This window comes from Molossus molossus, unplaced genomic scaffold, assembly GCF_014108415.1.
Source record: "Molossus molossus isolate mMolMol1 unplaced genomic scaffold, mMolMol1.p scaffold_m16_p_12, whole genome shotgun sequence".
In the NCBI taxonomy this organism is placed as follows: domain Eukaryota; kingdom Metazoa; phylum Chordata; class Mammalia; order Chiroptera; family Molossidae; genus Molossus; species Molossus molossus.
The window spans coordinates 42002303-42290660 of record NW_023425347.1 but is presented as its reverse complement, the minus strand read 5'-3'; positions in this window follow the sequence as shown (position 1 = coordinate 42290660).

The following is a 288358-nucleotide window of genomic DNA, read 5'->3' as shown; positions in this document are numbered from 1 at the left end:
TTTTAAAAAATATCACACTTATCTATGATAGGTACATATACTTTAACAGAATTACATGTAAGTGAGACATGGGGATTGAATATAAGATAAGCTCAATTTAATATGACTGTCAAAAGCACAATGGGGTTTTAGGCTGCGATGTCAGAATTATATTTAAAATAAAAGACAATTGCATCATTATAGTTGAATAATACCTTTAGTTCTGAATGCTCCATTTTAAGACAAATTATATACAAACTATAAATATAAAATAGAATATCTTCAGGAAAGAGTGATCAGTACAATAAAGGTACCTGCAGCTTGCTCTGCGGAAAAAGGGAAGAAAATGGTACAGAGTGTCAAGAAAAAGTTGCTAGGTATGAAAGCAAGTTGATATATTTATTCTGAATTTACAGAATAACTTTCTCTTAGAGATGTCAAGAAGTAAAATACACTTAATCAAAAGATACAAAGTTATCTGTCAGTAGAGCTGTTCAAGCTAAATTTATTTGACAAGTGGGTTGAAATGATTTAGAAGAGAGCCCAACCTCTGAAATCTGGTGGACCAAATGAACTTTAATTTCCCTTTCAACATCAAAATACTATGCTTTTGAAATGCACATTAAAATAACTATACAAGTCAATAAATGCCAGTCACCAAATAACTCATAAGTGCTGAGGGAGATTAGAGGTGGGAGAAATAAATGACTTCTATAGTGAAAAAAAAGCTTCAAAGAAGTAATGGGATTTAAATTGGGCCTTTGGGGAAGATAAGAAAAGAGCATGTTGAAAACATTCTAATAAAGGGAACATATTTGATCAAAGATAAAAAAAATTCGAATATGCACGGAGTGCACAGGGAAAATAATAATGCTAAAACATTGCATTTATAGTTTATATCAGTTTTCAAAATGCATACCAAGTATTATCAGATTTTCCTCTTACAATATCACTACAAGATACTATTATTTTACATTACACAAAAAGAAACTACAATTCAGGTTGGTCATAGTAAAACGGCAACTATATCTTACATTCTCTAACTTGCAGTCAAGTACTCATTCTGTTCTATCTTAAATGACATCCCATGAAACAAGGAAGACTTTTTTTTTTTTTTTTCTACAAGTCATAGAGCTTGGAACTCGCAACAAAGTTCTAAATTTTTGAATACTGAGCAATATGTATTTATTGTTTCACAATTGAATATATGTTTGTATGAGAAATATGATTCTTTGAAGATACGCTGAATCCAGTTATTTCAAAGATGAATAAATTATATGTCATTACATTCTGCATGTTCAGCTATTATAAAATCTCCTTGTATAAGTGAAACCAATTTATGAAGTAGCAGTTGTATATTTATTATGCCATGCTTCTTCTGGACATGGGGAAGGAGAGGATTCTGACAGGACTTCTTTTTGCTACTTCATCTCTAGGGAACACCCATTTCTTTATTCTTCAGGCCTGAGTGACTATAATTATATTTTCTGAATGACTATGTATATAAAGTCATATGACATATAGTCGTATATGGGAATATATAATCATTCAAGCAATACAGGGTAGGCAAGAATTATTTTACAGTTATTTGTAGAAAAACTACAAAATTAATAAATAATAACACAAAAATAAACTCTGCGTTTCATGTACTCACAACTATAGACCAACTTTTGTCGCACCTTGGATAATAATTATATATAAACTATAAAAATGACTAATATTATTATATTATGATGTGACTCATAATATTTTTTTTCCTTTATTGATTTTAAAGAGAGAGGAGGCAAGAGGGAGAGAGAGATAGAAACATCAATGGAGAGAACATGGATTGGCCGCCTCCTACATGCCCCCCACTGTGAATTGGGCCCACAACCTGGGCATGTGCCCTGACCGGAAATAGAACTGGCGACCTCTTGCCCTGGCCAGTTTGGCTCAGTGGTTGAGCGTCGGTCGGCCTGCAGACCAGAGAGTCCGGGGTTTGGTTCCCACTAGGGGCACATACCACAAAAAAAAAAAAAAGAACTGGCGACCTCTTGGTGCATGGGTCAATGCTCAACCAGTGAGCCACACCAGCTGGGCGTGACTCATAATATTAATATTATAATTAAAACATCATTATTATATAGTAATCTGACTGCTTTAAAGAAGTCTATTCTGTGTCCTCCTCGTAAATCTAGCACATTTTGGGAGGTCTTTTTGTATGTGTTTTTAGACCCTTCTATGTTAGGTTACTAGAACATATCAGAATTATAATTAATTACTTTGAACGTCTGTCATTTGTTTAATGCCCCATGCCCTGACAGACCGCGATTTCTATCTCTGCGTCCATAGCAATAAGCAGAGCAACTGGCACTTGTAATGCTCAGTAAATAGTTTTTTATTAAATGGACAATCTATGACTGCTGAGGTTGAGTGTACGATTAAAAAAATAAGTGTGTTTATCAGCTTTTGGTTAGTATTTACTGTTAAGCAATATTTTGTTAAAGATAGTTTCTATCGCAATTTTTTTTTCTCAGAATCTCCTTATGTTGGTATTTAGTAAAATCTCATTACAAAAAAAAAAAAACTAACAAAAAACAAATGGATCTCTCACAGTATAGCTTTCATAAGGTGATCCAGAAAACTGGAATGTCTTGCAGATTGCCAGTACTATAGGATTGGAAACAAATGGCAAGCACGGGATGTAATGTCGAAACATTTTATGATGAGTTTAAACTAAAAGAACTGAGACCTGCACTTAAATAAGGAATTGGTACTTAATAAAATGAATATAGTTCATAGATTGTATGAGTCTTTCTTTGTCTAAAAATCCAGTAATTGGCTGATACTAAAGAGGAAATAGTTGTGATTGCTTGCATTATTTTAATTTCTCCTTCTCCTGAGAATTTTAGCTTCAGCTACATTTTCATGGGAAGAAGTTCAGTTAGATTATCTTTAAATAAAATCACAACATTTTATTTATTTACATATACTAAACTTAAAAATCCTAGAAGAAAATATACACAGTAAAATCCTGAATATTTCTCACAGCAATATTTTTTTGATATATCTCCTCAGGCAAAGGAAACAACAACAACAACAAAATGAACAAATGGGACTATGTCAAACTAAAAAGTGTTTGCACAGCAAAGAAAACCATCAACAAAATAAAGAGACGACACACTGAGTAGGAGAACATATTTGTCAATACATCTGATAAAAGGTTAATATCCAAAATTTATAAAGAACTTGTAAAAATTAACATCAAATAAACAAACAATCCAATTAAAAAATGGGCAAAGGACCTGAATAGACATTTCTCCAAGTGTCTGCAATGACTCATAGACATATGAAAAGATGCTCAATGTCACTAATCATAAGAAAAATGCAAATTAAAACCACAATGAGATATCATCTCAAAACTATAGAATGAAAACCATCAATAAATCAACAAATAACAAGTGCTGAGGAGGATGGGGAGAGAGGAGAACGCTTGTGTACTGCTGGTGGGAATGCAGATTGGTGCAGTATAGAGATACCTCAAAAAGTGAAAAGTGAAACTGCCTTGTGACCCAGCAATTCCACTCCTGGGAAAGTATCCAAAGAAACCCAAAACACTAATGCAAAAGAATATAAGCACCCACTGTGTTCATTGCAGCCTTATATACAAAAGCCAAGATTTGGAAGCAGCCCAACTGTCCATCAGTAGATGAATGGATAAAATAGCTCTGGTACACTTACACAATGGAATACTACTCAGCCATGAAAAAAAAGAAAATTTTACCTTTTGTGATAGCTTCGATGGAACTCAAGAACATTATGCTAAGTGAAATGGGCCAGTCAGAAAAAGATAAGTACCATATGATTTCACTCATATGTGGAAACTAATGAACAAACTGAATTAACAAGCAAAAGAGAGACCGATTCATAGATAGAGAGCAAGCTAACAGCTCCAGGGTTGGGGGAGGAATTGAACAAAAAAAAAAAAAAAGAGAGAGAGAGAGAGAGAAAGAACTCACATGGACAACAATGTGGTGATTGAGGGGTGTGGTGTGAGTGGAGGTTGAGGATGATATAGGGAGAATAAATGGTGACAGAAAATAAAATATATATTTTTTAAATGTATACATATATATATTGTCATAACTCTCACAACCTTTACACAAAATACCACTTTTTTAGTATTTCAGTGATGAATGCTTTATTCTTCTTATGTGTCCAAGTATGATTTTCCATCAGGCAAATTTACCAAAATGTCCCACAAATAATGAGGAAGTGTACCATCTGTACTCACAAATTAGTGAGTTAACCCAGCTAAGAGGTTCATATGTTATAAGTATAGAATTCTATTTAAGGTATGTGATTTAGAGACTTGTAATGGACTTAATGTTTTAAACAAAAACCACAAACACATGATTTTTACAAAAATTCAAGTAGCTTTAGATGCTGTTTAGATCAATAATAATCTCATCAGAGGTAATAATTCATATCTGAAGACATTGTGTTACAAGTTGAAAATGTCAAAATGTTCCACGACATTTAAAGCATATTCAGGGACAACAATTTCAAAAAGTTCCAGTGAGAAACCTCTTACCCACAAGCACATTTATATGCTGAAGAGCATTTGAAATTAGTTTCATGCATTCTATCTAGAACTATCATTTTCTCTAAATACACAGATGTCCACAGAGATATGTAACTAGGTCATAATACAATTTCCACACTTATTACTAATTAATTATGTGCAAATGGAGAGAGCATCAGTGGCAAAAGTCTGCCAATCCAATAATACTTGAACCACAGAGGGTTACATCAGCAAGTGTTAAGTTTGTCAGTCTCAAATTATAAAGGATTAAGTCACAGACACTACTCATATTACTGCATCATATCTATGAAAACTTAAAAGCTATTCTTGGTTTCTAAATTGTGATTTATTAATGTGATAGTCATTCATCACCATTAACCCTATAGAAAGTCAACAGTGTCGGTCAATTAATCCCTATTAGAGGACTAACCATGGAAAAAAACTTAGATGTCTCAATCACTAACATAATATGTTTTTACGACCACATTCACTTACAGTAAAATATACTCTTCTAATATGTAACTAGAATATTATTGAAATATAATGGTGCTATATAGATATGGATGGAAGACTAATTCACTGAGACATGAAAGTTATTATAGTGGCACAGGTTTTTATGTATTGTATGGTTATTGTGATGTAGCACACTAACTTGATTATTAAATCAGTAACAGTCTAGGAAAATGGTGACATTTTCATAATAAAACCTCTCTGCTACCCACAGATAGTGATAAACACTGTGCAATCGAATTTATTCTGTAATGCCATAATTAGGCTTTGTGTTGAGAAGATGATGTGAAACAAAAGTACTTCTGAGCTCAATACTGCATTCTTTATAATGAAACTACATATTAATTCTTTCAGTTCAGGCAGTTGTTATCTTGGTAATACCGATCCAAAGTCATTACAATAGTAGTCTATAAATAATTGTTAACTATTAAATGTAGGCTTCAATGGTTATCAAAGCGAAGGACTGCTCACAAAGTACATCTCGCACCATTTATGAACAGTTGTTACTGTGTCATGAAGCCAATGAAAATAATGTATTTTCATAAAAGAGAATTGAAAATATACTTGTTAATATATATTTGTGTAATTTAAATAAAATTTCACAATAAGCAAGAAGCTCATATTTACCCAGGTCATCTTTTGGAATAGCTAATAGGAATTCCTTGAACAAACCATGATTTAAAAAAAATATATCAAACCTAAAGCAAGTCTGTGAAATGTTTTAAAATGTCAAAATATATTACATTTTTTTTCAGGAAAGACAAAATATATGTTCTATCATTTGAAAAATAAATACCAAGCATACCACCATGCTCCTAGCTGTACTATGTCAAATGTTACCCCAATGTACTATGGAACCTGAGCAGGCGATCAGCTATTATAGTTTCTAAATTATAATAGGCTCTGTGTTTGCTGTAAATAAATATCAGAAATTCTAAAGTTAAGATTTTCCAATGATAGTACTGTGCAACATGATTAACTGCAATATTCTGGGAATAGTACAGTACAAATATGCTAAGTTCAAGATGTACATAGTCAAGACAATATCAAAAAGTTAAGAATATTTCCAACTAAATTATATTTAAAGAGTAAACCTAATTTAATAAAACAAGTAAAATGAGAAACTAAATGGAAAAGCAATTTTTAAATTTAAAAAATATGTAAAGTTTGAAAAAGCAGGTATTCACGTTTTAAAGCAGGTATTCACGTTTTCTCACATTCTTTGCCCCATGCTATATTCTGAACTATGAGAATATGGAAATATGACTAACCATTTAAAGTTAGTGTACAAAACCACGATATGTTCTTGGAACTACATTTTGAAATATATTCGAAGCAGTTGAAAAGGTAAGGAAAAGTGTTGGAAGCCATGAGGGGCTGATGGACTCCGTCCAGGTTTTGCTGGACTCTGGCCCAGATTTATAATTAGATGAGTTAAACCTTATTGCCAGTACAGAATTCCTCTCTTTATTTAAAAGAATTAAAGATCTCTTTAGAAATTGACTCAGCATGTTACTTATCAATGGCATCTATGTTACTCCTGACATTGTAGACATAACTTCATTTCTATACCTGGAGATGGGTGTTGACATGGGGCATTATGGATATAATCATTAACTCAGGAATGGGTAAGCTCCGAGGTACAGCAGAGTAAGACAGCAAAACATGTTGAATCAAATATACCTTAGTTCAAGCTCTCACTGTATCGTTAATATGCAGAGTAACCTTGAAAGTTCAATAATATGTAATATGTTTTTATCAGCACGTCTGTTTGGTTCACTGCTTAATGCCTACAACAGCAATTTGCAACAGTTTTTCTCTCATGGCACATATAAACTAATTACAAAATTCTGTGGCACACCAGGAAATACATTATAGTTTTTGCCGATCTGACAAAAAATATGTATAATTTTGATTCATTTACACCAGACGGCTACTGTTGTGTCGGCCGTTGTTATTTTTTCTTTGACAATCTTAGGAGGAAGAGCCATTCCCCTGACTAAATTGTCAGGTAGTGCATGTTTTAAAAATTCTTGTGGCTCACTGGTTGAAAAATCACTGGTCTAGAACACGCTGTGTCTGACACATATTAGGTCCTCACTAAAAACATGTTTTGTTTTGTTTTTCTGGCACACATCAACATTCATTTTACTCATTGAATCATTGCCTATATCTATCTAATTCTAAAGTGCTTAATATCTGGTAAAAATAATAAAAGACTTTGGTTAAATCGCATTTTATAATTCAATGCTGTTTAATTTTTGGCCCCCTCATACGATTCAGGGGATCTCTTCTACATGGCCCACAGTTTGTACATTTCCTGGAATATTATTTATTTAATAAATATTTACTGACATACACTGACTTTCAAACATTTTTCATTAAATTGCTTAATCTTTTTGTGCCTCAGTTATATCAACATGAAATGATATGATGGATAAGAAATTAAATGACTTAATATATATAAAGTATTAAACAATGAGTAACACATAATAATTGCATAATAAATATGTATCATCATCATCATTATCATCATCAGCCAGTAACTAATTTATAGGTATGAGGAAATGTAATGCTTGGCATATCAGGCGCTTAATATCTACTAGATTCCTGAAAACGGTGATTCAACAGAGATTAGGAAAGTTTCTTATGAGGGATGTGAGTAGAAATTGTGAAATAAAAATCTCTAAGATCTCCAAAAATCTTTTTTTTTTTTATAAAGGCAATAAGAACACTGCCAAAAAATGGTCAGAAATTAGTCTTATATATTCAAGAATCTAGTATGCACGTATGTAATGAAAGCAGCTTAATCTTGTTTAGAACAGTGAGCTTTGTGTGACTTTAATGCCCTATTTTTGTTCTCCAGAACTTTGGAAAACCAACAGTTCATAAGTATGGTGAAAATAAGCAGTCTATCTACCACTGGAGAAGATAGAACAGCTATAAAACTTTCCGAAAACATCATTCTCAGATCATTGTTGTTTTATTTATTTATTTTAAAAAATATGTTTTCATTGATTTTTTTATAGAGAGAGGAAGAGAGGGAGAGAAAATAGAAAATAGAAAAATTGATTGGCTGTCTCCTGAATGTCCCCTACTGGGATCAAGCATGCAACCCCCAGCATGTGTCCTGACCAGGAAACAGTGACCTCTTGGTGCATGAGACCAAGCTCATTCCACAGAACCAAACCAGCTGAGCAATAGTTGTTATTTTTTTAAATTTCTGAAAATTTCTATTCTGAAAATTTCCTGGAAATCCCAACACACTAGGCTTGCCTGACTCAGTACTCCCAAATGAAATCAGCCTTTTCCTCAGGGGCAATTGTCAAAGATAATCAGCAGCAATTGTTTAACATCACATATGCCAGAGGCAATTATAGCAGTTGAGGCCAACAAGAAGCTAACCAAAAGCTGAAGAATAGGATATCCATTGGGGGATTTGCAAAACTCTGACATGTTTTGGAAATCTTAAAGACCAGGTTTATTCACATGGTTCTGTTCATTCCCAGAAAAGACCTGAGAAGGTTCTGTGCCCTCACCTCTGGATGATGTTGAGGCTTTGTACAAGCAGGAAATGATGGTTAAGGCAGAACTGTAAACTACCTGCCTGCCTGAGTATTGAAGTCATGCTTCAACATACATGTAGCCCCTTATCAAAATCTTGGAGACTTACTGGTTTCAAGCATTTAAGTAATTCTCTGTCTACTAAGTAATCAGCTGATGACTAAGCTAATGAAACAGACTTACATGGCCACAGGTTACAGTGAATACAGACTTTACACAATTATTTCAGCAAAGTCACTAAACAAAGAAAAGCAAAAACAGTAAGCCCTGGGTTAAAGGGAGAATCTGATTTTTGGAACTGTCACACTATTATTTAAAATGTTCAGTTTCAAAAAAAAATTATAAGACAGAAAGAAAAAAGTAGGACCCAGACACCAGAAAAGACAAGCAGTCATTATAAAAACTGTTTCTGATGTAGTCCAGACATTGGTCACAGTAAACAAAAATTTTAAATAAGCTATTTTAAGTTTTATCCATAGCTAAAGGGAACCATATGTAAACAACCAAAGAAGAATATAAAACAATGTTTTAGTGATACCATTGTAATTAAGTAGTTATGAATAACTGGAAAGGATCAAAGGGAAGACCAAATAGTATAGGTATGCCATTTGTGCAGCTTTGCCAGGAAGCTGCAGTTTGACACTCCCAGGGAGCCACCAGTCTATTCTCTGTAGATCTCTGGGGAATGGGACTGGACATAGGGAGAATGGAGTCATGCTCAGTAAAGTCTGGGTGACACAGAAAAGGTACTTGCCTTTAAGTCACACCTGGCAACAGGTCATTGGCCTGAGTAGGCATGACCACTGCAAGCACGGGAAGATTTGTAATATTTAACCCCTAAGACAAAGGAGTTCTCCTTCTTGTTCTCTTGTGTTTTGGGGACTGTTAGGACTCTTACTGCAGGAGGCACACCCTCTTGGCTTCCCTGCATTTTCTCACATGACCCTCAAGCATGTGGACCCCATACATAATAGACTAATAGACTGCAACTAGCCTGGTGCTGTACAGTACCCAATTCCACCATCAGAAGGAAACTTTGGGTGCTGGCTTTGCTACTAGACTCTTTTAAATCCCCAGCTGCACATTTTCCAAGACTGGATTAAGAGAAATTGAACTTTGGAAACCCAGAGATGTAATTTCATGCAAATAAAAATCACTCATCCTCTTGTGTGGGTCTCAAAAAAATTAATTTTCTCAAGATATCATAAGGACCTGACCCCTAGCACCGAGTGGGGAAAGGTAAATGAACAGAGCTTCAGAGACCTGTGAAAAAACATAATGGGAGTCCCTGAGGAAAGCAAGGAGAGAAAGAAGCAGAAAATATGTTTGAATAAATATGGCCCCAAACTTGCAAAATTTGATGAAAAAACATAAATCTACAAATCCAAAAACTCAATAAAGTAGTATAAGCTTAGTGAGATGCACATCTAGACACTCTGTCAGAAGCAAACGGCAAGTGTTGAATCTTAAAAGTAGCAAGAGAAATGTAACTTATTATGTGCAAGTGATCATCGATGAATTACAGCAGATTTTTAATGAGAAACAAAGTAGGCCAGAAGTCAGTGGGATGGCATACTCAAAGTGCTGAAAGAAAAAGATTTTCAACCAAGAATACTATATCTAGCAAAACTATCAAAAATAAAGTAGGAATTATTTAAGACATTTCCAGAAAAATAAAAACAAAGAATTTGTCACTAGCGGAGCTACACTACACAAACTGTTGAAGGAAATCCTTCAGAATAAAATAAAAGACAACTAGACAGTAACTTTAATTAACATGAATAAATAAAGAGCACCAGTAAAAGTAACTATATAGGTAAATATAAAAGATGGTATAAAGGTATTTTTATTTGTTTTTAATTATTTTGTAAATATATCATTTAAAAGATAATTGCTTATAGCAACAATTATAAATATGGATTGATAGACTAGACATATAGTTTATAAATATATAATATGTACAAATATTAACATAAAGAATTGAGAGGCAATGTAGCTATACATAAATATATTCAACAAAGTAGGAATAGAAAGGAACTTCTTCAACCTGATAAGGACATATATCAAAAACTGAGAATTACCATCATATTTAATAATGAAAGACTGAATCTTTCCCTCTAAGGTAAGAAACAAGGCCAGGATAAACACTCTTGCCATCTGTTCAACATTGTGCTATAGGTTCTAATGGGGCTAGTAAGGCAAAAAAACCAAATGGGGCATTAGATTGAAAAGAAAGATGTACAGTTATCTCTACTTGAAGATGACATAATCCTATGAATTTAAAATGCTCAGAAATCCACAAAAATCTATGAGAGCTAATAAAATAGTTCAACAAGATTATAGGGCACATGTATAATACAATAATCAACTGGCAAGGAACAATAAAAACAAAACAAACAAACAAAAATTCCAGCTTAACTGCATTAAACAAAATAAAGTAGTTAGAAATATAATTAACAAAAGAAATGCAAGTGTTATACATTTAAACTACAAAACATCATAGAAAGAAATAAAAAAACCCTAAAGAAACGGAAAGACATCCTGTGTTAATGATTGGAAGACTTACTATTATTAGGATAGTAATACTCCATGAAGTGATTTATAGATATAAAACAATCTCTATCAGTATTTCAATGGCCATTTTGTAGAAACTGGCAAATTAATTCTAACATTTATAGGATAATGCAAGAGACTCAAGCTAACTAAACTAAAGTCGAAGACAAAGTTTAAGAATTCATACTTTCTGATTTTAAATCTTATTACAAATTTATAGTAATGAAGATACTGTAGTATTGGAATAAGAATAGACATAAGTATATCAATAGAATAGAATTGAGAGTCCAGAAATAAAGTCTTGATTATGGCCAATAGAATTTCAACAGGCATGCTAACAATGGGGAAAAATACTCTTTTTAACAAATGGTCCTGGGACAACGGGATATCCACATGCAAAAGAAGAAAATAGAATACATACCTCACATGCACACACACAAAAAAAATCCAAAATATATTAAAGGTCTAAATGTAAGAGCCAAAACTATAACACTTTTAAGAGAAAATATAGACATAAATCTCTGTGATTTTAAGCAATTTTTTTAAAGCTATAACAGAAAAAAAAAACACAGATAAATTGTACTTGATCGAAATTAAAACCTTTGTGTTTCAGGTGATACTATCAAGAAAAAAAGATTCATAGAATGGTAGAAAATATTTATAAATCATATTAGGAACTAGTATTGAGCCTACATGAATAACTCTCAGAATTCAATAATAAAAAGACAAGTAACTCTATTTAAAAATGGGCAAAGGATTGAAATAGACATTTTTCCAAAGAAAATATACAAATGGCCAATAAGCATTTGGAAAGATCGTAATATAATTAGTGTTTAGGAAATTTCATATTAAAATCACAATGAGAAACCATTTCACACTCCCTAGTGTGAGTGTAATAAAAGAGACAAGAAAGTTGCCAAATTGTGGAGAACTGAAATTCTGATATATTGCTGGTGGGAATGTACATTGTGCAGCTGTTTTGGAAAAGAGTGGCAATTTCTCAAAAAATTAAAAACTGAGTTATCATATGACCCAAAAATTCTACTTCTAGATACGTACCCCCCAAAACAAACAACTAAGTACAAAAATGTATAGATTTGTTTGTACAGAATAATTCATAATTGCCAAAACTTGGAAACCATCCATATTGTTCACCATTTGAAAAAAAAAAGATATATCTATACAATCAAATATAATTTAGGCATAAATAAGTGTGAAATATTTGATACATGCTACAAAATGAGTCAACATTGAAAGCATAAAGCAAAGTGAAAGAAGCCTAATAGAAAACCCATATACTGTCTTACTCTATTCTATGAAATGTACAAAATAGACAAATTCATCGAATTAGGAAGTATATTATTGTTTTCCAAGGGCTAGAGGAAGGGTACAATGACAAATGACTGCTAGCAAGTTTTTCTTTGGGGAGTGGAAAAATAATGATGACAGTGGCAGAACTTTGTGAATATATTAAAAATAACTGAACTGTACACTTTAAAGGGGTAAAATTTATGGTGTTTGAATTATACACCAATTTAAGAAAAATAATCACTGCTATGAGAAATGCTTTGTGTGTGGGAGGAGGTAACAACAAATAAAGCTTGCTTAGTAAGTGCTCTATAGGAGATATATACAGAGAATCTTTCGGGCAAAAATACATATTTTGTTTTATCTGCAAGCAACTAACTGTATAATGTGAAAAACAAACATATGAGAAATAATTATATTAAAACTGTACCAATATAAATTCTAGAAAGTGTTAAGAAGTAAAGGTTCTGTCTACCTTTCAGGATATTGTAGAAGCTAATTCCAGGGATAACTGAAAGAGGCATGATGCTTTTAAGAAAGATAAGTAAACAGGCCTGGAATATAAAGAACGAGGCAGTGAGTGATGGATCTGGTGAAAATACAAAGGCTATGATGGGTTTTATTATGATTTTCATATTTATCTGGTGAGCAAAGAAAAAGCATTATTGAATTTCAAGTGGAGGCAAAAGATAGAATACCATGATTGTATCTTTCTTTTGAATATAAGGGAGATGAAAGAAATATCAGAGAAAAAAGCAACAGTGGAAGAAGGGAAAACAAGTAGGAAGACACTGCAGTAGCCCAGAGAGAAATGACAGAGACTTGGGCGGGTGCAATGCCAGCAACACTGGCATTCGCAAAGGGCAGGTGAATCCAAGAACCATTTAGCTGGCAAGGGGACAGGACTTAGTGATGGATTTCATATGGTGTTTGGGTAATGGTACAAGGTTCCTTGAAATGTTTATTGATTTTACAACTGGCTGTATATAAGTCCCAACAGGCAGAGGACTGAGTTTGTGGGCAAAATTCATGAGTTCATTTTTTGGTCACGTTTAGTGCTATGAAGACACAAACAGCACATAGGAGGTGCTCAAAAACCTTTATTAAAAGCTATTATAGAATGAATGTCAAGTAGTCAACTGAATGTAGCAGCCTCTATCTAGGCCTTGATAAAATAATTTGGCTGCTATTAAAGATCAATATTTTGTACTTGATAATGGAAACAAAGTATTGAGAAAGTAGAAATTCTAACACAAAATGAAAACTCTGCAAATAAATACTGAAGGAAAGAATAACTACAAATACAAAGAAGCTATTATGCTGCTGTGATATTAATTTTCACATCCTGCTCACCAGTTATACAAGTGAAACTATGGAAAAAGTGTTTTTATTCTCTTCTTACTTAGAATTTCTTATTGATTTGTCTATGTTTCATGATTGTATCAGTATGAAATCTTATTTATATATAATCACTTAGTACCACTTGCAGAAAACATTTAATCTTTCTCTCCAGCAATTTTCAAAGCTTATATATGAATATAGTTATTTTTAAATAAGCAGTTTGCCTTTCTTGTGCTATGCAAAATGCTGGCTGATTTGGCTTTTATTTAATGGATAGTTTTTAAGTTCAGAAAGTATTGACATTTACATCATTATCCTGATACTCCAACTGCTCCATACTACATCAGTTGGATGGGTTATATCCACATCAGCCTTTGTTTTCCTCTCTTCCATACTAAAAAGCAATTTTGTTCTTTTTCTTTCTCTTTTACTTTTTAAAATATACTAATAAAGTAGAAGGAAAAAAGTAAAGGATCGCACAGAAGATAGCCACGTTCAAGGTTTTGGAGTACATGCTTCCAAATCATGAAATTAGTGTATTACACATCCATTAGTGTAGCATATACCAAGTGGTATGGAAAAACATACATGTTTCCATTTTTACAGTTATCTATTGAAACCTGAATTGAAATGACTGAATATAAAGTTATGAAATGTTCTATATTACAAGTATATCATTGTTAGATATTTCATATATTTTCTGTATCAAACTACTATACACCAAGCTATAATAAGAATATGCATGCATAAATTTTAGCACATTTGTCTCATTTCATGAGCATAAATCCTTGGTATATTAATTGCTAGTTGAAAAGATATGTACAATTTAAGTTTTTTGGTACATGGCATAAATTAGTTAACAGAATAGTGTTAAATACACCATCTCACTAATAGTGCATTAAAATATCTTTTTGACCATTGTCTTTTATAACTAGTTGTTGTGCTGAGTATTCTTAACTATAAACATTTTAAACAAATTTTCTTGATTCTCTCAGTAAAATTTTATTTTATTATTATTATTATTTTTGTTAATCTTTACCCAAGGATATTTTTTCAAAGAGTTTTAGAGAGAGTGGAAGAGAAGTAGGGAGAGAGAGTGAGAGCAAATGGGAAAGAGAGAAACATTGATGTGAGAGAGACATATAGATTGGTTGCCTCCAGCAAAACTGTGACTGGGGCCAGAGTTCGAACCTGCAACCCAGGTACCTGCCCCTGACTGAGGATCAAACCCGCAATTCTTTGGTCCCCTAGCCCACACCCTAATCTCTGAGCTAAATAGGCTTGAGCTAAAATTCTATTTTATATCTTATATTTTATTTTTTTCTAGATAATAAAGGAAGTCAAATAACATTAGCATCAGTGGACATCCTTGATTTCTTTCAGTTATTTATATTATTTACTATTTCTAAACTAAGAAGAATGATGGTCGTTAGTTTGTAATCTGTTCCTTCACAGACTAGCTCATGAAACTACTGGAGACCAACATCTATTTGGGGGTTAGTGTTTTGAAACCTTTGTGAATGAGAAACATGTTATTCAATTATTTCACCTCTTGATTCAATTAACATTGACCAATAAAATAATTATTTCAAGAATTTACAATTATTACTAAAAATAATGTATTTTCATTGTCATATATTTAATGTCTCTATTATACCATCATCTTTAGAATTCATCATATTCTGTATTTTTCTCTTTTAACATCATGTTGCATTTTGTATTTGTTCCTTCAAATACTAAACATCTAAGTTTTACATTTTTATCAAATGAAATTTTTGCTTTTTGTAATGTATTATTTTATTTTTTATTTATTATTCCTCTCTTTTAGTTATTTCAGCAAAATGTGTTTTCATTTTCTTTACTATTTTTTCTAAAAATGTGATGCTATAATTTTTTTCTTTAATATATCTTTGGTTTTATTCAATTCGTTTTGAAATGTGTGCTTGTAGTAAGTTTCTATTTTTCCATGACTCAGAATAACTAGAAAAGTTATTTTTATTTTCCAAATAGTTTGTTTTATTTTTGTTATTTTGATTACTATTATTGTTTTCTCATTTGTTATTCATTTGGAATTCTAATTCATAAAATATTGGCTGTACCTACTTTTCTCTGGCAAAAATACAGTTTTACAGAGTAAAGAAAGAAAAACTTTTCTCTCATTTCTTTAGTTTATTTCATAATGAGAAAGTTCTGCTCAATCATTACATCTTTCTTCTGAATTTTATTTGCAAATATTTAAAGCTACAATATTCAGGAAAAAGAGAGGGAGACACCTACAGAGCACTTTACATGATATGGAGATGGCATTTTTTCAATTGGTGTCAAATATGTAGAATTGAAACATTCATAAAAAAGTAATTATTTTTCTTTGGAACTTGTTTAGTAGTAGCTTCAAATCTGTTTATCATGTAGGTGAGGTGTAAATGAGATATTAACAAATCTCAAGTTAACATTGAATAACAACTTTATCACACTACAGAAATGTGTTAAAATCTGTTTTTATCTACTATGAAATATCTGTTCCTCAAAAGTAAGACATATAGAATTTTATACTAGTTTTAGCTTATCCATGGTTGTTTAACATGAGAAAAAAAAGAAATATTTTGATTACTTATCATAATTAATTATATCCACGCAACAAATACATTTAATGAATGAGTTAAATATCTTGAGTTAAATATTTTGCCCATTTTCTAAGTCATTTTTAAAGATTCAATAAAAAGTTGTCAAAGCTATATTGACATTTTGGGGGCTTTTACTAAAGAAATATTTCATATATAATATTGTAATAGAGTGATGAAACTTTAAGAAATATGTCAGAAAATGTGCATATTTTACTACTGTATGTTTGAATTTTTGGTATTAAAATGGGGTGTATTTTTAAGTGTACTTATGAAATTCCTTGTCAAAGATAATTAACACTTTAAAATTTTTTTCTAATATTGTGACCATCAATTTTTGTTTTCTTTAGTTATATCTCAGTTCTACAATTTACTTGAGTTATAAAATGGCTTCACTGTCCACATTAAACTTTTATGAAATGGGAACATTGGCCAGTTTTAGCATAATCTAAAAATAATTTTTCTCCCAACAACATAATTTGACCCTGCAATGCCTCTTGTTTAACATTATAAATACCCCTACTGGGTAAAACTCTTCAGGATATGGTTCTAATCTCCAAGAGTTTGGTAATTAATTAATTAATGTTATTGTTGGCTACATAATTATGTGTAAATCTTAGTAACATAAAACAAATAATAAGCTAGACCACAAGGGCTCTTCAGCAGAAACAAAGTGGCTCACATCCTTCTATAGCATAAGTAAATTAATAAGTTAATTGAGTAATAACTAAATAAAATGCTTTAATTCAATAAATGTTGACTGTTACCTTCTCCAGTTATCACCAACATACATTGTTGATAACACACAGCAGAATTTATTCTTTACTGCAGTAAGGGAAAGAATGCTACCTCTTTAAGGCTATTACAGTGATACCATTATAATAACCCGGTTATTATTCAACAGGAAAGGAGCAAAGGGGAGACTAGATAATATAGGCATGTAATTTGCACAGCTTTGCCAGGAAGCTGCAATGTAACACTCTCCAGGTCTGCGCCTCACAGTTCAGTGGGGGAAGAAACTGGACAAAGGCAGTTCAGATGCATTCCCAGTGAGGTCTGGGTGACTTAGGAAAATGCTTAACCTGTAATCACACCTGGGAACAATTGGCCAGAGTAGGCATGGTCACTGCGAGGGTGTGAAATCTGAGATACTTCTGAACAAGGTAAGTTCTCTCTCTTGGCTCTTGGCCCTCCTGCTCTCTTGGGACTGCTATTGTGAGGGGCACACTCCCCTATATTCTGCCATGTGGTTCACCCACACAATGGACTGATGTACTAAATCTAGCCTGATGCTCTGCCAGACTCAACTCTACTATGGAACACCAACTCTGGACATTAGCCGTGCTTCTAGCCCTGCAAATTTTCCAGGGCTGGTTTAAGAAAACTGGGACTTTATAAACCAAGGGATATAACTCCACAGAAATGAAAGTCACTCATTCTTCCATGAGAGTCTTAGAAAATTATTTTTCTTAAGATATTGCAAGAACTCCACTCCCACTAAGAACAGAGAAAGGCACCCCACTCAATTCTCTGGTAACAAGAATATCCTAGAAGAGAAAAGGTAAAGTCAAAATTAATTAAGAATTGAAAGTTTGTTTTAAGGTGAATTTTTAATTCAGAGAATTGATGGGGATCACTTTTAAAACAGTGCAGGATCTGTGGAAACAGCAGTGTGAAGAATTAGAGGTGAAAAATTTTGAAAACCTTGAGGTGTAACTAACTTTTAATGCTTTCCATTGAAGAATTTCTTTGAAAAAGATTTTATAATGAAAAAGCACACCATTTGCTAAGCAAGATATGTCTGGAAAAGTAAAGAAATGTTAATGAATACATTGGAATGTCAAAGTTATATTAATGTAGAGAGTAGGTATGGTTTCTTTTTTTAGTGTCCAGACTAAATGCCAGGGTAGATGGTTTTAGTCTTCACAAAGAATGTCATATGCCCACCAAACTCATTCTATTTATTTTTTTCTTACACACTGAAAACAGCTAGACCACAATTTACAGTCTCTTCTCCAGTTAAGTAGGGATGAGAAATTGAGTTCTGGACAAAAGATGAAAACAAATATACACTGACCTATAAAATGTGTTGCACAAATCATGCACTCTCCTGACGGATATCGATGCCTATGGCAGCTGTCGGAACTATGGATGCAGTGTGGCAGAGCTAGGGAATGAAGGAGCATACGTTCTTGAGTGAGTTAATGGAGCAGACCTCCTCTCTCCCCCTCCTCCTGTCTCCCAACACAATGTCCCAAGGCCCACCAATCACATATAGGATTCTGGTACTAAAGAGAAATAATATATAATTGGTTTAAGTCATTGAAATATTGAAATTTGTTTGATCTTACTTAACTTACCATAATCTTTGCATTTAATTAAAGTCCTTATACTAGCCTAAATTACTCTCCATGATCTGAACCCTTTCCTCATTTCTCAATATGCTCTTGGCTATTATTCATAATCATTCTCATCATTTTTCACCCCCAATATTTACTGTTTGTTTGATTTTATTTTTCACATCTGGAGTTTAACCTGAGTCCTTTGGCTAAAATTGTTTCCCACTTCTTTTGCATATCTGAATTTTAATTATCTGATAGATCACAGTGTAAAGATCGTTTCCTCAGAAAATAGCTTCCTGATTAAATATCTTACAAGCCTAAGAGTTCAGGTTTCTATTAGATCTACTATCATTCTGTAGTTGTCTGTAAAAGTAGTTTTGAAATGAAATAAATTTATTTATCAAGTATAGTTGGCATAAAATATTAGGTTATATTAATTTCAAGTATATAAAATATAGTGATTCAGCTGTTCCATACCTTCCATGATCATCCCGCTAATTCTAGTAATCATCTGTCACCTTGCAGACCGGTCACAGTATTATTGACTGTATTCCCTGTCTCCCTTTTCACCCGTCTTCCCCTCCCCCTCCCTCTCGCAGCCATCCTTTGGTCTCTGTGTCTAAGAGTCTGTTTCTGGTTTGTTTTGTTAGTAAATTTCAGTCCTGTCATTTTTATTTGACAAACGCCTACCCAACTAAAATGTAAATTCCTTGAGAACAGGGATTTACTGTATATTGATTATTATTATAACCTTCAGAAGCCCGAGTAATAAATAATTATGAAAGGACAAAAGGAAGAAAACTAGCAAAAAGCTATAGCTATTAGCCCCTAGTCACTTTTACTGCAACATTGAGTACCTCACTCATCCTCTTCTTCGTTCTATGACCATACTCTAGTCTCCACAATACACCAATTCATTCTATGGGGATAGCAAAAAAAAAAAAAAAAATGTGCTCACTGACAAAGACTCTCCTTGACCAAATTTTAGTAAGGCTCCTCTGAGCCCTTTTCTCAGTAAGGCCTCAACCTTGGTCCCCTCATCCTTGCCAGCCTGCATAGACCAATTTTAGCAAGAATTCTGAATAAGACAATTTAGATAGAATTCCCTACGCTTGATACTTGATCAGTCTCAGTATCTGATCAAATTACTGATCTCTCCCCCATGATATTTGATCTCCCTTGCCTTCAGAAAGAATCCTCTTAAGTCAGTTTAGCAAAAAATTTCCTATCTTTCCTCGATATCTCTTTCAGTAATTTTCCATCCACTGACCCCTCATCCTAATCCTTGACTATTAATCCCACCTGTCCTTGCGGTATTCAGAATCAAGTTCAGTCTATACTGAGATCTCTTTTCCCTTGTTGTATTAGTTCTTGCATAGAACTTGTTTTTACTGCTTTAACTACCACGTGGATCTAGTTTCCTTTAGTACCACAAGATCACAGATCTCTATCAAATATTCCCACCTACAACTACACACATGGCACGCTACGGTTTGTCCTGGGAATCTTACTATAAAGGGTTCATGATATCTTTGATGACTATACATCTCATTTTTTTCTAGAAGAGTTCTGCATTTTCTGTTATAGATATTAATAACACTGCTTTCACTTTCAACATGATATAGTTTGGATAAATTATATGGTCACCCTACTGTTAAATAATAAATGAAGTATATAATAAATTTTAAGTGTTTGAGTAAAAATCAATTTTAACTGGGCAATGCCAAAACACAGGTGATTAGGAGTGCTCCACTAACAGGAGCTGTGGGTAAGGTTTTTCTAAAAAAGATGTGGGGGAAAAAAAGCAAAAAAATTATTTGATTGACTAAAGCTTAAGCAGTTGAATTATTTGGGGAGCCTAATTAGCCGTTTGTGATTGATTGGTCTTCTTACCCATGAGGCCTCCGTAGGAATTGCCTGTGGTGTGGGTTTCAGTTTGCTTACATAGGCATTAGAGCTAACTCAGTCTCATGGCTTCTCTGTTTGATTACTTGAACACTAGTGATGTCTGATCCATTATGATACAGATATTTTAAAGGAAAGATTGTCTTTCATGGATTTTCTGACACAAATTTTACATTCTGAACCTGCCATGAGTCATAAAATATTAGTAAATTTATTAGAAGCTGATGTAGTTAAGCCTTTGGGAAATAGCATAAAATTCTTTACGCTACATTGGTATCAATTGGTTACTTAAAACAATAATTTCATGTAATATATACTATAAGGAGTTGATGAAACTTCCCAAAGGACTAATTTACTCCTCAGTGGTGATTTACATACTGAAAAGATCTGGAACAATAATTATGATAACAATCAATCAAAGAGGGAATTGGGCACTTGTTTTAATGTTATTTCTTTGCTGCTATAAAAATTCTCTCAGGACTATACCTTCTTACAAACTCAAATGTAACATGAAACACACCACTGCCTCTAGTATAGTTATCCCATTGTATTTCATAGATGTAAGAAACAATAATCAGCCCTGGCTGGTTTGGCTCAACGATTAGTGTTGGCCTGCATCATGAGAGATACGGGTTCGGTGTCCACTAAGGGCATGTACCTTGGCTGCAGTTTGTCCCTGGCCCTGGTTGGGTTGTGAGGGTGGCAGCCACTCAATGTGTCCCTTTCACATCGATGTTTCTCTCTTCCTCTCTTTCTCTTCCACCCTATCTAAACAAAAAAATGGAAAATGTCCTTGTGTGAGGATTAAAAAATAAATAAAATAGCTTTCTTTAATTAAAAAAAAAGAAACAATAATCAGAAAATAGTGAGTATAACTATATTCAGAAAGTTTTAGAATGTTACAAAATTGGCATCTGGTATTTAATAGTCAACAAGGTAAACAAGACTTGAGTAAAATCATACTTCAAAGGGTTTAGAAGATCCCTTGAATTCATAGGGATTCTCAGAAAATAATTAAATCTGAATATATTTGAGGTTGAGATTTTAGATTTGATTAATTTGTGATTTCTTTTTCTTTTATTCATCTATTTCCCTAATTCAAAACAAGTAAGTATACTTTGCATTCAATACGTGTAAACACGGTGGAAGTTATAAGAAAGAGTACATTACAATCTTATGCTCTACCTACTGTCATTAAACATGGTAGAAAAGATAAGCAAAACAAAAACCAAAAAATACTTAAAATGCCTGAAATGTATGTAGGAGATATTGAGAGGGAGAAAGGCTTAGATGAGATGAAACCTAGTTCTAATATTAATATCATAGTTGCCCAAGCAACAGAACCACTCAGGCAATCCACTGGATTCAGAGAAATAATAAATAGATGTCATAAGTCCCTGAGTATTATTTTATCAATAGATATTGATACATTAGAATGAGGGAGGAGTAAAAGGTGAATATAAAGATTTTCACATTTGCTGTATGCATATAATTTGAGTCTTATTATTATGAGATAGTGCATCCATAAGTATTTTCTAACATGCAGGAAAATTTCTGTTCATTATTTCTAGAGTATAGAATTTTAAAATATAGTAGGAAAGTTGAATATCTAAACATTTGAAGTCTAAATTTTTCTTATTCAGTTTTACTGTATAATCTATTATCATATAAACATCTTTTTGAGAGTAACTACTTGATTGATGACTTATTGCTTACTAGTGGAAAAAAAGAATAGGAAATAAAATATAATTTGTTTCCATTTCTGAAAGTAATATATATTTAGTAATTTGATTTTTCTTTGAATTACGTAGCTAAAATCATAGGCACACAAAATACTCCACCAACACAAAAATATCAATTCAAATTAAAAAATATTAATTCTTAAGTGTTAAGTTCTATAGTAGGATTGCTCTCTCAGGTAGTTATTTTTAAAATCTTTAATGAAAACTCCATAAAAATCCTACAAGAAAATGTAGGCAACAACATTTTAGACATCACACGCAGCAGAATTTTCACTGATACAACGCTTAAGGCAAGAGAAACAAAGGGAAAAAATTAATAAATGGGACTACATAAAACTAAAAAGCTTCTGCATATCAAAAGAAACAAGCATCAAAATGGAAAGGGAACCCACTATACAGGATAGCATAATTGCCAATGATACATCAGATAAGTGGTTAATTTCCAAAATATATAGAGTATTCATATAACTCAAAAGGAAAACAAAGAATCCAATTTAAAATGGGCAGAGGATCTCAATAGACACTCTAAACAGGACATACAAATGGCTAAGAGACATGAAAAAATGTCCAATGCCACTAACAGTCAGAGAGATGCAAAATAAAATGACTGTGAGGTATCACCTCACACCTATCAGAATGGCTGCCATCAACAAATCATCACACAACAAGTGCTTGCGAGATTGTGGAGAAAAGGAGACTCTAGTATACCATTGGTGGGAATGCAGACTGGTGCAGCCACTATAGAAAACAATATGGTGTTACCTCAAAAAATTAGAAATTAAACTGCCATTTGACCCAGCGATCCCACTTCTAGGAATATACCCTAAGAAGCCTGAAACACCAATCAGAAAAAATATATGTACCCCATGTTCATAGAGCACTATTTACAATAGCTAAGATCTGGAAACAGCCCAAGTGTCCATCAATAGATGAGCGGATAAAAAAACTGTGGTACATATACACAATGGAGTACTATGCAGCTGTAAGAAAGAAAATTCCCTTATCCTTTGAGATGACATGGAGGGTCCTGGAGAGTATTATGCTAAGCAAAATAAGCCAATCAGAGAAAGACAAATATCACATGATCTCACTTATTTGTGGAATATAATAAACAAAATAAGCTGATGAACAAAATAGACCCAGAGACATAGAAGTAGGGTACAGATGGACAAAACTCAGAAGAAGGGGGTGAGGTGGAGAGAAGAGATAAACCAAAGAACTTATATGCATATATGCATGACCAATGCACATAGACAACGATGCAAGGGGTGGGGTTGGGGGATGGGGAGGAGGGTGTCAGTGGGGGAAAAAGGAGAAAACATCTGTAACCAAAATAAATTAATAAAAAAATAATTAAAATAGTCCTGGCAGTTTTGCTCAGCAGTTAGAGCATCGACCCGCAGACCGGGGAATCCTGGGTTCGGTTTCTGCTAAGGGCACGTACCTTGGTTGCAGTTTGTCTCCAGCCCCGGTTGGGGTTGTGTGGGTGGCAGTCTCTCAATGTGTCTCTCTCTCTCTTCCTCCCTCTCTCCCTCCTGCTCTATCTGAAGCTAAATGCAAAAATGTCCTTGGGTGAGGATAATGAATAAATAAATTAATTAATTAATTAAATCTTCAATGAAGAGAAATATTTTTATGGAATATGTTTTTAATTACTATAAGTAAAAAGAGTTCTCAAAATAGTGGTAGAAAAATACATGGCATCTTCTAAAATATCTTTATTACTACATATGGCACAGATATCTCTATGATTTAAAAATCATCATAGGTCTCCATTTTACCAATAAATGGTTTTCTGCATAACTTTCCTAACTGAATTCATAAGGCATTAAAGTGTTATTCTCTGGGTATTACAAGTTGAAGTATAAACTGAATATTTAGAAAATTAAAATCAAGTATATTATCGTTTAATTACAATCACCTTACGTTGGTTTACTAGTAGACATATTATTAATTTCAAAGCCTGAGAATTCTTATTTTACATTGTAGAGTAACTGTAGTCTTATTTTGTTAAATATTATTCCTAGACCTGAAACTTGGTAGAAAGCAATTAAGGAAATTCTAGAATAAGAGTTAATAATCATAATTGTCCTTAAAATTATACTTACCTACTATAAAAGACAGAAATATTGATATTTTAAATTATAATTATTTCTTCAAAGACGGGACCAGTCAATTTACACATGCTAGCTCGTGAGAGTGGGTATAGTTCTTGAGCCCAAGTAGGTTGAACAAATGAAAATGAGGGTTCTCTTCCATTGTAGCAATGCAGCTTTGTTTTCTTTTTCTCCCCCAAGTCTATTTTGTTTGTTTTGACTTTAGGCTCTCGAGTTTACTAAAACTTGAACATTATGGATGATATTGGTAGATATATTTTTCCCTTCACATTTGAGAAACATGTTATTAAGATTATGAATGGGAACAAATATTAATAATCTACTATATCACTAAAAAGTGATAATCCTATTAGATATTAGAATAGAGTTATCAGTGAAATGCCTTTGAAAGTTTTAGAAAATGCTGTAATATCTCACTTTTCATTTGAGATTTATTAAATGATATGGTTAAGATCCTGGTTTCAATTAAGATCAGTTAGTAACATAAACTATTAAGAAATTTATGGGGAAAACAACCATCTCCTCCCTAAAGGGTACTGGACTAAGAATCATAGGGGAATATCATATCTATAATAATTACATTGAGAGTCTGAAAACTTTGTGCTTAGGTCTGAAACTTGAGAAAAAATGGTCATGAACAATAAATTATAGATTGAATAAAAGGCTGTTTTGGTATTCTTCTTATTATAAATACTACTTAAAAATGAAGGAAATTTATTTGATATACTGAGCAAGCAAATAGAACACATAAAAGTCAAAATATCTTACAGGCTAATTGACAGACTTGTTAATGTTCTCTCACCACATTCAACACATTCCAGCTCCTTGTAAAAAGCCAATTCTCTTCCCCAGTGTAATTTGTGGTTCATTAACTTTCAGTTGGTTAAAAGTAAAAAATTACTGGAGGGTCAGGTAGGTTTATACCAGTTTAAAAGGAACAATTATTAGGGAGAAATGGTCCTTAAGGATTTAAGTTTTTATTGTTCAGTAAACCTCCTTGAATTAACTTTCAGTAGAGTTTTAGAAAGCACCAAATGTCTGTTGGAGAAAAAAAAATAAAGACATACATCAATAAAATGTTTTATGTGAAATCATATGAATAACTGAATATTTAGTCTTCCTGAACAATTGCTGTATTTTAAGCTCATTAATAACTTTGTATTTCTCCCTGTAAACGTACTTTGGTCTCAAAATCCCACAGCAGATAAAGTTGTAACAACAGATAACTAATTGTGCAAATTTCTTCTGCTGTCGAATCAATAAAATAAAATTATGTTTTGGCCTTAAAGTTAATGGAATGGTATCGAATAGAAATATATGATTACAGGCCTGATAAAACACACCACTTGATTTTCACACCTATGTCTTAGTGTGTTAATGTTGACTACTGATGGTTAAAAGATAAATCAAAGTCAAATTATGGATAAAGGGCAAGGGACATACTGAATTCAACAAAGTTTACCTGTGGGAGACAGGATCAAATGCAGCCTAGCTAAGATTTAAAGGTCAAATCTGTGTTGCTTCGGTTGAGATCCAGCTGTGAAAAGTGTGATGAATTAGTAGTGGACAAAAGAATACATTCTTTTTTTCTAAATTTAATTGTTGCAGTTATCTCCTGGATTACCTTGATTGTCAGAAATACATACAACTAATGGTTTCTGAAGCTTTATTTTTTTCTCTTATTGACAAGAATGTGATAAGAAAGTTTAAGACCTCTACACTTCCAAGTGAACTGATAGTAAGACCAAAGAGAAAATAAAATTACAAAAGGATTTGAGAAATAGTTTTCTCAAAAATATGTACATATTTAGACTTGATCAATTATTGAATTCTTTAAAGCTTTCATTGGATCTTTACATTATATTCTACATGAATATAAGTAAAGGACCAGCTGTGAGAGTAGCGATGAATAAGTCTATTTTTTTTGTTGTTTTTAATTAGTAAGTTTGAACATATTAAGAGCCATATATTAAAAAATAAGAATCCAAAAATAACTTTGTACAAAAAGTACTGAAATATGAAAATTCAATATGGTGGAATTAGGAAATACATATTGATTGAGAAATTAAATGAATAATTTTTCTTCTTTATTATTCAATAAAAGTATACAGTGAATAAATATACTTAACTAACAACTATAACTGACTCATTTCTAGATCTTTTAAACAAGTCATATTTGTTAATGCCTTGAGTTGCTTTGGTTAGAATTAATCTTGGTCAGATAGCTTAGATAAATTTGCTAATGCATTACACAAATGGTTTAAGGATATAAATATTTGTTTGTTTTCTCCTTTCAAAGTTTCCTTTGGAGTGCTAGATATTTTTTCCAGTTGAGTATAAGTCTGAAGGAAAATCTTAACAAAATAAGGAATAAACATGTCTAAAAACTGGCTACAATAATGTTGCTTTCTATTACTTGGATTAGCAGTATACAATTATTCACATATATTACTACTACTAAAATGAAAGTTACAGATGAGATGGGGGTTCGGGAGAATGGGTGAAAAAGGCAAAATGCTTAAGAAGTACAAATTGGCCCAGCTGGTGTGGCTCAGTGGTTGAGTGTCGACCCATGAACCAAGAGGTCGTTGGTTTGATTCCCGGTCAGGGCACATGCTCAGTTTGTGGGCTCAATCCACAGTGGGGGCATGCAGGAAGTGGCCAGTCGATGTTCTCTCTCATCAATGTTTCTATCTCTCCCTACTTTTCCCTTCCTCTCTCTCTAAAATCAATAATAAAAAAAAAAGTACAAGTTGGTTTTTATAGAATAGTCATGGGACTGTAAAGTACAGTATAGGGAATATAGTCAATAATATTCTAATAACTGTGAATGGTGTCAGATGGGTGCAAGATTCATCAGCTTGATCACTTAGTATGTTATATAATGTCTAATCACTAGGGTGTACACCTGAAATGAATATAAAACTGTATTTGAAAAATAAAAATGATTTAAAAAGGAAAATACAAATTTTTAAAATTAAAGTTATAAACGGAACAGTTCACCCTTTTGATATTAGCATTGCCCAATACAAAAAAATTAACCAAAAATATGTAAATCACTCTTTAAGAAATAACAAAACAAACTTTTTTTAGCTATAAAGAAGATTAAAAGCATGCTACTGAATATGTGAATTGATTTATATTTTTGAAACAGGGTTTTATAAAGTAATTGAATATAACTGAAAACGAGTTTATTCTCAAACAATAATGATTTTTTAAACACTGATTTAAGTGCTTTATTTCTAATAACATTAGTCTCACAACAAATCTAAGAGAGCAGATACCATTATTATTGTCATTTACAGATCAGACTAAGTGATTTGTTGGTAGTAACACAACTAATACATGTTTGAGCCTTTTGAACCTAGGTCATTTGACTACTCCATTACACTATGGAGAACTACCTCATAACTAAGCCACTAGCATTTGTTTGACAATTTAAATATTAAACATATTAAGAGTATAATTTGTTTTTGTATTGGTTCTCTATTCTAACTATATTATAATATCACAGTGCATCTTAGGCCAATAGCTGGGAAGCAATATTGTAATAACATTTTGTTGCAACTCAATAATAAACTTAGATTAATCATTACTCATCAATACTCATTTCTTGTATCATACATCTATCAATTTAAATAAGAGTAATAAGCTCCTTCTAGGAACAATTCTAGTGTGATATTGCTATGGTTGGAATGTTGCTACTCTCCAAAATTCATGTTGAAACCTAGTTCCCAAGGTGATGGTATTAAAAGTGGGACATTTAGGAGATGATTAGGTCATGAGATCCAAACCCCCATGATTGAGATATTTGCCCTTGTAAAAGACACCTCACAGAGCGCCCAGCATTTCTATAATGTGAGGACATAGCAAAAATATGATAGTCTTTACAGCCTGGCTCTCACCAGAAGGCACCATGCCGGTGCCTTGATTTTGAACTTCCTGGCCTTTAGAACTTTGAGATATACATTCATTTTGTTTTATAAGCCCTGCAGTACATAGTATTGCATTACAGCAGCCCAAACGGACTAAAGTAGCACTAACTTTTAGTTCATTTCTAGGTAAAACATATAGTGGTTGAAAAGACACATGAGTTCATTAATCTTGAGAAGTTTATATTCTAAATGGAAAAACTAGATCATAAACAAACAAATAAACAGCTTGCCTGATAATCTTTTAGAAAAAAAGTTAATTCTATAGAATTACACACAGTGACCTTCGGTGGTTTTCCATTCAATACATTGGACCAATGTCAACTCTGGTATAGTTAACTCATCTACGTAGCCATTGAAGCAATATAGTAGCGTATAAAAATGTTTTCCTTAGAGCTAGACTTCAGTATACAGTTATGCAGCACAAAACAACATTTTGACCAGTGACAAACCACATGTACAATGGCGGTAGGAGATGACAGTTCCAGGGCTGTTATTGCCCTTGACGACCTTCCTGTGGGACAACACGTGTAGGTTGAAGACAGTGATAGTCATGATCATGACCCTATGTAGGGCAGGCTAATATGTGTGTGTCTTAGTTTTCAACAACTAAAGTTTAAAACATGTAAAAAAAAATAGAAATAAATATATAGACTAGGAGATAAAGAAAGAAAATGTTAAACAGCTGTACAATGCATATATGTTTCAAGGTAATCATTACAACAGTTCAAAAGTTAAAAATTGTTAATAGTGTCTAAAGTAAAAATGCTATAGTCAGTTAAGGGTAATTTGCTATTGAAAAATATTTTAGAAATTAATTTAGTGTAGTCTATGTGTACAGTGTTGACAAAGTCTGCAGTGGTGCATAGTAATGACCTAGGTCTGCACAGTCACGTGCCACATACTCGCTAACTCACCAGAGCAGCGTCCAATCCTGCAGCTCCATTTGTAGTAAGTGCCCTATACAGGTACATCATTTTAAAATCTTTTATATTATATTTTTACTGTACCTTTTCTATGTTTAGATACACAAATATTCATCGCTATGTTATAATTGTCTACAGTATTCAGTACAGTAACACGCTGTATAGGTGTGTAGCCTGGGAGCAAGAGGCTATGCAATCTGTAGCCTAGGTGTGTGATAGGCTATCCCATCTAGATTTGGTAAGTGCTCTTGGTGATGTATGGACAATGATGGAGTAGCTTAAAGATGCATTTCTCAAAATGTATCCCTGTTGTTAAGTGCTGCATGACTGTATATTTCAGTCCCATCAGCATCTACTTGTAGCTTTATAAACTTGGGAAAATTATATAACCTATAAACCTCATTTACCTCATCTGTAAAATAGAAATCCATATCAGCTCTATAGAGTTAATGATGTTGATAATAATGATCTTGATAAATGAACTCGAAACATTTAAAGAAAATAATGAAAAACCTTAGTTTTTTCTCCTTCATGTTAAACTTTTCCACCACTTTCAAACAATATTTCTATGATTTGTGGTTGCTAGGCTTGTTTAAATAGCATTTAACATGTAAGTGTTATATGCCATGCTCTGTGCTATCCATTGGAGCTAGCTGCAAAAATAATCTCATAGTCCAGGGAGGACAGAGACATGAAACAAATTATATCAGTATAACGTGTTGTTTTTTTTCTTTTTACAGAAAATAATTACTTCTTCTCTTTCATTCTGTTCTAGGCTCACACATATAAATCAGCTAGTGACTAGAACTAATTGACTGCTATAATAAAACACATTAGACCAGGTATTAGGAAGAGAAATGAGAGCTATACGACAGTTGTACAATCACATCATCAGAAAGGCAGGCCTACATCAAGCCATACTCAGAATAAAAACATATCCAATTAAAACCATTTTATTCAGGAAAAAAATGTACATGTAACTATGTAAATAGGTAATCAAGTTCGTATTTTAACAAAAGATTTAGGTTAGGAACACATCGGCCTTTTTACTCTTGATATGTTTTGAAGATCTCAAAAGAAAATATTGCCCAATAATGGAATGGTCCCTTAAGGTTTAGTTGTTCATGAAAAAGACAGGTTGCTTTTTGTTTTTGTTTTTGTTTTTTAATATTTTGTCTTAATTTATTTTAGAGAGAGAGGAAGAGAGAGAGAGAGAGAAACATTGATGAGAGAGAACATTGATTGGCCGCCTCCTGCATGCCCTACATTGGGGATTTGGCCCACAACCTGGGCATGTGCCCTGACTAGGAATCTAACTGGTGACCTCTTGGTGCATGGGTCGATGCTCAACCAGTGAGCCACACCAGCCAGGCAAGACAGGCTATTGTTAAGACTAAAAGCATTTTTGTATTTTTTATACATAGATATTTTTAAATAGCAGAAAAATAGATGAATGCTTCAAAGGGTTTATTGCTTAAACCCTTTCTCATTTTTTAATTTTTGTATTGGCAAGATATGCAAGAAGGAAAAAGCTTTCCTAAGAATTTTCTTAGATGAAATTTCCTCCTTATTTAATAAGGTTTTCAGATATCACAGGCAGTTTATAGCACTGAAATCTCAAATCTATAGTAAATATAATTTTGAGCAATAGAAAAAAAGTTGCATTATGTTTTTATCATATTAATAAACATTTCTATACCTAGATCATTCTTTTTGGTCTTAACTGTCTCTAATTCTAACATGTATCACTGAAATCAATATATTAGTTGACTAACAATTATTTAATTTTATTTTTATATCAAAATAAACTCATTATGAACCTAATAGCTTATATTTATTTTCTGCTCCTCAAGAGTCATCTGGTGATTTCAGACCATGAATGAAACAAAGCTATTATGGTAAGTGTGTGATTTAGATCATTATATGTAGCTAAGGGCATGCTTCAAAGCTATATCAGAAAATAAATAATGCTCCTAATTTTCCCACAGTGACAATAAAAAACTGAGATAATCAATATAGATTACATATTTGGAATGTATTGATTAAATTTATATTTGTATAGTGTATAAATATGAACACTTTGACACATGAAAGCTTCATAGAATATAATTTAACATTCTGGTTTCTGTTATGACTTTTATTCCTCTGGTTAAAATAAACCCACCCTTAAAATCTAAATGGGTGGTAGTAATTTCTGTCTGATTTGCATTTGAAAGGTGCATTGTCATCTTAAATCTATGTTGGCCACATTCTACTAATCATAGGTCCTAATTAAATACTGTTTGAATGGAGAATGAACACTGAAATTTTCAATAGGAGGGAAATGACGTCACCACTACTGTGTACTTTCTTGAATGTGAAGGTTGGTAATTCACTGAATTTTCTTCAAATTACTCCAACCCTTGAAGGGTTATCTAGAGACTAAAAAAGAGGTTTAGGTTTCTGAGAAGCAAAGCTTGGAACAAGGAACTCTCATCATGCCCTCTTAGATGTAAATTCCAAGTAAGAGTGAAGATAAAAGCCAAACTAGAATAAGGGAAACAGAATGAATTTGGGACCACAACATTTAAAAATGTGCAAGGCTGGTGAACCAAGCCCAACATATATAGCAATGTAAAAATATGTTAGGATCAAGTAGGGACAGGGTTGGAGTCTAAGTGTTACTTAATTAAAAAAAATTTTTTTTATTGATTTTTTTAGAGAGAGGAAGGGAGAGAAAGAAAGACACATGGATGTGAGAAACAGCAATTGGCTGCCTCCTGCACACCCTCGACTGGGGATTGAGCCTGAAACCTGGGCATGTGCCCTGACTGGGAATCGAACCAGCGACCTCTTGCTGCGTGGGTTGACACTCAACCAATGAGCTACACCAGCCGGGCCATTTTTTTTTCCCAAAATATATTTTAATCAGATTTGTTTTATAAATATTTTCAATTAATTGATTTAATTTTGTTTTAACTAAATTTATTTATTTATTTTAATCACATATACTTGTATCTTTGAGCACATAATATACTTTTATCCAATAATATATATTGACAATAAACTATTTCTCAGACATGAATCCTGCCTTGAGTGAACTTAGCATTATTTTTACATTTATGTAGCCTGGAATCTGGAGTGTACTGACTGTCTGTGTTTATATTTCTTCCTTATTTCTTTCTAGATAGATCACCTAAGACAATGTTTAAAATAGTTTAGTTATCTATAAAAAGGAGATAATCATAGTATCTTTCTTATAGAACAATATTTGGAACAAAACAGATTATTATTTTTAATAGTCAAAGTAACAATGATAGATGATATTTATTAATTGCTCATTGCATACTAGGCAGTGTTTTAACCACATTAACCAAAGTAAAATGAGGAATTAAGTAGATTGACCAACTCATTCAAATAGTTTCAGAGACAGGGCAGAAATCCGAACCCCAAACTCTCGACTTTCCAAGGCATGTGAGTATTTCTTTTATACATAATAACTAAGTAAATTTTATAAAAGAAATTGCTTTGTTTTGGATGATGATGATAACATTGATTTGGTGATGATAATAAATCGGTAAAAATGACATGATCAACCTCTATTTTTTAACTCGTTGACTTTATATAAGTAGGCATGTAGCAAAAGCAATTTACTTTCATTGGATTTTCAGAAAAATCTTTTTTTTTTCTATTTCTGGGGCACTTGCTATTAGTAGAATATATTGACTATAAAATAACAATTTAAAAAATTTTTTTTCATTAAAACTTTAAATTAATTTGATTCTTTATATTAATTGTTATTAAACACTTATTCTGCCAGCAATAACTATGTTTTATACGTGTAATTAGGAGAATATAATGTCACATAAAAGTATTTGTTTTCCTATAAAATAGTAGTTAATCTTCCAATTTATATTTTCTAGTGCATCAGGCAAGTTGTAAATGGCTTGCTATATTCAAGTGAGCTTTATGTAAAATATCTTTTAAAAGGAACTTTTAAAGCTTTACGATAATTTCAAAAAGTAAGGATTGAAACAATTGTTAAGGATTCCATATTATTAAATTGTGCTTTAAGTTGGTTATATAGAAGGGAAAAAAATGTATCCTCATTCAGTTAAGACCAGAGAGATTGGTTTCTATAGCATTTCAGTTCATTTATTTATGTATTTATTTATTTACTTTACTCCATTCTCAGAAGACAGAAGAAAAGCACAAGTGAACATGTCCTACAGAAGCAGTCATTGGTCCCTGAATTCAGTGCTACCAAAGTATGTAGCCCATTGCAATAGACTCTGCCTGACATTCAGAAAGTCTACAACCTCCGTTTTCTATTTCAGGTATTACTTCTGTGACATCTTCAAAGGAGCCAAATTGTCATCCTTTTCTGTACTTGTAAATCCCACACTTGGAGGATATACTCTGGGCAACAAACCCAGTTAAAAAAAAAAGAGTCTCTAATATTAAATGGAGAAAAAAATATAACAAGTTACATAGAAAAGAGACATAGATGCATTTATGTTTAATTTTAAACTAAAAATATGTGAAGGTATTGATACATTTTCAATAACTTTTGGAATGCAAATATTATTTTAATTTATATTCAATACTGAGGCACAGAATTTCACAGTTGTTTAAATTTTTCAAAGATATCAATAAACTATTCAATATGTACTGTCCACTGAACAGCACTTGTATGTAATAATTTTTCATTTCTGATAGATTTAGCATGTACAGTGCTTAGACTTTTTTATGATTTTTTTTTCAAATACCATTTTCTTTTAGCAAAGCCTTTGTCTTTTGAATATTGTTTTTCATTAATAATAGGAGTTGACATTTTGAAATGAGAAATGAATCTAAGCTTTAATTGCATATGATTTACAATTTCAAATCTGCCATTTAAATAGGGCTGTACTATTCAAAATATGTTCTTTCATTACATGGTTTAGATTGAAATATAAACCATTGTTCATAATCTTACACTTCCATTAAAATTCCTTATTTCTATCCTAAATAGTGGAGATCCTTAAGATATGATATGAAGCATACGTAGTTAATTAGCTAAACAATAGCAGTACATTGTTTAGTTAAAATGAAAGGGTATTTCATTTTAGAAATACTGACATTATCTCTTAAGACACTGAAGCATGTATTTTATGTTGATTATTAAATATATATTTCGCTCATATAGATTTTTCTTTATAAAGCTGATTTAAACAAAATAGAATTAATAATTGACATTTATGAACTACAGTCTCTGTCTTGGATTCTTTTTTAGAATTCTTCATCACTCAAACATACTGTTCATATTTTATGTTTTTGGGCTCTTTAAATATTTATTTTTCAACTATTTCCATATTGGTTAAAGAAAAAGATTATTGAAAGGCCCAAGGCTTGAAAGATCATATGACTTAAAAGGTAGTCAGTGATTTATGACATTGTTACCACCCATCATTGAGTAAATGAGGCTTGAAACTGACTAATGCCTTTCTTCATTTTGTTTGTTGGAAGTATTTATAACTTCCTCCAGGGATTTTTAGTGCTATATTGTAGAGTAGTGCAGGAAAAAAAAAACCCTTGAACTGTTAGTTGTTTTTAATTACATTTGAAAAATAATACTTTGGGCAGTATTACTAGGAATACTTTTGACATAGTGAACTTTGCATTTTTTGGATAACATATGTATTGATAAAGAAAAAAGTTGATTCAATAACAAAATCCATTTGAAATCAACATTTCTTCAAATGATAAATTAATCATATACTATGTGTCTATACCTAATTAAATCATAGAAAGAAAATCAGGTTCTCCTGATAACTTTTTTTTCTCCAATTACTTTCTTAGAAACAGTTTAAGCCAATTCACAGTTGACACATTATGATCTGAGTAGTTATATAAAGAGGCAAATAGAATGGACGTTAAGAATAGTTTTATTGCCCTTGCTAGTTTTCTCAGTGGTTAGAACGTCTTCCCACAGACCAGAGAGTCATGAGTTTGATTGCCAGTCAAGGGCATGTACCTCGGTTGTGGGTTCAGTCCCCCCAGATGGGGTCATGCGGGAGGCAACCAACTGATGTGTCTTGCTCACGTCAATGTTTCACTCTCTCTCTCTTCCTCCCTCCTTCCCACTCTATCTAAAAAAAAAATCAATGGAAAAATATATATTCTTGGGTGAGGATTAATAACAACAACAAAATAATTTTATTACTTCAAAAGGAAAAATTGGTATATGAAACTCCTTTCAAGTTTTTGCTATGAACTTGCTAAGAGATCTCTAAGTGCACACTCCAACTTCTGTTTTATTTCAAGTATTATGCTAGAAAGTGAGGAGATAGAGGCAGGTTAGGCAGTGAGAAGTGGGACCACGGGAAGGGAAGGCTGAGACACGTGGGAACTGAGATGACTTGGAGCTCAGGACACAGGCAGGAAACTCAGTACATAGCATATCTGCGGATCTCAAAATAAAACTAACATCAACATGGGAGATTGTGCTTGCAAGGCCAGTAATTCCCAGCCCCCATTTATAGCAATGCAAATTAGAAGCTCCTGGAAGGATCACAGGTCAATTACATAACAACAACAAAATGGCTGGTTTCAAGCAAGGCAACAGGATTGCTGAATGAGTTATGCTGCAAAACTATTGAGTGTATTTCTATTGCAGAAAGCCAGGTTACCTTAGAAAGGATTATAGGAAACCAAGTTTGGATTTGGAGGAGAAACCAAAAGCAAGCATAGGGTTGCTTCAAGGGCATTTCCCCTCCTCCTCACTAAGAGTCTGGGAGAAGTTGAAATGACCAAAAAAGGGAAGCCACCAAGGCCCCTATAGATGACCTAGGGCTGAACCCAGTCAGGTAGGAAACACAAGCCTTAAAATGTACAGATACTGCTAAGACAGAATTCCTTGAAAACACCACTTGGAGGCTAGCAAAGCATATATCTACCGCTTGACAACAGAGCCTCACTGGCAACCTCACTTGGGTCCCCTCCCCACTGGAGGCAGTCTGTCTATCTTTCAAATAAACTTTCCTTTCACTTACCCCTTGGTCCGTGAACTCATTCTTTGATTTTGCGAGACAACAAACCCAAACACCACAGCTCAGTTATCTTGCCCTAGGGTTCCAAGATTGAACCCAAACTGTGGTCATCCCTAAGTCTTGATGGTCTGCACAGTAAGGAATCTATTTTAATTAATTTCTGATGTAAAAAATTTATTCTTTGAAAAATACTCTAGGATAAAATTTTTAAGTTTGATATTTAGGATAAGTATAGATAAAGATTAATTCTAATGCTTTTCTCTCAGATTCAGTCTTATAAAAGCCTCAGATAAAACACAAATGAACATGCAAAGAATTTATTTAAAATTCAGCAAATCATTGAGAATCCAAGGCAGTATCATTTTGGAGAATGTGTAACAAAAAGAATGCAGGCATCTGCCCTGGCCGGTTGGGCTCAACGGTAGAGCGTTGGTCCACAGACCAATCAGTCGGGGAGGCAACCAGTGGGTGAGTCTCTCTCATGTCAATGTTTTTCCCTCTCTATCTGAAGATAAATAGAAAAATATCTTTGGGTGAGGATTTAAAAAATAAAAAAAAGAATGCAAGCACCTGACCAATCTTGGTTTTAGCTTATTTTTGTGCCTTCAGCTGGCTTTGGTGACACCGGTGATTTCAGCACCAACAGCATAGAAAGCAAACACCAAAGCAAGCCCAAAGAGGAGCAGATGAAGATGCTCGGAGCCACGTGGCCATCGAGGAGAACATCATCCATGGTGCATGTGAGTCACCCCTAAGAAATCTACAAACTAGCAGAGAGAAATGCTTGGAAGCCTTATAATATACATGAGAGGCACAATCAGAGAAACACTGTTTGGTATTCATTTGAATCCTGGATGTACATGTGATGTAATTTGCTATCTAAAATTATTACTTGTTCTAATCTCCTTTTACTCCATAAACCTTATAGCCATTTCATATTCGTTCCTGGAACTGGTGATTTCTTCCCTATAATCATGTACATGAGATGTTGTATATGGGAATAGTTGAATACATTCCAGACCAAAATGCCCCATTAATGTTAATGAATGCCAGCAGCAATACCAACATTTCTGGTTTGCTGTTATGTGGCACAGCTGTCTAGATGAGCACCAGCAATTTGGGGTGATGAGATGCCAGACTCAGCTTTGCTTCTAAATAAACAATTTGAAAGGGGTGAACAAATAGCATGCTATTTTTAAAAAGAATTATTCTCTTCTCTTTCATCACTGTCTATAAGAGGGGAAAAAATACACACACACACACACACACACACACACACACACCACACACACACACACACACACACACGTGGAAACCCAGTTCACAATTGGTGGTTTACTATATTTTACCACTGATATACAGGGGTGGGCAAATGTAGGTTTGCATAAAACAAATAAATAATAAAAAAAATAGTAAGTAATAATACAAAAATAAATTCTGTTTTACATATTCACAACTGTAAACCTACATTTGCCAATCCCTGTAGATTAAAGATTTTTATTCAAGGTAAAATCATTGTGGGCCAGTTTGACTCAGAAAGACTTGAATTCAAGCCCAATATATAAAAATAATAAAGTAAATGCTTAGCTAAACCTAAATTAAAGAAAGGAAAATAAAAAGATTCAGAGATAAAAAGGAAATTTAAAATAAGAAGAATAACAAAGGAGGGACCTGAAAGAATCAACAATGAATGAATGTGATATAAAATCCAGTGAGAAGTATGAGAATTTAGCATTCATTCTCACAATGGATTTAGACTACAGGCTCTAGACACAAACCCGGGAAGACGTGAGAAAAATGTCCATCTACCTAGAACCTGGTGAGGAAAATACAGAAGGTCAGTCCACGTTCACTCAGATGTGTGGGATATACATTACTCTGCAAGCATGGTGAAGAAACCCAAAGTTAAGAAGTTAAAGTCAAGTTTGGAATCATTAAAATATAGAGAGCCCTGGGCAGGGTCACCGACAAACATATGTCATGGAGACAATTCTATAACACAGGACTCTATGGGAAACAAATGCCACGGTAAATAAACTTTTTATACTGACATTATATAAATCATAAGAAGAAATGACCTAGACTTGATAAAGAACCTTACAGAAAAGTGTGTTTAAGATTATCCAAGAAGAAAAAGGTGAAATAGAAAATGAAAGACACTGGTAAAGTCATGTCATGTACACAGTTTTTCAACACCCACAGGCCCCATATGAATGGGCCTTGGTCTGGAACATTTCTTTATCAAGAGATAAAAAGCCTTACATCCTGTACTGGGCTTGTTACCTTGTATCTTTCCCTGATTCAGACACAATGTGTTTTCCTTTGTCCCACTTACGCATGTGTGTCATATGGCAGCTGGCCAAACCTAGGACCATATCTGTCCTCTGCAGGGCAGAAACGGGGGTTGTTCTGATGTGGCACAAGGGGAACACGTGCAGGCCAATTGCCAGGCGACAGCTGCCAGGTTGGATCTGCTGGAGGGCTCAGCTGACAGGTACTACTGAAGCTGTTCTGGGTCTGTCTCTTCTCTGTACGAGTGAAGTCTAGTCCAACCAGCGCTGGACACGGATGTGTTTTCCTTCCTGACTCTGATACCAAGATCAGTGAGCAGAACGGTTCTGACTTCTACTCGCGCTAACAGGCAACAGATACCACTTTCTCAACTTGGCATCAGCTTGAAAAGGAACAAGACAACTTAATAAAGCACAACAACAAACTTCTGAAAATGTGTAATAGCATTAAATTTAGAACAATGGAATTACATTAAAAAAATGAATACAATGAAAGTGTAGAATATAATATAGGAGCTGAGAAGAGAATTGAAGCATTTAAATATAGAGCTGAGAAAATCACCTGGAATGCAAAAAGATTCAAAAATATTAAAGGTAAATTGAACATGAGATATATATATATATATATGGTTATGCATGTTAATAAGCATTTCAGAGAGAGAAAGTAGAGACAATGGTAGGAAAGCAGTTTCAAATGATGATAGTAGAGAGCTATTTTCATTTCAAAGTTAAAGGAATTCATGAATTCTTAGACGAAAGAAGCCCATCAAGTTCTAACCAGAATTTTAAAGGTCAGAAACATTCCATTTCTTAATCCATAATAATGAATTCAGAAGACATCACAAACTTTAAAAATCTATCGAAAGACAAGAAAGATCTCTTACAGAAAAACAATAATTAGAACAGACTTCTCATTAGGAGAAATTAATGTCAGAAGATTGTGAATAATAACTTTAAGATATTGAGGTAAAAGAGGTATCAATTTCAAATGAAGTATTCACATATCATCCCTTACAGAATTACTGAAGGATATTCTTTAAGAAGAAGGTAACTGAGTTAGAAAGAAAGTAGATTTATCCAAGAATTAGCAATTAACAAAAAAATTATAAAATACTGGTATATTTAAATAAGAATTAACTAAAAAATCATAATAATGACCAATGAGATACCTAAAAACAAGATAAAATTGTAATTAAGTTATATGAGAGAAATAATATGAGAGAAAGTAGATTTAAAGTTCTTGTATTACACAAAAGAAGTTAGCAGAAAATTAAGGAGATTTCATTAAATTAAGTATGCTTGTTAAAATCTATGGATAATCTCAAATGACTAAATCCTCTAAAGTTGGACTGGGTAAAGTAGGGGAAATAAAAACTGCATCAATCCAATAAGCAGTAGGAAAAAAATGGGGGAGGTGGAGACTCTATCAGTAATTACTATCAATTGAAATTGGAATAACAACTCTCAAATGTTTTAAAAATATCTAACAAAGTTTAAAATGTGCATAATTAATGACCCATTACTTTTATTTTTCTAGATGCAGGCTAGAAACTTTTACACTGAGTACTAGCAGACATAAAGAAGCATGTTTTATTTATTCCTGCATTTATTTTGCTGTTGTTATAGAGAGAAACTGAAAACAATATAAATATCCATCAAGACAGAAATAAATGAAGGGTGATTATTTGTATTTTAAAACATAACATAGCAACTAAAATGAATAACTTTTGTGTGGAAATGTAGCTCTAGATAGATTAAAAAATACAATATGGAGCTAACCATACAACTTTGATTTTTTAGGCTTTCATAAAGGATGACCACAAAGTGGTTTAAATAAGATAAATGTATTATGCTATAGTTCTTTAGATCAGGAATCTGACATGGGTCTCATCAGGCTAAGATCAACAGAGTGTTAGAACTGTCTTTTCTCTTGGCTCTTGATTATTCAGTCACTGGAAAAAAATTAGTTGCATTTAGTTATAAAAGTGATATTTCCAGTGATTGGCTTTCTATCAGGCTTCTTGTCTCGTAGGGTTCTTTGGCTCTTAGGGCCCTCTCTCTGGTCTTTGCATGTAACCCTGATATCTTAGAACCAGCAAAAGGATGTCCAACTTCTTTTTCTGAAGAAGTCCTTTCTAACTTATCTTTATTGTTGAATGTATTACAGATGTTTGTCCTTTTTCTCATATTGATCCCCTCTTCCCTGCTTCTGCTCCCCTCCTGCCTTTCCCCACACTGTTGTCTGTGTCCATGGGTTATGCATATATGCATAGAAGTTCTTTGGTTTATTTCTTCCCGTCCCCTCTTCCCTTTCAGGTTTGTCAGTCTAACAACCAATTTGTACTTCTTTTTTTTTTTTTTATCCTTACCCGAGGACATTTTTTGATATTTTGTTCAGATAGAGTGAGAGAGAGAGAGAAACATCAACGTGAAAGGGACACATCGAACAGTTGCCACCCTCATGACCCAACCAGGGCCGGGAACAAACTGCAACCGAGGTATATGCCCTTAGCGGGAACCGAACCTGGCTCTCTTTGGACCGCAGGTGGACGCCGCTGAGCTAAACCAGTCAGGGTCCAATTTGTACTTCTTAATCCCTTCACTTTTTTCACCCATTCCCCCTACCCCTATCCCATCTGGCAACCAAAAAAAATGTTCTCTGTATCTATGAGAATGTTTCTGTTCTTCTTGTTCATTTTGTTTGTAGATTCAATTGTCAACAGATATGTGTTCGTTGCCATTTTGTTTGTTCATATTTTTTATCTTTTTCTTCAAGAAGACCCTTCAACATTTCATATAATAATGGTTTGGTGGTGATGAACTCCTTTAACTTTTTCTTGTCTGGGAAACTCTTTATATGGCCATCGATTCTAAATGACAGCTTTGCAGAATAGAGTAATCTTGGTTGCAAGTTTTTGCTTTTGATCACTCTGAATATTTCTTGCCACTCCCTTCTGGCCTGCAAAGTTTCTTTTGAGAAATCAGCTGACAGTCTTATGGGAACTCCCTTGTAGGTAACTAACTGCTTTTCTCTTGCTGCTTTTAAGATTCTCTCTTTGTCGAGAATCTTTTGAATTTTGATGATGATGTGTCATCATCAAAGATGAAGAGGTGTGGGCCTCTTGGGGTTCATCTTGTTTGGGACTCTCTGTGCTTTCTGGACTTGTATGTCTGTTTTCTTCACCAAGTTAGGAAAGTTTTCTGCCATTATTGTTTCAAATAGATTTTCAATTTCTTGTTCTCTCTCTTCTCCTTCTGGCACCCCCAAGATGCAAATGTTGGCATGCTTGAAGTTGTCCCATAGGCTTCTTACACTATCCTCACTTTTTGGGATTCTTTTCCTTTTTGCTGTTCTGATTGGGTGTTTTTTGCTTCCTTATATTCCAAATCAATGGTTTGCTTCTTGGCTTTACCTACTCTACTATTGAATCTGGTTAAATTCTTCTTTATTTTAGTTAGTGCATCCTTCATTACTGACTGTGCATCCTTCATTTCTGACTGGTCCTTTTTATGCTCTTGAGGTCCTCACTAAGTTCATTGAAGTTCTTACTAAGTTCATTGAGCATCCTTATAAGCAGTGTTTTGAACTCTGTAGCTGTTCGGTTGTTTATCTCTATTTTGCTTAGTTCTTTTCCTGGAGTTTTGTTCTGTTCTTTCATTTGGGACCTGTTTCTTCGTCTCTTCATTTTGACTGCCTCCCTGTGTTTGTTTCTATGTATTAGGAAGAGTTGCTATGTCTCCTGTGCTTTTTAGGGTGGCCTGTTGTAGTAGGTGTCCTGTAGGGTCCAGTGGCCTCCCTGATCTCCCAGCTGGGCCCTCAAGGTGCACCCCTCGTGTGGACTTTATACCCTTCTGTAGTAAGAAAATCTTGATTGCTGTTGGCACATCAATGAGAGAGTTTTACTCAGGCTGATCAGCTGCAAGGACTGGCTGTGCCCACTATCCACCGACTTCTGACTACCTTGGATGATCAGCTGTTCAGGGCCCCACCAAACAGAGCAAGACTTACTTCAGCAAGGCTCTGGTACCCACTGAGTCCATTCCTTGAGTGTGTCACTTGTGGAGGTGGTTGGGTGGTGGTGCTTCACAGTGTTCTGAAGCTGTCCACCGGGTGTGCTGGCTCTGGGGCCAGGTCAGCCACTGCCTGTGTTCTACCGGGGCCACCAGGCATAAGCTATAAATTGATTGGCAGATGGCTGCTTCTTGTGCTGGGTTTGAAGGTGCCCAGGAAAACCCAAGTTGTGAATCAAGGCTGGCAACTTCTAGTGCCAGGCCTGGGGCCACTTAATGAGAGGTATGGGGCTAGCTGAGACCAGATGCTGCTTCTTTGAAAGACTTGAGGAAAACCTGAAGCAGGATCCAAGACATGCCAATCCTATGGTAAAGCAACTGGCAACAACTTGGGTGGGTCTGAAACTTCAGTGGGGCAGGGCCTCAGGGAATCACCAGGGCGGGGCAAACAGTGTGAGCCAGGTTGCTGGAGTACCAGATATGGCGGCTGTCTGCTACCCCAGGGAAGGGCTCACCAAAGGAACAAAGGACTCTGCAGCAAGTTCGTCCAGGAGAAAGCTGCTTCTCCAGCACTTGCTCCAATGCCAAACAACTCAGTTCTTCCCCATATGTCTCTGGTGCCTTTCAAGCTGACTCCCAATGCTAGAGCCTGGAGGGTGCGAGTCCAAGTGAGTTTGTGCATGGGCCCCGTTAGAGGAGCTGCCTGGGGCTCCAGCAGCCTCAGCCTCCCTCTGCCTCAGTTCCTGCTGATATTTACAGCCAGAAGCTATGAGGACTTCTCTTCCTGGCACTGGAATCCTGAGCTGGGAGCCTGATATACGGGGACCCCTCAGTCGTCAGGGAGGACCTTCCCAGCTGAGGTGTCCTCCTAATTTTTATCTGCCACACATGGGAGCAGCCCATCCACCTCTGCCCCTCCTACCAGTCTCGATGTGGCTGCTTCTTTAATTTCGTAGTTATAGGACTTCCATTCAGCTTGATTTCAGACAGTTTTGTATGATAGTTGTTTTGTAGGTTAGTTGTATCTTTGATGTGGTTGTGGGAGGACGCGATACCTCATTTACCTACCCTGCCATCTTGACTGAAATTTCAGGATGTCCAACTTCTCAAGTTACTATCATCAGACTCACTCTCTTGTCTTTGTATTTTTCTGACTACAGTCAAATTTAAGGATTTGTGTGATTAGATTATGTGCACCTAAATAATCCAAGATTACCTACCCATCTCAATGTTTTTAAGCTTAAGAGGAACTACAAAATCTCTTTTGCTCTGCATGTAAATTTATTCATTGGTTCCAATATATAAGGTATGGACATCCTTGGGGACCATTATTCTGCCTACCTTATAGTCCGACCTCTGGCCCTCAAAGATTCACATCAATCCCAACAAGAATTATCCCCATCCCAAGGTCATCAGCACATTATACCATCAGCTTAGAGTCCAATAATCTTGATAAAGTGTCATCATCTCAAAACTCATTTAAATTAGGCATGGATGAGTCTTAGTATAATTCATCCTCCACAGTTCCTTTCCATTTGTGAACCTGTGAATCTAAAGAAAGATGTTATATGCTGGGAAAATGCAGTGGTTGAACAGTAAAAGAATGAGTTAATATATCAGTCAAAAACAGGAGAACATGGAATAAAAACTTGGGGCACTGATCTCAAGTAACTTTGAAATTCAGCCACACAAACTCTATTAGGTTCAAGGCCTAGAATAATCTTCTTTAGCTTCCACTCTGCCTTCTGGTTTAGCCTCTAGTCTCTGAAACATCTTTCTTTCTTTCTTTCTTTCTTTCTTTCTTTCTTTCTTTCTTTCTTTCTTTCTTTCTTTCTTTCTTTCTTTCTTTCGCAACTGAGTAGTATATCAGCTGGTTCCTTGCTGCTGAAATTTTGTGACTCCCATATCTTTTATTTTATATCTTTTCTTTCTCTTTCAATCCAACTGGCTATGTTTCTGCTGATATAAAATTATCAAGACCCTTGTGGGTCTCTCACACATGTCACAAAGATTCACTACGTTAAAAAAACAAAAACAAAAAACAAACAAAAACAGACTACTTCATGGATCTGTCCTAGATAATTCAGTATGACATCATAAACTTTTGTGGAAAAGTTTTAAAAGGAATTATACATTGTTTATGGATAAAAATCTGTAGTTAAATTTAAAAAAATGAGAAAGAAGAATACACAGTGAATTAAAATAAAGTTATACATCTGTGGAAGAAAATTTTATGAAAAATAGAAAAATGAAGAGATTTTTTTTTTTTTCATCTTCACTTGAGATACTTTTCCATTGATTTTCAGACAGAGTGGGAGGCAGGAATGGAGGGAGATAGAGAGAGAAAGAGAGAAACATCCACCAATGTAAGAGAAACGCATCGACTGGTTGCCTTCTGCGTGACCCTGACCAGGTCTGGGGATTGAATTGCATCTGAGCTACACATGTGCCCTTGACCGGAATCAAACCCACAACTCCTTGGTTTACGGGCCAATGCTCTAACTGCTGAGTCAAACTGACCAGGGCTGAAGGGGATTTTTTAAAAAGCTCTTTATTTTAATATGTCTTTTGTTTAAATGTACTTCTGAAGCAAAACATGTTTTTACTGGTTAATTCTCAATGGGAGATACCTAGATGTTTGTTACATCAGTCTCTATTATTTCCTATAATTAAAAAAATTACAAATAAATATATGAGAAGACAATTCTTCAAGGAGTTGTTCTGAAAAATGGATTTTAGGTCAATAGCTCTACAAACATTCTTGGTTGAACATCCAGCAGCTGAACAGTGGGCTTGGTGCGTTCAGCCAGCATCTCCAAAGGTGCCACTGTGAGACAGGAGGGTGCACAGGGAGTGTCAGCTGTTAGCATATGCTCTTCTGTGCAGTTCAGAAGATGCTTTGAGGTGTCATTTTTGCATAGTGTTAGTTACAGAAGTAGACAATGATTATTAAGCTCCCAGAATGCCATCATTTGTCCCATAAGATTTTGTGAAACGATTCCAGTATGCTTTGAAACATTTTAAAGAGTCAAAATATATTAATCCTTTAAATTTCTCTTAATTAGATCTTATTGATATTTTACGTATTAGAGATAGAATTTTAATTTTTAAACCTAACAACTGAAATAACAATTAAAAATTTAGTATCTACAAATGAAGGTGTCAAATACAGGATGTGGCAAAAGTAGGTTTACAGTTGTTCATATGGAAAATGATACAACAATTAGTAAATAATAATATAAGAATAAATTGTGTTTTGCCTACTTACAACTGTAAACCTACTTTTGCCACACCATTTATTTCTCCTTTTAAAAATACTGGATTAAAAGAAATCTACATGTTACTGGTATTCTCGTCATGATAAAGTCTCCTTACTACTGGTGATTACCAGGGTGTACATGCTCATAGTCTCCATGACTTTTATTTCAGAAAAGAGGAGTACCACATGTGGAACAATAGCGATTTTCAGTTAACGTGATGTCCCTCCCATTAACGCAAATCTAAGAGGAGTTGGAAGAAGCATTTTTAAGGGATAGAACAATGAAGTACTCATTTAGTTAAAAAGTAATATAATAAAAACCCAGTAAGTATTTTGTGGATATCAACAACTTGATTCTAAAGTATACATAAAAAGACAAAAGAGCCCTGGCTGGTTTGGCTCAGCGGTTAGAGTGTCGGCCTGCGGTCCAGAGAGACCCCGGTTCGGTTCCCGCTAAGGGCACTAACCTCGGTTGCAGTTTGTCCCTGGCCCTGGTTGGGTCGTGAGGGTGGCAACCACTCGATGTGTCCCTTTCACGTCGATGTTTCTCTCTCTCTCCCTCCCACTCTATCTTAACAAAATATCTAATAATAATAATAATAATAATACAAAAGAGCCAGAATAGCTACCACAATATTGAAGGAAAAGAACAAAGTTGAAGGACGATGCTACCCAACTTTAAGACTTACTAAAGGCATAACTCAGAATACTGTGAGTTTGACTCTAGACCACTAAAATAAAGCAAATACTGCAATAAATCAAGTCCTGTGAAATTTTTGTTTCTCGCATATAAAGTTTATGTTTATACTATACTAGTCTGTTAGTGTGTAGAAGCACAGTGTCTTAACAAGTACTTACCTTGATTAAAAAAATACTTTATTATTAAAATATGCTCACCATCTTCTGAGCCTTCAGTGAGTTATAACTTTTCTGCTGGTGAAGGGTCTTTCCTTGATGTTTCTGGATGCTGACTAATCAATTTGGTGGCTGCTTCTGTTTGGGAAGGCTGTAGTAATTTCTTAAATAAGACTATGTACAACGAATTTTGCAGCATTGATCGACTCTTCCTTTAACAAAAGTTTCTCTATAGCAGGCAATGCTGTTTGATAGCATTTTATCCACAGTAGAACTTCTTTCAAAATTGGAGTCAATCCTCTCAACACCTGACACTTCCTTATCAAGTGAGTTTATGTAACATTCTAAATCCTTTATCATTTTAGCATTATTCATAGCTTCTTCTCCAGGATCAGATTCAGTTTCCAAAAGCCAATTTCGTTGTGCATTCATAAGCAGTAACTCCTCATTCATGAAAGTTTTATCATGTGATTGTAGATATTCAGGGCCCAATTCTAATTCTAGGTACTTGCTGCTCCGGGTTGCCACAAACCTACGTATAAAGCTGGAGTAATCAGGATGGTGGTTTACTAAAAGAATAAATAAAAAAACCAATATAGACAGACTTGAGAATACAGAAACCAACCCTCATAAATACAGTCAGCCAATCTTTGACAAAGGAACAAAGGCAATACAATAGCATAAAATAAACTTTTCAACAAATGGTTTTGGAACGACATAAAAAAAAAAAAAAAAAGACTGTAGACACAGGCTTTACAGCATTCACAAAAATTAACTCAAAATGTATCACAGACCTGAATGTAAAAATGCAAAAGAATAATACTTCTGGAAGCTGACAGTTAATATAGGAGAAACCCTAGATGAGCATTAGATACAATGTCAAAGACACAATCTGTAAAATACATAATTGATAAGCTGGACTTCATTAAAATAAAAAATCTCTGCTCTACAAAGAACAATGTCAACAGAATGAAAAGACAAACCATAGACTTGGAGAAAATATTTGCAAAAAGAACCCTACTAATAAAGGACTTACTGGAAGTAAAAAAGAAATAAAATAAAATCTTAAAACTCAACAATATTTAAACAATCTAATTTAAAAATAGGTCAGCCCTGGCTGCTTTGGCTCAGTGGTTAGAGCATTGACCTGCAGTCTAGAGAGACCTGGGTTTGGTTCACTCTAAGGGCGTGTACCTTGATTGCAGTTTGTCCCAGGCCCTGGTTGCATCGTGCGGTGGCAGCCACTCAATGTGTCCCATTCACGTCGATGTTTCTCTCTCTTTCTCTCTTCCTCTCTCTCCCTCCCAGTCTATCTGAACAAAAAATAGAAAAAAATGTCCTCGGGTGAGGATAAAAAAAAAAAAATAGGTCAAAGGCCTTAATAGATATATTACCAAAGAAGATATACAGATGATGAATAAGCACTTAAAAGGTGCTCCAAGTCATGTCATGCAAATTAATGAATAAATTCATTACATCTCTAGTAGAATGGCCAAAATCCTGAACACTGACAATACCAAATGCTGACAAAGATGTGGTGCAATGGGAATTCTCATTCACTGCTTGTGGGAATGCAAAATGATACTGACACTTGGAAAACAATTTGATGGTTTCTTGCAAAATTAAATATACTCTTAATTTCTTGCAAAATTAAATATACTCTTACCACATGACCCAGCAATCATGCTCCTTGGTATTTACCCAACGGAACTAAAAACTAGGGCTGTACAAAAACGTGCACATGGATGTTTATAGCAGATTTATTTATTATTTTCAAAACTTGGAAGCAACAAAAATTGTTTTAATAGGTGAATTAAAAAAATAAACTGATCTATACAGACAACAAAACAATTTTCACCGCTCAAAAAAATAGGCTAGCAAGCCATGAAGACACATGGAAGAATCTAAATGCATAATACTAATGTAAAAATAAAGCCAATCCTAAAAGGCTGCATAATGTACAATTCCAATTACATGACATTCTGGAAAAGGCAAAACTAGGGAGACAATAAATGCTCTGTAGTTGCCAAGATGATGGATACAGAAGGATAAATAGAGCAAAGAGGATTTTTTTAGGGCAGCGAAAATACTACATATAATAATGTAATACTAGATGCATGTTATTGTACATTCATCCAAAGCCATAGAATGTACAACACCAAGAGTGAACCTTAATGTAAATGACAGCCTCTGGGTGATTATGATGTGTTAATGTATGTTCTTCCTTGGTAACAAATGTACCATTCCAGTGAATGATATTTATAATGGGGTAGTTTATATACATGTGGGGGCAGCGAGTATATGGGAACTCTGTACATTCCTCTTACTTTTCCTGTGAACCTAAAACTGCTATAAATAAATGTCATAGAAAATAAAAATAGAGAAGAACAGAGGTAAGTGGCAAAGAAAGATGTCAAGTTGAAGTTACAGCTCCCAGATCATTCCCAAGGTTAGAATATATCCTTGTTTCTGAGATCCCTAACACACTCCTTGATTTTTACAACAAACTTTTATATTTTGAATAATATAAGAAAAATAACAATAAACAATAATTCTATATAGTGTTTCCCACACTATTTTATTTGCTATGTCTCTATTAATGTTGACTGTCAAATGGATAGAACTTACCAATAAAAGGAAAAAGAAATTGAGACGTAAGATAATTGGATAAAATATTATACATTTTATTATATAGCTATTCAATGTATATACATGTGGTATTTAATATGAAAATTATATACCACTTTTTTTAAAAAAACAAACAAACAACAGAATCATTAAATTCCTCATTAGAAAAATGAACTTCTTGTCTGGCGGGTGTGACTCAGTGGTTGAGCATCGACCCATGCACCAAGAGGTTGCTGGTTCTCTTCTGGGTCAGGGCACATGCCCAGGTTATAGGCCTGATCTCCAGTGGGGGGCATGCAGGAGGCAGCCAATTGATGTTCTCTCTCATTGATGTTTCTATCTCTCTCTCCCTCTCCCTTCCCTCCCTCTCTAAAATCAATAAAGAACAAAATAATTTTAAAAAAAGAACTTCTTTAATGTTTTTGTTTTAATTTACAAAATTCTGAGAAGAATGTCATGAATGGCAATCTAGAAACAAGCCTAGAGAAAAATAACATGTACTACTAACCAAGCTATTCCCACCGCATTCTGCCTTCTTAAACAGGTCCAAATTTGAATAGACGAGACAGAAATCCACAGAATGAAAAGACAAATCTTGGTGACATTTAAAGAACTGGAACACAGAATGTGGCACATTTTACACTAATTTATGACTTTGCTTCCCTGAACAATAATATTAGACACCTTTCAAGATAAGTGAGCTTCTTGTAATTATTGTTACCCAACTATTCTATACGCGCAACTTTGAGTTTTTCTGTTAAACTAAAAACTGCATTTTAAAAAAATTTAAGTGGTTGCCCTGGCCGGTTTGGCTCAGCAGTTAAAGCATCGGCCTGTGGACCAATAAGTCTCGGATTCAATTCCGGTCAAGGGTACGTACCTTGTGGTTCGTCCCCGGCCCTGGCTGTGGTTGTGCAGGAGGCAATCAGTGATGTGTCTTTCTTGCATTGATGTTTCCTTTTCTCTCTCTCCCTTCCTCCCACTCTATCTGAAGATAAATAGAAAAATATCCTCTGGTAAAGATTAAAAAATTAAAAAATAAAATAATAATCTTAAGTGGCTGAGTTGTTTTGTTTATATTTTTATTGATTTCAAATTTTATTGTATTATACTCAGATGAATGATTTTTCGGCCTTTTAAATATTTTTATACTCTGATTTTAATTTTTCTAATTTCGAGATGAAATCAGTCACACTCTCACCAAGAACTCATTTGTAAGATCCCTTTACATAGAGTAGCCTAAAGCTTATCCTAACAGGTTTATAATACAAAAGACTTACATAAATTACCTAGCAATGATCAGTATTTATAATTAAAAATATAATTTAAAAACTATATTTGCTAAACCACAACTATTAAAGATTCATGATAGAGATGTCACTAAGCAGTATTAATCCCCATCTAATAAGTTATTTTAGTGATACTTGAAAACTGTAATATAAATTTGTATAAAAGTATATTGTAAGAATTCAATGAGTTCTCCAGATATGTACAATCACAATATTTAAGATTACATTTGAATTATCACTCAAAATTAAACAAGAGACTATGAATAAATGCCTAAATTTAACTAAGGTCACATATATATCAAGCATCAACAGTTTCCTTTAGTAGATGCTTTCTGATTATTCACTGTGCTAGTAAACAAATTAACTTTTTCTCTTAGTGAAAACTCCACTTAGTCCTTTATTTTGCATGGAAAACAATGATTTCACTTTTAGACAACTCTTGATTTCAAATACTCCCAACATGTAATCAAAATTGTAATAGTAATAAATAATAATACTATAGTACTTTTGTTACTAATAACATATTTATCAGTTTAGACTGTGATATTAAACTTTAAATGTTAATGACTTTGACAACAAATTCTTTCCCATGGTATAGCCATTCCGTGTAGATGCTGGACTTTGTTTTTTTATTAATTCTGAGTCTCACAGTGAGAAGCAGGGCATATCTAGGAAATGCCACCTTCGGGGGTAAGGAAAGGAAGCATTTCCTGGGAATAGAAGTGTCATGAAGATCCCAATAGCTGTTTTTGAGAGAATCTGTGAATGCAGCTTTGTAAGGGATATAGTATGGAGTGAAATTTTTGAGTTATATGTTCAGTTTTATTTTTTTAAATATATTTTTATTAATTTTGAGAGAGAGAGAGAGAGAGAGAAAAAAATATCCATGCAAGAGAAAAACATCCTCTGGCTGCCTCCTGCATGCTGCCTAGTGGGGATCAAACCTGAAACCTCGGTCTGTGCCCTGACCGTGAATCCAACCCACAAACTTTTGGTGTACAGGATAATGCTCCAACCAAGTGGGCCACCCGGCCAGGGCTCCACATGGGTATTGAACTTATTCCATATAATTCATTGAAAAGGATAACTTTTCCTCAGTGCAGTGCCGCAGTACTTTTCTCATATATCAGGTGGCCGTGTGTGGTCTGTATGGGATTCCTTATTGTTTTAATGATCTATTTTTCTACTTGTTGTATTGATTCCACCCTGTCTTCCTAATCATATATATTTATGATATGTCTTCAGATCTAATATTATCAGTCTTCTGTGTATTAATTTTCTATTTCTGCTGTAACAAAATGCTGTAAACTTATTGGCTTAAAACAACATAAACTTGAGAATGAGATCAGCAGGTGTCAAGACAGAAGTCCCAGTCCTCCTTCCCTCACGGAAATACAGATTCTTCCATGATTTATGAACCAAAATACCTACATGTGCATTCCAGAATTCTGTTAAGAAGTTACAGTACTCCAGGCAAATGCAAAGCTGAAACAGCCGCATTAACATGGGTAAAAAGAGAAACTTCGATTTATTTATTCCAGCCCCTCCCTCAAGCCGGCACAGCTCAGTGCCTGGAGAGAATGGCCTGGCTCTGACTTCTTCCTCCGAGGGAAGATGAAGGGAGTGTGAGATCAACCTCCTGGTCAATCTGCAGCATTGCTCAGGAAGTGGATCGCTGGATTGTGTCACTTGAAGCCCTGACCACACTCACATCCTTTGGATGCTGGGGAGTTGCCGGGAACACAGAAAAGCAGCTGGTGACTGCTGTGCCTGACATGACTGTAGGCAATTGGGAAATGGCACAAAACCTGAGGATCATTCCTTAGGAGGGGGAAGAGAGGCAGAGTGTATGTCTAATATTTTGATTTTGGTGGGAACTGGCCAAGGGACTGGTTCCTGTTTCCTGTTTCCTCTGACTCAGCATGCTGATGAGACCTGTGCCACGGATTAAAAAAAAAAAAAATTGGGTGATATGCACGTGTTTCACAAGACCTGCAGTACAGCCCATAGAAACCAGAGGGAGCAGGAGATTATAAACTTCTGGCTGGGATGCAGTGGGGTGGGTGGGGGTGGGGGGCCACAGGGGTGGGGGTGGGGGGGCAGCAGTAAATGTTCTAAATCTTCTACTTAAGAATCTACATACACAAGTCCAGAGAAGACACATCAACAGAAAAGGTTTGAGAGGCTCCCAGAATCTTCAGTTGGGCTGACTGGTTCTTTCCCTGTTAAAGTCAGTCTGCAAAGATTGGAGGTGATGAGTGTTTGTTCAAATGCACAAATATAAATGAAATGCTATAAAGAACATGAAGAAACAGAAAAATAAGGCCTAAAGGAAGAAAAAATTCCAGAAAGCAACCCTAAGTAAATGTCATGTGAATTACAGGACAAAGAATGGAAAATAACCATCATAGAGCTGCTGAACATGATTAGGAAAATGACGTATAATAACGAGAATTTTAACAAAGAGACAGTATAAAAATAAGACAAATTTTGGAGGTGAAGAATGTCATAAACACCCTGGAAAATTCACTAGAGGGATTGAACCTCAGTCTCGATCAAGTAGAAGAAAATTAGTAAATTTAAACACAGATCATTTGAAAGTATCCATTCAAAGGAGAAAAATGAAATATTGAAAAAGGATAACGAGAGCCTGAGGGGTGATGAGATACCACTAGTGGGACTAACAGACAGATAATGGGAGTCCCGAGTTACCAGCATCTCCCTGGAAAGAGTTTGTATACATGTCTGATGCCCTTGCTCTGTAGCTATCACTGGAGGGACAGTCCACCAAATCAGTGAGCTCTGATAGCCAGTAGGACTTGCATTTATGAGCCCTAGAAGATTATAGAAATAAAGAAGCAGTTTTTAAACATATACAGGGGTCCCCATGCACAGCTGTACAACTGGGCTCAGCATGGAGGAAATAGGCAGAAGTACCCATCTCTGAATTTCTTCATGCAAGAGACCTTTAAAAAAGTTTTTTTTTTTTCTTTATTGATTTTAGAAAGAGAGAAGTAAAGAGAGAGAGAAACATTGATGAGTGAAAACACTGATTGGCCACCTCCTGCATGCCCCCACTGGGGATTGGGCCCACAACCTGGGCATGTGCCCTGACTGGGAATCAAACTGGCGACTCTTGGTGCATGGGTCAAAGCTCAATCACTGAGCCACACCAGCCAGGCCATTTGAAGGATGTAACTCCAAATTTTTTTCAGGGCTATTTGAGGGTCTGGCTTCTAATTAGCCTGCACCTAGGTGCTGAATTTAATTAATTTCTTTGAGACAGTGGAAGGTATTGGCACAACTTTAATTACTGGCAATCATTAAAAATAAAGATGGTAGCTTGGACAATCACAAAGCTTTTATTTTATTTTACTTTTTATTAATTAATTTTTGTTACAGATGTTTCTCCTTTTCCCCCCACTGATTTCCCCCCTCCCCCACCCTCCCTGCCCTGTCCCCAGTTTGTTGTCCATGTCCACTGTTCATGCATACATGCATATAAGTTCTGTGTTTATCTCTTCCCCACCATTCCCTCTTCTGGGGATTGTCAGTCTGTACCCCACTTCCACATCTCTGGGATTACCCCATTCCTCAGACTGTTATGTGCACAAAGCTTTTAGAGACAATCAGGAGCTCAGGCCAAGCAGATCAATGAGGTTCATACCTTACACAAGCCACTCTGTCAAAAGTTAGAGAGGTGACTGTCTTATTTAATGCATAGACATAAACATAGAAAGTCAAGGAAACGAAGAAATAGAGAAATACATTCAAAGAAAAAAAAAAAAAGCCACAAAATAAATCTCCAGAAACAGATCTTAAAAAATGGAGATAAGTGATTTAACCTGAGAGAAAGTTAAAATTAAGCCATAAAGATATTCACTGAGGACAGGAGAAGAATGTACGAAGGGAGAATTTCAACAAAGGGATTAAAAATATTTTTAAAAAAACAAACAGAAATTACAAAGATAAAGAATACAATAATTAAATGGAAAGATTCAATAGAGGGTTTTGACAACAGACTACATCAAGTGAAAGAAAGAATCAGTGATCTCATAAAAAGGGTAATGGAACTTACCCAATTAGAGAGACAAAAAATACTGAAGATAGCTTAATGGACTTATGGCATGCCATAAAGAAAACCAATACACATATTACAGAGATTCCAGATGAAGAAGGGTGAAAAGAGGGTACAAAGCTTATTCAATGAAATAACGACTGAAAACCTTCTTAACCAGGGAAAAGAAACAGATGTCTAGATTCAAGAAACTCAAAAAGTACCAAATAAGATGAAGTCAAAGAGATCAATACTGAGACCCAGTATATAGATGCTTCTCAACTTAAGATGGAGTTACCTCTCAATGAACCCATCATAAATTGAAAATATCATAAGTCAAAAATGTATTAAATACAACTAACCTAATGAACAAATAGCTTAGCCTAGCCTATCTTAATGTGTTCAGAGCTCAATATCCCAAAACTCCTGTAACCACATACCATAGAGTATCAGTGTTTACCCTTATGATCCCATGACTAACTGGGAGACACAGCTCACTGTTGCTGCTCAGTATCATGAGAGAATATTGAACTACATATTGCTAGCCTGGGAAAAGATCAAAATTCAAAATTAAAAGTAACATTTCTACTTAATGTGTATGGTTTTCATACCAGTGTAAATTTAAAATTTGCAAGTCAATGCATTGTGAGTAGGGGACCATTTATGATTAAATTGCTAAATGTTAAAGACAAGGAGAGACTCTTAAAAGCTGCAAGAGAAAAGTAACTTCTTATGTACAAGGGAACTCCCATAGACTTTCAGCAGATTTCTAGCAGAATCTTTAGAACTCAAAAGAGAGTGGAATAATACATTCAAAATGCTGAAAAAGAAAAACTGCCAACTCCCAGGCAAAGTTATCCTTGAGAATTGAGGTTTCACCTTAAGAAATGTTAAGAGCGTCCTTCAAGCTAAAATAAAAGGTCACTCATCAGTAACAGGAAAAGAAGAAAGCATAAACTCACTGGTAAAGGTGAATTCAGAATACTCTAAATTGTAATAGTGGTGAGTATTAACACCACTATGGTAAAGTAAATCACTCATTACTTTATTATGAAGAATAAAATACAAAAATATTAAAAATAACTATAACAACAAAAGTATGTTAATTAATACACAATTTAAAATAATATAAATTGTGATATCCAAGATATATAAGGGGGGGAGGGGGTAAAAATGTAGAGCTTTTGTGTGCAAAGTTATCAGATTAAAATCAAATATTGTAAATACAAGATGTTTTATGTAGGCAACAAAAATTGTTCTGCAGGATACTTTATAGTACAAATGTTTATGTTAAAAAGAAAAAAATCTCAAATCTCAAATAAACAACTCAACTTTACACCTCAAGGGACTAGAAAAAAATAAATAAAAGAATCCCAAAGTTAGCAGAAGGAAGGAAATAACAAAGTTTAGAGTGGAAATAAATGTAATAGAAACTAAAATACAACATAAATGATCAGTGAAAATAATAGCTTTTTAAAAATGAGAAATCAAACAGACAAACTTTTGGCTAGACAAAAAAAGAGAGAGAAGATTCAAATTTAAAAGTCAGAAATGAGAGAGGAGACATTTCAACTGATAACAAAAATACTAAGAATCAGAAGAAGGTACTATGCATAATTGTTTGCAAACAAGAAATTACAAAAAAAAAAAAACTAGAATATATAAATAAACTTCCAGAAATATACAACCCAGCAGGAATGAATCATGAAGAAATAGAAAATCTAAAGAGGCTGATTACTAGTAGAAGATTGAATCAGTAATTAAAAACCTGTCAACAAACAAAAGACAAGGAGCAGATGCCTTCACTAGTGAATTCTCCTAAACATATAAAAAAAAAATTAATACCAATTCTACTCAAAGTCTTCCAAAAAATGAGAGAAAGAAACCCTCAGAAGCTCATTTTGCAAAGTCATCTTGATCCTGATACTAAAGCCTGACAAGGATGCTACAAGAAAATTTGTCAATTTTATACAAATTAGCAAATTTTGTGTGTATTTGTTAATCTTACAAATATCTCAGCTTTTAAGTTGTTCATATTATCATCTTTTTAATGTCTATAGTATCTGCAGTGATATTCTCCTTTTCACTTTTGATATTGGAAATTTATTTTTTTCACTCCTTTTTATTATTTAGTCTTGCTTGAGATTAATTAATTGTATTAATCTTTTCAAAGAACAATCTGTTGGGTCTGTTGATTTTCTCTGTTGTATATTTGGTTTCTTTTTATTTGCTTCTCTGATAATAGCTGTAAAACAAACTTGCCTGTTCACTAATGATTGAATCTCAGATACTATATAACAAAAAGCTGTAGATCTTCTAGATGAAGTTACTTCTGCAATAGAGGTGCTTTTTTTCACTTTGTAGGATATTTAGGGTAAGTGGAGTCTAAGCCAGGAAGGAGGCGGGTTGTATTTTGGCTAGAGATTGAATCAAACTCCATCCACTTCTAGTTTACATTTTTCCCCTCTGGAGCTTGGCCTCTGAATTGTGGACCTTTGAGTCTTTGGCTCCTTAATCCCAAATGATAATAGGTATTCAGTTAATTTTTTAGAGCATTGAACCCCAGCTTTTTTCTTCCTGTTTAATGCAGTTTCAATATCTGCAGGTTTACTGACAGGGAGACAAGTCATGTGATTTAAGTCAGGGTCACTCCAGCCTTGTGTGAATGGCAGTCCCTCTTAGTTTATGTTTTGTAAAAGGCTTTCTCCTAGATTCAAGCCCAAATACTCACCCTCAGCTGTACCAGATATTCAGTGTCCCTAGGAAAAAGTGGATCCAGATCTTAGTTGCAATTCATGGCTCCCTTGGGCTTTAACCAGTTGCCTGTTCTGTTTATAAGGCCCCTCTCCGTGTTGGGTATTGTTTCTTATACAGGATAAAACGTTGGGATAGCTTTTTCCGACTTTTGAACATTTTCCGTCTGACTCTAATTCTATTGGTAAATTAGTTGTGTGCCCAGGACCCTTTCAATACTGATAAAATCCCCTCTGGTTTTTCATTACTTCCCATCCTCCCCTTCCTCCACCACACACACTACGGCTGCTCTTGGCCTGGGCAAAGCCCTGATCCTCAGAATCAGCAAATGATCCCAAAGAAATAAATGCAAAGCCAATCATTTAAACAGCTTGAAACGACTCTTCTTCGTCTAAAAACATATCTATCTAATCTTTGCTACTTCAACAGATATCAAAAGGATTTTAGTTTTTATTTATTTTTTTAATCAGATAGAGAGGGAGGGAGAGGGGGGGAAGAGAGAGAGAGAGACATCAATGTGAAAGGGACACATCGACTGTTTGCCACCCACACGACCCCAACCAGGGCTGGGGACAAACTACAACCGTGGTACGTGCCCTTAGCGGGAACTGAACCCAGGACTCTCTGGTCCGCAGGCCAATGCTCTAACCGCTGAGCCAAACCGGCCAAGACAGATATCAAAAGGATTTTTTTTTTTTTTTATCCTCACCCGAGGACATTTTTACACTGTTTGTTCAGACAGAGCGGGAGGAGAGAGAGGAAGAGAGAGAGAGAAACATCGATGAGAAAGGGACGCATTGAGCGGCCACCACCCGCACGACCAACCAGGGCCAGGGACAAACTGCAACCAAGGCACACGCCCTCAGCGGGAACCAAACCCGGGCCTCTCCGGACCACAGGCCAACGCTCCAACCGCTGAGCCAAACCGGCCAGGGCTCAAAAGGATTTTAAAATAAGATTTTTAAAACTCCTAGTACTGATGATGGGTTAGAAGTGTGGTACCAGATTAAATGTGTAGCTATATAAATGGAAGTGCACTTTTTAAGGAAAAAAAGTGGAGTGAAACTAGTTTCATTGGGGTAAAGAGAACTATGAGTTTGGTTGGGGTTATATAAATTTTATATGCCTATTAAAGCATCCAACTGGAGCAGTAAAGAAGACTGTTGGATATGAAACAATTTCTAGAGACGTTTGGGATTTGAGAATATATTTGGTAATTGTAAACATGGAAATATAGTAATCAGCTCCTTGGGAGTAGATGATATTACCTAGGAAGAAAATGTAAAGATAAAAGAGAAGAGGTCCTAGGAGGCAGACCTGAGGCACCTAGCATTCAGGCGCAGGTAAGATGAGAAGGATCCAACTAAAAACCTGAACAGATCAATAATGTAAAGAAAACAGAAAAGTTACCAAAGAATTATGTTTCAAAGGCTTTGGATTATAATTGTTTTATGGGAAAATAGTTCCACATTTTTAAGAAGCAAAGAAAGCTTTCTAATTTCAACTATTGAGAAACATATGTCATTAAAGGTTTCATGATACATTTAAATATCAAAATGTCAAAATGAAATTGCCACTGGTAATATATGCTATAATATTTCAGAACTCAGTAGACCCTAGGATCTTGCTCCTCTGTTTCCAAGAGAAGACACAAGATTTAATCATGATTAATGATGTTCCCAAGCTTACGTAATTAGTGATAGTTTCAGAATTAGAAATTCAGCAATTCTGGTACTTAGTCTAGTAGTCTTTTTACTATACTATACAACCTCTAAATGGAAAGTATTTAAACATCAAGATGTTTACTCTATGTTAAATAACATTAAATTTTTTAAAGTTTACCTACTGGAAAATTTGCTAGGAGGCTTAAAAATTCTGTCTTCAGTTAATCTAGAAAATTGTTTTTATTATTTTTGTTTCATTAAAAAAACAACACTTGTTGGAATTGATGAGTTCCATTAATCATGGTCATTGATAGGTCATAAAAAACTTGAAAGTAGGTCTGATGCAGATGATTTGATAAAGAGAGTACCTGGAATTATTTTGAAACTAAAAGTGGTATCCCTGTAGTTAAGTTAGAAATCTAAATGTCACTTGTAGGGGGCAGTAGAAAAGTAGCTCTAGCTTTGAATAAAACTCAGAATAAAAAGGCATTTGCTGTAATGACATAACGCTTAGAGAATTAGTTGCTGAGAGGTCACTGGAGGAAATGTGAATTCATTCTCCCATTTATATGAGTTTAAAATAATTTTCATTTTATCAAGTCAATTTTATTCATAAAGATACGTAATATAATAAGAGATCCTAGTGATATAGTTAAGATGCTTAAAATTCCTTGTTATTTTAATGAATGATAGCCTGACCTTGGCACCATGGGTGGACATAAAAATAATTATTCTAAGATACTGAAAAGCATGTTAGATTAATGCAATAAAATCAAAATAACATAAGACATTTATATTGCTTTAGACTAGTACCACAAAATTTAAAAACATGCTTTTACCATTAAAAAAATGCCTTCAGTTTAGAATATACAAGTATTTCTAGTCCAAGATAGTCCCTGATTAATGCATTAACTGCTATGGTTTTAGATGTGTATATTTTTTTTTAATTTCCATGAAAAATTGAAGGATTTACTTGAATCATTTCTTTGGCTGTTTAAAAGATTTCTATTTTTCAATTACAGTTTACATAAAATGTTACATTAGTTTCAAGCATACAATATGGTGCTTAGACATTTATACAACTTACAAAGTTATCACTCCAATAAGTCTAGTACCCACCCAATACCATACATAGTTATCATATTATTAATTATATTCTTCTGCTGTACTTTACATCCCCATGACTATCTTTGTAACTGACAATTTGTATTTCTTAATCCCTTTAACTTTTTCACCCATCCCCCCAACTCCCCAACATCTTTAGCCCCACTACCTCAAGTCTGGCAACCACCAGTTTTTTCTCAGTATCTATGAGTTTGTTTCTATTTTGTTTGTTCCTTTATTTTGTTTTTTAGATTCCACATATAAGTGAAATTATATGGTATTTGTCTTTCTCTGTCTGACTTATTCTACTTAGTATACTACCCTCTACATCCATGCTGTCACAAATAATATTTTCTTTTTTAAGACCAAATTTATATTCCATTATATAAATATAACACTTCTTTATCCATTTGTCTACTGATGGACACTTAGATTGTTTCCATATTTTGGCTATTGTAAATAATGCTTAAATGAACATAGGGATGCATATATCTTTTCAAATTAGTGTTTTGAATTTCTTCAGATAAATACCCAGCAATTCCATTGCTGGGTCATATTGAGGAGACAGAGGCAGGTTAGGCAGTGGTGGTGAGGGACAGGACCGGGTAAGGGAAGACTGAGACACGTGGGAAGTTTGAGATGACTTGGAGCTCAGCACACAGGCAGGCAACTCAGCACATAGTATATCTGGAGTTTTATCAGGACTCTAGAGATCTCAAAATAAAACTAACATCAACATGGGAGATTGTGCTTCCAGGGCCAGAAATTCCCATCCCCCATTTACAGAAATGAAACTGGAAGCTCCTAGAAGGGGCACAGATCAATTATATAACAACAAAAAAAAAACAGAAAGGTTGGTTTCATGCAAGAGGAGAACAGCAATCATATCTACTCCTTTCTCTTGGACCTTGATGGGTTTACAAAGGAATTTTATTTACCATTAAGGAATATAGTGCTGGCGATTCTGACCCATTCCAATTAACGTACCTATTGATTTCAAGCAAGGCACCAGGATTGCTGAGTGAATTCTGAGAAACTATATAGTGTGTTCCTATTGAAGAAAGCCAGTCACCTTAAAAGGATTATAGAAAGCCAAAATTGGACTTAGAAAAGAAACGAAAAGCAAGCACAGGGTTGCTTCAAAGGCGGTTCCCCTCCTCTTCACTAATAGTCTGGGAGAAATGGAAATTATCACAAAAAGGAAAGCCACTAAGGCCCCTATAGATGACTTAGGGCTGAACCCAGGCAGGTGAGAAAGTACAAGCTTTAAAATATATGGATGTTGCTAAGACAGAATGCCTTGAAAGGACCAATCAGAGGCTAGCAATCTATATATCTACCCCTAGACAACAGAACCCCACCAGCAACCCACTTGGGTCTCCTCTCCGCTGCAGGGACTCTGTCTAACAAATAAACTTTCTATCACTTCCTCTTGGTCTGTGAACTCATTCTTCAATTTGGCAAGACAAAAAACCGGATCACCACCGCTTGGTTTCAATATGATAGATCTATTTTAATTTTTTTGAGATACTTTTATACTGTTTTCCATGGTGACTGCACCAATTTTCAATCCCTCCAACAGTGTACAAGGGTTCCCTTTCTTCACACCTCACCAGCACTTGTTAATTTATTGATGATAGCCATTCTGACAGGTATAAGGCAGTATCTCCTTGCAGTTTTTATTTGCATTTCCCTGATGATTAGTGATGTTGAGCATCTTTTCATATGTCTTTGGACATCTGAAATGTCTATTCAGGTCCTCTGACCATTTTAATTGAATTATTTGTGTGTGTGTTTTTTTTTTTTTATGTTAAGTTGTATGAGTTCCTTATATCTTTTGGATATTATTCCCTTACTAGATATATTATTAATGAATATCTTCACCTATTCCATCAGTTGTCTCTTCATTTTGTTGATGGCTTTCTTAACTGTGAAAACCTTTTTAGTTTGATGTAGTCTCATTTGATTTTTGTTTGTTTCCCTTGCCCAAGGAGACACATCTAATGAAATATTACTAACAGCAATGTCAAAGGGTTTACTGCCTATGTTTTCTTCTAAGAACTCTATAATTTGGGGTATTGCATAAGTCTTTAATCCATTTTAAATTTATCCTTACATACGGTGTAAGAAAGTGATCCAGTTTCAGTCTTTTACATGTATCTTTCCAGTTTTCCCAACAGCATTTATTGAACCTTTTATTTAGTGTTTTTGCTTCTTTATGCTCCAAAGATATTGAAAGTTCAATGAAGTTTCTTATTCAATTCAAGTTATTGTAGGGTTCACAGAAGCTCAATTAAGACATCAGCTTTCTTAATTTTTTAATTTTTAAATATTTTTTTAGAAAGAGAGAACAACATCAATTTGTTGTTCCATTTATTTATGCATTCATTGGCTGATTCTTGTATGTGCCCTGAACAGGGATTGAACTCACAACCTGAAATATCTGGACGATGCTCTAACCAGCTGAGCTACCTGGCCAGGGCATCAGCTTTCTATCAGTCAGTTGTCTAGTAATTACCACACCTGGTTTATTGTATCCTGTTCACTTCCAGAACTTTCAATAGATTCAAGAATTTAGAAGTGCCCCTTCTAACAAAAAGAGCCTTGATGTGCTTTGCAGGAAAAAGTATGCTGAAGTGCAGCTGTTGTAAAAGGAAAGAGTAACACTTTGAAGTAATGACCTGTATAATTAATGCCGAATTCCAGTAGAAATCCTATTCTTACTGAAGTACTTATGACATCCACATTAATACTAAATGAGCCCTTCAGAATTAATGTCCTTGCAATAAATACCAAAGGAGTTGAGAATGATTAGGCTATTATTGTGAAGTGTTACACTGAAACACTAAAATACTAAGGCTTAAAAGAAAATAGTAGTGATTTGTTTCAGAGACTAGAGCTAGTGGAATCCATATTTGCCAAAAATAATAAAGGTGTAAAAATACACAGAAGTTTTATTCATAATTTAGTTTATTGTTAAGATGTAACTATGAGTTGGCCTAAAAACTGCAACATCTAAATTCCATGAAAACTGGGAAGATACCCTACTTCTCTATCAGCCTTACACCTTACATCTTATACACCATATATACATATGAAATCTACAGACACAGATTTTCTTTACAAACAGCTTTAAGATTTTATTCTTAAAACAATGGTGCTGTGGTTATCTTAATGTAATAACCAAAATAATAAAACCTTAAAATGACCACAGAGTGCCCTAATCTAGTCATTTTTTAACTGTCTCACAACCTAAGATTTCAGTTTCCTAAAGAGCCAGCCAATTCATACAACTACCACCAGAGGGTACCTATGTGGTCTGGCTCTGATGGCCAGCAGGGCTCACACTCACAACAGGACTGTAACCAACAGAGAGAGAGTTCTTTAACAACTACCACCTCCAGGAAACAGTAAGAGACAACAGATGCCTGGAGCTTAGACTTTCTGTGAAAAAAGGCTTACTAGCTTATCGTTGTTGTTAACAGCCTGAGGGGAAGTCATCTATGGGCTGACTGTGAATCTTTTCAGAGACCTGGAAGGCAGGTGCTATCTTGGTGCTTTCTCTCTATTAAGCACCAAAGCGCCAGTATTACTCAGAGGGGAGCTTTTGCACATGTCTGGTGCCGTGGTTTTTGTGGTGGCCACACAGCGTACACCCCTTGATTATCTGGCTCTGGTGGATAAGGGGCTTGTGTTCCTGGGTCCCATGGGACTCTAACAGTAAAAAAGACAGCTCTTGGCAGGCCACTGCAGCTTGCAGACTGAAACAATCTGTGTCTTTCTGTGAAAGAGGCACATTTACCTGTCTGGAAGATTTGGCCTGTGGAGCAGGTCTGGGGTTTACCACACATCTACAGGCTTACAGGGTGGTCTCGGGAAAGGCAGGCAAAAGGATGCCAACTTTATGCTCTCCCTCTGCCTCACTTACTGGTACCCTCCAAGAAAGAGCTTAAACACTCATCTGGAGGCCCGATTTTTGCAACTGTCATCCAGAAGATAACTCCTAATCACCTGATTAGAAGCCCAACTGGGTTTCTGATGGCAGTCCCCCAGGACTTTGTATATTCATATTCTTTAATAGTTGCTTCCTGAGGATCTGGCTTCTAGTCATCCTGAAACTAGATGCTCACTGAGATCCTACCTTTCAGGACACGGTCACCTTCTCAACAACTGAGAGCTATTAAAAATAAAATACACTGCTTAACAATAACACAAAACAGACAACCAAGATTGAGGAAAATGTTTAATAATAAGGTTCACTCCTGCACAAGGCCACTCCTCTAAGATTGAGAGAAGTGGCTGTTCTAATACATACAAAATAACACAGAGAGTCAAGGAAAATCAGGAAACAGAGAAATATGCTATAAATGAAATAACAAGATAAAACCTCAGAAAAAATTACCTTAATGAAACAGAACTAAGTAACTTAACTGATAAAAACACAAGGTAATGGTCACAAAGATGTTCACCAAACTTTAGAGATGAACAGATGAACACTGTGAGAACTTCACCAGAGAGACAGAAAATATATAAAAGTATTGAATAAAAAACACAGAGCTAAAGAATACAATAACTATACTGAAAAATAAAGTAGAGGAGTTCAACAGCACACTAGATGAAGCAGAAGAAAGAATCAGGTATGTTGAAGACAGGGCTTTGAAACTTACCCAATCAGAACAGCAAAAAGAAAAATGAATTTTTGTCCAGCCAGTATGGCTCAGTGGTTGGGCATTGACCCATGAACCAAGAGGTCACTTGTTTGATTCCTGGTCAGAACACATGACCAGGTTGTGGGCCCAATCCCCAGTAGGGGGCATGCAGGAGGTGGCCAATCAACTTTCTCTCTCATAGATGTTTCTATCTCTTCCTCTAAAATCAGTAAAGAAAAAAATTTAAAAAAAACAAAAAAAATTTTAAAAGTGAGCATAGCTTAAGGGACTTATGGGAAATAATCAAGCAGGATAAAATGAAGGATAAAAATAATATGGTCATCACAATAAATGCAGAAAAATTATTTGACAAAATAAAATATTCATTTATGACAAAAATTCTCAACCAAGATGGTATAGAGGGCATGCATTAAAAAAATAATAATAAGGTGGGGAGAGGGAAGAGGCCATATATGACAAGCCCACAACTAACATCACAGTTAATAGTGAAAGCTTTTCTTGTAATATCAGGAACAAGATAAGAATGCTCATTTTTATTCAATATAGTATTGGAAGTCTTAGCCAGAGAAATTAGGCAAGAAAAAGATAGAAAACATATCCAAATCTAAAAGAAAACAGTACACTATTTGTGGATGGCATAGTATTACATATAGAAAACCCTAAAAACTATGCAAGTAAACTTTTAAAACTAATAAACAAAATCAGTATGGCTGCAAGATAGAAAATCAACTCACAAAATCTGTTGAATTTGTGTACATTGACAATGAACTATCAGAAGAAAAATTTTTTAAAAAATGTATTTTCAATTGCATCAAAAAGAATAAAATAGCTAGGAATAAATTTAACCAAGAAAATAAATTTAACCAAGAAAGTGAAAAGACTTGTACTTAGAAAACTATACTACATTGATGAAAGAAATTGAAGAAGACATAAATAAATGAAAAACTATTTTGCAATCATATGGAATTAGTTAACATTTAAAAAATGTTTATAGTACCCAAAGCAACCTGCACATTCAATGCTATCTCTATCAAAATTCCAATGACATTTTTCACATAAATAGAACAAACAATCCTAAAATTTGTATGAAACCACAAAAGACCACAAATAGCCAAAGCAATATCCAAATAACAATTTTGGAGGCATAATTTATCCTAATTTTATAATATATTACAAAGCTATAGTGATCAAATAGTATGATATTGGTATAACAACAGAAACATAGATTAATAGAACAAAATTGAGAATCCAGATATAAACCCATGCATATATGGTCAATTAATTTATGACAAAGGAGTCAATAATATATAATGGGGACAGAATAGTCTTTCAACTAATGGTGTTGGGAAAACTGGACAACCACATGCAAAGGAATGAAATTACATTACCATCTTATACCATACACAGAAATTAACTCAAGATGAATTTAAGACTTGAATGTAAGACCTGAAACCTAAAACTTCTAAAAGAAAACAAAGTTAATAAACAACTTGATATTACTCTTGGATATGATTTCATGGATCTGTCTTCAAAAACAAAGGCAACAATAACAACAAAAACAAGTGGGACTATATCAAACTAAAAAAAAAACTGCCCAGCCTAGGAAATGGTAGAAAATATTTGCAAGTAATACATCTGATACAGGGTTAATATCCAAAATAATTAAAGAATTCATACAATTCAATAGCAAAGCAAACAAACAACCAATTAAAAAATAGGCAGAAAATCTTAATAGACTTTTTTTTTTAATGGAGACATACAGATTGCCAATGGGTACATAAAAAGATTCTCATCATTAGTTGTCAAGGAAATACAGATCAAAACTATAATGAGGTACCACATCGCACCTGTTAGAATGGCTATTATCAAAAAGAAAAAAAAATAACAAGGATTGGTAAGAATGTGGAGAAAAGGGAAATCTTATGCATTGTTGGTAGGAATGTAACTTGGTGCAACCACTTTTAAAAATATTATGAAGTTTCCTCAAAAAGCTAAAACAGAACTACCACATGATCCAGCAATTCCGCTTCTGGGTATTTATTTGAGTAAAACAAAATCATTGATTTGAAAAGATATATGCACCCCATGTACTATGCAGCATTATTTACAATAGCCATGGTGCTGAAACAACCTAAGTGTTCATCAATAAATAAGTTGATTAAGAAGATGTGACACACACACACACAATGCAATACTAGTCAGTCATAAAAAGAATGCATTTTTGCCATTTGCAACAACACTGATGGACCTTGAGCGCATTATGCTAAGTGAAATAAATCAGAGAAAGACAAATATACCATACGATCTCACTTATATATGAAATCTGAAAAACAAAACAAAAAAGGTAGTTCATTGATACAGAAAACAGATTAGTAGTAGAGGGAAGTAAAATGGGTGAGTGGGATCAAAAGTTATAAAATAAGTCACAGGGATGTAATAATGCACAGTGTGGTGACTATAGTTGATAATACTATATTGCAGATTTAACAGATGCTAAATGAGCACACCTTACAAGTCCTCACTACAAAAAAAAATTTAGTAACTATATATGTTGACAGATGCTAACTAGACTTATGATGGTGATCATTTAACAATATAAAAATTAGAATTATGTTGTATACTTGAAACTAATCTAATGTTATAGGTCAATTATAACTCAATTGTTAAAAATTATGGAAAAAAGAAAAATATGTAATATCCCTCACTTAAAGTAGTGTACTATTACATTTATTTTTCATAACTAAAATATCCTCCAATGAAATATCACTGACTTTATCCAGTGAAATATTTTGTCACTGATAAATACAACTTTCCTTTCATTTTCAGCGACACAGGGTTTTATGACTATGTCACTATCAAAATATGGGACAAAGAGATATTTTCCTCCCTAAATAAAGGCGCATTTCCCAAAGAGGTTCTTTCCTCTCTTTCAATCCTTTTCCTCAACAACTTTACTATTGATCCCAGGTTACCAGTTGTAAGCTACAGTTTATCTAGTGCAAACCTAGTCCAACCATTCTATTTACTCATTATCCTTATCTTTAAAGACCAGATAAACACCTACATTCAGATATTTTTATCGTCACAGTAAACACTATTGTTACTAAATAAGACAACCATTTACTTATGAAAATACGTAGTTCTGTCTAATTCTTTTTCACAGAACCACCACTTCTCAACAATCCACACTTACAACCTAGAGGGCATCACAGGTGCTTCTCTCCCTCTCCTGTGCCGTCATCTGAGAATGTCCAAATTCCACAGCACCTGTCACCCCTTTGCCTCCGTTCTCAGTACCGTCCCCACTGTGGCCCTCACAGCTGAGCAGAAACACTCTCTGCCAAAGAGTGTCCTTCTTCCTGTATGGCTCTACATAAACTCACTATTTTTGTCATTGTCATTAACATTGATTGTCAGCTATATTTAGTACCTGAGTCACCAAATATCTATTTTCCTTAATTTCCTCTGCAAGATTTTAAGGAAGAGAAACTTCTGGGAGATATTTATAAATGAACACTATCATCCTCGAATTCCTAATGTGTGGGAAATAGGAAGAGGAGAAAGATTAGTGGTCATGAATATCATCAGTGATACAGAAAAATAAAAAAAGAAGAAGAAGACAAGAAATAGTTTATCTAGTGCCAAAGTAGACACATGGTAACTTCTCTAATAATTTTGTACAATGTTCAGAAAACTGCGAACATGAGCTTCTCAAGTATAATTCTTGTTACATTGCTCTCCTGCTCAAAATCTTGAACTTATTCACCACGTCCTACACCATTTCTAGTTGTCTATAATATTTACATAAGATAGTGTTCTAAACTAATCTTCTACACACATGCTAAACTCTTACCAAAATATGCGAATCATTATTCCTACCGTATCTCCCCCATCCTCCCTTTCACCCCAACCAGAATGCCCTGCCTGTCTTCTGGATGTGCCTCCGCAAGCAATTCGCCCCCTTCTTCCTCTCTCACCTCACACCTTCCAATTCAAATACCTAAGCACGCCAGTAGTTGAGTGGAAACAGGGCTTTTAATGCATGGATGTGCCATGGATTTAAAGGTGGGGGGTAGGGCGTGGGGTTCGGCTTCTTGAGAAATATTCTGATTTAGGAAAATCGATGCTTGACTCCTGTATTTAACTGTGTTTACCTGCAATAGTACAGTAACTCCTATGAACAAATAAGCTACTCTCTCACAGCACTTCTAAACTTCAACTTCCTTGCTTTTGAGAAAAGAACTGCTGTAAGTTTATATTTAAGAAACAAAAATCCTGAGAATAACAGATTCTGATGAACAGAACAGATCCAGAGAAATGGAAGTAGGGAACAAACTGACGAACCTCAGAGGGACGGCAGGAAGGGGGTGGTTGCAGGAAGAGATCAACCAAGGAATTTATATGCCTGTACACATAACCAATTAACACAGACAACTGTGGGGAAGGCAGGAGGGGGTGGGAGCAGGGAGGAAGGGGACAATGCGGGAAAGTGGGGGAACATCTGTAATACTTTCAATAATAAAAATAAAAATAAAAAACACAAAGAAAACAGATTCTTTTATTTGTTTACCCATGTATTCTGATGCCAGACCTCATCAGAGTGGACAAAGGTGAATGAGGCATACCCTTGCCTGAGAAGTTCTCAAAGCTAAACTGGCTCCAACAGATAGTGCTAGGCAATTTCCCATTGTTCACTGTGAGATTATTTCTATTAAAGGGCCAGAGCCTCTACTGCAGGCAAGGTTATTCCATACTTAAGTAAAAGGAAAGAATTTCAGGGAATAAAGTTTCGCTCTCTGGTTCCCAGACATAACAGTTTCTTTCAAGAAGGGCTGCTGCTATATGAGTCTCCTAAACTAGAAGCAAGTTGAGATCTAATTCCGCAATTGGTTACAGCAGCAATGCAACCGGTGTGCCACAAGAATTTTTAAAACATGCAGTATCTGACTATTTAGTCTGGGGCGCTAACCTCTTTTCCTTTAGATTGCCAAATAAAAAATGACAACAGCCAACACAATAACCATCCAGTATGAGTGAATCAAAATTGCACCTATTTTTTTTTTTATCAAATCAGTAAAAAAAATATATTTTTTGGTGTTTTGCAGAGTTTTAAGTAATTAGTTTATGCGTGCCATGATATGACAAAGGTTGAAAATTGCTGGGTTACAGAATATCCTCCTGTATCAACTTTAATAATAATAATAATAATAATAATCTGCCTAGGCAAAGGGTGACATTTAAATTAGTTTAAAGGGTGAAATGGGTCAAGTACTTGCTATGCAGTTATTAAGTAGGGGGATATAGTCAGGGAAAGAAGATCTGTAGTGTAGTTTCTAGCAAAAAAAGAAGTAGAAGCAGTTCACGGAGGAAATCCCCAAAACTAAGACGTAAATGAAGAGATGATCAAAATCATCAGTAATAAAAGAAATGCAAATGAAAGCTAAAATGATACATAATTTTATGATTGTTATATTGGCAAAAAATAGAAAAGCTGAATAATGCCAAATGTTGAAGGTGATACATGAATTGCTGGCGGGAGTGTAGATTGATGCAGCCCTTCTGGAGAGCAATCAGGTTCCAGTACATAAAGCATATATATATATATATATATATATATATATATATATATATGCACTTAAAGCAGCCCTGTCAATGCATTTACAACACCTTCCCAAATAAACCAATACTCTCTCACAAACCCATAAAAGGACATAGGCAAAGTGTTCATATTATATTTCATGAGCTATTATGCAAGAATTAGAAACAATGAATTAAATGTATACATAACAACATGAAAAGAAAACTTATTTAAAACATAGGATTTTGTGTGTAGAATGCTGAAATATCTGATATTTACCCTACTTTCAAGTTAACAAATTAGTCTGCCACAGTTATCTGAATGCTGGCAGAAAATATGAGATCTAGGTCAGAGAGAAAGAATTTATTAATCATGATAAAGCTAGCTGCATGGCCTTCGTGTTCATACCCATTTCTCATGCCCTCAGTCCAACAGGCGCCATGCTGGCAGCCTAGATGAAGGCTAAATACACAGTGGGTTTGCAATAAGGGAATTAGCTTTCCCTGTCTTTCCACTGGATCATCATTAACCCTCTGGCTTTCTCCTATTTGTCCCCTGGTGGTTGCAAGATGAATGCTCCAGTTCCAGACCTCACATCATCATATGTGTATGTAATACATGGGGATGGGAAGTGGCAAAGGAAAGCTTCTCAGAAATATATGCTATTACCCCAGTCAGAGACACTTGGTCCAATAGCCAGGGAAGTTGAGGAATTGAAAACATGACTGTCATGTTTGGGATATACCCCTTTACCTCGGCAGGGAAATAGAGCTGTGTACAATAATAGTGATGTCTTGCTAGCAAGAAAGAAGCTATTAATAGATAAGAGGGTAGGTGATTTACAAAACATGCCACGTATATAAATCAAGGGAACTCAAGAATTGTGGGGAAAAATAATATAAGAGTTCGGTTGTACAGATTCAATATGAAGACAATTTAATATAGTCTGTCAGACGTGCATATGTTGAGAGAGAGACAGAGAAAGAGAGAGACAGAGAGAGACAGAGACACAGAGATAGAGAGAACACATATAAATGTTAAGGGCTCTAGTACAAATTTTCTATTAGGATACCCCTCTTTTGGTTGAAATTGGTTAATAATCACATAACAGTACCTAAGTACTCAAGGTATCTGTTCTCTGTGAAGCAGTGTGGGGCACAAGCATCTCACTTGGCTCGATTTACATCCAGGAGGATTAAGATTCTACCTTGTATATAAATGACGGTCCATTGAGGATGGGATAAAAACTAACGTCTGTTTTACAGTTTGGGGGGGGATTCTATTAGGTTTCCTGAATTTAATAAGTTTCATAAGTTTAGTTCTCTTTTGGACCGTACATTTTTGATTGCCTCTTTGTCTTCCGAAAGTATAATTCAGAGAATTTTCTGAAATTTTCTCTGACAATATTGTCACATTCCAAGAAACATTATGGTTTTATGTTTGTTTGTTTTCTTTAAATCAATTTCCATTCTGCTTAATAACTGTTTTAAAGTAATGGAGAAGGTTAGTTTTTGGTTCATGTACACATGCAAGATGTATAGTAAATTGCCTTATGCATAAAATCCCCACATAATTGCTCCCCAAATATACATAGCTATTTAAATTCAATAAATGCTAGTCAATCAACCAAATCAAATGGAAGCAACTTGAGCCTTGATTTTTAGTCTCCCTTGGAAAACTTCAAAGAGGAGCTGATGTGATGCATTCTGCATTACAAAATATTTTTAAATTCCGTTTCAAAAAAATAATTTTCCTAAAAATTTCAAAAGCTTCAAGTCCACATTGGCTCTTGATGCTCTTAATCCATTTTCCACTCTTGGTAGATCTGTGTTTCTCCATGGCTCTTTCCAGTGATCACTCCTAGATTTTTCTGCTCTTTTGGTTCCTGCTCTCACTCATTAACCTTAATCTTAAAATAATATTCAACATAAAAAGGTCTTGACAAGTCCTTTTTAGAATGATAGTGGCAGTAGGAAGGATTTCGGTTGGAGGGGCAGAGGGAGGTGCCTACTACTTGAAGATGTGGTGAGTATTTACATTCATATTTATAGATCTTGTATACATAATAACATGTTTCTTACTTATCTTAAACAAATAATGAGTGGTGTACAAGTATTAGAAGACTGAAAGACATTAAAGCTACTGGAAGGCCAGAACAAAATGGCAATAAAAGAAACAGAAGCAGAGAAGAAGGGATAAGGTGGCAGTCACTAGGGAAAGGGGAGAAAAGGAAGTTGCTGTTCAATGGGTATAAAGTCTCAGTCATGCAAGATGAAAAAGTCCAAGTGATCTGCTGCACAATATTGTGCTGATAATTAACAATATTGCCCTGCACACTTAAAAATGTGTTGAGAGGTAGATCTCATGTTATGTGTTTCTTTTTTCTTTTTTTTTAAACCACAATAAAAAAAAATATTGTAGCATGAAAAGAGTCAGTGCAACAAAAATTGGCAAGTAGAATAAGTTCTTATTTTTATTTATTTATTTTTAAATTTTTTTCTTTATTGATTTTTAGAGAGAGAGGAAAGGAGAAGGAGGGAGAGATAGAAACATCCATGAGAGAGAACATCGATTGGGCGCCTCCAGCATGCACCTCACTGGGGATCTGGCCCACAACCTGGGCATGTGCCCTGACCAGAAATCCAACTGGCGACCTCCTGGTGCATGGGTAGACACTCAACCACTGAACCACACCGGCTGGGCTCAGTTCTTATTTTTAACCAAGTAAACACAAATAATTAAAAATGAACATGAAATCTCAACAAAAATTCATATCTGACACCGTAAAAACAACAGAGACACAACTCCCATTTATATAAATAAAATAAAAAGTTATACTGAAAATAGTGTATTTCTACCATATTTTCAAACCCATAGAATATAAAATATTTGGTAAAATTTAAAATGCTAAGCTTATTAAAAAACAATTGCTGAAAATAGCGTACTATAACAAAATTACAAGAATAAAAGGATAGTGCTGCTTCAGTACTGCTAATTAAATAAAATATAACTGCTTTCAAAGAGGAGGAAATGAAACCAGGAGGTTTTAAAAAACAATATTGAGTTATGCATAAATAAAGTAGAATTAAATTGGAAATGACTGCATATGTTTTTTATCACAGATTTTCTACAATAAACTTCTGTGTATACCCTTGTCAGTTATGGGAATTTTTCAGGTTTTAGCCCTGGAAAATATGGGAAATACAGGTGATTTAATTCTGCAAAAAACACATCGAGGGAACTCTATTGTTATACATGCATTATTAATGTCCAGTAGAACAAAACAAGTTCTATTACATCCACAATGCTCTGTTAATATTTTCTTAATCAAGATGAAGCACGAGAAAGTCGATCACATACAGCACAAAACCCAAATAGTACATTTCAGACGATTATACATTATATTTTGGACTTAAATAGAAACTATGGTAAGCTTTTTCAATATTATCTGTTGATCAGTAAGGAAGATGTCCTCTGCTTATCTATAAGCATTCAATAACAATTTAATTTTTTTTTTTTTTGGAGCAAAGAGATTGAGGTGTGTGTGTGTGTGTGTGTGTGTGTGTGTGTGTGTGTCTGAGAGAGGCTGGGAAAATAATGTAATTATATTATAAAGTGATATTTATAAGTTAATAAATAAAGATTAAATGACAAAATAATGTGTGCTTTCTATAGGTGCTTTTTCTCATAATGTATTCTTTTGTAATTACTCTACATATAAGCATTAGGAATTCTCTATACAGTTGTTAAATAATAAATATATTATTAGTAATGACTAAACCTTAAAGAGTTCTTTCAGAAACAGTAATAAGTCCTTATAACACCTAGAAATTATGATATTGTACCACCATGGGATTTCTTTTTCTTTTTCTTTTTCTTTTTCTTTTTGAGACAAAGCAATATCCAGAGTATGCTTTTGGTAGGAAAAATTAAAAATGGTTTTGTTCCCAGACCTGCTACCTACGTGCTGGGTGATGCATTTCTCTCTCTTTGCCTCAGTTTCTCCCATCACTAAAATAAAATAGTAATGGTTGTCACTTTAAAATCTCACAGCATTGCTCTGAGAAATAATAAGAATAGTGTGAGGAGATTAAAATATTCATAGAAAAAAAGCAGTTTGTGCATGACACTTGAAAACAAAGCATTAAAATCAATGGGACATTTTAAAATTGTTTAGGCTGAAACCTATTTAACTTAAACTTGCATTATTATCAGAAGCTTTAGCATTTCAAAATTTTACTGGAATATCTAAAATTCTTGATAGAAATTCCAGGAAGCTCAGAAACTTCTCAGAACTATATGTAAATGTAATGAGAAAGAAATAATCAATTTCAAAACAAACTATTTCATGTTCCTAATCTGAGTACCAAAAGTAACTCTTGCTGATGAAATGTAATCATTGTAGGAATGAATATTGAAAACACTTTTCCTATTTTGTTCATTTTCTTTTTTTTTTTTCATTTCCCCCCTAAGCCACGAGTAAGTGATTGGGCATGTATTTCTTTCATATCATAGTCTTACAGATATTTTTTTTTTTTCTAGAGAACTACTTAGCATATGGTAAACCATTCTCTTTCCTGAGACAAATATAAAACCTAAGTTATAAAATTTAATATTTGGATATTTGGAAAATTTTTAAATTTTGATATTTAAAATTTGAGTAAAATTGCTGCTTTACAATCACACTAGTAATTCATAACTAGATTACTTGAAAAACGAGATGATTACTCATTCCTATAAACTGTAATCTGAGATAGTTTTAGATAGTTCAGTTAAAGATGCCTAGATCACACTTTGTCTGCTTCTTACCCAATTTTTAGCTTATGATTTTCCAAAGAAGCTGAGGAACAATTAAGACTATACAGTGCTAACAAGGAATGTGCAGAAAGGGAGCCGAGTATACCAAATCAGCTGTGCAACAATTTTTTGTTATGCACAATTTTTTTCTGTGAGTGCATCCTTGGTATTTAAGAATGCCATCGATTTCTTGATGTTAATTTTGTATCCTGCTACTTTGCCAAATTCATTTATTCATATCATCAAACTCAAAAACTTCTGCACAACGAAAGATACAATCATCAAAACGGAAAGGCTACCCACTGTATGGGAGAGCATAATTGCCAATGATATATCAGATAAGGGGTTAATTTTCAATATATATAGAGTGCTCATACAACTCCAGCAAAAGAAGACAAAGAACCCAATTAAAAAATGGGCAGAGGAACTAAATAGACACCTCTCCAAACAGGATATACAAATGGCTAAGAGACATATGAAGAAATGCTCAACATCACTAATCATCAGAGAGATGCAAATTAAAACAACAATGAGGTATTACCTCACACCTGTCAGAATGGCCGCCATCAACAAATCATCAAACAACAAGTGTTGGCGAGGGTGTGGAGAAAAGGGGACTCTAGTGCACTGCTGGTGGGAATGCAGACTGGTGCAGCCGCTATGGAAAACAGTATGGTGTTACATCAAAAAATTAAAAATTGAACTTTCATTTGACCCAGTGATCCCACTTCTAGGAATATACCCTAAGAAGCCTGAAACACCAATCAGAAAGAATATATGTACCCCCATGTTCATAGCAGCACTATTTACAATAGCTAAGATCTGGAAACAGCCCAAGTGTCCATCAGTAGAAGAATGGATAAAAAAGCAGTGGTACATATACACAATGGAGTACTACACAGCTGTAAGAAAGAAAGATCTCTTATCCTTTGAGACTACATGGAGGGACCTGGAATGTATCATCCTAAGTGAAGCAAGCCAAACAGAGAAAGACAAGTATCATATGATCTCACTTATTTGTGGAATATAATGAACATAACAGTCTGAGGAATGGGGTAGTCCCAGAGACATGGAAGTGGGGTACAGACTGACTATCCCCAGAAGAGGGGGTGGTGGGGGAGAGATAAACCACAGAACTTATATGCATGTATGCATGAACAGTGGACATGGACAACAAACTGGGGACAGGGCAGGGAGGGAGGGGGAGGGGGTCATCAGTAGGGGAAAAAGGAGAAACATCTGCAACAAACATTAATTAATAAAAAAAAAAGAAAACAAATTTATGCATAAATGTAACAAACTTCTGAAAGAGTAAGAAGGGGAAAAGGAAACTGTCCACTAACATAATGGGAATTGGATGGCATATATTATATCTAGTTGTCTTATATTTAATTGTTCTAATTTTAGAAATTCCCAGTGAATGTCTAGTCACATGGAACATTGAGAAAAAAAAAGTTGAAACTACAGTTTTATAAGAATACTACTACTTCCTTTGCCCTTTTTTCCCCCTGCTCCCCTACACATAACCTTTCATATATTTATTTTGCTGTTCTTGTTCTTCTTGAAGTATGTTGTTAAACCTTAAGACCTCATAAATTAAATCCTTAGTGTTATGAAAAAAGTAAGTGAGGTCATTTTGAAGTTGTGTGGCTAATTTACAATCTGAACACTTGCATTTTTTCCTATGTTAAAGACACTTTAAAAAGTTATCAATAGATTTCTTTGTTGCTTTTACTAATGAAGTTGTATTTTTTTCCCACCACTGGTAGGTGTTGAATAATTTGAATGGGAATTGGAAGGTTCACGGCTTCCAAACCAGCAGGAGTTAAGGCTTAATTGCTTGGAAATACATTTTCATGGCTGATACCAGTAACAGAAAATGTCTGTATGTCAAGAGGCTCTGTGCTAATCAGTTAACCATAACATGTGCCACCCCATATCTGGGGACAATATAACTGTTAACAGCTTGAAACTATTAAGAATGTACCAATGGGGAACTTTCTTATACTTTTTTTCACTAATATGCTTCTTCATCTAAATAAAGGAATAAAGAAATTTTGTACTTAACTACTGTCAGTAAAATGAAAGTACATTCACCTAGTTTGAGCTTCAAAACACATTACATCTAATGCTGCTCATTAAGGTAACACTTTAAAAGTCAATCAATTGCTAACATGCTCTCTCTGTGTCAGCTCAGAAGCTGCCTATTAGATCTGGTTATGCTCCAGAGACAAGGATTTGATTTCCAGCTCTAGAGATCAGGTCAAGAATTGCAATAACAATTAGTAATTAGTAGTTAGATCTCAATTTACCACATTAGAAGGTAATTTCTCCAAAGCATTTGGTCTCATGAGAAGAAAGGAATACAGGAGACAATACACTATTGAATCTTTAAAATGTAGGGAAGACAGTAGAGTCAAAATGGTCCTTCAAATCTTTAGACATTCAAAGTATAATGAGATCTTTCTTAAGACCTCATTTTTAAAAATTAATTTGTCTTTATGCCTTAATTTTAGGTTTTGCACTAACATATACTGTGTGCAAAACAATAGCCCTGGGCTTAATATGTAAGTTTGTCATCTTTAAAATGATGATATCTCTGTGAACATGGACGAAAGGCAATATTTAAATACTATTTTAAATACTTCCTACTGACCGGCAGGTGTTGCTCACTGGTTGAATGTTGACCCATGCACCAAGAAGTCGCAGGTTCAATTCCTGGTCAGGGCACATGCCCAAGTTGTGGGCCCGATCCCCAGTGGGGGGCATGCAGGAGGTGGCCAATTGATGTTCTCTCTCATTGATGTTTCTCTCTCTCTCCTTCTCCCTTTCTCTCTCTTAAATCAATAAAGGAAAAAAAAATTAAATACTTTCTACTAACCCCATAAAAAATATATATGGTTAAATGGTGTATTAAAAATCTAACTAGTAAAATTTATTTTAAAATAAAGCTACACTTGGTAGTATAAATGTGACTAGTTTTTGATCATTTGCATAGAGGAACAATCTCAGTTAAAAACTAAGATATATTGAAAATGCATTTTCTTTACCTTCTGTATTTATTTTTGCTAGCTTGCACTCCAATAAATCAGAACAAACTTAATCTTAGTCATTGTTGAAACTTCTACCCAATCCTCAAGTCAATATGTTGAATATTCCTGAACTTTACACTGGGCCCCTGCAGTTGGGTGGGAGTGGGGCAGTCTCTCTGTTCACCAGGCAACAGTCTATATCTTGGCTGCAGAGATATTCCATGTATCTCTTTTTGCTTGTCCACCAGGTCTAGAAGATTTGTTGACTCCACATGGTATCATTGGGATATGGTGATTATACGTGAGATAGAATTAATGATGTCTCTGTTATATCCACTGACGCCTCTGGAGCTTTACCACGCTGGGGTCTCACTGCCTCTACCGGGAAATTGTCAGAAAAGACGACTCCAGTTTCTACCATTTCAGAGCTTATGCACCTCTCTCTCCTTTTCACAGCCAAAGTAGTGTCTTTTGAGCCTTTTGGAAACTCTTTCACCTTCTTTGCTTTTTCTCTCAGACCCTACCTTTTTCCTTATACTCAGATTAGAAAACAAATTCCAGGACATTTTATAGATCATCACTTCCTTAAACATCACTATGTACCGCTTCTGAGGAGAAAAACAACAGAGCCCCCTAACTATCTTAGTAGAAAAGGAAAAAAATGCAGGCAAAAGAAATGAAACATTAATTAATGCCCCAAAATATTGTTCAGCCATGTTCAGAAAATAAATATTTGTAAATTAAAAAAAAAATAGGTTATATAAAAAGTTTGATGCTATAATTTAGTTATAAACAACATGAATTATTCCAGTATCAGCTAACTACTAGAAATTCTAAAGGCAAACATTAGTCTTAAACTTGTAAACATGTAGGTATTATTAATGATTAAAAGAAGAATTTTATTACTAGAATCTTTCACAGCAAGTCTGCTAGTTTCTTAAAGAAAACAGCAGGTCCTAATAGGAAAGGATGAGTGTAATTTATGGCATGAAGAATTGCACGAGTTCAGCACTTTTGGATGCAAGAAAGAGAGGCCTTGCTTAGCTTACCTCAAGTCATGCAGATTTACTGCAAAGACCTTCAGAATTTCCACAGAGCAGAAGCTTTCAACAGGACAGCTGGTTGGAAGGCAGGGGTAAACAAGTCTTACATTTGCCTTCCACAACATACACATTGCTTTTATTTACTTTTTTTTTGGGGGGGGGGGTACATGCCCCTAGCGGGAACTGAACCCAGGACTCTCTGGTCTGCAGGCCATCGCTCCAACCACTGAGCCAAACCGGCCAGGGCTTATTTGCATTTTATAAACTCCTTAATCCCACTGCTAGGAAATAAAGTTAATAATACAAATATATTAGTATGCTGGCACGTAAATAGTATTAGAGAAATAAGAAGATGGCTTTTGAAGAAAAACAGGTGTAAAACTAAAACAAAATCAATAGCACAAAGCCAATGAAAGACAAAAATAGGTCAATTTAACTTTAATTGCTCTCCATAAAATATACCAGAAGGTAAAACCTGCTACTTTACATAAACAATATATGATTTGCACAAATTTGAAAATAAAGTCAAGTAGCTTTCTTGTTAGCATTAAGGAAATAGTGAAAAAGCAAGAGCCCTTCAAACAAGATGACCCTCGCCATCCTCTGTATTGTGATGCCGTAATTACACCAGGCATAAGCTGGATTTTTGAATGGACATGATCAGTACTGTGGGCCACCCAGAGATGGTACTGACCTTCTTTAGAGAAATACTAAGAGGAAAGATAGGTCTTGTTAAAAAAGGGACATAAAAGCATGTTTTTGAGTTTTATATAAATATCTAAATCCAAACATACATACTTGACAACATTGGCGGTATTGCAAAAGTCTTGTCTCTATGGCTGGCTCTGAAGAGTTCAATACAGTTGATAATTCACATTGTTATACTTCCATTTGCCTTAACTACCAACTTCATTGCCTGGAAGAAACTATGAATTGGGAGAATAGGCAGAGGCTTTTCTTCCTTATACCTTGGGATTGCAGTGATACAAATAGGCATTACCCTTTTCTGACCATCAGCTTCGGGCAGTAGACCTTTGCAAACAAAGATGAATAGTGAATAGTGTCAGCAGGGTACAGCAATCGTTCTTGAAACCCAATAGCAAGTTAATATAGAGTGGGGCAACAATAGGTTTATGGTTGTTTATAGGGAAAATGATATAATAATAAATAAATAGCACAAATAAACTCAGTGTTTCACGTGCTCACAACTGTAAACCTACTTTTGCCCCACCCTGATATAGCAATTTTCTATTGCTATAACACCCACAGAATTATTTTCTCAAGGTCTGAAACCTTACGTCCGGTTTATTTAGAAGTCACAAATCATCACATTTCCTGTTTCAATCAGCTTCTATTCTTGGTCCAAAGATTTGTGGCTGGGGGAAGGGTGATTTGGGGCAGAAAGTAGATGAAGAGCTACCTAGAGTTGTTGCAATGCTGCAGGACTTTGTGCAAGACAGTTGTCCTGGAAGCAGGTCAGTACATTTGTAGAACCTGGAGCATAGTGACTAGCCTTTGCAGTCCTTGAAGCTGTAAGAAAGGATGCTTAAAGTTATATCAATTGAAATTTGTTATATCGAAGAAATCCCAAAGATAATAAATATATTACAAAGAGAATTTATAATTCATGGGTTAACTTTAAAACAAAAATAAAATACAAAATACAGATAACAAAAAGTAAAATTTTAATTTAAAATTTCTGGCCTAAAAACTCTGGCAGTGTAAAAGAATGTCTTGTTGTAGATATCTTTGATCAATATGCAACTTGAGTGTTAATTGTGTATTAATCTTTCAACATGTAGGCATTTAGAACTCTAAGTGAGTTCTGACCTACAATTCAATCTACAAAGTGTTATATTTAACAGTGAGCCTACAGAACTGCCAATATTACAGTATATGTTTTTGTCTTCAGTGAGAAGCCTACAGAAAATAAATGATCCGTGACCAAATGACTACCATATTTTGGCTACTGAGGAGACAATGAGAACATTCTTCAAGTAGCAAGTTATGATATCTCCTTCCATTATGTATTCAACTTACAATTCTTGACAATAATTTCTGTTGGTCACAATTTCAATCAGTGGTCAGATCTTGACAAAGGGTATCAGACTTCTCAACAACAGTGTCTAATGGTTGCAGACATAGATCTTAGGCTATTTGTAGGCTTAGATGCCTTGAGACAGCTCTCATCCACTGCTTATCAGTTACTCAGGTAGGTTTAATTATGTCTTAATGTATTATTTTATCTTCAAAATTTCCTCTTTGGATTTTTTAGTTCCTAAGTGTTTGAAAACTGGAAGAGAAATACTTTCTCTATTCCTCCTGCTAAGTTAAGTACAACTGTGTGTGTGTGTGTGTGTGTGTGCATTACACTGACCAGGGAACTCAGAACCTAAGCCACAGCACAGTGGTACTTGCTCTGTTTTCTTCTTGCTCCATAAATCCAAGACTCAGTGAAGAAGAAATAGACTAGCAAGCTAGATGCAGCAACAGGTGTAAACCAAAAAACACCAAACAAATGAAAATAAAAATTTTCTCTCTCTAACCAAATAACCAGAAAACGGGCAGCCTAGCAAGATAATGCTTTTATTTACATTTTATTTTCCACCTCCACCCCCACCCAGCAATCACCACACTGTTTCTCCATGTCCACGAGTTCTCTCTCTTTTTTTCTTTTTTGCTCAATCCCTCCCCACCCTCAACCACCCCCTCCCCACCAGAATTGCCTGCCTGCTCTCTATCTGTAAGCCTGTCTCTATTTTGCTTGGTAGTTCAGTTTGTTCATTAAATTCCACAATGAGTAAAATCATATGGTACTTGTCTTTCTTTGACTGGCTTATTTCACGTAGCATAATGTTCTTGAGGTCCACCCATGCTGTTGCAAAGGATACATTTCTCTTCCTTTTGTATGGCAAAGCAGTATTCTGCTGTGGAAATATACAACAGCTTTATTTTTTAAATGACTTAAAAAAGTTTTTTTTTTCTTTATTGATTTTACAGAGAAAGGAAGTAAGAGGAAGAGAAAGATAGAAACATCGATAAGAGAGAACATTGACTGACTGCCTCCTGCATGCTATCCACTGGGGATTTGGCCCACAACCCAGGCATGTGTCCTGACTGGGAATCAAACCCACAGCCTCTTGGTGCATGGCTTGATGCTCAACCACTGAGCCACACCGGCCGGACTATACCAAGCTTTTTTATCCACTCATTTACTGATGGACACTTGGGCTGCTTCCACATCTTGGCTATTAATATCCAAAATATATAAAGAATTTATAAAACTCAACACCAAAAAACATAAACAATCCAATTAAAATGGGCAAAAGATTTGAAAAAAATCACTCCTCCAAAGAGAAAACACAAATGGCCAATAGACATAAGAAAAAATGCTCAATGCCACTAATCATCAGAAAAATGAAAATTAAAACCACAATGAGATATCACCTCATACCTGTCGGAATGGCTATCATCAGTAAATCTACAAACAACAAGTGTTGGCGAGGATTTGGAGAAAAGAGAATCCTTGTGCACTGTTAGTGGGAATGCAGATTGGTACATTCACTGTAGAAAGCAGCATGGAGTTACCTCAAAACATTAAAAATGATACTGCCTTATGACCCAGCAATCCAGTTCTGGAAATCTATCTGAAGAAACCCGAAATGCTAATTCAAAATTATATATGTACACCAATGTTCATTGCAGCATTATTTGCAAGATAACTCTTTTTTTAAATTTTTTATCCTCACCCGAGGACATTGTTGCACTTATCTTCAGATAGAGTGGGAGGGAGAGAGAGAGGAAGAGAGAGAGAGAAACATCAGTGTGAGAGAGACACATTGCCTGGCTGCCACCTACACAAGCAACCGAGGTACATGCCCTTAGCAGGAACTGAACCTGGGTCTCTCTAGACCGCAGGCTGACGCTCTAACTGCTGAGCCAAACCAGCCAGGGTGCAAGATAACTCTTTTAGACAACTTTATTTCATGTCAACACTGCAGGAAAAACATTGCCACCACGCCCGCATCCATGCTGACAAAGGCTGAGTGGTGAGCTGAAACTCTCCATACTGTAAGGGGTACCCCCATCCCTGTTCCAGTGTTGTATCATAAAAGGTCTCAGATATCTTTGGAAGCTGACTGAGGAATGTGGAGTTAAAACACGCATCAAAGAAATGAGGCAACATGCTTACATCTTTTGCTTGAGTGGTATCAAAAACAGCTACCCAAAATGCTTGAGATATAGTAATGACCAAGAGAGAGTATGACTCTTTTTCCTGAAGTTCATATCCTAATGGAGATCTGGACCCAAATGTTTGTGATATTAGGGCAATATGTGTTAATGAATGAGCTTGTCTTGCTTTAACTATACCAGCCACAGATAGTGCATATTGGCTATGAGCAGATAACTGAACAAAAACATGTAGCAAGGTGAAGGAGCATGACAATAGACAAGGATTGTAAAATAAGCAACCTGGATGACCTAGATATGTCTACGTGTCATGATAAAGAATAGTGACTACTCCAAATAAAAAATGTTCATTATATCCTGGGGTGCATATATGTCATGTGGAATGGTTGTATAACAGGACAAAAAAACATGTCTCTCTGGGATGCCTATTGCTGAGTAATTATTGATTTATCCCAACTATTGATATATCCTAATTTCTCTCTAATTTAATCTAATTAACCCTTTCCATAATCACAATAGCAATTTATGGATGCCATAGATTTTCTTGTGGATGAAATGTTTGTATTCTAGTTTGTTAAGAGTGAAGATTAGAATGAAGAATACCAAATCTCTCAGTATTTTGAACTATAAAGAAATCATCATCCATTTTCTTTAAAACACTGATATAAGGAGAATCTCTTTAAAATTTCAATAATGAGGATTATTATAAAATAGTATCACATATGAAGCAGAAATTGCACATGGATTATGAGGATGACATTAAACAATGATATCAAGAGCATGTAATGATTTTTTAAAGTAATTTAAAAATGTATATCATCAAAATAAAAATTATTTTACATTGTGATATTGGAAGTAAAAAAAATCAATGTAAGTCAAGGATAATAAAGACATCTGGTGTCACGCATATAAACTACTTTCAGAATGTCACTTTTCTCTGCAGTCTTTTTCACTTATAATAAAAAAAGCGACAAAACTGTTTTGCTAGTATTATTTGTTCATAGCAAGTTGTAAAACACCTCTTATAATAACCTTGAAAGTAAAAGAAGACTGTTTATTTTTTAGTGGAATATTCATTAGTAATATTTTCTGTGATCTTGAAAAAGGTGATGGTTTTAACATAATAACGAGGATTACACATTAATATATTATTACAACATTTTAAAAGTTTTTGTAAACAAGATGAATTGGAAGTCAGATAATTAAAAGTAAACATAGAAACCAAACGGTTAGGTCTGTAAAAGGTTTGTTGAAAAGCCCCATTTGCTCCTGTATAGCACAGAATGATTGGCATTTAATTTGGAACAGGACTATGGGGCACTTACGTCCAGAATGGACATTCAAATGCATTCTCATTACAGATCTTGCAAACTATAGAAAAATAGCGAGCAGCAACATTCACAATCATGTCTGTCCTGACATTCCAAAGTCTTTACCTTTTTCAATTTCTTACAACTAGAAAGGAATGCCCATCTTTTCCGCTCTGGATGGTACAGGTTTGTATCTAAATCAGTGAAAATTAGTATTGGACAAGGCTCATAACCTTCATTCTGTCACTGATGCCTTACGCTGGTGGAACTTCACTACAGCAAACTAGAACAAAAGTCTTGGCGTGTGACTCTTCTGTTCAAAATCCTTCTTCATTGGTTACTTGTAACTGGGGTAACCCAAGTCACAACCTAACACTTTGGCCTAGTGATGAAGCAAATGGCCATTCTGGTTGCTTTATGCTTAACATAGTTATCTCTGCTCTCCACCTCACATCCTGATCTCCAAAATAGTGGCTATACCTTGCATGTGTGCCTTTCGGTACTTCTATCCTGCTATTTCCTTTGCCTTTCCGCTTTATTGACTCCTTTATTTATTTATTTATTTATTTATTTATTTATTTATTTATTTATTTTTTATCCTCACCCGAGGACATTTTTCCATTTTTTGTTCAGGTAGAGTGGGAGGGAGAGAGAGGAAGAGAGAGAGAGAGAGAAACATCGATGTGAAAGAGACACATCGAGTGGCTGCCACCCGCACAACCAACCAGGGCCGGGGACAAACTGCAACCGAGGTACATGCCCTTAGCGGGAACCGAACCCGGGTCTGTCAGGACCGCAGGCGGACGCTCTAACAGCTGAGCCAAACAGGCCAGGGCTATTGACTCCTTTTTAAATCAATCACTTTTCAAGGCCTGGTCAGATTATCACTGTCTCCAGGAAACTTCCTTTAGGCTACAGTGAGGTTTTTCCTCTGCTTTCTTCTTGCTTGCATGGCTATCATGTTACATTAGAATTTTAGTACAAACTTGCCTTTCTCCTCATTAAAACTAGGACTTGTGTTGTATTTGTCTTCCTCTAAATTGTATCACCTTACCTATAGTCATAATATTCATATATTTCATAGATAGCACTTAATGTTTATTAATTTTACATAAACTTTAGAATAATCTGTGTATATGTATATCTGTAGCTAAGAATATGAATATATGGCCCAACTGGTGTGGCTCAGCGGTTGAGCATCGACCCATGCAGCAAGAGGTCACTGGTTCAATTCCCAGTCAAGGCACGTGCCCAGGTTGTGGGCTTGATCCCCAGGGGAGGGCATGCAGGAGGCGGTCAGTCGATGTTCTCTCTCATTGATGTTTCTATCTCCCTCTCCCTCTCCCTTCCTCTCTCTCTAAAATCAATAAAGAAAAATTATTTTTAAAAAATCAATATATATGACATAGAGGATAAAATAAATGTACTAACAGAAAGTTAAGAGAGTTGGTTGTAAAAGTTTCATGTCTCAAAAGATTGAGTTAAGTAATGCCAAAATAGTGTTTCAAAATAAGAAGTTAAATAAAAAAGTAAAACCTAACACAAAAGCCTTTTATATTCTTTTTTTTTTTTACCCTCCCCCGAGGACATTTTTTTCATTTTTTGTTCAGGTAAAGTGGGAGGAAGAGAGAGGAAGAAAGAGAGAAACTTCGATGTGAAAGGGACACATCAAGTGGCTGCCTCCCGCACAACTCAACCAGGGCCGGAGACAAACTGCAACCGAGGTATGTGCCCTTAACAGGAACTGAACCCGCGTCTCTCTGGACTGAAGGCCAATGCTCTAACCGCTGAGCCAAACCAGCCAGGGCACCTTTTATATTTTTAATTTAGCCTTAGAACAAGATTCTGAGGCAGAGAACACAAGGTTAAATGCCTGTAAGGGACACACGGGTAACAAATTTGTGGGAAGCAGGTACAATAAATTGCTAAAAGAGGGAAGCCATTACCCAGGCCCAACTGATTTTTGCCATGAACTAATGTGGGCTCAATACTACCTAACTGAATTTTTCAAGAGAAGGCAAAAATATCTAGATTTTTATGCAGGTATTCACACTTTATTTAAAAATGGCAAATAATGTTTTAAGAATAAGTTTTAAAATATCCCAACATCAATGGACATCTCCACTTGTTTAAGGCTTTTATAAAAGATGATTGAAATGGGCGAGGGGCGTAAAACTAGAGCAGCAGTTGGTTGAAGCAGGTTTGAGGATCATGAGTGGTTTGTGCAGATTTAAAGATGGAATAATGGCAGATATAGTCTATGCAATGACAAGAGAAACTATTTTGACGTAACAGTTTATTTTAGAATTTTAACAGTTTATCTAATTAATAACTCCCCTTCCTTACTCCTGCCTAAATCTAAGTGTCTGGCATTGCCAACGCTCCACAAATATTCTCTGATTCTTCCGAATGGACTTACATGTTAAGTATTACTAGTGAAGATGAAACAATGGTGGCATAAACATTAAGTAACTTCCAAGGTCCCTACACAGTAAGAACTGAAATAAGGCTTTTTTGGACTATAAAATCTGCTTCCAAATATTTGGGTCCAAAATCAGGTAGGTGTATGTATGTTTAGCTGACTACGTCAGGTCTTTGTGGGGCTCATTGTCTCTAGATGTTTACAAGGAACTTTTTTGCCCGGGGGGCTGGAAAACTAGTGATTAGTCATTAGACATTGACAACTAACTACCAGTAACTAGCCGGTACCCTAGTTGACATCTCTGAAATATCTCTAAGACAGCTGCCAGGCAACAGACTTCAGGGTTTATTACAGAGCTATTTGTACAGTTGAGGGGGGGAAAAGCTACCAGAAGCCTAGTTGGAAGCAGTGTATCTTAAGGTGAAATGAAGAAGGAACAAACTTGAAAGATGTGCGTAGAGTGAATAAGTAGGATTGATTTGGCAATCAGTCCAGAGTGTACAATGAAAGGAAAAAAGATGAGTCAGTGATTTGTATGAGGTTTCTCTGAAAGGATTTTACTGCATAGGATAGAAAGGATGATTATAAGGGAGTCTGTTAAGAGCTACTGAGTATTTTGTGTCAATAAAAGTAGATTAAATAAGATATAATGTGCAGCTTAGTTATAGAGTATAATGATTCTAGCCACATTGTTATGTTTGAATAAAGATTGTTTTATCAATAACTGAGGAGCTTTCCCCAAAGTTTATTATTCATCTATCATATTTTATTTTAATTATTAAATTGAGACTTCTTCATCTGAATCCTAATGTTTGGTGTTTATTCTCTTGATAAAACATTGACAAGTTGAGAAAAACATTCACTGAGTGAATCTGATGGGCAAATATGCTTCATGCTGCATTAGATGAGTAACTTATGGGTGGATTTTGGCCATTTTGTTTTGAGCTGTCAGATAAATTTCTCTTGGGCATCTTTTCCATGGCTGTGCATCTGAGCAAAATAATATTTTATTGTTGGTCATAATTAATAATTCATTGAAACATACCAAATAAATGAGCTCAAAATATGGATGTAAATCTTATTAGGTCTCTGAATATAGCAATCCCAGGCACTGTGTGATTTTTGAAATATGAATTGCCGTTATATGTTAGATCATTCACTATCGGAACAAGTTGAGAATCATCTTAAAAAAATGACAGATTACTTTCCCCTACAAATGAGAAAACAGATTAGTAAAATGTGAAATGAGCCATTCTGGCAAAGTCGAATTTGAGCATCGAGTGTAAACACTTGAGTTAATGGCTGGGGTGTCTCAATCTCAGAAGCTCTGGTGCATGGGGAGGGTGAAGCAGAGGTTATGGACGCTCTTCAGCATTTTACTTAGAACATCCTTATAGGACTTAATTAGGCAGATTACCTGTTATGCATGGTGTAGTGTGCTGAACACTTTTAAACTGGTATGTCCTCAAGGCAAATGGAAGGCAAAGTCAGAAGAAATTACACTCTACACAAATAACTCTGAGCATTTTATTAGTGAGCCTCATAGAAATGAAATCTTTCTTGCCAGTGCACCATTTAATGTTTAACTCAATTGAGTACCAAAGAGTTTGTTAACTGTTGAACGGCCATCTGGATTTATGGATCCAACCTGACCACCCTTCAGTGGATTTTTTACTGGAGCTTTGAAATAAAACAAAAACCTTCAGGTTGTAACACTAAGTGCTTTGTTCTAAATTACCAAGTAATTGAACAAGTATAACTATTCACAAAAAAGGACAACCTTGCTTCTTAAAAAAATTATATTTCATAATTAGAACTTTAAAAAGTAAAATTGCTTAAGATGTACTCACGCACGGCAACTGTTTACTAATTATTTCAGGATGCAAATGTTAACTTGCCATATATATGTTCCTGGTTCTATTTAATCACTTTATTCCCCTAACCACCTACAGAGAAGGGTCACTATGTCAAGCAATCCTGAATGGTATTCTGTGTGAATTGGGAACAAAGCTTTTAAAGGCCAGAGGTTTAGGAACATAAACCAGATGTGCTCATTTCAAAAAGTCTACTTAGTTTGGGGGGGTAGAAAGGTCAGCCTCTTAGATCTTTTAAAAATCTTACTGTCAAACACATTCCATGGAAACTAAGCATTTTCTTTTTCTCAGAGTGATGCTACACTGCTTTTTTTTATTTCTTCTGGATGAAATATTTGCTCTGATCTGTATTGCACATGAGTCTTTTCTACGTGTAGAATACAACGAGACACTTGAAGATTTTCTTAATCATTTAGAAACTCCTAAAATATGTCAGAATATTTAAACTTTCATTTCATGGAAATGATGTTGAATTATTTTTTTTAAATTGTCATTCTCAAAATAAATGTCTGACTTAAATGTCAATTCTCAATTGCTTGTGGTGCATAAATCTAGGTCATGAAATGGCTATTAAAAAGAAGACTTTTATAAAGATATATTAATATAAAGTTGAATGCCTTCCCTCTTTTTCATAGTAACAAATTAAATTTAAAAGGAATTTATTGAAATTCATACTTTAGTGTTTTTGGAGGATATAAATTATGTTGAATTCTTGTTTAAACTAGTTTTATTCTGTGTACACAACTCACGTAGAAATAGGTATTTCTTTATTGTAACATCACTGATTTACGTTGTCCTAACTCCTGAAAGAAATTATGCCTGGTTCTGAGCTGTTCCTGGTTCCCATCTGATCTTACTTCCAAAGGCAGCATTGTGTGTATTTAACAGTGTGTACACGGATGGCTTGTGGGCTTGGGTTGATCCTGCTTATTAGCTATGTGATCTTGGGGAAATTGTTGAAACTCTTTAAACCTCAATTTTGTCAACTACAAAAATGGAGATGATAACGTATGTATTTCGTGTGGTCAATAAGATTAAATGAGAAACCATGTAATATTCTAACCTAGTGCCTGGTCCACCATAAGTACTCAATAAAATTTACACACTCAACCTAGCCACATACATCAAGCAGGGTCTCTGCTTCAGAAATAGAGTCAGAGTTTGAAAAGCACTGTGCTTGTTTTCCAGTTTAACCCTCTGCCTGTGGGCAAATTCTTTAAAATCTCTTTGCCCTTTAAATGCCTATATTAAAACAAACCATTGAGATGCCTATATTATAACAAGTTTTATGGACTACTGTGAAAATCCAATCAGACAGTGTGTGAAATGAACTAGCAACACTGCTTAATAAAGTTATATAAGCCTTTTATTTATAATGCTTTAGAAATTTCACTTCTATCTATTAAAATAATTTGAGCTAAACTGAGACTAGACTTACATCTGAACCACTGGGTTAAGTGTTTTAGTAGAGCCTACAAGTTGCTTCCCGACATCTTCTTTAGTAACAGAATTTCTGACTTCTAGCTGGCCACATGCACATCTGGAATGAATGCTGTATTTCCTAGCCTCAGTGCACTACTTACAAACAGAGAAAAAAATAATACCCAGCCTCTATTATGGCTCCATTCCTGGGAAAAAAACAACTGCTGACTGCCGAGCCATAGGTTGTTTATATTGTATCTCTTTGATGATAAAATATGGAGCAATTTTCCCACATTGGAACACACACTTATTATGCATATAGATATTTATCTCCTGCCCACAGTGATTCTGCAAACACTATCAACAAACTTATGAATACTTTCTTCATTCTATTATCTCACACATTATCGTTTCTGACCAAGGATCTGACTTCATAGCAAAAGAAGTGGAGAAAGGGGATAGCATCAGAGGATACAGTAGTCATACCATAAGCTCTATCTTACAGATAGAGAGCCTTGTAAAACAATGGGAGACTATGTTAACTACTCATTCATGGTGCCAATTGAAAAAATAACCTGATAAAATTTGGTGATGTATTTCTATAGATAATCTTCTTAACTAACAACCAGTATAATGGTGCTGTTTTGCCGTATTTGAAATACCTGGGTCTGAGAAGCAAGAATGGGAGTTAAGAGTGGATGGTACCTGTCAGTATTCCAATTTATGATCCCTTTACAAAACATAATTTGCAATCTCTGAGACCTTGACCTCGACCTCTCCCAGTTTGTAGATCTTAGTCCCCAAGGAAGAAATATCTCACCAGGGCTACAGTGACTGCTCTATCGGATTCAGAGTCCAGCTTGTCACCTGGCCATTCTGTGTTCTCATGGCATTTGGTCAACATGCACGAAAGATGGTTATGGTGTGGGGTACAGTGATTGTCCTCACGAATCAGAGAACAGTCTGTGTCTGTTGCACATCAGAACCCAGGATATCATCTGGGGGGCCTGAGAGAACTGCCGTCCACACCCATGAGTCAATGGAAGAACTGTTGCCCCTCAGCACAGGGAGCATGCTGAGAGTTCAGACCTTTGAGATGTGAGTGTTTGTCACCCATCCAAATGAACAATCTGTGAGGCTGTGGATGAGAAGCAAATGAAACATGGACTTGAAAACGGAGGAATAAAATTATAAAAACTAACCACGGTGTTACTACCAGCTCCACAAATGAGGTCTTCAGTAGGTAACCACATATTTTTCCCTACTCTGTGATATATATAGTAACAAACTCTACTTTTTTCCCTCTGTTCCTCTGTTATCAGCAAAAGGGAAGTTCTTGGAGTGCCCTGAGGAAAGAATTTCCTGAGGCCCCCATGGGAAAATGGGGTTTCATGGAGAGTTTTATTAATGATGTAAAATTAAGGGGCTTTTCCTCCAAGGTTCCATCTTTATTCGTCTCTCCATGGAATAAGTCCAAGTGCATCTCCAGCAGGGCCAGAATAAAGGCCACTGCCCACAGTTTCTACTCCATAGTAAAGCACAGTCCAGGCCAGTGTCCTGCATGTAGATGCTTGTGTTCCCAGCTGCAGTCCATTGTGTGGGGTCCACACAGCCATGGGCCATGGAGCTGCTCACAGCCAGATGGCTATGGAGAGAGAGCAAGTGAGTGAAAGGGCACTGTGGGTCCTGAGCAAGAGAGAACAGGAATGAACAATAGCAAGAGGCTCCTTCGTCTGGGTTTTAACCAGGAGCTTAAACAATGAACTTTTCAAGATTTCACGCATTTTTGAATAAGGTCCACTCTTTAGCCAATTCACTGTTCCCCAGGTTATGCTTACCGGGCAAGTACCTCCCCTGGGTCACCCTGACTTCCACTCCATGTGTCTATGGCCCCCATTTGACCTCAACAATTCAGCACTAGATGGGGGAAGGGAGAGGTGTTACTCCCCTTGTAGAACAATGCTGTGTAAAGCTGGAGCTTCCTGGTAACCATGCCTACCCACAATGCCTGACTTTCCTTTGTTTTCTTCCCTTTCTTAATAGTAACTTACTAATTATGACTATAACACTTCCATTTTCCTATAATTTCATATTCAGTGTGGGTGGAGGTTAACGCTGTCATTGTGTCCTTGGTACAAGATAACAAGAGAAGGCTGTAACTGAGTTAGAAGAGAAAAGATCACATGGACATGAGAACAGTGCTGGATGAAGTCATTCTCACTATGGAGGGAGAGTTGCATTATGTTAGCTGGGAACATGTTGCGGTTCCAGTTGCTCTTGTGAAATTTAGATTTAGAATGAAGAGTAAATATACGTATTCGTATGAATGGCAAGTATTTCCAGTGGAGGACATTTTACATACCATACACTGGCTCACACAAACTTGGCTCAACACATTCCTTTGCTACCTTGTACTACAAAGACTGGAAAATAAAAATTAGAACAAGAACAAGAAGAACATTTCCCAGTGTCCTCAGATCTAGAGGTCTGTTGTATTTCTGTTTCTGCCAAATGCATTCATGTCTTAGATTTGGCACTGAGTTATGTAGCAAGAGATGCGGAACATGATGCGTCCATATTGATAATAAGGTTTGTAGCAGAAGCATGAAGCTTCATTAGATGACTCCCCACAATGGTGTGGGCAGCATTTCCCATCAGAGCAAAGACAGTGAGGTTCTGTAGTCTACAGCTACCAGATTCAGTGGCTTCTTTGGAAACGATGATGGCAGCTTTGCTGCTGTTAACAAAGGCGTTGGGGTTTGGGGAACTGGAAGATGTATTTCTCTACTATGAGCTTCACCAAATCACTCAGTCTTTATAATTAAAAAAATGTTTTTCTTTATTTATTAGAGAGAGAGGAAGGGAGGAAGAGAGACAAAAACATAGATGAGAGAGAACATCGATTGGTTACCTCCTGCATGCTCCCCACTGGGGATCAGGCTCACAACCTAGGCATGTGCCCTGACCAGGAATTGAACCAGTGACCTCTTGGTGCATGGGTTGATGCTCAACCACTGAGCCACACTGGCCAGGCTATAATAATTCTATTTGGTCCATCTATAATTTAAATAACTTCAATGTAACACCTATTCATTCTATATATCACTATTCATTCTATATAGATGCTATGAAGATGAAGATGATGAGATTCCTTTACTCAAGGAACTCACAATCTAATAAAAGAGACATTCACTACGATATATCAGACTCTAATATCAGGGAACTAAAAATTGCATGCTACAGGGATTTAAAGGGAATTGATTAATTCTATTTGATGTTAGATAAGATTCCATAAACATTGAGCCTTAACTGCTCAGTGAAACTGAGCAGATTTTTAAGAAATAATTTAAGGTGATAAAGAAGGGTACCTTAACATTTCGGGTGAGGCTGTAGAAGTCAGTGCTTGAGCAAAGAGGCTGTCAGGTAAGTACAGATGAACAGTGAGTTTGCCATGAGTGGAAAACCACGAGTGTGAAAGGGAGATCTAGGGAATACGTCTAGAAAGTTAGGCTGGAGAGCAAACTGCACTGGGAATTAAGTACAAAGGAAGTTTAAAGTTTTTCCCCTTGTTTTTGTTTTTCTTTGTAGGCAACAAGGAGTTACACCTCAGTTACAGAAAGAAAAACACTGTAGAGCTAGTGGATAGGTTAAGTTAAACGTGAGAAAAAGAAGACTATGAGAAAGACTAATTAGGAGGTTATCACCGTAGGACGGAATATTCCCAAAGCAATACTGTGGGAGTGATGAATAGCAGATTGATTTTATAGATACTGTAAGGCAAAAATCAACTGGGCTTAGTTTCCCACTGAATGTAAAAGTTGATAAAAAAATAAATAAATAAAAAGTTGGTCTAGAAAATGGCCTCGAATTCTCTAAATGAATTACTGGGAGCCTGATGATGCCGGTAGTTAAATTGAGAAGCACAAGGTCAAGCAGATAAGATAGAAAATGTATTGAGTTGTGTTCTGATTTGCTGCACTGGAAATACCTATAGAAGATCTAGCTAGAGATGCCCCATAGATTTTTAAAGTCTTAAGGTCCAGAGAAACAACAGATATAAATGAAGATTTCCTGAGTGATGTATTTAGAAAGGGAGCTAGTGCCTGTCAGGTGTTTGAAGTAATCGCAATCCCCTCACTGATGTTTGTCACAGTGGGCCTCACACACAACCAATACTTTGTGCAACAGTATTGAAAAGTAATGCCAAGAATAAAAATTAATAAAGATGAGAAAAATATATATTCAGGTCACTGAGATGCTCTTAAGGACATTTACGTAACCCTGGGTGTGATTTTTGAGGGAAATCAGAATGATTTGAATTACTTCTGTGAATTTAGACTTCTTTTACTCACTACCTAAAGAGATTTGGAAAACTGAAGCTATATTTTTAAGAATATTTTATTAAACTATTTTTATGCAAATCTCCGTTTTGAAAATGTTCATCATTATATATTGGCTAACAGGTTTTAGCAAACTTGCAGAATTCATAGTATTTTTCAAGCGGCAACAATCAGTCATCAATATATAATTTAAAATCTCTTCACATTTTGGTTGACCTCTCTTTTCTTGTTCGATAGAACAGTCTGAGAGTCTATTTCTTATTTGTTCCCTTTTTAACATTCCAAGGGAAATTTAGTTTATAAAGAACCATAATCTTGATGACTCAATTATGTCTGATGGTATATTCACCTATGAATTAACAATAGATGTTGAAATTCTTTTTTTCTAAAAGAAATTTGACCTACATGATTTACTGTGAAAGAAAATCATAGTTCTAAAACAGCTGACTCTTCCATTAGTGAAGATTTTGATTGTTTTTTGTTTTTGTTTTGGTGTGTATAACAATTCAAAAAAATTTTAAATACAAAAACCCCTGCTCCCTGGTATATAATTTCAATCAAAAGACATTGTAAGAAAAGAAAAATCATTGGGAATAAGCATATCTAGAAATAAGATATAATAAAAATCCGTTTTGTGTATATGTTTTTAATAACTAGTAAATGCCAACACCTACAGGTTACTAGCAAGGTATTTCGTGCGGATGAAACTGAGTCAAAGAAATCTTCTAACTACTTAGTGTCAGAGAAACAAAGAATTTAGAGCTGGAACTTTGCTCAGAGACTACCTAGTTCAATCTCCTCATTTCATCCATGAGGAAATTTAGGGCCACAGAGGCATAGTGACTGTCCTCAGTTTTATGGCCATTAATGTCAGAGAGAATAAAAATTGGATCTATTATTTAATTGAGAACTTCTAATAACCCATATAGGTCAGTATTATTGCCTCCTTCTGTCTCTTAATCAGATAAACTGAGAGTCAGAAAGTTGTGCTAGCGTCCAATTGTAATGACAAATCTGTATGATTTTCTTCTCTCAGCTGTATTTGAGAGTATCTAAACAATAATGCCAACTCCCACCCTGTCCTGTTTGGCTCAGCAGTGAGGGTATCAGCTGTCGGTCCAGAGAGACCCGAGTTCGGTTCCTGCTAAGGGCATGTAACTTGGTTGCAGTTTGTCCCCAGCCCCTGTTGGGCACTCAATGTGTCCCTTTCACGACGATGTTTCTCTCTCTCTCTCTCTCTCTCTCTCTCTCTCTCTCTCACTCTGACGGAACAAAAATGGAAAAAAGCCCTCAAGTAAGGATAAAAAAAAATAGCCAATTCCCGAAAATTCTTTTCTAATACGGGAGATTGAGACACACACATGAATCAATCAAGTAGTCTCGCAGACTCTAAACTCTGTACCAAGGAGCTGTGAAAGGCACAGAACCACTGTGAAATATTTTAAAATTTTGAAGTATTCCTCTAGTTAGTGCCATGCAAATTACTACCTTGAGGTAATTCATAGTTTCAACATTAGACTGTTACTTTCCTTTTGATGATGCCATATTTTTGCAAAGCTAGGACTTTGGCAATTGCTGTGATTAAAAAAAAAAAAAAAGATCCTATGAATAAATAATGTGTGACAAGGAATTAAGATGGTGTCAGAAAAGATTATACTACTTAAGTGTGCAGTACTCAGCAGGCACAGACATTCCATTTATGTAATCATATTTAAATATAAAATAAAATTATTATTTTTAAAATTTCTATGCATTATTTTCTTTCTAATGCTTATTAAGTTATTGGACCTAACTACTTAATAAATAAAACTGTTAGGTATTTTATTTATTTATTTTTGGCCTTGGAGTGCCATGAAATAATTATTAAAACACTAAGGGTACCATCAACCTAAAAAGTTTGAGAACCACATAGGTATCACTCTTCTCTGATATGAGCAGATCAAGCATCCACCCACAAGTGAAGTTGGGGACCTGGAAACAGTCTTCTATGAAATTGTAGAGCAGAAGGAAGTAATGCTTCTCAACACTAAAAGTGGACTTTTATCCTAAACATGTATTGTTACAGCTCATTTTACACTATTTTATGAGCTTCTATTGCATGTTCTTACATCCCTGCTCTACAACTTGCAAGTTAACCACAGTTTTATCATCTGTATCATTAACAACCTAACTCATGGTGCTGCTGTGAGGGGCAATTTAAAATATAACATAAATAAAATGCTTAATATTGTGCTTAGAACCTAACAACCACTAAAATAATATCAGCTATTACCTTATCATTTAGTAGTCCACGTTTCTGAACTAAAATAACGATATACACTATGAATAATGTAGAAGAAATTACCAAGATTCTGTACTCAATTAAATTTGTTTTGCTTCATTTAATTCAAATTCACGGAGAAGTCAGAAAGCCTGGTACTGTTCTTGGCATTAAGTGAGCTGGACTAATGAAAGACAACATTCTCTGATATGAAAAAGCCCAAAATATAGACAGCCAACTCCATTCTTTCATCAACGAGGCCCTGCTACATTTTGTCCCCTGCTTAGCTCCTTTATACATAGAAGCTGCTGCTATTCTGTGGCTCCCTCACATAGCAGCTGTCTTCAAGCATTTTGTTGTTAAGTTTCTCTATAAAATTAGAGTGCATAACTCATGTTGTTTGGTAATCTCAGATCATCACAAATATTAAATCAATTTATTTTAAATAATTAATTCCACTTTGAGACTTTTTCTAATCTTTTATTTGGAAAAAAAAAAAGCCAAACATTAAAAATTTCTAAAGCTAACAGCAATTGTTTATGACTATAAGGCTACTTCAAAAGATGAGTTCTCTTACATGAAGGTTTACTGAGAGTATGAGAAACTTGGAGCAATATGAAGTTTCAGTAGCAGCAACTTATAGCTAGAAAGATACTTTATAAGCTAAAACTAAAGGAATTAACCCCAAGTTAATTTTTAGAACTCTCAAATTCATCCTTTTGTCTGTACTTCTTGCAAGATTTTGTTTGCTTGTTTTGATGCTCAAAGAAGTGAGGATCTCCAAAACCCTGGAGGATAAAACCAAAGGAGTAAACTAAGAAAAGAAATGCCTTAGCCATTTTTACCTGAGGTTATGGCATCTTTCAGCGGCTTTAATCATGTCTTACTTTCAAATGTCTGCCAATGTTTCGGGACATACTTGAAACAATCAATTCACTCATCGTTATGTTTCAGTGCATATTGAGAATCTTATAAAATTTATGAAATTACTCCATACTTACCTGTAAACACTTGTACATTTGATATTCTCCTTAACTTTTTTTTTTTTTTTTTAAGTAAAGATGATCTTACATCTGCCTTTGAAGAGTTTACTTTCTGGTAGAGAGACCAGGAGTTTGATCATAGTGTACCTGACCAATCTCAGAACAAATCTCTCTCGCATACATAAGGTACAATAAGAGAATTTTGAACAAAATGTTTAGTAAAGTCAACTACTGATTTATAAGAAAGATACATCTATAAGTTTGCCAAGAAAAAAAGAACCATTAACTAGTCCCTGTTTAATCATAAAATGGGAATTTGGGCAGAAACTTTGGCCAGCACACCTTGGAGTAGATCTAATATAAAAATTCCCCCCTTTTTTTTTTCTTTTGTTTTCTATTTTAATTCCATTGACTTCCTCCTCCTGGCTCCCACCCCTGCCTTCACTACACTGTTCTCTGTGTCCATTGGTTATGCATATATGCATAAAAGTTCTTTGGTTTATCTCTTCCCACCCCCTCCCCCTTTCTTTCTTTATTCAGGTAAATAAATATGCAAAACACTGACAACTTAAATAGCAAAATCTTTTTTGTATTCTGGAAAGAGATTGTGGTTCACCAGAGAAGTTCCAGAGGTAAGACCAGCACGTGGTACACTGTACATGCCGCACTAACACTAATCTGCAGAAAACGCCTCTATCTCTGAGAAGCACAACTGATGTAAACAGACAGAAAGGAGCGTCACTTCAAAAGGACAGCGGGTGACAGGAACGTGTCGAATATGGCTCCTTTATAGATTGCTTGAGAACAATGTGGTGACACCTACGGCAATTAATTTGCCAATATGCTGCAGAAGCTTTACATTGTAATTCTTATTCATCCAGCAATTCTACCTCTATGGATCTCTCCTCAGGAAGACAGGCAGAAATTTAAGGGGGGAAAAAACTTCCGAAGATATTCTTTGCCACATTACTTACAATAATAGGGAAAACTAAATATGGCTTAACTGTTCAATAGTATAAAAGCCTTGATAAAATATATTACAGATTATGATGAAATACTAAATGATCTAAAACATTTTATTAGGAAAAATAGTTTACCCTTATAAAGCACTAATTATATAACAGGAATTAAAAATGTCAGCTAGAGCTAGTAAGTGGCAAAGACAGGGGTAAAACCTAGGGAGATGTTCCCAGGGTCCATGTCCTTATTCCTATATAACCTGTTTTATGAAATCGCTTGTGATATGAAACTACATGAATAGATATATTTTAAGGCAAGATACTAACTTGCATATCCAGGATCAGCTTGTGATGCAAAAAAAAAAAAAATTAAGCCCTGGCCGGTTTTGGCTCAGCGGTTGGAACGTCCGCCTGCGGTCCGGAGAGATCCGGGTTCGGTTCCCGCTAAGGGCATGTACCTCGGTTGCAGTTTGTCCCCGGCCCTGGTTGGTCTTGCGGGTGGCAGCCACTCGATGTGTCTCTTTCACATCGATGTTTCCCTCTCTCTCTCTACCTCTCTCTCCCTCCCATTCTATCTGTACAAAAAATGGAAAAATGTCCTCGGGTGAGGATAAAAAAAAAAAAAATTAAAAAAAATTGTGCAAATGGCTATTCGTTTATTATGAATGATCACACTTGTTTCTTTATATCTTTTATGTTTTTCCAAGTTTTTAAGATAACCTTCATGTGAATATTTTTAATATTTTAGAAGACTGCACATACCTTAAAACTATAGCAAAACATGAATTTGACATAACAAACAGACTTAATTAAAAACCTGCTATTGCTATGTACTATAGATATGACAAACCTCAAAGTTAGCCGTTTCTCTTATTTTAAAGATTATTATAATCCTAGAATGTCTTTGGATGTGACCTATACCAGTCAAATCTCTTAAGAGAAAGCAAAAATTAACAGATTTTGTGGAGCAAATGGAGTTAAAAGTCAGTATTAATTGCAGTATCAAAATATTAAGCATCACAATAAAAGCCCTAGTAAAACACGCAGCAAGCTTCACATTTATTACTAAATTTGACAGTTTTCAGGGGCAAAACCAATACAGAGCAGAGCAGTTTTCTTTTCATGCCCTCCTGATCTGCTCAACAACTTAGCGTGCAGAACACAGCTTTGGAAATGTAGTGGGAATGAAGAAGATACGGATATGGCCAGGAAGGATAAGAAAATGCTGAGGGTTTGCCTAAGAATTAAAACTAAGGGTGAACAATTGGAAGAAAAGCTGGAAGGGATGTCAGTGGGAAAGAGGAGGAAATTGCATGCACTTGGAGGGATGCTGGAATGCAGGGTAATAAATAAATTCCTGGTTAGCCTTATCTAGTGTTTATCTCTGTGAAAGAGGTAAAACAGGCAGACATCAAAGCCCATTTTTATGACCACAGTACATTTGCTCTCCTAAAGTCTACATAGACCCAGATACACTTTTTATAACAATCATCTATCAGCAGCAAATCTTTAAACATATGATGATATAAAATCTTCAAATGTTAGGTACTAATTAACATAACAACATAGCTTTTTTCACAGGTGATCCTTTTCTGTACAATTTTAATTGACAGTACCCAATCATTTTTAAACAAAGATATATGAAAGAGCAGAAGCAGTAGTTTTACATGCCATTTTAAAAAACTGACAGTAACTTGGGATAAGAAAATTAGAAATGTGTGTGTGTGTGTGTGTGTGTGTGTGTGTGGAGAGAGAAAGAGAGAGAGAGAGAGAGAGAGAAACCTAAATGCTTACTTTAAGTACTATGGCATGTTTAGCTGATTTAGCAATATCATTACCACCTCTTTGTCAATTTAGTCCCCAAATACATTTTTTTCTTAGACATTTTAGTTGAATGTTGTTAAAAGGTTACTGTAACTGTATTCATTTATAAATAATTAATGACATAATAAAGAGGCCTGGATTTGACTACAGAGCCATTGAATAAATTAGAACTTAGAAAATTAGCAGAACTACAATCTGATTTTCACAACAGGATGAGAGCTAGTTTTTAGTTTGATCCATGGTTTTATGGAAATGCTGCTTCATTGTGTGCTCCTTAATTTAATTGCTACACTGAAGAAGCTGAAAGGCAAAGAACTCAGTGCATCCTTCGTGTACTAATATAAATTTAATTTACACTAAGGTTTTGTAAACTATGAATTACTGGCTTCAGATAAAAGCTCACAGGGAGTTATTGAATATTCTTATTTAGCACTGATTTGTCTTTATGGATTTGACTTATAAATTAGGTTTGTTAACTGAGCAGAGCTTAGACAGGCACATTCTGAGAGCCACAAGATAAGATGTGCGGAGAGAAAAAACCCCTGAAGTCTTCCGAGATGAGAAGCATAGAAAGCGAAGTCTTGGTACTGGGTTGTTATGGTTGAACTAGACCGTCAGCCAGCAAGTATGACAAACACTGAGTAGCCCCCAATTTTAAAAACCAATTCACTTCTACAATCATATAACTTGTCTTCCTAACTCCATGACATCTATTTTTTTTTCATTCCTAAGACAAGGAGAACAGATATTTGAATGGCAGTATTTTAAAGTTTGTACATTATGTGCACTAACTGTTCAATGGCACTGCCTTTGCTTCTTATGTGAGTTTGGGATGTCACCTCCACCCCCTGCACTGATTTTTGTCTTTAAAAAAAAGCACTGTCTGAGGTTATAACAAATTTTCTCAGTCCCGTTAATGGTGCTAGCTGTCCTATCATTAAGTATCAGTGACTGGGGCAAAAGAAGAAAAAAATAAAAAATAAAAACAACACTAAAAATAAACAAACAGACAAAACCCTGCACAATCTGTGTCCCAGCAGCAGGAAGAGAGCATAAAAAATAAAATGCGTACGTTCGTGCGAAATGCACGGTTCGACAGGAAGGAATTTGATTTCCCTCTGAAATCTGTGAAATTGGAAGTCGGGCTGCCAATCATTTCTAAGCAATGATTTCAAGTTGTATGGTGGAAAGAACAGAAGAACTGAGTAGAATTTTGTTTTGGATTGGACATATTTTCGGAGTGTGTATATTGCAAAACATTTTATATGAAGAAGTTAGGACGCAGCTACTATGCAAGCACCCGAGGCAATCAATCACTCCAGACATGTCAGGTACACTGTTGAATATGGGCTTTATCTTCATGATGAACTAAAATTAAGCAAAATTTCGGTTGAACATTGAACTGACTTTAGTAATCAGAAATGATGTTAATGCTTTATAACAAACACAGGAATATATTATAGTCCTGCACATAGTGTTTATCCACAAGACTTTAAAATTCCCCTTCAAGTATGAGAGAAACTTAAGTGTGAGTTTTATTTCTCTAGCTAAATTGTAAATTATTGTAAAATGTTAGCGTGCAGAAAGATATATGTTTATTTGTAAGATGATAAGGCAGCCTTTGGCATCCATTCCTAAGTTCAAATTAATTGTGCAGCTATGTCTTTAAGATACTCTGCTACCCATACAGAACTGGGGGTCTTGAAGAACTGCTTGCTAATGAATTATGCTGTTTCCATCCACCGTTACTTTGTTACTAGAAAGCTTTTCCTACTGTTGCATAGAAATTCACAAACTCTGTATCTGCAAACACAGAGCTTTCAGATGTTACAAGTATAGTAAGCCTGCTATTTAAAACTTTTTTTTTTTTTCCTTTATTGATTTTACAGAGAGAGGAAGTGAGTGGGCGAGAAAGAAACATCGATGAGAGAGAACGTGATTGGCCGCCTCCTGCATGCCCCACACCGAGGATCAGGCCCACAATCTGCATGTGTCCTGATGGGGAATCAAACTGGTAACCTCTTGGTTCATGGGTCGACGTTCAACCACTGAGCCACACTGGCCTGACAAGCCTGCTATTTTTTAATCTTTATTCTAGACTTCATCAATAATTTTATTGGACCATAACATTAAATTCCAGGCACCATTCTTAGAATTTGAGCAATATATGTGCTTTTAGTGAACATGATCTGGGGAGACATTCCATTCTATGTACTCAATATTTTCTTCTTCTTTCCATGCCTAAAAGCCAGATGTTATGGTATTGATAATTTACAAATAAAATTAGATATTTATAACTGACATTTGAGATTGAAAAATAGATGAGAAAGTTTGTTATTACATGGGGACGAATACAGCTTAAAAGTCGTAAGGAGTTGAGTACTCCAGTTTTTCTTTTCTTTAAAAAATTTAGAGACATATTAGAAGATTCTATACAATCAGCCTGGAAAACCCACCTGTAAAATTAAAATGACTAAATATCTCCTAAAGCTATAATTATAATTTAAAATGTTTGTGTCATCTGAATAAAAAAATACTGTGTGTAAAATTTAAATACCAAACTTATAAAATAATTTAAAAGTATCTTTGTGAGGAACAATTATAATAGTTAATTTCTACTAGTGTGCAAAGTTCTCTTGCTCTTATGTCTTTTCCTATTTATTTCAATTTATTCCTGACCATAAGGTAATACCAGAGACAAAACATTTTTGTGAATTTTTATTATTTTACCTCCATCAAATATTTTAAGGTGATCTAGAGGAATAATAGTAAGAAGGAAGCTTCCTTTTTTGTTCTCCAAAAAATATCAGAATGAAAGATGTAGAAAAAACTATTTGTCACTTTGGTCATTTGCTTACATGAACTTATCATTTGAAAGGTCTAGTACTTTAAATCAAATAAGTCACAAAAATATATTAACTTGATAAATCCAAACAAGCATCTTTTGGGGGAGTTACAGAGACAGGGTGAATGATAACACTACTACATTTTTAATTGAAATAAGTAAGTATGTTTCGGATTAATACTGACCTGGAAAATTTTATTCACCCTCTAGATATATACCATGAACCAGAAAATAAAAACTGGCTAGGGCCCTGGCTGGGTGTCACAGCTGACTGGAACTTTGTCCAATGCTCCAGAGGTGGCGGGTTTGCTTCCCTATCAGGCACATACCTAGACTGCGGGTTCAATACCAGTCAGGTGTGTACAGGAGGCAACTGATCGATGTTTCTCTCTCACATTTATCTCTCTCTCTCTCTCTTTCCCTTCCTCTCTCTCTAAAAATCAATAGAAGTATATCTTCAGGTGAGGATTAAAAAATAAAACAAAACTGGCCCTGGCCAGTTTTGCACAGTGGTTAGAGCTTTGAACTATGGACTGAAGGGTCTTACGTTTGATTCCATCAAAGGCACGTACCTGGGTTGCAGGTTTGATCCCAGGCCTGGTCCAGGTTGTGCAGGAGGCAACCAATAGATAGATGTGTCTCTCTCACATGATGTTTCTCTTTCTCTCTCTCTCTCTCTTTCTCTCTCTGCCTCCTTCTCCCCCTCTCTCCCACCTACTCTCTTTAAAAAGCAATGGAAACTTTATCTTCCAGTGAGGATTAACAGGAAAAAGAAAATTGGCTAGAAATTAGATTTCAAATTTCACTTAATCGTAAATATCAAGTAGAGTTTGGAGTAGTTGAGAATTACTGAACAGTCTCAGAATGGCCACCCTAATGAATTAAGGTGCAGTGTATTCTTATTGTTGATTTTATGGCCTGCATAAGACTATCATAGATTGAAGTATGTGCTCATAGAAAATAAGTTCCTCCTATATTTAAGTTATTTGAAAATTATATTCATTGAAACCAGCTAGTATCTTTGCAGATTTCTGTTTTCTCATTTTAATGCATATAAATTGACAGCTAATTTGTAGATTATTAGAATTTTCTACTTCAATGCTAAACCAGATATGATTTTATGCGCTTTCCCCACATTCTCCCCCTTTTATAAAATTGTTATCCAATTTTATCCACTAGCCTTCTGATTAATACAATACAGTTGACTTACCAAAGCACAGCCAAGGGAGAGATGGATTAATATGTGAACTCAAATTGACAATTGGATGTCTAGTAATCGTTTGGTATAATTCCGTGGGGTTTCAGGACTTCTGGGTGAATATTTTGAGTCAGAAAAAAGCATTTTAGTAAAGGTATATAATTGCCTTGTATTTCAAAGATTCCTGCATAGTGATAAAATGTTTATGTTAAAGGCTAAAAACATTCAGTATTACCCTAATGTGTTATTTAGATATTTTTAAACCTAATATTATGTAGTGAATATATTATATTCCTATACTTGCTCATTTTCTGGCATGGAAGGAGATGGAAAGAGAAACCCTTTGTAAATACACAGACCGATATAAAATGCCTGAGACAGGATTATAGACTTCGGTGGGCTACGTGTCTCTAAGCAGCCCCGGGGCACTCTGGCTGCATTTCACTCACAATTAGCACTGTGGAGAAAGAATTCAAAACAAAAAATAAAACATGTTAGTAGTCCTTGAACAAAGGAATCATGAGTAGAAGCTCACACATAATATTTTCTATCTAAGTGATTTGGAAGATGTTTCCTTATCTACAGTTCACTTATCTGAAAAATTAGATTGAGAAAGCATACAACAAAAAATAATTCTAATAGTAAATTAATTGGTGATGGTACAAAACCAGAGTAGTCATATATACATTTTTTTTTCAATGAAAACTGTTAAAAAATACAAAGTGATCAGAAAATAGACTTGCAAAGGTGAGTGAATGTGTACAGAAGCTACTACCAGTGACCAGAAAGTCCATTCTACATGGGTGACCCTTTGTGCTGACACGGGAGCCTGACCTGGGGAAAGTGTGTTCCTTGACTCCTACTCTCGTTCAGGAAAGGCAACAACACTGCGTTCAGGCTCTGAGGTCTCCGTGTAGACATGGTTTTAGAAATCATTTCCAGCCAGGTTTTTCAAAGAGTACATTTAAAGAAATCTGCTAGGAGCAATGACAGTCAAAATTGTTCCTACAGAGATGTGTGATTATTTGCAGAAGTATAGTGGAGGCAACCAGCACACATGAAAATGAAGGGTTTGAACAGCCCTAGTAACTTGCTGCCTCAATTATATGTTATTTCTATCATCAGATGGTCAACATATTCAGAGAACATGGATGAACAGTTGGTTGTGACAAAATTGTATATTGACCCTTCTAGCTGGCTTCTAATTTGTCTTCTAAGATACAGATAAAGGAAATAACCATAAAGAATAAGCACTAATTATGATGAGGGGTGATTATTCTCAAGTTGAAGCATAAGTATTCTCCTTTTTCCATATAAACATTATTTTCTCCAAATAATTAACTGCCCTGTAACTTTTCTTTATAAGCTTAACTCTTCCATGCAAAGGGTCAAAAATTGCCCTTGGATTTCAATGATTCATAGCAAGAAGTTTTTCCAAAACTTCCTTCTCTTCCTTATTGCAAAAAAAGTTATACCCACAAAAAAAGGGGTTGTTCAGGCCCTTATGGAAATTTATGTTATTTTCAATGTTTTTATTGATTTTAGAGAGAAAGGAAGGGAGTATGGGGGAGAGTGTGAGAGAGAAAAACATTGAGGTAAGAGAAACATCCATCAGTTGCCTCCTGTGCACTCCCTGACCAAGGACTGAACCCACAACCTGGGTGTGTGCCCTGACTGGGAATGGAACCCATGACCCTTGGGCATATGGGAGGACACTCCAACCAACTGATCCCCATCGTCCAGGGTGTCCTAATGGACATTTGTAAACACTGTATGTATTTGAGAATAAAAACTCTGAGCTATGGCTACCTTTTTCCAAACAACACATGCAATTTCAACAAAATTAACCTGATAAACATCTTCAACATGAAAAACACTGTCTTTATTATTTATCTTTAGAAAAAAGAAACTTTATTCATTGAAATATACATTAATTCTTTCAACAACAAAAATGATTAAGTAACTGATTTGAGTCGGGTATGCAGCCCAGCACAGGGAATAGAGGTGGATTTGTTCAGTTGCTCCTCCTACAAGTCGTCCACATCCCTGCTGTGGAGAAAGACACATGCACCAATGGACACAACAGTGTGTGGACATAGATGTCATCACAGCCAGCAGCATGGAGGCAGGAAAGGGTGAAACAGGAGGCGCAGAGGGTGCCTTGGCCAGAGGGGTGCAGAGTGCTGCTTCTCCACAGAGATCTGCCCCATGGCGCATCCCCACTCGGTGTTCTTCTCCTTTCGGAAAAGAAAGGCTCTTTTCTCTTCCTGAAAAGTGGAAAATAACAGCAAGAAAAGAAGTTAAAAGTAGCTGTACAACTGGTCAGAGACATAAATACACCTAAAAACAGGCAAACAAAAAAATCAAATAACAATAACAAAAACACAACAGTAGAATGCTCAGAGCCCTGTAGACGGTCACAGCCTTCGCAATCCAATGAAAAGAAATTGGCGTTTGGCAATATATTTAAGAAAAGTAATTCCTGTTATTTGCAGTGATTGGGAATTCTGTATTTAACCTCTCAGCAATAGTGATGCAGACACTGCTAATAATTTTTAATCAGCATCAAGAACTCCAATACAAAAATCAGACTGCTCTAGTTTAGACAAGAGCAGAGCAATTACCTTACAGAATTTACAAAAAAACTATTGTTTAAAAAAAGGAATACTCCAAACATAATCAGTTCAAAGGCAATTTCCTTAGCCATACAAAAGGCTTCAAAGATGAAGTGGAGGGGTTTGGAAAATAATATGAGAACTCTGCTATTTAATATTTATGGTTTGACACATATAATAATGCTTGAATAAGAACTGATATATGCAAAGTATATTTGAGTATGTGTTTAATCAATCTGTTATTCCCTTTTTAAAACTTATTTTTCTGAATTAATGAATCTTTTATTATCCATATAAATAGAGAGCTGAACATGGTGAAGCCTGGTTTTTGGGGTCTTACATGGGGAAAGACAAGTATCCAAGGAAATACACTGTAGCATTGTTGCCTATAATAAACAACTGGAAACAGCCTAAATACCTATAAAAACAATAAATAACTTATGGCCATCTATGCAGACATTAAAATTTTAAGGTATAGGGTTTAAGATAAGATACAAATGTATATTTGCTGCTGTTCTGATGTAGAGAGGACCACAATTGAATAAAACCAAGCTGCATATTAAAAATATACAATTTTTCTTAAAAAAAAAAAATCTAACTGGCTTTCTATAGATGAGTGGGTGTCTAGAAAAAAAATAACTGTGAAAGAATGTACATCAAATTGTTTAAAAGGCTTACTTCTAAATTAGGCAACTGAGGTCAATGAATAGCTTTCTACTCTCTCTACATATTTTCTACCTATCGTTATCATGTAAAACTTTAATGCTCACATTCTTCCTACATAAACATATTATTTTTAAGTTTAAAAGCTACTTATCAACAAAATAAAAGCAATCTCCACAGTGAGCTGCACAGATGTGAAGAATCTCTTGGAGACCCTTGCTTTGCCATGGTTATCCCTGTCACCTGTGCTGTTTCTCACACTCCATAAAGATAAGCCAAGGAGAGTGTGAGACTACAAACTCGAGAGTGGCCAACTCGAGCAGTTAGCTGGTACATGAAGTGGAACGGGGCAGAGGAGGTCAGGGAACTGGAGATGAACTCTCAGAGGAGAAAGCCTTCTAAGAAGGGAATGAGAGTCTGAGCTGAGCTCACCAAGCAGGGAAGGTTGGAAAACACATTCCAAGCTGATTAAATAGTACTGAAAAGAACATGGAGGTGTGAAACTTCATGATGTGTTCAGAGAACAGTGAACAATGGAACTGCATCATGGGGTGGGTGGAAAGCATAATGCAAAACAAGTCAGGAAAGGCACAGATTAGGATCAGATTGTAAATGTGCGAAGGGCCCCAGGTGCCATGTTACAGACTTGGAAAGTTTTTAAGCAAGGCAGGCACTATCAGACTTATATTTTTGAAGGTTAAGCTATTGGCAAGCGAGAAAAAAGCACCAGAGCAGGAAATGTTTCTAGGTTTTAAAACATTTTTATTTCGAGATGAGGGGGCCTTTTTGGAGGAGATGTTCAGGAAAGGATGGAGGCAATATGTTTCAGGCTCGGATGGAAATGTTTTTAAACATATGTTTTATCATTAATATCATGCCGCGTATGCTCAAATCCTATATACAGCACATTCTTGGCTTATCACCAAAAATATTTATTAAGAATCCACCTGCCTATAAAATTATAGCAGAGTCTAAATCCCTTTCAAATGTCAAATATATGTTTTAATTTGTGTGCTGCATAGTACTCATAAAGCATTGTAACTTCTCTGCGACCTCTTCCCATAACGTCTTGCCTCTTAAGAATATCACATATATTAAACTCCATTGTACGTTCACAAAATACAGTTTATTTTAAAGAATTTTCTATATAATTCAATTCAAAAGGAATGTGTCTTGTGGAGGCAGGGGTGAAAAGATGCACAGAAAATAGAGAATATATTTTCTAGGTCGTGGAAGGTTCCAATGTGAGTGAATAGAGGGGGAAAATAATCTTATACACATGTAATGGTTGGTTCCTGAAGCAGCATTTAAGTACGTGTGTGACAATGAAGTGTATCCTGTGAAAGTACAGAAGAAATAATTATTAAAAAAAATTTTTTTTTCTTTTATTGATTTTAGACAGAGAGGAAGGGAGAGGGAGAGAGAGAGAGAAACTGATGAGAGAGAATATCGACTGGCCGCCTCCTGCATGCCCCCCACTGGGGATCTGGCCCACAACCTGAGTATGTACCCCAACTGGGAATTGAACGTTGACCTTTTGGTGCCTGGGTCAATGCTCAATCACTAAGCCACACTGGCCAGGCCAGAAGAAATTCTTGGTTAGAAAAGATCATCATGAGATGGTTAGAAAAGGAGGTGAGTTTATTTAGTGCTTTCACAAATAAAATAGATCTAAAAGTGCTAACAATTTTAAAAAGCAGAAAATATAGAATAGCCTTTTAATTGCTACCAAGATTTGCAGCTCAATGTGACCTTGTAGCATTATTAAACTTTAGCATTGAACACGGGGTACAAATCAGAAATAGAAAATTGCTTTTGAACCCTATGTTGCTTAGCTTACATTTAATTAATTTCTTATATTTAAAACACAATAGCATTTCAAATAAGTTGCATTTGGTTCTCTTATATTTTCCATTTATCAACATGCCTTAAGATGTTTTCTACAGTTGTGGCAGAATGAGAGGCGGAAGAGGGGCAGAGATGAACCGTCCAACATATGAGATAGACAAAATCATTCTCCCTAATAGTACTATTCCACTTACTGACACATCTCCTCTTTCACCTACTTTATTGAGTACTCTTCACTTTGTTGACCTAGTGTTTATGATTAATGTATAATGTTATACATATGTTTTAAAAGTACACTGTTATGGTCCCAAAATACACCTGTGCCTACAAGGTTCCTGCAGGTTAATGTCTTCTGCTAGGGAAAATGGCCTTATTTGCATTGACTTTCAATGAGCTCCTGCAGGCAAACACCTGAAGCCAATCATCTGCAGATACCTGCCCACAAGCATAGGCGTGCTATCAGACAACCTGTATAGTCTGTCTATAGTGTTTAGTCTCATATGCTATGTATAACTCAGAGTTGAAGCCATTGAGCAAATAGAGTGACATGCATATCTTTGTAGAAACTGATTTGCATTTGGACTGGAAATACGTTCAGTAATGAAATAAAGTCGATGATAGAAAAGGTGCTTGATCTCTAAGGAAAGAAAACTGATATGTAATAGATATGAAGTTGTTATAAATATAGAAGCAATGAGGTAGACACGAATTGAAAGATCGCTGCAGTGTCGATAATACAGAGAATTTAGAGAATAAATATGTTTGATGTACAAAGGTACACATTATCATTATCTCCCAATAAAAAGAAATCTCAGTATTGCTTTGTATCACATTGTTTCCCATAAATGTTTTGAAATATTCCTCAGCCAAGTCACAAAAATTTATTCAAGTATACATTTATTCCAAAATATTTATTGGGTTTACTATGTGGTAATCTCAGGGATGTATGTTCCTGATACAAACATAAGTAAGAAACCTACTAGGGAGACATAATAAAAACAATAAAATAACCACAGCACATTGTGAGTGACTTCTATATTAAGATCTATTGCGTTTTTGGTTGTTCATTGGAAGAAGTAATTGCTTCTTTGCCATCTCCTTTTTTTTTTTTTTTTTTTTTTTTGGCCAATTTAAATATGATAGAGGGTCCAAGGATTTAGACCTTAAACCTCCCCTCTTGTGTGTGTACACCCTTTCCCTAAGTAATCTCAATCAATCCCTTAGCTTTTTTAAAAAGATATGTTTTTATGGATTTTAGAGAGAAAGGGAGGGAGAGGGAGAGATAGAAACATGGACTGGCTGCCTCCCACTCCCCGCCTCCCACTCCACCCCCAGGAATTAAGCCTGTAACCTCCTACTGCATGGGTCAATGCTCAAACCATTGAGCCGCACTGGCCAGGCAATTCTTCAGTTTTTAAGGGTCATCAATATACTTATGACTCACAACATCCAAATGCATGTATCCAACTATCTACCGGATATTTCCAACTGAATGCCTGATAGGCATCTCACGACTGTCATGACTAAAGCATAACTCTTGATATATGACTCCTCCACACACAACCTGCTTCTACCATAGTCAAACACATTCATTCAGTTGCTCAGGCCAAATATGTATCTTTTACTCCTATCTTTTCCTTATATGTCCAATATATCAGCAAGTACAGTAGCCTCTAAGTTTTAAATTCATGTTCAATCTGATTAGTTTCCATAACATTCACTGTTCTCGCTGTTGTAAGCTTCCATCATCTTTAATGTACCTACTTCAATACTCTCCCAACTGGTCCCGTGACCTCCATTTCTGACCTTTTAATCTAGTCCCCACTTGGCAGCCAAGTGACCTTTCTAAATCTTAACACAGACCACATCACTTCCTACTTCGAAATTTCCTGTGGCTTCCAGTCACAGCATTTAAATTCCACGCCATGACCTCACGAGGCTCTCCTTCATCTGGCTCTGCCTCCCTCCCAGGATCCACCTCTCACTCTGCCCCTCACATCACTCTACTTCGATCGACCTTGTCTGTTCATGCCCACTTAGAAGCTTTGCGTTTCCTCTGACCTTTGCCAGGCATATTCTCCTCCTCAATGTCACACGGCTCATTCCTCCATTCCTTTCGGGAACTTTCTGAACTTCCTCCTCCTCAAGATGCTGCCTTGACTGCCTACCTAAGATGACCCACCGGAATTCTCTACCTTGCTTTAGTTTACTTCAGGGAGCACAGCCTTGAATTTAAAATTATAGATTTATTTGAATATTTTTATTGCCTCTTCCAAAGACAGTAAGCTTCCCAAAGGCAAAAAACATGTTTCTTATTTTTACTGCTGTTTCCCTAAGCTGAGGAAGGTGCTTGAAGCATGGGGACCACCCAGTAAAAATTTCGGAGTGCATAAACAGGAGTGGTACATGGGTTGTACCATGAAGGATAAGCAAAACTATTGCCTGGGTCAAGGGCACTCCAGAAGTGGATGTTGTGTATGAGTTTGGAAGTGTAAAGAGCGTGGGGGCATTCACAAATGGTTAATAGTTCTGTGTGGGTACAGCATTCCTGAAATCATGATCCAGACTCAGATAACTGTGTCCATTCTATCCACACATGGACCCTGAATCCAATGAAAAGAAGCAAATGAATATAACTAAAACTTGATTGCAACCCTTTATAATGTGCCAATTATTTTGGAGATCTTTAAAATAAATGATATTGAAGAAGGAACATAATTTCATCAAACCATTAATGAAGTGCACTGTCTTTCAAGTGTTCATAATTTGTCTCTAAATGTCATTGAGAGAATCATGATGCTTATGTAAAGGTGAGACTAAAATCCCCAGGTAATCCTTGTGCCAACTAATGTAAGCTTGGCCCGGGACACTGGGATTTAAGACTCGTCACATTCTGTGGCTTAGTCTCTTCATCTCTCTGGCTGCATGAAGCCTTACCTCAAACAGAGCCACCTGATGTTGGCTTGTTACATGCCAGGTGAATCTGTCTACTGCTGTCAATTTGGGACTGGGTATAGCTGTATTGTTTCATGTTACCTTTCCACTGTCCACCAGACTGAAGTAACTTCATAGCAACTCTTCTGCCCTCAATTACTTGGAACTCTGCAGTCATCCAATCCTAACAACACATTATTAGTGGCACAATAAACAGGATTCAGAACCCAGAATGTCTTGTTTCTAACAACTTGTGAATCTTCTCATCTTCGTCCCTGCTTTCATATATGGATTATGAAAGAATTTGATCTAGCAGTTTGGAAACAAAGAACATAATCTATAAAGACTTGTAGCTTGGTAATTATCTGGACATGCTTTTTTGGGGGGGTTACATTTAAAGCAAAAGTCTTAAAGGGCTGATGTGACTATCTAGAGTCCTATGTACCAAGCTCATAGCTTAACAGTGTTAAAATCAATATACCAGGCTGTATCCTAAGGAAGAAATAATTCCTAGAGTAGTCTGATATATGGAAAAATATTAACTTTGAGACTTACAAACTCTGTCACAGCAGATAACTTACCTTTCTCACTTGCTGCTGTATTTCTAGCACCTAGCTTATCTTAAAGGAAGTTTCGAATAAACATTTAAATTAATTAATCTCAGTTCTCCCCCTTAGGCAGTCAACTTTTTAAGGGTAGGACCTTTGTCTCAAATAAGGCTTAGACAATCACAGCACTATTCAAGATAACTCTCTGTGATGGTGAAACTATTCTATAAAATCCTGTGCTGCCCCACATGGTAGCCATTAGACTTATGTGACTAGTGAGAATGTAAAATGTAGCTGGTGTAAATGAAAAACTAAATTTTAAAAATGTTATTTTATATATAAAGAGCCACATAGACTTCGTGGTTACTGTATTAGACAGCACATATCAACAGTATTCAGGTCAATAGCACCTTTTATCTTTTAGTGTGCAATATATGTATTTTGTGTTGTCATTAAATCCTCTCATTACTTGAAACATCTACAAACATAAAACAGAACTGAAACTCTTTGGAAATGACTGTGCCTATTTATGGGTATTATACCTGGATATGATTTTTAAATTTTCCCAAAGGTTTTGCTCACATTTCTGGTTAACAATAATACTCCTTGCTACCCACAAGAACCTATTGAAATGGAAATCATAAATCTTCAAGTTAGTACAAAATAAAGTGATTAATAGAATCATTAAACTGTCAAAAACTCCTGCATTACAAAGCATTTGAGCCAAACAACACATGCCTAACACCTCCTGTCTTCATTACTTGTGTGAAGAAGATGGCGAGGATGACGGTCTATGCTTCTTCTTGACATAAAGAGAACATTATCACAGACACATGAATGGTGATGTGTTCCTATTTCCTTCTATTAATTCATTCATGTTAAGATAAGAGAAAAAGAAAGGACTGTGTTCTAGCCATACTCCAATTTTCATTAAGCTGGGAATGAAGACAGTATGTTTATTAAGTTGCTAGAGACTTTCTCACAGAGTCTATTACAGCTGTGCAAACTGGCCCCCACCCTCTGCCCACTGACAAGTTCATTTTAAACAATAGTCATGACCTATTCTCCCTGAGTTCTCTCTGCCCTTTGCTGTAAAAGTTCAACTTACTTTCCAGTTTCACCCTGGGTCACAAAGAATTTTTATTGGAAAGTGAAGTAAAACCCAAAGTGTCCATGAACAGCTTTGAATGTCTGTCACTTTGTGTAAAAAAAAAATGAGACTTTCTGGGATCACTTTGGAGAACTTTATATTGTTTCACATCTGTGGCAAGGGCTACTTCAGTGAATTTTACATTTATAAAAAAAGAAGAACATTTAAACTATGTGGTGGCAAGATATTTAGTAGATTAATGCTTAGCCAGATTTTTAATAGTCACCCAACAGACCTGAAGCACATGCCAGTTAGATCACCACCCTTTTAAACAATGTTAATTAGGACTCTGAGTTTTGTTTTGTTAACTAGGAGTGAAATGCCTGAGCTGACCTCCAAATACAGGGGTTTTAAATATTTTTCTTAAAAAAATTGTTACGTTTTTAAAAGTTTTATTTGTATACACAGGTAGTTTTTATGCTGTAAAAATGATTGCACTATAGAACAGAAATATCTAAAAGAATCTGAATCAATCAAATAATTTTCCATATTTCATCCTGGTTCTTTGCCAAACTTATGATTTCCACTAACACCTCAATGTGGGGCTCCCCAAATTCCAGCCCTGACTTTTTCTCTAAGTTCTATTCCAAAATGTCACTAGATTATGAATTCCTTAAAGAAAGGCCCAGCTCTAGTCACTGCTCCAGTAGAGTGCTGATGGCCAGCGACCAGTGCATACGAGGACTAGTGACTGAACTGCTAACTGCCTTCTGAAAAGTGACAACTACAACAATCGCCTTCTTACGCCAAATTGCTTCTCTTCCATTATAATCTTTGTTGGTGCTTCACTTTCTTCCAGTCTTGAAGTTATCTTTAAGTTGATGACTATCTTCTTTCCCTTTGCCAGAGAGATGTTGAATTCTGTTGCTCTTTAACAACATTGAGTCATAACTCCCATTTATCTTATCATCCCGTTGTCCCTGCCAACCTTCTACTTTCGGGCTTCATTAGTGCTATGGACTGAGTGGTGCCCCCTCGGCCAATTCATACGCTGAAATCCTAACCTCCAACGTGACTGTATTTGGAGATGTGGCCTACAAGGAGGTAAATAAAGGAGAATGGGGTCATAAGCATTGGCCCTGATTTAAGAAGAGACACTAAAGCATGCTCAAGCTTGTGTACTCAGGTGCTCTTTCAGACCACACAGCGGTCATCTGAGCACACTGCGAGATGGCAGTAGCCTGTACACCAAGAAGGAGCCCTCCTCAGACACCGAACGTACTTGCACTCTGTCCTCAGACCTCCAGCCTCCAGAACTGCAAGAAGATGAATGTCTGCTTTCTAATATGCTCTCCTTTTTCTAGCTTCCTAAGGTTAAAGCTTAAAAGGTTTTCTAATATATGCATTCAGTGCTATAAATTGCCCTCTATGCACTGCTTGCTGTATCCCACAAATTTTGATAAGTTGTGTTTTCATCTTTATTTACTTCAAGATACTTTTAAATATCTCTTGACATTTCTTATTTAACCCATATGCTATTCAGAAGTGTGTTGTTGCCCAGCCAGTGTGGCTCAGTGGTTGAGAGTCAACCCATGCACCAAGAGGTTGCTGGTTTGATTCCCAGTCAGGGCACATACCCAGGTTGTGGGCCAAACCCCAGTGGAGGGCATGTAGGCGGTGGCCAATCGATGTTCTCTCTCATTGAAGTTTCTATCTCTCTCTCCCTCTCTAAAAATCAATGAAAAAAATAAATAAGTTAAAAAAAAAGATGCGTGTTGTTCATGTATTTTGGAATTTTTCAGTTATTTTTCTGGTGTGAATTTCTAGTTTAATATCATTGTGGTACTAGAGCAACTGTCGCATCATTTCTATTCTTTCAAATTTGTTATGTTTAATGGACTACAGTGTGATCTATGTTCCATGTGAGCTTCACAAGAAAGTGGATTCTGCTGTTGTTGAATGAAGTATTCTATAGATGTCCATTATATTCAGTTGACTGATGGTGTGGTTGAGTTCAACTATGTCCTTATTGATTTTCTGCCTGTTGAATCAATCTATTATTGATAGAGGGATGTTGAAGTCTCTGACTACAAGAGTAGATTTATCTATTTCTTTTTTTCAGTTTTATCATGTTTTACCTCACTTATTTTGCTGCTTTCTTGTCAGGTGCATACACATTAGGACTGTTACAACATTTTGGTGAATTCACACCCTCATGACTATGTGATGCTTTTCTTTATCCTTTTTAACTTTGCTTGATTTACAGTCTACTCTATCTGAAATTAATATAGCTTACTCCTGCTTTCTACTCATTAGTATATCAGAGTATATCTTTCTCATTCATTTACTTTAAATTTTTTTTAAATTTATTTTTATTGTTGACACTATTACAGATGTCCCCATTTCCCCTCCCTTTCCCCACCTCCACCCACCCCCTGCCTCCATTCCTCTGACCACGAGAAAACTATTGTCAGCATCTACAGGTTATTTATATATGTTCTTTGGCTAATCTCTTCAACTTCTTTCATCCTGTCCCTCCATCCCACTCCCCTCTGACCTCTGTCAATCTGTTCCATGTGTCCATGCCCCTGTTTCTATTTTGTTCATCAGTTTATTTTGTTCATTACATTCCACATATACGTGAGATCCTATGGTATTTGTCTTTCTCTGACTTGCTTATTTCACTTAGCATAGTAATCTCCAAGTCCATCCATGCTGTCACAAAACTTAAGACTTTCTTCTTCTTTATAGCCATGTAGTATTCCATTGAATAAATGTACCACAGCTTTTTTATCCACTAGTTTACTGATGGGAACTTGGGCTGTTTCCAGATCTTGGCTATTGTAAATAATGCTGCTATAAACATAGAGGTGCATATATCCTTTCAAATTGGTGTTTGGAGATTCTTAGGATATAGTCTCAGAAGTGGGATCACTGGATCCAAAGGCAGTTCCATTTTTAATTTTTGAAGAAACTCTGTACTATTTTGTATAGTGGCTGCACCAGTCTGCCTTCCCACTAGCAGTGCACGAAGGTTCCCTTTTCTCGACATCCTCGCCTGCACTTGTTTTTGTTTTGTTTTGTTTTGTTTTTGTGGTAGCCAATCTGCAGGTGCAAGGTGATATCTCATTTTGGTTTTAATTTGCATTTCTCTGATGATTAGTGATGCTGAACACTTTTTTCATATGTCTATTGGCCATCTACATGTTCTCTTTGGAGAAGTGTCTATTCAAGTTCTGTGCCCATTTTTTAAATTAGACTGTCTTTCTGGTATTGAGTTGTATAAGTTCATTATATATTTTGGAAATTAACCCCTTATCAAATATACCATTGGCAAATCTGTTCTCCCATATAATGGGTTCCTTTTTCATTTTGTTGATGGTTTCTTTTGTTGTGCAGAAGCTTTTTAGTTTGATATCCCGTTAGTTTATTTTTTTCTCTTCTTTCTGTATATTTTTAAAGGATTTCTAGTAGACAACATGTAGTTGGATCTATTTTTGATCCACTCAATCTCTATCTTTTAATGGGTGTACTTTGACAATTGGCAATCAAAGTGATCAGTGATATAGTTGTGTTAATTAATATCTAACATATTCAGTATAGTTTTCTACCTGTTGCCCTTGGTGTTTGACCCTAATTTTGTCTTCCATTCTTTCCCCCTTTTTTTGTCTTTCTTTTTCTGCCTTTCATGGTTTTGATTTAGAGTTTTATATGATTTAATTTACTTTCTTAGCATATCAGTTACAGAACTGACTTGTGAACAAAGTGGGAGTTAGCGCCACCATCCCACTGCTCAGTCAAAAATGTGATATAACTTTTTACTCCCTCCCCATATTTAGTTGTCCCTAAATATCTGTGAAAGATTGGTTCTGGGACCCTCTGAGGATACCAAATTTCATAGATTCTCAGGTCCACTGTATTAAATGGCATAGATCAATACATACAATTGGTTCTCCATCTCTGCAGACACCTAACCAATGATCAAAAATAGTACAGATGTTTATTCAGAAAAAGTGTACATATAAGTGGGACTGCACAGTTCAAACCTGTGTTGTTCAGGGGTCAACTGTACTTTATATTATTTTTACTTTTTTTAATGGTAAACCTAGAGTTTACAATATATATTTACACCAATCCAAGTTTACTTTCAAATAACACTGTACCACTGCATGGGTAGTATGAGTACCTTAAAGTAACAACAACAACAAAATCCCAACTGCTCTCTCTTGTCACTTGATTCATTGTTGTCATTTATTCCACTTATAAATAACCACAGATAATCAAATACAGTGTTACTCTTATAGTTTTGAACAAACTGTTACCTATTAGATAGATTAACATTAATAAAATATGTTTTTATTTTACCTTTATTTAGTGCTTCTTTTGTGCTCTTCCGTTCTTTATGTATGTCTGAGTTTTTAGCCTATTTTATTTCCTTCTCTCTGAAGATCTTTCAACAATTTTTGCAAAGCGCACATATTGGCAAAACATTTCTTCAATTTCTGTTGATCTGAAAAAGGTTTAATTTTTTTCTTCACTTTTGAAGTACAATTCACAGGACACAGAATTCTGTGCTTGGTGCCTTATTTTTTCTATCTACACTTTAAATATTTCATTCCACTCTTTGCTTGTATGGTTTCTGAAAAGTCAGATGTAATTGTTATACCTATCCCTCAATAGGTGAGGTCTTTTCCCCCTCTGGCTTCTTTTAGCGTTTTTTCTTTATCTATGATTTTCTGTAATTTAAAAGTTATATGCCTGGTGTAGTTTTTGGCATTTATCCTACTTGGGGTTGGTGAGCTTCCTGGATCTGGTTTGATGGCTGATAGGAATTTGGGAGAAATGATCAGTCATGATTGTTTCAAATATTTCTCCTGTTTCTCTTTCTCTCTCTATCGCTCTCTCTTTCTACTTTTGTTCCAGTATTCCTATCTTATGCATGTTATACTTTTTGTGGATGTCCCCAAATTCTTTGGATATTTTATGAGTTTTTTTTTTCCAGCCTTTGTTCTCTTTGCTTTTTCAGTTATTGAAGTTTTTATTGAGATGTCCTTTAGCTCAGAGATTCTTTTCAAAGCTGTGTAGTCTCCTAATATACCCATAAAAGGCATTGTTCATTTCATAGTGTCTGACATCTAGTATTTAGTTTTGTTTTTTGTCTTAAGAGTGTTATCTCTGTACTTAATGTTACCCATATGATCTTGCATAACGCTCTTCACTTTATCAATTAGTGTTTTTAGCACATTAATTCTACTATGATTAAATTCCTGGTATGGTAATTCCAACATGCCTATGTCTGGGTGGATACATGCCATGTCTGGGTTGGATACTTGCTCTCTCTCTTCAAATTGTGGGGGGTTTTTGTTCGTTTGTGTGTTTTTTTGTTTTTTTTTTTGCTTTTATAAATGCTTTGTGATTTTTTTTCTCAGTGGCCATCGTGGTGTACTGGGTGAAATAAACTGCCACAAATAGGCCTTTAATAATGTGGTAAGAGGTTGGGAGAGGGAAGCGTTCTATCACCTGTGAGTTGGCCTCTGCCTGCAGTGAGGTTATGCTTCTGGGCTGTGAACCTCTCAAATGTTTCTCAGCTCCCTCCCTCAAGTGAAGTGGAATAGGATAGTTAGAATGACCTAAAATTGGGTGTTTACCTTCTCCCACACAGGAAGAGGTTCTATTAAAACTCAAAAGGTTAGGCTCTGTAACTACTTTCTCCGGAGGTACACCTTGTTAAGAAAAACATAATGCTCCTGTTCATTTCAAAACACTTTCTTTTTTCTCTTTCCTCTGCCAAATGTGTGGGCAGTTTTCTCCAATATTTACTTTGACAAACTGCTCAAGCTCTTGGAGGTAAAACTCACCCACGGTGGTGGACTTCTATGATTGAGTCCCCTTAGAATTTTTAATCCAGACTGGTCCACATCCAGCCTGCAGCAATGTGTCAGGTCCAGTTCAGGTTCTCCTTCTGCAGCCGTAGCTCTCAGCTGGATGTGCCTGTCTGCCTCGAATGTGGGGCAGGGGTTTGCTCTGTGACCTCACCTCTTTTACACACATAAGAAGAGTTCTTGATTTTTCAGTTTATTCAGCCATTTAATTGTTAGAATGGAGTGGTTATTTCTAAGCTCCTTTTATGGGGAACCATAAACCAAAATATGAGGGTTTTTTTGTTTGTTTGTTTGTTTTGATTTGGTTTTTAGAAGAGAAACAGAGAGGGGCGATGGAGGGGGAAGGAGGCAGAGAAAAAGAGGGAGAGGGCAAGAGGAAGAGAGGGAGAGAAAGAAGAGATAGATAGATGATAGATAGATGATAGATAGATAGATAGATAGATAGATAGATAGATAGATGATAGATAGATGATAGAGAGAGATCCATAATCAAATATGTTTTACAAAATAATTCTACTTCAAATTGGAAATTACCAGTATTTATCAGCATGTTACAATAAACCTCTGAGATGGCCTAGGACAAAAATGATGATAAAGGAAACTTTGTTCAATACAGTTGTTCTCTTGACAGGCACAAGACATAAAAAGATTCCCATATCACTTCCAAACCTTAATTCATCAGTTTCCCCACATGTTCTCACCCAACTGTTTTTCTTGGTCCTTCCCTTTATACAACTGTAACCCATCTTTCAGGTCCAAATTTTTGGTTAAATTAAACCCTCACCATTTACACTATATAACATTTTAATATTTTAATATTAAGAAAATATTATTTTAAAGACTAGATTAGCACATGAATCTGTGCTAGAACATAAATAATTATGTGTTACCCCTTAGTATTTTTATGAGTCTTGTGAGTTAGGACTATTACTCTCTTAAAGATAGAAGCCTGATTCCTAGACTCTATATTTTACTCAGACTAATAGATCTACAACAATAAAAAAATTATCATTTATTCTACTGAAAAATTGACAAACATTCTTCTAAGAATTCTGCAGATATTATCCCCATTAATCTACATATTAGCCTTGTGAGATAATATAGTAATTTCCTATTGCTGCAGTACAAACTACCACAAATCAAGGGTTGGCCATACTAGACTCTTTTCTGGAGGCTCTGGAGAAAAATTCACACGAAAGCTCATTCAGGTCTGGTTGAATTTAGTTCCTAGTGGTTGTAGGACTGAGTTTCCCTTTCCTTGTTGCTATCAGCTGCAGGTGTTCTCATATTCCTTGGCACATAGCTTCCTACATCTTTAAAACCAGCAACGATACACTATTAAATAACCCTCATGCCTAGAATCCCTGAGTTACTCTCCTGCCAACAGCTGGAGAAATGCCCTTGTGTAAATTAGATTAGTTTGCCCAAATATTCTCTCTTGTGCTATATAACTTTACATAGTCACAAGAGTGATATTATTGCCAGTGGAAATAGAATGCTTCCACCAAGTCGTGAGAAAAGCATTTTGGGGACTCATGCATAAGGAGGATGTGAACAACTGTGGCAAGATTTACTGGAGAGAAAACAAAGAACTGCTCCCAGGTGTCTGATGTCATATCCACAACCAGGTGGCTCAGCTCGTCTTGCTGCAGAAGCAGTCCAGGGCCTAGTGAGCACAAGTGTGCACCAAGAAGGTTAGGATCCAGAACCGAAATGCCAGCACCCTGGGCTCTGGTGGTCCAGCCTCGTCTCTCTCCTGGCTGCACCGGAGCCCTGTCAGTGGCTACTTTGGCCCACACTTGGGCCCGTGCTGCTGCCAGGCCCCCACAGCTGCTACGGGGAGGGAGCACATACAAATGAAGTAACAAAGCCTCCGCCTGTGTTAAGCTCTCTCTACATTTGACTGGGAGGAGATCAGCTTTCTTTCACATGAAGCAATGGACTAATTCTTCACAAGCTTGGGCTGGGGCCCTCCCCATCCAATCCCTTTCCTGGAACAGCCAGGGTTCCACCCCTTATCTTATTGGGTCTGTTTCCCAGGTTAGACTCCTCCCTTTTATGCCATCATTTTGGCTTCTACTGCACATGGCTGACTCTGAGAAAAACCAGCGACCATGTTTCAGAAGCTTTGTGAAGGGGTTAATGTGATGAGAAGCTAAGGTCTCTGACCAATATCCAGCGAATACCTGAAACCTGTCAGCAGCCACAGGAGTAAGTTTGGAAGTGGCTTCTCCCCCAGTGGAACGGCTGATACCTTGACTGTCAACTTGTGACAGGCCCGCAGCCAGAGGCGCTCAACTAAGTCACTCGGGGATACTCCTGACCCACAACAGATGTGATAGAATACATTTATGTTGTGTTAAGCAACCAAGTAACGGGCTAATTTGTTAGCCAGCAATATTTAAATGATACAAACTGACCCGAGGAGAAAATGCTTAAGCTGAGATATGCATTATATGAAGGAGACATCCAAGTACGCATCCAGAAAAAAAGCCTTCTAGTTAAAGAATATCGCTACTGCAAAGGTTCTAGAGAACTTACAAACACATACGGTATTCAGAACCAGAAAGACAATTCACTCGGTTCACATACTGTGAGAGAAAGTCAAAGTGGCACGAAGTGAGGTCATTTTCCCAAAGCTGTAAAGTCCATGGCTGGGCCAGGCCACTACCCCCTTGAGTGTCTGGAGGCAGCCTCCAGACTTAACTCTGCTTCATTAGATGTCGGGCTCCCATCTCTGGTTGATATCTAACTAACTAACTGCTTACTATAATAATATATCGTCATATTTTTAGATTCTACCCATCCTTAAAGGGAAGATTTTATAATAATGAAGTCATCTCTCTATAACAGATAGGTTCTGTTATCATTGCCATTTTTTCAGATGAGGAAATAAAGGCACAGGGCAGCGTAAGGACTTGAATACTTATTTAAATAATATTTCCTGCTCTTTCAATTAAATGATGATATGATTTCACAGTGTAAAGTCCTACTTCTATAAATACTGACATAGTCTTTTCCACTTGCAAATTTCCATAGGTTATTTAAAGATTTCTGGAGCATCTGTGGGAGCGAAGCTCCTGTTACCGAGGCTGAATGTGTTCATTTCTGCCTTAACACCCTTCTGTTGTTCTGAACACAAAGAGATAGTACCAACTCTCAGACCATCTTGCCTGGCCGATGGAACTGTAGGCTTTCACAGTTCCTCCCTTTCCTTTTCCTTTTCAAAGTGTCTCCTAACTGCTTGTAACAGTCATGCACCATAACTACGTCTGTCTCCTTCTGTAGATGTCATGTGGGACTAATTCTATATAGAGCGAGTGAGTGATTCCTTTCTTAATATCACCTGTTGTTTGTTTATTGAAAACATCTTTTATCTTCTGCATATTTAGCAAATCTTGGTATAAAAAAGGAAGAAGACATTTGGAGCTGTTATTAGTTTAAACTGAATTGAAGAAATCATTATATATCTCAGCACAGTCTCCATCCCAGAGAATTTATTTTTGCAAGTAACACTTAAGAATTTCTGAAAATGTTCTTCCTGAAAAATAAAATTACTTCAATTAAATATCATTGTAGTTTACCTGATAAATACCCGCCAGATTCAATGTAGAACACAAAATTGAAACAAAAAAGGCACAATCTCAACGAACAGAAACTTATACTAATTAATGTAATAAATGAACATATGCCATGTGCCAGTTTTGTGTTTATTCTCCACATGTATTTACACACTATTATTTGCAAGACCAAATCTTGTCTAACTGGCTATAGGATATTAGGTAAAGCATTTAGGTTTCTCTCTCTAGGCTTTGGTTCTCTCACCTGTAATAAAAAGTGGGTAGAGCCCAGCCGGTATGGCTCAGTGTTTGAACATTGACCTATGCACCAAGAGGTTGCTGGTTTGATTCTCGGTGAGGGCACAAGCCCAGGTTGTGGGGCAAATCCCCAGTGGAGGGCATACAGGATGCAGCCGATTGATGTTCTCTCTCATTGATATTTCTATAGCTTTGTCCCTCTCTCTTCCTTTCTATTTAAAAATCAATAAAGAAAAAAAAGTGGGTTGAATAGAGCTGATAATCACAACTCTCAAATTTGTGGTCATAAATATTATGAGAAATTATAGGTAAAAATTTGATTAAAAAAAACTAAACAATAATATTGTGTTAAATCAATAGCCCATATTTTAATTTAAAAATTAGAAAAATGAAAGTAAATGGAAAATATGTCCTTTCTTCCATAAATGCTTGTGACATAAATAAAATATTACAATATGGCAACCCCTGCCCCCAGCTCAATTCCTGCACTGATTTTGTTTGGCAACCCAGGGTTTTTGTTTGTTTTATTATTAAACTGAATTTCCTTAAGGTAAAACATATTGTTTGGGTTCTTATACTCTCCAATATACCTAGTCTGCTCTGCTCATTTAAATAACATATATAAGCCTGGCCAGAGTGGCTCAGTGGATTGAGTGTTGTCCTATGGACTGAGAGGTCCCAGTTCAATTCCTGGTCAGGGAACATGCCTGGGTTGGACTTGATCCCCAGTAGGGGGTGTGCAGGAGGCTGCCGATCCATGTTTCTCTCTCACCTAGATGTTTCTCTCTCTCTCTCTCTCTCTCTCTCTCTCTCCCCCCCCTTCTTCTTGCTTTAAAAAATAAATAGCAACATATTTAAAATAAATAAATAACCTGTATGATCATACCATTTAGTATGGGATATGTGATAAAATCAATCAAATGATAGTTTGATATCAGAAACATTTTAATTCTCTTGATAGCATAAGCATTAAAATAATTATTTAAAGAAGATAATAATGCTGTTTTCTATGAAGTGTTTCAAATAAATATAGATTGAAAACTAAGAAATGGTTTCTAAAAGGAAAATTTATTAAATTAATACTTTAAAGCTTTTGTTTTAAGATTTCTGTAATAAATAATACAATTGACTTTTAGTAACCAATTACATTGTGTTTCACTGGTAATTTCAAAACCTTCCACTTTATTCAGTGACAAACCAACAAGTGATTATGGTGGAGGCTAATACAATATAGTACTATTCACTATAAATTTGAAAAGACATGTTTAAACTGGAAGTGTTCAGTCCCCTGCAATTGTAATGTTAAGAACAATCGTGATCTTTGATGTTATAAAATAAGATATGAATTTATGTTCCATTTATTCAGTTTCATGAACTGCTCTTGAAAGTATTTTCCATTATATTGTTTCTTTACTTTGAAGTGGTTTGTGACCCACATGAAGTAATTATTTCTATGGCAAGAATCCAGATAACTACATATTGGAAACTGAAACCTCATATATGAGGAGAGCAGTCCCTGAACACCTTTATTATTCACATTGGAATCAATGACATATTATTTAGCTACTGTAGTTTATAAAACCATTGGGTTTGTTCTGTTTTGAACAAAGGAACTCATTTTTTTCCTGTTTTCTCCCTTACTACAACAGAGTTTTTGTTAAGATCATGTCAACACATCCTTTATAAATTCATTAGAAAACTGGACAGAGCCTCAGCTAAAAATTCAAGGGGTGGGGGTTCAAATCAAGTGGGACTCACAGGTGGTTTGGAGGGGAGAAAGCCAGAATAGTCAAGTGTCAGCAAAGATCACTGATGATTCCTTTAGCTACAAGAGAATAGGACCCATTGGCGTCGTTGTCCAAATCTTGTGAGTGATATATACGATGTTTGAGTTTTATTTGAAACTCAAAAAAATGAATTACACAGAAAAGCAGCACAAAGTGGTTGCGGTTGAAAATATTTCTTTAGAGTCATTATAACTCTATATGTAATATATGTAATAAAAAATGTTCTATAGTTAATATTATGGTGACACAATACAGAACACATTGTGGAGAAGTAAGCATATATGTCCAAATGGCATTTCCATAACCAATATACTGTACTTTTATAAAACATATTAATTTTGCTTTTAACAAAGATGTAATAAAGAAAATTTATCAATTCTCAGTTACATAGTATCTACCTATATGGATATAATTAGTATTGTATCTGCTAGATTGAAATATACTGAAGTACATATCTGTCTTCTGTTACACTTAGGAAACAACTATTCTGAAGTAATGAATAAATAACTCACATTTTAAAACATATTTAGACAAAATAATTACATTATTTTCTACCATTGTACTGAAAAAAAATCCTCATATCTATAAAATGTCTAGGTTTGAGAAATATCTGTTTTATGATAAGCTTTTGTTTGCCCTTCAAATTTTTAACAAATATGTCTTAGGGTATTATTGATTTTTATCTTTATTTTAGTCAACTATACTTCCCATGGAATCTTAATTTTAAATCATTTGTTAGCTTATTTTGACCTACTCAAATAACATATTCATAAAATACAGCATATATGAAGACATTTTAAATTTTCTAAAAGTACTAAATCTGGAAGACTGGACATGCTTATGTAGTGAAATACTTGTTACAAATGTATACATATAAATTTCAATCAGTATTTAAAATATCAACACCTTTATTTTCTGTCAAAAAAATATCACCACTAAAAATATATACATACTTCATTTATTTTACATATTGCTTACTCAACATATGATTTGTATAAATTCTGAATTTTATCATGTTATAAATCATACATGTTGATAAACATGGACTGACCATAATTGCAAAAGCAATCTGTTTTGACTTTTTTAAAATCTGTAGATTTCTTTTTCAGTTGAGAGTAAAACAATATAAGCATCACTATACTATTCTCAGTTTCTCGTATAGCATTATTATAATGTTAAAGTGTGTGGGCTGGAAAGAAATTGGAAGAACCATCCTTTAGTCTAGTGGTGGACTAAACAGCAGCCTATAGTATAACTTGAAATGACCTGCTTTTCCCCAGATACTGAGCACAGTGAAATGACTTTGCAACCTAGCACAAATACTGCCAACAATCTTACAGGCCACATCCTGTGCCAGACTAAATTATAAGTACTGAGCAGATCTGTTTCAGTCACGATGAGGAGTCCATCACAGAAATAGAAGCATAACTTAATTCTATTTTACAAATGTCTGCTGAGATATTTCTATGAACAAATTAAGAGAACTATCAATTGCTGGGCACGTGGTAGACAGCGTGGGCTCCACTTGGGTAGGGCAGAGCCCTGCAGAAAGGCTCCCTTCCCATGGTTTCCAAGGTGATTGCCGGTCATGTTTTCCAGTATTCTCATGGTGGTGAATTTCCAGCTCTAGAGTTACTCAGAAAAATCTCCTTTCTTCTCTCCTTATTTTGTTGGAGCTTCTCCTAACACCCAACACTTTTTGTGTTCCATGTATTAGAGGTAGACTACCCTGGATAAACCCCACAGGCTGTTTTGTTTCCTGGATCTGCGTTTGTCCTCGGGAACATTAAGAAGGAACTCCTATTCAAGATAATAAAGTCGCAACCCATATTTAAAGACAATTTAGTAGGGAAGCTTTAACGAAAACAGATGGCTTAACCATTTTTTTCCCCAAATACTCATCCCAATTGCCTATCAAATTAAGACTTAATGTCTCAGTTTTGTACTTAAGGATCTTGTTTCTCAATATTCTCTTTGCTCCTGTCAAACTCTTTATAATACCTGAGATAAACATTTTCTTTCCCAAACTCCTGCCATATTATTTGCTCCATGTAAACGTTTCTCCCACCGCTGTGCCTTCCAGAATCTAGATAGTTACATTCATGAAAGATGAATTAACTCCTACCATTTATGCCAAACCGTTTTTATCTTTGATGAGTGATCTCCGACTCTAACCTGTTTTGATCTTGCCATCTTAGTCCTACTTCTCTGGGTCTGGAATGCACCTTTGATCATGTCATTCCCATTGACATACTTCATAAGGTTTTGCATTAACTCGCTTTTGTCTATTTTTGTAGCCTTAGACTGAGCTCTAACTCTAATTTGTGACTAGATGCGTGAATACAAATAAAAACTTTAAATCAGATAAAACATACAATGAAGATAATTAATATAAATGATACAAAACGTGACTGAGTGGGTACTAAATGTAAATACATCTAAATATACATATACATTTATATATACATATCTGCACCCTTCAGTGAGTAGCCTCTTAGATATCCCTTGATGATCCATATCTCTTGGTCTTCATACTCACAAATGCCACTCTTTGAAAATGGGTTGGACTTAACTGACTCACTTCTAATAAAGGATGCAGGAAAAGTAATGGGATATCACTTCTGAAATTAGGTTCCAAATGACTCCAGCTCTGTCTTGGGCTGATAATGCACAAGGCAAGGAACTAATGTCTTTGGCCAACAACCTGTGATGAACTGACACATGACAACAGTACATGAGTGAGCTTGTTAGAGGATCGTCCCCTGGTCACACCTGAGATCACTGCAGTCCTGGATGACAGCTTGATTGCAGCCTGTGAGAGACACTCACAGTGTCACTCACAGTGACACTCACTGTCAGACTGAGCCAGAGTCAGTGGGTTAGCTACACCTGGATTCCTGATCCACAGACAGAGAGACAATAAATATTTCTTATTTGCAGACACTGTGTTTTTGAGTGTGTGTTGCAACTTTAGCAGATAACAAATTCATATCTGGGTGTCTGGAATTGGAATACCATAACCAATATCGAAAATATGGGAGGAGCTTTGGACTGGGCAGTGAGTTTTTAGAAGTGTTTTAATAAAAGCTTAAAATTTCTTAAAAACACTGTTTATAGGATTTTAGACTTTGAGGATGCTGCAGGTGAGGGCTTGCACTAAAGTGGTCTCATTAAAAGCTCAGAGAATATCAGCAGAGTATGCAGCAGCATTGTTGTGGGAAGTTAGGTGGAATGCAGAAAGTGTGCCCAAAGAACTGAATGATATAGCTGAGGGATTTCAAAACAATGTGTTAACTATGCCACTTGGTTTCTTTTGCTTCTTATAGTAAAAGGCGGAGGAGAAAGATAAACAGAGGGAAGGACCGGTAAACAAGAGCGAAGGCTTAATGAATATAAAGAACCTCAGCCTCTCCACATAGCAAATGATGATTAAATAAATAAATAAATAAACAAATGTCTTTGTGCAAACATTAAATCCCGGGTATTGCCTGAAAAAAAAAAAAAAAAAAAGTGGTCTAAAGATGAAGCCGAAGGCATGACAGTGACACTTGGGTTAAGACTTATGAAAACTCAAAGATTTTTGTCTCAGTGTACTATTTAGTCACGCAGCAAGTCCTTAGAGAGATTAGAGATGTGCCTCATAGGTTCTCTCGATTAAATAACAGGGTTTTTAAGAAGCTTCATGTTGTCTGGTAGTCATCTCAGGAGGACCCTGAGGTAGGGAGAGGGTGTCTAACAGAGTTCTGTAGATGTGATTTAAGTAAATTCCACTAAGAGTCACAGGTGGCCCACAATGCCTCTGAAAGAATTTTATCATCAGACACACTGCTAGCACAGAGTCAAGGAGACAGAGACAACGTACAAGGTAAGCAGGGAGTGGGACGTCCACAATTCTACAGGCAGTAAGTAGGCTGAGGCAGCTATTAGCTGTGAGCACCTGCTCCTTTTCATGGAAAAGAAAGAATACTCCAAGAGTGGAACCAGGGGCTCAAAGGCTGGAGCTGAGAATGTAAAGAATTATTGTTAGGCTTTGACCAGGAATCAGTGCATGTCCACCATTTATCCGACTGGACTTTGGGATTACTACAGACCAGTGCCTTTTTTGTGGCGATGCTTTAAAGTGGGTATCTATAGCAGTTATACTGTACCTGTCCCACTATTTCATTTTGAATGTAGGGGGCATATATTGGCTCTTCAGTTTCACAGTCCTGCAGACCAAAGGGACGCGCTACCCAGGGCGCTGTACGTAAGTAGCTGTTCTTGAGGAGCCTCATCCACATCCACAACAGATTTAAATGATAAGATTCTGGGTTTGGTACTTTTGCTGAGATAGCATTAGACTTTTTTGGAAACCTTAGCATGGGGTGTTTTGTTTTCTTTATTGATTTTAGAGAGAGGAAGGGAGAGGGAGAGAGCGATAGAAACATCAATGAGAAAGAACATTGATTGGTCACCTCCTGCATGCCCCCCACTGGGGATCGGGCCCACAACCTGGGCATGTGCCCTGACCAGGAATCGAACAGGCATCCTGTTGGTGCATGGGTCGACGCTCAACCACCGAGCCACACGGGTCGGGCAGCATGGGGTGTGTTTTGCATGTGGGAAGAATGGATTACTGTGCGCCTTAGGACAGACCAATGTAGGCAGCCTTTAATATGGTCCCAAATAAGCCTCACCTTTCGAATGTTCACACTCACATAATTCCTTCTCCTGAGCATGGGTAGACTTCCTGACTAGATCGCAATGAAGAGAATACAGCAGAAAGGATGCCATTTCTCTGAGATTTGCTTAAAAAAAAAAAAAGAAAAAGACTATGGCTTTCATCTTGGGCAGAAAAAGAGGACTTTCTTTTGCTAGTTTATTCTGAGGAAAACCAGCAACCATGTTTCAGAAGCCCTGTGAAGGGGTTAATGTAATGAGAAGCTAAGGTCTCTGACCAATATCCAGCGAATACCTGAGACCTGTCAGCAGCCACAGGAGTAAGCTTGGAAGTGGCTTCTCCCCCAGTGGAACTGTAGTCAAGCTGTAGCCCCGGCTGATACCTTGACTGTCAACTTGTGACAGGCCCGCAGCCAGAGGCGCTCAACTAAGTCACTCGGGGATACTCCTGACCCACAACAGATGTGATAGAATACATTTATGTTGCGTTAAGTAACCAAGTTATGGACTAATTTGTTAGCCAGCAAGATTTAAATAATACAAACTGACCCGAGGAGAAAATGTTTAAGCTGAGATATGCATTATATGAAGGAGGCATCCAAGTACGCATCCAGAAAAGAGCCTTCTAGTTAAAGAATATCGCTACTGCAAAGGTTCTAGAGAACTTACAAACATGCTGTATTCAGAACCAGAAAGACAATTCACTTGGTTCGTACTGAGTGAGAGAAAGTCAAAGCGGCATGAAGTGAGGTTTAACTGACAGGAAGGGGGCATTTTTTTTAAAGCTGTAAAGGCCGTGGCCGTGAGTTTGGGCTGTTTCCAAGTTTGGCGGGAAGTCAGTGATGAATTTGAGCAGAGGATGAATTTATCTTAAGCATTTTATTCTGCCTGGCTGCTGTGGCGCAGTGAATTGAGCGTTGTCCCATGGACTGAGAGGCCCTGGTTTGATTCCCAGGCAGGGCACATGCCCAGGCTGCGGGCTCCATCCCCAGTAAGGGGCGTGCAGGAGGCAGCTGAACGATGTTTCTCTCTCACATCGATGTTCCTATCTTTCTCTCCCTTCTTCTCTCTCTAAAAAAATCAATATAAACATATTTAAAACAATTTTTAAAATGTGTTCTTGCTGTTTTTCAAGCATGAATTGTGTAGAGGAGGGGACCAAGGAAGAAGGGGGCAGTCGGCAGAGTCTTTTTAGAAAACTATGGCATTAGTCCTGGAAAGAATGATGTGCACTGAGCGTGGAGTGCCGGCAAAGATATGAAAACATGTGAAATAGATTTTGTAACTCATGCCAAGAGGACTAGCTGATAGAATGAATAAGAGGAATGAGTACATAAAAGTATTGGCTAGAGCTTTTAGATAGAAAACTCATTTTATCTTACATACACAACTAAATTGCAAGCACTTTTATGTCACAGACCTCATACTTCTTCTAGATTCATGTAATTCCAAATAAAGACTGTTTGGTTCAATATACAATAATACTTGTATATGGATTAAATAAATCTCATTTATTGTGATGTTCATGGGTTCTTGCCATTACCTTTCATGAGCTCCTATGAAATTATATTTATGCCCAAAATAAAAAGTACTAGTTAAAAACAGAAATACTAAACACTTTTATAATATGAGGAACTTAAAAGTGAATAGGTATATGTAAGGATATAATATCCCTATTATGTATATTATGTAAAACTTCAGGGAGAGTTTGGTTATGCTCATATCTGTTAACAGTCTCTGGTCTCCCCAACATGCCATTTAAACCATATATTCTGATTAGGTCTATATTGTTAGCACTGCAGTTTCACAAAAATGCCAGGTGTTATTCCTAAGCCTGGACAAAATTAAATTAATAAGGTCCCCCAAAGAGCTATTAATTTTGTCTTAACAATCTCCATACAGGGTGATTTCTTCCCTCATGCTTCTCTCCAACTAATTTCAGTCAAATACAGAATCTGTATTTTATTTCCTTCAGAAATTTCCACTTAAATCCATCTGTGACATTTGCCCCTAATAGTAGTTAGCATGAAGATTTCAACATGGACTATAGGAGAGGGAAACATTTGCTACTGTGCTATTTAAGCAGTTAATCATTCGCTTTCAAAGACTCAGTAGAATTTCCATATGCCACCATTCTGTGGTGTTGGCTTGAGTACTTTCAGATGTCTCCATTTCTTTTGGTGTCATGTCTTCACAGAAATCACCATTCATGTGCTTCCCAACAGCCTTAGATGATAGGTTTGAAAGGTGATTCAGCCTGATTCCTTTCCTTGGATTTTGTAGCTTGGACAAAAACAGAAGCAAATTTATTTTCTTTTTCTTCCTTAAAATAGTTCTCCAAGCCTGGCCGGTGTGGCTCAGTGGATTGAGTGTCATCCCATGGACTGAGAGTTCCCAGTTCGACTCCCAGTCAGGGCACATGCCTGGGCTGTGGGCTCGATCCCCAGCAGGGCATGCAGGAGGCAGTCAATCGATGTTTGTCCCTCATATCAATGCTTCTATCTCTCTTGCCCTTCCTCTCTCTCTAAAAAAAATCAATTAAAAAGTAAAATAGTTCTCCAAGATTTTAATCTTTATTTCTTAAACAGAATTCTTTAAAATTTATCATCTATTTTTTTCTAGAGAAAACTACATTGTACATAAATCTCCTTTACAAAAGTAATCTATGTATTAACCAAAGAAGACATGCTTGTCTTACTATTACAATTTCATGATTAATTTTACATCTCAATTAGGACTTTATCATTATTATTATTATTAAATTCATCTTTACTGTTGAAAGTATTATAGATGTTCCCCCTTTTCTCCACCATTGACCCCCTTTCTCCCCAACTCCTGCCTTCAGCACACTATTGTCTGCGTTCATTGATTATGCATATATGCATATAAGTTCTTTGGTTAATCTCTTCCTGATCCATCTCCTCCCTTCCCACTGAGGCTCATCAATGTGCAATATATCTCCACAGAGGAATTTCTTTGTTGTTGTTTTTTTGTTTCAAAATATCACATTGTATACTTGTCAGTATTTTATTTACTAGCTGTACGAAAGTCTGCTAAAAATATGGAACTTATTATTTTTTTGTTAATTTTTCCCCTAAAATTATGATAGTTTTAAACTTTTAAGTACTGTAGAAAATTAGTACTAGTATCAATGGTATAAATTAATTAAGAAGCATTCAAAGTAAAGTTAAAATTAGCATTGTGATCATATACCTAAGTAGTCTTTGTCAGAAGTTAAAGTTGGGATATTTATAATGTTTAAATACTGCAATTCCACACTGATGTAGCATTAGCTAAAGAAGAATTTAGAATTAGGTGCATTCTTGGGCCCATTTAAAGGGAATTTAATTATTGTACCCATTCTTTTTAAATTTATTAATGTATTCATTCAATAGGTATTTTGGAACATCTATGACATTTAAATAATTTTTTTGCAATAAAACAAAGGATATAAATACAGATGAGCTTTGGAAAGCTCATAATTTATGATTAAAGATAATACATAAAATATAATAAGAGGATAAAAATGATAAATTATCAGAAAAATGAGATATGTTGAAAAAAAAGAAATGTGAAATTGTGATAAACGGTAGAAGACATAAAGAGGTTGCTCTGACATAGTAGACAGAGACTTAGATTATGAGTCAGAAGAGCAGAATTCAGATCTCAGGAATGTCTGTTGCTATTGGTACCAACTGCCTCAGTTAACTTATCTATATAATCTAAAAACACACGGTAGGTTAAAAGGATTAATATTTTTAAAATGTCCATACCTCCCAAAGTAATCTATAAATTCAATGCAATCCTAATCAAATTACCAATGATATTCTTCTCAGAAAACATAATCCTAAAATGTATATACAATCACAAGTGCTAGGTAAAATAAGTCAGAGAAAGAAAAATACCATATGGTTTCACTTATATGTGAAATCTAAAAACAAACAAAACAAAACAGAAACAGACTTACAGAAACAGAGACCAAAGGGATAGTTGCAAGAAGCACGGGGGTTGGAAGATGGGTGATACAGATAAAGGAAAATATGGTCAATAATTTTGTGATAAGTTTGCACAATGACTGATGATTACTAGAATTAGTGAGGTGATCACAACTGCAAAGTATAAAAATGTCAAGTCACTACACAACTGAGACTAATATAACTAATATATTGTATACCAACTCTACTTAAAATAAATAAAAACACATAGATTATCAATAAACAGTGCTGTTATTACTATTATTATTAGCCAGATCCTGTAACTAAAATATATTTAATTATTCTAATAACCTTACTAAAGTTGTATGTATTACTATCTACATTTAGTATAAGAAGAAGCAGAAAGTCATACAGATTACGTAACCTTTTAAAATAACTACCAATAATTTAATAAAACAGGATTCAAAATCAAATTTGTTTGGGCTAAACCCACATGCTTTCACTGCTTTGTCCTGTGAAACACACATTAAAGTTGGTCATTTCTACTGTTTTTACTCTTTATTAAAACCCTTCCACTTCTCTGCTTCATCTAATTTTCCTCTGCTAAACTAATAATTGAAAACTAGGCTTAGTTTAGTTGTCCATAAAGTTGATTATCAAACGTCCTTACTTGTAATGACTCCTAAAAATTTTAAAGTAGCATCTTATATACAAGATTTTAATTTCCTACTTTCCCTGAGCTCTGGGGCCGGTAGGCTGTGTGCAATTCCATGGGATGCCTGGAGTTGTAGCTACCTGCTGTACTAGTTCTGCTACAACAGCTGGGCCGTTGTCTGATCCTACAGTCAATGGCATTCCATATCTCAGGATGAGGTTTCTCAGTGGAGCTTTGGTTACTTCTCTTGCCTTTGCATATATGTTGGGTAAACTTCAACTCAGCCCAAGAAAGTACAGATGAAAACCAGGAGATATTTATTTCCTCTACCGGGTCCTATTTCTGAGAAGTCTACCTCTAGCTCGTCAAAGGGTGCTTGGCTGCAGCGCTGGATGCCGGCGGGCCCATTGGGGCCTTGTCAGGCCTTGTTGTGAGCACAGAGGAGACAGCATTGGGAGACCGAGGCACAGAGGAATGGAAGTTAAGTAATCAGGTAGCACCAGCTTAATAAAGCCTCTAGGGCAGTTTTTCCAGATGGGAGAGTTCATGTTGTTGGAGGACTAACTCATGGGCTAATTGTTCTGGCACGTAGATTTCGTGGTCTGGGAGGATCCACCCTCCTTCCTTCATTATATTCCCCCCTCCTGTTGTGCCCATTCTTCTTCCTGGAACGTGTATTTTGAGGTTTCAGGTAGTTATGGAAACAGGATTTCGGATGGGGCTGTCTGTTGTTCTCTTGCAGTTTGTTCAACTGCAGCGTCTGCCCGACGGTTTCCTTCTGACACTGAGTCTCCCCGCTTTTGGTGTCCCTTGCAGTGGATGACTGCTACCTCTCTTGGTTCTCAGACCATCTTCAACAATTTTAGGACTTCACCTTGTTGTTTATTCCTTTCCCCCCTGCAGTAAGGAGTCCTCTTTCCTTGTATATAGCCCCATGTGTATGCGGGGTGGCCACTGAGGCCCTCAGACAGTGTGGCCAGCCTGCTGCAGCAGGTCCATTTGCTTTGCAAGGTAAGCTACCAGTTTCTGCCAAAGACCAAATTCCTAGGTTAGGACTCCCAGGGCTTTTCCGTTGTTTTTGTGCACGAACAGGTTGAAGTCCCAGAGTCCTAAGGCTGGTGCCTCTGTGATCTTGGTCTTTATAGTTGTAAATACTTTCTCTTGATCGGGGCCCCAGACAAGGGGCGTCTTTTCTTCTCCTTTCAGGGCCTCATACAAGGGTTTTTCCAGTTGTGAAAATCCAGGTATCAATATTCAAGAGAACTCTGCTGCTCCCAGGAATTCTTGAATCTGTCAAAGAAGTGGAACCAGAACAGCGCAGACTGCCTGTTTCCTTTCGGCCCCTAGCATTTGTTTGCCTTGAGTGATCTTGAAACCTAAGTATTTGACTTCTTTTTAACAAATTTGTATATTTTTCCTTAATGCCCGATACCCAGCTTCCATCAGCAGCCTGAGTAAGGCCTTTGTCCCTTCCCAGCATTGGGCTCGGAAGGTTGAGCGGGACTGGCCAGCAGGAGGTTGTCTGCATATTAGAGGAGGACAAATCCTAAGTTTCGTTGGGGGAACTTGGCTAAGTCAGATGCTAGTGCCCCACGGAACAAAGTTGGTGAATTCTTGAATCGTTGGGGTAGGCTAGTCCAAGTGAATTGTTCCTTTGTTCCTGTGGTGGGGTTTTCCCATCCGAAGGGGAACAGAGGCTGGCTATTGGGCGCTAGTTGGAGGCAGAAGAAGGCATCCTTTGAGTCCAGGCATGTGAACCATCCTGCCTCAGAAGGCATAAGTTCTAACAGAGTGTATGGGTTAGACAGTGCCGAATGCAGTGTGTGACCGCCTCACTCATAGCCCTTAAGTTTTGTACCGGGCGGTAGTCATTTGTCCCGGGTTTCTTTATGAGCAGCAGCGGGGTATTTCATGGGGACTAATATCACTTTAAGTCTCCACTTGAGTAGTCAGTCTAGGTGAATCTGGATCCCTAGACGTGCTTCCCGCGGAAACATGTACTGGCGCATTTTGACAGGTTGGGCTCCAGTCTTCAGGTCAATCAAGATTGGGACATGGGTTTTGGCCAGACCTGAGGGGCTTTCTTCTGCCCAGACTAATGGGAATTCAGTCTCCAGTTCCGGGGCCACCGTTGGCTCACCAGGCGAGGAGGTGTACAACTTCCATTCCTCTTCCCTTGGTACCGCCAAGGACAGGATCACGGGAGGGGCCTCCTCGCCTAGGCGCCGCTGTGACGATCCATCCAGAACAAAGGCTATTTCTGCACCCATCTTTGCCAGAGGTCTCTGCCCAACAGCGGTACTGGGCAGTCTGGTAGATATAGGAACTCATGAACCACATGGTGGTCTCCCAACCGGCACTTCCTGGGGCCACAAAATGGTCTACAGGTTTTGGTTCCAGTAGCCCCAATGGCAGCTTCCCGCCCTGATAGCAGTGCGCTTTTTTGCATCACCACAGAGTGTTCGGCCCCTGTGTCAACCATAAAGTCTACTGTTTGGCTGCCAACCTTCATTTTGACTATGGGCTCATGGGGGCTTGGTGGATAGAGCCCGGTCTAGCCTACTCAGAGTCTATTCCTGCCAGGCCGATCAGATTGGCCTCTGGTGGTTCTGGCCGGCAGCGGCTGGTGGAGCAGAAGTTCCTGGTTCTCCTCACTCATTTTTCCAGTGTCCGGATTCCTTGCAGTAGGCACATGGGTCCTGTCCTAAAGGCATTTCCTTTAGTTCCTCATTGTTTCTATTTTGGTCCCACTGATGAGGATGCGGCTAGAAGAGCCGCCCTCCATTCCATTCTTCGGTCTGCCTTCTTTTTGGCTGCTTGTTCTTGGTTTATAAAGACTTTATTGGTGATTTCCAGTAATTCGGCGGCATTCTTCTCAGTGAATCCCTCTAACTTTTGAAGCTTTTTTCTGATGTCCATCTGTGTCTGTCCCACAAAGACAGCATTGACCATGCACTGGTTTTCAGGGGCCTCTGGCTCAAATGGAATGTAGACTCTGAAGGCCTCGCACAGTCTCTTATAGAAGTCAGCCGGACTCCAATCTGGTTTCTGTAAGACCTCAGAGGTCTTTGCCATGTTTGTGGGTTTTTTGGCTCCTGCTTTCACCCCTTGGAGGAAGGTGAGTCGATATCTTACTAGCCCGTTTCTTCCTTCCTCTGTATTTGGGTCCCAGCAGGTTCCTCATCAGGTAAGGCCTCTCTTGCCCAGGCTTCTGTGTCTAGATGCCCCGCTGGTACCTGGGTATGGAGCCACTTTCTGGCTTCTGTGGCAATCTACAGGCATTCTTCTGTTTTGAATAGGGTGAGCAAGAGTTGTTTACAGTCGACCCAGGTAGGGCGATGAGTCTGGAAGATGAATTTCAGGAGGTCTATCATCACTAGGGGGTTTTCAGAGTATGGTGGTGTATGGTGCTTCCAGGGAAGGAGGTCAGTAGTGGAGAATGGCTGATAGTAGAAAACTAATCCCCTTTCTTGTAGGGTCCCGTCAAGGCCCAATCTCTGTGGACCCCTCATCTCCCACAGTGGGGGTTTTGTTCCCTGGGTCGCTGACCTGAGAAGTCTTCCCACTGGCTCTGGCAACCCTGGCTCTAGCCACTCATTGGCTAGTTGTGGGGGTGAGATGGATGGAGGTGAGCTGTCGGGCAGTGACGTTCCCCATCCTTAGGTAGGCGTGTGGCGGTGGCAGTGGAGGGGCCTCTTCCAAATCCCCTTGTAATATAGAAGGTCACTTAATTTGCCATGAAGTCTTCCTTTCATCTTGTGCTACAAGGACCTTATACTGTCCCTAACTGGTAACACAGAATCGAACCCAAGGAGGCCTGATTTGGGCTATGTAAGGAAATTGATCTGGATGGCCAGAGTCTCTGGTGACTACCCTATACAAGTGTACCTTCAGAGGGCCATCCCACACCAAAGGTGGGCCATTCTAATTCACAGAGGGTGTGCAATTTTCCAGGGGTCAGTTTGACCCCATAATCTCCTAAGAACCCCTTTTAAAAATGTTTTATCATACCTTCCAGAACAGTGGGGTTAGAGGAACTTACCTCCACAATGATATCTAAGATGGTGAAGCAAACCTCCTAGTGAATGGTGTTGTGAGACAAATGGGAGGAAATTCTCGTTTTGTCCACATGGCCACTCCCCTCTCGGGGACTTAGGCACCTCTTGGCATTGGCAGGTCAGTATAAGCCCCTGACTCAGATCAGGTTCACTGGTGGAGACATTGTCTCCAAGAACTTGATACTACCCTTAGCTGTATGAGGTCATTATGGACTCACAGGCTGAGACTCCCACAGGCCTCATAATAGGCTTTGTGGAGCACGGTCACTCACACACACAATCACACAGAATTTAAACTTCCACTCAGGAATTTTCTATCCTGTGCAGCATCTGTGCCACCTGAGAGGTGATCAAGCCTCCCTTATTCCTTAGAGGCAGGCCTGAACTTGGTCCTGGGTCCCTGGGGACACTTACTGATGCGATGTCCTGGAAGGCTTTTTTATCCTCCCTTGAGTCCATTTGAGCACAGTGGTGGCTGACTACAGTCGGGCCTGGCAGGGGCAGGGTCCTGTGAAATCACCAGTGGTGCGCCTTCCTTTCCATCATGGGGGCCCAAAATTAGTGGTTCCTTCCCACTGGCTTCTGACAATTGTGGCTCAAGAGGCCAGTGCAGCTGTTGGCTTTCCAGCCAATGCACCAAAATGTTGTGGCAGAAATTCTGTCAGCAGGAAGAGACAGACTGCACACACTCAGAAGATTAGAAAATGACTGTTTAATGCACACTGGTGCTGGCCCAGCATAGTCACCACCAAAGGCTGAGCCCCGTGCCCGGGTTCCAGCCACCTTTTAGACACGATAAGCTTCCAGGTATTTGGGTGCTTCTAGTTCCACTGTAGTTTAGGTGGTTTGTGGATGTAAGGGGATTACAGAAGCCAGGGGCAGGGTCTCTGCACTGCAAGCTAGGAGGGTTGCTTGTACCTGGCTTGCCTTCTCACCCTCTTTCACTGTACCTAACGTTAATTAACTCTGACTCCTCAAGCATTTGTTGTTAGATCTTATTTTCAAATTTTTAACCTATGAATTCTTCAGTACCAAACTTTTTTGTTTTAAACTTTGAAACATCTAACTAAAACCAGGCCTTAAATTCTAATCTTTCCAGTGGAAAATATATCATGAGGACTGTATTTCATCCTACATATAATAAACCCCAGATCATATTGATACATGTTCGCTTTCAGGCCACAAAGACCTCTTTCATTTTATGATATTTTATTCTATTTTTCATTTTTGCAGGAAAATTTTATAGTAATTGAATTAAAGATTGTTTACTTTAAGAACTTTCATAGGTGAGCAAGGAACATAGTGAATGTCATCATAATGCATCATTTAAATTTCATTATTCTGCATCTTAGCCATCATTTATGTTTTCTTTCCAAATAAAAAGATATTTTAATATCACAAACCTCATTTATTTACTACATTTTAAAACAAAATAAAATTTGTATTTTACAAATCATCAAATACCTTAGATACAATAAAATTTTCACCTAAAATTGTATGGCCTTTCCATGAAAAATTAAAACTGAATTAAACTATTCATAAGCTTTAATATATCCTTTTAGTTCTAATAATGTAATCTAACAATTAAGAAATAATGAAATGCATTTTCCTCTGAGTTGTTTCCTTACTAGTATTGATTCACTGGTTAAATATTTCTATATTTGAACTATAATCAACTCATAGAAATTCACAAACATCTGACTGTTTGCAACAACAGTATACATTCAACTGCTGTGTCTCATGGAGTTGCTTCTAAAGCACCTGAAGAATACATTCCACAGGGAAATGATGCATGTTCTCTACAGCTCCGTCTAGGAGATTTACAATATGTGCCTATTGATGCTCCTTGAATCATGATGGGGTTATGTTCTGATTAACCTATTGCAAGTTGAAAATATTGTAAGTTAAAAATACAATTAATTCAGGTAACCTATGAGAAAAAGTTCAAAATTCAAAATTTGAAGTACAGTTTCTACTGAACATGTAGTGCTTTGGCAAAATCTCAAAGTAAAAAATCTTCAATTGTACGATACATCAATTGTATATTGCATTGTGTGTTTACCACCCAAGGTCAAATCTTCTTCCATCACTATATATTTGACCCCCCTTTACCCCTTACTACCTTCCCACCCCCTTCTCTAACTTATAATTGTACATTTGAAACCTATATAATTTTATTAACCAATGTTACTCTCCAAAAATTAATAAAAATGATCTCCTACTAGTACAAAATGTTTAAGAACAGAATGGTTATTTAGATACTCTCAAGTTTTTGAAATAAAATTCAAATTGTAGATCAGAAAAAAAAAAATCCTAAATTGAACCGTCGTAAGTTGAGAATCATCTGTATTGATAAAATTAGGCAATAAAGAAACCATGTTTTGCTTTGTTTAATGAAGCATTATAAAATTAATTTGAACATAGAACGCCATTTTCATAATTTGCTATGTCAGTACAGGAAATGGTAAATCAACAGACCCTCAGATATAATGCATTGAGACCCCAACCCCTCAGTTTCTGCATGCATGTCACAAGAATTATAGAGAGCCAATTTTCAGAGGAATTATTTTTAACAACATTATATTTACCCCAGAAAATGTATAGCCTCAAATATTCTGTAATTTTGTGATCTGACTATCTGTGCTAAATAGTAAATAAGTTTGAATAGTGAAATATCTAAAGTATTTAGGGAAATATTGTCAGACATTTAAGATTTGGCTAGTGATTCGTTCTAGTCTGACAAGACTGTCAATTGGTCCTGAGCTTTATGGGTAAACTATGTCACAAATCTTTCCATGTGGCTGCTAGAAGAATGATAATGGTTTCTTAGTAGCCTTGTGCCTTCATGGTCTAGTTCTGAAATGAGTCTTTCCCAGAGCACATAACATTGAAGGTTTCACAAAATCGAGGGACTGCATATTAGTTAAAGAGACTATGTGAAACGTTGAACTGACACAAAGCTCATTGAAGAAGAGTAGGTAATAAGAATGATCGCTCCCATTTGTCTGGCGTTAGCCCTGTGCCAGACAGTGTTCCACCAGGTACTGATCAAGGGGAAAACGGGAACCTTCCGTTTGGGATGACAGTGATAAAGTGCCACACTGTGTTTGCTTCAAGCCATCTAAAATATCGCTCTTATTTGTAACTACCGCCCCGGAATAATCTGACCTCAAATGAATTATAACTACTATGTAACTCAGCACCTATCACTGTGTGAAGATATAATGGAGGAGGGGAGAAAGTAGTAATAATTTTTAAACAACGTTTTTTTTCTGCATCCAACCATTTTCCATCTACTTTAAAACATGTATCATGCAGCTTTGATACATTGCATTTCACTGGAATAGAGAAAATGTAGAGGGTGTCACAATAGCATCATGGAAATTAAAAAGGACATGTCTCTTTTCCTCCCTGCCAAGAACCCAATTGAAGCCTATATTTTTCTTGAACCAATAAGTAAAAGAAGGTTCCTCTAGGATATCTCATTAATCCTTCCATCTTCTGCCATTTGGAACACTAACCATTTTTCATATTTGTCCATCACTAATAGTATTTCTTTCAGAAAACTTTCTGAAGTGGAGTTTCCCTACAATACTATACTTTTTATTACTATCAAAGTTATCTTGCAGCATTTTAAAACTTTACCTCGTCAGACATGAGGAGCTAACGTCTCTTTCCTGGCAAACATCTATGTGAGACCACAGTTTCAGTATTCTCAGGAAAAAAAAAAAAAATGCTGCCTTTCTGTTTCTAAAATAATATTTTAAAGGTTATCAAATTTAATTTGTAGTGGTGTTTTTAATGTCAGATGGAGAGTAATAGACAGGTTTCCTTTAGAGGAGATCATAAACCTGGATTTGTAACAGTCCAAACTATAAATCTGCCCTTTAAACCAGAGGACAAGTGCTAATTAATTAAGGTGTCCATGATATAGTCCTAAGACCAGAACAAGATCTGAGCATGTTCTTAGTTATAACTTGACCTCACCACTTTTAATGGGGTGGCCATGGATATGTCACTTACCTCTGCCAGGTTTAACTTTCTCATTTGTGAAATGAGGCTGTTACTAGCTAAGAACATCTGACAGATGAAGTGAATGGTTGTTTGTGAACTCTTGGTGCTTTTTAAACTCCAAAGAATATACACACAAGGTATTTGTTAGTATGACTAGTAATTAATTTAAAAAATAATAGTAGGATGTTCTAGAAGATTTTTAAAAGTTTGTTTCAGTCACAGGGTTCTAATATGACTCTACCTATTTCCTATAGTCTGTTTAAAATAAAATGGATCCTAGAATGTCTTGACAAAAAAAGAAAAAGTAAAAAAAGCCAGAGGCATATTCACAAATTATCAATTTAATTATGGGCATTTATTTTCTTAATATATGTATACTCGTTAATGTTCAAATAAAAATGTAAAATATTCCAATCTGAAGAGAATAAGAAGCACACATCAAACTATTTTACCAGAGGTCAAAACAGCAAAATAATCCATTTGTTAGTTTCCATTTAGGATTAGGTTCTTTCCCATAATTTCTGACTCAGGGTTCCATAAATTCAGGGATGAAGTTCAAAGTACAAACTACTATTCTGGGACAGATTAAGTTATCAACAACTTTTTTTTTTTTTTTTTTACTGTAATGTGGAGTATGTTTTTCTCCAATGTGGTTTATTTGAAATAAGAAGAGGTGAGTATTAAAAAGGCACATATAAAAAAGTTCTGTTTTGAAGAATTGCATATTCATACATTGTAGTTGTTAAATAGGACTTAAAAGACTCAATTGTTTATGTGATTTCCAAAGGTATTTTGTTTTACAACATCTCTCCAGATTAAATTGTGCGTTAGTGTGCTCAGGCTGCCATAACAAAACTGGGTGACTTAATCAAAAGAAATTTATTTTCTCATAGTTCTGAAGCTTGGAAGTCTATAGGATCAAAGCGTGTGGTCAGCTTCTGGTGGAGATCGCTTCCTAGCTTGTAGATGAACATATTCTCACTGTTGTCAAAGGGCTTTCTTTCTGTGCCATGTGGAGAGAGAGCAAGCTCTTTCGTGTCTCTTCTTATAAGGACACTAATAGATTAGTGTCCCACCCTAAAATGACCTAATTTAACCTTACTTACTTCCTAGAGTTTTCTTTTCCAAATATAGCCACACTAGGGGTGAGGGCTTCAACATATGAACTTGGAGGGACCATAAGCATATAGTTCATGAAAGATGGAAATTCAACACCAAACTCTACTTTTCTATTTTTCCCTTTGCATGCGTTCATTTGACCCTTTATTCATGCAGTCCATCAATTAAAATCTACTATATTATAGGCATTTTGCTAGATCCTAGGGAGAAAAACAAAGAGCAATTCATGGATTCCTAAGGAATCCATGATCAGAGATAATGACATACACAAACAAAGGTGAAAGTTATAAATATTTTCTTCCTTGTGAAAAAAAAAAAAAAATCAGCACATAGATGAATTCTATAATGAGGTGGATTTAAATGATCCACAGTGGAGTTTGTAAAATTAATTTGTATTTTTGCTTTTAACCAAAATAGAGTAGTAGGTACTCTTCTATCTGAAACAAACACAAATCAAGAAAAATATATAAAACTATGTTTTATCAGACAGTGCAAGACTGAGAAATAAGAAAAAATGAGGTAAGCCCTATGATTCCCCAGCTTACTGTCTTCAGAGAATTTCCAGGCCACGGCACAAGAAGGGGGGATTCAGGCAGAGTCTGGCAAGCTCTCTGAGTTCTGTAGACAGAGCTGAGAGTCTGGAAAGACCAACAGAGTTAGAGATCACAGGATAGAGTACCAGGATGGGGGTGGGGGGAGGAGGGGCAGGATACCAAATCAATCTGAAAGGATTAAATGAAACAGTGTCTAATGCTCACACAGGGCATTGGGCATCATGCCTGTCCCAACCAGGCACAATGGAATACCTCATAACTCATAGCACTTTGTACGGAATACTCAGCAATGTGGGCACAGAACACTCAGTATTAGCTCTAGGTTTGGGTGGGACACAGTTTTGGTCCCACCTAATAAATCTTTATAGCAAAATGCAAAAGAAACAAACAATTTCCAGTTCATTTAACTGAAAACTAGAACAGAACTCAAGGATAATTATAGGAATTAAAAGCTATCCCACAGCCAGGAAGGTACGATGTACTGTGACTAAGATCCAGTGAAACATAACCAGTTATGCAAAGCAGTACATATGACACTCCCATGATGAGGAGGAAGAACAATAAGTCCTGATCCGGAATAGACTCAGCTGGTAGGATTAATGGACAAGGAAATGAATAGTCATTACAGCTATTACATAGGTTGAAATAGACTGAATATATTGAAAATAAGGTAGAGAAATACAAAAAATATTTTTAAAGTCCTCAATTTGTCTTCTACAGGTATAACTGAAAATGTCTTACAGAGAAAAATACACTGGGTGAGATTAATTTTAGATTAAACATTGCATAAAAAGATTAGTAAACTGGAAGATATTAGCCGCTATCTAAAAAAACAAAAAAACAACAAAAATAATAAAAAAATGGATCAATGTGTTGTGGAATGATTTCAATAGCTTAATAATTGTTTGACTAAAAATTCTGAAATGAGGATGCTGAATAAATAATGATCAATATAGTAAAAAATCGTCCTACAAATTATAAAACCCACAGATTCAAGAAACCCAGTGAACCTCAAGTACACATTCTCAAATACAAAAAAACTACATTAAGGTATATCATAATCCAATTGGTCAAAACCAGTGCTAGAGAAAATCTTACAAATAAAATAAGTACAGGGACATATTGCCTATAGAGAAACCAAGATGAGGATGAGATCAGATGTATTTTCCTGTTGAAACAAAGCAATCAAGAAAATAGTACAGATACATTTTTAAATATGGAAAAAAACATTTCAACTTACAATTTTATACAAAACAAAACTGTATTTCAAAAAATGAAGGCAAATAGACAGTTTAGCATACAAAAGCAAAAAGAATTAATCACCAAAAAACAGTTAACACTATAAGAAAAGTGGAAAAAAGTATTTCACTTGACACCAGATTACAACTATACCTCAATAAATGAATATGACTCATGGGTCAAAGAAGAAAGGAAAGAGAGAACTGAAGATATAAATACTGTATATAACAATCTGAAATTGTGATAAAGCAGTCCCTGGTGGAGAGTGGATTTACAGCACTCAATTCTCTGATTGGTAAAGAATAAATGTCTCAAGTCAATGACTTCAGTTTCTAACACACACACACACACACACACACACACAAACACGCGCGCGCGCATAAAAATAAACTTAAGCCCTGGCCGGTTTGGCTCAGCGGTTAGAGCATCGGCCTGCGGTCCTGAGAGACCCAGGTTCGGTTCCCGCTAAGGGCATGTACTTCGGTTGCAGTTTGTCCCCAGCCCTGGTTGGTCGTGCAGGCGGCAGCCACTCGATGTGTCCCTTTCGCATCGATGTTTCTCTCTCTCTCTCTCTCTCTCTCTCTCTCTCTCTCTCTCTCTCTCTCCCCCCCTCCCACTCTACCTGAACAATAAATAAATAAATAAATAAACTTAAAAAGAGCAAATTCTAAAAAATAAATAAAAGTAAACATAAAAAGGGGCAAGAATAAAAGAGAAAAATCAGAGAAAAAATATGGAACAGAAAAGAAGAGAGAAAAATCAATGAAACCAAGTTAGTTCTTTAAAAAGTCAAAAAAGGGGGGTAGGGGAGGCTTGGAAGGTGTGGTTTAGTGGTTAGAGCATTGTCCCATGCACCAAAGGGCAGTGGGTTCAATTTCTGGTCAGGGCCTATGTGGGAGGCAACTGAAAAATGTTTCTTTCTCACATCAATGTCTCTCTCGCTGCCTCTCTCTGTCTCCTTCCTTCCCTCTCCCTTCCTCTTTCTCTAGAATCAGTGAAAAAAGATCCTCAGGTGAAAATTATAAAAAATAACAAATAGCAAATCTTCAGCCACATTGACCAAGGAACAAAAACATACAAATTACTAAAGCCTAGACTAAGAGAGATAATACCAGTGTATATTATATAGACATTAAAAAGCCACTAAAATAATATTCAATTTTTTTTTAATTTGTATATAAGTAAATTTGACAGTTTAGAGGGAATGATCAAATTCCTTAAAGGACACAAATTTGCAAAACTCTTTATAGAAACATAAATAGTATAAATATTTATTAAAGGAATTGAATATGTAGTTAAAACCATTCCACAAAGAAAACTCCAGGACGCATCGATTTCATTGGTAAATTCTACAAAATACTGAATACATAGATAATATAGATTTTCCAAATAACTAGAGAATACTGTAGAAAAAATATATAGTTCTCTGTTTATTCTGTGGCCAGGTTTAGTCTATTACAAAAAGGAACAAACACATTAAAATAAAATAGAATGTAGTATTGCACAAAGATGGAAAAATTCTAAACAAACCAATATAGCAAAAAAAGAAAAAGAAAAAAAAGTTTAATATACAAAAGGGATAATCTGTCATAAGGTTACATTTATCACAGGAATACAAGATGTGTTTGACATTCAAAAATAAATATTATTGAATGTATTAACAAACTAAACTTTTAAAACATATGATCATATCATATCAATAGGTGCAGGGAAAGCATCTGACAAAATACAGATATATTTCTGATAAAAACTCATAGCAAACTAGAATTAAAGGTAACTTCTTAATCCTGTGAAAAAGAATCTATAGCCTGGCCAATGGATTGAGAGGCCCCAGCTCAATTCCCAGTCAGGGCACATGTCCAGGTTGTGGGCTTGATGCCCGGTAGGAGGTGTGCGGGAGGCAGCCGATTGATGTTTCTCTCTCACATTGATGTTTCTATCTCTCTCCCTTTCTCTCTCTCTAAAAAAAAAATCAATAAAAACATGTATATATATATAAAAGAAACCTACCGAAAACCTACAGTTAACATCATGCTTAATGGTAAAAGATGGAATGCCTTTCCCAAGAAAAGAAGTAACAATGTTTTCATCTAAAGGTGCCATGACCACCTATAGAAAATTTAGCAGAATCTACAAAAAGCTAACAAATTAATAAATTTATTAGCAGGGCTGCAGGGTACAATATCTATATAAAATCAATTATGTTTCTATATTTTAGAAATAAACAAAAATAATTTTAAAAAGTACAGTTTGTATCAGCATCAAAAAAAAGTTGGGCAAAAATCTGACCAAATATGTACAAGATCTAAAACTAAAATTTTTGAAACACTGCTGACAGGGAAAAGAAAGACCTAAAGAAATGGAGTGACATCTTTGTGCCGGAAGCCTCAATATTATTAAGATGTCAACTCTCCCCAAATGAATTAAATGTGATACTAATGAAAAACACAGCAGTTTTTTGGATGTTGTTTGTTTTTGTCAAACTTGACAAGTTGATGCTAAAGTTCATATGATAATTCAAATGTGCTGGCAAAGTCTGAACAACTTTGAAAAGAGAAACACAATGAGGAAACTAATATAACCTGATTTTAAGACTGATTATAAAGCTAAAATAACAATGTTGAATTAGCTTGTTAGACAAACAGATCAGAGAACAAAATAGAGCATCTCGAAACAGACCCACACATACATGAAAAACTGATTTTTGATACACCAGAGAGAGGATAGTTTTTTAAAATATACTGATATAAGAATTTGGGGTGTTCATATGTAAAAACCAAAACAAAACCAAAACGAAAAAGAAATTTGCTCCCTACCATGTATTATACAGAAAACTTAACCCCAAATGGATCACAGACCTAAATGAAAATATAAAACCATAAAACTTCTAGAATCTAGAAAAAATCATGGGAGAAATAAAAAGAAATATTTTAGATACCACAACAAATATACATCCAAAAAAGAAAAAAAGACGATAGAGTTCATCAAAATTGGAAGCATTATTATATTGAGAATCACTGTTAATGAGGATGAAAAGATCAAGAGAAAAGATTTTTATGTCATGTATCTATCTGTTAAAGCATTCATCTCCAGAGTATATAAAGAACTCTCAATACCTAACAAGAAAACAACTTGATATAAATGGGCAAAATATTTGACTATACCCTTCACCAAAGATAAATAGATGGCAAGTTTAACTAAAATAGAAGACTGCCCTTTCTAAATATGTGTGAGAATGTTTCTCTCTCAGAAACCCAGTGCAAATGTAAAATAGTTTCATTGCTTTGGAAAACAGTAGCGATTTCTTAAACAGGTAAATTTACACCTTTCAGATGATTCAGCCAATTTACTTCCAGGAAATATCCAAGGGAAATGAAAGTATATGTTCATACAAAAACAAATGTTCATTGCTTCATTTGTCATAGTCAAAAAGTGGAAACAACTCAAATTTCCATCAACAGAAGGTGTTTCTATTGGTATTCCCATAGCATATTTCTTTACTTCTATGCCATGGAATACTACTCAGCCATAAAAAGAAACAAGAAATGAGATACACTAGGACATGGGTAAGTCTCAAAATAACTATACTGAGTGAAAGAAGTTCCCCCAAAGGGGTACATGCTTTATGATTTCAATTATATAAAATTTCAGGAACCAGAGACAAATCCATGGGGACCGGAAGCAGACTTATGTGGCTGCCTGGGAACGGGATGGGGAGAAGAGAGGAGAGGAGAGAATGAAAGGATCACGTGGGAGACTTCGGGTCTTGATTATTTCAACACTTCACCAGTACGTATATATGTCAAAACTGGCCATACTGTATACTTTTGTATGGACAGTTTATTGTATGTCAATTATACAGCCACAAAGTTGTTAAAAATTAAAAATATGATTATAAAACCCTAACTGCTACAATCATATTTTTGCTTCAGTTTGATAAATTCCATTTATTCTATGTGTCCTATAATCAGGATGTTTATCTCATATATAGATTTATACCTATTTTACTAGAGCTATGCTCTTATTATTTAAGAAGAATTATATCTATTTTAGTTTTCAGAAAAGTAAAAAAATACTCTAAATTTCATACGTTTATATTATAAAATATACATTTAGCTTAAAAGTTTAAAAAATATTAATGATTTAAAAATATTTTTATACATTGGTGATTTTTCCAGATTTCTTCTATGTAGTAAATTTACTTCATCCTTAGTAGTGATCTAGAACCATCGATGTCCCCAGCCATCACCACCATTTAGTTGTGAAATGTTTCAAATGTCGATTTCAGCCACACGGCATCATATGTGAAGAATTCCTTAATATTTACTTCATTCAATTCTAATTTCTAAAATGAATTTCAATGGAGAAGTATTAAATATAATTATAGATAAAACATTAAAGTATGAAACTGGTTATATATTTTACATTACATATTTCTATATGTTATCTGTTAATATTAATTCAAAGTATGGGCAGGGCCTGCTTTCTGGAGGCTCTGTGGGAGGATCCATTTCCTGCTTATTCAAGGTGTCGGCAGAATTCATTTCATTGCTGGACTAGGGCAATTGCTGGCTGTCAACTGAAGGCCTGACTGGCTTTTAGAGGCCATCTGTCTTCTTTGGCTCATCGTCCCCTTCCTTTATCAGAGCCACCAACAATGGGTTGAATACTTCTGAGACTTTGAATTGTTCCTTTTTACTTTATCTCTGATACTCCTGCTTTTTTCCACTTTTAAGGGCCCTGTGATTGCATTGGGTCTGACTGGATATTCCAGAACAGTGTCCCTATTTTAAGGTCAACTGATTAGCAACTTAATTCTACCTGCAAATTAATTGCCCACACATATGTGTATGTGTATTTGTATGTGTGCATGGCCTGTATCATTCAGTAAGGTTTAAATGAGATACTATCAGCAAAAATATTGAGTCTATGGTAGTCGTTCTATAAAATGAGAATTTCATTCTTTCTCTTTTATACTGAAGAAGGCGACTGCATTTTGTGTGCGTGTGTTTGCTTGTTTTGTTGCGTTTGGGCTGAAGCTATTGAAAAATGGCTTAAGTCGTAGAATAAACCAGTGTTTGGATGTCCAATGTGATTCTAAATTTGAAAGAACTACTGAAAGAGTAAATATTCTTTAAAAAAAAATCTCTAAACAGTTGTAACCGTTTCTTCTGGAAATTTTAATTTTTAAATTTCTGTTTAGTGTATTGCCTAAATATATATAATTCAGAATAATTCACAACTTTAAATTCCAACATTGTGAGGTTCTTCAAATAAGTATTTTCATAATATTACAGACTGTCTTTTTGCCCTGGTAACATCATTTTTATTCACAAGAAATATAAAGAAAACTAAATATTAGATTTTGTGTATGAAATATTTGTAATAAAATTTACTTTAAAAAGGAATGCAGTCTGGTGAAGGCATGTTTTACATTCCTATATGTAAATGCTTTTACTATTTTTATTTTATCTGAGAGGCTGTAAACTTTCCTCAAAAAAAGTTAAAATTTGGCCCTGGCTAGTTTGGCTCAGTGGTTAGAGAGTCAACCTGTGGATCAGAGAGTCCTGGGTTTGGTTCCCACTAAGGACATGTACCTTGGTTGCAGTTTGTCCCTGGCCCCTGTTGGGGTCGTGTGGGTGGCAACCAGTCGATGTGTCTCTCTCACATTGATGTTTCTCTCTCTCTCTCTTCCCCCACTTCTTCTTCCTGTTCTATCTGAAGATAAATGCAAAAATGTCCTCGGTTGAGGATAAAAAAAAAAACAAAAAAAAAAAACAGTTAAAAATTTGGACAGAGCAGCCAGTTCAAGAAACACCATCACTGATCAAAAAATGCTTAGCAGATATGTCTTTCGTTTTCACTTACTATTGGCAGACTCCTTGAATTTTAAAAAAGTTTTCAGGCTTGAACATTTTTGGTGTTTCCAGAACATCAATCAGAGTATACCCATCCCCTTCTATTTTCATTCACATCACTGTGAATTATGTCCGTCTTTCTCTTTTCTTCATCCAATTTCTTTTTGCTTCTTTGGTTTTCTGAGTTGGAATGCTATTTCCTGAACAAAGTCTGAAACATGATCACATTTTATGTAATCTAGACTATAACACAGAGAAATGTTTTATATTTGCATTTCTCTGTAAAATGAAAAATGAGGCTATAACTGTCATAATTTAATTCAGAGTGATACACAATGTGTTTTTAAATAAACATTTTGGAAATAACGCAAATGAAGACATAATATAGTGTCACAGTATGATGGATGTCTTCTAATGAAATTAAATTCAATTTAAAAATTTTGACAAAGTGAATACTGGCTTATAATTTAGATAGAAGTAGTAAACATTAAGTATGATGATCTCAGGCACTTTTTTGTAGAGAGATGTTCTTTCAGATCTTTACACACCACTTATTAAGATGGATGTTTGTGTCATATTTTATCTTTATGACAGTATATGCTGTTCTTGATGTAAAACAAAGCCAAGCCGAATTGAATTTGCTTTGGATTATTTGCAGCCAAGTTTTAGAATTAAAAATTAAATTAAAAAGAATATTCTTAACATAATTTCAGATTATTATAAATATTTTTATTTATTTTTAATATGTTTTTATTGATTTTAGAGAGACAAGAAGAGGGAAAGAAACTTCGATGAGAGAAACATCAATTGGCTGACTCTTGCATGCCCCCTATTGGGGATTGAGCTCGAAACCCAGGCATATGTCCTGACCTGGAATCAAACTGGTGACCTCTTGGTGCATGGGACGCCGTTCAGCCAACTCAGCCACACTGGCCAGGACATGATTGTTATAAAGATTTTTCAGTGACAATTTTTATACAATTTATTGTTCTTTTAAACATTGTTACTTTTGAGTTGTGATTTAATTAAGCAACTGGAATGAATTAGCTGTGACATGATCAATTTAGCATTTTAATTAAGAGAAGTAGAGCATTTTAGAATGACATCTATAAAATTAAAAATTAGATGGCATAGAATTCATAAAATAGTCTATGAAAAAGTATTTTTACATGTCCAACCCATGGCTGTTAAGAGAATATTTCACTTTATTTTCCCAAACCTCCACCATCAGATAATTATTACCTTCAGTCATATAAGCCTTCATCTTCTACCTTGAAGTGCTTTTATTTCCCTCTAAATTTTCCAGAATATGTTACAATTTCAGGACGGTTGAAATAATGAAGGTGACCTTATTACAATTGGTTATTTTATATGTCAGGACACATCAATTACGTGTGTTATTTTACAATCTAGCTGATTCTGAGTCACATTTTGTTTCATTTTTCAACAGCTGTAAAATCAGAATGTATCTTACAAGCACCGTGAAGCATGATGCAGCTGTCATTACCAGCGCACCTGCCTCTAAACTCATAGAATGGGCATCACAGGGAGAAAATCCTAGCACTAATATTGAGCAATCTTTTAAAAATGCACCAAAATGATATACTGTAAAAAAAAAAAGTGGTGACTTTGAGCCAAAGTGATTTGAGAATGTCAGATTCTGATTATGATTAGGACTATCTTAACCAATTTATTTTGCTTGTTTTCCTTTCTCTGTATACACAGTTTTGACACATGATAAAAATCTGACTACATAGTCTAAAAAGAGTTCTTTGAAGATAATAAAGTAAAATATACAAACTATAAGAAAGCACTGTCAAGTCTAATTGGCAGTGCTCTTTCAATAGTACATAAACATTTTAGACAACAATTACAGTATATTGATGAAAACATTTAAGAGATTATCCACACCATTCCTGATTTATAAAAGTTTTGAAAAGTGCCATTTCCCTTTCCAAAAATTAAACATTATTCCATATAGAGTTAGCAAATACATTGTTTCCTTTATCGCTTTCATTTCTTCTGTATTCCCTTTACTCTCTAGTGCTCGGTAAATAAAGACATTTTGGTGATTATTTACAAGGCAATTTACAACCACTTTTGAAATTGAAATCTTTAAAAAGCTTTTCAAAACGTTATTTTGGAATGTACCCTCACTGTGGGAATGAGGTAGACTATAGAGAGGAAAATGTTAATGAGATAAATGTAGGACACATTTAAACTTCTTCACTTGTTAGTCGTTTACTCTGTCATGTCATTGGTCATGCTATACTCAACAATTTAAAAATTATGGTTTTAATAGAAAAAACTTTAGAAAGGAGTAACAATTATTTTATTTTATTTTATTTTATTTTATTTTATTTTATTTTATTTTATTTGCATAGAAATAAGACAATTTTACCTGGCATCGTGATTTCAAAGAATTTCATGAAAATGTGTACAACAACAACAACAAAAATGCACATCTTCTTTTGCTCACCTATATATCAATTTCATATAACAAACTGCTTTGTGTAACATAAAAATCTAAGTGCTCAAATACCTTGCAAAAATAATTTCCTATGCTAGTATTTATTTTTTTAGTTATTTTATCCTCACCCGGGAACATTTTTGCATTTATCTTCAGATAGAGTGGGAGGGAGAGAGAGAAAGAAACATCGATGTGAGAGAGACACATCGCCTGGTTGCCACCCACACGACCCCAACCAGGGCCCGGGACAAACTGCAACTGAGGTCCATGCCCTTAGTGGGAACTGAACCTGGGTCTCTCTGGTCCATGGGTAGATGCTCTAACTGCTGAGCAAAACCTGCCCAGGCCCTATCCTAGTTCTTAATTTTGCAGTGTAAAGTAACAACAAAAATTTCAGGGAGAAAAATAAAGAAAATAAAAATCTGGAGGATTAAGTAATAACCAACATCCTAACCCAAAAGGAAGTGGATAAACTGGTATCCCAATTATCCATATATTTCTTCTCTTAATTGTAAGTCACCAATAGCTGTAAGGCTAGAGTATGCCCATTATGGTGTTGACTGTGGCTCACTTATTTTTGTAGTGTAAGAATATGCTTAATTTGAGGAATTTTGTTGTTGTTTGTTTTTAAAGAAATGTTATGAATGCATGCTGAAGTGACTGTCGGTACAATTTTCCTTGCCCAACTGTAGATGATTGCCAAAATTAAGACAATAAATAACCCATTATCCTTCGCAATAAGTGGAAAATTAATCAATTTTCCAGGAAACATTTCTCACCATGATTCCCATAACAGTGTGTTTACTTCGAAGCAGAGTGTAGGAAAAATTCCTGAGAAGCTGCCAATCTGAGAACAAAGCCAGGTCAGCACATGAGCAGAACGAGACGTCAGGCCTGAATACCGTACCCAGAGAAGAAGCGCCTAAAACTACAAATGACCTATAATTTTATAGCTGATTACAGACCGACTGTATAACACATTGATTTTGCTGCACGTCAGTATCACCATGTGCTGCTATGGACATCTGGAGAAGGCAGGGGACGAGGACAGCCGCTGGTTTCTGCTAATAGCAACAGTTATATTAGTTTTCAATTTTGCTGAATTTAATTCAGAATGTACACACTCAACAAATACTTGTTAAATGTCTCCTAGATGTCAGGTTTTAAAACACACATTTGTTCGAGAATACACATATTCTACTGCAGATTTTTTCCTACCATTTTATGAGTTTTTCTTACATTAGATTATCATAGTCAAATCGTGTTTGAGGAAGAAATAAAGCTTCCCTACAAATACCTTAATTTTTCAGAAGACAATTTTACATAGCAGAATTTGACTTGTTACAGAGTTATAAGTCATAACTTACTCGTTGTATCTTCTTTCCAAGAAGTAGGTAGTGGGCTCCTCCAGTCACACTCATTGCTTAGCATGGGAACATCAGATCTGGAGTTTTACAGAAACATGGAGTGCTCAGCCAGTAAGTGTCTCTAAAATGTTTATGAGAATTTCTCTTGAGTTCTTAATTGCTCAATTTTAAACTGCCTTCAGCATTTAGCAAGGGCACTTAAAGCTGGGAGTAGGCCTTGTAAAACAGGTTTGCTCTAGGCTCAGAAATATGTGGGAAGAGGCACCGCTGAGAAACGTGTGTGGAATCTATATCGGCATTACAGGGGTATTTTTTCCTATAGGCATAGTCTCATTCTCCCAGCTCTGCATATCTTCGACTGATGGATATATTGAATCCTCTACTGCACCAAAGCATTTGCACTAGAAATTAGAAATTATCTGTAGAGAAAACAACACACGAGGTTTGCTTTCAACCAGCATCATCCCAATACCCTGAGACCACCCGTCCAAATACCTTAGTAAGTGAGACTAGGCATCTCAATTGCTCCTGCCTTTTAATATTTCCCAAGGTCCTACTTCGCCCTTTTCCTCTGCTTACTCATTGCCATTTTAGCAAGTATTATTGAGAACCTACTATATGTCAGGTACTATGTTTGTTGCTTAGAATATAAACGGGAAATAAACATGGGCATCAGTCTAGGAGATGAGAAAACTTCATAGATTGGGGGTTACAATATAATATGTTTTGGACAATGATCATAATATATACAATAAAATAAAAGCACAGGGGAAGAGTATCAAGAGTAACCTGTAGAATCAGAGAAAGTTTCCTAGAAAAGGCTATACCTCAACCTGTTCTGAAGGATAAGCATTAATGAAAAAAAGGAGAGGGAAGGAAATGTCAGAGGATATTAAATGAACACACAGAGATCACACAGCGTACTGTGCAGGATGCTAGTCACTCACCAAAGTGGAAATGGGAGGTGGTGGAGCTCAAGACTTAAAGCTCCTGGGCTCACTTTCCCCTCTCTCTGATATTCTGTCCTGGCTTCTTATTGGTCAATCCCAATCAGTGGCCAAAGCTTATGGGAGCCAGCTTATATAGGTAGGCCTTCCAGAGTCAACAGTAAGTGAGGAGGGAGGTACAATGGATCTGGAGGTGAAAATGCAATATGATTGACAGAGTCCATCTCTTTTCCCTAAGCCTCTATCTTCCTTTCTCCCCTCAAAGGAATGCACAAAGTCCCCTCAGCTATCTTATGACATGCCATGTTATCAACTGAGTCACACTAATACCTGATACCTACATCCTTAGCTACAACTTCTAATATTTTTTAGGATATCAAGGAAAAAAAAAAATAGGGATAAAATAAATAAATAACCTTTTTTTTTTTTTCAGTTCCTGTCTTAGTAGTAGGCCATTAAGCAAGTCTAAGTAGGTATCATAATTGCTTTTGTCTTCCTCAGATTCTGTATTCCTTGTCCTCTCCACCAACACCTCAGTTGGAAAGGTGTTTTAGTTGGTGGAATGACCCAACTCTTGATTTTGAAGAATCCAAGTGATTTTGTGGCCCTACCTTCATATTTCTCTTCTTCTTACTGATCTGATTATTAGATAATGTACTAAGAAGTACGCTAGTGAATCCCTTTGGTTCTGCGCTTTCTTGACTTAAGCTAGATAGAAGCAACCTCATTTTCAATTACCATATGAGGAGAATAAATCTGTCCTCTCCCTGTTGTTCAGTAGCCTGTGACCCAAATGTCAATGTGGCAGTTTTAGCTTCCATTTTAATCAAACAAGGATCGTGTTCTCTCCTGAGCACTCAAACCTTTATATTCACATAGCATAGATTATGGGACCAAAGCAAAACACACTTGTCCTAGTTTGCTCTGGATACCATAACAAAATACCATAGAGTCTTAAACAATAGAAATTTATTTTCTCCACACTTATGAAGGCTAGAAGTCTGAGATCAGGGTACTAGAATAGTCAGGTTCCACTGAGAAACCTCATCCTGGCTTTCAGATGGCTGTCTTCTAGTTGTGTGCTCACATGGCTTTTTCCTGATACATGCACAAGGAGGGGAGGGGGGAGGAGAGAGAGAGAGAGAAAGAGAGAGAGAGAGAGAGAGAGAGAGAGAGAGAGGTATCTTCCTCTTCTCTATAAAGCCATAAATCCTATCTTGACTTCCATTATGACTTCATTTGGCCTTAATACCTCCTAAAACCTCTATCTCTAAATACTGTCATATTGGGGATTTGGGCTTCAAAATATAAATTTAGGGGGATACAAATCAGTATAGAGCACCACTATAATCCAGTTAGTAGGCAGACTAGCAAGGTAAGTCCCATTTCACCTCTACCTATTGCTTCTCACACTAGTGAATTGTGACTCTGAGGAAGAGGCAGCAGTTCTTGGACTCAGATTCACATATATGCTCCATCCTATAGGAACGCTCTCCAGCTTTCAGGGGTTCTCTCCACTGGTACCTTAACCGGCCCTTCAGCAGGCCATTCCCATGTTTTCGTTCTTTAAAAAAAAATTTTTTTCTTTATTGATTTTATAGAGAGAAAAAGGGAGAGGGAGAGAGAGACAGAAACATTGATGAGAGAGAACATTGACTGACTCGCTGCCTCCTGCATGGCCCCCACTGGGGATCAGGCCCACAATCTGCACATGGGCCCTGACTGGGAATCAAATAGGTGACTCTTGGTACAAGGGTTGATGCTCAACCAGTGAGCCCCATCAGCCGGGCAGCCATTCCCATTTTCTATAGCCATATACTACTGGGAGTAGAATGTGTGGTGGTAGGCCATGCCAATTTTGTGGGCACAGGCCATTGTTTTATTTACTTTCTCACAGAATAAGTTTATTTATTTATTTTTTGTTTGTAGCAATAGAGACAATGATGGATAAATACTATAACAGCAAATAGCATTCTTTAAGACCATTTAAGGTAGCATTGAAAAAAATCTGTTAAGGCAAAGTGTATATCACATGTGAAAATACAAGGTGGGCCTAGCAGGCGTGGCTCAGTGGTTGAGCATCGACACGTGCATCAAGAGGTCGTTGGTTTGATTCCTGGTCAGGGCACATGCCCAGGTTGTGGGCCCGATCCCCAGTGGGGGGCATGCAGGAGGCAGCCAATAGATGTTCTCTCTCATCGATGTTTCTCTCTCTCTCTCCCTCTCCCTTCCACTCTCTCTAAAATCAATAAAGAAAAAAAAAATTTAAGAAAAAAAAAAAGTTGGGGCAAAAGTAAGTTTACAGTTGTTTGTATGGAAAATAATACAATACCAGTGGAGACAGTAGTGTGGGGAAGGCAGGAAGGGGGTTCAAGTGAGGAGGAAGGGGTCTTCGGGGGTGAAAGGGAGGAATATCTGTAATGCCTTCAACAATAAAGATAAAAAGAAAAATAACAATACGATAATTAGTAAATAATAATACAAGCATAAACTCTGTATTTTACTCACTCACAACTATAAACATACTTTTGCCCACCCTGTATATCTGTTCTTATGAGTACAAATTGCTGTCTCCTCCATGATAGAAAGTCTCATGCGTCCGCTGGGTGGCTGAGTGGTCTGCAGGGAAATGAAACTCTATGCGAGTCTCAGCAGGGGCCTGTGCTGTGGGCACATCGGGCAATAAACTCAGGCATGTGTCCCTTTCCTTGAGGACTGTAAATGACCCAGCTACTTCTCTCACTTTTCTGAGGCCCATTTTTTTTTTTAGAATATCAATTGGTGCTTTTTAAATTTTTTATTTTTTCCAAGCTTTATTGAGATATAATTTACATCTGATTTGGAAGGTGATTTTAGCAACCATATGTCTTACTTAGGCAATTAGGCTTCTTCAGGGCCTTGCTGCTTCCTGCCCAGTATGTTCAGTTAGCATAATATCACTAATATAATAAGTCACTCATCTGTAGCATAGCCCCAAATCAAGGTCTCTCTGGTCTGTTACACTGGACAGTAGGAAATCAGAAATAATCTTCAGGTAAGATTGTGAACGTATATTGTTCTCTTTTCCAAGTAAAGGTAAATGACTTTTCATTATCTTTACTATAGTTGAAAGTTAGAAACAAAAATATTGTATATAAAGCTGCATACTAGGGCCAGTGACTGGATACATTATCTAAACTGTAGCTCTTTTATGATATAACTCCTTAAATTTGCAAAGTTCAGTCATGCTTCAAGACCCATCTATCTGACTTTTATGCTGGCCAGACAAGAGGTAAAAAGGGATGTAGTAAGAATCATTAGTACAGCTATTTTCAACTTTCTGATGGTGACACTAATCTCTGGAATGTCCCTAGGAATGCAGTATTGCTTATAGAACATTACAGGGAGGTGGGATATCCCAGTAGCTTCTTCTGGGCCCTTTCTGCCATAATAGTGCACACTTCATCCACTAAGGAACAATGTGGGTATTTTGTTATGTATTAAATATACCTATATTCACTATTAATTCTGGGATTAGGAAAATCATTACCATGAGTTCAACTGAACTTGGTCCAAGACCCTGTTGGTATTCTGACCTCTAGAAGCACAAATCTGTCCAGTGTGCTTCAAGTCCCTGAGGAGCATCAATGTGGAGCCAATGACCAAAACCCAAAGGCTGAGTTTTACTTTCTCCTGTACACAGTCACTTTCATAAGTTGCTTCATTGCTGTGGGAGAAAATGTGGACGAAGGTTTACTTGTGCTGTACTGAAGAATATTTCCTTCAAGAGACCCAGCTTTCTCCGTCAACAAATGTGTTGAATTCTGTGAAATGGCTTAGATGTTTTGTAAGAGACCATAAATCCTCTATAACAATTGGAATCAGTTTTCTGCTCACTAGACCTAGAATTTTCCCACTTAGATATTTCAAACAGCATCTTATAGCCTCCCCAGCACTTTATTCCGAGAGATCCTGTGATCAATCAGCTATTATTTTTGTTTGGGGTAGTGCTTTGATTGTAAACTCTCTCTGAAGTTTATTAGATAATTGGTCCTATTTTTGGCCAACAGGTAAGCATCTCTATTACTGCAGGATTTCAGGATCCCACTGCTCCCTATAAAACTGGCAGCACAATTCCATAACAGCATCTCCCACCATCAGCTCCAGTTTACAAAAGGATGGTCCCCACAAAGTTTCTAAGAAGGCTTAGATAAAATTATTTCCCCAGCTCCCCTAGAGTTGAAGCTAGGAACTGGTTAAACAGATTTCACGTACTGCATTCACTCCAACCTTGTATGAGCTTTTGGATGCTTTTACTGTTTGTTCAGCGTGCCCTGCAAATTCCTGCATCTCATTTCATGGCTATAGGTTTGCCTTTAGTTCAGCATCATAGCATACTATTCATGTTGACTTCCAGCGATTAAATCAACATGAATCATGAATGCTGAGTGAGTGCATTCAAATCAATAAACTCAACCTATACCAGCCTTACATTTCATGTTACTTGGCCTAATAATCTTAGAACCCTTCTCATTCATGCTCTTCAAATTTTTACTGGTACAAATTGGCAAGATTCAACAACTCTTTCAGGGACAGCTACTTGCAGACTAGTACTTGCCTCTTACCATTTTAAACCCCGGTGGCATCTCGCTCGCTCCTCTTCCTGCACATGCAGGCTGTGGAGGATGGGGAGTCAGGCCTGAGCGCCAAGCGTGCCAGCTTCTGCAGACAGGAGCTGCTTGCATGAACTAGAGGGCTTGAAGTGTATTTGGGGATTCAGATTTCTCAGGTTTATCTGTTTCTTAATGTGCCATGACCCAGCTTTCCACTCTTTCACGACCATTCCCTTTTCTTGGTATAGAGATCTGGTAGAATTGCACATTCAATTAGTTCTATAGTTCTACTGTGGTTATAATTGGATCCTGGCTTGATCCTTTATTTACAGAAGATAAAAAAATCCTTCAAAACTGACCTTTTAAAATGTCCATCTGCACACCGCAAATGGCATCCAAGACAATTTAGTGTTTCATTTTTTCATCGTTGGCTCTCTAGGACCTTCAGAGGAGCTACCCTGTGTTGCGGTCTTTCTAATCCCTGTTCTCACCACTGCTACTAAACGCCGCAAACACTTGATCACACAACCTTGCCTTCCGTTGGCACTAAAATATGTAAACCACCAAATCCCAGAATCTTAATTTTAAGGTTTCTTTATTGGGATACTCCTGGTACTAATTACTCCTTTAGACAGAAAACAGATGGCACACCCTAACAGGATCATTAACAGAAGCTTTATGTAGGCACCATTTTTTATTTGAGTACATCAGCAAGGGATCGTGAAGCACCCCGTTGCTAGCAGGCTGGGATAAGCTATTGCCATCTTTAGATGGAAGTGGAGGAGAGCTGTAGCTGTAGAGAAGCTATCCAATGAGAACACAAGCCCTGCCGATCTGCAGGGTGAGTCAGGCAGCTGGGGGACTGGACATTTGACCTCTCTGCAGCCGGTTGTCTCCCTGGCACAGATTCCACACCTTTTTACCTTTTCATATTTGATGGTTATTTTCATAACTCTCAATTCTCACACGTTACACACACGCTCTCCCTTTTCTTCTCTCATCTCGTGACCTTTGATTTTACCGATAAAACCAAACAATCAGCAGAGAATATTTACAGATTCCTAACACCATATCAACACACTTAGCGGCATCTGTTCCCACACCTTATACCACCATTTCTGCTCCCGTGGATCAACAGCCATGATTCTGTATAAGCCAGTCTTTTCATGTTCTCTGCGCTACATGCCTTTCACTTGCTTCACCATTGCTCTCCGGCTATTCTAGTCCATTTTCAACAGCATCAGTGTTTCTTTTCTTATTGTATTACTACTATTAATCCCTTAACATATGTTTATTTTTTCCTGTCATAAAATGTTTTAATTAAAAGTAATGTATAAGTAAGCCCAAACAAAACTACAAAAACATAAAATTCAAGTATCTAACATTAAACATGAAGAATGATTTTTATTGATACTATAGTTTTTGTGTGATATTTAAAAGTATCAAAGGTACCACTTTGTTTACTGTGTCACTTATTGTCAATGTAATTTTTATGCTTTTGAGCAAAGGGGACTATAATTTGATTCATAACTGTTATAATTATTCTCCTCTTTAAATTAATTATAAAAATTTAACCACTCATTAATTTTCATGGAGCAATCTATTTAAGAATATGTACAAAATAAAAATACAATAATAAAAATCATAAATAAATGGAAAAATGTTCTTTATTGTTCTCCCTTACCCTTTAAGCTTCTATCACGTTTATTTCCTCCTTGTTAGGAAAAAACACCATATGATTTTAATACTGTTTCCACAAACTCTCCCGCTATTATCCCCTGAACTCATTGATATCTGGCTTTTACCCTGAAGCTGCTCTTGTTAAACTTAATAATGATCCTCCCTGGCCGGTTTTGCTCAGCGGTTGGAGCGTCGGCCTGTGGTCCAGAGAGACCCGGGTTTGGTTCCGGCTAAGGGCACGTACCTCGGTTGCAGTGTGTCCCCAACCCTGGTTGTGTCCTGCGGGTGGCAATCACTCGGTGTGTCCCTTTCACATCGATGTTTTTTTCTCTCTCTCTTCCTCTCTCTCCCTCCCACTCTACCTGAACAAAAAATGGAAAAATGTCCTCAGGTGAGGATTAAAAAAAAAAAAAAAGTTAATAATGATCCAACTTTTTAAATCCAATGGTTAAAGAATTATCCTAACTTGGATACAAGGATGCTAACACTGTTAATTTTCTGACCTGTGGTCACTCTCTCTCAGTGTCCTTTGCTGCTTTCTCATATTCTTCCCAACCCCTCAATATGGAATTAACCCAAGCTCCATATTTTGTTCTCTCTTCTTCTGTCTTTACTTACTCCAATAGTGATTTTATCTAGTCTAATGGCTTTAAATGACATATGTTAATGTCTTCCAAATCATACCATCAATTCAGACCTCTCTTCTAAATTCTAAACTCATGTGTCGACTGCCTTCATGACACCTCTACTGGGATGTTTCATGTCTTAATAATCTTTCCCCAAAAGTTGCTCTACATATAGCTATCCCCAGCTGAGTTAATGACAACTTCCCAGGTGTTCAGGTAAAAAATAAAACATAAAGTTATCCTAGACTCCTCTCTCTGTCTTACATCCACAACACAAATACTTTTAGCTATCCTTTCAAAACATACCAGAATCCTATTCCCTTACAAGTATTGTAACCACTTCGTCTGGGCCATCATCATCTCTTACCTGGGTTACTACAAAGTTATCCTTGTCTTTAACCTTACTTGCCTAAAATCTTTAATCAACAGAGAAGCCAGCATGTTGTTATTAAATTCTTCCAGTGGCTTCTCTCACTAAGAGTAAAGCCAAAATCCACATAATTGTTTAAAAGGCCCTACATAGACTGGATCCTCATTACCTTTTGACCTCATCATACTCTATGCTACCCCTAACGTACTCTACCCCCACTTACTCCCCTAGCCAAATTGTTTTCTTGTATTTCTAAAATATACAAGTATGCTCTGCCTCAAGGTATTACCTTTAGTTCTTCCCTCTTCCTGAAATACTCTTTCTCCAGATACTGTTTTTGTTTATTCTTTTCCTTCATTCAAGTCCTGATTTCAATCTTATCTTTCCAAGAAGACTTATTCTGAGCACTCTAATATTTCATCCTTCCCACCCCTCACTCTTAACACTCTCAATTTATTGTATTTTGTTCTTTTTCTTTTTATTTCACAACACTTACCACTTCCATCATACTATATAATGTGTGTTATTTATCATTCTTTAATGTGTTTGTATTTACTTATGATGTTTATTGATTATTATCCATCTGTCTCTCCTAATAAGTACTAGGACTACCATGTTTATCTGATTTGTTCACTGATGTGTCCCAAGCATCTGGCACATAGTAGGTACTCAATAAATACTGAATGAATGAATTACTATAAAATTTAGAGCTTAAGAGTTCAAACAATGCTAGTATAAATTATAGCAGATGTTAACACTAGATATAGGTCTTCCCTTCCCATCTTATATATCAACATTGTGGATCATTTCATCTGCTTAAGGAAAGCACCTAGTAGGGCCAAGAAAAGTTTTCTAAATTCACATTTCTCTTAAGAATTTCAGTTTGACTCTCAAAGTTGTTGTGAAGAAATTTTAAGTCTTTATATTTTACTCAGCCAAGTGTTTTCAAAAAAGGAAAAAAAAAATCACAAGGGACAGGTAAAAGATGTCTTCATAAATTGAAGGCACAGTTAAAATTTGTATAAATATCTCATTTTTGCCATTTCTTTTGATCACAAGTATTAGTGTAAATATTTTCTGCCGCCCACACAACTCAACCAGGGCCGGGGACAAACTTCAACCGAGGTACATGCCCTTAGCGGGAACCGAACCCGGGTCTCTCTGGACCACAGGCCGACGCTCTAACCGCTGAGCCAAACCGGCCAGGGCAGTGTAAATATTTTCTAAATGGGAAAGTTGGGTAGAGCAATTCTCTTTAAGATCAATCTATAAAAGCTGCATTATATTGCAAATACCAGTGGAGAAAATTCAACCACTTACTAATGTGAAAAACTTGAGGAAACTAAACAAAAAAATTTAGTAGATTGTGTTGGGAATCTGGAACATATATTTATATTTTTCTGTCTTGTCCTTTCTTTTACTGGATCCATAAAGAACTTCTAATAGCTCTTAGTACAAAGTTCAAGTTTATTGATTTTTTTACCGAACCCTTAACCTTGCCCTTGCCAACATTTCTAGCCTCATGTCCTATTTCCTTCCTCTTTGCTCTTTTTGCTCCAGCCATTATAACATTCTGAATCACACATTCCTCCTTGCCTTTCTGGCCTGCAAGTACTGTTATCTATGCTGGGGATGCTCCTGCCACCATTCTCTGCTTAGTGAGCTCTTACGCTTCCTTCTGATCTCAACACAAAACAATCTCTTTTTTAGAAAAGCCTTTTCTGACATACAGATTAGGAAAGGTCCCGTTACACATGCCTTTCCTTTATAACGTTTTATACTTTTTGAAACTATATATTTATTTGTGTGATTGTTTGTCTCAGGTTTTTTTTTCTCCTTTAAAGGACTGGATGCTAAGTCTTATGATTACATTAACCATATTTATAGTTTTATCACTGTTTTCATTTTACCTAGATATTCTAGGCCCACGGTATATATTAAAACAAAAAAATGAATAAAATTTATTAACTAGATAGCTGATTTTCATACACCACCTTCTAACTATGTTAAGCTCCCCTATTATGACATCCACGATTACTCTATTTTTCTACCTTATGGCAGTTGCCTATACACACACACACACACACACACACACACATGAAGCAAAAAAAAAAAAAAAAAATCTGACTTCTCCACTATGATATTGTTAAAGCCTGTCTGTCTTATTGCTTGGTCCATAGTATACTCAAAGCTTATAGATATTAAGTGAAAAATTTTGTTCATTTGTTTCAACTCTTCCCTCTTGGGCCAGCAAACCTTTCTTACTGTAAACCTGTTTAAGAGAAATCTTTGGCCCAGTTATATTTCTGAATTGCCACAATTCTGAAGGCTAGAGTCAGTATCCAACTTCTACCAAAAAGAATTTTATTAATGAATTAAATAAAGTTGACATACTAGAAAAGGGAAAATTAGTCTAAAACTCTACATTCCAGATATCCTCAGTATCATTCGGTCCATGAAGAACGATGTAATTTGGACAAGGCTATATTAACTAATGTTAAATAGATTAAACTTCTTCATTATAATTTTTAACAATAATGATAGATGTTATTTGAAAAGTGAAATGTTTCAAATATAGGGAAGTCACAGAATCAAGCCTTCTTTGTCATCCTCTTTTATGCTCCATAACATCACAATTCTCAGAGAATGTCAATGATTACTCAGAATTCTTCTCACCTTCGAATATGTTTTTCTTCTTTTCTGTTTTCTTTAAATATTCCTATTCTCTATACGGGCAGGATAAGAACAGGTGGAAGAAACCATTATAATGCCTTTGTCCATTTTCTCCTCATCTGCTGATCTTTCTTTTTCAATTTTGAACTAGACAATTCACTGTACATTTAATTGTTTCTTGGCTGAGTAAACATATTAAGCCAAGGAAAGAGAGATTATAAGAAATATAAATGTAATCATCACACTCAACTATTGTAAACTTTCCCCTTACAACTGAAAATAAGATGAAGATGCAACTATTCTTACTTCTATTTACTATTTTATTTATTCTATAACTAGCCAGTATAATAAGACATGGAAAAAAGGAGATAGAAACAGTGTAATTGTTAAATAAAATAAATAAAAAATAGTACTATCTAAAGATAACATGATTGTTTACATTGAAAATTCAGAAAAATCTAGAGATAAATTTTTAAAATTAATAAATTACTCCAGTAAGGAGACTATGTACAAAGCCAAACAAATTGCATTTCTATATATTATCAATGTAGGTAAAATTTAAATTTGAAAAATGTTAATTACAGCAGCAACAAAACATATCTATAATTCTAGACTAAAAATTCCAAAGGAGTATGACAGAAATGAGATATAAATAAATGAGTATGTATCCATGTCCATGGATTGGAGATTCAAAATAATAAAATGTTAATTGTTCTCAACTTAATGGATAGACTTAATACAGTTCTAATTAAAATGCCAGAAAGGACCCAGCCAGTGTGGCTCAGTGGATTGAATGTCATTCCATGGACTGAGAGGTCCTGGTTTGATTCCCAGTCAGGGCACATGGTTGGGGATGTAGGCTCAATCCCCAGTAGGGGGCATACAGGAGGCAGCTAATCAATGTTTCTTTCTCACATCAAGGTTTCTGTCTCTCTCTAAAATATCAATAAAAACGTATTAAAAAATAAAATAAAATGCCAAAAAGGGTGTGTGTATTAAAATGGTCAATCATATTTAAATATCTATATGGAAATAAGAAGTGCTATGACTAGCCAAAGCAATCTTGAAGAAGTCAGGTATAGCTGAAAAACATACTCCACCTCTCAACAGCTAAGTTATAGTAATATGGACAATGTGCTATTTATGCAACCAAAGACATGTTTACCACCTGAATAGAAAAATTAAGTAATAGACCCACACCCAGTGCTCAACTAATTAATGACAAAGGTGACACTGTGCTTTAAGACATAAATGATCTTTACAATAGTGTACTAGGTCCACCATATGGAAAAAAAAATGTATCTAGATTTCTACTTCATACTTAACCAAAAATTAAAGATCAAAAGCAGATATAAATGTGAAGGTAAATCAATGAAGCTTTAAGGATAAAAATAGAAGAAAATTTTTATGTAGTAAATAGGCAAATATTCTCAAATGGGACATAAAATGTACTAATTATAAAATTTTTAGAGAAGGATAAATTAGAAGACCTTAAACTTAAGAATGATGGTTTATCAGAATTCACCTTTATAACTGAAAACAAATTCATATAATGAGATAAGATATTCACTGTAAATAAATGACAAAAGACTAGTTTCTAGAATATATTAAGTTCTCTAACAAATGAATAAGAAAAATATATTTTCAAAGAGATGGACAAAAGATTTAAGAAGACATTTCACAAGAGAGGTTATCCAAAATACCAATAATTATATGTAAAAATAATAATCTTCATTGTGTATCAGGACAATGTAGCTTAAAATCACAATGTGATACCAATAAAATACACACCAGAATAGTTAAAGTGAAAATGATGGAAAACATAAAGTGTTAGGATCTGGAGTACCCGGGACTCTCATAGTCTGCTGGTGGGAGTGACAATTGGTAAAACTACCTTGTAGATAAGCATGGCAGAATCTACCAAATCTAAAAATGTGTGTACTTTATGACCCAGAAATTCTACTTCTGGGCTTGTACTAACACATTGTATATATGTTTGCCAAAAATATGTATTTGAATGTTCATAGCAGCACTATCATAATTCCTCCAAACTGGCATTTCCCCAGATTCCTATAAGTGGGTTAAGTGCTCTATAGTCGCAAAATATGATGCCATACTACTACAATAAGAATGGATAATTTTGAACTCCATGGAGAAACCTAACACATATAATATTGAGAAAATGAAGTTGGGAAATAATGCATATACCAAAATTCCATTCATATAAAGTACAAAAATATAAAAAAAACTAATCTATGCTGTTAGAAGTTAGGGTAGATAGAGGTTACTCTCACAGGGATGGTGATTGGAAGGACAGGGAACGATGCTTTTGTAGGGCTGGTAATGATCTGGGATCTTTGTTCATTTGTTTTTGAATTTTCTTTCAGCACCAATTAGATGAGACTACTTAGCTATAGAAATTCATCAAGCTGTACACTTATGATATCTGATTTTTTCTGGATGTTAATTAAGCTATAAAATAAAGTTTTTATAAGACTGAAAAAGGCAAGGTTTTATTTCTTTATCTCAGTGTCCCTAATTTTCATTGTATAACATATTTCTCTTCTATTCAATTGAATATATTTTCTCTGAATAATAAAGTTTTGTTCTTATTAATATAGAAAATTTTAGTCCAAGCTGTGCCCCACTATACACATCTTGTAATATATAAGATGAGGGAGAGAGTACAAGCCATTTAATTCTGATATTTCCATTTCTGGAATAAAAACCAGAAGGTTCATATTTAAATATTTTTTTATTAGAACCACCCATGGCAAGAAAGTAGGTCCAACATGTGTGTCCCAAATCATTCCTGTCATCAGTCTTTTCGACATAACCAGAATATATAATTTTTCATTTTTATGATGGAAATGCACTAATTTGTCCAATTTTTCAGTCTTTAAATATATTGTTAAATATTTCAAGAAAATACCCATCTTGAAAAATGTTATGCCTACTTCTCTAATGAGAATTTCATATGAATTTCTCAGAAAACCAAGTGGACTTTCTTTTGAAAGGAAGAAAATAAAACAGTGCTGAAAACAAGGAGGTGATCTAACAATAACAGTATATGCTTCATATGAATTTTGAAATTTGGATTTTTATAGTAATCTCTTTATTGAAAATTTCTGTAAGCTCATGTTCCCATGGCTTACAAATGTTTAGTGTTTTGTACACTAAAATCCCACTATTTTTATATTTGTAAGAAAATTATTATCCTGGTATGTAAAGTAGGAGCTCAGTTACATCAAATGAAAAGGGATCATTGGGTTGCCTGTCTTTTACAATAAAAGTACTTCACTATTTTCTGATTTTATAAGTCCATTAAATATTTTCTATGTTATACACATTTTATACACTTATGCACTCATTCACATGTTCACACAGAAACACATACACAAAATAAAACAACCCCAAAGAAAATAACACAATTCTTCTAGTTATCTTGACATATTTGTATTATTTCACTCATATTTCTAACTCAGATTTGACTTATCATTAAAAAATGTATTAAATTGCCACTACTGGCTTTGGCTTTGGTATATAACGATAGAAAAAGTGTTGGGTATACAGCATTAACAACAACAACAACAAAAAGCTGCCTAATAATTTATTTTATTGAATCCATCAGATACTTGATGCTACATGACTATCAAATAACCCAAAATTGAAATATCAGGAATCTCCAAGGAGAAACTGAATAGGAATATTTGCTTGCCTGTAACTGATGCCAAATGCCATACAAGATGATAAGAAAAATCCAGCTGAAATTCTTTAACAATGGCTAAAGACTCTGTGATAGTTCATGTGAGTATAGAAACATGGGATGTTATAGACATAGGAGGAATTCACGCCCACTTAAAAGCTTATTTTTTCCCCAGAGTCTTCACTTTATGCCCTCAAGAAAGATGCTTAGAGGACAAGTGTCTACAGAAAGTCTCATTTATAATGTAAGTCTGGAGGAGGAGAAAAATAACTACTGTGGAAAAGACACAGATCCACTCTGGAATTCTTCCTCTTATATCTCCTATAGAACAAAAGCTTAAAGCTGCTGAGGGAAACATAACAAACACTCTCTCCCTTGGGCCATAGATGAAAACCCATTACAATTAAAGGAAAAGAAGCAGAAAAACAACACTGCCCTCAGCCTGGGGTCGGGGCCGGGATCCATGCTGAGCCCAGACAACAAGAGTCCTTATTGCTATCGAGGAAGGGGAGCATTACAGAGAATACTCCATCTACGAGACCAGGAGCCTAGCACCTGCCTAAGACAGAGGCTGGGCCAGAACAGCAGAGGTTCCCCTCACAACTCACCACCACCAGCCTAGCAAGTGTTATGAAAAGAGTAGTAGCTGTGTAATCCTGGGAAAACATCAATAAAAATAAATCTTCTCTAAAGATAAGAGTAATGGAAAGACCAAAACTAAGGGTGGAATAAACAATGGGAGAACTCTGGATGATCATTCCTCAACTTAAAGACGATGTGACTCAGAGCCATCTGTAGCCTGCGGTGGCCTGAGGGCTGTTAGTGCAACAACTCAAACCCAGCTCCACTCCTGACCGGACTGATTCAACCTTCGACACAAAAGACTTTGAAATAGATGTGATAGATATGTGCATTTCCAAACATAAATATTATTTGCCTAATTTTCTACTATTCTGTATAAGATGTCTAAATTGTATGCCAAAATTACAAGACACATGTGACCTAGAAAAGCAATACATTATCAAGAGACAGAGTAACCAACAAAATCAGATCAAATATGACAGCTTTTAGAACTATCAGACATGAAATTAAAAACAAATGTAGTTAATAAATTGAAAGCTACAGAAGAAATGATGAACAATGTACATGATCAGTTAGAAAACCATAAAAAATTTATAATGGAAGTGTTAGAGATGAAATATACAGTAGCAGTGATGAAGAATATTTCCGATGGTCTTATTAGTAGATGACGCAGATGAGGAAAAAATTTTGATATAACCACAGTGTTTTATATCTTTTTTTTTTAATCTTTTTTTTTTTTTTTTTTTTTACATTCTGGAAAGGTTTATTGCAGGCATAATAAGCTAATTTTAATTTATTTTTCTTTATTGATTTTAGAGAGAGAGGAAGGGAGAGGGAGAGAGAGATAAAAACATCGATGAGAGAGAACATCAATTGGCCGCCACCTGCATGCCCCTCACTGGGGATTTGGCACACAACCTGGGCATGTGCCCTGACTGGGAATTAAACTAGCAACCTTTTGGTGCATGGATTGATGCTCAACCACTGAGCCACATCGGCTGGGCACAATACGCTAATTTTAGAGTTTATCTTTACTTCTTTTCATATACTTAAGAACATACAGACTCTCAGAAATAAAAAAAAAAAAAATGAAAAGACAAATTTGTGTTTGGGCTTTTTTCTTGCTTAATCCCTTTGCCTTCTTCAACCATCCTCACAACCTCTTCCTTCTAACAGCTGTCAGTCTGTTTCTATTTTATTTTTTAGTTCATTTTGTTAATTATATTCCATATATGTGTGAAATCATATGGTACTTACTTTCTCTGACTGGCTTATTTTATTAGCATAATGCTCTCCAGGTATATCCATGATGTTGCAAAAAGTAAGATTTCCTTTTTTTTTTTATGGCCAAGTACTATTCCATTGTGCAAATGTACCTCAGCTTCTTTATTTACTCATCTATTGATGGACACTTGGGCTGCTTCCAAATCTTGGCTATTATAAATAATGCTGCAATGAACATAGAGGTGCATATCTTCTTTTGATCAGTGTCTTAGGTGTCTCCTGATATATTCCCAGAAATAGAATCATGGGTCATAAGGCAGTTCATTTAAATATTTTTAAGGAAACTCCATAGTGTTTTCCAGTGTCTGCACCAATCTGTATTCCCATCAAAAGTTCACGAGGGTTCTTATTTTCTCCCTGTGCTCACCAACTTTTGTTGTTTGTTAATATATTGATGATAGCTATTATAACAGGTGTGAGGTGATATCTCACTTTTAAAAAATATGTTTGGATTGATTTTTTTAGAGAAAGGGGAAGGGAGAAAGAGATAGATAGAAACATCAATGTGAGAGAAAAACATTGACTAGCTGCCTCCTGAATGCCCCCTGCTATGAATCGAACCTGCAACCTGGGCATGTGCTCTGACCAAGAATGAAATCTGGGCCTCTGAGTAAATGGGACAATGCTCAATCCACTAAGCCACACTAGCCGGATTCATTGTGGTTTTCATTTGCATTTCTCTGATGATTAGTGACAATGAGCATGTTTTCATCTATCTATTGGTCATCTGTATGTCCTCTTGGGGAAGTGTTTATTCATGTCCTTTGCCCAATTTTTAATTGGATTGTTTGTTTGTTTTGGTGTTGGTTGCCTAAGTTCTTTTTAAAGTTTGGATAATAACCCCTTATTAGATGTATCACTGGTGAATATGTTCTTCCATTCAGTGGGTTGTCTTTTTGTTTTGTTCATGGTTTCCTTTGCTGTGTAATTTTTTTTTTTTAGTGTGATGTAGTCCTATTTGTTTATTTTTATTTTTTTGTTTCTCTTGCTCAAAGGGATATATCACAAAAAAAATATTGCTATAAGAAATGTTAAAGATTTTACTGCCTATGCTTTCTTCTAGGATTTCTATGGCTTTGAGTCTTACATTTAAATCTTTAATCCATTTTTAGTTATTCTTCATATGGGATAAGTTGGTATAGTTTCATTTTTTTTTGCACATATCAGTCTAATTTTTCTAACACCATTTATTGAGTAGACTGTCTTTACCCCATTGTAGGTCTTTGCCTCCCTTGCCAAATATTAATTGACCATAAAAGGTGTGGGTTTATTTCTAGGCTCTCTATTCTGTTCCATAGAGCTAAATGTCTGTTTTTAGATTAGTTTCATGCTGTATGTGTGTTTTTTAAATATCTATGTTTTTTATTGATTTTTTCTTTAGAAAGAAAGGAACTGAAAGAGAGATAGAAACATTGATGTGAGAGAGAAACATTGATCAGCTGCTTCCTGCACACCCCCTACTGGGGATTGAGCCTGCAACCCAGGTATGTGCCCTGGTCAGGAATAAAACCAGGACCTCTCAGTCCATGGGACAACATTCAATCCACTAAGGCCCACCAGCTGGGCAAATTGATTACTATGACCTTATAGTATAGTTTGCTATCAGGTGGTGTGATTTCTCCAACTTTGTTATTCTTTCTTAAGATTGCTATGACTATTTGGGATCTTTGTGGTTTCATACAAATTTTTGGAATATTTGTCTAGTTTTATGACTTATGCCATTGGTATCTTGATAGAAATTACATTGACTCTATAGACAATTTTGGGTAATATGGACATTTTAATAATGTTACTACTTCATATCCATGAACACGGTATATGTTCCATTTATTTGTATCTTCTTCATTTTTTTTTTTCTTCAGAGTCTTATAATATTCTAAGTACAGATCTTTTACCTCCTTGGTTAAATTTATTCCTAGGTATTTTTTTTTTTTTGATGCAATTGTATATGAAAATGTTCTCTTAGTTCCCTTTTCTGATAGTTCATTATTGGTGTATAAAAATGCACTGAGCCCGGCCAGTATGGCTCAGTGGTTGAGTGTTTGTCCATGTACCAAGAGGTTGCTGGTTCAATTCCTGGTAAGGGCACATGCCCAGATTGTGGGCCAAATCACCATTGGGGGTGATCCATGCACCAACATTATCAATGTTTTTATCTCTCTTCCCTCTCCCTTCTTCTCTCTCTAGAATCAATAAAGAAAATTTTTTTTTCAAAAGTGCAACTGATTTCTGGATATTTATTTTGTATCATGCTATTTTACAGAATTTATCAGCTCTAGTAGCTCCTTGGTGGAATCTTTAGGGTTCTCTATGTACAGTATCATGTCATCTGCAAATAATAGTAGATTTACCTCTACCTTTCCAATTTAGATGCCTTTATTTATTTATTTTTTTGTCTGACTGCTATGGTTTAGGACTTCTAGTAATATGTTGAATAAGAGTGGGTGGGGTAAGAGCAGACAGCTTTGTTTTGTTCCCAATTTTAAGAGAAACACTTTTAATTTTTGCCTGTTGAGTATGATGTTGGCTTTGGGTATGTGATATGTCTTTATTACATTGAGATATGATCCCTCGATTTCAAATTTGCTGAGAGTTTTGATAGATTTTTATCTGATGCTTTTCCTGTATCTATTGACATAATCATGTAGTTTTTATTCTTCATTTTTTTAATGTGGTGTGTCATGTTTACTGATTTGAGGATATTGTACCAACCTTGCATGTCCAGAATAAATCCCACTTGATCATGATGTATGACATGACCTTTTTGATGTATTGCTAAATCTGGTTTGCTAATATTTTGTTGAGGATTTATCATCTATGTTTATCATGGATATTGGCCTATAATTTTCTTTTTTTGTAATGTCTTTTTCTGGTTTTGGCATTAGGATAATGCTGGCCTCATAAAATGAACTTGGGAGTCTTTCAACCTCTTGAGTTTTTCAAAATAGTTTGAGAAGGATAGGTGTTAATTCTTCTCTGAATGTTTGGTAAATCCAGTGGTGAAGCCAATTCTAATAATTGTAACTTGTCTGTCCAGATTCTCTGATTCTTACTGATTTAGTTTTAAAAGATTGTATTTTTCTAGGAATTTATACATTTAGTCCAGATTGTTCAATTTTTTTGGCATATAGTTGTTTGTAATATTTTTTCTTAAAATACTATGTATTTGGTGTCAGTTATTATGTCTCCTCTTTCATTTCTGATTTTTATATCTTTATCTTAATGATGTTATACAACCATATGCACTTGCCAAACCTTGTATAATTCTACATTAAAAAGGTTAATTCTATTGTATCTAAATTGTACTTTACTTTTTTTTTAATTGCGAAAAATTATTTTATTTAACAAGGCATTCCCTAATGACCCTTATTTAAATTAGTCTCCTCTAAAAAATAGCTCAATTAAATTAAATGTTCAATGATGTGGCAGTACTAAATCAAACCTAGAACATTTTCACTTATCTTTATGCTATGCAAGGCAATTAGTTTCTAAGTAAAAAGCTTGTGTATTTTTCCCCAATAAAACATGTGAAGTGAAATCAGTATGAATAAAAAAGGATTATTTATTACATAGTAAAAACTTCAAGAATATATTATATATTGGGATATCTTACATAGCCAAATATGCCTCTTCACTACATATTTGCATTTATGTAACTGTTTTTCTGGAGCTATAGTAAAGCCAGTATTAGTAACTATGGCAATTAAAAGTGCATTAACGTCCCATGTCTGTAGCTTTTGAAAAACTTCATACTGAAATTTGTACATTAATTTGACTATAACATGGCTCAGAATGTATCATTATAGATAACATAGGAACATAAAGGGAAAAAGCCTCTCATTTTTCCTAAGAGCAAATTTTATAAATAAAAGTTGTTATATTTCACTTACGAAACAAATTACATATTATAACCATGGCTCTTGGAAGATAAGTAAAAAGAGACATAAAAGTGTTTAACAGTAAGATACAGTAAGTAAAGAATTTTAAAACCATGAATATTTCCAAACCCCTCAAAGAGGTATAGAAAAGACAGAAGCCTTGAAATATAAGCTTTCATTATTAAAAACCACTGGGAGCCATTGCAAGAAGACACACAAATCTGACTTAATAGCCCTTTGGGAGCTAAGATATTTATATTAAGGTAACATACATCTTTTTTTTTTTTTTTTTGGTTCCTTTACCTGAGTCATTAGTACACAGGCTTCTGTACTGTAGCAATATTTTTCATCGGCTTTTCAAAATACCTTTGTTGTCACGAATTCACCAGATAATTGGTCTTTCTGACTTAATTGATTTGAAATACATGTCACTTCAAAATTAAAGGACAATGGACTCAATTTTCTAATGACAGGAAAGTGCAGTTTTCAAAGGTGGAGTTGATGGGGTTTTGACTACACTAATGAGCTATTAAGGTCCTTTAAACAATCCATTAGTTGCTAACGGTTTTAGGGACATCTGTTGATGACACTGAAGTTGATCAATTTTAGGTGCAAATTTACTGTTGGGAAATTCAACACCAAATCACTCAGAAATTTAAATGAGGTTAATGTTTGCATGTCTACCCTTTTTACAGAGCACAGATTTGGATTTTTTCTTGTCAGCCTCTATGCCAGAAGTACAAAATGGAGAAGGAGAGAACCAAGTTAAGTTAGCAATCTTTTATTTTTAATTGAAGCTCTGAATTAACACAAATGTCAAATTGATTTTGTAGTACTTTTCTGTAAATTTAGAGACTATATAAAATTAATATTTTTACAGTATAAAGCTTTCCTACATAAAGGGAAAATTACAAAAATATCTTCTTTCCAAATTTAACCATGTATGTAAAACTAATATATGTCTTTATTTTTTCTAAATGATACTAATTTTAACTCTGAATACCTATCCCGCAGTGCTGGAGACGTTCAGCCATACTCAATTTTAATGTGCCTATTCTCTGGTGAAGGCAAGGTACTTGGACCATATCCAATGCCAACATTTGGAGGCTCAATTTCTTTAGCTCTAATATAGGTAATATAAAAATACCAGAGCCAGTGCGCTGTCACTCTGTTGGGGTACTGAATAAAATAGTGTATGTAAATCACTTAGCTTGCTGCCAAGCACGTTGTAATGAAAGTTAGCTGTTTGGCGGCGATCTATATATTCATCAGCATTAGTTCTTCTTAGAATATACTGACGTAGATCATTGCAAAACACAATAAGTAAAAAACATAAAGCACACCACAGAGATCTATTTCAAACTGAGTGACTTAGTTCCTCATGAGTCTTTATACAAGATCTTTATACAACACCTATAATGTTAAAATGATAAGGCACTGTAAGATAAAAAATGGAGTAAAAGTTATGATAGAACCAGAAACAAGCACCCCAAACCGGTTGTGTGGACATGTTTAGTGTGTTTGTGTGAGGTACTAATAGGATATTCTTGTAGGAATTTCCAGCTTGAAGTTCAAAATAATGTTAGGATCCAGATTGGAGCTCAGGCATAGAAGCAACATTTGAAGAATGTAGGGAAAGAAATGTTTTTGTTTTTTTCTTGTTTTTGTTATTTTTGAGGTTGTGGACTTCATGAACATCCACAGAACAGATTTCAGAAGAACAAAAGGAATTAGTAAAGTAGGTAATGAGTATTCACAATTGTAGGTGGAAAACATAAAATAAAAGAGATAGGAACAGACTAAATCAAGTGTCAAAGGTTTCCTAGGTGTCACATGTAATTAAACAAACAAACAAAACCAACTGGATGCTTGAGGAGCAGGGAATCCTTTTCCATCAGTGTGTCAGCTCTAGTCTGACAATCAGGATTTATTTGATCAGAAACATTGGTTGAAGCCCTCCTCATCTTAGTTTAATAATAATATACTAACAGCTTAATTGCTTAATTGCTCTTCAGATATAATGTTTCCTAGGATTCATGGGAAGGAAGTAGAAGTTTCAGGCCCTTATCTCCTTCAGAAATTTAAATCTCTTAAAGAAGAATCAATGAACAGGCTTGTGAGAAGATACTCTATTAGAAAGAACAGTAGTACTATCACTACAGAAGGGGACAGTTGGGATTTGACAGACCCTTTCATGTCCCCACAAGGAAGAAGCTTCCACTATGACGGCATAACGGAGTCCAGCCCTTCACATGCTTCTCTGCTTGCGGAGACACCAAGATACATGTTCATTTCCTGAAAGAAGTCCTAACTACAGAAAACAAGACAAAATTTTAAGTTGTTCCTATATTTGATAGATTAAATGGTCACTCAGCAGGCTCCCTGGAGAAGATATTATGGAAATTAGAATGCCCTTTAAAAATCAGATAAATCCTTACTAGAGTTATGTTCTAACTCTATGCCATTTGCTTCAATATGCAAAAAAAAAAAAAATGCTTATGGGTAATGCTCCTTGCACTGGGAATATCCACGGCAAGAATGGCTTTTAGAGTTGATTAAATGCTGAAGTGAAGCTTTTTGATAACCATGAAAGCTGACTATTGTAAGTGTACTCCAGTGTCATGAATATTACTGCTAATACATGATAAGATTTTTAAAAGGACATAATAAAATGTAATAAAGAATAGATCACTTCCTTCCCTTTTGAGGTTTGGAAAGAGCTATCATCTTTTCCTTTGGTCTTTACAATGATGGCAAAAGGGAAGTCCTTTTAAAGTGAGTGACTTGGCCAGGAAGGTTATATAATGAGATTAATAGTTTAAAGAAATGGACTGTGCAATAGTCCGTGATGAGATTAAAGATATTTTAATATCAAAAAGGGCTTTGTGGCTTGTTGTGGAGAATACAATTGAACACTTGAGGGCTGAGATTGACAGAAACTTCTGTTGATTAATAATGGTGGGTGTATCTTCTGAACACTGCTTAGCTTAAAAGATCGTGAGAATAGCACTTTGTAGTACTGACAGTGTATTAAAATAAAAATGCAATAACTAAGAGAAGAAATTACTATAGTGAAGTAAACTATTGCACTTTGAGCCAATGCATCAAATAATATTTCTGATATTTAGTTATTTAAATACAAATGTATTTATCAAAAAGAGAATTTTACATATTTGAACAAATGTGTATTTAAAGGATAGTGGATTCCTAATGGTCATGAGTTCTTTTTTTCATTTGTTGGTTTAATTTGGGGACTAGGTATTATATGATCTAAAATAAATGAGGTATTTTCACTTTTCTTTTATTAATGAGATAAAAAACTTATTTCATATTTATATGAATAACATTGATAGTTATTATCTATGTCTATTGAACATTTTCCAAGCACTGTACTAGTATTTTAATGGTGTAATTTTATTAAAATCTTGCAACAATGCATAATGATTATTAGTAATAAGTTCAAGAACTAAGACTGAAAACCTTCAAAGTCCAGGATATATCTATATCTATAGATATATAGATATGAGTGTGTGTATATATATGATATATAAATGTGATATATATTATATATAAGGTATCTAAATATAGTATATATTTTATATATAATTTCTTAAAGGACTGGTAATTTAAAAAGGAAGAAGGCACTTATCAATAAAACACTGCAGTAGTAGTTAACTTTTTAGTAACCAGTGTCCATTCCTTCTCTTTAATAATGACACCCTTTCCTAGTGGCAATCACTTGCTTATTTCCTATACTGTTGAATGTGACCAAAGTGGTCAGATCTGCCTGCCCACACCCCAGGGGAATTCAGTCAAGAAGTTTCCCCTTCCAGAATTTTGGAAGTTGACCTAAACAAAATAAGACAAGTAAGTACACTTCGAAGTATTCATTATGGTGCATCAGCAGCAGTCGCAGGGGAGGCTTAATTTGCTTCAGGATAGTTATTGAGCTTCCGCTTCTTCGTCTTCCCATCTGAACCCCCTTGCTACCTGGCCATCCCCAAGACTTGAATCCTAAGTTGTTGTCAATTTTTTTAGAGTCCTAAATATTCTTTCAATAAATTTCCTTTTTCTAAGGCGAGTTAATCAAAATAATCTTATATATACCAAGGTAGATACAAATGCATGATTACTTCACCTTAGATAAAGCTCTTGATAATATTTTGTTTTATTTTTTCCACTTTGAAATGATGAACAGCAGGAGCTATTTTGACACCAACAGTGGTTTTGAAAATAATCATCTATATATACTAAAGAATTGTTTAAATATCTCAATCTCATATGACTCTTAAGAGGCCAATAATAATTGCATCTCCTTTTTAGAAATGGAGAAACTGAAATTTATGGTTTGGTTTCGATTTCAGAGAGTGATCCTATCACTTAACACTGAAGCGTTCAGGGAACTAGAAGCATTCCTAGACAAAGGATGAGAAAAAAATTGGGTAGAATAGCAAGATGCGAGAGTATTCAAAAAATAACAAAAGAACAATGCTTCTGGGAACACAGGTCCTGTAGAGCAGTGAGATAGGTATTTGAGAGTCAGAGGAATGAGCAAACTTAATGATGACTAAAGAAGTTGGATCCGTATAGTAGACAGATAGGTCTGGCCTAACTCTGTAAAGATCACTACAAAACATACACTCTATTAAAGATGACTAAGAAAACAATAACAGAAAAGAAGCGGAATAAGTAACTGAAGCTTTTAAAGAATCAGCAAATCAACAATTTCCAAATCTTCAATTAAACCCTAATTTTTCTATGCCCGGAACCCCAAATTACTGCATGGATGTGACTGCATCCATGTTAGACACATTGGATATGTCAGAAATGAGTTGTCCAAGGGAGGTTTACTGTTTATTCCACCATGGTCACCACAAAGACTTCTTTTTCTCTCCCAGTCTCAATAAGAGTAACAATCATCTGCCTGATTGCTTTAAAAATACTTGTTTTCTGTTTGTTTTTAAAATCAGCAAGCTCTGTTGACTTTGGCATCTGAGACATATCTAGATCCTTCTACTTCTCTCCATAGACCAACTGTATATACCTCAGATGACCTCTTTGCCTGAACTGAGCCTTTGAATTGAACTGAACTTCTGTTCTTGCCCTATCTAACCCATTCCCACACAAGAGCAAGAAGATTTTTTTTTTTTTATTGTAAATCAGGTCACATCAACCCCCTGTTTAAAATCTTCCAATAACTTTCTATTGTATCTAGAATAAAACACAATCTTATCAGCACCTTTAAGAAGCCGTTTCCTGCCTCCCTGTACCTTGTCACCAATTTCATCACATACTACTCTTTGCTTTTCTACTCTGCTTCTGACAAATTGGCTTCTGACAAATTGGCTGTCCTTAGGTTCTTGGAAAATGCCAGGCTCAATCCCCTTTTGGGTATATATATGTGTGTATGAATGGAAAACATGTTGAGACTCAGTTAGCTTCAAAAATCACATCCTCAGTGAAGTCCACCCTGGATCATCTAGTAGCTACTCACTAACATATCAACACAATTCTTTCCATAACATATATTCCTACACGACATTTTGTTTATTTTTATTATTCTCTGAATATTCTTTAAGTATATAAACCTCATTAAATAGCCTAGTTTATCCTGTTTGCCACTGTACCCCAGCATCTAGTATATTTTCTGACACATGGCTAGTACTCAGTGGATTTTTGTTTAGTAAATGAATAAGTGGAGAAAGGAAAGGAATAAAAAACTGATATTTATGACTTAATAGCAGTGTTTCAGTGGCTAAGTAACTCTGGGTGACAAAAGTGCCAGACAATCTCTATGTTCAAGTTGTTGTCAGATACTCTCTGAGATACATAGGGGCCGTGCTTAATATTGTATTATCAACTCATATGTAGGATTTTGACCCAAAATTTTATGAGTATTTCCTAATAACCAAAAAGCACTTCTTTTTTTTCAAAATGCACTTGAACCCAATATAATAAGTGCAGTATTTTTAAGTTATCCATTTAGCAAAGGAAAGTCGAACGGAGGCATTTTGCACACACAGCAAAACAACTCCTCAAATAAGCACACTGCTCACTTGTGGAAGAGCATGGGTGGTCTTGCTACAGGAAGTTAAAAACTGTGGGCAAGCAAGTGTTCGGTTTTGGCCTGTCCTTACAGACACTTTAGTAGGCTGATTTCCAGCAGTGCTAGGGAAACCACAAAAAGCAAGAGGTTTGGTTTCTGGCCCCTGACCCTGAGGCATGTTTCTAGGGACTCCAACTAGTAGCCCCCAAACCAATTATAAATGTTCAAGCTTCTGCAGCTGATACATGAGGCCCTGTTGCTGCTTCATGCAGATGGTAGGTCTTAGATTTACTATCAGTACTTTCTTTAACTTTCATTGGCTTTTGTTTTCACATTCTTTTTTATTATTTTAGCTCCTTTTTAGCATTATGTCCTTTATTTAATATGTTTTTATTGATTTTTTTGTTTGTTTTGTTTTTAGAGAGAGAGGAACAGAGAAACATCCATCAGCTGCCTCCTGCACGCCCCCTACTGGCAACCCCGGCATGTGCCCTGACCGGGAATCAAAATGGGATCTTTCAGTCCTTGGGGTAATGCTCAATCCACTGAGCCATACCAGCTGGGCAAAGCATTATGTCCTTTTAATCTCTTAGTATTTTTTTTTTTTTTAATTTGACTGTCTTATCTGTTTCACTGTATCTAAAAATGCTTAGTTCGCTATGTCCTGTCTTGGTAATATATTCTTTCTTTTGTCTTTTCTTTCTTTATTCTTAGATTTACATATAACTTTTACCTAATTATCTTCCTAAAAATTTAGCCGCTTAAGTCTTATTTTATGGTGTTCAGTTTTATTTTTAGTTGTTTTATAGTCTCTCATTCTTAACTATTTTATCATATATTACAATTTATACCACCTACTTTTTCTCTTATATTTTATATTTAAGATCTATTTAGTCAATTTTTTAATCTTGCACTTATGTATTTTAATTTTATTTATTTTTATTTTTAAAAATTACTCAAATATATTTAAACATGAGAAGTTACACATGTGCAGTTCAGCTAAGAAGATTGCCTGCTCTAGGCAAAGTCATTTAGACTTTTTTTTTCTCCTTTCACTTAACCTTTAATGGGTCCTCCTGGACCCCATGAAATTGTATCTTTATTAACAAAACTGAGTATCTGATTCTAAATCATTAAGTTGAATACTAAGAAGCCAGAATTTTGCAAAGTAAGTTCATTGCCAGTATTAACACTGATGATTTGGTATAAAATGATGTATTCACACTTTAAACAAGTTATTTTCCCTCAGAATTACTGGAGACAGAGAGGTTCATTGTTAACAACGCAATTTCCTGGGCATCACCCCATAATACTCGATCAGAATATTTGGAATGTAGGCCTGCAGCTTTCCTTTAATGAGCTACCCTGGGTGAATTTTAAGCACACTCAACTTTGACAACCAGTGTCTTAAATTATTCAGCCTCTTTCTGTATAAGTAACTGTACGAAATCTATAATTTTTATCCTAAATAACCACTGGGTTTGGAGAAAATTATTTAAACAGAGCAATAAAATAGATTTGGAAAGTAACTCTCCAGATTGAATTATATTACTGGACAATTAAGCAGTACTTTTAAGGTGCCAACACCGCCTGAAAAGAAGGCAGGAAAGAGGGTCTTTAGGTCCTGAGACTGCTTTAGACCCACCTGGACTTAAAGTCACCATGACCTAGCTGCTTCACTTCAGTTCCAGAAAGTGGCAGGTCCCCCAGTAATCCCTCTGTAGATCTGCAGTTACACATGACATTATCAATATCACTATTGTCAAGTTAAACTTGTATTACAAGGATGTACTTGTTTATGCATCATTCCCTGATATAGACTTAGGTCTTCCATCTGATGGAAATAGTATGCATTTTTTTAAAGTTTTCCTCCAAATGTGAACACTATTTAAAGATGTATCCTCAAATTGATACCCTTCATGCCTTTACATTATCACAAGGTAGGTACAATAATTAATTCTGGAGAATCAATAACAGAATCAAAAATGGCAATATGAAAACCATATTTAAAGACAATTTGGATGGAAAGTTTCCTAGTGCATTGTTTCTGTGGTAATTTAAATTATTTCTAAAAAAAAAAATAAAATATCTACACTCCTCTGTAAGTAGAACACATTTCCCCACCCCAGTGAGGCCAGACTAGACTCAATATCTGGCTTTTGCAATGCAATTTCAATGGACATAACACACACACAGAAGCCTTAAGTATTCATATGTGTTTTTCTTTATGCTTATGGAAGACCTGATCTGAACCATAGCTCTGCCCCAAGTTTAGCCAACACCCAGCCTGAAGCAGAGCTGCCCAGCCAAACCCCATGTAGTTTAGCTGTCAGTCAACCTAGACTCAAGCCAATGAGAATATATTCTTGTGGCAAAAACTGAGTTTGGGGGTAAATTGTTTAGGATCACGTTGTGATAATAGTATTTTTATGCAATTTCTCTAGGGCAAATTGACTAAATACAAAAAGAAACATTTTGATACATCTGTTTAGAGCCATGACATAATTGTTGAAGTTATTGTTCTATGTTCTAATTTAAGTTTACTGTACAAGGTATCTTCAATCATGGATACTAATCCAGGTTTCTTCTATAATCTTCACCTTTTAAAATCTGTTTTTTATCATTTTATTTGCTACAGGAATTAGTAAGTGGGTAGTGGAGTAGAAAAATTGGCTGAAAGTAATTAATAAATGCTACTTAGATTTTAGTTTTTCTTTGTTTTTCAATCCAGATGCTTACACTCAACTAAGTTCATTCTTCTGCATGAAATCTTCTCATAGGAACTTTACTTAAATTATCATAGCTCTTTTAGAAAGTGCCTTATGTTTAACATTTAATCATATACTCTTTTGTATTATCTTCTAGAATTTCCATGGGTAAATTTTATTTCTCTAACTATATTGTCAAGTTTGAGGTCATCTTCTAATTTCATTATGTCTTTCCATAGTGTCTAAAACAATCTTAAACACAAAGTAGGCATTTCATAAACACCAGTGACTATATATCATTTTCCTGATACATTCCGATTTATATATTTTGTTCCAGGATATATTACTAGCCCTACTCATTCTTACATCATTCCAACCTGGACAATAAATTATCTGGTCAACCTACTAACAAATTACTGTTGAATGATAAAATTGCTACTTAGATAAAGTACCATAAAAATAGAATTAAATTTGTAAATATAAGACAAGTGTTTATGTAAATGTATCATCTTTACACGTGTCATTATATTTGGCCTAATAACTGAACAGAAGTGGTAGCTAAGTATCTATTTGCATTCTGTAGTTTAAAGGATGGTGTCTGACCTGATATTCATGTCTGTTTTTTCTCATAATGTGATATGCTGATGGTCAAAATCTTTATTTGTAAAACAGAAACTCCTGGCATATTTTGATTCTATTTATACTTTACTTATATTTCAAAGGCATCAACCCGAAGTAGAGCGAGTTCAGCAAAGTATACAATAAAATGCTTGTGGTTAAGCATTTATCAAAGCCTTTGGAGTCAAACAAGTCAATGAAAAGTGCTGTAAGCAGAGCTGTATTAAAATTGGGAAAAATCATACACTAAAACCTAAACTACTGATTTTCTTTGTCTAGAATTTATATCATTTATGTGTTTCATTGACCTCATGTTATGTGTTTTAATGGTCTACGGAGAATAGCAAGCATAGACTTTGGAATCGTAAAGAATGTAGTTTTAAAGCCACTTTAGCTATTTACTAATTAGGTGACCTTGAACACCTCTGACTATGTCATTTCATTTGGAAAATGGAAAAGGTCATGTCCTATTGTATGTAGTTAACAGAAAAACTATATATCCATAATGCAAAGCAGAGTGCTTGGCACAAGTGATATCTCAAAAATGTCTTTATTGACGTGATGAACACTTTTCCCAATGACAAAATCTCATCCCTAATTTATAAGAGTTATTGGAAGTCTGCAGATTTATTTCAGGAGTTTCTTTGGCGATTTTTTTCAGTCCAAGTGTTCCCTTTCCAAAGGCTGCTTTATTGATGATATAACTATTTTTTTCACCTATTTCTTCCTTCATCAGGAAAAACTGAACTGCTCTGAGCTGTTTTGTGGTTTTAGAAGACTGTGTGGGCAAATGGGAAATGCAGCAGGGAGGGGCCAAAGGTCCTCTGTTATGGCTAGCTCTTGCCCAGAACGCACATCATATCTTGCTTTTATGTGCTGCTCTGCTACCGTTGCTAGAGGGGAACCATGTAACTGTAGATCAGGATAGAAGCCTATGTCAGACTGTCTGAGAGGAACTGAGTGCTGAGCTCATAGTTATGTAACCTAATGCACTAGTGAACCCTCTAAAATTCACAGCAAAACTGCACATACCTGACAGGCAGAATAGCTGTGCCTCGCTAAGTCCTTGACCAGCAAGAAGGCCACTTCAGGGTGTTTTGACAGATCAACTTGAGGCCACTTATAAACTAGTTCAAGGTAAAGGCAAATAACCAAGATCTTTACAAAAGACAGATGTGCCTTAATTTCTTCTTCCTTAGTCTAACTGGAAATGTGATATATAAGCAATCATGCTGTCATAATGTTTAAGCAGTAGTTTGTTCTTCCTGCAATCTTTGACGGGTTTTTACTTAAAATGATTGGAGGACTCCTACCTGGAATGAAAAGTAGTAAGAGATGTATGACTTAAACTAGCCTGCATATAAATTTTAATTTTTGTCAAAATGATTTTGATGTGAAGTAATTCTAGTTTAAGAACATATACCCAGAGTTGACCAAAAAAAAAAAAAAAAATCCAGCTAATTTTTTATGTAATTTACTTTTTCTCTAGTTTTCGGTTGTTTACTCTGAATTTATAGCAAGGGTAAGACTTATGAATACCTGATATTAATTTGATTGTGCTGAAAATGTGTAAGGTTTAAAAATACTACAAATCCAGTATGCTGAAACCAGAAAATCAGTATGAAGCATTATGGGAGAAAAAGATCCAGAGAACATGTTTCATCACAAAATAACTAACGAAAAGGGAAATAATCAGTATTCAAACTTTAAGTCAAATGTTCATATAGGTCAACTAAAATATATATGTGGAATACTTTTGTTCTTAGACAAGGCAAAGTTTTGTAAATGTATCTAAAATGACCTTAAGAAGCACAGCTTACTTGTACACAGTTATTAAATACTTACATTTCTTCATAAATCTTAAGGACATCAGTTGTCAGATTGTCTGTGCTCTCTGGGTTTTCCGTTTTGTTCCCTTTAAAAGCTAGAAAAGAAGATACGAACTATGAGAATTGTTAAAGCAACAAAAAATGTCTCTCTGTGTTTTCTTTTGAGGGGAAAAGTAATTTGTTAAGAAACCTCCTTGACAGGATGATGGAACATACTTCTTTTGTTTTTTTCCCATCGAGTAGAGCCGTGAGAATCATACGAAAGCTAGGCTTACTGTAACACATTGACTGACAATTAGATTTTAAAACCCCAGGAAATAGGATCTCGTAATGGTACCTAATGGGATTCTGAAATAAAGTCTACTGCTCTCAGGTATCATCAGGTAGTGAAATTAAAAGGAAAGCAAAGGAACTAAATTATTGCTAGAATCAGCTCGCTAAGTCAGTTGCTGTCACAAGTAGAAGATTCTTTAAGTCCATGGCAATATTGCTTAGTTTTGTTTTCCAGTACCATTTGAGAATATTACGCTTCAGAAAATTAATAAACGAGTCAAAATTTGGCCACCTTTATACATGAAAATCTTTTGAAATATTTTCTATATATCTTTTTACAAAACTGGGTAATTTTATTAAGATATTTAGCCAATGGATTTTGATTCAATAGTAAATACCTCAAATGAGATGATTTAATAATTGTGATGCTATATAATAATTCATATTTTAAAAGTATTTATAAAATGCCTTAATTTCATATATCATGTTGCACTGAATGAGACAATTCCTGGATATGGATCAAATAGTACTGAATCAATCACTGGAAGTAAAACATAAATATTCAATCATAACAGGAATGCAAATACAAATAATAAACACCATGGCTTATTTTACCATTAAATTTGATACTATGACAGCAATAGATATTGATGCATGACTTTCGTATGATTACAATTTTGTCCATAAAATTTCTTTTTTAGATACATTTTCCTACAATCCGTTATTAACAATGATCAACATATTAATAATAAGGATAAAAATGTGTTATTTGGAACATAAATCAAGTCACTAAAGATGCCAACGTTTCAGTTAGGATATTCTGAAGTTTGTAAAATGCATTTTTAAATGAAAGTAACTTTATTAAAGACAATGTTCTAATAATTTATACTTATTGTCTTTCTCTTGGAGCTGACAAAAGTTAATGCCAGAAGAAAAAGCTGATTCTTTGCACAAAGGAAAGAGCGAGGCTGAACACTCACAAACACAGAGCATGCGCGCGCATTGATTCCCAAGGTAGCGCTTCATCCTTTGTATCTGTCTAGGCGGGGTTTGTGCCTCAGAAGCTAAATTCTCCTCAGTTGCAGAAGGGCAGCTTTGGGCAAACTTCCTCTGCAGAAGTCGTTCTTCTCTTTCACAGAAGCAAGTGGAGGTAAATAGAGAAGATAAAGTAAAACTCAGTGGATTTAGAAAAACCAAGTTGCACCCATGACGCATGCCCTAACTTAAAACTATAGATCATTTGAGCCTATTTAATTTCCAAGTTATTATTAATTCTTTATTCAGGAGACCAAAAATTAATGAGATTTTGCTAAATTCTGGGAAGCAGAGAATTCAAAAAGATATGTTTCTCCAGACACGAGAATAGAAAAATCGAAAGAATTAATTGAGACCATTTGGTTTGATTATAAAAAGTCAGGAATGCATTACACAGAAAAAGATTGGCAAAATATACTATAAAATTAAACATATTAGAGTTTATGTAAATAAGTATTTTTATTTTAATATTAAAAATACTAGGTTATAGCACATCAGGTGTTGAGAAATAGTAAGCTTGTTAAATTTCAGAAAAGCCAGGTATTTCTTTCGAGCAGAATAAAAGCATAATGAAACAAATAGCATAATAGAAAGTGATTAACACTAAAGTTAAACTCTGCATCTTAGATAAAAAGAGTCAGTCACCTGATTTCTGCTTTATGAATTAGTATGGGTTCCTGTGTACAGCTTTTAATTCCTAGTGTTACACACCTGAGACTTTAGCTTCCTCTTCAATTATTTATTTTTGTGGTTCTCAATCAGCATTTACTTGATCACATTGCTATTGTATAGCAACAGTGCACACTGCAAATCATTTTTAATATCTCTGCCTTTTCTGCAGTCTTTGTGGTTATTATAAGACCTGGGATTAGGAACAGAGTCATCAGGAAATAATCAGATGATGTTAGAAAGTTTTGAACTTTTTTTTTTTTTTTTTTTTTGTAATCTTTACCTGAGGACATTTTTTCATTTCTTGTTCAGATAGAATGGGAGGGAGAGAGAGGGGGAGAGAGAGAGAGAAACATCGACGTGAAAGGGACACATCGAATGGCTGCCACCCACAGGGCCCAACCAGGTCCGGGGACAAACTGTAACCTAAGTACGTGCCCTTAGCGGGAACCGAACCCGGGTCTCTCTGGACTGTAGGCCGATGCTCTCACCGCTGAGCCAAACCGGCCAGGGCGAAAGTTGCGAACTTTTGACACATCTGCTTGATTCCAAAACCGATGATGCACTATTATTTATGTGAGGAATGGCAAAGGACAGATATTTTATCTTACTTGCAAAGTACAAAGCTAATCTGCCCTAATTTCATGGATGTTGGTGAAAGACACAAGATTTCTAGGTCAGAGACAAAAGACCTTTCATTATTCACGGCAAGAGAAGTAATAAGATTCACAGCATTTGTGTGTGTATTTGTTGATTATTTTAGTCCCAGTTCTCATATGGAAATGCAAAAAAGGAACAGGCCATACTTGCACTTAGAGTGGGTTTCATTACAGGAGAAAAATACTGAGCACAGGGAACCAAAATTTTTTATAATGGACAGTTAGAATAGCTGCCCTTCCTTTGCTCCAGAGGAAGACACTGTCACTATAACCTAAGGCTCTTCTGTATACAAACATCCTTGAGGAGATAGGGCAGTCAGGGCTTCTGCTTGCAAAATGTACAGAAAAAGGAGACGCAGTGGACAATTATCTCCCTGTGATAGGGAAACTGGAAGACTTCTCTAAGGGAAATACCAGTTTCTTCCATTAGATATAAAGCTTATTTTTGTAAAGTTAAGTAAAATTTGATTTTAATAAGGATTGGCAATCTTTCTGATCACAGCAAGAAGATTATGTTTTGAAATGAAGAGTAAAACAAAAGAAAAAATTAGCAGTTAATCTCCACTGTGAAGAGATGACAACCAAAAATAAATAAAAAACATAAATGAGATAATTATAGCTAAAGAAGTTAATAAAAACTAAATGATTTTTACAGCTATATAAATTACAGGCAAAAAGCAAAGAGAAATATAGATCCTCTAATCAGTACAGGAATAAAATTAATGATGCTGTAACACACTTGAGTTATTAAATTCCTTCTTCTCATCAGGCTTCAGAAAGAAAAATAAAAGAAGAAAAGAAATATAAACAATTAAAAAATAACAAAGAATACAATAAATAAGTAAAAAAATAAATAAAGCCACTGTTCTTTTCCTTACTGGGCCAGTATGGGAAAATTTGAAAATCATTTATAAAAAGCATGCTTGCTGTACCTGAATACATGAGTTCTAAGAAATGATGGGCATACTTAATGAACTACTGTCTTTTAAAGAATCATGAAGAAGTTAATAGGTATCAAATTACTAAGACGGATATGTGTTTGTGGCAGAAAACATTAAAAATGAAAGGTGAATAATTGAAAGGACAAGTGGAATATTCTTCTGGTGTAGAGCAGACCAAAAAGAAAGAAATGCTTGATAACAAAGAAGTAACTTGGAGAAAGTGACCATGCAACCCTGAGTATGAAATAAACCCCATGTAAATAATTTTAATTAAAAAAATAATAAATCATAACTGGAACAAGTGGAAAGTACCTGAAATTTTAGATAGGATTTTTGAATTATAAAATAATTAAGTAGCCCTGGCTGGTTTGGCTCAGTGGTTGGAGCATTGGCACGGAAACTAATCAAGGGTTAGATTCCTGGTCAAGGGCACGTACCTTGGTTGCAGATTTGATCTCCAACCCCATTCAGGATCGTGTGGGTGACAACCAATCGATGTTTCTCTCTTCTCTCTCTCTCTCTCTCTCCCACTCTAGCTGAAGAAAATCAATGTAAAAAGTATCCTTGGATGAGAATTAAAAAAAGAAACAAACAAATAAGCATAATTTTATAATAAATTATTTTAAAAGAAGAGAATGATCAGAGGCTAGTAAAATTTGATTTTGATAGTGCATCTATAAATAAACCTGTGGAAAAATACAGAGATGTCATTCTCCTTAAAATTCCAACTCACATGAGTGAAAATAAAAGTATGTGCCCAAAAAGCTGAAGGAGAGGACACGTAACCAAAATAAAAATGTTAAAATAACACACAATAATCATGATAACATAAGAAAAGCTAAGTTCACAAGGACAGATCTTTTGACACACAAAAAAGGCAACCAAAACATTCCTCAATTAGCTCAAACTTGCTTGAGCATCTGTCAGTGATGAGTTGCAGCTAATGCATGCTCTCTGGGGAGGGCCATAGTAAGAAGGAAGCTAAAATGTTGGTGGTTTGATATCAGCCATAGTGGAAGTATTTACAACATGGAAATCACCAAATTATACAGATCAGGATGATGTTTCTCTAATAATTTTTGTCTTTTGCACAAGCTGCCACTCCAGTGTTACTACAAGAGAGGACTTCCTATTGTGGGAAGATGCTGCAATATTAACAAGTGACAAAGTTAAGTCTAAACTTACCCTTTTTCTTCTGTCTTCTCTAGTCACCACCAAATTTTAAAATTGTAAAGGATAAACTTATTTTGTTAAACAGGGAATTATAATGATCTACCCGGAATTTTAAAATATGTTATTTTTTTCTTAATTATATGAACAATGTTCATTGTTACAAAACAAAATAAGTATAAAAATTTAAAACATCTATAATCCTATAGCCAAGAGGTAAACATTGGTAATATTTTTAAATATGATATTAAAGTCTTAAAAATTAATATATTTTCATATATTCTGTTTCAGAACCTGCTTCTTCCTTTTTTTTTTTTTTTTAGTTAACCTTCACCATGGATATTTTATTTTTTCCATTGATTTTTAGAAAGAGTGGAAGGGGGGGATAGAGGGGAAGAGAGAGGGAGAGCTAAACATCAATGAGAGAGAGACACATTAGTTAGTTACCTCCCGCATGTGCCCTGGTTGAGGCTGGGGATGGATCCTGCAACCCAGTTATGACCGAGAAACAAGCCCATGACCATTTGATGCAGAGGAGTCTCTCTAATCACTCAGCCACACCTTCCAGAGAAGGGAAACCTGCTTTTTATATACATTTTAGCTGTGATCATCCCTCTATTTTGACCACTGTAACCATTCCTCCAGAGTTGGTTATTTAGAATATTTCTTATATTTGGTTCTAATTACAAATAAAATTCTGATGAATGTCTTTGAACAGTGATCATTGCATGACTGCTGATTACTATAAACTAGATGGCAGAAGAGGAATGACTGAGAGTAAGGGAATAAACATTATTGTTACGGCTTCCCTGTATATCACAGCAGTGCTTCCCAGAAAGTTGGTTTGAATCTTTACTTCCTTCATCTGTGTACATGAATGCTCATCCCCCCATACCTGCCTGGCATGGATCGTTATTTTTTGGAAAGCAGGGTCAAAGAGCCAGCATCTGTAAAGGTTTCCTGAGTCTGAGGCAAGGATACTCTACTACTGAAAGTTGGCTGTCCCCAGGAGTAATACATCATGCACCCAGGTCCCAAATTGTCCATCTGAAGTCCATTAGAAGATAAGTTGGAAATTTTCCCCACTTGCTTCAAATGATCTAAAGCGTTCTTTTGTTGTTTTCTTTTCTTTTTCTTTTTTCTTCAACAGCATTATACTTTCAATCCAGCATGTCTCTGGATGAAGCAGGCTCCCCAGCCTTATCACTGTGGTCACCCTCAAGCTCAGCATGCACAACACCAATACGTGGCAGTAGGTACAGCTGGTGTTGTTACCCTTCTTCGATAAGTAACTTAAAGTGTTCATGTTTACTGTTAGGCACAGACATTCCCATTTCTTCCTTTATATCTTCATTTCTGAGTTAAGATTTGACTAGAATCCAGGACTTGCTGAACACTCAAAACTGATAAAATTGGCATTTTGTTTTCCTTTGGATGTGTTATTATTAAAATGTTAAATATAACAAATAAATTTAATTAATAGCCATCTGTATTTCCATTACTGGGAGTTTCCTATTAACATTTTTTTTTCTTTTCTTCCTGGGAGAGAGGAAAATATTAAGTATGTCTCTCATTAGATATCTAATTAGTGCCCAAGACCTACAGATTTTGCCCTTTTCTTACTCTCAGATTCGTCTCTTCATGTCCTTTCCCATTGTTATTTTCTCCATCGTCTCTCTCAGGCTGCAGGATGCTGTACCTGCTGCAAGCTGCCTGTTCATTGCTGCAAGAGCAATTGTGCTGAAATAATTAAAAACTATTCATGCTACTCTTTTATTCCAAGCTCTTTGCTGGCTCCCTCTGATTTTCTAACTCGGATCTGGCTTCTCGTTTCTGGTTTTATTTCTTTCTCAAATCCATCTATGTATTTTATGTCTATTCAGTTCTGTAAGAGCCCAGATTGCCTCCCCTCTGTGGGCCTTTGTTTCTTTCTTTCTTTTTTAATCTTCACCCAAGGATATTTTTTCATTGATTTTTTTCAGCTGGAGTGGGTGGGAAGAAGGAGGGGGGAAACAGTGAGAGAGACACGTCAATTGGTTGCTTCCCGCAGGACCTCCAACCCAGCTGGGGACTGAACCTGAAACTGAGGTATGTGCTGTTGACCGGAAGTGGAACCCTCAGCTCCTCGTGCAGGCCTGCGCTCTCACCACTAAGCAGAACTGGTCAGGGCTGTTCCTTTTTAAAGTACATATAAACAAATGCAATACTATGGTGAAAACTATCAACGAAACCTCTAACTTCTATTTGATTATTGATTCCTATTGACTCACAAAAACATGTTAACCTTATAAAGTCAGCACTTAAATATTTTTACAGAAGGTGCTATGCTGTGTCTTTCATCCTCTACTGTATAATTGACTTCAGGGGACTTTTGCTGGGTATTTGATTCACTCCTGTTAATTTTACCTTATAAAATATAGGCTGAAAAGGTGAAGGGATTAAAATGTACATATGGCAGTCACAAGATAGTCACAGGAATGTACAGTAGTCAAAAATATCGTCATAACTATGTATGGTGCCAAGCAGATACTAGACTTATCAGGGGGACTCACTTCATAAAGTATATAAATGTCTAATCACTATATTGTACACCTGACACTAACATAATACTGTATGTCAACTGTAATTGAAAAATAAAATTGGGGGGAAAAAAAAAAAACTTGGTACTATAGTTATCAAGAACTAACAACCTAGTAAAACCCACAAGGTACTATAGGACATACAGAAAATAGAAATAGAAATATAATTCTCTAAAAACAAGGCTGGTCCACGGATCATGTGTTACATGGCCACAAGATAAATACAGAAATTGAGAACCTTTTATAACAATTTGACATTTATATGATACCTAACCCAATATATATTTTAGTTTAATGTCATAAAAAATGTTGAGGCTTATAAAAAAATAACTAATGCCTGTTATAATTTGTTTTTGGACCCTAGTTATGATATCCCTTTGATGTGTGTGTCATTTACAGACTTGGTGAGGATACTTTCTGAATATTCATCAACTACATTAATGAAACATGGTGACCTACACAAGTCAAATAATACCATGGTAAGTCACTAGACATCTTCTACATTGACATTAATTTATTATCAGCATTAAGAATATCTTATTTAGCTAGTTTCTAGGTCTAATTATGCCACTACCCTCTCCAAATTTTCCACTAGCATATGATAAGAAAAAAGTCAAATATTGAGCTAAAATATATTTCCACGTATTCCAGGTCTTCCAAATTCCTGATATTCTCATCCAGTATTGAGTTTGAGATGAGTTTTTCATCAATATTATTTTTCTGGGCATTCACATGCCATTCTTTGAATAATTTATTCCACATTTCTTATAATCTCTGGCTTTTTCAAATGCTTATTGTATTTATAATAGGTCCATTTACTTTAAGATTCATTATAATTTTCAGAATGTGTGTGTGTGTGTGTGTGTGTGTTTCCTGCTCATTTATTTTATAGCTTCTATAGAATTAGAGATTATGCCTTTGTAGCCTCTTAACCAAAGATTTCTAGACAAACTAAAAAGTTCTAGACCCAGAGTAAACAGTTAAAAACATATTTGATGCTTTATTAAATGTATTGATTGTAATAAAACATTTGTTTATCTGTCCCATTAGACTCCAGAAATAGGGGATTATGGTCTCATGGTTTATTTTTAGGTGTTATCCAGACACAATCATTCTCAGAAACCTTTATCATTGACAATCCTGGTAACTGTCCCTGTGGCCTGAATATCCATTCTTTCAATTATAAGAAAAAAAAACAAACTTATTTTTAGTATGTGCAATGAAAAAAAATAGAGAATGACAAATCAAAGTACTAATTCAATATTAATAGATAGGAGGATGTGGTGCAAAAGAATAATTAAAACTGTACTTAATTTTCAAATGAAAGACATGGCCAGCCTGGCAGGGGTCTCAACTGGTTGGAGCATCATCCCATACACCAAAAGGTTGCAGGTTCAATTCCTGATCAGGGAAAATACGTAGGTTGTGTCCAGTGAAAGCATAGATGGGAGGCAACCAATCAATGTTTTTCTCTCTCTGTGTCTCTCAATAAGTAAAAATGTATCCTCAGGTGAGGATTAAGGAAAGAAAAAAATTAAAAAATAAAATACATGGCCAGCACTGGTTTAAAGAAAAAGAAAAATACAGTGGATTTTGATTTTCCAAAATTGCCAAAGGTTAAACTGTTAGCTGGCTTCATGACACCAAACAATTTAATAATTTAGTGGTCCATTTTGAGTAAGACTTTATTGTGTCATTTTGGGAGCACTAGCATCTTTAGAATCAATTGTAGAAACTTGCACTTGACAGATGTTAGACAAACAGTATTTAGAGATCAGGTTTGTGTCACATCAAATGTCTACAGTGCGCATTTGGTGATGAAACCGGTAGCATCTGAATTGCAGCAGAAGTCCCTGGAGTATAATGGATATTGTTATAGTGTAACATATTAATTATGGGGACTTCTATGTGCTGAAGAAAATGAAATGTTTATACCTCTTGATTACCTTAAAATATTGTGTTTATCAAAATTTGACCCGGGGTAGTCTGTTAAACTGGAAAACTGACTGGCCCTAGGCTTGTTATGATAATAATATCTAAAATTATTACTTCAATATACAAGAGGAATTGGCTTAATTTCTAAAGAGAAATTAAATGTTATGATGCTATGAATACACTGCGAGCTAGCATTAATGAAACATAGCATTAGTCAAGAATGTTCTACATAGATGATTGCTTGAAATTTTTTTAATGTTTTAAAAAATGATGTGACATTTTTAAAGAAAATGTCTACTTGAATATATTTACAGGCTGACTTATAAATATTTTTAAATGATTGGCATTGTTCACTTATATGTTTTATGTTATGCTTGCATTCCGGTACTGTTTGTTATACAATCTGAAATTATTTTCAGTTGTTTTTCCAAAAAATTATGAGGGATAGCTACTCTCTTCTCAGCTTCCTGACATTATCCTACTCTTTGTCCTTGTTAGATTCATGATGCCAGAATGACCTTTATAAACTGTAAATTTGATCATCTAATTCCTTTTCTTTTAAGCTTTGACAGCAACCCATGTTCTACATGGTCAAGCCCAATGCCTTATCATTCAAAGACCACCCTGCTGTTTTTCTGTCCTGGCCTTAGACTACTTCTTCCTGATGCACTCTGTTCAACAGAGACAAAGTGCACAGCCTACAGGGCCTTCAGCTTGGAACTTATGTGTCCACATACTTTTGTGCATGCTCTATCATTCCTGTGAATGTCCTTTCCCAACCATACCTTGCAGGAAAGTCTAATTCCTTCTTCAAAGCGCAAGTCACGACCTTGAAAGTGAAGCCTTCTTTGATTTCTTCTCCCACTTGAAAGTAAAATTAATAACTCACTCTTCTCATCACCCTGAGCTACCACAAAACTCTTTCTCTGGCTGTATATACAACTAATCAATAATCAGAGCAATACAGAAAGCATAAATCTTACTGGGTCTTAAATTATTTATTTTAAAGCAAGTCATTTGTTTTAATTCACAATTAGTGTATGAAGATTTTACTAGTTGACCACTGATTGAAATTTTTTCCCTAAATTTGCACTAGATTTAGGTGAAAGGGGAATCTGCTTGTGCCCACTAAGGTACCACACAAGATTTCTGCTGGACTGGAAAATCAGTGTGGGTATACTTTATATCTACTTCTCCTAGAACACCTGCATCTTACTTTACATACAGTAGGTACTCAGTAGCTACTTCTTCTGTTTGTTAGCCTCCAGAGCTCCCCGACATTTTAGTGGCATTCAAACATAAAATTTTTGTCTCCTATGATTTTTCGGAGTCCGTAGTATTTTTTTTCACTATTTTTTCTATTTCTTTTTGTTTAGTTTAACTACAGTACATTTTTATTGTTGGCTACCAAGACTGCAAATTCATATTCAGGCTTAAGAAAAATGGTAAGGCTTATGTTAGGATCCATACTGACTTGTCCCCAAAATTGTTGACAGTTGGCCAATCTCTTTTCTAGAAATAAAGTAACATCAGAAGATGGTTAAAAGGGTCAAGGTAGAGACTCCCTTATTTTCAAAGTAAAAAAATACTATATTGATATATCAAATAATTAAATAAATAAAAAGTGAAAGTTTTCTTTTTTAAAAATTTGTATTATACTTTAGCAGAAAGGGGTTTCAGCATTTTCTCATAACCTATTTCTACCTTTCTCCCTTCTTCAAACTCAGTAAGTCAAGGGGTTTTTTGGTTAAACATTATTGGATTGTCTATATTGCCCAGTCTCTGGTTCAAACTCTATTTTCTAGACATAATTTGTTTTGTGGTTATGACCCTTTTCAGAAGAGGGTAGTAGGAAACAGCATAACTAAGAGACATTAAGGACTTTCTGGAAGAAATTTAGCAATATGCATCCAACTGTTTCAGAAAACATATAATGAGTGACTTCTCTATATTAGGCACTTCCTGGTTAGTAAGTATTCAAACAAGTAATGAGACAAATATAGTCCTATCCAAGTAAAGATCACTTATGAGGGAATAAACCAACAACATAAATAAGTCTATATGAACTACTCAACAGCCACTATGATAAATTACATACAAGGCACTACAGGAACAAGAGCATAGGTCAGTTAATTAATAAGTTAGAAAAATATTTGAGAAGTTAACACTTGAGCTGAGTTGAGGTTTTTGAGTCAGAGAGGTAAAGATCTGTAGAGAGAACAAAGACCAATGAAAGCTTGATCTTTCTCTGCAGAAATACAGACAAACATGCGTGTATGTGGGTAGGAAAGAAGCTAACATACACTGTCATGAGAAAAACAGACTGGAGTCCAACTGTGAAGGCACTCTAGGTAGGAAGAGGAAATTTATCTTAATTTTTTGGAGAATCATTAAATTTCTTAATTATTATTTAATTCAGGTAATAGAGGGGAACATGTGTGTTTGGGTTGGAACATGTGGGTTTGGTTTGAAACATGAGTATAATTTTAGTTGTGATGGTTGGAAGTGCCAATGACTCTTTCTTTCTTTTTTTCTAATCTTTATTGTTGAATGTAAAATGTATTACAGATGTTCCACATTTTTCCCCCACTGACCACCTCCTCCCCACTCCTGCCCCCCTCCCACCTTTTCCCACGCTATTGTCTGTGTCCATTGGTTATGCATATAAGTTGTTTGGTTTATTCTTCCCACCCCCCCCAACCCCTTTCCCTTTGAGGTTTGTCTGTCTAGCAATGAATTTGTACTTCTTAATCTCTTCACCTTTTTCACCCATTCCCCCAAGCCCCCTCCCAACTGGCAACCAACAAAATGTTCTCTGTATCTATGAGAATGTTTCTGTTATACCTGTTCATTTTGTTTGTAGATTCCATTGTCGATAATATGTATTCATTGCCATTTTGTTTGTTCATATATTTTATCTTTTTCTTCAAAAAGACCCTTGATCATTTCATATAATAATGGTTTGGTGGTGATGAACTCCTTTAACTTTTTCTTGTCTGGGAAAGTCTTTATATGGCCATCGATTCTAAATGACAGCTTTGCAGGATAGAGTAATCTTGGTTGTAGGTTCTTGCTTTTCATCACTCTGAATATTTTTTGCCACTCCCTTCTGGCCTGCAAAGTTTCTTTTGAGAAATCAGCTGACAGCCTTAATGGGAACTCCCTTGTAGGTAACTAGCTGCCTTTCTCTTGCTGCTTTTAAGATTGTTTCTTTGTCTTGAATCTTTTGCATTTTGATGATGATGTGTCTTGGTGTGGGCCTCTTGGGGTTCATCTTGTTTGAGACTCTCTGTGCTTCCTGGATTTGTATGTCTGTTTCCTTCACCAAGTTAGGAAAGTTTTCTGCCATTATTGTTTCAAACAGGTTTTCGATTTCTTGTTCTCGCTCTTCTCCTTCTGGCACCCCCAAGATGTGAATGTTGGCATGCTTGATGTTGTCCCAGAGGCTCCTTACACTATCCTCATTTTTTTGGATTCTTTTTTCTTTTTGCTGTTCTGATTGGGCATTTTTTGCTTCCTTATATTCCAAATCGATGGTTTGCTCCTTGGATTTACATACTCTATTATTGAAGCTGTGTAAATTATTCTTTATTTCAGTTAATGCCTCCTTCAATTCTAACTGTGCATCCATGATTTCTGACTGGTCCTTTTTTATGCTCTTGAGGCCCTCCCTAAGTTCACTGAGGTTCTCACTAAGTTCATTGAGCATCCTTATAAGCAGTATTTTGAACTCAGCCTCTGTTAGGTTGCTTATCTCCATTTCACTTAGTTCTTTTCTTGGGGTTTTGGTCTGTTCTTTCATTTGGGAACTGTTTCTTTGTCTCCTCATTTTGGCTTCCTCCCTGTGTTTGTTTCAGTATATTACTTAACAAGAGGTACGGGGCTAGGTGAGACCAGATGCTGCTCGTTTGAAAGAATTTAGGAAAAACCTGAAGCAGGATCCAAGACAGGCCAATCCTATGGTTAAGCAACTGGCAACAGCTTGGGTGGGCCTGAAAGTTGGGTGGGGTGGGGCGGGGCCTCAGGGAGACACCAGGGAGTGGCTACCAGTGTGAACCAGGTTGCTGGAGTCCCAGATATGGTGACTGTCTGCTGCACCAGGGAAGGGCTCACCAAAGGAACAAAGGCCTCTGACAGCATGTTTGTCTGGGAGAAAGCCCCCTCTCCAGCCCTCGCTCCAGTGCCAAACAGCTCAGTTATTCCCTGTATGTCTCTGGCGCCCCTTGAGCTGCCTCCCCTCCAAGCTTAGGGGGAGAGAGTCCTATAAGTCCGTGCGCGGGCCCTTTAAGGAGCTGCCTGGGGCTCCAGCCGCATCAGCTTCCCTGAGCCTCAGTTCCTGCTGGTTTTTCCAGCCAGAAGTTATGGGGACTTCTCTTCCTGGCACTGAAACCCTGAGTGGAGCACCTGGTGTGGGACGGGGACCCCTCAGTCCTCAGGAAGGACCTTCCCAGCCGAGGTGTCCTCCTGATTTTTATCCACCACACGTGGGTATGGGACCAGCCCATCCGCCTCCGCCCCTCCTACCAGTCTGGATGTGGCTGCTGCTTTAATTCTGTAGTTGTAAGACTTTCATTCAGCTTGATTTCAGGAGGTTTTGAATGATGGTTGTTCTGTAGTTTAGTTGTAACTTTGATGTGGTTGTGGGAGGACGCGATACCGTGTTTACCTACTCCGCCATTTTGACCGGAAGTCCCAATGACACTTTCTGTGGGAGATTATAAATAAACAGCTCGGATATATGAGTCTGGAGTTCAGGGGTTGGACTGGAGATCCAGGTATTGGTTGGAAAATTATTTAATTTTAAGCAGTAGTTGAAGGCATTGGTTTAGATGAGATCAGCAAAGGAGATTGTTTATAGCAAGCAATACAAAGGGAAATAAAAATATCAATCTGTCCAAGATTCATATTCTTTCATTGAGAAAATCAACATGTGGATACTTATTTAAGGGAAATCATTCTAAATCCAGAGAAAGTTCTGTGCTCAAAACTATTCATCACATCCTCAGAGACAATTATTGAGCTATCTGCATAGTCCTTTTCTTTGAACTATTTGTCCAAATTCACAAGGAGGAATCTCTGCCTGGCTGCCATATTTGTATATTGCTGATTAGACTAGGCAGACACCTGACACAAATGAAGTCAATCAAAATGTCTCCTTCTTGAAAATCAAACTGAAGGACATTGAGGTTGAGAGCCGGGAGCAGAATGTATGCCAACAGCTGAGTAAAGATGAAAATTATTTCCTAGGGAGAGCTTCAGAACTATCCCAGAGTCAGACCTAACTGAAAGCTTTGGTCAACTTTTCCTTGAATTGTGAAGTGCACATACCTAAAATGTTCTTTCTTTTCTGTTTTGCTTAAACTAAATTCATGTGGCTACTGTATTTGCAAACAAAGTACCTTAACTAAAAACACGTTGTTCATTAGGAGAAAAGTTGAAAACTTTGTGATAATGGTCTAACAAAAGACTATTTACATTTGTTACATTGCATTTGCTAATCAAACTATTCTGAATGTATTAAACATTATGTCTATGAAGAACACATAATAACCCACGGAAACCTTATAATGCATAGTCATATGAAAACTAGAAGACTAAAAAACTACGCATATCATATAACAATAATTATTTTACAGCCTTTATTGAGGGGGAAAAAATCAAGTGCTGGTAGAAACTATTTGGAATTGTTTTTTTTTAAATTATTATTATTTATAGCAATACACCTAGTTTGTAATACTTTTATTTTTATTTATTTTTTATTTTTTATTATTATTTTTTTTTAATCCTCACCCGAGGACATTTTTCCATTCTTTGTTCAGGAGGGAGAGAGAGGAAGAGAGAGAGAGAGAAACATCAATGTGAAGGGACACATCGAGTGGCTGCCACCCGCACGACCAACCAGGGCCGGGGACAAACTGCAACCGAGGTATGTGCCCTTAGCGGGAACCGAACCCGGGTCTCTCTGTACCGCAGGCCGACGCTCCAACCGCTGAGCCAAACCGGCCAGGGCTGTAATACTTTTAAAACTTTAATTTATATTGAAATATTTAGTAATTTGATTGATTTCTAAAAATGACATGCATTTTTTATAACAATAAAAGTAATAGAAAAATGCAAGTAAAAGTGAAACTTTTGCACTCATTCAAGATAACCAGGGGAGTAATGGTGTAATATAAATACATAGCATACTTAATGCCCTAGATTCCTTTAACAAAAAGAGAGCTTCAGGTACAAGCCACTTAAGAAAGTACTCTTTCTTTAACAAGATATTCTGGGTAAAATATTATAATTTCTTTTAAAGTGAAATCCATTCTAAAGTTATATTTCCCTCAGCCATAAGAAATGCACAGAAAATGGAGAAGGTGGGTGGCTGCCATTATTCTCCCCACACTTTTACTTTCTTGTTCTTTATTGATTTTATAGGGAGAGGAAGAGAAAGATAGAAACATTAATGAAAGACAACATCAATCAGCCGCCTCCTGAATGCTCCCCACAGGGGATCGGCCCCACAGCCTGTGTGTGTGTCCTGACCTGGAATAGAACCAGCGACCTACCTCTTGGTGCATGGGTCGATGCTCAACAACTGAGCCACACCGGCCGGGCCACACTTTTATTTTCTTTCCTGAGCTTTACTGAATCCCATCTGAGCAACCTCATGCCAGAGTGGCAATAGTTTTACAGAGTAGCCTCATGGTGCAATGTTATTACTTTCCATGAGTGCAAAAGTCTGAGAATTATAGAATTGGGTAAAAATTACTTCAATATATATTTTTAAATAACGCAATGCAAGTATGTATTGCTTATGGATGAATGTTTGTCTGTTTTCTAGGCAGAGTCATGTAACTTAGATATTAGGTTGGGTCTTCCTGTCCTTACTACCACAAAGGCTGGCTTTGAGCCCCGTTCCACGTCTGTAGATTGTACAAAGCTGAACTCCAGAATTCTGTGAATTCCCTTGCTTATTGCTAAAGACTTTTTCCTGGTTCTACTCAATTTCTTTCTTTCCCAATTATGCCTCTTTCTGCTACTTTTTTATTTGTTCCCATATGTCACTTCAAACATCACACAAAGCTGTTGTGTATGAAGTCAATTGCCTAGAAGTTTGTGAGGAAAAAGAGGGTAGGGTGTCATAGTGTTACAGAACTAATTATATCTTACGGTTACATAATCAACATTCTCCTTCTTTATTTTTTTAATCTTTTTTTTTTTTTTATAACATTCTCCTTCTTTAGACTCTGTCATGTTTCTAGACATCCCTTTTTTTCTCTTGCTTTTTAGGTATCTTCCATGCCTAAATACCTGTTTGTTTAAATAAAGTACTATTTGTAATTCAATACTTTAGAACCTTACCTAATCTCAATTACCTTACTGAAATATTTTCCTAAATAATACAGTTGTTTCCCTAAGAGGGATTTGGATGACAATAAAAATTTGAATCAATTAATCCATCAATGTATTAATCCAAATTTCTACTTTAAATTTTAACTTGATTTAAATTATATGGGTATTGTTATACTCTATACTCTTTATTTATTTATTTTTCTTTATTGATTTTAGGAGGACAGGAAGGGAGAGGAAGAGAGAGACAGAGAAACATCGATGAAAGAGAACATTGATTGGCTGCCTCCTGCATGCCCCGCAATGGGAACCTGGCCCACACACAACCTGGGCATGTGCCCTGACTGGGAATTGAACCAGCAACCGCTTGGTGCATGGGTTGATGCTCAACCAGTGAGCCACACCAGCTGGGTGACCTTTTATATCCTTTAATATTAATTATAGTTATTTTTAAACTCCTAACCCAGCATTTGGATTGTCTCCAAGCCTTGATCAGGAACAACTTAATCTCTTGACAATGTGTTATTTTCTCTTACTTTTTTGTGTGTCTCATGTTATGTCAGTATTCAACATTGTGGATGAGAACAGTAGAGACGAGGTAAGTAGCATTTATGCCTAGAAATGATTGCCCACTTCTTCTGGCAGGCTGTCAAAGTGTTTCTTGTGGAGAGGAAGAGGAAGTAAGTCAGTCTATCGGTTCACATAGTGGTAGAAGATGCTCCCATGCTTAGTGTGTGACTCACAACACAGACAAGGGTCTCTCCACTCTCTTACATTTCTGCAGTAGACTAGTATTGCATGATACTCCATGTGAGGCTGATGTTGGGGGATGGATGGGAATTTCTTGGTACAATTGCATCGTAGGCAGGTCCTATGAACCTGTACTTCACGGGTGGGGCTATCTCAGCTTTCCTGTTTCTCTCCCAATCTTAGCAGCCAAACTTTGCCTTGTGTCTATGGATAGTTTGGGGTGGCAGAAAATGTCTTGCCCCTAGGTTACTAGTAGCGGACGGCCACTTAATATCAATGCAAGATCCTGTGCCCAAGTGGGTATCCTGCCCCTTCCCTAGAAACGGATGGCTTTAGCTTCCACTCCTCCTTCCATAGCAGAGTCCCTTTGCCTAGAACCAGTGGCAAGAGGCTTTCCTGCTCTTTCACAGTAGCAGGTAATTGTCGATGTTACTTGATGTCATGGACTAAATGTGTCCTCCCCAAATTCATATGTTGACACCTCAACCTCCAATGCGATGGTATTAGGAAGTGGAGCCTTTGGGAGGCAAGCAGATTTAGATGAGCTCCTCGGGGTAGAACCTGCATGATGGGATTTGTTCCCCTATGAAGAAGAGAAAGATGTCAGAGCTTCCTCTCTCTACCATGTGAAGATAGAGCAGGAAGGCAGCCATCTGAAAGTCTGGAAGGTCCTTTACCAGAACCTGAGCCCTGCTGGCTCCCTGACCTCCGACTACACAGAGAACTCTGAGAAATAAATGTCTGCTGTTTAAGTCGCCCAGTCAATGCTATTTTGTTACAGTAGCTCAAGCTGACGAAGACACTTGATGCACTGTCATGGGGACCCACAAGGAAGCGTCTGGGGATGTGAGAAGAGTTTTCTGCTCATCTGCCACCAACGGAAACGTTCTCAGCTCCATGGCTCTCCCCGAGTCTTTATCATAATTTGTGGTTGAAGGGCCATGGAAAGAGCTTTCCAATGACAGCAGACTTTTCTTTTTTTGTCTGAGGTTCCTGGAGGCTCTAAACATGCACACTAATCTTCACTTGGCCTTTAAGAATATCTTAACTTCAAAACATTTTTCTTATTACCCACTTTTACTGTTTACCTCTTCCTCTCATGTTCTGTCTCAGGTCAAAGAGTCCTATTCTGTCTCCTTGGAGGGGCTTGCGATTCCGTTTGTCTGATTGCCTAGCAAATTCAGCATTCTGGTAAAATTGGTAAAATACTATTTTATAAATTATCTAGTTTTTTTGTTTGTTTTATTAGGGTGAAAGCAATATATTACTAAGGTTTTCTACATCCCAACTGGAAGCAGAAGTCTTTAACCTGTCTAGAATATAATCCCTCATTATTTTTTCACTCCAAAATATATAACAAAAAATTAAGTAGGTAATAAAACTGGATTTACTACATTCTTTTTAATGACTGCATAGTAGTCCATTAACCACACGAGTAAGCTAAGATTTATATATTAACATTTTCACCTAGTAAAAAATTAATTAGAGAAGTTACTTAATATTAAAAATATAAAATTAAAATTAACTGTAAACCATTAGTAAAGGTAAAATAAAAGGTTGACTTCTTTTAATGGCAACATCAGTTATTAAAAAAAAAGTTAGAATTACATTAAAATTGCAGAATCAAAAGTAACACAAAGTAAAGGTTCTTAATTATAGCTAATTTAGGTAGAAGGAATAGGAAATGGGAAATACCCATGTTTCCATCATTTTTTAATAGATTGATGACATTACAAATGAACAGTATTTTCATAAGAATATAAAATTTAATGATTATCAATATTACACTAGGCTCCTTGCTAAGACTTGAGAACATAAAAAAAATTAAATATTTCTGGACTTAGAGCTTACGCAGAATGATGTTCATACACATTGGTGACATTATTCAGACAGAGCATCTGAATTTGGTTGTAAAAAATGAGTAGGTGTTTGTCATGCAGTGGAGGAGAAATTATGGGCTGAAGGAACATTCTGTATAAATGCCTGCAAGTGTGAACATTTTCCTGAACTAAAGAAAGCATCTTGTACAAATAATATTTATATGTTTGTCATGTTTTTGCATGTGTTTTTGCCATTCATATAAAATCTGGGAGCCTGCCACTCCCAATATAAGGAGATAAACAACAAGGCTACATAGTTCCAAACCATAACTTTTTTTCACAGCTTGAAACAAACCTAAATAAAATAATCAGGACACATAAAAGCAGCAACATCTTACATACGTCTGTTTGGCATTGCCATAAGTAAAGAGAACTCTCAAGGGACTGGTATCGCAGTACAATAGCTGATAATTACTAAGTGATGCTGAAGTAACAAATAACCTGAAAATCTCCATAATTATAAAGATGTTGATGAGGATGACACTGCTCGCTTGTTGAGCTCCTATCCAAGTGGGAGCAGAGGGATCTAGGCTGCTCTCCTACCCTGGGATCTTGCATTTCCAGTCCAGAAGACAAAGGAGCGTGCGCATGGACAAGGCACTGTCACGTATGAGGGCCTTGGTCTGCAAGTGATACATCAGCTCTCTTTACCTGCCCTTGAGGAGAACCAGAAACAAACCCCCAAATTGATGCACAGAGGCTGAGAAATGTTGTTTCATTCTCAGTCCAGAAAAATTAAATAGTTAAGTGACTATATATACTTTCCCCTTTATAACCATCAATTATAAAGGAGTCTTTGTAGATTTATAAATAAAACATCATAAGAGTAAAACAAAAAAATAAATCATTTAGGATTAGCAATTATCCCACCCTGAGAGAAATTATTATCAACATTGCAATGTTTTCTTTCTGTTATTTTTCTAAGTGTTTATTTTTTCTAATAAAGATCACATTGTATGAAAATTTGGGAATAGATTTTTATTACTTCACTTACAAACATGCACATCCCATTATAGTATATGATGTATAACTGAATATACTACATATATGTATAATTTGATGGCTTCATATTACCCCAGCATATATATGTACCATAATTTAGTTAACTATTCTTATCATTGAGTGTTCGTCTCCAAATTTTTGTTATAACACAGTGAAACTCTCTATAAAAGTCTTAATATGAATTTCAGATTATATCCTTGGGATAAATTCAGAAAGGTGAAATTATTCTATCAAACTTTATGGATATTTTTAAGGCAGAATAAAACCATTTCAGTATTGCCTTCCAAAAGTTTTCAATTTAAAATCCTACCAGCAGTGTAGGAGAGAGTGCCACATCCAAACCTATAGTTGGTTCTGATTCAGCAACCTGATACTTACAACTGAAAACATCCAGCCCATGCCACAGAGCCTATAAAAAACCAAGGCAAGAGGAAAATGAAAACACAATCCCCTTTGCCTATATAATGAACATGAATTTAATTTTTCTACCATAGATGCTCTCCTATGATCTGATTCCTCTTCACCGGACCACCTGAATAACTGGGTTTGTTAACCATCACTTCCAATAATGTAATCAAATTATATATATAAAAAATCTAAGACTTACAGTTAAGACGAAAGTTATAAGTTATGTGTCCTTACTGCATTCTCTTCCTCCCACTCTGTATATATGCACATTATTTGGTGAGGTTGCAGAGGGAAAATAAAAATCCTGATTTTCCATCAAGTACCCAGCACCACGAATTCCTCTGGTGTTTATCACTTGGCTATAGTAAACATCTTGTTTTGCAGAGCTTCCTTCGTAAATATTGCTAGACATGTCAGTAGCTACTATTTCACTCAACATAGACATTTTAAAGATTTGCCCATGTTTTCAAGTAATCATAATGTTTATGTGTTTTCTGATGGGGGTATAGTTTTTCTGCCCTTGATGATGATTGCAAGTTAGTCAACAATTAATAATGTATGTACATCTGTTTTAGTGAGCACACACGGTAAGAGTGGGTTTAGGCACGCACTGAATGAATTCAGCTGTGGTACAGACTCCTTTCCTGAGTTGCAAGGAAAACGTCCAGAAAGATGGCATTTATCAGACAACTGTTAACCATTCTTGAGATACTGTTTTTTTGTTTTTTAAGAAATATATGTCTGTACAAATTATTCCACTGACTTTATTTTTTCTTCAGAAAAAAAAAAATTATGCCCTAAAGTTATCAGTACTTGGTCTTATGAACACCACTGACAATTAACAAAGTGGCAGAACCCACAGAGAATAGCTATTTCCATTTTTCTGGAGAGTCCAGGAATTAACAAACACCTGCTTCTGAAGGTGCTTTTCTGGTCTGATATCTGGAGCTGTACTTGGTTCCTTTGTCAAGCACGTGCTTCTAAACTGGCTGCAGCACACGGTTATGTTGCTATATGCTTAGAGGGCAAAGGGGGGGAAATCCCAGTGTGACGCTGCTGGGCATGCTCACAAATGGCTCAAGTAGGCCAAAAGAAAAGGTTGTAAATCATGATCCAAAGGAGATTGATGATGTTTGGGGAATATTCTCTCAGGATGCCAAAGAGGTGTTTGTTCCTGAGGCTTAAGAATTGTTTTTGTGGAAGACTTTTATCATGAAGGTTGATGATGTGTCTGAAACCAAAGAAGAGAGAGACGGGTAGGGCAGAAGAGGCCAAAAGAGAATGTGAGCTGGGGGGTGGGGGGCAGGGAGGACAGAAACAAATGCTTGAAACAACACAATGATCTTTATTTATTTACATGACGAAAACTTTCATCATCTATCCCACTGACAGTTATGATTTGTTAAAGTTCTCTTCATGGTGTTGGTTACAAACCAGGAATTTATTATTTTGTGATTTGCGTCTTTATTTTCAGTGTATATGGAATCTGTCGTATTTAGGTACCATATAACATTAGACCTACTTTAAATACAGTAGGAGTCCATTTTTAAGCACAGATCCTTGGTGTACCATAAATTAGTTCTTTTGGAAGAGGCTGGCTTTTCTTTTATGAGGTGTTAAATAAGGATAGCCTCACCAATGCAAAAACATTGCCTAAATTGGCACACAGCAAACACAGTCCTATAATTGAGTGTTTCATTTAGCAGCGTATCACACATGCACATGGGCTAATATATGGGATTTTTAAAAAGGGATTTGGGGAGAACACGTGAAATTTCTAACTAAATTTACGAGTCTAAAAGCTCTTATAAAAAAAAGACTTGTTAAAAGAAAAAGATGGCAAACTTAAAATTATGGTAAAATCCATAAGAATCTTGTTTGTTTATGTTTGTTTTCTTACTGATTTGTTGGAAGAATTCCCATTAAGCAATAATTTATAGCATAAAGTAGAACTTTAAAGATAGTGTTTTGTACTCTAAATCCACTTTCAATTACTCCCCCAAATCCCACCTTATAAAACAATAAAACATGCCATGGAATTATACTAAACAGAATTCGGTTTCCTTAACTGGGAAGCATAAACACCCTCCACCAAGTATACGCAATATACTGAGCTACTCATTTAGAGTGTTTTAACTTAAAACAGTCAGGGTTTTTATCAAAGGTTGGTAAGACTTTTTCTGTCTGTGTCAATTTGAGTAAGACTTTAGATAATCATTTACAAAAAGAAAAAGAAAAAAAAGCACAGACTTGGGCTTGTCAACAGAAGAGTTCATCACGTTGGAAGCTCTCATTCTACACCATTCAACAGAAAGTCAGTATGTCTACATTTATGGGAGCATCTCGTGATCAAGGATGCTGGGGTTTTTGTCTGCCTAGCAAAATGTGGTGAAATGAAAGGAGCTTGACAATTTTATTCGCTTTTCTTCTTGGGTCTCTCTAATAATAAATGTTGAATTTCTGTGAATTGCTACATAAGAAAGATAACTCCACAGGGGATTTTCAACTTAACCCAAAGAGAGAAGTGTCACAGTGGAAAAGACTTGACTCTGAATTTTTAAAAAACTCCAGTTCCTTATTTTAGCTCTGCATGTCTTAGAGTATAATTTAATGTCTGTCTATGTGTCTCATTTTTTCTATAAAAAGGGGATTTGGCTAGACGATCATTCAGAACTAGAAGTCTATAAGGGTTACGTATAATTTTTTAATCTATTTATCTGTCAATCTGTATGTGTATTATGTGAGAGCCATTTATCCTGATAATGATGTAATGTAATAAGATTTCAAAACATAATGTTCAAAGTGCAATAGCTACCATCTTAGGCATCAACAGCTGACTCACATTCGAATGAACTGGCATAACTATATTTTACTAAGTGGGATAATCATAAATAATAAATACAATTTCAAATGCAAATCTCCTAACAGAGAGTGCTAGGTTTAACTGTGATAATGCATTCTTAATAAAATCATACATAGATTACAGATATGTCTGACAAAGCTTGTTTGTGCCACAATATTATTTAGTTAGGCTGTATTTGAACATTTATAACCATTTACCTAAGAATGGCTGAGTAACAATTTCTACCAAAAAATATTACAATTTAAATAAATCTGGATATAGAAATAGGCTAACATTTTTTTCCCTGAGAACTATATAGTTTAAGAAAAATCATCTAAATTTGAGTAGCTTAGCACTTATTAAAATAAATGGTCTTGCAATCATCAAAACCGAGTTCCAGTATATGCACGCATTTGTCTAAAGCCTGAGAAAGGGAAGAGTAGCCCATGACGCTCGCGAGCAGACCCGTTTCTAGCAGTCAGGCCTTGACATTTTTAGGAGCCAACTTTAGTACTTGGAGGCCATGGTGTTTTTCTCTTGAACATAAATAATCTCACAAGTCACCCCCACCAGACAAGGTCACTGTGTGACCTTGATGAAGAGAGACAAAAACAAGGCCATTTAGTAGTCCTGGCTGAGAATAAACGATAACAAGATTGTTATGCAAATCACACACAAAAATGACCACAGGTATCCCATCTTCAAGCTAACATGAGTGATTACTACTGTTCTCCTTCCACCCTCTAGATAAAAATGAAGGTACTCGGTCACAGAACTGTCTCTGTTTTCTGAAAGCACCCAATCCCAAGTCCTACTTTCTTAAATGCTCGCCTAAAATTATTTAATACAAGCCTGAAATCTGTAAGTCGCTCTTAATACCCTCTTACTGAGATGCGCCCCAGTTCCCAAGGAGTATGGTCTCCATCTCCCTCATAGCCATATGCAATATCAGACTCTGACCACAGAGTATTCCTGGTGGTCTGTGGGCGTCAGCATTGGCAAGATATCTGTGCATACTTAAGAAATATATTTAATGATAAAAAATAGAGACTATCACCTGGCCAGTGTGGCTCGGTGGTTGAGCATTGACCCATGCACCAAGAGGTCACCAGTTTGATTCCTGGTCAAGACACATGCCCAGGTTGTGGGCCCAATCCCCAGTGTGGGGCATGCAGGAGGTGGCCAATTGATGTTCTCTCTCATCGATGTTTCTATCTCTCCCTCCCTCTCACTCTAAAATCAATAAAGGAAAAAAATAGAAACTATCTAAATATGTATGAAACCAATACATGATTAGGTAAATTTCTATGCTTTACAAAATTTCTCACATAAAATAATTTATACAATTTTATTTCCCTAAATACACAGTTAGAGTCAAAATAAATGATGTCTGGATTTGCATAACATGCAAATTTTATTAACATTAATTCATCACCTTTTATCTGCCAGGTAGTATGCTTGGTACTTATAAATGTTCTATTTATCCCTCATAGTAGCTTGTAAAGTCAATACTTTTATCTTGTTTAATCCCCATTATAGTCTAGTAAAGTTGGAGTTTTTCGTTTCATTTTATAGGTAAGGCAGTATTAAGTGATTTACCTGCCAGTAAATGTTTGAGGCAACAAAGAGAACATGAATTTCCAGTCACAATAAGAATGCCTACGATTTATCAATTCCCTTAAAAATATGAGTTGTTCCTGTCTTGTGCCAGGTCACTAAACAATAGAGGTGAAAATCACTAGTGTTATGGATCTTACATTCTGCTGAGGAAGACAAAAAATAAACAATCCCAATAGCTCAAGTACATAGATGACAGACTATAGAAAGAAAGAGTCAATTAGGAAATGGTTATAGGGATGTGTTTAAGGAGGGTTTCAGTTTGAAAGAAGATGTTTAGGAAAACTTTCCTGAAAGAAGATCTAAAGGAAGTGAGGGAGCCAGTCCTGAGGAAAGAAGTCGTGACTGTGTCCAGAGAAGACTGCCCCAGGCAGAGGGAGCCGCAGCTCCAACCAGAGGCTGAAGCATGCCTGGTGCACATTCAAAGAACATCAAAGGACCAACATGTGTGGAGACGCAGGAGCAAGAAGAAAAGTACAGAAGATGCGATTGGAGGTATAAGTGGGGATAGAATGCAAATGGGTCCTAACGACCAGGAAAAGCCCGGGAGAGACCCAAGAGAAGACCATCAGGCTCTGACCTACGTTAACAGGATCTCTCTGACTGCCCTTTGCAGAATTGTCTGAAGGGAGCAAGATTCAAATCAGGAAAACCAGTTACTGTAGGAGGATTTTTCAATACTCCAGGTGGGAGATGTTGGAGACATCAGACCGGGGTTGGAGTGGCAGAGGTGGTGAGGAGTGGTTGGATCTGGGTAGTATTGTGAACGTAAGGGAGACTGAGGTGATAAAGGGGTTAAGTCATTTAAACAAATTAAGTGGCCCAGGATTTAAACCTAGACATTCTGACTCCAAAGCTCTGTCCTCAGCACTACATTGTTATAAACCACCAAGTACATAATGAATTACTTTTAAATAATAGCAACTTGCTTATTTTCAGTTTACTTCCTCCAAGATGTGGCCCTTATACCAAGCTAACATGATTTTTTATATGATTACTCAGGAGCTAAAAACCTTTTTTTTTTAATGATCTCATTTTATAGGAGCACAAAAAGTTTACCTCTAAGAAAAATAAGCCACTATCAATTATGTGCTTTTTCTTCAATTAACTGCCAATTGGATTATTTTCCATAGCAAACAGATACTCTAATGAAACAATTATATTTTTATAGTATTCAGAATATTTTTCAAGTTTGTACAGTGTGCATAGTTCTATGGTAATTTTTAGTATATATTTTTATTTTTATCAGTTTTCCAATTTTGAATTAAGTTGAAGGCTTTATAATATACAAAGTTGGTGGGTATTACTGACATTTTTTTTTCCCCTTCTTTAAAGATAATTATTATTACCAACCAGTTTCCTAGGAAGAAACATTCTCTCTGTCAATTCATCTCCTCCATCTGCTTTCACATACTGCAAAATTATAATCATCTGTAATTTGTGATAGATTCTTGCCAAACGTTACTAAAACAATTTGGAAAGTGCCAGACAAGGACACGTGCCAACTTACACACACCGCAGATGCTTTTGTTCTTTATACTTTTCTCCAGAAAAGTCGACCAGAAAAGTTATTTTTGATTGACTTTTCATTTTAATTCCAAAGTAATTATGGAAATAAATTTATTTTATTTATTGAGAACAAATGATACCTGTTCCCCAAGAGGTGGTAACACAACTGATAGGGCACTAAATTTCACAACCCCCGAAATACCACAAACTAAGAACTTAATGAGGAGTAATTAGGCTGTGAGCTCATTAACAACCAAGACTACACCTTTTCTACATTAGAATCTCAACATAGTGCAGTTACCGGTATGTGGTCCAAATTCCGGGCTTGACTACAAGTTCAGGCAAAAAAATATCGCTCTTCAAATAGGTTAGACTGAGGAAAGGTCATCGCCTTTCTCCAAGCTTGTAGTCCAAGGAGTCGAGGAAAGACTACATACAGAAAATGGTTTACCTATCCCTCTAGATTACCTAAACTAGTCCTGAGGATAAATACTCTGACAGCTGTTGCAGCCAAAGAACTTTCATGTTTTACTTTTTGAATGAAATAAATGAATAGATTTATCTGCCATTTCTACCTTCTCCTTCAAAGCCAAACTTCTCAGGTTTGTCTCTACTCACCATTTCCATCTCCTAACTGGTCAATACTTTCGTAACCATTTCCAGTTAGGCTTTTCCTTCCCAAGTTTCTAATTGAGGCCAGCACAGATTGAGTCATACCAAGCCCGTCTAGCTCCGTCTCTCGCACTACTTGGCATGACTTACCGCCCATGCCTTTTCAACATATTTCTTTTCGAGACTTTTTTAATCTTTCAGTCTCCTGGTTTACCTCTTTTTTCCACGCTTCTCGTTCACAGTGGTTTTTGCTGGTTCTTTCTCTTTTCTGGACCACCAAATTTGAGGTGCCTGTGGTCTTCATTTTTAGTTTTCTTCTCTTGGCTAGCCAACCTTTCTCCCTAAGTCATCTTCTAAACTCTGATGATATTATATATGTTCTACTTATTGGGAACCCATACATTTATCACTCCAGCGTTGCCTTCTTCCTTCACCTCCCAACTCAGGTATTTAATTTCCTTTTGATATTTGTACTGTGGTATCTCAAAATGAATGCCGCCTAAACAGAAGAGTTTATTATGCCCTGCCAAGACATTTTATTTTCCTATTCCCAACCCTTCTCCACTTTTACCAATGGCAGCAACAGCAGCTCAGTTCCCCAGGGGAAAATAAACAAAACCCTGATAGTCATACTTGACTCCTCTCTGTCGCTCATTTCCATCTCATCTATTAAGAAGCCTCTCAAAATACATTATTGCAAATCTGACCACCTGTTAGTAATTACAGCCTTAGTCTAATTCACCAGCATCTCTGACCCACTTTACATCAACCATCAAAAAATCGCCATCTCCCTGCTTACCACTCTCACTCTTCCATCACCCATCCAGGAGCCAGAATTTTAATTCTATTCTTTTACATGTAATCAAATTTCTATCAACACGACCCCACTATAAGAAAATAAAGGCTAACCTCTTGCCAAAGCTTTTATGGCCCTATATGATCCGGTTTTTACTCAGTGTCATCTCCTCCTACTCTTGTCATTCCTTACTTGCTCAGGGCACATAGCCCTTTTGGTCTCTGGAATACATCCTGTTCTTTCCAGTCTCCAAGCATTTCTACTGATGCTTTTTCTTGGTGTGCTCCTCATAGAGATCTCCAAATCTCCAAGGCAGAGAGACCCTCCTGACTTCCTAGTATAGAGAACTCTTACACTCATACAGTTCCTCTTAAGTAAATAAAACTTTTTCACCTTCTTCATATTGCTTTTTGTACCTGAATCATTTATTTGATTAAGCTTTCTATATGTATGGGTTTATTGTCTACTTATCTTCTTCCTCATACATTAGCACTTGAAGGTAGGGATTTTATCTTGAATAACCCCAGTACCTAGGACAGTGACTGAACTCTATTTGGCATTCTTAAAATATTTCTTGATTACCTTAAGACAATGTTAGAACAAACAGGTACTGAATTTGAGTGTCTTGCACATGGTAGTTAATAAATAATTTTTTTGCTATTTATATACTATATATTTTTAAATATTTTATATATGTAATATTAATATATTTTTCTCAGTTATTTACTACCTTCTTTAAAAAATTGTTTTTCTTTATTGATTGTAGAGAGAGAAGTGAGAGGGAGAGAGAGATAGAAATATTGATGAGAGAGAACATCAACTGGGCTGCCTTCTGCATGCCCCAACATGGGGACTTGGCCCACAACCTGGGTATGTGCCCTGACCAGAATCGAACTGGTGACCTCTTGGTGCACGGGTCGATGCTCAACCATTAAGCCACATAGACCGCGCTATTCACTATCTTCTTAAGTCCACCTTCCCTTCAGGCTCTGGTCGTAATATTTATCATAGAAACCTATATATAGTTTGAGTTTTAAAAACTATATATATATTTCAATATACACTTGAAAAAAATAGGTAAATTTATTTTATTCATATATTTACTATTATCAACTACAAAATACTAAAACATCATTATGAAACATATGTATAATAGTTAAGACTGAAACTGTACTCATGCTGTAGAAGATAGTATTTAAGAAAATTCTAATACATCTTAACTCTTTTATTATTTACATAAACACTAACTGAGAGTACATTGAAACAAAATTTATATTTACTGGGTGACATTAATGTCTCTTGGTTGAAATTAAACATTCTGTTAGTTAAGAGGTAAGAATAGAAACACTCTTCTCTAGTCTCAAATTTTTAAATATCTCTTTGGACATTAATTACCATTGAACTTAGGCCATGGCTTTTAAACAAGCTAGAATTAATATGTGGCAGCAAAGAAAAATTAGAAATGACATGAGAAAGAATCTTGTTTTCATGCTCACAGTAATTGCTGCTTAGGGTTCACATTTATTAAAGTAGTCAGAATAAGGGTTTGAAAACATTAAGTACACAATGATTTCATAATCTTGTATTTTTCCCTCCTGAAAAACACACTCATCAACTTTTTGTCCTAATTTTACAACTAATCCCATACTTATTTTAAATCATAAATGTATTCATATACAAATGTACAAAGAATCCTAATTCATAAATTTAGCCACCTTATTCACATAGAGGCATTAGTTGTGTTTTGAATGTAAGCTACTATTTATAAGATATTTCTGTAACAAGAGGTCATATAGAATTTTTTTTTACTAAAATAAAAGATGTATATATATCTTATTGGCAGATTATTCATGATAAAGAATCACTAAGATTGTTTATAACAACCATATACATAACTGTGAGGGGGCTCTGGGTAATAAAAGTTATTGATATTGCTTGGTATTCAATGAGTTTATAATCCAAGGGGAAAGCAAGATAATCACAAACACCTTTATATAATAATGTGTAATTCACCACATATATTGATAAAATAATTATCAGTGACCTGTAGTGTTTTCTCCATTATGGACACTGTTCTAAGTGCATTAAACATATCAAACACATTTTTGTCACTCCAGAAAATTGGTATTGCTATTATTTTAATAACCTTTACACAGATGAGGCAACTGAAGCTCAGAAAGTTGAAGTAACTTGCCCAAGCTCACTCAGTTTATTGACTGTGACTATCTCCTATAAACTTAGAATATGTGGCTCCAGATCATGTTCTTTTCCAAGACAGGGTACTGGCTGTGAGTGTCAATGTCAATGTATAAATGTATCCAGTGAGAAGAAGAGGAGAAAAGCTTCACTGAAGAATTAGAAAGGCAGAAAAAACAAACAAACAAAAATCCCACTGGGATTTATGATACTAGAAATGAATGAATACACCAACCACACACGCACATATATACATTTACTGTAATTTTGTGCTTACTTTGTCCCAGACATAATTTGAAATATTTGCACATATTAATCCATTCAGTCTTTATACAGATTTTGTCAGTTAGTAATTATTATCATTTCAATATACAGATGAATATATTTGAGCACAGAAAAGTTTTACAAATTTCCTAAGACAGGAGTATGATAAAGCAGAGGCGCTAACAATCAGTGCTCAAAAGGTATTTAAAACAGTAGTCTGAGTAAGATCACTCAAGACCTTAAGAAAGAATAAAAGTATAAAATTAGAAAGAGTCAACAAAAGAACTGTGAGGTAGAAACTAGCATTTGAGGAGGCGAACACAAGGAGGGAGCGATGTTAAGGAATCCAAAAGAAGAAAGAGATTCCAAGAGAAAGGGGTCAATTATACTAAATGCTACTGAGAAGTCATAAAAAGCTGAAGAATAAAAAATGACTCTACCCAGCTGGTGTGGCTCAGTGGATTGAGCATCATCCCATGGACTGAGAGGTCCCGGTTCGATTCCTGGTCAGGGCATATGCCTGGGTTGTGGGATCGATCTCCAGTAGGGGGCATGGAGGAGGTAGCCCATCAATGTTTCTCTCTCACATCAATGTTTTTATCTCTCTCTCCATTTCTCTGTCTCTGAAAAATCAATAAGAAAATATTAAAAAAAAAAAATACTGGCTGCAAGTTGATAGTGATTATTAGAGGGCAATGCCAAAAAAGATTAATTGTTGGGGTAAGGGGCAAAAATGGGAGGGAATAAACAAAGTTATTAAGGATAATTCTTCCTAAACTTTTACATGAATAGAGAAATAGTACAAAAGCATGAGGAAGATTTGAGGTCAAGACAGGATTTTTAAAAGCTGATACATATTAAAATACATTTATATGCCAATGGGAAAAGATCAAAGAGGAACATAGAATTGACCATGTGAGAGATAAGGGGAAATCTTAAAGTCAAGTCTATAACTCATGCAAGAAAACCAGAGTGATAGTTAATTCTATGTGTCAATTTGACTGGGCTATGGGGTGCCCAGCTATCTGGCCAAACATTATTCTGAATGGTTTTGAATAAGATTAGGATTTAAATAAGTGAACTGAATTAAGCAAATTGTCCTCTAATATAAGTGGGCCTCATCCAATAATTTGAAGGCCTGGGAAAAACTGACCAGAGAGAATTTCTGACCAGAGAGAATTTCTCCCACTTGAGTGTCTGAGAACTGAGACATCAGCTTTTCTCTGGCTTCAAACTCAAACTGAAACATCAGGTCTTCTAAGCTTTTCCTGGGTCTTCAGCCTGTCAGCTTTCTGATTGGAACTGCACAATCAATCCCTAGATTCTTATGTCTTCAGAATGGGACTGGAATTACACCATTGGCTCTCTTGGGTCTTCATCTTCCTGTCTATAGATCTTGGGACTTGTCAGCCTCCATAATTACAGGAGCCAATACCTTATTATAAACACACACACACACACACACAGACACACACACACACAGACACACACACACACACACACACAGTATTGGTTTTGTTTTTCTGGAGAGCCCTACATAATACAACTGGGATCCAGAGGACAAGTCTTCATATTTGCCTAAGCTAGGAATTGGGTTTTGAGTATTTTAGCTCAACTGACCATCAGAAAAGGTCAGATCAAAAACTGGCAGGAATGATGACGCTTCATGTTGCTCTCACTCTGAAGCATTTCCAAGCTAGCAGAAAAGTGATCCAAAGACCATCCTCGAAATCAAACATGTAAGAGAGTGGATGTGGCCTTTATTGCTTCTCTTTGAGCCTCATTGAACTGAGGGTTTGAGTAGTTGGCCAAGAGTTAGGAACAGGATGATGTCAGCACTCCGAAATCCATTGTAGGACCTCTAAGAAAATTCATGCTCTATGGCAATGCATACCACATGCTCTATTTTTCCATTGTTCCATTGAACCTACCCAAGGGTCTCAGAGCAAGATGGCAGAGAATGGCAAACCAGAGTTATTTTTTTCTCTTTTTATATTTTTCTTTTTTAAAAAATGTATCTTTATTGCTGATAGTATTACAGACGTTCCCCTTTTCTTCTCCCCATTGCCCCCCTCTACCCTGCCCGCCCCTACAGGCCTTCACTGCACTGTTGGCTGTGTCCATGGGTTAGGCATATAAATTCAATTCTTTAGTTAATCTCTTCCCACCCCCTCTCCTCATTCCCTCTGAGATTCATCATTCTGTTCCCCTCTCCTCATTCCCTCTGAGATTCGTCAGTCTGTTCCATGCTTCCATGTTCCTGGATGTATTTTGTTAAATTCCACATATAAGTGAGATCATGTGATACTTATCTTTGACTGGCTTATTTTGCTTAGCATAACACTCCCCAAGGGTCTCAGAGTAAGGTGGCAGACAATAGAGAACAACAGGGTTATTTTTTTCTCCTTTTATATATTTTTTTTGTTTCAATTATTTTCTAAATTGTATCCTCAAATTTATTTATAGTAAATATTCAATATTTGTGTGATTACAAAACAAATCAAAGCCATTTATTAAATTTAGAACAAACTGAAACACCAACCTCATACTATCTTTCACCTGCCTATAATACTCATTGGCTAGTTTAACCTTCAGAATAAAGTTCTGAATATAGAATTCTAAGGCTCAATAGGTAGGAATAAATATTTTTATTTTTAGATTAATGTTAGTAGTTTCTTTTCCCTTTTCTTTCATTTTTTTTGTGCAAAAAAAAAAAAAAATCCCCAAAATGCTATTATTCTAAATCTTGAGCAATAGTAATAGAAGATTTATTTATTATTTGTTTATGGTTTCTATCTAATTTCTTCAGTGGTTGATACATTGTCATAGTTGCTTGGTGAGTTGGTTTTGGTTTTAGTTTTTTTTTTTAATCCTCACCCAGGGACATTTTTACATTTATCTTCAGATAGAGTGGGAGGGAGAGAAAGAGAGAGAGAAACATTGATGTGAGAGAGACACATTGACTGGTTGCCACCCGCATGGCCCCAACTGGGGTCAGGCATGAACTGCACCAAGGTACGTGCCTTTGGCTGGAATCGAACCCTGGATTCCCTGGTCCATAGGCCGATGCTCCAACCGCTGAGCCAAACTGGCCAGGGCTTTGGTTTTAGTTTTAATCACTAGAGAGAAAGAATAACCAAAGGCAGCTACCTTCCTGTGAGGAATAGAACTCTCTGGAGAAGATGAATGGAAGACATTTCAGAAAATTTTCTGGATATGTTACAATTTAATTCAACCTTACCAGAGTCTGTGCATTTGTTTTTAACTTACATAAATCATGTTTCAAGTATCTAATTCTGTTTCTTCCCTATTTGACTGAGCACTTTGTTTTTAACCTGCTGTGTTCTATGTAAACCCTCACTACCAAGCAGATGATATTCTTTTCATAAAAAGGTCCTGGAGAGAGAGTGACATTTGGAACCGAAAGGTTTCATTATAAAATTTATTTACGTTATTTGATAATTATCTATGTTTCTATTTTAAGACAGAACAGAGGTGCCATGGCTGCATAGGGACACCCCACTAACAGAGGGGAGGTAGATGGGAAAGCTTTAGAGATTTAGCTTAATAGACAAGGTTCACCTAATTTTAAAAATAATATTCATTGACAAAGAAAGTAATTTAGTAATATTATTCAACAGGTTCAATTAACTTTATAAAGATGAATGATCTTGATCCATTTCTATAAAACTTATAAATATGCTGCCATGAATAGTTTCTTTTCCATACTCTGAGAAATAGTGCCAAAGTTGTAACCTCACACTAACCATAAATAATGCTTAAATGATGCTGTAATTTTTGCAATCTAGGTCTATTCATAGATAAATTATTCGTCTAAAAGTGATCTCTCTACTAGCATAGTCATGCCTCATTATCTCATCCCAAGATGAATGAAGGGGAGGAAAAATGTTGAGCTGATTCATATTGTTGCCACAGTTAAACTGTTCTCTAATCAGTCGTAATGTTGTTTGGTAAACTAAGAGTGAAATATTTGTAACATCCTCAAATTTGTTTTAAATGCAAGAATTTCTCATAAAAAATAGAATAGCATTTTTTACTTGAAAGATATTTTATTACACTGTTAAATCACCCTCTAGAAGACATTATATTGTTATATTAAATAATTAAAATAAAATTGGAAGCATACTACATGTATTTATGTATGCTTTGGGGTGTAAAATAAAAGACATTTTTTTAAGTTCATTCACATGCATATTCTAGGTGTAAAGTCAAAGCTTTATTTCCAACATTAGAAATGCAAAAGGAATACATTATTTAATTTAAAAAGCTTTGAAAGATTCATCTTACTGCAAATGTTCACAGGTCATGGTGATATGTTAATATCATCTTCCTCTCTAGGGCATAAAATCATTCTCTGACTCCTTGGGAGTCAGTCAATTCTTGAAATCTTTAGGTACTACCTGGACCATTATAAAAACTCACAGACAGCCAGGGCCTTCGACTCACTCACAATCAATATACACTGACCACATTTGTCTAATACATGTCTCCTCTGTTGATCTCTTCAGAAAACTTCATTTGCTATTAAACCAGTATATTTTACTTAATTTTAGGAACTGATACTAAAAACACAAGCGATAAATCGGTAGTCTAGAAGACTGGGAATCTAATAAAAATCATCATTATCTCTCTCCTGGCCTACTGACAGTCTCTTAAATGTCCTCCCACATCTATTCTCTGTCACATTTAATCCATTCTCAAAGAGCAGTCAAAGTAATCTTTTAAAAAACAGAAATCTGATCTTGTTCTGCTTAAAACGTTTCACTTGTTTCCCACTGCCCTTTGCAGAAAGACCAGAGTGCATAGCAAGGTTGGTAAGGCATTGCTCCTTATTACCCCCTTGGGGCTCATCATCTCCTCTTCTCGTTTGGGTTAATAACACCTCTGTGCTTTGGCCTTTCTTAACCACCTCTAAAGCACAGTACTCCACCTTTCCTCCAGACCTGCAAACTTCTATTCATTTTTCTTATCTGAGCCTAAATGCAGCATTCTCAGGGAAGCCTTCCATATTTCTGCTCACTAGCTTAGATGGCCTTGTCATACACAATCACAGCACCTGCACATGGCCTTCTTCTCACTGACCACCTCTGAAATGCATAACGTCCATCTCCCTACCTCCTCCAAACTACATTCATCCAAAAGGCAGACCCGTCATTCACTCGACTATTCCAGAGAGGTATCTGACACATGAAAAGCATCAAATAAATATTTTTGAATAAATTACACAATTTTAAACAGGTCTTAATTAGTAAATTTTACTTGCATGTCTTTGCTTATTGAAATGTCTTATGCATTTGCTTATATTTTCCAATATGCGTTACGTACAGAGATACCTTCTAGATAACATTTGTTTAATTACTTTATCCTTGACACTCTGTATTGAATATGACACTCAGTCTCACAGAATGCAACTGATGACCTTGTATCCTGGGTTCCCTTTTCCCCCAAGCTTTAGATTGTTGGGGGAGGGGACTAGGTGCAATATATCTTTATATTCCCCTGCTATAACCCACATAATAGGCTAACAAGAAACATTTAGATTAAAGTAGGAAATGTTGTAGAAGGAAAGTTCAGCATAATCTAATGGCCTTAAAAGAGGTCTACGCAATCCAGGTATTTCTACCAAATTCCCTGTTGTGTAGAAGTAAGCGTAAGTGATTGACCAAATAATTGAGCCATTGAGTATAGTTTATTTAAAAGGAAGACTGTGCTCCTCTCAGGTCCATTTTAGAAAAATGAATATCCTGAACAGAGTTCAGCCTAGGAGGAAAAAAACCCTAAAGTGATACACTGAGACTAACCTCAGGTAGTTTAGGATATTCATTTTGGTGCCACAAACAAAAATATCACCATACCAAACATTAAATGGGCCACGTGGACCTTTGGGTTTTTGTGTGTTTTAGATTTTATATATTTAGGGCAGTTTTAGATTTACAACAAAATTGAGGGGAAGGTACAAAGATTTCGCATATTCCCTGCCCCTACACATGCATAGCCCCCTCCATTATCAACATCACTCACCACACTTGTTACCAAAGGTGAACCTACAGGACACATCATGCTCACCCAAAGTCCCCGATTTACTCTTGGCATTGCACCTCCAGTGAGTTTGGACAAATGTATAAGGACATATAGCCATCATTATCATATTGTTCAGCATGTTTTCACTGCTCTGAAAATCCCGTGTTCTGTCTATTCTTCTCCCTCCAACCTCATTCTTAGCAACTACCATTTTTCTTCTTAATTTTCTTCATAGTTTCATACTTTCCACAGTATTATGTAGTTGGAATCATACAATATATAGCCTTCTCAGACTGGCTTCTTTTACTTAGTAACATGTATTTAAGTTCTCTCCATGTCTTTTCACAGTTAATTGAATCATTTTTTAATGCTGAATATTATTCCATTGCCTGGACATACCACAGTTTATTTAGCCACTCACACACTGAAGAATATCTCACTTGCTTCCCAGTAATGGAAATGATGGGTAAAGCTGCTATATACGTCTGTGTGTAGGTTATTATGTGGACACTATGTTTTCAACTCCTTTGAGTAAATACCAAGGAGCACAAATACTGAATCACAGTCTTATAACTTTCAACATTTAAACCAACAAAGGTACATTGTCAACAGATGCTTGACACAGCATGAGAGATTGCTTACCTTATATTCAGCTTACTCTCAGAAAATGCAAGGTTTGTTATATTTTTTAAAAGTAAGTTTTAGCCCTGGCCAGTTTGGCTCAGCAGTTGGAGCGTCAGCCTGCGGATCAGAGAGTCCGGGGTTCTGTTCCCACTAGGGGCACCTACCAAAAAAAAAAAGTAAGTTTTAATTTTTTTTTATTTAAAAAAAGTAAGTTTTTTAGATTTAATAAAATGTACTGTACAAGGCTATGTACTCATCTTGTAAGTAAAGGTTAATATGCAGCTAAAGTAGGAATTGATTATAATATTCCAATAAGCCATTTTAATATGACAACTAATAAAAATGCTATATATATCATACAGAGAGATCTACATATGAGGCCGTTAGCAATTCCCTTTAAGGGGAGTGTTCACAGGTAGAGCTTTAATTTTATTTTTATTTATTTATTTTTTTTTATCCTCATCCGAGGACATTTTTCCATTTTTTTGTACAGAGTGGGAGGGAGAGAGAGGAAGAGAGAGAGAGGGAACCATCGATGTGAAAGGGACACATCGAGTGGCTGCCACCCGCACGACCAACCAGGGCCGGGGACAAACTGCAACCGAGGTACGTGCCCTTAGCGGGAACCGAACCCGGGTCTCTCCGGACCACAGGTGAACGCTCTAACCACTGAGCCAAACCGGCCAGGGCTAATTTTATTTTTAGATAGAACATTGGCAAAAAAGAAATTCCTGGTTTATTCCTTGTTTACAGAAGAAAAATTCATTGATTATTCATTTGTTTCTTTAACTAGAATTTTAAATTATTAATAGGGGGAAAATGATGACTGCCCTTTTGTTCACAGACAGGCATATTCCTTTATAAACAAAGAACTAAATTGAGAAAAGGAGATATGGACACAAAAGACCTTGTTTTTCCAAGTATATTTTGTTTGAGAAAAAAAATAGCCAAACTTGTTACAACTTTAGTACTTCAACCTTGCACTACCCTGGCAATTTATTTTTATTATTCATTACTAAGCTGAGATAGAACTGCATGAAATACATGCTTCTAGTTAGCCTTTAAAGACAAATATATCTGCCTAATAAATATGAGGTCCAGCTTTGGATCAATGAACCAGGAGCCAGGATTCCTACAATTAATTCATGAATCTTTGACTGATTTTTCCATAGATCTGGAAAGAGCCACTTAAGCTCTTTATATCTTCACTTTGCAATGTGAATAACAACACAGCATATGCATTACTGGACTCTGTGAGTTTAATTCTTTGCAAAAGCATTTTAAAATACTTTGATGAGAAGTACTATATTAAAGCAAATTACTGTTATTCATTTAGCTGATTGTAAAACACTGTGAACAAAGAAACGTATGAGCTCATTATATGCTAGAGAAAAGCTGTAGACAATTATTATTGTAGTTTGATTTCCCGGAGTAAAAATGCTCAGGTCTACAAGCAGTTGTCACTGATAGAGGCATGACAGTTCCTACTTGACATGCTTGCATAACCCTTACTAAGTTGATCTAACAGGTAGTTTGGTTTTCTGAGTGAAACAGAATAAAAAATTACATTTATTTTCTTAAGATTTTATATCTTACAAGGAATTCATATACAAATATCATTCATATTGTGACTTCTAAACTCCAGAGAGGCAACTGATTTATAAGTCTTATAATTTAGTATAATTTCAACATTAGTCTTCCCATTGGTTCAGTAAAGAAATAAACAATGTCATGTGTCTTTTAAGAAAACGTTCAGCTATTAATTGTAAAGTCAACTTTTGTCTAGTAAGACAATGTTCATTATTATGCCTTTCCTAATGAAAAATTTTCAAATATAACCTTTGGGCTTCATTCCCTCTCTTCTTAACTAAGGATATTTTTGTACTTCACAAATAAAGACCTTATGCAAAATCAAGCTTAACTTTCCTCTGCCTTATTAAGAACATGTATCCCCTCTTTCAAAGACTACAAGCCATCAACGATGTGTTGGCATTTTTTTCCTTAAAAGAAACCAGAAACCTCTTGCCTTAGCCAAGCACAGTCATTGATCAGAGAGTTCTCTTAAATTGACTTGTCATCAGAGAAAACCTCATTTTCTTTCTTCCTTCCTCTCTCTCTCCTCAATGAAGAGGTCACTGATGGAAACAGGAATATATCACAAAAAGGAGTTTAGAATTTCTCCTTGGCCTTTTCAAGAAGCTGCATCAATGCAAGTTCACAAAATGCTGAATTTCATAAAAGGCCCAGTGCCGTAAAATAGAAAACCAAGAAACTACAGAGAATATCTATTATTTTTCAAAGAAACATTGTCTCAGAATATGACAAAATTATCAGAATTTATGGTAAAGACTCATTGAAAATGTATTATTCAGTGGTTCTATTTGCCTTCTAGAATAGTCACTTGTTCTGATCTGGTGTGTTCAGGTCAGGTGTTATGGATACAGTCTGGTTATACTGGAAATTATCACTAGACCTAGAACAGACCTGCAGTTGCTTGAGAAATCTCAAAGTAACAAAATTAAAAACTTGATTGGTTGAAAGAAGATTAGATCAACTGATTTTAGAATAGATTTAAGAATTAAGGACAAATTTTATTAAGTGGGCCTAGGGGAAAACAAGAAATGATCAAACCAATATGCTTTGCTATAAATGCCACCCCTCCCTGTACTTCGGACTAAGTCTAGGCCTTCTTCCCTCAGGCCCAAGATTTTCTCCTGTCTTGTTCCCTGCTATATTCCAGAACACTGCCCGGCACTAGAAGCACAGTCCAATGTTGCTGAATGAAAGAATAAAAACGTGATTCCAGCTAATCTCCAATATCTGAATAAAAATCGATGTTTAGTAAGTATTACCCTAATCCAACTAGCATCTGAATAACAAAAAGTGACTGTGGTTTAACTGGATGATTCCTATTGAATTTTTTTCATTACATTATGTATTACTGTTTCAAAGTCCTACACCAAGGGTTTCTCTACCATCTAAATTTTTCTCTCTCCTTTCCCCCTCCCCCTCTTTAAATTTTTGCTCTTGTTTGGACAATGTTTTAGCATATATATTTACTGATAATCTTTGGATTTTCATATTTAAAATGGCATATCTTCTTTTCATTTTTTTATGATATCTCTATTTGATATTTTTAAGTATCTAAAATCCCTATTCTTACCAAAAACTACCTGGCATAACTCAAAAATAATATTCCACTAATATCTACTCTTTTCTAACATACACATCCATAAATTATATATAGATATATGCTCATCCATTTGATCAATATTGTTAATTAGAGCCCCTAGCTGAGAAGAAATAAAAAGAGCAAAGAAAATTGGTAGAAAATAATGAAGAATAAGCTATAAAACACACATTGATATACTCTCATGAATTAAACTCATGCTTTAAAAGACTATTGACATTTTCATACAAACTTCTAACTTTCATTTGTCTTATCAGCTTAGCAGCTGAACATTGATTACTTGCTTGCTCGCCGGGACAGAAGGGAAAGAAAGATGGCAGCTTCTCCTTATCAGAAGTGGGGGGATAGGATGAATATCGTGTCACAAATATACAGCATTTTCATCAAAGAAAATAAAAAGAGGATGATTGTTGTTGAAGTCCCAGATTATAGTAGATGGGCAATGATAACTTGCGGGATCTTGGTTTTCTCATGTACACTAGAGATAATAATAATGTCAGTCCTGTTATAACACAAAAAGTCAGCATCTATGAATTCTTAAATTCTATCCTGCTATTTACCTCTTCACAAATTCTAAGAAATACCTGCCAGAGGACAAAACAGTGTTTTGTTGGCTTGTACTTCTAAATTCCTATTTTGCTTGATGGTAACATTCCTTGGTTAGAAATGTTTGTTTAAATTAGAGTAGCTATAGATGTCAAGAGCACAGCTTGGGAATCACACCTACAGGACTGGAATCCAGGACTCGCCACTCTCTCAGTCCTATTGACTTCAGAGCCTGTTTTCTCCTCAGGAAAATGAGAATAAAATATGTTTCACTGGATTACTGAAACATTAGATATAATACCATGTATAAAATACGTACCTAAGTAACGGAATATGTGCACAATGAAAGGGAAGCTACTGCTTTAATCAAGTATTCTCTTCCTTGGCTTTTTTCCCAAAAACCTGGGGGTGGCAACGATGGAATCATGGGATTACATGAGAATATTTCATGTGGAAATGCTTCACAAGTAAACAGAGAATTTAGCAAATCCAGTTTTACAGGATGTGGCAAAAGTAGGTTCACAGTTGTTTCTATGGCCAATAATACTATCATTAATAAATAAACTCTGTGTTTCATGTACTCACAACTGTAGACCTACATTTGCCCCCACCCTGTATATATATTTCTTCACTCCTCACCCTAAAACCTCCAGCTAATAAAAGATTGTCTTAGCTATCACTGAAGACTTCTTTTCATCTGTTTCAATTATCTCACTTAACGTTTCAAGTGTAACCCACATTTTTGCTTTGTTTTTGCTCCTGAGAATTGTTTTGTTCTTATTGGTGTTATATGTTATTGTCTTAAATATCTTGGGGGTTTAATAGGTGTTCTTTCTCATTTCTTCTATTTTTTTTAATATATTCCAAAAGAAATAAGAAAATTTAATATAAAGATTGGGGCTCTCTCTAAATCAGAAAAAGCTCTACATACAGTTGGGCCAATAATCTACCCATCACACTGAAATTAAATCACTCCTATGTTCCAGCAGGTTAATCAGTTAACATATGGAAGTGAGTTGTTGGTGCTGGAAAGCCCAGGGAACACTCCTAATCTCAACAATTTCTTTAGCTACTACCAACGTAATAACTTTTAGGACAACCTTTGCAGCTGTGGTAACTACTATGATAGGACATGAAAATGAATTATAATGCCAGAAAGTAGAATATAAGAAGAATAGCATTAGGTTTGCAGCTACACAGACCTGGGTTTGAATTCTAGGTCTGTCTGCTACATTTAATTTTAAGTAATCTTAAACAAATTAGTCAAATCATCAGACCCTTAATTTCCCCTTTCGCAATACCTTCATTAGATGGTTTCTATGATTTTTGGCTAATAAGATTATATAAATAAAGTACAGATTCAGTACTTAATTTTATTTTTCTTACTTTTATCTTCATCTTAAGCTTTGATGATTATTACTTTGGGCACTATCTCTTTTACGTGAATGCTTTCAAAGACAAGGTAGAAATTTTGACAATTTAGTGATCATAGGAACAACAACCCTGCAACTTCTAAGTAGCCAAAATAACGTACATTATTTAGAATCAAACTGTCAATTATGAGTTCAGAGCAGGACTCTGATTTTTCAAAGCTAAATTTCTCAAATACACTGAAATAATTTTAAGCAGTACTAAGAAGAACAAGGAATATAATACCATTTATCTTCTACTTACAGTCTTGCCTAAGCCTTGTTGATTTAGGTAAGGAAAAAAAAAACAATTTTCATTTAAAAGGCTGTAATATAATTTGAGCCTCTGCATAGGCTGATTATTGATTAATTCTTCCAAGACTTGTAATCATATTTTCATATGTGTTCTCAGTCTTCTGAGGCTCATTAAATGTCATGTTTGAGAGTCTAAGGCTAGACATTGTCTCCACTGATATGTGAGCCAACCTATAATTTCTGATTTCAGCATTCATACTCCAAAATTTATTCAATAAATATTTGTTGTGTGTCCAACACATGTAATAAAGACTACCATTCTCTGTAATCAAATATCAGTTGAGTGGATAGAAAATAAAACTTATCTTTACAATCAATATTTAGTAAAAATTCAAAGCAATGATTTATTTTGATTTGAAATAAATATCTCTTTAACATTGTTTCTTTTGATAATTTGTGGGTTCATCATTAGAAATGAATAGTTACTTTGAATACTCAATGAAATATTTATTTGTAGTTTCAAGGATCGGCAAACTTGTTTATATATTAGGTTTATAAAAACTATCAAATCATGTTTAAAATGTTTCCATTTCATAAGACCTAAAGCAACTCTTTAGGTCAAGAACTTCATTCCTTAATTTCATCCTTGTATGTACATAATTTTAATGCACGTGTGTTTGATTCATTTGCAATTAAATTATTCAAATGTTGCTTTTGTTTATTTTGTTGTTAGGTAGTATCTTTCTTTTTTTAGGAGCTCAAGTCACTCTATAAATGTTAATGCACATTTTCACAATACCCCTATGAAGAAGATGGGAACACGTTCTGTGAATTTCACTGATGTCATTTTTCAAGGGACCCAGAAAATGTTAAAACATAAAACCTCAGAGTCTTAGTAGTGCTAAGCCCTAAGAGGAATGTGTAACATAATGAAGTAAGCACATTTCACTCCGTTTCTCTTTTGTTTATAATCAAAACAATTTTTTTAAGTTGTACAAAATTATTAGAGAAGTTACCATGTGTTTCTTTTGGCATGGAATAATTTATTTCCTGTCTTCTTTTTTCTTTGCTTCACTGATGATATTCATGACCACTAATCTTTCTCCTCTCCCAATTTCCCACACATTAGGAAGTAGAGGATGATAGTGCTCATTTATAAGTATCTCCCAGAAGTTTCTCTTCCTTACAAATTTTTTTTTGGGGGGGGGTAGAATTAAGGTAAGTAGATATGTAGTGACTCAGTTACTAAATATAACTGAAAATCAACATTAATGAAAATGACAAAAATAGTGAGACCTTTTAGACTTTGTGATCTTAACCCAAAGCCTACCATATGCTGGAAATTTTAAGACGTATTTATGAATTGCACTAAATTTGTTAGACCTAACAACACTCCAGACACTCCAACATGTCATCGATATATATAATGAGAACTGACAATTAATGTTTCTGGTACTTATAGAAATTGAATGGTGACTTAACACTGAGTATATGACTAACATTGATTAAGTTAGTAGAATCTACAATTTTCACTTTAAAATAAATTAAAGATTGGTTCTAACTGATACAAAGGCTCCTATGTAAAATTAGAACTTATATAATTTACTATATTTAAATGTGACTGAAGAAAAATACACTTGAGTACAACAATAAATCTGAATCACATGAGTTATGATTGTCAAGTAAAGCAAGGGATGCCCAATCACTGAATTAGTGCCAAGAGAATAAGTGTTAAGTCACCATTCAATTTCAGTTCCCAGGAGAGAATGACACAAACAGCCATTCATAAAATGCAAAGAAATTGCTATATTGCAATAAAATAATTTTCACAAGTAAAAATTTTATTCTAGAATTAATGCTAATACTTGACAGAAAACTAAATTTTCTGGGGCTCAATAAGTATATTAACAAAAAAATTGACTAAGAAATATTGGAGGACATCCAGTAATCATCTCCACACTTTGCTATAATTTTTAACTCAGTCTCAAATTATCCCTTTACTTGATAGAAAGAAAATGTATTGAAATTTATTCTATGAAAATGATTTATTTTTTTTATTCCTGTTCTGCAGCCCATAATCCTTAATTGCCACAAAAATATTTTTGACCAGATTTCTTCTCTGATTTCTCCTATCTACAATCTTTCTTTGATATATATGGCTGAGCTTCATAATACATACATTTGACATATAAATTAGAGTAAAACTAATATGTATAAGGAAAAAACGCTAACTGAACATATGCCATCAAATTCTCATTAAATTTTCTGTGAGATAACTCTATTTTTGTTATAATACCTCCTTTTTTTTTTTTTTTTAATAAACAAGGAAACTAAGTTTAGAGTATTAAAAATTGGACCTTGGTCACACATCTTGAAAGTGCTAAAACCTGGATTCAGATCTAAAATTGTCTAACATTAGAATGTATTATAATAAGTGCATATCACTGAATTCCAATTTATTATTGCTAGTAAATGTGCAAGACTGAAAAATGAATTTTTTTGTTTTTTATTGTACTAGTTGAAATAAGAAAATAATTAATTTCTCACCAAGTTAAATTAATTACCTCAGTTTTAAAAAAGATGGTTATTTATAACAACAAACTAAGAAAGATTGAAAATTATTCTAGAAAAAATTAACTTAAAAATCTATTCTTAAAACTTTATTGGGCAAACATCAAAACATCATCAAGGTTATTAGAAGTCATTGTTATGATGAAATAAGATAAAAACTAATTTCGTTAAATCGAATCAACAAGGTCTTTAAACACAATTATATTTAAGCCATAATAGGAGCACCGGGCTGTTTTATGAGGCAATAATCTCATTCCCGCGTGGATAAGCTATAAGGCTGAGCTGGTTAGAGTTTTACAATAAGAGAACTGGATTATTGCCTCATAAAATCATTCGGCACTTTTCTCATTGTGATTATTCTACAGGTCTTTGAGAATTCACTTTTAAATAAATGTCAGAACACAAGTAAGTTCTTATTTGGAAAGAAAACTATGACAAAGAAAGTAATGGAGGTAGAAAGCACCCTTTGTAAAGAATAACTAACCATCTATAGGCCTAAAGAAAGTAGTTTTTCATAATGTGAGGAAATAACCATTTCCAATTTTCAAAATTTTATTAGATTTTTAAAAATCCTTTTACTTTCTAGTTTGTCTGGTTACCATCTCCACAAGCGGGGTAATAACGTGGTCTTTTGTGTTTATAATGGATTTGATTTTTTAAAAGTTCCCATTAGAAATGAATATGTACTTCTAATTCCATTATATTTCTATTCAATTAATTGTCTTTGCAGGAACATGTTACTTAATCCCCTCCTGTTCTTTCACTTTACTAATGTTTACCACTTAATAATTATCTTCCGTTAATGTTTCTGCAATACATTGGGTGCACAGAGATATGATTTAGGCTTAAGAAGAAATGAATATACATTATTTGGGATAGGCCAATGGCCTCCACTACATTTCAATGTTAAATGAAGTTTTCTATGTCTATAGATAAAAATACTATAAAACTATACACCTATGATCAGTAAGGCATTTTCCTACAATTTTTCACTGAGCTCTCATACCCTCTTTACCCTGAAATACCCCAAAAGACTGTCAAAGATTACAACTGGCTCAAAATACAAGGCCTAAAGATCTAAATCATGTCCAAAAGTGACTCCTTTTGATCCAGAACTAAAATAGATGCATGAGCTGCCTTCCATATATTCAACATACAATGATGAAATGGACAGACTAAAAAGACAAATTAAAAAGGAGGAGAAGATGAAAGGCACACAAAAGTAGCTTGTTCATAACAATTAAGAAATATTGCTGAGAAAATATTTCCAGATCTTCTTCTTCTGAGATAGGGAATGTTTCTTTAATAAGCCCAGTCCTCCCAGCTGGGTGTAGGTCTCCACGCTGTTCTCTTTACAATGTCTCTGAGCATCATCCTTCCTTGGCCACATCTAGAAAGGACAAGAAAGAGTATGGCCTTCCTGTCAATGGAGTTTTCCTCGTCTTCTTCCTGCCTGGTCCAAGTTGGGGCAGTGGGACACCCCTTTTTCAATCTTTAAATATAACAGTCTCTTTTAATCTAAAATGGTAATAGAGATCTGTCAAAATTTAATTTTGGATTTTTTTTTTTTTGAAAATATATTTGATTTAAATCAACTTCATATGCCATAATCCACACCCATAATTCTTTTTATTTTATTATTTTGTTTTACTTATTTTTCAATCCTTACCGGAGGATGTTTTTTCTATTGATATTTAGCTAAAGTGGGAGGGAGGAAGGGAGAGAGGGAGAGAGAAACATCTATATGTCTAGATTGGGGATCAAACCTGCAACTGAGATACAGGCCGTTGACTTGGGAATCGAACCCAAGACTCTGGTCCATGGGTCCATGCTCTAATTGCTGAGCCAAACCGGCCAGGGCCCTGTCATTTTTTTTAAAACATCCTTTAAAATTCAGTTCATCATGACCAATTTATACTATAAATACTCTGCCATGAAGCCTCTTTGTCCAACACTACAAGCTCATGATGTTAGCTTTCTGCCTTCTGGATTATCATAGGCGATAGTTTCACCACGTGTGCCACCATTTACAACAAAGCTCACCAGTTCCCATTCTCCCATGACAGTGTCATCACTGTCTGGCATTCTTATTCAATGCCATGTATTTGCAATTTTCATATTAGCAATCCAATCCTGTAACTAATTTTGGTTTTAGTCCTATTTCTGTTGCAATATTTCAGTCATATTTCTGCTACATGAAAGAAAACTCCAGAATATTAGAATCTTTCAACAACTATATTTTGTGGTTTTAGATAATGGGTCTGATAGTCAACTGGGGCATGAAATTCTGAGAGAGCAGATGCGCAGAATCCCAACTCCAATCACACAATTAACTTGCCTGCTTTTGACCCAAACTGGGGTACCCCTTTCAAAAGCCAGTCACATGGCTTGCAAGAAGTAAGTACAAGGTTACAAGGCAAAATGTATAAATGTATAAACCTATTACAAGAAGGGAGGAAAGAATTCAATAAAAATACACATTTTAGAAGGAATTGACAAATCTATAATCACAGTGGGGGACTAACAAAAATATGAGAAGAAAAAAAACTTGGGTTGAAAGATGTTAATACCAAGAATTTTTAAAAATATAATTAACTTGCCTCATGTCATATAGCTAAGTGTATATACAGATTTATTCTCTGAACACACCTTATAAAAATACATGTAACTGTGTTAAAAGAGAATATATACTATTAAAAGGAAAGACACTATTCTAGAAACAACAGATTAGTGGGATTAATTAATTCAGTGCGATCTCAAACAAAATTTTAAGGAATACTTTCTATGTTTGAGAAGCTGATGACAAAATTGTCTAGAATATAAAATGATGAGAATACCAAGAAAATTATTTATACAGAAGAATATCAAGAAAGTCCCATTTATAATATTATTTTAGTATTTATGGAAGGATAGGTTAGGATAGGGTAAGATAGGATAGAACAGAGGAAAAACTCACACTGAATTTAGAAATAATAAAGTTGGCATTTTAAGAGCGATTTTTGGGAGTCAACTCCTTTTGTGACAGTGATTATGCACTTTTGTAATATACACAAAGTATTGAAAATTTTCCTCACAGGTATTCAAACTAAATGTATAAAATTAAACTCTAAATAATTAATATAAAACTCAATGTATTTCTATTTTTAGCGGAGAAAGTCTTTAAAGAAATATAAAGGAAAGTGCATAAATATCTAAAGAAAAAGATTCACAGATATAGCTACTGAATATTTTAACACTGCTGTATGACCACAGATGCATTGTTGAAAAAGCTAAAAAAAAGAAAAATATGTGAGTACGTATTTTCTATAACTCTCCCTCACTAATATTCAAAGAAAGGTACATTCAAACTATATTTTTTTCATCAGACTTATAAAACTTAAACAGTTTGATGATGCAGTGTCGGCAAAGGTGGGGGAAAATGAGTTCTGTGTTATAGTTTGGGTTAAAATAGCCTTTCCTTAGAGGCCAATTTGGGTATAATTGCTGGATCTTACAATTTCTCTTCTAGATTCTATTATAGATAAACAATCATAGGTTTCTGCAAAGAGACAGATGGAAAAGCATTCCTTGTAGCACTGGCTGCCATGGCGAAGAATGAGAAGCAAGGTGAATGCCTGTCATTTGGGAAATGTCTAAATAGATACAGGTTCATCAATAAATAAATAGTGTTTGGCCATTGATATTAATGTGATAGATCTGTGAATAATAACTTTGAAACATGTCTTTGATAAATTGCTCACTCTGAAAGCAAGTTGCAGACAAATATGCAGAGCATGACCCATTTCTTAATTATGACGTATGTTGAGGTATGTATGCAGTGTGTGTGTGTGCATCTGTGTTTGTTTACACCGGTGTGTATGTTTTTACTGCGGTGACGTTGAAGTAGTAGTAGAAGAAGTTTCATTTATTCAATATTCTTTGTTAAAATTGAATTTTATTCCCAGCAGTTCTTAACTCCAAAGATAAAGGAATTTTTTTAAAAGCCTAAATCTATATTAGGTCTGGTTCTATCAGAGAAACAGCTGATTATTTTTGAATGAGCATTAAATTTTCCATGTTCAGTGTAAATCTAATTATCATTAAAATATTTTATCTAAAGATATAAAATGACAATACCTTTTATCTCCTATTATCAAATAAAACAAAACCTATACTTTCAACTTTGGAAATATAGAAGGCAGAAATGTTTTTACTGTGTTCTCCAGAATACTTCAAATTCATTATAATGAGAATATATAGTGGTTTTATTTCAAATCAGATGAAGAGTATTAGCAACACTAATGATAACCTATGAGACTAAGACACCAATTAAATAAATATGCTTATTAGAGTCCTAAGAAATTGTCATTTTGATATACTTACCAGACCATTCAATTACTAGGAAAGCATGTAAAATTATTTTAGGAAATTTCCCTGTGATTTGATTAAGCCTATCTCAAAGTTGGTGCCTCATAATTTGTCCATTAAAAGTTGATTATTTCATACAATTCTTTTTCATGGAATTATAAAAGTCACTGCTCCTCACACGACTTTCTTTTGGTCTCCTAAGACACCATTCCTTATTTCAGACTCTTGTTTCCTATGAATGAAAAGGTCTTAGGATGTTTCTTTGTCACGTCAATGTTCTGTCACAGGGACAATCTACCTTAGAGCTTGGGAGGAACAGGCTTATGTACAGCATTTAAGATTGCCCAGTTTTTCAAAATCAAGCGGAAAATCGACAGTACACTTAGAAGACAATAGACTTTGAATCAATCATTTTACGAATAATCTGCTTTTATCTCATGTAGAACTAAAAGAATCAGGGAAGCTGAGTTTGAGGCTGTCCCAGTGCTGCTGACTTTAACTTTCTCTGCAGATAATACCTGTCAGTTTGCCCAACACAGGACTCACTGACCCCGAGTTCTCTCCATCATCACCTCCCCTCTCTTTGGAACCCAATTCCTGAGTTAATGGCAGATATCCCTAGGAGATCACTACTGTCTTTCTTTCTGAGCCTGAACTCAACCCAACACCCCTTCTTAACACAAGAGTTCAGGTAGTTACCACAATTATGTAGAGTTCACATAAAGGGTGATGTTGGCCCTTTCTTGCCTACATAAATACACAATTTTAACCATGCATGTTGCTCATGTTTTCTCCAACACAGTCATACATATTCCCACTAAAATGCCTTTGCTCCTTTTCACAACTTAAAAATGTCCACTTTCTACATTGTGTCCATTCAAATATGTACCACCTTCCAAGGCCAAATTCGAGTCTCATTTATTTCATGAAGCATTTCTAGACCATAATACTGGACTAGGCTTTGCTAACATTAATTAGTGACACTTAGTAGGTTTGTGTTTTATAAAGCCTCACCCAAGGTTATGTTTATTGATTTTACAGAGAGGAGAAGAGAGAGAGAGAGAAAGAGAAACATTGATGAGAGAGAAAACTGTTAATCAGTCGTCCCCAGTATGCGCCCAGACCAGGGATCCAACCTGCAACCCAGGTATGTGCCTTGACCCGGAATCAACCCTCAGCCTTTTGGTGTATGGGGACAATGCTCCAACTAGCTGAGCCCCACCTGCCACGGCAACACCTTATAGGTCTTTAATGATGAAGTGCAGGCTATAAGATTTTACTGAAGCTGATTCGTTTTGTTTTTTTTTTCTTCAAGCTACCAAAAAGTTTGTTTTTAATTTTTTAAAGAGTAATATACTGGAACAGCATTTCAAAAACTATGCATGAGAATTACAGATGCGCAGAGGACATTTCAGAACTTCATTTTAAAAAAATATCACTTGTAGACATAGCAAAATACATGTTATATATACCCCAATAGGATTCAACATTCAGATCAAGTTTTAAAATGTTACTTCATAAATGTAGTAATTAAGCTGCTTCAGTTGCTTGCCCATGAGCAGTATCTCCCTAATTACCTTGGTCTAGAGTATGAAGGCTATACATTTGCTTCTGTTGGTGAATATTTATTCATTCTAAATTAATTCTTTTTATAAACTACATTATTGTGGACACTGTAAAAATATCATATTGATATCTAGTCTAACAAAGAATAGAAATAAGGTTTATTTCAAGAAGACAGTCAAAATTTGGGAGGAAGACTTAAGTTTCAATAATTTGAATCATTCACATATTTGAAATCTTCATTAATGAATTTAAGCACTGCTTAATACAATGCTAGTAATTCACTGTTCTAAAGTTAAGCATTGATAATGTAATGTATTGAATTGTATATTATAATTATAAAAATTTTTTGGTTTGTGCCCCTAGCGGGAACCAAACCCAGGACTCTCTGTTCTGCAGGCTGACGCTCCAACCACTGAGCCAAACCGGCCAGGGCTTGAATTGTATATTATATTTAACAGCAAGATAGAGGATTATGCAGCAGGAGGAGGTGTTCAATTTTTTTCCACAAAGGATAGTCTTAGTTTAAAACATGACTTTCATACATATAGTGAATGAATACAGGCCAAAGACTTATTAACTGATATATGAGGAAACAGGAAGATGGTAATGCTGATTCATGGAGTATTAGAGAAGCAGAATTCAGCTAATGAGGGAAGTCATGGTGAAATAAGTTTGTTCAATTAAAGGTAAACCTGGTAACTATCCAAGATGACAGTAAAACAGTTAAAATTTATATCTGTTTCTATACAAGTCAAAATCATTTGCATTTCTGCAGAGCAAAATCCACAAGTTACTGTATCAAACAGAGGCAAAACCTCCTAAGTAATATAGTGCTCACTGGAAGGCCCTCATAGACAATGTTCTAGGATGACACTGAAATATGTGGGTCATGCTTATGCCTTGTTTTGAAATTTTGGATACTTTCTCTTAACGCTGAGAAGCACCACTTTTGTAGATCACCTCTTATATCACTAGCACTTTGAATTCGCTTTTAATTGGAACAATCTCAACCTCTGTCTCTCTCTCCCTTCCCCGCTTTCTCTCTCACACACAATGACAGCTCTTGTTTTCGTTTTCATCATCTTATGAGAAATTTTCTACAGATGGGAGAGTAATGTACAAAAAGCCATGTGGAGATGAAGTCACTTGACTTGTCTCAGCAACCGGCTCTGAATGTCTCAAAAAAATCACAATGTACTACATGCTTTTGATTTTCTGGATTTCTTGTAAATAATACAAAGGAAATCTTATATTACAAATTACAGGGTAGTCCATACTGCTTCGTGGGCATCTGGTTCTTTTCTTGCTCATCTTTAAAATAATTTAATAAAATGTTCTGTATTAAATATGATATGTTTGAATTTGTAGGAAATATCTATTTGTTTCAAGATATAAACCTAAAGCAGAAGAGGCCATTTCATGTCTACATAAACAAACAAGTGAAACCATTAAATTTTTTATTGATTTGGCACTTCTAATCCTCATATCCCTACCTGGGCAGGAGTAAATGTTCCTATGGAAAATTTGCCACTGACTTCCGGCTTTCATGTTTCCATATTTGCTTCAAGCAAACAGTTTATTCCATTAACAAGTAGCATCAGTTAAAGTAATGCAGGTTGACAATGGCTAAGCCTGCCTGCCGGGAAGATTGGGCAATGCAGAAATCCAGTCCACGCTCCCCTCCGGGACCCATGGGGCTTCACACCTCTGCACGGAATGCCCTGCTAAAAATGCACACAAGGGCAACTTTGGTATGAACTATGACTGTCATTAATCTGTGATGCAACTAATCAAAGTGAAGCGGCCTCATTCTATCTGTTAATCAGAAGGCACACTCTGGCTGGAAAGGTTTCTTGGGTTCACACTTGTATATGTAGCTCTACATATGACTATGCATGACGCACAGCTATTTTCAGGATGGCTCAATTAAATAACTAAGAATGGGACAGGGTGTGGACAGGAGACTCGGGAATTAGAAATTCATCACATTCAGAATAATGAACATAATAGCTAAAGTTTATTATGGGCATATTACGTCCCAGGAACTGAAGTACTTTCTTTATATGAATCGTTTCAATATTTTGTTGAATAACAGGTTCTACATATGCCATTACTGCCTTTGGCTTTGCATAACTGAATGAAGTGATCAGACTTCCCAAAACTATGCCAAGTAATAATCTGGAAACAAACAACAGAACCTAGACTTTACATCTCCATTCCTCATTACACTTCACAGCGTGGTTTTTTTTGTGGTTTTTTTTTTGAATTTCAACTCAAGCCTCTCGACATAGAGCTTGTTAAGAATATATCCCAGCTGCTGCTCTTTCTTTTCGGTGTGACCCCATACAAGAAGTGTTTCACATGGTTTTAGGTTTCGGAGGGGAAGTTTAGCACAGCTGTGATATCAAATGAAGAACCACCTGGCCTAATCACCATAACAATATGTCCTCTGTCCTGCACAGCTAACCCACGGATTGGGTAGCAGCCTGATGTCACAATCTGTTAAATTTGTAATATGGAGCATTACCCATCCATTTTGGATTCATCACATCTACTCTGATGGCATGATGTACCCTCAACGGAGAGATGACACCATCATAATATGCCGCTATCACTGCTCATGTGGGCTCTTAGTTTGCATTACGGAAGGATAATTGTAGGGTGCTCTAGTTTATTTGGTGAACTGTCACTCCAGGAATAAAATACTTTTGTGGAATTTTCACAAATACTATGACATGAGTAAAGCAGATTACTAGTCTTCAACATTCATTTTATTTTGTTTTCTAATTCAAGTTCTAAATACTGACTTTCTTAAACATGCACTGCAGTTTTCTCTCTGGAACATTAAATAATGTGAGAAGATAATATGAAGAAATATTTAATCTTTACTTATTATTGATTCCTCTTCATTTATTTTTAAAATGTTAAAATGTCTTCCAAAAAATAGTAATCCTATGTGCTTCTTAAATTGAGCCTAGCTGGTTTGGTTCAGTAGATGGAGTGTTGCCCCATGGACTGAGAGGTCCCAGTTTGATTCCCGATCAGGGCACATGCCTGGGTTGTGGGCTCAGTCCCCAGTAGGGGGCATGCAGGAGGCAGCCAATCAGTGTTTCTCTCTCATATCGAGGTTTCAATCTCTCTCTACCTTCTCCTCTCTCTAAAAAATCAATAAAAACATAAAACATAAAATAAATAGATTTTATTGGGGTGACATTGGTTAATAAAATTATATGTTTCAGGTGTACAATTCTATAATATATCACCTGCATCTTATATTGTGTGTGCACCATCCCAAGTCAAGTCTCCTTCCATCCCTATTTATCCCCCCTCTACCCTCTTTTATGAGTATGTTTCTATGGACTTTTATAGGATGATATTTTCATTCAACCTATATGCATTCCAAACACCTGGCTTGCGGTGGGAACAGAGAGTATAATAAAGAAAGAGAAATGATCTCCTCCCTCAAGGAGCCCACAATCTGCCAAAGGAAAAGCAATCCATATACCCTTACGCTGACCAGCCCGTCACCGCCGGTGGGAGCACAGGGAAGCAGGGTAGTGGGTACTTGGCTGCTCTGCCCAGACCCCAAGTTTAACACAGTCAATTCCTAGCTGCTGGAATACGTGGATTCGGAAAAAGCATTCACAGATGACTGCCTTGCTGGGAATTTCCCTCAGCTGCTCCAAATTGTTTCACCCAGGTAACGTGGGGTTTAAAGTCTGGCCTCCGTTTGGGCAACTCTGAAGAGCCATCCCCGATTCACAGAGCATCATCAGACTGGCTGAGGACTCAGTTTCAACTGTTTTTGAGAAACAGTTTCTCTTTGCTTGTTCCCTTTCAGGGGTAGCTCATGAGATTACTTCCACACAAGGCTGGCTCACGCATCTAGCTCCTAAAGAAGAAAATATCTGACCAAAATCTTAAAGGATAATTAGTGGCATCTGAGAAAAACTGGGAAAAAAGGCAGCCTGCTAAAGCAAAGAACATTTGCCAAAAAAAGAACATTCAAAGGCACAGGTGTGTCCAAGAACCTGGCGAAGTGCAAGGACCTTAGCATGGATGACTATCTTTGGAAGCTAGAAAAGATACTCTACAGGAAACATCATAAACAATTTTGCATATCTAACAAAAAAAGTTTGAATTTTATCCTGCAGGCCACAGAGGACATCCGTTAAAACTGGAAGAAACAGTCAAATAATCACTTCAACAAATAGAAGCCTATCATTGTTACCTAATAAAAAATCCAGAAAAGTATCACTGCTGGAATTTGTTTCACCATTTACCTACATCAGAGACCAGGCCCGTCTTTGCTTGGGTTTCCTCTTGACCCTAAGAAGCCTGCGAGGGGTCCAGGTATCTGTTCAACAGGAGAAGCAGCAGGATGAGAAAAAAATGATAGTAAGAGATCTTTTCCCTTTTATGTCATGTCATCTTCCTTTCATGAGAAAAGCAAAAGCTTTCCCCAAACCCACCCAGTACAGTTATGCTGTGTGTAGGTTAAGCTTTATAGTCTTCGGTGGAATGGAGGTTGCAAGTAGGTAGAAATAGAAAGTGGGTAAGCCAATTTATGTTGTCCAAAATGTTACTAAAGGATTTAGAGAAGTAAGAGACAGGGGGACATTTATACTAGGAGAGAAAACTGTAAATGGAGAAGTATAAATTGCATATTGTAGTAATGCAAATAAGATATGCCAAAGGCCTGCAATAAAGGATCAATGTAATCATAGTAATAGGGATGGGAAGAAATGGAAATAAATGAGATGTAGGCATACCTCTGAGATATTGTGAGTTTGGTTTGAGATATTGTGAGTTTGGTTTGAGACCACCATAATAAAGCAAGTGTCATAATAAAGCAAGTTCTATTGTTACTTGTGGAGGGTCTTGCTTTCAATATGTAAAAAAAAAAAAAAAAAAAAAAACACCACACACAACCCATGAAGAGCAATGAAGCCAAGTGCAATGAAATGAGGTATGCCTGTATGTGGAAGAATATGGTCAGGATTTAAAAATTCATATGATTCAGTTGCTGTGGGATGATAGTGCCTACGTTTTAAAAGTTTAATCAATTTGTTTCATTGATTTGCAAGTGCGTCCTTCATTTGTATATCCCTGAGATGGAATAGGCATTATTATTCCCATTTCAGAGATTTTAAAACCAGTGTTCAGAGAGATCAAAGTGTTTACTAAAAAATCCCATGGCCTAGTAATTTTCAGAACTGGGGCTCAAATCCATGTTTTCTGATGATTAGGGTAATCATGCTTGCTCTCTGAACTGTGGTGGGGTTTAGTGTAGCTCTAATGAATAATTTTCTTATCTAGATTGTCAGACACTAGAATTAGTCAGTAATGATAGATGTGTTTCTGTGACTTTGTAAATCCCATAAATCCCCAGGAATACAGAATGGTTGCTCATAGATAGCAGCTATGAGCAGTAAAAAAAGAGCGTAACGGGGAGGGAAGAAAAAACCATCTAGAGGAGAATATATAGAATGAGTAGAAGTTTATATTCAGGTCAAAGTTTTAACATTTCAACAGTTGTTATACTTTATCAGTTTGATTTCATGACCACTGTTTAAATATTTTTTATTTATTCATTTATTAACAAATATTAAACTCCTAATATATATTAGGAGCTATTTTAGATGCTGTGTTTAAAAAAATAAACACAACTCTAGAAAATGATAGGTTAGTTGCACAAAAGCACTTACTTAAGATTATTTTAAAATTCCGCAATAACCCTTAATAAAACAGGAATTTTTAAAGTGAAATGGAAAGCTTCAGAGGGAGAACTAGGAATCAAGAATGTTTTTGCAAGCACATGAATTATACTGCACATAAATGCAGAAGAAAAAATATATTCTGTGTCTAGATGAAATTGCCAGAAAATTCAATGAAAATTTTGTCTCCAGAGGGGTAGGTTAGGATTTACAATACTTTGTGTTTCCCTGAATTAGATATTAGAGTTAGGGGAAGAACAGCTCTCTACTATATCCACTGAGACACACAGGGTCAAAGAGTAGAAATGGCTAATTGTTTGTTAATAGCCAACCAGCCATAATATGTTAAAAAATAATTGTGGGGAAAAAAGGCAAGCCATTTAAAATGTATGTCTTGCTCAAGTTTGAGGATCAAGTGAAAAGATAATGAAAGGGAAAAGAGTTGTTAGCATTTACCAATTGTTCCAATATAACAGAAAAGTGTGGAAATATACTTGAGTTCCACATGGAAGGAAACCAAAAAACCTAAAAAATAGACAAAAAGGGAGAGCATAATGAGATGCATGACTTTTAGCAAGTGGGATGGAAGTAATTAAGAGTTCCAGTATAATTATTAGAATTTTATTTTACAAAGGAATACATCAAATCTCTGTAAATATCTGAGCTCATCATATTTGATTATAAATCTATACCTGTGTTTACATTTTTTCATGTGACATTTGCTTTGTCAGACTCAACAGGAAGACACACAAACATCTTATTTATCAATTAAATAAAAATCTAAAAATATTTTAATATTTTCCTCAACAAATTTGAGGACTCATGTAATGAATTAATAAGCATCTTATTTTCTATGGTCAGGTAAATAAATACAGTAGAGATTGTCTTTTCTCTTATTTTTAGTCATTTCTAAAGCAATTTCTATAGAATTTTATAGAAATATTAAATATTAATAACCAACATATAATTTTTATTTTATTTTATTAAGGGATTTGCTATATACCTAACACTTTAACTTTAACTTTCATTATGTTACTATATGTAAAGGAAGATCTTTTAAAATGAATTTTGCCTCAGATACAAAGCAAAAGTTTTTAAATTAACTTTTTGAGAGGCTTAACATTTGATACCTTTTAACAGGCTATTCATGTTTTCATTCTCAGGTGTAATTCTTGCAAACTTTAATTTCAGCATTGAATTAAACTTTAATATGTTACTGAAAAATAATGCAGAATATTATCATGTAAAATATTTTATAAAATTCTACTGGAAACTAATAAATAAATGTCAAATTTTAATCAAGATACACTTTAACTTGAACATTACCTATTGTAAAATAAATTACAAGTGCTTTATTAAAAAAAAAGAAAAAAAGATGTAGGTTCTAATTACAGGTTAGTTTTACCTGAAAGAGGCATTCTACAATGGATGCTTTAAATTGAATCTCTTCAGACAATTTCACAAGGTGTTTTGTACTTACTGTTTAATAAGTAATATCTAGGAATTAAGCCAAAGACTAAAAAAAAAATGAACAATATTGTTTTTTTTTTTTTGACCCACGGTTTGCATGCATTTTCCACCCCTCCCAAAATAATAAAAATAGAATGCTTAGTCTTCACATTTTGCCTCCAAATATTTTTTCATCCAGCCCCAACTAATTATGATTCCCTAAACATTAAGCATTTTTTAAGGTAATGTTGCCCTACATGAGCTGTTTCTTCTTTCTGATACTCCTTTTTCTACCCTTTACACAGGGGAAACTCTTATTTTTCAAGTTTCAATCCAACCTATTTCCTTTAAGAAGTCTTCTCTTTCTGATGCTCTAGCAAACGTTAGTTCCTCATCCTCTATTTTCTATTTCTATCTCTTGGGATATTTTAACTCTACTAGTTCTTCCTTGAAATACAGTATATAAAAATATCCTTATTTGTTCAAGCCTTCTTTTTATGTCTGCAGTCGTATTTTAAAGGTTTCATCATACAGTTTTATATTTCTGATTAAAGTGAATAATGTTTTAAGATAATTGCTGTTTTTATGCAAAGTGACCTATTTTTTAATTATAACTTATAGCTAGCAATAATTGTCTCTACATGGGGTAACTATGGATTTTACATATTTGCTTTTTAACTAGATAGCTTTCTGAATGATCTTACTAATAACCATTTTCAATTGATCCCTATATGTTTTCTTAAGTAAATAATTAGATTACAAATAATAAATATATCACCACTTCTGTTCTGGTAGTTTTAAATCCTTTTATATTTTCTTATCTAATTGCTTGGGTGAGCATGTTTACAGCTTTAGAGTTGTTCTTATGTCAGGTATTTTTTTCTGATTCTGATTTGATGAGAGTGTTTCTGTCATTTTACCAGTGGAGAATGGCTGTTGAGTTAAAATATATATTATATGCTGAATGTTATTAGGTGCTCTTTCATCATATATTAAGATAGTATGGCTTCCTCTTTGAATTTATTAATGAAGAACATTTTATATCTTTTTTTATTTATGGTGATATTAAAATGAATTTGGAACTATTGCTTTATTTTTATTTAGAACAATTTAATGCCATAGAATAATATTTTTAAAATATTGAATTAATATAAATTTTATTTCCTTGATAACCTTATTCTTCAACTACTATTAAATTTACTTGGGCTTATTTCCCAAGAGGAAGGAAAAAATTCAAAGGTCACAGATAGAAAATTTTCCACCATACAGCATATTGGAAAAGAAGAGTGTCTGAGGTGAGGAGGAGACAGAAAAAGAAAGTATAAGACAAAGATCAGGTAGCATGGCTTTGTTTCTCTACCTTCCATCCTCTCCTTTGAAAGGGAAATGGAGGTAGGTCATACCTGTACATGTTTATAGGAAATTCTCAGTGGCCTTGTTTCTCTAAGGGTAACCTAGAAAACTTTGCAATCTACATAGTGTCCAGAAAGGTTCTTTAGAGATTAGTGAGTTAGCTACAGGCAGGTAGAATAAAGGGCATTCTCCCAGTCTGACTCTCCAACTTGATTCTGATGCCACAACTAAGATACAAATAAAGAGTTTGTGAAGTTGCTGAGCAAATATGCAGACTAGATGGAACTGGGGTCAGAATAAGAAAGCAGGGAAATCGTGACCAAAATCTGTGACAGAGCCTTCAAAATACCAGGAAGCATCAGCAACTCATGTTCAAGTACATGCACCAGACATCCATGAACCTACAGACTTCTACCAACTATAAAAGTGAAAATAAAGATATGCATACCTTACACATAAGTGTATAGTGTGTGTACACATTCACACCACAGTCTACTAAAGATGAGAGAATTTAGCTTTTTAAAAAATTTTAACTCCATTTCCTACCCACCCTGCATCTTCCGAATTTTCTTTGGATGACTTGAATTTTATATAGAGATTTATTGTCATTACCATCACCATCATCATCATTTTTTTTAATCTTTGTCTATACATATTTTTTATATTTGCATTTGATTTCATAATTATTCTGATTATTTTTATCTAGGTATTAAGTTCATGTAGTGCTGAATACATTTATCATGGCCATTTATTTTAATTACATTTTTATTATACATGAGTTCAGACAACTAAATCTTTTCCACAAGTTGTTATCAAAAATTAAAACATCAACAAATCCTAAGGTAGGTATTTATTTCTTGAGTTCTTATACATATCTCTTAAAATGTCATTCTATTGCTTTTGAGATATCATTGTTTGCTCCAGTAATACATTTTTTGATAATCATGTTTTTCTCTTAGAGACATTTTTGTTTATTGTTTTTAAACATTTTTTTGTGTGTGAAAATAAACATGATGCAACCATAACTTTTACCTTTTTAGGTTGTCTGTTTTAAAAAATAAAATATGTTTTTTATATCTTCTTCCATTTTGGATGTTTAATGGGTTTTTTAATTAAAATTTTAAAATTTCACCAGGATATGCTTAGGTATAGGTGTTTTTAATTTTTTCTCATAAGACTCTTAAAGGATGCAGACTTAGTTACTTTGCTATTACTACTTTAATTCACATTTCTTTTTGTTACGGCGATTAATAGTATTTCTTGTTTTTATACTGGTTAATATCTTTCTCAATGTGTACTATTGTTTTCTAGAAATCTCATTCTCTTCTTGGGATTTCTAACTTTATCTTTTGTATCTTTGATTATTTTTTGTCATCTCCATTTTATATTTATCATTTTCCTTGGGTTCTGGGAGGATTATTGCACTGATATAATTAATTGATTCAGTTGTCTAAAGTATCCAGTTGCTTCTTTACTGTTTCTACTTATTTTTGTTATTTTCAATCTGATTGACATCTTTCTGGATTGTAGATTATGTCTGTTGTATAAATACCACTCTCTAAAATTTTATTAAAATAATGTTGGAAATTTTTTTTTCTATTTTTAGAGGTCTGGTTTATGAAATTATGAGTGAGAGAGAGCATTCCAGAATAGCTCTCTTCTTTTATTCCAGACCACTCTTCCTCTGTGTCTCACCTGGAAATTCCCCATTGGTTGGTTGTAAAATCCTAACATGTCACTATGCAGGTGGACACCATATGCTGAACAACAGGTCGTAGATAATTCCTTCAGTCTGATACCATCTCCCTATATCTTACAGAACTGTCTCAAAATATCTGGTCAATTGATTATAATCTTCTTTGTTTTTTAGATTTTTTTTTTCATATGTAACCATTTATTGGGTTGTTCCAATAGATTCGGGAAGAAATGAGGTTTATTTATTTATTTATCTATTTTTGTTATATATGTTTCTCCTTTTCTCCCCCATTGACACCCTCCTCTCCATCCCTTCTCACCCCGTCCCTAGCTTTGTTGTCTATGTCTATCGGTTATGCGTACATGCATATAAGTTCTGTGGTTTATCCCTTCACCCCCACCCCCACCCCCGTTCTGAGGATTGTCAATCTGTACCATACTTCTATTTGCTCTGGCTGGTGTGGCTCAGTTGGTAAGAGTGTTGTCCCATATACCAGAAATGAGGTTTAAACACAAACTGAAAATTTAATCTTAAACTATAGTCTGAGACACATTTTGAAAATACTTGGTTGTAAATGGTCAAACAGAATTCAGTGATATTAAGCAACTTGTTCAAAATTCACTCGCTCCATTAGAGATTTTTTTGTTTAAAAAAATTTTATTTTTATATATTCTTATCAACTTCTCACTCCATACCTTAGGAAGAATCAATCTCAATGACAACTTATTATGAAAATGTTTTGATCACACATCAAATCAAATCTTTAAAAAAAAGAAAGTATGATTAAGTTGGTAAGGAAAAGAGGTAAATATGAAAAATGCCCTTTAAAAAGGCTGGTAAGGTATGGTCCTTTGAAAGTCAGAAGAATAAGGAAAGAAACCATATGCAGAGAAGAGACAAGAGAATGAGAAGAGAAAGCATACCAATTTCACACTATTAAGGTAGCAATTTATTAAGGTTGTATACATTTTATTAAAGATTGCCACCTTTAGCTATTTAAATTATGAATCCCCAAGCCAAAACAGATTAAAGAGCCTCTCTCCTTTCCCAACTCTAGCCACGCTCCACTCAGCCCTCCTCTCAAGTGGGCCTCCACCTTGGTCCTTAAGACCTGCAACTCTCAGAACAAATGATTTTGTCTACCCCACCCCCACACACTGAGACCAGCACAAGCACTAGCATAGTTGCTATCAGCTCAAGGTTGCGTCCCTAGAATGAATCCAGCTCCTTTTACAATATCTGAGACAGCTCAACATTGCTAAAGGAACGTATTGTTTGTTCCAGCCAAAACCTGACAATAGGTTCCTGAACCTCCTCTTAGAGAAGTTCTTTTAGAAAGTTTGTAATTATAAATGCTTTTTCTGAGTCTTTGAGAGTAAAACCTTCTCCCACTCAAAACTGTCCCTTCAAGGACCTGGGAGCCATCTCTATGAAATGCAAATCTCCAGAGGAAGAGAGTTTGTTCTCTTACCTCTCAGTTCTGTAGGAGTGTAATGGCCTCACTTTGTTGGACACCTTGGTCTAATTTGAAAAACTACCTGCTGAACTGAAGATAGGCCCCAATTCACAATCCCAGACTACCTAATCACATTGTCCAATCCTCTTCTCAATTTCTGTAATTTCCCACTTTCCTCATTTTGTCCTTTTAAATAACAAGTCATCTGAGTTGAGCCGAGGTGCCTCTGAAGTCACTCTGTCCTGCTGCAGTACTACTGAATAAAATCTCTTTTGTTGCCTTTAGCAAATATTCAGCTTTGTTTTTTCTTTCACACAAGACCAGTGCTTTTCATACTCTGGTGTACACAGGCATCATCTGAGAGCTGATTAAACACAGATTCATTCCTTGTTTCCAGCCCCAGAGATTCTGATTTAGGAAGTCAAGAATAGAGCCTGAAGCTCTGCATTTCTCAGGTCCCCAGGCTGTGCTGATGCTTTGAGTAGCATTGATGTAGGCCAGTCATTCCATATCCCCCTTGAAAAGAAGGAAAAGAAATAGAAGAAAAAGACAATAATGCACAACAATAAAACTTACACATACATATATAACGAACAGTTAAATATGTATAGCTTTTCCTTATTTTAGGATCCTGAAATGTGTCCTCAAGATAGATAAGCATCTCATATAGGGATCTAGTTCTGATTTCATAGGGAGGGAGGGAAAGTGACTGGAAAGTGAGACAATTGTTCTTTTGCAGTTAAAATGATTTTATTCATTAAGAAGTTTGTCTAGTTAGGACAAACATTTCCATCAATGCAAAATTCGCTGGAGTCTAGGACAATCCATAATATGAAGTTTATTTATTTGTGTTGTAAAAAAGAGAATCAAGTATGTTCCATATACTGTAGTAGAAAACCGTTTCTTCAAAGCTCTAAAGGAGATTTATAGAAGGTGTGCCACGAAAGCAGACCAGTGACTCAAGAGAACAAGTAGAATGAGGAAGATGAGGCATGAACTAAGGTCTGTTTTAATAATTTTGAAGAGAAAAGAGCAGGGAATGCGGACTCTGGGTTTAACAGATTTTTACCTCTAATGTAATTGCTTCGTAAACATGCCCTTGGGCAAGTCCTTTTCAAATTCTTGAGTTCCTAGTTTCTTTACTTAGAACATGAAGATGTTCATTTGGCCATGAGATCTTAGCCAGAATTATGTATTGGAAATGCATGGGAAAATTTTTCAAAATACGTATGGCCATTATTTTGCTTAGAAAATTGACTCATTAAGTCTACATATGGTCTACATTCAGGAAAATTCTCAGGTAGTTCTCATGCACTCTCTGGTATTCAGTGATCATTGACAATCTTTATAATAATTTAGACCCATTCAGAGATGAAAAATGCTAGGCTAGTTTTTCTTCAAGGGTATATATATATATATATATATATATATATATATATATATATCCTCACCTGAGGATATGTTTATTGGTTTTAGAGAGAAAGAAAGGGAGAGAGAGAAAGAAACATCAATCAGTTGCCTTCTGTAAGCTCCCTAACTGGGGATTGAACTGGCAACCTAGGTAGGTGCCCTGACCGGGAATCAAATCCACAAACTTTTGGTGTACAGGATGACACTTCAACCAAATGAGCCACCCAGCCAAGGCCCAAAGATAGTCTTAAGTACTTATTAAAATCATTCCACTGGAATTCTGGAATGAACTGCTGATTATAACTTAGAGTGGATTACTCTTATATAAATATATAAAGCAAAGCTCTCCAAAAAAATCCTATAATTTACCAGGGTATGGATTAATATACCATTGTAGGCAATACCATCTATTGTTTTTGCATCCCCAGAACATATACTACCTTACCATAAAATGGAACCCTACACTTTTTTCCATTCTGTAACCACCTCTGTAAATCTGGGTACTCTGAAAAACAGATGCTCAAACAGAATTAAACATGCAAAAACTTTGTTAAAAGAAATATTCATGGGAAAACAAATAGGGAGATAGAAGAGAACTGGATGAGTCATCTGACTGATATGCAAGTCTGAACACAGAGTGAAGAAAAGGAGGTGAGAATGCTGAGTACCTGTGTCATAGCTATGTAGCGGCAGGTTCAATACAGCTGTTGGAGAGTCCCTGTGCCATTTTCAGCTCACACAGGAGGCATGTCCCTCCCATGAACGGATTTGTCTTGGTATCTCCACCACACTGGGTCACTGTCTATGAGCAGCCCATGAAAGAGGTATAGCTTTCATGCAAATTCAGTCATGAGTTTCAAAGCACAGGAGCTGAAGTCTCTGATAAATCACACTCCCTATAGCAGGAAGTTTACAAAATGCGTTCTTCTTACTAACAAACCACTCCTGCTCATTCTGAGCACAGGAGTTTATCTGTCCAATCAATCACATGAGTCAGTAAGTGGTATCTGGCATCCTAACTCAGACAAGCAAGTTAGTTCAAAGAACCTGCTCAAATTATTGGGGAACATAGCATTATATTTTTATTAGGATTGTTACCTAAGAAAACACTCAGTGATGATTGTGGGTATCTCCCTCTGTCATTTCAAAGAGGGAGACTGATAGAAAATGAATACATTAAAAAAAGAGAGAGAGAGAATAACATTAAATACAGATTCCTGATTATATAGCTTGAACTTGAGTTCATCAGTAACATTTTCCAGTTCTTTAAAATTACAAATTTTATTTCAATTTTAAACCAATCTGAACACGTTTTCAATTGAGTCTTGTGTAATGCAGAACTCTTCTGTATATTATATAATTAGGTCTTTACAACAGACTTTAAAGATATTGTTATCCTCCTTCACAGGTGGAAATAGGCCCAAAAGATGAAGTGATTTCTCTCAGATTACCTTAACAGAAAAATGATTGAACAAGGACTCAAATTCCTACTTTCTTAATTAAAATTCCACTGCCATCCAATCAGTTATATAAGCTTGACTTTTTAAAAAGGTTTTTCTGTGAATGTCTAATTACTGTTTTCTGATTTAAGTGAATTATGAGAACAAATCTCTATCTGTTATAGTCACAGCACATGTGTTTGCATCAAATTTAATCCTATGCCTATTTACATGGATGTAGGATCTAGATTTCAGAATTTGAAAACTAATAAAATTACCTAAATATAGTACTCTTTATGTGATTACATATCATTGACTTTTCTCCTCATAAAATTATGCAAGAGGTCATATATAGTATTACTATTCATACTGTTTAATGAGTACATTTTTTATCTGCATTTTGTTGTCACTTGACATATGTTTCTAATTTATATAGGCCTTGTGTGCTTATGTCTGTTATTGTTTAAAGTCAAGCAAGCAAGAATTTTTATACTTAAAATCGAGTGCTTCAAATTACCTTGTAGAATAGTTCTAAATGAATGCTAAAGAACGGACAGACAGATCACTGTGCACGAAAAGGCTGTTCTGTAGCTCAGGTTCAACTATGAAAACCCTTGTTCTTTATCCAAATTACGTTGATTTTTGTATATAATTATGTATAATATTTTTTATATAATGACATGTAATGTTGATTTTTGTGCATGTTAATGCCAGAAATATTTGCCCCTCTTCCGGTATTTAGGGTGGCAGCGGCACCAGTAAATCCATTCATTCAGGAAACCCTTAGAGGAACTTTTAAAGCAGGAGTTAGTTTTAAAAACCATCTAGCCTAACCTCATTACTTTGGGAATAGAGAAACTGTGTTCTAGAAATTAATGTCACCTGCTTAGCATTAGACAGACCAGCTTTAGTAAAGCTGGGGCTAGGATCTGACTCCCTATACTTTCATTTTCTTACTCATTGCATTGAGTCTGCTCTACAAAGGATCAGCAAAATAGTTTGTGCTAATTCTTTGTGGTTATGTTTGTTTGGTTTCCAAATAATTAAATTTTGTATTTGCTTTGTATATTTTAGAACTGTATGCTATTATAATTGCACATTAGATTGGGGCCAGATTCTGATTTGTAACTCCCACCCTCATATCAACCACAATAGTACATATATGTTTACACAAACTTACATATGCATATACATGTAAGTCTCAAATCAAACTAGTTAGACAATAAGGACACGAGTTGTTATGTATTGTCAATGTGTGGCAGCTATGGATGAAGGAAAATGAAGAGAGAATTTTTCATGTGAAAGATAACAGGTTTATTTAAAGCTTAGGTTGGGCAATATAGTTATTTCAATCATCCTTTGGCCTTGTTTATACACTTTGTGGCTTCTCCTTCTTCCTAATTTTCTACATAAATATAATTTGTATGCAATATCTCTAAAATCCATCTCCTGCTAAGTCCAATCACAACTTATTAAACCAGGCCCCATAATTTTGACTTGAGTTACTGAAAACACCTATAAACTGGTCCCCTTTCCTGCAATCTTTTCACCTTCTGATTGCTGCCTGACTAAGTGAGCTCAGTGATCTTTATGAAAGTCAAATCTGATAAAGTCACTTTGATAAATCCCTAGAGTCATTAAGAAAAATTCAAACACCTCAATACAATATGAAAAGCCCTCTAAGTTCTCTCCTTTCTTATCTCTTTCTGCTTTATCAACTCTCCAGATTTTTTTTTCCATTCTCCAGAAGTTTCACACTTCTAAACCTTCCCACAAGATTCTTCCACAATCTAAAATATTCTTTTTCCTACTTTATCATACATAATATAACATACTTCCTTCTCAATGGACAGCTTATATATCACCTCACATCCTTTGTTAACCACATATTCTTGGTTGGGTGTTCAACCTCTGTTCTCAATAAAGTATCTATCATATAGTAATCATTTATTTATGTGTTAGTCTTTTCTCACTAAGTTATACAAAGTTTGGGAGTTTGTCTAATATACTTATTCATTAGCACATCCTACCACATCCTGAGTATCATACATGTGATACTCATAAGTTGGTTGAATGACTGTTTCTCTGACACCCTCTCTTTAATGGAGAAGTGGTAGCAGTCTTTTGTTTGTTTGTTTTTCTAATTTGTAAATACCATACAAAGAAGCAAGGAAAATGAAGAAACAGAGAAATATAAAATTCTAGAAAGTGACCCTAATGAAATTAATATATGAGTTACTGGACAGAGAATTTAAAATAGTAACCATGAACAAATGCTCAATGAGCTCAGAAGACCAATGCATAAACAAAGTAAAAACTTCCACAAAGATAGAAAAAACTTTTTAAAGAATCCAACAGAAATATTGGACATAAAGTAAAGAATATAATCACTGAACTAAAAAAAAAATCAATAGAGGGGTTGGAAAACAGAAGAGAAAATTACAAAACAGAGACAGTTCATTTGAAATTATCTAGAGTAGCAAAAATTTAAAAAGACTGAAAAAGAATAAAGTTTAAGTGACTTATGCAACTCTATCAAAATGAACAATAACTTTATTATGGAGTCCGAGAAAAATAAGAAAAAGCGAAAGAACCACACATTTATTAAAAAAAAAAAAAATGACTGAAAATTCCCCAAATCGGGAGAAGAAAATGGCCACCACATGTACAAAGTTCAAAGGATCACAAATAAGAGAAACTCAAAGAATGCACACTGAGTATATTATGATCACATTGTCCAAAGACAAAGAAAGAATTTTGAAAGCAGCAAGGAAAAAGCAATGTGTCACATAAAAGAGGGCCCTCATAAGACTATACAAGGACATTTCAGAAACCACTCAGGCCAGAAGGGAGTTGGATGATATAGAAAAAGAGCTAAAGTAAATAAATACAAATAAAAAACTGCCACACAAAATTGCTATACCCAGCAAAGCTGTCCTTCAAAAATGTGGGAGAGATTAAAGAACCTCCCCAAAGAAAAGCTGACGGTTTCTTCACAACTAAACTTGCCTTAAAATAATTCTGAGACAGTTTTTTGAGTTGAAATAAATGGATGTCAAACAGCAATATAATAACATATAAAAGTATAAAACTCACCAATAATGGTAAATATATACACATATACAGAATACAGTATTACAATATGATGGTATATAAATCACTTACTTGTATTTTAAGTATAAATTTTAAAAGAAATAGTATGAAAATATCTATAACTGTAAAATATATTAATACACACACAATTAAATAGATGTAAATCATAACATCAAACACAAGTACATCAAGAAACAAAAATGTAGAGTTTTGTATGTGGTTAAAGTAAAATTGCTATCAGCTTATAATAGACTGTAATAACTATAATATTTTAGGTAAGCCCCACGAGTAACCACAAAATGTATACATATATGTTATACACAAAAAAAATTAAAAGGAATCTAAGCACTTAAATAAAAATATCCATGAAGCACAAAAGAAAACAGCAAAAAAGAAGAGAAACAAAAACTAACAGAAAGATAAAATAATTAATACAATGAAAATAGTAAATCCTTACCTATCTGTAATTACTTTAAATATAAGTAGATTAAATTCACCTATGAAATGGTATACAGTGGCCCTATGGATTAAAAAATAATAATTAAAAAAATAAAACCATATCCATATATGTGTGTATGTGTGTGTGCGTGTGTGTGTATTACATCAGAGTGCATAAATATATAAAATATATCAGTCAGTATTGATAGAACTAAAGGAAAAACATACAGTGATATAATAATAAGAAATATTAACACTTCACTCTCAATAATAGTTAGAATAACCAGCAGAAAATCAATAAAAACCCAGCAGACCTAAAAAACTATGGAGAAATGAACCTAGCATACATTTAGAATATTTCATCCACAGCAGCAGAATATACACTCTTTTCTAGTGCAAACAAATATTCTGCAGGTTACAGCACATGTCTGGTCACAAAGCATGTCTTAAAATTTTTAAGAAGACTGAAATCATATCAAGTATCTTTTCCACAACAATGAAATGAACATAAAAATCAATAGCAGTAGAAAATGTACAAATATGTAGAAATTTGAACAACTGAAGGTCAATGAAGAAATCAAAAGCAAAATTGAAAAATACTTTGACAAATGAAAACAAAACACAATGTACTAAAACTTATGGGATGCAGCAAAAATGATTCTAAGAAAAAAAATTATAGAAGTATATGTCTATATTATAAAAGGATGAGCCCAGATAGTGTGGCTCTGAGGATTGAACGTCATCCCATGGACTGAGAGGTCCCAGTTCTATTTCTGGTCAGGGCATATACTTGGGTTGCAGGCTTGATCCCCATTAAGGGGCATGCAGGAAGCAGCTGATCAATGTTTCTCTTTCTCCCTTCCTCTTTCTCTCTAAAAAAACAACAACAACAACATATTTTTAAAAAATTAAAAAGATGAAAATCTCAAGTTAGCTCTCTTACTTTACACCTCTAGGAACTAGAAGGAAAAAGAACAAAGTAAGACTAAAATTAGCTAGAAGAAAAAAATAAGGCTTAGAGCAGAAATAAAATAGAGAAGAGAAAAAAACAATGAAGTTAAAACTTTGTTTCTTGAAAAAATATATACAAAATTGACAATTTTAGTAGATTAACCAAGAAACAGAAAAGACACAAAATTAAAAAATAAAGAAAAGACATTACAACTGATGCCACAGAAATAAAAATGATAATAGGAGTCTTCTATGAACAATTATACCCCAACAAGTTAGATTACCTAGAAGAAATGAACAAATCCTGAAACAAACAACCTACCAAACTGAATCATGGAGAAAATCTGAAGCAGTCCTATAACTAGAAATGAGATTAAATCAGTAATCAAATTTCCTAAAAGAGAATAGCTCAGGACCCAATGACTGCACTTGCAAATACTTCCACACATTTAAAGAAAAATTAATGCCAGTCCTCCTCAAATTCTTCCAAAAACCTGAAGAGGGGGAAACACATCCAAATGACTTTTATAAGGCCAGCATTATTCTGATAACCAAAGCCAGATATAGACAACAAAAGAAAAGAAAACTAAAAGGCCAATATCCCAGATGGATATAGACTCATCTATGCTATTTTCATGATACATTAATAAACTTTTCTAAGTTATGACAATCTTGTTTTTGAAGAAGTGAGAAATTAGGAATCAGGATTAGAGCAGGAGAAGACACTGGGCTGCATTGCTTCATAAGGATTATTTATAGGAAGCTATTTAGATGTGCAGTAGAGATAAACTATTTAAATTCTGTTGATACCTTTACTTTTGAAGTAGGTGGCATAGTTTAAGCCATAGCTGAACAAGCTCCATAGAGCTTCCTACAGGGATCACATGGAGACTGTGAGGCACAAAGAAAAGACAGATGAAATATCAAAGTCTCTGACAGTTATTCTTTGTCCCTAAACTACATGGGTCCTCCAGCTTATGGTTCATTGTCAAGCACAAAACAATGAGTTTTCTAATTTGCAAGCTCATAGGTATACAAACTATTAGATACAGAGAATAAATTGATGGTCACCAGATGGGAAGGGGTGATCAATTCCAAGTTATATAAATGTCTAATTACTATGTTGTACACTGGTAACGAATATAATATTATATGCCCATTGTAATTAAAAATAGATGAGTAAGCAAAGAGCAGATTAGGAATTAGAAAACCATTTTATACTATGTTGAAAAGTAAGGAAAATTGAGTTATGGGTAAGAGGTGTAGAAGGGAGATATACTGGTTAGAGTTTGACAGAAAACCAGAACAAATAGAAAATGCGTATATACATAGAGAGAGATTTATTTTAAGGAATTAGCTCACATGATTATAGCACTGCCAAGTCCAGAATCCGTAGGCTTGGAAATTCAGCTGAGAGTGAAAGTTGTATAGTCTTGAGTCTAAACTCTGTAGGGCAGGCCAGGAGGCAGGGAACCTGGCAGGATCTCTGTGTTAAGTCCTGCAGCAGAATTCCTTCTTTTCCAGAGAACCTTATTTTTGCTCTGATTGACCAAGGCCCACTTTCATTATAAAGGTGGTTGATTTTACTTAAAGTCAAGTGATTCTAAATATTAATCATATTTACAATATACCTTCACAGCTACACTTGGACTAATGCTTGACCAAACAACTGAGCACTAGCCTAGCCGAGTTGTCACATAAAATTAACCATCACAGACAGGGTCTGAGTGACGTCCCGAGGCAATACTAAAGAGCTTAGTGAAAGGGAATATCTTAGTGCTCAGTATTTACTCTTATGCTATATAAGGTTACACTGTAAATCCTATCACGGCAAGCCTTGTTGTGCATAAAACACACATTTTTGTGCGTGTAAACAATACTTTGGGAAGAAATTAAGTGATCGTATTTATTGTTCAGGCTAAACAAAAATGAGAAAATGACAGGACATTCTTTATGACTTGCTCATGTATAACTGGAATGTTTTAGCAGATAGAAGATGTCAGAGCCAGAAGAGACCTGGAAAGTAGGAGACAACCATCTCCACGCGAAGTCCCAGAGATGTTAGGAATGGCACAAGATTCCCATGCACATGGAATGAGATTCAAGCTAATATTTTTGAATCCCAAAGGTCGATGTACGTCATCTGATATAACGGTTCAAAAAAGCCAAGTTACAAATTATGGGCGTGAAGCCAGCAGTTATTTAGAGATATTTTTGAGGTTCCTGGGGAATGAATGGGGTCTTCCAAAACAACCAGATGCTTGGAACAGTAAAATAAAACTTCAAACTTGCTTTTGGTTAAAACAAAAAAACAAAACAAAAACTTTATTGCCTAGAAATTATCTTTCTCCATTAAAATATTAAAATGTGAATAGAGCTAAGATAAGTTTTACACCAGACCTTCTGTTTTGTATACATTGTAGGGCAGGGTAAAATCTATCTCATTAAAGAAAGGATTAATAGATCCCCTCCTTGAGATGGAATTAAAAACAACACATACAAACAAACAAATAGAAACCTCTAGTGAGGAATTAAACCCAGTTATAGAACCTTTTCATTGTAGTTCACATTCTCATTTGGGAATAAAACTCAGCAAAGTCTTCCAGAAAAAAATCCCTCTCCTCTGCCTTCAGCAAAATAGAAATTTGACATTTCTCTATAAAGTTTGGAGGGTCAATGCCAAAGTAAACCTTGTTGTTTTCCTCAAAACTTACTGAGCTGTATCTTCTGTGGTGTTTATAATCTGTAACCCAATGTGGTGTTTTTAAGTAGAGATATGTATAAATATTTGAGACACGTTACTTGATTAAATATGTTTCTACTTAAAACAGAAATCTCAAATATTAAAAAAAAAGTCATACTTTTTATTTCTCTAAAGTAGTGCTTTTCAACCAGTATGCCACAAAAATTTTAAAACACAGTACCTGACTTTGTAGTCAGAGGCACTGACCTCTTTTCCCTTAGATTGTCAAACAAAAAGTGACAAAACCCAACCCAACAATAGCCATCCAGTGTGAATGAATCAAAATTATACGTTTTAGTTTTATTTTTTGTCAGATTGGCAAAAAAGTATAATAGCTATTTTGATGCACTGCGGAATTATAGTAATTAGTTTATGTGTGCCATGAGATGAAAAAGGTTGGAAATTGCTGCTCTCAAGCCTTGAAAACATCATTTTGGTAGGTGATCACTAGGAGGATGCTGAGCAGGGCTGGCATCACTATCTGATGGGCACCTTGGCAACACACAGAGAAAGGGGTGTTGCTGCAATAGTGTTAAACAGAAAGCTTAACTTTCATAGCTGAAAAACTTTGAAAAGGAAGGGTGCATTTGGCCACAAAGAACCAGGTTCTGGGGCATGAGGTCTAAACCAGGAGCAGCAGCACAAGGTGGAAAAGGCAACAGATCTGCCATCCTAAAGTGGAGGAGTGTTTTTATACATTATGTTTTGGGGAAGAAAGATGGAAGTTGTTTTGACCGAATGTATGCTGGTCCAGCCAGTGTGGCTCAGTGGTTGAGCATCGACCCATGCTCCAAGAGGTCGCCAGTTTGATTTCCGGTCATGGCACATGCCCAGGTTGTGGGCCTGATCCCCGGCGTAGGGCATGCAGGAGGAGGTCAGTCGGTGTTCTGTCTCATCAGTGTTTCTCTCTCTCCCTCTCACTTCTTCTGTCTGTAAAATCAACAAAGAAAAAATTTTTTAAAAAACCCCACAAATTTATGCTGGCTACAGTCAAAGGGTACAGGCTAAATGAAAGCAGGACAGTTCCATGATTGGAGCACAGTCTATAATTAAGAAATATTTGCTACTTTTGGTTGGTTACAGGCAATAGTCCTAAAAGTTCATGCACATGCAGGATGCAATGGCCCATCTAGGGTCGGCTCGTAGATGCCCGGGTGCTCAGTCAGAGCTCCAACATACATCCAGGAAGGTGAGCAGGCTTTTGTGAGCCAGCCCCTGGTATCAACAGGCTAACTACTCTGTCTTTCTCTCATTCTTCAGCCCTCTGCAATTTAGTTTACAACATCTCTATTTTTTTTTTCTTGTCAAGAGAATATATTACATGTTGACTTGTATGTGTTTCATGTACATTTTCATATAAAACTCATATTCTGTATTTTCCTAACTTTGTCTACACATTCAAATCACTTTATTTCAACACCCTAGTACATTTCCCTCAGCCTCAGTTTCCTCTCCTGTAAAACTGGGATTTATTTTATCCCACAAATATTTATCGGGCATGAGCTAGGCTCTGAACTAGGTGCTAGGGTGAGGAGGTAAATTAAATATATTATCTGTCTTCCCCCAAATGGGAGAAACGTGTAAACTATAAGGTAATAAAAAGTACTATCACCATATGATTTTGTGGTTAAGAAGAAAGAAAGGAAAGGAAAAAGTGCTAAGTTTCAGCAAAAAAGTAAGCCGCCTGATTTTGGAAAGGTTGAGAATAAGTAGAACATGGAATTTACAAGTAGAGATGTCTAGAAGCCACTGAAAATATGTCTGTAGCTCAACAAGATATTTAAGCAGCTAAAGATGGTTGGGGATCAGATGAGATTATGAACGTGAGAGTATTTGGAGACTACAACATCATGTAAATGTGAGTTCTATATTTGTGCTGCTAGGCAAGCAATACAAATGTGAATTATTATTACATATGTGCAGTTGGCACCAAATTAACTTGCAATTATTTTATGTTGATTTTAAAGTACTTGATCTTTTATTCAAGTAGCATAGTCTGACTTATGCAGTCAACTATAAGCTTCTCTAAGAGCATTTTCTGTGAGTATCCTTCACACAGAATACAGATGTTCTAGAAATGTTTTTGACTTATTAGCAAATGGGAGAAAGTTTTACACAGTCATGGAAGAAAAAAAATTAAAACAAAGTTATTGCCCAATGTTACCAAATATGTACTCTTGAGATCTCTAGGTTTATGTCACACTATCTAAAAACTGAATTTATAAAGGATCACAAACTCTAATCATCGCATCATTATCATAATCTTATAAATTAATATTTATGGAGCATTTATTATACAGTAAGCTCCTCTCTGTAGACTTAATAGGGATAACCTAATTGGGGTTGGTGTGCTGCAGGTGGTACATTATGGTGGTCAAAGCAGGAGCTCAGGACTCAAAGGGGCTGGATTAGAAACTTGGCTCTACCGATGATTAGATGTGATGATTTGAGCAATTAAATTCTCTGTGCCACAATATCTTCACCAGTATAAATTATAATAATAGTATCTTTCTCCTAGAGGTTTCTAACAGTGAAATTAACTACTTTAAGGAGCTTAGAACAGTGACTAGATTATTTTTATAAATACTAACTGATAGACTACATTATTTTTCTATTCCCTTTGGCCATACATGAAATTGTTACTACATATCTAAATCTAATATGTACAAATTAACAGGTCTGTTTAAGCAGAGTTAAAGGGGAAAAAATGTTTTGGCTTTCATTTTCTTCATTTGTGTAATATTATTGTGCTTTAAAACGCTTCCATCGAGACACTCATGATTGAAAGTGCATATATTTGCTTTTTAAACTGGTTAACAAATTTAGGATAAGTGTGATTTAGAAATAATGAGTTATTTGTCACCACAAGAATGATAAAGCAATGAATGGAATGGTTTCTTGAGTTTTTGTCCCAGGAGAAATGTAAGAGACGAACTGGTAACTATCTGTCCCAGAATACATACTCGATTAGCTGATCCCTGGTGGCAATTCTTAGCTCTAAGATTCTGTGATTTAAATAATTCAGAACGGACACAACAGTTTAATGCATATATCTGTGTGGGCTAGTGTAAATGCAGCATGTATTTATATGAAAAACTATCATGCTTTATTATGTCCTGCACTTGCACCTGCTTTCATCAGCATTCATTAGCTTTTGATAAAAATGTCTTACCCAAAGTTTAATATTACTTATAGTTACCACATATATTCTCATATGGCAACGACTCAAGTCACTACTGCAGATGTCCTTGAGATATTATTCTCTTATTTAATTAGCTGTCTTAATTGGGATTTTAAAAAGTCAAAACATTGGCAAAATACCATTTGTTCTAGTATTTGCAGATTAGAAGTACTACACACAAGAATGTAGAACAAGCAAGCTTCTATGAGGAATGACCCACGGGAAAGCAAATGAAGTATCCAGAACCTCCCCTCTCTATTGTCATTGGTGACATTAGCACTTCGCTAATTACTTTACATTTTAAATTAAGCTATATTAACATTTCCCCAAATCTGCTTTAGTTCTTATCCCCTTTGGCAGCCTGGTCCCAAATCCTCACTCTAATAGTATCTGAATCCTCTTGTGTTTTGTCTATTTGACAGATGAGATGAGTTGATGGTGATCCCCTTCTCTTGGGCTAAAAATATTAAGTTTAAATCTAAACATGCTTTGCAAATAACCAGGGGGCCTTTTCCAAACATGATTCAGTACACCGAGTTACCGTTTTAACAGTTGCATATCCACTCAGGAAGCGGATTGGTTTGCTCATATAAACCACAGCTATGTATTTTTTATAGTCTCCCGATTCACTAACCTGCAAGTTAGCCTACAGACAAATTTTTATTTTATTTAAAACACGTATCACCTTACTTTTCTCTTTAGGATTAAAAAGCATTTTATAATAAATCTGAGAGAAAATATAATTTATGGGCTATAAATCTGTGTGGTTTTGTAAAGGAGAGTGAAGACTAATGATATGGGCAGTGGGGTAAGGATAAATTTCAAAATAACCTCCTAACTCCTTGTTAAATTTAAAATAAAATAACTCTCTCTACCACCTAATTAAAATAAACAAACTGGTCCCCATTGCAAGCCACTCCATTTCTTTCATGCCTCCCCTGCTTTTCTGCCTTTATTCCCTGCCTCATAAAAATCATGTAAAACTATGCTGAGATACTAGACACGTTCCCACTTGTACAAGATGGCTCGAGGAACGATATCTCTTTAATGTAATATCTAAATAAATGTGATTATATTTAACATATATTCAGCGTTTGTTTTCAAAGAAATGGTTACGAAAACACATATATACAACCCAAAACTATAAGCTCTCCCTATTCAGTTAAAATTACAGCCATGCCTTCATTTCTATCATAAACCTCCTTCTGAAGTACCCTGTGATCTTACTGTACCATCAATGAAGCAGATTGATCCATATACACCTGCTAAAAGTTTGATTACCTAAATAAATCTGATAAAATTTTATTATTATCTTTTATTTTATCTTTCTCATACAAGCAGGGAAACGGATACACAAGAAAAGATGATCCCATTGGTCTTCTAATTATTTGGGATTGCAGAGCCCAAAAAGAGCATTAACAACCACATACATAAAATATTGTTTTTGTTAACTTTGACCACCCCAAATATTCATGACTATATTCCCATTTATTTGTGTAGTGGCAGCATCGTATGTAACTTACTAAATCTTAGAAAGATTGAAGTATTAGTCAATATTTAAAAAGTTCTTTATAAAGCCATAGTATTGTGTAGTGTAATGAATTCTTCTAGCCTTTTATTGATTCACTTGTGAAAATAATTATTTATTATGACATGAGGTGAACTGTGAATATAATTAAATTTATGATAATTATTCTAAAATCAAAAAGGATTTGGGGTCCTCCTGTGTATCTTTTTAAGTACTAAAACATCTCATCAGATATGGCAAACTGCTCTCATACACAGTGTGATATTTTGTCCTTAGGTAATGGTCCATAATTGAAATGGGATTTCATTCAGTCAGTCTATATTTATGTTTTACATGCCTAATATTTTCTGAAGGGAAAGTGACAACAAACAAGACAGACAGAGTTCCTGACCTTGGCTTATTCTGGAAGGGAATCTGAAGCTACTACTATTAATAATTAGTTTCTTCTGCCTTACCTATACCCATGTGATAAAGTCCAGATATTGGAAACTGGCCCCCTATATTCCACTCCAAATATAAATTCTGTTTGATCTCCCAGTATAGTCTGCATATACACCCAGATCTTTGGAGTCTGCAAATTTTTTGCTTTCTTAAGTACCACATTAAAGGTAAATGGCTCCTGTTCTAATTTGTTACACTACTTCATCAACTCCTTTGCGACTTCTCTAAGAAGAGAAATATTTTTTATGCTTCTGTAGCATTTTGTATACATTTCACTCGTGACTCTTTTCACACTGCCTTGTAAATGTCTATGCCTATCCTTCTCGTTGGCCTGTAAGCTTCCTGAAAACAAAGATCACGTTTCCTTCACTTTAATGCTCCCAACAGTACCTCAATACATGGTACATAGACACTCAAAAATGTTTGATGAGTAAGTTAACTAATTAATTAGCTAAGTGAAATTCACAATTAGCTAAGGCCTCATTGGATTTCCTGGTTAGAAGCTATCATTAAAATTCTCAGTAAAGATATAGTAGCAGAACAGCAAACTAATTTTTATTCTTCCCAAGGATAAGACTACAAGTTGAGTCCATTCCCCGCACAGATGGATTCAATGAGCTGAGACCTCCGGGCACAGCCGTATTCTCTGTCTCTCAATGGGGTACCTCTGTGATAACTTTGATCAGAACCAGCTCTGTGATAACTAGCATCAGTCACACAGCTACTAATGGTGGTCCTCCATAACTATAAACAGTTAACAGTCCCCACTCTTTCTTAACAGTCACTAACAGTTCTTTGCATTTGCTGAGAGCCACTAGAAATCAAAATACCACTTTGCCTAAACTAATGATTAAGTATATTGCTAAAGATCACAAAATTGGAAATAAAAAAGAGTCTGGAAATAGTTTTTTTTGTTTTTTTTTTAATACAGTATTTTACTCCCCTAATAGAAGCAAATAAATTTTAAATTAAATAGTTTTATGGAAAAAATTAATAATTTTCAAAAATGACTACAATTTTTCAAAATATGGTTCAATAGTCCAAACAATGTGAAAATAATTTATAAGTTAATCAAAGGAGACATTTTTGATAAAAATAATTGAAATCAAATATGCTAGACATTTATTTTTCAGTGTTTAAAAGAATAAGTAATAATATCCCATGCAATTTAAAGTTCCTGGTCATAAAAAGTGGAGAGTTTAATAGTGAAATATGTATAAGGATTTATGAATCTAGATATAATTATTTAATTTAATCTTATTTATTGTAAGAGAAAATCAAGTGTCAAATAAGAGGAATTAGTTTAAAAAATATGGCATTCAAGAGAAGGCTAAACACTGGAAGTCATGTTTTAAAGTCTTTAATAATATAATGAAATGTTTACAAAATATGTGTTTAGAAAAGTTACAAAACAGCATAAAAAGTATGATGCCAACTGTGATAAAAATTGCAATGTGCTTACATATTTGTATAAATTGACATGCACTGAAAAAAAAAAAAAAACAGTAATAAGTTTTATTACAAAACTTTAACATTCTTATCTCTTGAAAATAAAAATCATATCATACTAAAAACATTCCTAAGAAAAACAGATACAGCTTTAAGGTGTCTAATATCATGCCTCACAGAAAATGAAATGAATCTAAATTTACTTTTATTATAAAAAACAAACTCTTGTTTATAAGCAGTCATTGCTTTTCATCTCTATACTCATCTTCATTCTAAATTTTCTGGAAGTAATTTATATTTCTTTTGTTGCCAATAAAAAAGATTAAATATTGTAATCATTATGAACAAATTACTGAAAAACACTCAACCTACAAAAATTTGCTACAAATATGACAAAAGAAACATATTTAAGAAGCAATTATCCTATAACCTACTTTCTTACAGAAGTCAACTTTCTCTAAGAAGTACTCCTTAAATTACCTATTTTATTTTTCTTTTCTCCTTTCTTTTAGATACTATTTAAAAGAAAATGGATCATGTAAAAAGAAATAGCCCCATAAATATAATTAAAACATTGCCTACACCTTGTAAATTATCATCATATGGGCCACTTTATTTCTTAATTTATTTTATCATCATTGTTGAAAGTATTACAGATGTTTCCCCCTTTTTCCCTCATTAACTCCCTCCTCCCTGCCCCCCCCCAACTTTTCACACTATTGTCTGTGTCCATTGGTTATGCATATATGCATAGAAGATCTTTTTGGTTTATCTCTTTCCACCCACCCACCCCACTATCCCCCTTCTCTCTGAGGTTTGTCAGTCTGTTTCCTACTTCCATATCTCTGGATCTATTTTGATCATCAGCTTATTTTGTTCATTATATTTCATAGATGAGTGAGATCATATGGTACTTGTCTTTCTCTGACTGGCTTATTTCGCTTAGCATAATACTCTCCAGGTCCATATGGGCAACTTTAAAATGTTGAATTAGGTATGCCAATGACCATCAGTGTGGACAAAAATAGGGCAAATGCTGAACCCTGTGAGGCATGCCCATATTCTTCAGACTGTGGCAGACATATAGCGACCCTCTTGATGGCCTTTTTTTTTTTTTTCCCAGACAAATTTTGTCCTCTACTATCAATGTTATTTTATTAACATCTGTCATTCAAATACAATAATCTCATATAAGGCATTAATTTGGTGAAAATTGGATTACATTTCAAGAAGTAATGTCCACATGTGAAGCCCATATCCATTTGTTAATTTGAGTGCCTGTGACTTTTCAGTAACTTATAAAACTAAAAGTAGTTGTACCAACCTGGAAGGCAAAAGAATCTGTCTCTCCCTCTGGAAAACACGTTTGAAATTACTCAGTTCCCCAAGTAGTACTTTTGGGATATACCCATACTGGGAGAAAAAAGTCTATTGACTGTTATTTTTCAATTTTATTTTTCTTTTCCATTTTGTTTCCAAATTGAATTTCATTGCTAAGATATTTCTTTTTGTGTGTGTAACTTGAAGATGGAAAGAATAGACTTTTTTTGTAAATCAATTTTGAGTGCTGTGGATATTTTTTAACCTCATTATTTTATGGGATTGCAACAATTCATATTTTTCCATCACGAAACAGAACATTAAGCATCAGTTGGGAGTAGTGTAGAAAAGTACTTTTAGGGGCACTATTGAGAGAAAAATTATAATTTTTCATAAGAGTTGTTTTTCTGGAAAAAGCAAGGATTAATTACCTTGGACTTAGTAGCATTTGGATAATTTCTCAGTAAAAGAAACTGTAAAAACTGAAGTGTTTCTTGTTAAAAAGGAAATCAGAATATATGCAATACAGTTGGAAAATCAGGATTTATTTTCAATATGTTAGCTACCAGCCTGTAAATTTTCATTGACAGGATATGGAATAAGATACTTAAATAGAAAGATTTGATAAGAAAAGAAGCTCAAATAAATCACAGAGCAAGGTTAGAGTGTAATAATACCTTGGCTTTTCAGGTGACATTATCACAGAATATCTTAATGTGGGCATATGCTCCTTAAATCATAGTCATGAGCTTTTCATTGTAGCTACTCTACTGTGTTTTCCCACTCTCTCTCTCTCTCTCTTTTTCTTTTTTCTTTTTGTTACTTAAGAGAAATAAAAAATATGATTTTTATTTGAGTACAGCTTAAATTTAAAAACACCAGAACAAGGCATATCAGCAATGCTGAGGCTCCACAACCCAGTCTTGAAAGGTCCCACAATGGAGCGTTCTACTGAAGCCTATTCTGCAAGAGGTTCCCCATCAGTCTCCTTGGGTTTGGGTTCAGGTCACTGAGTGCAGTTGTAAACACCTGCTATACCACTCAAAGTGCAGAAAGTGACGGTGCAGCTACAGTGGAAGACAAAGGGAACAAAAAGATATGAATATATTTAGCAGACAAAATTCAGAATGGAATTCAGTGTATCTACACATCACCAGGCAGCTCCTCTTGCCTTGGGCAATGGACACAGTGTTCCCCTCTCACTAGCTGATGTTTGTCACCAATTCAGTTGGCTTCCTTTGTTTCAGTATTAAATGTCCCCTTTTTAAACTTTTTTTTTTTTTCTGTAGTAACTGCCTCCTCAGTTTAAAAATATCTCAAGTATTGAGATTCAAATGGGTGCTTCAATACCCATCGCTGTTGCCTTTTCCTCCCCATTTCAGTTTCAGAGTAAGTATCTCTAACACACATGCAAATACAACCTTCTCCTTACATTCTGATCTATGAGAAAAGGATGGAAAGAACCAGTGAAAGTTGAATTGACTGGCAATACCATTCTCCCTTAGCTGTTACAAATCATTTGAAATATGTCATTTGAAAGTCTGTAAGAGATGGTGGCACTTGCATATCACCACTCCAAAACCAACTAGCCATTACACTGAATGTATCAGATTTCCGATAATTTCATCATGAATGCATATGTCTGGGTGTTTACACAGCAAATATGAAATCCATACATTTCTTTCCAGCCAAATTCTCCCTGCTCAAATCCTGCACCTGTCTCTCCACGATATTTTAACAACTTATTTTCAGTACTCTGTTTTTCTCGGTATATTTTTAACGGCACAGTCTCCTAAAACATCTGGCATTATTTTTAGCTTACCTATTATAATAAAATTATGAGGTGAAAACTGCTATTTTCTTGTTCTTTATTCAACTTAAATGTTCATGGGTTATTGCTTAGAATTAGACTCACAGGCAAAAAGGGAATTTTCCACTTGCAAAGAGAAAGTTTTGGTGGGGCTGAGAGAGAGATGAGATATAAAATGACTTTGTGTGCTAGAAAATTTCTAATTGTTGAGCTTTTAAGTGTTGCTCTTTAACAGACTAGGATGTTCAGCCAAAAGTTTTTTCATCTGCCTTCTGCAGAGAAAAACAAAAACTGCGCTAGGAATATCTCTTAGTATTTTTTTCATGTGCAAATCTGTTTTATAGGAGCACAACACATATGTTTCAATGCTTACGTTGTCATTGTTTCTTCTTTTTTCCTTTTCCAACTGGGCATACATTATGCACCCAACATACCTATAAAAGGTTGACTGAAAAATCACATTTTATAGTCTGCCAAAGGAATGTTTGTATTAAATTGCTTCAGATGGAGAAAGTTTCATTGTGATCAGAACCCAGGAGATATACAAGGGCCATAAAGTTTGGGTCATAACGTGAGTTTATAAGCCTGGCTTCTACTTAATTTAAATTATAGTGGCAGTGTAAGAAATTGTGGTTTACCAATAGTACTAGGCCTCAGGCCAAATGCTTTCGTTCCACTAGCTGCCTTCATATCCTACCTCTGTTGGAAAGAGGCAACTGCCTAGCATAGATATTTATTATAACTCGTCATTTGAGAAAAATAAAACTTAGTAATCACACATGGGCACATGTATTACTGCGGTTTACAATTATGAAGCAGCAAGTATAGTGTAGTGTAGACTCTTTTTCATGAACTTTGTTATTGTTTGTTCATCTTTTGTTTGTTTGTTCAGCTTTGCTTTTTAGTTTCTGAATCAATGCCCACCTTCAAATAGCTGCCTACAGCTTGTACATGAGCTCCAGAAAGGATGGATATAGCATTCCCGTTTACAACGGAGGGTTAATGCCCTGGCTGGTTTGGCCCAGCAGTTAGAGCGTCAGCCCGCAGTCCAAACATCTAACACTCAAAGTCGTTTCATATCTCATCTCTTTCTCAGCCCCAACAAAACTCTGTCTCTTTACAAATAGAAAATATATTTAAAAACATACCAAATAAGCATTAGAAGAAAATGGGGGTATTTTGTCAATAAAATATATTGTGGCCCTAGTGGGGGTCGTGTGGGAGGCAGTCAGTCAATGTGTCTCTCTCACACCGATGTTTCTCTCTCTCTCTCTTTCTCTCCCTCCCACTCTATCTGAAGATAAATCAAAAAATATCCTTGGATGAGGATTTAAAAGAAACAAAATAATAAAATTAAGGTTTACCTTAGAATTTGGTCCAATCTGACTGAATATATCTGTGATTTATAGCTTCTCATAGTGGAAACTACAAGTCAAAATTACATTTAAGATGAATCATATTCTTGTTTCTTCTCCATTTGACTTTTAAAGCATAAAGCTTTCTGTACAAAAGATGTTGGAACAAAACAGATAAACTCGGCTGCCTTCTCTTTGACCATATCTGTTTGGTGAGATTTTTAAGAGGTGAAAATGACAAAAAGGGCTTTGAGCAAATCCAGTCAGCTTGAGCATTTATCCCAGAGTCTAAAGCACACTACTAAACTGTACAAAAAAAATGGGAAAAATTATTTTATTTCATTATTCTCCCCCCGCAAAAATGCAACTAGTTATATTTTAGACTTTTTATATATTAATCTGAATTTATATTTTATGATGTAAAATAATGTCAGAACTACACAGAAAAAGATATGGTAGATGCAAAGATGTGGAAAGGAAATGGAGTTTAGACATCACCCTAACATCTCTACATATATTTCAATTATTCTATGAATGGAAGGATTTGTGTTCTAAATGTAGTTTAGTAGAATGTTTCCCAAATACAAATCCCATAGTTGAAATGCATGGTAGACAATGAATAATAACCTAGAGATGCCGCAGCAGGTACAAAGGTGTATTTCGATGAGATAGTCAGGTAATAAAACCTGTATTACAGCAAAGCTGCTGGCTTCTTGGCCGTGCAGTATGCAGTCACCACTGACACAATGCTTCATTCCTGGTCCTCATTTGATTCTTGAAATAGGTTGCAACTTGGAAGGAAGCTGAGAGCGTATCTACTTCAATCTGTCACTCAGTAAAGGACATTTTTTACAATGATAACTCGGATTTCCAGTATCTTCTCACTGTCAGTGCAAGTGAATTCACTTCCTGGAATAGTGTGCAGGCTGCTTTTTGAGAGTTCCTATTAATGTGTTTTTTCTCTTGGTATAAAGGTAGCCTCTGCTTGACTTCCTTTCAGAAGTCATACACTCACTTGAGTCAAAAGAAATAAATGGTATCTATTTCCATGTACAATCCCTTTAAATAGCTAAGGCAGCTAGCATGCACCCCAATATCTTTTATTGATGAAAAATCTCCATTTTCTTCTAATGCTTATTTGGCTTTTTTTTTTTTTTAATATGTTCCCCATGTAATATGACTAGTGGACTCAGTCCCATTGTTCTCTGATCTCCTGGATGAAATCCCTCATATTTAGGCTCTCTGCTTCTATTTCTGTAGATTTTTAATAGATTGCCTTTTCTGGAATAATAACTAACTATTGACAAATATCAAACTCACATGCAACAAATCCACTAAGTATGACAATGTGGAACATTTCTTTTCTATCCAAAACTTAGCAATAAATATTTTGAACAAATTCACCAGAATTACAATTATCCCTAGAGGATTTTATCTCATTCATTTGAATCCATTCTTTTAGCCTGTTGAGATCTCTTCCAGCCTTGACTGCCCTCTATGAATCACTCAGAGGCATGTCATCAGCGTCATAGGTAGTGGCCTTGGCACCCTGCTAATGCCCATACAGTTGACACCTCTGTATTTGTCAAACTCTTGGAAGCACAGTTTAAGCAGTTACTAATTCAACCATCTTTTTAAAATCAACAAGCCCATACTTCTGTCGTACTTAAAAAGCAATATGTGACATATCATTATATCTCCAGGTTCTCTCTGACCCATTAATCTGATATACCTACCAAAATACATACCCTTAAAAAGCAAAGTTTGGAGGTTTTGGTGTTTTCTAATTCATGGACAAAACATTCTTAAATGTTTCAACTATTCTAGAGATAAAATAATATTTAAAGTTTCTATTTTCATTGCTAAATAAATACTTTTTTCTTTTTCTTCTTAATGGAATGATTATGAATTCTTTTTCAAAAACATGAAAATCACTTAGTAATGGTGTGCATAGCTCAAGCTCTGTATTGCATACATTAACTTATTAAAACTAGTAAAATGCCATTAGACTTGTGAAAAGCTACACAACCTTGAGTGTTTTCTTGCCCATTTGCTTGCAACAAACTTTCTAAGCATCTACTGATGCCAGCCTGCCCCTTGGGATTTGTAAGCAAACATTACTTTTTCAGGCCATTGATGTCTGATTTTGAATTAGTAACTCCTTATCTGGTCTCATTATTTCAGAAGGTGCTTTTAGCCTTCTACCAGGGTTATGATGGGGGGGTAAAAAAAAAAAAAAAAGGCATTGTCAGTCATAATCTGTGACCCACTTTTCTTCTCTTTTTCCTTACTCTGACCCATTGTCATCACTGTAAAAATGTTGGTAAGCTCTTGTACAACATATTATAGTGGTTAAAAGCATTGGAAAGAGCTAAATCTACATGTGAATACCAACTTGGCTCCTCTGGCTGAGTGTCATCAGAAAAATTTGAACCTTTTTTTTTTTATCTTCACCTGAGGACATTTCTTTTGCATTTATTTTCAGAGAGAGAGGGAGGGAGAGAGAGAGAGAAACATTGATGTGAGAGAGACACATTGAGTGGCTGCCACTCACATGACCCCAACAGGGGCCAGGGACAAACTGCAACCCAGGTCCGTGCCCTTAGCGGGAACCAAACCTGGGACTCTCTGGTCCATGGGCCGATGCTCTAACCACTGAGCCAAATTGGCCAGGGGGAAAAAAAATTGAACTTTGTAATTCCTCTATCCAAGTATAGTTATATTATTTGTGGGGCCCAATAAAGTATAAAAATGTGGAACCCTTTGTTTAAAAAAATCCAACGAACAAAAAAGGGAAACAAATGTCACTAATGATACAAAAATATAAGCCTGCCTTTCTTTACTCCATGGTGTCTTTCTCTTTCACTCAAGACTTATCATCATGTTTATTTTCTATTCGACAGCACATTTTCATTTGAGTAGAAAGTGTGACCTTGCAGGACTCTAGATGCCCTGGCTTAGTCATGATGTAACAGTTACCCTGTACTCTCTTTGAACTTTGTTGAATTCTCATGCATAATGAACCCAGTGGAATTCTGTGCTCACGGAGTGTCACGATCACTATATGCCAATGAGGAGGCACAAAATGACTACAGACAGAATAGTGTGCATCACTCCCACACTCGCACGCATGCTCCGTTGCTCCAATGCACTTCACATACAAAGTGGACACATATGAATACAATTATTAAGAATTTCCAGACAGTGAGAGCACAGCATTAAACCACGCACGGGGAGTTCTGAGCACAGAGCTCTGTGTGACGGCACAGACTGCATACCCATGAATCTGGCCCTACCTTCACATAGTACTTAACTGATGGTTTTCTTTTCTGATCTCCCCTAGTGGCCTGTAATTTTCGCTTAGAACTGTCATTCTAATGCCTAGCACAAAGCACAACCTTGGAAGCACTCGCTATTTTTCAACTGGATAAATTAATTAATAAATCAATGATACTTAACCCATCTAAGCTGCATTTTCTTCATTATCAAACAGAAAATTTTAAAAGTAAGTAGGCAAACAAATGATGAAGTGAGGCATTATCAGATATACATGAAAATCCCAGATTACATATTATGTCTAATGTGGTATAAAATCTAAAATATCAGCCAAAGAGAATAAAGTGAATTAATAGGGCACAGAAATTCTGAAATCATGCTCTTGAGTCAGAATGCAGGTGTGAAGATGTATATATATCAGTTGGAAAACTACTTTGATAAAAGGCAATCTCCATGAGAGTAGGGGCTTTCTCGGTTTTGTTCTTTATTCCCAAAATATCTCTAAATATGGTGATCCATAATTATGTGCTGAATGAAATATATACATAAATGAAAAATAGTGACACGATGCTCAAGTAAAATTAAAGTGATTAAATTCATATCAACAGGATTTTGTGGGAAAGGATTCTAATCTAGATGTTAATTATAAAATTAAACGATGACAATAAGAATTTCTCAGTTCCTAGTATCTTTTCCTTCCCTGGGTGCCAGAACTCCTCATCAGGATGTCACTCACTTTCTTGATTTCCCAGAAAATTTTTTCTAAAGATTTGAGAAACGAGTGGTTGAAAGAAGAGTAAAAGGGGATGGTAAAATCAACCTCTTAAAACTCTGAACAATAAGCTTATAATTATTTCTTTGTAACTAGTCATCAATTATTCTGAAGCAAGTAGTCCTGTTAATATTTACTTATGTCATTACAAACAAAGTAATCGACTGCCCATGACCTATTGCCCTGCTTATGTTTTTAGAGAAAAGCTTTGTCTAGATAGTAATAGATTCCTTCCCTGTGACTCATAATTACCCAGAGACTTCTGGCTTCCTGGAATTTCTGTTCAAAATTTCAGATCTCTTGGCAATAATCCCGTTTTTGTAAGAAAGTCTTCTTTAAGGGAAAGTAAACATTACAAAAAAAATTGATTAAAAAATGTATTTCTAGCTCTTGGCACTTTCAAATTTGTTCACATCAAAATAAAATTGCCAACTTTCGGTATGTGAAGTTGTGACTTAAGTTTGCGTATGTGGGTTATCTGTAACAAGCTGTGTATATCCAGCACTCTCATCAGTAGATTCTACCTTCCTTATCAAAACTCATTCTCTATGTTACATTGTGTTGCATTTTTTTATATTCAAGTTAGCAATATACAGTTGCATAAAAATACTAATAGTACACACTTGATTATCCCCATTTTCAAGTAATGACAGTTATGAAGTCTTGGTAGTTGTCTTTCCAAACTTTGCTTATCACAAAGATCACAACAGTCTTTATCCTGAACTCTGCACCTTTCTCTTTTCACTTAATTTCCTGGAAATCCCCTTGAGTCTCTCTCTATCTGTCTGTTTATCTATCTATCTATCTATCTATCTATCTATCTATCTATGTATCTCCAACTCATTCTTTTTTCCTTTTCTTTTTTTTTCTTTATTGCTTTTAGAGAGAGAGGAAGGGAGAGGGAGAGAGAGAGATAGAAACAGCGATGAGACAGAACATCGATTGGTTGCCTCCTGCATGCCCTCTACTGGGGATTAGGCCCTCAACCTGGGCATGTGTCTGGACCAGGAATCGAACTGGTTGACCTGTTGGTGCATGGGTTGACACTCAACAAGTGAGCCAAACCAGCCGGTCCAACTCATTCTTTTAATAGCTGACTATGCCGACATGTGCTCTCACTTTTTCACCATTATCCCATCAAAAGACATCCAAGATACTTCCAGCATGGAAGCCACTAGAAACAATAATGTAAATACTTTTATACACATAGTCTTCGACAGTGGTGGTTTTATATTTTTATTAACAATGCCTAAGTGTAGAAATGCTGTTTCACAGATATGACCATATTTAAATTCGAATAGATGCTAAAGAATTACTTTACAAAATAGTTGTAGCAGTCTACATTCCCACCAGCACGATGCTTTAAACAAGCATTTTCCATGCTCTTAATAGGACTGAAATGGTATCAATACTGCTCACTTTTGCTTATCTGATATGTGTTTTCCTTTAGTTTTATACAATAGCATACTATTACTTAAACTTTCTTTTCTCTTACTAGGAAGGTTGGTATATTTTAAATATATTTAATGGCCATCATGGTCTGTGATGGTTATGGCACTAGAACCCTGTACAGAGGAGTAGCAAAATTTTTACCCCTTCTTTGACAAAGAATAACTCTAGGCCCTCTTTTACCATTTTTGTCCAGGGAGTCCTTACTGCATCGTGTGTAGGAAGATATTTTATCTAGACTGCCTACAGGAAAAGATTTATAAATCCATCCAACCTAGGTTTGAATTGGTAATGAATCTTTACTATATTTGCAGTTACATTTGCATTTCAAAGGGGAATGACCCACAGAAATGAAATGCGAGTGAACACATTTCTGTGTGGAAGCCTCATTGCAGTCATCACAAACCTTCCTCAAAAAGGACAGAATGGGAGGCGCAGAAGAGGAAATACAAGTGAGAAGAAGCCTGACATTAAAAACAAACAAATAAATAGAAGGAAAGATTGACCGTGGGGACTTCTCGAAGTTGTCCTCAAGATGCTTGAGTACATTAGAAGAAAACAAAACCATTCAAAAGGATGATTATGGTTCCTCTGTGAGGAAAGGATTTATACTACTTCTAATAATATAAAGTTTACTCCAGTGTATTCTTAGTTACTATCCATGATTATTGACATTTCAACCAACTTCTTTTTAATATTGGAGCAAATGAGGTGAACGTTAATTTGGAAGATTATAACTGGATGGATGGAAAGTGAGGATCAGGCTCTCATTTGTTTGAGAATGTAATTCCATGGAGTGAAAAGTTTTTCTCAAAGCTGATTTTCCCTCACTTTCTATATTTAACATGTCCCTACGTTTTATTATATATTATGTTGTTAATATCTTGTAAGTCCTTTTCTCTAGCACAGTATGATTCTCACTGGGACACTGTTAACATCCTAATTTGACTCTGACTCAAATGTCTCCCATTTGTACTTCACATCTTTTTAGGTCCTTTTATTCAAAAGGGTCATCAGAAGACCATCTATGCAAAACCCCTTGAGTGCTTATTTTTACAAAATTGTAGATCTGGGACTACTCCACACAAGTATTGAACCTTAATTCTCTGAGGAGATATCCACAAAACTGCATGCTTAAACTTGTTCCAGGTATCAATTACCACAGTTTTTTATTCACTCATCAACTGATGGGCACTTGGGCTGTTTCCAGACTTGAGCTATGGAATACTATACAACTGTTAAAAAGAAGGCGACTTTACCCTTTGTGACAGCATGGATAGACCTGGAGATTATTATCTTAAGCAAAATAAGCCAGTAAGAGAGAGACAAATATCACATGATCTCTATTATATGTGGAATCTAATAAATAAAATATACTGACAAACAAAATAGATTTAGAGGCATGGATGCATGGAACAGAGTGACAGATCTCAGTGGGGTGGAGGGGACAGGAAATGAGTAACCAAAACACATATGCATCCCAACCAGTGTGGCTCAGTCGTTGAGCATTGACTCATGCAACAGAAGGTTGCTGGTTCGATTTCCAGTCAGGGCACATGCCCAGATTGTGGGCCAAATCCCCAGTGGGGATCATGCAGGAGGCAGCCAATAGAGGTTCCCTCTCATCAATGTTTCTCTCTCTCTCACTCTCTTCCTTCCTCTTTCTAAAATCTAAAAGAAAAAAAGTAAACAAACAAACAAACAAAAAACCACATATGCATACCCATGAACAAAGACAATAGTGTGGTGAAGGCCTGTGTAAAGGGGACAAAGTGAAGGTGGGTGGGTACAGGAGACAACTATAATACTGATAACAATAAATAAAATTTTAAAATAAAAATATATTTGAAAAAAGGTTCCAGGTAATCATTACATACATCACATTCTGAGAGGTAAAATTCTGGTGTTTGCTAAGCTATGTTAAATGCCTTGCTGATCCCTGCACTTACTATTTCTTGCCTTACTGCCTTTAAAAATGCAAGTCTACTGCCAATCATATCATTCCTTGCTTTCTGCCCCTCCAATTACCATTCTTCCACACCCAAGTCTCTATTCACAACTCGATCCTCCATGATTTTATAACAATCTGTACTTAGATAGATAAATTTATCCCATCACATGTCCAATTGTACTTCAGTTATTTTTTTGCTCAAACAATACCTCTAATTGCCTGAGGAAAATTGTTGTATTTTATTGATCTTTGTCCTAATATTATGCTTCCACATTTGTCCAATTATCATTATTAGTATTATCCGGACAACTATTGTATTTCTGAGTTTCATACTATAAATTTGACATGCATTATTTTAAACATCCCCAGTATATTCCATGTCACAGGCATAAAAAAACGTGATTCAAAGAATAAAATAATATATTCAAATTTGAATAAATAGAAAATAACAGAATCAGGATTCAAAACCAGTCCTATGTGATTCCAAAGCTCATGCTCTTTCCAGGGTATTTCAATAAATGTTGGTTAAAATGATTGATTGCATTATATTTCAGCAAATTCTAAAGATTTGGCACTTAAACAATCATCAGTCATTTCTTTAAACCTTAAAGGATCTATTAAGAAATACTTTCTTTTTCCTCGGCATACACTCTCAGTAATGTTTCCCACAGAGATTAGTAAAAGAGAAAAAAATTACTTTATATTTTAAAGAGTTACACTCCCATTCATTCTAGCTTTAAAAGGGTCTAGAATTTCACTTGAAAACTGTCTCATTTGCATAATCAGAGAAGAAAGATTAGATGGTTACAGATTTAGTTAATGAAGAAAAAAAAAAACAAAAAACTCTAAGAAAACCTAAATATTGCTGATAAGAAATAAGGAAATCAATAACATAAATTATAATGACCATTTTGAGCATATGCTAGGTACCAGGCTTGACACACTAGTCTCTCCTTATCCTCAGGACACCACAGGTTATGCCCATCTTACACACTATGGGATGGAAACTCCAGAGAATTAAGTTGCCCAGGGTTACAAAGTTGGAGATTGTCTAAGTCCAGTTTGGAACCCAGCTCTTTTAACCTTGCAGTTTAACATTCTTTCCCAATACCTTTTTGTGTTTTTTGTTTTTTTTACTCTGCCATACCACCTGGCCCAACCTAATGAAACAAGATCATTCCCTTAGTGTTTAACAGTATCGGAATTCATCATTGTGCTGCATGGTAATTAGATGGATGTGAGCAGGCATGTAAACGCTGTACTTGACATTTCTTTTACCCAGCTGATTAAAGCATTCCTGGCTTAACCTGAAGAGAAACAGGAATAGTTTTCAAATTTCCAGGAAGACACAGGTGCCTGCATCCCTTCAGTAAGCAGTAGCTATGGCTCGAGTTTTCTATTTGGGTGGGATTATGAACACTCTCTTCCTTCCTTCCCAGAACCACTCTCATGCATTTATGTGAAATTTCATTTAAGGGGCATTCTCCAAGCCTTAAATACAGCTCCTATCCCTAAGGTGCAAATTAATTTAAATAAACTTTTTTCCAGACTTGACACTTAGAAATTAGTTACCAAAGGCCACAAAAATGGGTTACCGGGGGATATTGTTTACTAATTCTAATCAATTTTCAATTATTTGAATTCCAGCACTATGAGGGGAGATAAACATATATTTGGGGGAGATAAAGCCAGTGACATAGTCTCTGAAATAAGGAGTGATAAGAAGGGGAGGGGTGCAAGCAATTTACCTATTATAAGTCTCATTCTACAAAAGAGACCCATTTACACCTCAGACATCTGGTCTTGCTGCCGAAAGTTAATTGCCCAGTTGCTGCCATCTGGCTATATAAACCCAGGGACTCTCGCCTCAGCCCTTACTTTGCTTTCTCTGAAATGCCCATATTTCTAGCACATCTTTATTTCCACTCTTTGACAAAGTGAAATCGTTTCTCTACTTACTATAGATTATAACTGAGCACCAGTGAAGGTTGAAAAAGCCCAGACGATGAGAAATACACTGATCAGTGTTCTATAACTGTTAAGGATGGAGAAAGGATTAGATGAGGCTAATTTAAACAAAAGTGTTGTTCTTCCAGAGAAGGAAAGACGTAAAAAGTAGGAGTCATGGCCGTTACTTAAAACAAGCCACAAGCGGGTAACATATTGGTAAAACATAAACAGGGCAAAGTATAATAATGCAAAACATGTATTAAAATTCCTGCAAAACAATAAGAAAAAGAATTAAAGTGGAAATGGCCAAAAATATGGGCAGTCATTTCACAGAAGAGGAATCTCAAATGGCAGATAAATGTATGGAAAGATGCTCAAATGCATTCAAAGTCAGAAAAATCCAAACTAAGAGCATAATGAGATGCAGCTTTACATTCCTGGATTGGTGAAGTGTCTGAAATATTGACTGTAAGAGAGGATGTACAATATAGACTTTTAGGTATTCTTGTTGGGAGTAGAAATTGAAAAAAATCCTCGCGGAACACAGTTTGGTAGCATCCGTAGAGCTGTACGTTCTTAAACTCTACGATCCAGCAATACTACTTCTAGGTATATGCTTTGTACACTGGAAGATATATACCTTTGAGTATATTTCTTGAACCTAGAAAAAAATGTACACAAATGTTCACAGCAGCATCATTCATGATAGGAAGAAAAATTAAAAAGAACACAATTATCCATTGATGGGAAAAATGTATAAATAAATATGGCATATTAGAAGGATACTATATTTTAGAGCAGTAATGACCCTTAGCTACACGTTAAACCTGGATAACTCCTAGGAACATAATATTGAGTTTTCTTGTCTTTCAAAAAATGGTATCATGTTGCATGTCATTTTCTGGTACTTGCTTGGGGATGGGAACTTTATTTAGGATTGAGCAAATTTTACTTATAGGGGTTTGGTGATTCCATTTACCCCAGCCACATGTTTGATTGTCTTCTGCCCAAGATTTTTAGCTGTTTTTTATTATATAAATATATATATATTTAAATATGTTTTTTTTAGAAAGAAAGGAAGGGAGAGAAACAGCAATGGGAGAAACAGCTATCAGCTGCCTCCTGCACGCCCCCTACTGGGGATCAAGCCTACAACCCAGGCTTGTGCCTTACCAGGAATCGAACTGGCACTTCTTAGTCTGTGCGATGATGCTCAATCCACTGAGCCACACCAGCCAGGCCAAATATATATATATATATATATATATATATATATATATATATATATATGGCAAAGCAATGATAAGCATTAAATTAAAATAATTGTATCTCTCTAGAGGAGAAGTTGAAATAGGGAAGATCACAGAAGTAGCTCCAATTACCTTGACAATGCCTTAAATATCGAATAGTGGTTCTGGGGGATTTATTTAGTTGTCACATTTTATATTGTACACATAAATCGATGTGTCCATTTATCCAACATTACCTTCACGAATCTTGTCAAGGAAGGACTAAGAGGAGAAGGAGGACGTAGAGATAGTAGAGGAAAGGAGATGGAAGGAGGGAGAAGAAAAGGAAAAGGAGAGAAAGGAGACGGGAGAAAGCAGGAGCTCTGGAATCAGACCTCACTTTAGACCTCATTCTAACAAGACATGAATGCTTAAAATTTGACAAATTCTTTGACATCCCTGAGAGTTAGTAATACCAACTATTAAATTTCACTTAAGGGGTTCAGGTGAATTCTAACGAGATTAATTCATATAACATGTTCAGTTATTTCTACCACACACTTCTGTGTATCCCTTCCTCACGCCGCCGTCTGTGCTCAGAAGAAACAGAAAACTGGGGGATGCAGGAGGAAGGGGAAGGGGACAGGGGAACAAGTCACTGCTCTTTTCCTGTCAGTCATTCTTCAGGAGGGACACTCCCCACGATTGCAAAAGAGTGATGTCTACCACAGTGGCCTTCCAGACCCCATCCTCTCAGATACCCAGTGACCTGAGGTTCTAGAATACAACACTCCTACCTTTTTCTGCATAGCTTGAATCAAAACCTAGTGCTTTCAAGGACTCAATGTTTTTTTGGTCAAGTCCTAATCAGGGAAATCGCAATTAGGTGCGAATATGGTTTTATGTTTACTTTGGGAGAAGGGTTTCATTCTCAGAAAGAAGTGTGTTACCTGAAATGAACCTCTAAGTGGTGAAATGTGACCTGGAAGTATTGTGAGCACAGGTGCACCCAACCCCCCACTTGTCCTTACCCAGTCTGCCACCGGAGAGACACAAAACCAGTGAGCTTGGCAGCTGCTGAGAACCATACCTTTGACAAGATTAGCTTAAAGGCTCAATACATACAAACATTTATAAATCCAGAAACCTCAAATATTCATGGTGGAACACATCTGCCTAATCAGACTGCCTTAACACCCAGGTGAGTGTAGTTCAGTGATTTTCAGCAGCAGACAGTGGGGTATATTGCCTCTAGGGGACATGAGGCAATTTTGGAGACTGTAGTTTCACAGGAGAAAGGCAGCAATCACTGGCTTGTAGTGGGTGGAGGGGACAGGGTCCTGGTAACCCACAATGCACAGCACAGATGAAACAACAAATAATTATACAGCCTTGATATGTCGACAGTGCCACTGATGAAAAATCCCAGTTAGCTGTAGAAGAGTCGTGCGGAGCTACCTTTGTCTGACCCGGGAGCCCCAAGCTGGCTTGTACTACAAAGGAATCATATGTCACGGGGCTCAAAATACCTTCACATGGGGGTTATTAAGCCACAGATCCATGGATCGGCTTAAGGCAGGTCATAAAACTTATGAAATTATATGCAAATGTGGTTCATATGTACAGTTTTTAAATATATGTCTGAAGTTAAAAACTTTTTGGAAGCTTGTCTACAAGATGAAAATATTTTTTAATATTTCCCACAAAACTCTTAACTCTCTAAAATTCTTAGCAAATTAATGAATGTCTATAAGTGAAATTTCATTTTGGATATAAATTTGAGAAGATGGTTTTTAAACTCAGATCTGGATTTGTAATGTAGCCACATGACCTTTGAGTGTGTTTCCAAAGCTACATAATAGAAAATGATTGTTTAGATTTAATTAATGCTAGTTAATTCACCTAGTCACAGCAAGTACTCAGTATATAGTAGCTGTTGTTGTTTTACTCTTAAAAATAGCTTGGCTTTAAAGCTTTGTCTGTAGAAGATTGTGGATGGCAGGAAACATAGCCACACAGTAATATTTCAAGAATTATTTATTTCCCAAATTAACAGAAGGAGAAAGAAGAAATGCAAAAGATTTGGATAGAAATTTATTAAGTATTTCAATACCTTATTATATACACAGATACATACCAAATATATATATGTGTATGTGTGGAGATTATATATATATATAATATATATATATATATTTTTTTTTTCCAGATGATTAGATTATAAAGCCTAAACTCTTTTTATTATGCCCTAGAAAGAGGAGGCCCTGTGGTATTCGGACACATAGCAGAGATATTTTGAAGGAGGGGACAGTAACTCAGAGGAGGAATTGGTTTTTAGGAGCATACCTAGGCAAGCCCTGAAGCTGGAAATTTAAATAGAGAGTCTTGGAGAAAGGACCAGTCCCACATAGAGGAGACATTTGTAGAAAATGAAGAGATTCTACTTTGAAGGAATGCAGAACTACCCTTCCTCAAAAAAATGTGCCACTTTGGACATGGATTGTTTTGACCTGAGGACAATCAAGACCCAGTAAACTGAAGAAAATGTTTCCCCAACCTTTAGCTACCTAGAATAGTTTAGATCAGGGGCCTGACCCAGAAAAAGAGATATTACCAGAAGTAATATTTTATTGGCTTATCTGTTTATCTGAATGACCTATCTTATGGCAGAACAAACATCCAATTACTAGACCTCTGCCCTTAGATGAATTCCTCTGCCCCCTGGAAGCCCCAGGTCCCTGTGCCATACCTTAGCCCGGGAGAGCATGTAACCTTCAACTGCCTGACTTGTCCTGGGTCTCATACTCAAGAGTACCTCCCAGCCTCGTATCTAATTAAATTTACTTTTCTCCTGTTAGTCTGTCTTATACTAATTCAATTATTAGACCAGTCAGAGAACTGAGAAAAGTAGAAAAAAAATTTCCTCTCTAACAACTTCAACCAGCTTCAACTTCCTTAAAGCCAAGCCTGGCTGTTCGACCCTGGATGTCACCTCTGCGCATGTCCCCCTCTTCTCTAGCGCTGAGACTCTTCTCATCCCCACTGGGTTCACCTTCCCTCTGCCCTCTTTTCTGCTTCCTCAGAGCTACCAAAGTAAAAGTTAAAGATTAAGCCAGGACATGGTGAGTAGACTTGTGGGGAAAAGAAGGAACTAGGAGAAGAACATGACCTCGTGTCTCTTTATTCCACATGGGGTCACCCAACCCAGTTTGATTTAGTATGGAAGGTTTATTGACTTGACTCAAAAGGTCACTTAAAAAATGCCTCGTCATGATCTAGAAATTTGAGGAAAAGGTTACTAAAGTTTTCTTTCTTTCCTTCCTTCCACATATTAATATATTCAATCATATTTTTATTCAACAAACACTTACTGAATGCTTGCAACATAAGCCAGGTATGCTGCTCACCACTAAGACACGTGAAATAAACCCAACACCATCCTATCCTACTCAGAGTGTTGTCTAGTGGAGAAGACAAATAGTAAACCACTATCCTTGCTTTATCAGCAGACACTTAGTTACTTAATTAGAATGGCAATAGGATCTATATATCAAAAGTGCAGGGTCTATGAGAACATAAAAGGACACAGTCAATTCTAGAGCATCTGGTTTGATAGGCTTTTCCGAGGAATTTGGCAAAAGAAGGAGTAGAAGAATGTTCCTGGAAGAAAGAACTGTATCTTCAAAGACAAAGTGAGAAAAAAAAAAAAGAGGGAAAAAGAAAGATAACTTGTTACCAAGTTACACTATGTGGAAACATTTATGCTACCCCAGATGTTTTAAAGACTTCAAAGAGTTTCTTAGCTTTCACTCTGATAAAATGCAAAATAAAAAATGAGGCCTTCAACTCTCCATTATCAATAATTTTGTTATTATGTGAACCAACGTCAGGGTTAAAAGGAAAACCACAAGTTAAAAAAAAAAAAAAAAAAAAGTTCACAGAGGAAATAAAAACCTTCAGTGGTGAACTGAACATATGAGCCTATTTAAAAATATGTTTCTACCAGTGGGTCATTTTCACCTGGTCCTGTGGGCCCACCTGGCCTCGGCCGGGCGGCTGCAGCTCCTGAACCATAGAAACAACTATCACTGCAGTTTGATCCCCACGACGCTGAGGCGACCAAAGGGTCACAGGAACAGAAGCTGGGCCATTACAGAAATTGGTAATCCTCAAACAGGAAAATCCACTCCCAGATCATTTGGAGCCAAATGGAGACCTGCGGGGCTCAGGGAATCACCAGCTGGGTTTCTATTTGAAATGTGTAATCAGCAGACACACTCCGAGCCAGACCCCACATGGAAACCTTGTGGTTAGCCATATGTTTGGGACACTTTTGGTGTTTACTAATGCCCCAGGACTGTGAAGCAGAAGATCCACGAGAGAAAACGCCAGGGCTCTGAACAGAGCGCTCGAGGAGCTTGGAAGACAGCCCCTTTGTTTGTGGATAAGTGATCAAAGCTAGGAGCTTTTCCACAGTGAGCTGCTGGGCAGAACCAGGGAGACGCGGCCCTTTCAAGTCAGCCCGGTCAGGTTTCCCAGCGTATCTTTAGGAATCGCCTGTTTTTAAGAAATGGTTTTCTATTTTATTCTCTCTAGCCAGTTTAGTTTAAAACACACACACACACACACGCACACACATGCACACACAACATCTATGTAATCATGACCCCAAAAATGACACAATTGCTTTAGATTTAAGAGGACTGATTACAAGCATTTCTGAAAACCAACCTATTTCTTTTTCTTTTCATCCTAAAAAGACTTTGAGGGAAACAGAAGGCTATCTATGTTTCCTGGACACAAGGAAAGTCTGATGAAAGCCATTTTTCATTTTATTTCCATGCTGTGAATGAATATTCACGCTATTCCAACTACCACAGCAATCTGGTTCTCAAGTTAAACCACCAACCACCAGTCCACTGGGGTGAAAAAAAACTATTTTTATGCACTGTGACATTTTCAACTTGTAAAACATTGCAAATGTAGGTGGTAGTTCTCACAGTCTGGTGTATTTTTGGAGTTTCATAATCCTTCCAGCCAGAGTTCAGGGGCTGCTTTTTTTCAACATTTTGGCATGCCGTGGCCTTTTCTCCGTAATTGTACATGTTTAAAAAATAAATCTTCTCTTTCTCACCGCTCTTCCCGTCCTCCTGCTGAAAAGCAATGGAATGGGAAATTGAACACACACATTTGCACACTTGATCCTGCCCTGTTCTCTTCCTTTCTCCTTTCGCCTCTTCTTGCTCTTGCTTCCTCTGTATCTCAACAGCTTTGTAAATACTTGCCTCGATATTTGAAAACAGCATCTGTCCATTGTCCTTTGCTTTGTGCTCTCCTCAAAATAACCTGTACGCACTAAAAAGCAATGTTTCGTTTTCGACAGATTCATTGGTTGGAATGAAAGAGAGAATAGAAGCTGCACACATCGCGGCCTTCTCCTTGCAATTTCCCAACTAAACAAGCCTTCTTTGGGCCTTGCTGACATCAGTTTTCCTCTCTGTCCCCTCCATTTGCTCAACTTTCTTCACTATCGCCTCTCTTGTTCTCGACCTCCGGTTTTTCATTCGTACCCTCTACTTCCCGAATCCCTCTCCATTTTTTAGTCAAAGCAATTTAGTTCTGTCTTGCTTCAATCTCCAACACCCTACACCCCCTGCTCACTACTGTTTTTAAGAGTGCCAGAGACCATTAGGGTGAAGATGGCAATCTTGTGTGTGAATGCTCGGCAAACAAAAGACCCTATAGTTATACAACTCACCAGTCTTAGGAAGCAATGGGAGGTTATAAATAACTTTTTTTTCCTGTCACACGTTCAGATTCAAATAAGAGATTTCTTACATGCTTCAGCGCTGGATCATTTTCTTTTCTGACAGTTATTTTAGCAGTTGCTAGTGCAAACCAGAGTTAACTAGAACCATATTTGTGGAAATTTCCAAAGAATAGATTTTTAACACCTCTCACAGACTGGCTGTCCAGGAAGTTACCAGTCTGGTGTATCTTGGTGTCAGCAATGACAACATAAACCAAGGTAATGTAATCTGGCAATAAAGAATACGATGGGATTCTGTACACTGCAGTTGGCCGTGATAGTTCAATAATTAAATAGCTGTTGGATTAGTTTATCCCTTTGCAGCTCACTCTTTATTTTTTA